General features: G+C 40.9%; 2 protein-coding genes across 6 annotated transcripts in view; both read left to right on the top strand.

Annotated features, from left to right (window-relative positions):
* The window catches only part of SPICE1 (spindle and centriole associated protein 1), a 158,411-nt gene extending 111,290 nt beyond the window's left edge, over positions 1-47,121 (top strand). For 2 of the 5 annotated variants that reach the window (XM_056109275.1, XM_056109274.1), the window contains exons 2-18: positions 2,250-2,348; positions 3,087-3,134; positions 4,207-4,350; positions 8,664-8,766; positions 9,569-9,648; positions 13,233-13,342; positions 17,779-17,918; positions 18,216-18,353; positions 19,511-19,764; positions 21,624-21,755; positions 33,229-33,376; positions 34,765-34,989; positions 35,328-35,821; positions 40,510-40,693; positions 43,306-43,408; positions 45,226-45,313; positions 46,909-47,121. In XM_056109275.1, the coding sequence (XP_055965250.1) occupies positions 2,250-2,348; positions 3,087-3,134; positions 4,207-4,350; positions 8,664-8,766; positions 9,569-9,648; positions 13,233-13,342; positions 17,779-17,918; positions 18,216-18,353; positions 19,511-19,764; positions 21,624-21,755; positions 33,229-33,376; positions 34,765-34,989; positions 35,328-35,821; positions 40,510-40,693; positions 43,306-43,408; positions 45,226-45,313; positions 46,909-46,965 (2,547 nt within the window). In that variant the 3' untranslated portion in view covers positions 46,966-47,121. The remainder of the gene's footprint in view (positions 1-2,249; positions 2,349-3,086; positions 3,135-4,206; positions 4,351-8,663; positions 8,767-9,568; positions 9,649-13,232; positions 13,343-17,778; positions 17,919-18,215; positions 18,354-19,510; positions 19,765-21,623; positions 21,756-33,228; positions 33,377-34,764; positions 34,990-35,327; positions 35,822-40,509; positions 40,694-43,305; positions 43,409-45,225; positions 45,314-46,908) is intronic. The other 3 variants (XM_056109276.1, XM_056109277.1, XM_056109278.1) reach the window with 3 other exon arrangements.
* A 21,300-nt stretch (positions 47,122-68,421) lies between these two features.
* Positions 68,422-202,537, top strand: CFAP44 (cilia and flagella associated protein 44). The gene is made up of 34 exons (XM_056109135.1): positions 68,422-68,554; positions 69,264-69,423; positions 74,298-74,460; positions 80,016-80,118; positions 80,820-81,036; positions 83,639-83,753; positions 90,250-90,414; positions 93,447-93,602; positions 93,973-94,020; positions 95,000-95,099; positions 95,661-95,755; positions 104,704-104,913; positions 107,104-107,214; positions 110,567-110,728; positions 112,870-113,097; positions 119,124-119,269; positions 121,888-122,158; positions 123,297-123,352; positions 123,540-123,702; positions 125,849-125,979; positions 148,973-149,169; positions 150,110-150,128; positions 154,401-154,556; positions 158,898-159,075; positions 162,586-163,086; positions 168,683-168,886; positions 178,191-178,386; positions 182,901-183,011; positions 185,625-185,755; positions 187,598-187,714; positions 191,096-191,297; positions 197,068-197,228; positions 198,311-198,445; positions 202,366-202,537. The coding sequence occupies exons 1-34, from the start codon at positions 68,422-68,424 to the stop codon at positions 202,534-202,536; spliced, it is 5,412 nt and encodes a 1,803-aa protein (XP_055965110.1). The 3' UTR covers position 202,537.
* Positions 202,538-204,242: the final 1,705 nt, after the last annotated feature.

Raw genomic sequence — 204,242 nt, forward strand, 5'->3', positions numbered from 1 at the left:
GAGCTGTTTCTCCATTTTGGCTATTGAGAGTCTGCTAGCAGACTAGGAGGCAGGGGTTCGGGCACATGGTAAGCTGATTGGGTTCTGTCCCCAGCACCTCAAGCTTCCTTGAGTACCAAGTATCAGAGGGTGTGCCTGTGACCTGGGCAGCCCCGGGCACTGTAGGACCCGAGTGTATGGAACCTCAGGCTCGCTTGGGTGGTGGAGGTCGCTGGTAGGGCTGACTTCCAGAGCACCGCGTGGGGCCCTTACCTCTCTGCTTAAGGAAGGCCCGGGTTTGGTATCTGGCACTGAAAAAAAAAATGGTGGTCTGAATATTCATTGCAGACTTCATGGTTTGACATATGTTTTCAATTTTCTTGCGTATATACCTAGGACTATAATTGGTGGATCATGTGGTAACCTAATTTTTTCAGAAACTGCTGGGCTTCGCTGATGTGGTTTTGACATTTTATGGTAACTCTACCAATAAAGATTCCAGTTTCTCCACAGTTCTCCTCAGTTCTCCTCAGTTCTCATTATTGCCACCTTGTGGGAGGGGCGGGGAGAGCTGGACTCTGCCCCACAATTCTCTGGAGACTCTTCCTGCCTTTGTGCTGAGGAGTGAGCCCGGCAGTGCTCAGGGGACTAAATGTGGTACCAGGAATCAAACCAGGTTTGTGACCAAAGCAGCTGCTTCCCGATGTCTTACCTCCAGTACTCTTTCGGGCCCTTTAGTTCTGTCGCGTTGGTTATAACAATGCTAGTGCAGCTTTGGTGGTATTTCATTGTCTTTGATTGAATTTTCCTAATGACTAGTGATATTGAGCATCCTTTCTTGTGCATTCCAATCATCTGGCGTAACTTCTGTGGAGAAAACGGTATCCAAGTTCTTTAGCCATTTAAATGAATCATTTGTGTTTTTACTGTTTTGTTTTTGTACTGGATGACAGTTCTAATGATTACCATCCGAACTCTCTGCTTAGGTCATAATTTCTCTACTCCTTGAGTTCTTCATTAAGTAAATGTATGCAAATATTGACTTAAACACTTAAGGTTATCAATATCAACTTTCTGTTTGTTGTAGAGCAAAATAATCAAGTAATTTGGTAACCCGCTGGTCCTTTCATTGTGCTTTCATAGGTTCTAATTCTGGTTTTAAAATTTATTATTTATTTATTTTGTAATGTAGGAGTACTGCTATTTGTTCAGCCATTGATTAAGCTGATTGAACCGGGCAAGAACGCCACATTTATTATTATTATTATTATTATTATTATTTAATTGTATCACTGTGAGATAGTTACAAAGTTTTCGTGTTTGAGATTCAGCCATACAATGGTGGAACACCCATTCTTCCACCAGTGCATTTTCCATCACCCACATCCCAGTCCTCACCCTGCCTCTGTGGCAGACAATTTCCCCAATACTCTCTCTAATTTTGGGCATTATGTTTTGCTCAAAATTTCCCATCACCATTTAAGCCAGGGGCAGATGCTAGATAATTTATTTTCCATTGCTCATTCTGAGCATAATGAGAGCTCGCACGGCTGCGATTGTAAATGTGAATTTCTAGCTTGTAAATGGATGGGTTTCAGAGATATCTCTGAATGGCGCTAATCCATTTTGGATTCAATTGGGAGTCCCTGGACCAGGGCTGTTGGTGCGCTAAAATGGTGCTCGGAGTCAGATTATGGGCATGACAGCCAGTCTGCTGGGCAGGTGGGGACCTGGGGAGGGACAACCCGGGTCCTCTGCCCCCATGCGGCCTGGAGATTCAGTCCTGGAATCCGCATACCTGGGACTTGCTTGTGGAAGCTCTTGGTCACCAGGATTTCATCTGGAGTAGGCGGGGAGATTCTATCTGGACTAGACTGCTCCATCTGGGGTGCCCCAGTGAAATTGGCCTGGTATGGGATGGAGAGATCTTTGGTGCTGTGGTGTGTTCTGGGACATGCTGCTGTGTCTCTGGGCCAGGGCTGTTGGTGTGCTAAGGTGGTTCCTGGAGGCACGTTGTAGGAGTGACAGCCAGTCTGCTGGGTGGGCGGAGACTGGGGAGGGACAGCCCGGGTCATCTGCTGCCATGCTGCCTGGAGATTCAGTCCTGGAACCTGAATACCTGGGCCTTGCTTGTGGAAGCTCTTGGTCACTGGGATTCCATCTGGAATAGGCCTAAAATTTATTTTCATAGATGCCGTTTTTCCTCTCTGGTGACGCTTCATTATTAATCGTACCGTATTTTGAAAATTGGTTATGCTTATTATTCCTAGATGTCATTGGTCAGAGTGAACCGTTACAGTGCCCGGGGAGGAGGAAGGAAAACGCTGAAAGTAAAGAAGAAGAAAACGCCAGTGAAACAAGAGTGGGATGTAAGTTGCATTGGGCTGAGCAGCAGTGGAATGTGAGTCTGGAGAAAAAGATGGCGATACGGTCCTAGTCACTGAGAATGGTGTCTGAGTAGGGTGACAGACATAACATGGTAGAATCAGGTTCTGGGTGCATGATAAACTAGGTACTGGTGGGAAGAGTGGAATCCTTTGGAGGAGGTTTTAGAATATACATATTGTAGGTCTGACCTATACTTTCTTTGAAGAACTGGAATATTATTTTGTGCATGCTCAAGCAAATCGATGAACAATGGGAGGACAGTGCTACAGTTTCTTTTTCTTTGTGTGTGTGTGTGTGTATGTGAATCACAGTGAGATATGCAGTTACAAAGTTGTTCTTTATTGGGTTTCAGTCATACAATGCTCCAACACCTGTCCTTTCACCAGTGTACATTTTCTACCACCAATATCCCCAGTTTCCCTCCTCCTCCTCCTCCTCCTTCTCCTCCTTTTCATCCTCCTCCTTCTCCTCCTCTTCCTCCTCCCGCTCCCCCCTTCTCCTCCTCTTCCTCCTCCTCCTTCTCTTCCTCTTCCTCCTCCCGCTCCCCCCTTCTCCTCCTCCTCCTCCTCCTCCTCCTATATATGGAAAGAAAAATCATTTATCCTAAAATTTGAAATCGATTTTTAATCATTGAGATGGACTATATTTTGGCTTTACAATTCAGTACGTACTAATATTTTTATTTTTAAGGAAAGTTTATTGTTTTTTTTTTTTAATAGAATACTGTGCATGATCTCACGGTGCATCGGGCCACTCCTGAGGATCTGGTAAGATTAGGATCAGAAGTTCAGTCATTTGTTTAATCTTTTATTTGATATTTGGCTTCTGACCTTCAGAACTGAAAGTTGAGGTACTTCCTTGAAGTAGTTATATTTCATTTGGCTTGTATCTAAGCATGTTACCCGGATGTTCTGCTTCTATCCAGGAAGAGCAGCATGTATCAGAATTTCTTTAGGTGAATTTGATTGACCATCCAAATCTTCCCAATAGTTTCTTGTACACTTCAGTTATCTTTTCCTGTCTGTAGACATCTCCCGCATTATTTGTTGTTTCCTTTGTATACAAACCTACTGAACTGGTCAATGTAGTAATTTATTCCTTGAATAGATTTCTATATTTTCACCCCAATTTGGCTGGAGCAATAGCACAGCGGGTAGGGCGTTTACCTTTCACGCGGCCGACCTGGCTTTGATTCCTCCATCCCTCTCGGAGAGCCAGGCAAGCTACTGAGAGTATCCCGCCCACATGGCAGAGCCTGGCAAGCTCCCGGTGGCTTATTCGATATGCCAAAAACAGTAACAAGTCTCACAATGGAGACGTAACTGGTGCCCATTTGAGCAAATTGATGAACAACGAGACAACAGTGCTACAGTGTTATAACCCCAATTCATACTGCTTTCGTTATTTAGCATAGTTTCATATCTTCAAGAATTAATTAAAAACATTAATGTGTAGGTTTTGGATTCACACTTGGCTGTGCTTGGTGGACCATGTCCTAAGGATTGGACTTCAATCTACTGCATTCAGAACATACTTACCAAAAGTATGAGGTCTGATGTCTCATTAAATAATGACTCAAAAATATGACTTAAGATTTTTCTTTTCATAATTTCAAACCTATGTGAAAGTGGAGAAAAAAGTATTTTTCATTTAATCTGGTTCTGAGTCTTTTTTAACGGCATTTAGAATATTTAAAACGTTAATATTTACAAACATAGGCATATGTAGGATCAGAAAAAATAGTTATAAAATTAGCTAGATGAAGTGGCCCTACCAACTGAACAGGCAAGTTTTTTTTGTTCCTGTAACATCCTTATATATATTTTTTCTTCTCTGTAGATACGTCGTCATGAAATACACAAATCAAAAAACAGAGCATTAGTCCACTGGGAACTCCAAGAAAAAGCTCTGAAGAAAAAGTGGAAGAAGCAGAAACCAGATATTTCCTCTCTTGAGAAAAGGAGATTGTCTATCATGAAGGAGGTATTGCTAAGCTTATTCACTGTAGAATTACAGTAAGAGAAACAGAATTGCTTTCTCTTCCATCAAGAAAAAAAAATATATCTACTTTTTCCTTTTGTTTGGGATGCACACATGGCAGTGTTCAGGGATTGTTCCTGGCCTCTGAGCCCAGGAGTCCTCCTGTGGGCTCAGGGGATCAGATGGGGTGCTGAGATCCAACACAGATTGGCTCGTGCAAAGCAAACGCCCGACATGCCATGCTATCGCTCTGGCCCCTACAGTATAGTTTTTATTGAAACTTGTTTAGAAAGGCATGGGGAGCAAGAGAGGGAGAAGTGTGTGCTCAAGAGAAAACACAGACTTCTCTAGAGTGAAACAGAAGACAGACAAGCGAGCAAGATATGTGTTCAAGGGAGAACATGGGCTTGAAGAGCAAAGCCCCTGCCAGCAAATCTGAATCACGTTGGAGAGACATGAAGAAATAGGACAAACAAGAATAAAAAGAGATAAAATAGGAATACCGTTACTTACCTGATGGTATTGTATGATTTCAGTGACATAAAACTAATGGTGTAATTAGTTTCATCTGTATTCAAGGTGCTAGATCCATTTTTCTCAGTTTGCCAGTTGTACTGTAAGAGGACTTTGCAGAAAAAGAAAAGCTTGTCCAACAAGATAGTTATAAGCCACTTGACTTACTCTTTTACTAGACTGATAGGGTGTTTGGAAAATGTATCATCCTCTGTCTTTTTTATGGGGCTGGAGTGATAGCACAGGCGATAGGGCATTTGCCTTTCATATGGCCGACTCGGCTTCAATTTCTCCATCCCTCTCCAAGAGCCCGGCAAGCTGCTGAGGTTATCCCGTCCGCACGGCAGCAAGCACCCCATGGCCTGTTCGATACGCCAAAAACAATAACAAGTCTCACAATGGAGATGTTACTGGTGCCCACTCCAGCAAATCGACGGATAACAGGAGGACAGTCCTACAGTGCTACAGGACATAAATTCATAAATTTTATGAATTTATGAATTCATAAAATGCATACAGTCTTTTTATCAATTTATTAGGCATAATGAAATGTAAGCCTTAATCTTATATCTTGGGCTGGAACAACAGCACAGCAGGTAAGGCGTTTGCCTTGCACGTGGCCGACATGACCAACCCAGGTTTGATTCCTCCACCCCTCTCGGAGAGCCTGGCAAGCTAACGAGAGTATCTCGCCCGCATGGCAGAGCCTGGCAAGCTACCTGTGTTGTATTCAGTATGCCAAAAACAGTAACGACAAGTCTCACAAGTCTCACAGTAACGTTGTGAGACGTTACTGGTGCCCGCTCGAGCAAATCAATGAACAATGGGAGGACAGTGCTATCAGTGCTAATCTTAAAGCTTATCAGGAAGAATTAGATCCTTTACATTTTTTAATTTTTTTATTTTTTGCTTTTTGGGTCATAGCCGGTGATGCACAGGGGTTACGCCTGGCTCATGCACTCAGGAATTACTCCTGGCAGTGCTCGGGGGACCATATGGGATGCTGGGAATCGAACCCAAGTCAGCTGCATGCAAGGGAAACGCCCTTCCTGCTGTGCTATCACTCTAGCCCCAGGATCTTTTACATTTTTTTATATGAATTTGTAAAAAAGAAAATAAGCTGAAGGAGAATAGTTTCTGTTTGTTGCTTTCTTCTTGTGGTGGGGTGGGAGTGGGTGCGCGTCACACCCTGCAGTGTGCAGGGCTCACTCCTGCTCTGCCCAGGGATCCCTTCTGGAGGGGCTCAGGTGGCCCTCCTGGTCAGGATCAAGCCTGGGCTGGCCGTCTGCAAGGCAAGCACGTTGATCCCTGGACTGTCTCTCCGGGCTGGTTGTTGCTTTTTATTTTTTCTTTCTGTAGTTGTTGGGCCACACTCGGTGACACTTTGGGGCTAAGGGCCACTCCTGGTGGTATGTTCTAGGAGTCATGCGGTAATGGGGATCAAACACAGGGTGTAGCACATGCAAGGCCGGAACTATATCCCAGGCCCTGTGATACACAATTTTTTTAAAAAAAATTTTTAAATTTTTTTCTCTCTGTTTGTGGGTAGTACTCAACAGTACTCAGGGCTTACTCCTGGCTCAGTGCTCAGAGATCGCTCCTGATGGTGCTCAGGGGACTGTTATGTGGTGCCATGGACAGAACTGGAGTTGGCTGTGTTGAAAGCAAGCAACCCCCTGTACAGTTTCTTCTGCCTCAGTTTTGAATATATATATATATTTTGCTTTTTTTGGGGTCACACCCGGCAATGCACAGGGGTTACTCCTGGCTCATGCACTCAGGAATTACTCCTGGCGGTGCTCGGGGGACCATATGGGATGCTGGGAATCGAACCCGGGTCAGCCATGTACAAGGCAAACGCCCGACCCGCTGTGCTATCGCTCCAGCCCCCTCAGTTTTGAATATTAAACTCTTTGTTTTTGTTTGTTTCTCGCCCCCCCCTCCATACTGCCCCCCTCCCCGTCACTCTTGGCATTGCTTCGGACTTACTTTTGACTCTGTGCTTGGGAAACCATATGCTCTGCTGGGATCTGAGTCAAACCTGGGTCAGACACGGGCAAGGCAGTCTCCTTAGCCTCTGTACTCACTCAGGTCTAAATAATAAATTCTTAAAACTTCCATTGGCGAAGCCAGAGCAGTAGTGCAGTGGGTACTATTTCCTTGTGTGCCGCCAATCTCGGCTAGATCCCATGGCACTCCGTATGAGCCCCTGAGCCTGCCAGGAGTGATCCCCGAACACCACCGGGTGGGACCCTAACAAACAACAAAACAAAAATTTCCACTAGGAAATACTTTATGTAAGTTTTCTTCTAGTGTAATTGCTATGTGATAATGCTTTATCACGTGCAAGAAGTTGGGATCGAAACCTGATTCAGGGCATCTTAGAATTTAAACTGTAATATTATTTTTAAGTGTTTCTGCAGTGGTATCAGGTTTTCACTTTGTTTGCATACTCTGGTTCACATGCCTGTGATGGTGGGTAGATTGCTGTGTATTTCCTTACACATTAGGAAACTAAGTTGGATTTCTGGGACCAGAGACATATGACAGCGGGCAGGGCTTTTTGCCTTGCAAATCACCAACTTGGGTTCAGTTCTTGACACCCTAAATGGTCTCCTGAGCCCTGCCAGGAGTGACCCCTGAGCCTTGTGCACAATTGGCTGTGGCCTAATCTCCGCCCCCACGCCCCCCAGAGAAAGAACTAAAAGATGTTGGATTTCTTCCAGTTTTCTGCCGCCAATTTGCGATCTCTGCCGGAACCTTCCATAACTTTGTCTGTGTGGTAGAAACAAATTGAGGACTTGATTCTCATCAGCTGAGCTACCAGTGTAACGTTCTAGAAGAGGAAAAAGACTGTGACTCTTGTTATTTTTCTCAGTATCCAAAAGCAGTGATCAAAGTTATACTATACTTATGTTTTCTCGGTAAAATTCTGGTAAGAACTTCTGTTACCAGACGTCATCATGATTTGAGTCCATGTTGAAACTGGGCAGTTTCCATTTTTGAGATCTCTTTCGCCTAAGGGGTGCCACCTGCTGGTGGTGGGTAGACTTGACGGGGGTTTTTCCCTTCTGGTCTGCGTGCTCTTGGCTGTAATTATGAAAGTTCCTAAGTAAGAAGTGTGTGATCAGAATCACTGCTGCATTGATATTTTTTGTAGTCTGTCTCTCCAAGACAAATGCACGACTCATTTTTAAATGTAGAAATATCATTGTTTCATTTAATGGTCCCAGACTCTTGTCTTACATAATGCTATTTGCGGGTCATAACTTTTTAGTAGATCAGCCCAACACTTTAGTAGTTGAAACACCTCTGAATTTTGGGACTCAGCAGTTCACATCTTTAATCGCTTAGGTGATTAAACTGTTCTCAAACTGGATCACATCTTGTTAATGGATTGTGAAAATAAACAACCTTTATTAGATCAGAGGGGTTTGAAAACTTTTATTATATTTATACTTATTTAATTTTATTATTTTTTTTTGTATTTTAAAAGAGTAAGAGTAAGGATAATTGAAAGTTTTATTTTATTTAAGTTATGTTTGTTTGAGTAGTGGGTCACAATTAGTAATGTATTTCTTCAAATTGCAATAAAGCATGTGAAGTTCACAGTTACTGTAATAGCCCCATCTTCTGGTATTTAAGGATATTGCTACTGAAACAGGTTTGAGGAGATAGTGACCTATATTAGATTTATGCTTAAAAAGTATAGACTTTTCTTTCATAATTCAATAAGAACATAATGTGTGTATATGTATATTTATATATTTTTTATGAATAACATTTATTATTAACACATCTAGATCCTTTCTGAGCAGTACCAGATGCAGGATGCATTGAAAAAATCTGATCATATGATAACTGTAGCAAAAGATCTGTTTGCTGACTTTCCTCGTAAGCGAACTGGTAAAGTATTCAATTAAGTAGTTTCTTTTTTTCATTTCTGGCTAATTGGAAGAATTCCTAATCTTTTTTCAGGTGTCTATATTATTTGTATTATAAGTGATCTCAGGTGGAGAGAATCTAAATTATGCATGCATATTTGTCACAATTTATTTGTTTTTCAATAAAAACATTTCCTTTTCAATAGGAAAGCATTTCTAAGAAAGCAATTATAACTACTCAGTGAGTGAAAAAAGTATTTTTATCATATAATAAAATATTCTATGATGCAATATTTAAGATTTTATAAATTATGATTCATTTTTTTATAATTTAATTCTCACATAATTAAAGTAATATGATTGAGTAAGGCTTAACTTGAAACCTAAAACAGCTTTTTTCTTTCTTAAATGAAATTTTGTCTTTTGACAGATACACAGCATTATTTGCTTTAATCTGTATATAAACCATTGTTTCTCTTAATTTCTAAAAACAAACCATTAATTTTTAATTTTGGTTGAATTCTGATGTGATCACTTATTAGTTTGACCCCCAGGCTACTTCTTTTACATCTCTGGGTTTCAATTTACTGATCTATAATAGGACAATGAAAATCACCTCTTAGAGTTTTTGAAAGCAAAGTTATTTAATATAAGTAAAATGTTGTGGAGTGGTGTCAGTCATATAGTAAGCACTGTGTATGTGTGTTACAGTTACTCTTTCTTTATTTTCAACATGATGATACAAACCTGTGACAGTGTTTTGTGCTTTATAAAATCAGTTTACTTATATGAAATAAACTGATTATGACTTAATTTGCCTACAGCAGGGTTTCCAAATATAACAATGGCTCCTGATCAGGACTCTGTCACTCAGTTTAGATGCAGTGACGCGGTGGAAACTCAGGTAACGTGTTCTGCTTACAGCTTGTAGAGAAATCAAGTTTACTTGGATTCAGGCATTGTGGAAAATATTAAATGTCAATAAATACCGAGTTGTGTTTGCTAGGATTACTCTTACTCAAACATATTGTATTTTGTGATTATATTAAGATAGAATTGGATGATAATAGGTAAAGGTAAAGGTAAAGGTCCTCCCGTTGATCGTCGATTTGCTCGAGCGGGCCCAGTAACGTCTCCATTGGAGACTTTGTTGTTACTGTGTCTGGCATATCGAATACGTCACGGGGAGCTTGCCAGGCTCTGCCGTGCGGGCGAGATACTCTCCGTAGCTTGCTGGGCTCTCCGAGAGGGGCGGAGGAATCGAACTCGGGTCGGCCATGTTGGCCGCGTGTAAGGTGAACGCCCTACCCGCTGTGCTATCGCTCCATAGTTGTATTTATTTAATTAGGAGGTAGATATATTTATTATCCCTGTTTAGCAGATGAAAAAACTTAGAGCCTGAAAGACTAGGTGACTTGTCCAAAATCCCAGAGCTGGTTAGCGTCAGGACACTGGAATGCAACCTGTTCTCTCTCTGTAGGACAGTGCCCCCCTCTGCCAGTGTGGAGCCAGCAGAGAATCTTCCTGAGGCCCGTTAGGAAACAGGGGATTCTTTATTCATAATTGAGTACTTTAATGGCTAGAGTTTGAGTTGACATTTTTCAAGTATTTGAAAGGACTCAGAATATTTTCTTTTGTTTTTCTGTTTAATGGGAATAAAATATACTTGCAACACTGAGGTGAGAATCTGCTGAGATAGGTTATGTATGATACCAAATATTGATTCTTCGTTAAATTGTAATCCCTTCTAATGTAGTAAGGTGTTTTAAAAGTAGCTATTCAAGAAACTTAACAGTTTACTGACTGTGGGGGTATGGCGCTGCCAGCAGGTCAATCTGTACCTGCGAGGTCAGTGTATCAGCAGCCTGATGGCGCCTTCCAGACACTCCAAAATTGCTTCTGTGCCTTTGGCCAGACCCCAAAAACTTGGGGCAAAGTTCACTGAGAAAGTAAAGGGCAAAAAGTTAGGTATGTGGGAGACATACCCACAAATCAACTCTGGCTCAGCTATATAATTGGAGGGAAGGCCTTTCTGGTTGCTGATTAAACTGCTTAATGGCCATGATCCCAGAGACTCAGAGACAAATCTTGGAACCCAGCGGCTTTTGGTAGAGATGTATCCGGTCTCTGCAATGGGTTACTGGCGTCAGACCACCCCAGGGGGGAAAGGGTGTTGTCCCTCTGCCTGCTCCCCCTTGGTGGCTCAGTGGCCGCCATCTTCCAGAGGCCATTGGACAGTCAGGTTTGGGCCCGCAGTGACGAGACACGCGGGGCCTCACAGGATGGGGTGGAACCGGCCCTTTCCTCCCCATCCCAATGAGACCCTGAGTCGCCACCCATGAATGGCTGCTCTCTGGCTCCTGACCAAGCTGCTTAACAGCCATGATCCAAGAGACTCAGGAATAAATCTCGGAACCCAGCAGGTTTTGACAGAAATCCCTCTAGATTTAATTGTTAAAATTTCGAATTCCAAAATCGCATGGCCGCTACTATGGCTGCATGGCATCATATGTTATTCATAACCGGCAATAGAAAACAAATTGTTTAATGTTGCCTTTTCGGCAGATCTGAGTGTTGGGGTAAATTACATCCCCAATAATAATGGTGGATCTGGTGTCAAAATATTGAATGTAATCAAAGTAGAGAGAGAGTAGTGTGTAAATCATCTGCCCCACAGGTAGGGGGAGGGTGTGGGATGGAGAGTATACTGGGGTTTTTGGTGGTGGAAAATGGGCACTGGTGAAGGTACAGGTGTTTCATTGTATGACCGAGACTTAAACCCAAAAGCTTTGTAACTGCTCTCACGGTAATTCAATAAATAAAATTATAAAAAAGGAAAAAAAAGTAAAGTTGAGTTCATACCCAATTCAATCAGCCTAATCAATGGCTAAATAAATAGCAATACTCTTACATTAAAAAAAAAAGTTTACTGACTAATTGCATCAAACAGTTTTGTAGTAGCAGTAGAACATGACTCAGCTATAACCTAGCCTAATTGGAGCTCTTGAAACTTTTAAAGGAAATTTCTTGTTATTAATTTCCGCTATTAAAAAAGAATAATTAATGAAAGGGAAATACTATTAAGAAATCATGAGATCCAGAATTATAAAAGTCATATTAAGAGGCCTGAGAGATAGTATAGTGAAGAAGGTACCTGATTTGTTTGCAGCTGATCCAGGTTCAGTTCCTGGCATCCCATATGGTCCCCTGATCACTTCTGGGATTCCTCAGTGCAGGGCCAGGAGAACCCTGAGCATTAGCGTTTGCCCTCTATCCCCCCAAGAAATTAGGGTTTGCCTTCTGTCCGCCCCAAGAAAGGCACGTTAAATACGTTTGTTTTCTAATTACAAAGGCAATTAAGCATTATGTTACATATATGTGAGGGGCTGGAGCGATAGCACAGTGGGTAGGGTGTTTGCCTTGCACGCGGCTGACCCAGGTTCAATTCCTCCGTCCCTCTCAGAGAGCCCGGCAAGCTACCGAGAGTATTCCGCCTGCACGGCAGAGCCTGACAAGCTCCCTGTGGTGTATTTGATATGCCAAAAACAGTAACAACATGTCTCATAATGGAGATGTTACTGGTGCCTGCTTGAGCAAATCGATAAACATTGGGAGGACAGTGCTATCCAGATATCAAGGCATAGACATTGACATCCAACTGCCTAAAAGATAGTACTAGTAGAACAGCTTACATTTACAGTCTCAACAGATCCAAAACTCATCATCTATACTCCTATCATTCTTCAAGAAATCTTGCTCTTGTCATATTATCTAAATCCACACAGAGTATAATCATCTCCTCAGATGCTTAATCCGGCAAACTGAGATTATTCTTTTTATCTATCAGACCCTGCCAGCCACCCAGATTGTCAATTCAATCCTATTTTAATCTGTCAAACCTGTCCCTCTCCCCTCCACCTCCTTCCCTATTGCACTGTTTGAGTCAAGCTCTCACTAAGATTCCCACTTGTCTTTTTACCAGATCCTTACACCAGTCTTGTCCCCAGTCCACTGTCCACACTATAGTCAACTTCATTGTAATTCAGCTCTTAAAATCTTCGAACGACTCTGCCCAATCTCTGACTCTGTTGGCCTTCGTGTCCTGACATCTCCCTGTCCACAGGAACTTCAGCTCTTGTTATGCTCCCACTCTTATGAAAGATATAATGACTATCTGAAAGACAACTTTTAAATAAATTCTAAAATATAAATGCTTTGGATTAGGGACAATGTTACATAGTTTGGGTTATTTCACATATGTTGTTTATATATGAAATATATAAATTTTTTTTATCACTATCGCTCCAGTTCTGATATATGGGAAAAGAAGGAAATTTAGAAATGGATAGTTTGACTTGTAACTGTAGCTTTGGAATGAAATAATCTTTCAGAAAGTAATGTATCGAAGGGGTTCTCAAATATGACAAAGGAACCACAAATACCTGTATAATCAACTTGTGTATTATTTTCATTTTTGTGTTGAGAAAGGCTCTAAATGAAGTAGAGAATGATGAAGAGGAAGGAACTGTTCCATCAGAAGAAAGTGAGAATGAATTGGACAACTCTCTTGTTTCTCAGTCTAACATGACTAGAGACAGGTATGTGCACATGGCATAAGTATCTACAGTATTTCCTATTTCACAAGGTCATTTCTTACCCCCTGCAGCTTTATTGAGATGTAATTGACATGTAAGGCATAAACAAGTTGATAGGTCTCGCAAAATGATTATCATCAGAACATTAGCTAAATGTCCTCTGCCCCCGCGCCTGGCTGTTCCTCGCCGAGGCCCCTTGGAGGGGAGCGGGTTGAGCTTTCCTCCCTGCCCCGACCAGGGCTCCGGCAGCCGAAGACCTCCAGGACCAGCCACCACCATGCTGGGACCACTCTCCGCACACATGAAGGTACTGGCAGAGGGACAAAGCCACGCGGGTTCCGGGGCCGAGACCTCCAAGCCTACTCGAATTGGAGTCGAGCATCTTCCACCCAGATCCTCCAAATTCCAGTAGGCGGGGGTCACACCCACCACCTGGCCCCCTGGCGCCGTGTAATCCCATCAGCGGCCAAGACTCAGAGACTATAAAATCCAGATCCCGGAACATCTTATCAGGACTTTTTTTTAATGACATCTTATTGTCTCATTACTACTTTGGACAAACTTGCAGGCTCTCGAATGTAGCCTGCCCACAGGGCAGAGTCTGGCAAACTCCCCGTGGCGTACCAAATATGCCAAATACCAGTAACAATGATGGGTCTCATTCTCCTAAAGAGCCTTGAATATAATCTCAGGGCTAGGATGAAAGAGACGTTACTGGGGCCTGCTCGAGGCAATCGATGAATAACAGGATGATGAAAATGAAAATGAATTAGCTAAATACTTCCAGAAAATCATGTAATCACTGTTTTTTGTGTGAAATGTGAACATTTAAAATGTACTCACTTAGCAACTATTAAGTATATAATTCAAGATTATTAGTTATCACCATGGTGTACGTTAGATCCTCAAAAATCTATGTATGTTATAATGGGAAGTCTGTTTCTTTTTACATAGTCCTATTTCTTCCTCCCCTCTAACTCAGGAATCTCCAAATGTATTTGTCCTAACACCACTCCTGTTTGAGAAAAAGATTGCTCAGTGCTCCTGAGTAATTTTTAAGAGAAAATGTTTTATTTATTTATTTATTTATTTATTTTTGCTTTTTGGGTCTCACCCAGCGATGCACAGGGGTTATTCTTGCCTCATGCACTTAGGAATTACTCCTGGCAGTGATTGGGGGACCATATGGGATCCTGGGAATTGGACCCGGGTCGGCTGTGTGCAAGGCAAACACCCTACCTGCTGTGCCTCCAGACCCAGAAAATTTTTCTTTAAGTGAACAGACAGAAAGGAGCCCCACAGTTGCACCTGAGGTTGTTAACACTGTCCCTATCATTTCAGTTCCCTGAATCACCCCCCTGGAAAACCGCTTCTAAACCCTTGTAATCACCTTTCTACCTATCTACTTGTACATTCAGCTCTATACCTACAGCTCTGACCTTGAAATCATTCTTTCCTTGTTTTAGAAACCCGTGTTTGCAGTTGAGTAATTTTATCAGCCTGTTTAACTGTGGAAATCTGGGGGTCTTTAACCTTTCATTTCTTCTCTCTCTCCTTTCAGACTTACTGTGGTAGAATTTCTGTTGGGATAATATTCTCAAGAGAGTCTGTGGGTCTCTTGTGTTTGTCACAGGAATGTGTGACTTTAGACGAGAATTCCTCCATTCTTGGAAAATTCCTTTTCTGTTGCTGATTTCCGCTTGTTCATTGAGGGGAAGCATAAGTCAAATGCCTGGTCTCTTCAGGTTTGCAATACTTTGCTCAGTTATTCACTTGCTGAAGAACGCTTTCCTGATTGCCACTACTGGCTGGAGCGATAGCACAGCGGTAGGGTGTCTGCCTTGCACGCGGCCAACATGGCCGACCCGAGTTCGATTCCTCCGCCCCTCTCGGAGAGCCCGGCAAGCTACCGAGAGTATTCGATATGCCAGACACAGTAACAACAAAGTCTCCAATGGAGACGTTACTGGGCCCGCTCGAGCAAATCGACGATCAACGGGAGGGCCTTTACCTTACCTTTACTGTGAGCATCCTTTGTGGTTTGGGTAGGATGAGAATTTTTTTTACATTGTTGTAGTTTCTTTATACTTAACGATTTTGCCCCCAAATGATCTCATGATCTCTTTCCTCCTGTGATTCACTTTCCTTAGCAAGATAAGAGGACGGGCTGCAACTTTAGCACTTTGTTTGGAAATCTCCGTAGCTAAATATTCAGTTTAAAAAAAAATAAATAAATATTCAGTTTTACTTCTTATATGTGCTGTTTCCATATAACTCGGCTAGGTTTCCTCCACTTCATTAGTAAGGATTGCTGTTCAGCTGCCAATAACATGTTCCTAATTTCTTTCAAAACTCGCATAGGAAGCTCCTTTAACATTCATGTTACCACTTTTTCCTTTAGGATGATATCTTATTCTTTAAGATGTTATAATATGTTTTCTCTATGTTACATGCTTCCTACCATATTCCTCACTTCCCCAAGAGCCCTAACTGGAAGAGTTCTTGGCATTTGCTTAGAACATAGTCTGTTTAATGCAATCCGGGCCTTTCTTCTTATCTCGTAAAAATTCTTTCAGTCTTGGTCCAATTTCAAAGCTACTTCTACATTTTAAAGTGTTTGTTATACCAGTACTCAAGATATGGCACCAAAATCTGTATCAGTTTCCACCGCTGCTTTAACAAACTAACACAAACTCGATACTTTAAATGACAGGAACTTTTCCCTCACAGCACTGGAGGCCAGAAATCTGTAGTCAATTTCACCTGGCTGACACCAAGCTATCGTGGGCCAATCTGGGTACTTCTGGGGGATAGTTTCATTCCTGTCGCATTACTGCAGTCTCTGCATCCATCCCCACCCCACCTTCCCTTTCAGTTGTCAGAGCTCCTGTGCCTCCCTCTTTAGGAGCTACATGGTTGCATTCAGGCTCAGCTTTCTGTCTGTCTCAATATCCTTAACTCCACCACATAATGTATGTGAAGTTGGATCAGGTAAGTTACCATTCTCCGGTTCCAGGAATTAGATTGCGTTTTTCTGTAAAGGATTGTTAAGTCTACTTGTGATCATATTACATATTTTTCTTGTGGCTATTGTTTCATGTAACTGAACTCTGAAAAGTATAAATGAGTCTGGGGGGAAAACTCGGAGGGTTGGAGTGCATGCCTTGCATATGCCAGATTCCAGACCCCAGTGTCACATGGCCTCTGTCCCTAAGCATTACTGGATGTGGAACTGTCAGGTTGTAACAGCTTTATTGATCTATTTTACATAATCCACTCATTGAAAGTATAGTATTTATTGGCTCAGTGTGTTTACAAAGTTGTATAGCCCACAGCCAATGTTAGAGCATTTTTACTGTTCTGAAAGAGAACCCGTACTCTCTAATAGTCAGACCCTTTTTTCTTCCAAATCGTTTAGCTCTATCAAATATATTAAATTGATTTTTTTGTTTCTCTATAATTGGCCAATATTCTGGACATTTCATTTACCTAGAATCATGCAGTATGTCCATTTTGTGTCTTTCATGTAGCATAGTATTTTTTCAAAATAGCCATGTTGTAGCAAGTGTTCTACTCTCTTTTTTAATTTATTTTATTTTATTCATTTATTTTTGCTTTTTGGGTCACACCCAGCGATGCACAAAGGTTACTCCTGACTCTGCACTCAGGAATCACCCCTGGCAGTGCTCAGGGGACCATATGGGATTCTGGGAATTGAACCCGAGTTGGCCGCGTGCAAGGCAAGCGCACTACCCGCTGTGCTATTGCTCCAGCCCCAAGTGTTCTACTCTCTTAATGACTGAATAATATTTCATTGTGTGGATGCAGCATTTTGTAAGTAACCATTTACCAGCTGGTTGGCATTTGGACCTTTTGGTTGGTTGGTTCTTGTTTTTCACTCTGTCTCTGTACCTCTCTTCAGTCAGTTCAGTGGAGAAATGAATCTGACAAATAGAAATGAGAGCCTTCACTTTATCGGCGATCAAGATAATGCTAGCACTGACTCTGCTCTCTTTTCCTCTCCTCCTCTGTCCCCTACATGGAGGACAGAGTCTGCTCCCATCGGTAATTCAGTGATGAGCAGAGATTGGTACTGAAGATCAGCACGTTTGTAGGAGAGAAAAGCTAGAAGGCCCAGCAGTGTGCTTTGTTTAGAAAAAGGGAGTGGAAAAAGGAGCCTGAGCCTCAAAGGGCAAAACCCTCTGGCTAGGAAAGTCGGTTATAGGTAGGAAACTGGGAGGAAGGTGGAATCATGGGCATTTTGACTCTTTTTTTTTTCTTTTTAATTAAAGCAAAATATAGTTTTTCTTTTTTTAAAGTCCAATCAAACATGTAAGCAGTATAAAAGTTCAAATACGTGTGTGGCCCCCCACAAAAAATAAATGTAAATGCTAGCATGTTTGATTTTTTAATATAACTTGTTGACCATTAATTTGTAGGTTTCTCCATCAACTCAAGGAAGATAATTCTGAGTTAATTAATAAGATGTTGACTGACATACAGGAGAAAATATCAGCACAATCACAGACAACTCCTCCAGCAACTCCACCAACTGCCTCTCTGTCAGGGGAACAAAAAGGTTTGTTCCCCATGATCTCATCTATCACAGAGTAGTAGCGTCTGTGTGTGTGTGTGTGTGTGTGTGTGTGTGTGTGTGTGTGTGAGAGAGAGAATGTGAGAGAGAGACAGAGACAGACAGACAGACAGACAGAGACAGAGAGCTAGAGGCAGAGAAGTCACAGTAATTTTTAAATCATTGTTATTTAGTTTTGGCTGTTGTAGCCTAATTGAGTGGAATATTGACTGATCTGTCAGTTGAATTGTTTAAAGACTTTTGTTTACTTGAGAGTCTTTGTGGGACTGTTCTTCATTCTAGCCGCTCTGAATGCCACGAGTGCTGTCAAGAGGATCCACACCAAGCTTCAGCCTAAAGAATCTGCCGACACTCTCCACTCAAACTATGTTGTGGGACAAGTGCTGAACTCCAGGAGGCATAAACAGCTGTTAAGTAAAGGTACCGTTCCCTCAGAATTAGAAGGATTTGCTCAAGCGGGCCCAGTAACGTCTCCATTGTCAGACTCGTTGTTACTGTGTTTGGCATATCGAATACGTCACGGGTACCTGGCCAGGCTTTGCTGTGTGGGCGAGATACTCTCGGTAGCTTGCAGGGCTCTCCTAGAGGGGCGAAGGAATCGCGAAGGAATCAAACCTGGCTCGGCCAGCCAGTCCTGCACAAGGCACACGCCCTACCGCTGTGCTATCGCTCCAGCTGGTAGCACAGTGGGTAGGGCGTTTGCCTTACACGCAGCCAACATAGCCGACCCGAGTTCGATTCCTCCACCCCTCTCGGAGAGCCTGGCAAACTACCGAGAGTATCTCGCCTGCACAGCAAAGCCTGGCAAGCTACCCGTGACGTATTCAATATGCCAAACACAGTAACAAGTCTCACAATGTTATTGGGTCCGCTCGAGCAAAATTACAAGGATGAATGATTAAATATGTAACTGAATAACCTGATCTCTTAGTATGTCTTACCTTAAATTCATTCTTTTGGATCCACCAAAGTGAGTTATATGACTGGTAGCTAAGAAATGACTCGGTTCTTTCTACAGTTATGAAAAGAGTCATTTCTTAGGTACCAGTTCTAGCTTCTTTGTAGGCAGTATATTCTTCATGGGTAGTATAAGCCTGGCTTAAAGTGTATAGATTGTTTATGTTTGTTTGTTTTCAGGGAAAAAAGTAAGAGCTGCTGGGGGCTGGAGAGAGAGAGAGAGAGTACTGGAGTTGGGTCTGTGCTTTGCATGTAGCTTGCCTGGATTTGATAGCTGGCACCCCATATGGACTCCTGAACATGACCAGGATGATTCTTGAGTATAGAGCCAGGAGTAAGCCCTGAGCACAACCAGGTGTGGCCCCAAACTCGAACAAACCAAGACAGTGAGAGCTGCTATTAAGACCGTTCACAAATTCAGAATGACGGATTTTTGGAGGTCCCTGACCATTTTGCTCAGGGGCCCCAGACTCTGTCTGGTGATACTTGACTGGTACTGCGACATGCGGGGCCGCTTCATGCAAGGCCTGTGTCCACTACTTTGAGCCCTTTTCCTGCTAGCATTTTCATTCTGGCCCTAACAGAATGACTTCTGTCCTTATCAGTGAAAAGAAAACCAGACTTGCCTGATCCTCCCAAGCAGAAGAAAAATCCCTTATCAGCCAGCACAGCCTCCGCAGACACCAGCAGCAGTCACGCAGGCCTGGGCATCGACGTCCTCAAACACATGATACACGACGTGGAGCGGGAGATGGAGGAGTACGAGCGCTGGACAGGGCGCGAGGTGAAGGGGCTACAGAGCAGCCAGGGCCTCACGGGTTTCACCTTGTCGCTGGTGAGCTCCCTCTGCCGCCTCATTCGCTACCTCAGGGAGGTAAGGTCAGAGTCTATTAAAAACAATAACAACAACAGCAATCTATATATATATATATATCATTCTCCAAATGAAGTCAAATTTGAGTAACTTTATAGTGCCCCCGTTTTGGATTTTTTTCTTTGGTCATGGTTTTTTCCTCTTCATTTCCCACCACATGCTGATACTTGTTGGTATCTTTCACGTAACTGGTATTGATCTGAACGTGAGTTTTATTCAAATGAAATTGGTAAGGTGAATCTTGGGTTAATCAGAACGTCTCGTGTGAGTGATGAATGTTGCAGTTTCGCAGTAGTAGGTGCAGCAGAATTACTTGCTACGTGGAATTGTTTCTCTCTGCTGTCTGCTCCTGGCTTCATTTGTATGTTCAGTGTGAAGAGAGGTGGGAGGTTACCTGTAGACACAGACTGGGAAAATTCTCTATTTCTTTTGAATTGTGGGTAACTGGGGTTTGCTTCAGTTCAGAAGGGGAACGTACTTTGTTGTTGTCAAAACAACTAAATAAACAAAGAACCAGCAAGAACTATATCTTGAAGGCCCCAGCATACTTCTCAGTAAGTGCTGTTCTTAACTGTGTGAGTGCCTGAGGAAGATCCCTGGCACTGCAGGGAAAAAAAAAAAAATTCACTGACTAGTTAGCTATGTGTTATATTAAAAATAAAAATCCGCTTAAGTACCTAAGCGATTGCTTATTTAAATTTGTTAAAGAAATACAACAAAAACCTTCTGAAATTTTTATTTTAAAAAGTTGGTTCATCTCCCTGATTCAGGTGTTTTCATTTCTGTGCAGCTCTCTCCTAGGATGACTTTTCCATGACTTACTGTAGTATGGAACTTGAAAGTCTTAGCATTCTTCTACCCTTTAGTCAGTAATATCCATGAGTATACTTTAGATCCTGAGAGGGTAGACTTACAAGTGTGTGTTTTTTAGCAAATCATATGCTTTAGAAAGCCAAACTAAGTGTTTATTTCTAGTTCTGTTTTAATATCTTCACATGGTATTAGTTAAAAGAATAGAAGTATATAAGATATATAAGGATGGGCCCAGACCTCAACACTGGCAAAATAACAAGGAAAACAAAAGCAGAAGAGTAGATGATGAAAAATGTCATTGACACCCTACCTTTCTTGTTTGTTTTCTTGAAGTAAACTATTATTAATTCATACTAGTCTTTCTTTGAAGAAATGGTCTATGTATATTCAAAACAGTATGTTTAGGGTTGGAGAGATCATAGAGCCAGTAAGGCACTTGCCATGCATGTAACTGTCCTGAGTTCGATCCCAATACCTCATATAGTTCCCTGAGCATTGCCAGGAGTGATCCCTGAGCACAGAGCCAGGATAAGCCCTGAGCACAGCTGAGTGTGGGCTCACTGTCACCACAAAAAATGTTTTTAAAATAGCCAATATGTATATATACTTCTATTTTTTTATAATTATAGTTTCATAATTTTATATGCCACTTTATTATATTTATTGTGTTCTATTTAAAGAAGGAAGAGTTAGATAATGCAGTCTATTTTACTTTTCTTTTTTCAAAAGGAATCAGCCAGTGATGCTCAGGGCCTGCTCTGGTGACCGTGGGTATCCGAGGGGCCCTGCAATAGCATGGCTGGAATTCAGGGTCTTGCTCATGCTGACTGGTTGCTCTCCCACTTCACCTCTTTCCCAGCCCAATGAAACAGACTTAAATGAAACATGAACCTCGTAATAAAATATCTAATTTTCATTACTATCATGTAACATTTACTTATTTGTAAGTTTTATTTCCTTTGAAAGCTTTGAGTAGAAGTTTAGTTTTCAACATCTAATGCTATTTATGAGAATTTGAGTTAAAAAAAATTTTTTTTTTTTGGTAGAGTGAGCTCCAACTGCAAAAAGAAGTAGAGACAAGACAGCAAATGGAACAAGTATTGGGTGAGCATCGAGAGCTCATTGATGCTCTGACAGCTGAAATTCTTCTTCTCAGAGAAGAAAGTAATGCTACTCAGGTACCTTTTTTCAAAGTATTTGGGGGAAAAGTGTTTGAAATACTCATTTTGTTTCATTTTGGTTTACTTGTGACTATTATTGCCTGTTACCTCCTTACTATCTTCAACAGTAGTTTTATCGAACATTTGTTATATTGGAGAAATTTCTACTTGAACAGAAATTTAAACTACGAGTTGTATGTGATTAAGTCTATTGCCTTTAAGAAATAGTGGGGAAGACAAAATCTACATTTAAATGTTCACTACCATGATTATAGTAGTTTATCCAAAATATAGTGAGTATTATCATTGTATTTACTGTATTCATTTATTGTATTTGCTGTTCTGTCTAACATTCATTGATTCAAAGAAGGCCTTTGATTCTGTTGTGATGGAAGCAGTCATCAGAGCCCTAGCCAATCAGGGCATCCATACTCAATACATCAGGATCCTCCATGAGCTGTATTGCGGATTCACTACCAGGATCTCACCATTCTGCAAGGAAGTGATCATCCATGTCAAGAGGGAATTCGGCAGGGTGATACCATTTCACCGAAACTCTTCAGTCCACCCTCAAGAACGTCATGCGACAACTGGAATGGGAAGGAATGGGAGTGAAGATAGATGGTCAGCAACTACACCAACTCCGCTTTGCTGATGACATCGTTCTAATAACACCAAACATTAGCCAAGTGCTGGCCGACTTCGACCGTGAGTGTGGAAAGGTCACAAATGCTGCTGACTTCGACCGTGAATGTGGAAAGGTCAGACTCCAGCTGAATCTCATGAAGACAGTGTTTATGAGAAACAGTTTCATTCCTGACGTTCCATTCACTCTCAACGGAACAACCATCTCCGAATGCAACAGCTATGTGTACCGAGGTCGAGAAATCAATATCACGAATGACCTGGCACCTGAGTTGCGCAGGAGGAAGAGAGCAGCTTGGAACGCCTTCAAGAGTGTCGAAGAAATAGCTAAGAGGATGAAGAACCTCCGGCTCCAGGCACATCTCTTCGAGACCACTGTTCTTCCTGCATTAACATATGCCTCAGAGACCTGGGCCCTACGAAAACAGGATGAGAACGCTATTCGGGTTTCCCAAAGAGGAATCAAAAGAGCTATGCTTGGAGTATCATGATTCACTCAAATGAGAGAAATAATCCGGAGTTCCGATCTCTGTCGACGGTCAAGAATCAGGGACACTGTCTCGTTTGCCAAGGCGTTGAAAATCAGATGGACACATAATGCGATTTGGAGATGACCGCTGGACTAGAGCCGTTACTGACTGGATTCCATGAGACATCAAAAGACCGCGTGGCTGCCCACTTACAAGATGGTCAAACTTCTTCGTCAAGACCCTGAACAATCGGTTTGAGGCTCTTCTTATTCCTAGAACAAACAGATGCCATTGGGCTACACTAGCACGTGATAGGGACGAATGGAGACATTACTGGTGCCCACTCGAGCAAATCGATGAGTAATGGGAAGTCAAGTGATCGAGTGGTCAAGTGATTATCATTGTTGCTTTTATTTTACTTACTTATTTTGGTTTGGGAGCTGTGCCCAAAGGGGTTCAGGGCTTTGTGCTTCAGGATCACTCCTGGCTCATGGAACCATATTAACCTGGATTAGGCACATGCCAGGCAAACTCCTTACCCATAATACTATTTCTGTCCCCAGTCATAGCTACTTATAATCTCAAAATTGCAAAGGATACACTCCACACTTAAGTTCCTCATATGAGTTACATACGTCAGTTGTAACTATTTATAGAAGTTTCATATCTCTGTTTGTTAATATTTTAAAATTTTCTTTAAGTACCAAGCTACCGAGAGTATTCTGCTCACACGGAAGAGCCTGGCAAGCTATCCGTTGTGTATTCGATATGCCAAAACCAGTAACTACAACTGGTCTCATTCACCTGACCCTGAAGGCTTCACCGACATGGCAGCACTGAGAAGGATGAGAAAGGAGAGGCCTATAAAATCTCAAGGCCGACCTAGGCTGCCACAACGAAGGAAGACAGAAATGGTCGTCTGTACTTTCAATGCACGTACGCTAGCATCAGATACATCCATCGAGGACCTGATGGTACAAGCGCGAATGATCAAGTACGACATCATTGGTCTGACCGAGACAAGAAGGCACGAATCTCACCATGCCGTTTTCGACACTGGAGAAGAATTGTTCCTCGGAACATGCGATAAAAGAGGTGTTGGAGGCGTCGGTGTCCTTGTCAACACAAACTTGGCCAAGAGCATTGATTCATTAGAATGCCTAACAACCCGAATCGGACGTTTACATTTGAATAGATGTGGCTCACTGCCTGCAGTTTCTATCTTCGTTGTCTACGCACCAACATCTCATTATGATGACAGAGAAATCGAGAAGTTCCACATGGAGCTGGAGAAGTTCTATAAAGAAGACCACACCTTCTACAAGATCATTGTGGGTGATTTTAATGCCAAGATAGGACCGAGAAGATCAGCTGAAGAACTTCACATCGGGACCCATGGCCTAGAATGGAACGAACAGGGTGAGAGACTGTCTGAGTTCATCATGCCGACCAAGACCATCCATGGTAACTCACAGTTCCAGAAGGCAGAATCTAAACGATGGACATGGGAGTCTCCCGGTGGATGATTCCACAACGAAATAGACCACATCATATTCAATCGACAGTTTTGCCTGACTGATGTCGCTGTTGTCCCAAAATTTTGAACGGGATCGGACCACCGTCTCCTTCGTGCAAAATTCTACTTCACAGAGCGGGGAGAAAGGGCTGCAAAGTTCAAAGAGAGAACTCCCAGAATGACCACCAACTGGGAACTCTTTGGCACTATTGCGGCAACATGGGAAGATGCCATTGTTGACAACATTGACGAGGAATACGATCGACTGGTTCAGCACCTCCATGAATGTGCGAGGAATGCCAAGAGAGAGATAGCCACAAAAAAACACCTGTCTTCGAAAACTCTTGAGCTAATTCGCCAGCGTGGTTTGGCGCATGCCTCAGGCAACTGCAAGCTAATGTCCGAGCTCGCAAAGCAGTGCAGAGATGCGATCAAGGAAGACCTCAAAGAGAGAAGAGCAGAAGTACTGGTAGATGCGACAGAAGCCGGGAAAAGTATTCGTAATGCCCGCCTGTCCTTCGCCAACTACAAGACCAAGATGACTGCCCTCCGACGTCCTGATGGATCCATCACATCCTGCAGAATGGCAATGGAGAAGATTATCCATGACTTCTACTCAAATCTCTTCGATAGCTATGTCCACTTGCCGACATACCAAATTCCACAGGATGGATATGTCGTTCCCAACGATCTCCCTTCCGAAATCCGACACGCCATTTCGTCGGTAAAGAAACAAACAGCACCCGGCCCAGACAAGGTCAAACCTGAACACCTGAAGAACCTGCCGTCAGTACTCATCAATACACTGGCTCAGCTCTTCACTCGCTACCTTTCTGAATGCAAGGTTCCGTCCCAATGGAAAACCAGCAGGACCGTACTACTGTTCAAGAAGGGAGACATCCATGACATTGGCAACTATCGCCCGATCTGCCTATTGTCTGTCATCTACAAGTTGTTCACTCGAGTCATCCTAAATAGGATTGGCAGAACACTAGATGAAGGACAACCATGCGAGCAAGCCAGGTTCCGCAAAGGATTCAGCACCATCGACCATAAAGGTAAAAGGTAAAGGCCCTCCCGTTAATCGTCGATTTGCTCGAGCAGGCCCAGTAACATCTCCATTGGAGACTTTGTTGTTACTGTGTCTGGCATATCGAATACTCTCGGTAGCTTGCCGGGCTCTCCGAGAGGGGCGGAGGAATCGAACTTGGGTCGGCCATCTTGGCCGCTTGTAAGGTGAACGCCCTACCGCTGTGCTATCTCTCCAACCATCGACCATATCCACACGATAACCAAGCTCATTGAGGTTTCTCGGGAGTTCAAGATGCCGCTCTGTTTAACGTTCATTGATTTAAAGAAGGCCTTTGATTCTGCTGAGATGGAAGCAGTCATTGAAGCCCTAGCCAATCAGGCCATTCAAACCCAATACATTAAGATCCTCCGTGAGCTGTATTGCGGATTCACTACCAGGATCTCACCATTCTACAAAGAAGTGATCGTTGATGTCAAGAGAGGGGTTCGGCAGGGTGATACCATTTTACCGAAACACTTCAGTGCCACCCTCGAGAACATCATGCGATGACTGGAATGGGAAGGAATGGGAGTGAAGATAGATGGTCGGCAACTACACCACCTCCGCTTTGCTGATGACATTGTTTTAATAACACCAAACATCAGCCAAGCGGCACAAATGCTGGCCGACTTTGACCGTGAGTGTGGAAAGGTAGGACTACAGCTGAATCTTACGAAGACAATGTTTATGAGAAACAGCCTCATTCCTGACGCCCCATTCGCTCTCAACAGAACGACCATCTCTGAATGCAACAGCTATGTGTACCTAGATCAAGAAGTCAACATGACAAATGACCTGGCACCCGAGCTGCGCAGGAGGAAGAGAGCGGCTTGGAACGCCTTCAAGAACGTCGAAGAAATAGCTAAGAGGACGAAGAACCTCCGGCTCCGGGCACATCTCTTTGATTCCACTGTTCTTCCTGCATTAACATATGCCTCAGAGAACTGGGCCCTACGCAAACAGGATGAGAACACTATTCAGGTCTTCCAAAGAAGAATAGAAAGAGCTATGCTTGGAATATCAGGTTTCACTCAAATGAGAGAAAGAATCCGGAGTTCCCACATCCTTCGACGATCAAGAATCAAGGATGCTGTCTCATTTGCCAAGGTGTCAAAAATCAGATGGGCTGGTCACGTAATGAGATTTAAAGACGACTGCTGGACTAGAGCTGTTACTGACTGGATTCCATGGTATGTCCAAAGACCTCGTGGCCGCCCTACTACCAGATGGTCAGACTTTTTCATCAAGATCATGAACGATCGGTTTGAGGCTCTTCATGTTCCCAGAGCGAACAGATGCCATTGGGCTACACTAGCATGCGACAGGGACAAATGGAGACGTTACTGGTGCCCGCTCAAGCAAATGGATGACTAACGGGAAGTTAAGTGATTTTGTAAACCATGGTCAATTAATCACTTAAGTGATTAAGTGACCATGGTTTACAAAATTGTTATTGATACAGTTTTGGTTTCATACATAAAACTATTTGTTCTTTTTTGTTGTTTTTGTTCTTTTTAATGTATGCTGGTCTCACTGGTATGAGAGGATATCACATTGGTTTGATTTTGATTTGCATTTTCCTGATAAGTGATGCAAAGCATTTTTTTCTTATCTTTTTTTAAATTTAATTTTATTTTTACAAAGTTGTTCACAATGATTTATTACCTTCAGTATTCTAACACCAATCGCACCATCATTACAATACCTTCCCACCACCATTATTTCCAATTTTCCCAACCATCACCCAAGCCTGCCCAAAAGCAGACCCTAAATACTTTATTTTTATATTGCGTGTTATGAATAATTTGCTAAAAATTATTAAAATGATTTCCTTAGAACAAAGTGTGTGAAGATTGTTGTATCTCACCTGGAGCCATTAAGCCTTTGTATAAGAGATTCCTAACATGTTGTTACAGGTTAAGCCTTTTGTGTTAATATTTTCTTAATCAAGATTGTTTGCCTTCTACTTTACATCCCATCCGATGTGGTGTGCTACTCCTGGTATATTCGTGGTATAGAGTTTGAGATGTCAAGCAGCTACATTTGCTGCTGCATGCTCCGGGAATTCTAAAATTTTGAATGGGGTGCGACCGCTGGAGTTAATTTTAGCTGGATGGTGACTTTGGGGTCTGGAAACATCTCTGCAGCTTGTTTATCTCTTTTGAGATTGATGAGTCTCTGGATCATGGCCGGTTAATGAGCTAATATGGCACCAGTGGCAGTTCATGGGTATAATTCCAGGCTCCCAGAAGAACAGGGACATGTGGGTAGGTAACCTATTCCCTTCTTCACGAGAGCCTGGAGATTTGGGTCATGAAACCCTCCTACTTGAATTTCTCAGCAGATTCATTCCTGCCTGAGGCTCGTCCTGAGCCTGTGAAGTCTGGCTGTGAGCATGGCGGTGATTGGATTATGGAGTCTTTCAGCTGCTGGGGCTCTGTTTGGGTGGGTGGTGGGCTCACCCGACCCCTCTGAGTTGCCCCGGATATGAGACTAAGCCTGGCGCTGTGTCTGGAGGCATCTCTTCAGAGCATTTTGTGGTGCAGAATTTGCTTCTTTGATGTAGTCCTGTTTGTTTTTCTTTGCTTCTGTTTGCTTGACCAATGGTGTTGAATCATTGAATTTACCTTAGATTCATTGGCATGAGATATTCTTACCTGTTTTTCTCAATATTATTTATGGATCCAAGTCTGTCATCAAGATCTTTGATTTTCTTTAGTGCATGGCATACGAAATGGGTCTGAGTTCATTTTATTTTATTTTTTGAAGGTTAGTTGTTGGGTAACATTGCTTTGTCCTTCAAGAAGCTTAGGTTTTATCTGGTTACACCCACCTCAGTGCTCCTGAAGCACTTCCACTTCCATTGTGTTTATCTGTAAACAGTCTTCCCTATGCTCTCCCACCCAGTTAATCAGCTTTCCCCTTAATCAGACTTTGTTAATTTGTAAGATCAGTTTCCCAGAAATCTATGATTTTATATGTATGAGTGAAATATTGCCCTTTTCCTCTCCTTATGCCTTATGAACAGTTTACCTTAAAGTAATATCCTTTTTGTATAGATACAGGAAGACCGTTAACATTATGCTTTGTAATTTAGGATTTGATTGGCCTTGAATATTATTCACTCCCGGGCATCATCTTTCTCGACTTAAGCCTCAGTTGCCCATAGTTACTAACACCCCAAAAGCAGGGTCCCGACGAGGGACTGAATGGACCCAGGGCAAGCAGTGAGCTACCCTGGCAGCGAAATGGGCCAGGCCAAAGTGCCACGATTCTTAACTATAAGTTAAGAGTTTGATCATAGACAAATGCTGTCATGATCCAAAGGTAACGACAAGACTAGGATCCTGCTAGGGGTGGGAAAGACTATCTGGCCTGAGCACCGTAGTCTGAGATCGAGATGGCCCTAGGAGAGCAATTCTATAAGTTTAAGATATTTCTTACTGTATCCATACAAAATGATTTATATAATATTTTATATGCTTGTTGGACAAGGAGAGGAGAGGCACGCCCATGGAATTCTGCTCTAGGGTGGGTCCTCCTGCTAAGGAAGGATCTGTCCTAGGAGCGGTCTTCCCTGAGGCTAAGATTTCTACCCCTGTTCATCTCCACCCCTATTGATTGTGACCACACCTATGTGTAATTGTTCCCCCAATTCCTCAGGAGAGAGGATTTAACTGTACTGTAGGAGTGAGACAGGGGCAGAAGAAGGAAGAAGAGAGTTCAGAGAGGGGCAGAAGGAAGAAGAAAGTTCAGAGAGGATCAGAAGGAAGAGGAGGATGAAGGGGGATGGGGAAGGAGAATGAAGTAGCATGGGAGCAGAGACAGGAGAGACGAGGAGAAACAGAGAGAGATGGGAGCAGAGAGAGAGATAGAGAGACAAGGGGAGAAGAGGAAAGAATCAGAATAAACTACGACTAATACCAACCAGCCTGGCCCTCGTTCCTTCCCCCGCCTGACCATCGCCATCGACCTCTCCGGGGTGGTAGAAGGGTGAGACTACCGAACGCGGGTGGCGGGAGAGATAGAGCCGCCGCCGTGTGGGTGCCGCGCGCCCCCAATTTGTGTGAGTTTACACAGTTAGTGATCAGTTTTCCCAGCACTGTTTGTTGAAGAGGCTTTCCTTGCTCCACTTCATACATTTTCCTCCTTTGCTGAAGATTAACTGTCCATGTATATGAGGATCTGTCTCTGAATTCTATTCCATTGGTCTGAGAGTGTGCCCTTATTCCAATACCACACTGTTTTGATTACTATAATTTTGTAATATGGTTTAAAAATTAAGAAAGGGAAAGGCTTCTTTTCTCTGCTTTTTTCCCAAGTATTACTTTAGGTATTTTGAGGGGAAGGGATATATTACTTTATATAAACTTTAACAGCATTTGATCTATGTCTTTAAAAATTATTATGAGTATTTTTATAGGGACTGCATTGAATCTGTATAATGCTTTGGACAAGATTGTCATTTTGACTATATTAACTCTTCCAATTTATGAGTAGGGGATGTGTTTCCTTCTCATACCCTCTTTTGTTTCTTTTAGTACTGGTTTATAGTTTACATTGTGTAAATATTTAACCCCTTTTGTTGATTCGCAAGTACTTGCTTTTCTGAGGCACAATAGTGAGTGAATTCTTCCCTCTTTCTTTCCATTATTTGCATATAGAAAAACCATGATAAATTCATAATTTTTTTCATAAAGTTTTGCACCATAAATTGGTGCATTGATTTTGTAACCTGCTACTTTTCTGTGCAAGTCTGTTATTTTCAGGAGCTTTTTTGGTAGACTCTTCAGGATTTTCTAGGTGTAGTATGACATCTGCAATCGTGAGTGTTTGACTTTTTTTTTCAATCTGGATGCCCTTAAGATTTCCTTTTTTGCCTTATTGCTCTGGCAAGGACTTCCAGCACTATATTGGATAGTATTAATGAGAATGGACAGCCTTGTCTTGTGTTTTTTTGCCATTGAGAATGATGTTTGTTGTGGGCGTCTGGTAAATAGATTTTTTTTTTTTTACAATTTTTTATACATTTTATTTTCATAAATAGTAGTGAAGGAAATTGAGTTTGTTTCTGCACTTTTCAAAACAAAGGAAATGCTTTAGGAATACTACAGTTATTTATCCAGGACATTTATAACAGTTGTTGGTGGAGCATACTCAGAGAGCAGGTCCAGACCACTGAATACTGAGAGCAGCCCAGAGCTCTGTCCTGTTACTGACCAGGCCTTCATGGCTGGGGAACATACCTGTAGGACTCGGTGACAGTGAGACTCAGGAATCCAGACTCCCACTACACTGAGGGCAGGAACTCTTCTACAAAGACCGTGTTGTCCATGGTTACTACCACTGCTGAGGCTCCCACTACATCTGGAAGCAGACGTGATTGGGTGTCTGCTCTGTGCTCAGAAATGAGTCTTCCACAAATAGTACCTCTGTTCTCACAGCCTCTCTACCTCATCCAAACCAGAGGTTCCCACGAAACCTTAAATCAGAAGGTCCTAAAGCAGAGAAGCAGTTGCCCCAAATTTAGATGTGGAAAATTTGCCATGTTACCAAATCATGTCAAGTAATACACAATACCTAAAAATAATAGCAACATCTAGTTAGAATAGGGTGGCGATGAGACATTGGAGTGGGGATGACGTTGGAAGCTGGATCACTTTGAGTCAGTCAGGCTCTGTATAAGGATTCTAGGACTTCATTATTATTATATTATTATTGTAGTGATAGCACAGTGGATAGGGCAATTGCCTTGCACACAGCCGATCCAGATCCAATTCCTCCGTTCCTCTCAGAGAGCCAGTCAAGCTACCGAGAGTATCTTGCCCACACCACAGAGCCTGGCAAGCTTCCCATGGCGTACTCGATATGCCAAAAATAGTAACATTGAGTTCACAATGGAGACGTTACTGGTGCCCACTCGAGCAAGTCAATGAACAACGGAGGACAGTGGTACAGTGCTACAGTTATATTAGTTCACAGTCGTTCATTATAGATAATATTCACCAGCAAGCATCCACCCACCAGCAAGCATCTTCCAGTCACAATAAGAGGGAAGTGTATAAAGGTTGTTGATTTCATTCTGGGGCCCTTTAAGCCCATATGTAAGAGAATACAAGCAAGTATGTTAAAACCAGATACACGTGCTGCTTTAGGTTATATCAGCGGGCTAGAGTATACGAGGTTGCTCCAGGAAATACTGCATTGCTCTCTTTCAGAAGCTCAAGTTTATAGTCTCTGGATCTTGTATAGTCAATGGAATCTGATGAGATTACATGGCACTGGGGCAGTTTGTGGGCGTGACTGCCAAGCTACTGGAAAACTGGGGATCTAGTGGAGGAGGCCCAGTCCCGATCCGAGCAGGCTTCGCGATCTCAGCCTTGGGTTTCGCATACCTGGGTTCCCCTGCCAGTTCCTTCATGGGTGAGGCTCGTCCGAGTGTGTGGAGAGTGGCCTGGAGTATGACTGCGGCTGGGTTCTGGAGGTCTTCAGCTGCCAGGTTTTTGCTTGGGGCAAGGAGGGAAACTCAACCCGCCCCCCTCGAGGTGCCTGGTGAAGACAGCCTGGTGCGGGGGCAGGAGATTCGCACAGTTTTTTCACGGTTCTCCCATGTTACAAAATGTCAGTGCTTCATTCTTAATGCCCAGTAATATTTCGTTGTTTAAGTATACTACATTTTATTTATTCATCTTTGATGGACTTTTGCGTTTACTCACATACAAATATATATGCACATGTATAAATGAGACTGTATCTATATTCCCTATAAAATAGTGATATCTCTGATACATATAATCATAGTTAATGCGGAATTTCATGATTTTTTTCCCTTTTCTTTTACTGTTTTATACTCATCGCCATCAAACTTTATAGTGTCCAAGTTTATTTACCAGTTTAAATGCACATGTAATATTCTGTTGACTTTTTTCTACCTTATGTATTTGTCTCTTAAAGCAGCTTGGTAGTTGTTATCGATATAAATAAGTCGTAATAATAAAAAGTCCTATAAAAGGTTTATTTTTATTGTTATAACAGTATATGTTTGCTCGAGCGGGCCCAGTAACGTCTCCATTGGAGATTTTGTTGTTACTGTGTTTGGCATATCAAATACACCACGAGTGGCTTGCCAGGCTCCACCGTGCGGGCGAGATACTCTCGGTAGCTTGCCAGGCTCTCCGAGAGGGGTGGAGGAATCGAACTCGGGTCGGCCATGTTGGCTGCATGCAAGGCAAACGCCCTACCGCTCTGCTATCGCTCCATGCCAACTTAATCATTCCTCTAAGTGTGAGATTCAAAATACTTATAAAATATATCATTGTCAGTGCATTTGGTATGTATATCCTTGAGTATTTAAAATAATGATATGTTTGATCTATTAAGTGGTGGCACAAGAGGTGATCCATATAGAGCCGCATAATTGAATATCAGAGTCATTTTTATTTTTGTTTATTTTTTTTGGGGGGGTCACACCCGGTGATGCACAGGGGTTTACTCCTGGCTCTGCACTCAGGAGTTACTCCTGGCAGTGCTCAGGGGGCCATATGGGATGCAGATGCCCTACCCGCTGTGCTACCTCCCCAGCCCCTCAAAGTCATTTTTAAAATAAATTTATGATTTATTGTAAGTAGATGTTCATGTGTATGCCTGCTTTGTAAACCTTTATACCAGGTTTGCATAAAAATTTCTTGGGCAAAAAGGCATCACAGGAAGAAAAAGTTGAAGCCCTGTTTTAGGTGATTCTTTTATGTCTGATATTGCCACTGATGTTGTTCTATTCTCTTTTTTTAGGCAAAACTCCAGCAGCACATGGTCAGAATGGATGAGCAACTGACATTGCTTACACGTGCCATTAATAGCTGTCCTGTGATAAGTAACAATAAAGAAAAACAGGCATCAGAAAGGTTAGCAGCGACCAGAAGACTCAGAGACAATCCAGGTGAGTGGGTCTTCTTTTCCCAGATGTGCTTGCAGAGTAAACAAAACCCTAAATTTCCGTGGAGCTGTTAGCCGTTAGACATACACCACATCATCATGATGACAATTAATACTATTTTCAGCTATGTTACTTGGCTGCTTACTCTTGCCAGATACTCTTGAAATCTCTTACACGTGTTATCCCATTTAATCCTCATAATAGTCTTATTGAGGTTGGTATTACTCTTATCACATTTTTAGATGAGAATAATAAAGCAGGTTTTTTTAAATAATAAAGAGGATTATTACTTCACAAAGTCACAAGTGTCTGGAGAGATAGTACAGTGGGCAGAGGACTTTTAATCACAGTGCCTCGTGTTCTGCAGAAGAGATAGTACAAAGAAAAAAACCATAGTTTTAGAGATTAGTCGTTTGTTCATTTGTGGTAATGTTTTGAAAGCCTTTCTCCACCTGTTGTGTCATTTTATGCTACAGGTCGAATAGGACATTTTTTCATTTTTTTCTTTTTTAGGGATGGTGGGCCATACTTGTCGATGGACGGGGGTCACTCTTAGCTCTGTACTCAGGAATCTCTCCTGGCAGTGCTCAGGTGTCCCTACAAGTGTTGGGGTTCGAGCCCAGATTGGCCATACACACGACAAGTGCATTACCCACATAATATTTCTCTGACCCCAATTTTTGCTTTTCATATGTTTTACTTTTAGGTAATACTTTGATGAATACCTCATGGAAAGTGTTTTAAGTTTAAGATTTTTGATTTTTGTTTATTTTTGGGCTTCACCAGCCTGGCATCACTCAGGGGACCATGTGTTGCCATAGATCAAACCCAGAACTCCGGCATGTAAAACATTTGCTCCATTCCTTAGAGCTGGAGCCATCTGCCATTTATTTTTTGAGCATTTTTTTTTTATTATTCTGAGGCCACACCTAACTAAGTACAAGTCTTATTCCTGGCCCTGTGCTCAGGGATCTCTTCCAGTAGGGCTTGAGGGACCTTACCGGGTGCTGGGAATTGAACCCAGGTTGGCAGTATGCACGGTGGCCTTTAGTATAGCAGATTTGGTAAGTACTGCCTTGCCTGCTGTACCATTACCTTGTCTCCCACATTAGAGTGCTCTCTTAAGAAGAGTTTTAAGAATTGGCTGACTAAAGGGGACCTGCATGAGAAACTCAGTGGCCGGGGCAGATCACCGGAGGCTTTCCTTGAAATCAGCCACTTCCCCTCCAGAGCTGGCCCCATAGGTGCCTCGCCCCTCAGTGCCAGGGGAGGAGACCCCCTAGAGGGCGTTGGCTCTGCAGGCCACGTGCTTTTGCCCTGTGCAAAACGACCCCGCTCCAAAGACCTCATGTTCCTTCCAGTACTAATCATCTCTCATCTGTCTTCTTCAGAGGGTCCAGTTGTAAATACTGATGTCTCTGCGCCACTGATGTTCAGAAGGGGGGAAGCGGGTGAATTCCCCCAGGACGACCTGCCCGTTAAACTCTCCCAGGTGCCAAACCCTCTGGAGAGCGGGAATCTGGCCAGCAGTTTTCCAGCACATGTATTTGAGCCAGCAGTGCTGTTGACACCACCCAGGCAGAAGAGTAACTCTGAATTTTCTCCTTTGCAGGATGGTAAGCAGACTCTGTCTAAAGTTAGATGTTGTTATTAATAGTTCCAACATGTAGGGTATTCAGTTAACTGATAAAGGAGAATTTTAAAAATACACTGAATATCATACATAGCCTTTAAGCTGAAGGAGAATATTTTTAGGGTGGTTTTAATCATGTGTTATACCTATGGTAAATAGGACCTTGTGTGTCGTTGTCATTATGTTTCTTTCTCCCCTTCTATCCCCCACCATCACACAGTTGTACTCTATACTACTAAGGTAGGCTAATGAAATTATTATAGTACCAATCAATACCTAAATGATACATGTTTATCGTGCTTTCTTTAATTTTGTCTGTAGTATTGAGGAGGACTGTCCAAACTCGTCCTGCTCCGCGTATTCCTCCAACAGCAGAAATAATTGAGAAGGAACACAATTGGGAAAGCAAAACATTACCTACTACCACAGACTTCCAGAATGCAAATGCAAATGAAGAGAATCATCTCTTCACCCAGAGATGGCGGTTCTCACACATGGGAGAAGATTTGGAGAACAAAACCCAGGCTCCTTTCCTGAGTCTCTCACAGCGCCTCCCTAATTCCCATTCAGACACTCAGCCGTTGAGAAACTCCGAATTCTCAGAGGAGCCCCCAATTTTGGAAGATGGGCAACAGCTCAAAACAGATGAGGTACTAACCCAAAGAAAGGACATCATGACGCGAATTGCTGAGTTGACACTGCAGAATTCAGCCATCAAGGCACATCTGAATAATATTATACCAGGGGGAGAGCAGGGGGATGGACCTCGGGAGTTGAAAAAGCAGGAAGCAGGTCAGACAAGCGACATGCCTTCGGTGAGTATCAATCAAGACTCGGCTCAGGCCGGGTGTGGCGTAACAGCACAGCACTTGCCTGTGAGAGAACTCTGGGTTCTCTCCCCAGCACCTTACCAAACAACCAGAATGAAACAGGACACGAGCACAGCAACTGTAGTTGGCAGGTGGCTAGTGATGTCCGCCACTTCATGTGCTGGAGGCGGTGGTCAGTGTTCACAGGTGTTGGGACCAGTCATGCCCTCCTGGCTCTCCTGGCGTTTCTGAGCACCTGCATCAGTGTCGCCTGGATACCTGCCAACAACTCAGGTCATCAAGCCTGCCCAGCAATCCTGATTCAGAAACTAGCATCATCATCATGATCATCATGATTATTATTATTATTTTGGTGGTATGACAGATTTATTTAGACTATTTAGTGGGTTTTTAATTTGTTAACATATTAAGCACTTTTTTTTTTCCTTTTTGGGCACAGAGGTTACTCTTGCCTCATGCACTTAGGAATTACTCCTGGTAGGGCTGGGGGACCTTATGGGGTGCTGAGAATCGGACCCTGGTTGGCCCCCTGCAAATGCCCTAATCACTGTGCTATTGCTCCAGCCCCCATTAAACAATTTTTATAATGGAAAAGTAACTTAGTGACTATCTCTTTGTTTTGCACCTATTACTGTTGAATTAGTCCTTAACCTTCAGTAAGGTCAGAGACTTTAAATTTCTGTGTTTAATTCTCATGATGAGATAGTCATCAAGCACCCATTTTAAGTCAGTAAAGTTAGGTAATTCTTCAGCTATTCAAAATTATACTGTCTAATGGCCAGCATTTTAAAATGCATTAAAATGCATTTTAATTGCTAATTTTATTTCCCCGTTACATGTAAACAAGTTAAAAGCAAGAGAAAAAAATATATTGCCCAGGGACACAAGGCATTTAAGTTGCTAGGGGCTGGAGCGATAGTTCAGTGGGTAGGGCCATAGCACTGCGGGTAGGAAGTTTGCCTTGCATGCAGCCAACCCAGCTGACCAGATTGAGTTTCAGTCATAAAATGTTTCAACACCCATCCTTTCACCAGTACACATTTTCTGCCGTCAGTATCCCAGTTTTCCTCCTGCCCCACCCCACCACCACAGACTGCAGATACTTTTCTGCAGATACTTTTCTCCTCCCTCTTACTAATTTTTCTTTTAGGCGCTGTGGTTTGCAGTACTGTTACCGAAAGAGTGTCATGCATATCACTTTACCTCCTTTGAGCACTTAGTTTTTGTCCAATGATCACCTGTAACTAACATTGTCATGTGGTCCCTTCACTGTCCTAACTGCAGTCCCTCTCCCCCTTCGTAGCAAGCTTCCTCCATGAACCAGTCTCCTGGCCCTTGTTCCGGTTGTCTTTGGGTATTATTCATATACTGTAGCACTGTAGCACTGTCCTCTCATTGTTCATCAATTTGCTCAAGCAGGCACCAGTATTGTCTCCATTGTGAGACTTGTTACTGTATTTTGGCATATCGAATACTCCATGGGTAGCTTGCCAGGTTTTGCCTTGCAGATGGGATACCCGCGGTAGCTTACCGGGCTCTCTGAGAGGGGTGGAGGAATCGAACCCCGGTCGGCGGAGTGCAAGGCAAATGCCATACCTGCTGTGCTATCACTCTAGCCCATTATTCACATACTACATTTTAAAAAATATATCCCTCAAATGAGTGCAGTCATTCTATATTTGTTCCTCTCCTGACTGATTTTACTCAATACAATACTCTCCATGTCCATACATTGTATAAGCAGATTTCATTACTTTATTTTTCCTAATAGCTAGGTATTGTTCCATTGTGTAGATGCACCATAGTTTCTTTATCCACTCATCTGTTTTCGGACACTTGAATTGTTTTCAGATCCTGGCTGTTGTGATGAGTGCCACGGTGAAACAGGAGTGCAGATAGCTTTTGGCCACTAACGTATATTCCCAGGAGCAGTATTGCTGGGTCATATGGAAGCTCAGTTTCTAGTTTTTTGAGGAATGTCTATATTGTCTTTCAGAAAGTCTGGACCAATCAACATTCCCACCAGCAGTGAATGGAAGTCCCATTCTCTCCACATCCGCACCAACACTGGTTGTTCTTTTTGATATATGCCAGTTTCCGTGGCATGTGATGGTATTTATTGTTGTTTTGATTTGTATCTCCATGATAATTAGGCATGTAGAGCACTTTTCCCTGTGCCTTTTGGTCATTTGTATTTCTTCTTTGAGGAAGTTTCTGTTCATCTCCTCACCATTTTTTGATAAGGTTGGGTTTTTTTTTCTTGTAAAGTTCTGTCAGTGCCTGATATAATTTAGTACTAACCCCTTATCAGATGAGTGTTGAGTAGGTAATTTTTCCCATTCCTTGGACTGTCTTTGTATTCTCATCATTGTTTCTTTTGAAGTGCAGAAGCTTCTTAGTTTAATGTTGTTCCATTTGTTTATCTTTGCTTCCACTTGCTTGGTCAGTGGTGTTTCTATCTTTTTTTTTTTAATTTTTTTAATGTAACACTGTGAGATAGAATTACAGACTTACATATTTTTGTGATTACATGTCAGTCATACAGTAGTCAAGTAAACATCTCTCCAACCATCCCCACTCCACCCTTCCCCCCATCTGTGGCAGGCACATTCCCCCTTACTCACTCTCTCCTTTTGGGTGTTATGGTTTTCAAGTCAGTTAATATGTGGCCATCATGTTCGGTCTATAGTCTACTTTCAACACACATCCCTCATCTCGAGAGAGGCCTCCAAACATCCTTGGCTTGGTGTTCCCTTCTCTATCTCAGCTGAGTTTTCCCCCAGCCAGTGAGGTCGGCTTCCAAGCCGTGGAGGAATCCTCCTGGCCCTTACCCCTGCTATCCTTGGGTGTTAGTCTCCCATTATTTTACTTTATATTCCAAAAATGGGTGCAGTCCTTCTGTGTCTGTCCCTTTTCACTTAACATGATTTTTCTTGTAAAGTTCTATCAGTGTCGATCCACTGATAAGCAAGTTTCATGACTTCAGGTGTTTAAAACTTGAAGATGCTTATAGCTTCAATGTCATGGAAGATTCTGCCTATGTTGTCCTCTACATACCTTATGATTCAGGTCTAATATCAAGATTGTGAATTAATTTTGAATCCATTTTGATTTGATTTTTGTGCAAGACCAGTTTCCCAGCACCACTTGTTGAAGAGGATTTCTTGGTTCCACTTCATAGTTTTTTCCCCTTTATGAAAGATTAACCTGTCATATCTCTGAGGATTTGTTTCAGGATATTCAGCTCTGAGCAGCATCTTATTTTTTTTTTTATTACTGTGAGAAAGTTACAAGCTTTCATTTTTGGGTTACAGTTACACAATGATCAAACACCTAACCCTCCACCAGTGCACATTCCCTACCACCAATCTCCCCAATATGCCCCCCTCCCCCCGCCTCCATGGCAGACAATATTCCCCATACATTTTCTCTACTTTTGGGCATTATGGTTTGCAATACAGACACTGAGAGGTCATCATGTGTGGTCCATTATTGGAGTGGAGAAGGCAGATGGAATAGAGAAGGGATCACTAAGAAAATGATGGCTGGAGGAATCAGTTGGGATGGGAGATGTGTACAGCATCTTATCTTAAAAGTTCCAGAGGTGGGGCTGGAGCCATAGCACAGCGGTAGTGCGTTTGCCTTGCACACAGTGACCCGGGTTCGATTCCCAGCATCCCATATGGTCCCCTGAGCACCGCTAGGAGTAGTTCCTGAGTGCAGAGCCAGGAGTAACCCCTGTGCATGGCCGGGTGTGACCAAAAAAGAAAAAAAAAGTTCCAGGGGTAATTACCTTATCCGTGATGGCTTATGGTCTCCAGGGAGGAACAGGAACAGGAGACGTGTTGTTACTGTTTTTGGCATACTGAACACGTCGCAGGCAGTTTGCCAGGCTTTGCATTCGACTTCCCGTATTTCTTTCCAGTCACCAGTTCTTTTGCATCAATGACCGTAAGCCAAGTGTGGCCTCAGGAGGCAGACACCAGTCATAAGGAGTGCTTTGTAGGAATCTTTGCCCATTATCTCCTGATGTGTATGTAACCATACATACATAATTATAGAATATGTTCCACGGCGAAGAAGTCCTCTGCGGTATAATCTAAAACCCCAGATGTGGGTATGTCACATAGAAGTCAGTTACTGGGACAGCTATTTTTTGTTGTTTCGGGGTTACACTTGACTGTGTGCAGGGCTTGTTCCTGGCTCTGCACTCAGGGGTCACTCTTGGCAGGATCAGGGCACTGTAAGGGGTAAATAAGGATTTAATCTGGAACAGCTGCATGCATGGCAAATGCCTTAAGCACTTTGTTATCTCTCTGCCCTGGAACTCCTGTGATTGTGTCTAATCACCTAAACAGACACTAAGATGCAGGAAAGCTTTGTCCCACAGACACTTTGTGTGGAGAAGGGGATCAGACTTAACCTCTAATGTTTTTAGTGGAATGAATTAAAAATTCTTTAATTTGCCTATTATCAGGTTTGAATACAGCAGCCGCTATGCGTACTGAGTTGTTGATGCTTAGTAGAAGAGTATATTTGCAAAATGCCAAGTCATTTGTTATGACTGGTTTGTTATGGAGTATATATACTTGATTTTATTGCCTCTTAATTCCTATTGCTAACATTCAGTTTTTTGAAATGTTGTGTTATCCCCCCGTTTTCTTTTTTTAAAGACACTTCCACCGGCACAACCTCTGACACCAAGCAGCATGGAGGAACGGATCGCAGAACTGAATAGACAGAGTATGGAGGCTCGTGGGAAACTTTTGCAATTAATCGAACAGCAGAAACTTATAAGTTTGGATGCTTCCTCTTCACCTTTATCACCTGCTCTGTCACCTCTCAGAGCATGGACTGGTTGGTTGCAAATTCATGATTTCAGAGTTAAATACATGTGCATTTTCACTTCCATGATTTTTGCAAGTATATGTTAAGCTAGAGGAAATTTCAGCAACATTTTGGTTAGAGCCTAAAATTTTGCATAGAATGAAAGAGACCTGAATTGTACAGTAAGTGACATAAATGGGACTGGGAGAGTTCTGATAAACTCTGTTTCTGTGATTAAAAGTGATCCCATTATGAACCTGCAGCTCATCTATAAAATTTCTGATTTCTTCAGTTGTCCTACATGTTAAATGGAATATATATCAGAATATGATTGGCATGTAATTATGCTGCTACTTATATAAGCATCAGAATGATGACTTGGAATTTTGTTAGCTACTAATTATTTCACACACCCAACTGTGCTTAGGATGTAGAGGACTGAACCCAGGTCGGCCACAGGCAAGGAAAGTGTCTTACTCACCGTACTGTCTCTCTGGCTCTGATCACTAAAACATTTTTATTTATAAATCAGAACTTTCTTTTTGATAACATTTAGGAATGTGAAAAGACAAGAGGAAATTCTACATAACTATGATAAGTTACAATATTCACATTCAAAAAGATACCTGTGAAACAAAGTACATCTTTGAGCCAGAGGTTGATTCGGTTCCTGAGTATGCAGAATTACATGAGAGTTTATAGAGAGAACGCTTAGGTCCCAGTATAAGATTCCATACCCTTGCTTCCAGGCAGAGAAGCTGCTCTGTCAGAACGTGGTGTGTCTCGGAACATGGTGTTGCTGCAGGAGTGCTCTAGAGGGATTTGTGTGTCCTGCGAATGCTTGAAGTACATTATATTTGCACTATCTGATAAAAAAAATTTTTTTTTCTTTTTGAAGGTTTTTTTTTTTAATTAAAAAAAATTGGACCACACTCACTTATGTATCACTTCTGGCAGGGGGCTCAGGGGACCACGTATGTTGCAGGGGGTGGAACCTGGGTCCGGCGCATTCAAGGCAAGCAATTTACCCATTGTACTATTTCTCTGGCTCCAAATTACAGACTCAGGAAGTGACCTTTCAGAAATTACTGTGCAATGACAGTAATGGATTTTCCTGTGGTCTCTTTTTTTTGTTTGTTTATTCTAGACTTCTTCAAATGATGTTTTTGTCTACTGTTCTTTACTTCAAAAAAAAGTATTTTCTTTTTGTTTGCTGTTCAAAGTCAGAGGCAGCTAATGATTAAAATTGGTAAATTAAATCACCCCAATAAATAAAGCTGTCTGCTCTGACCTGTTCTGGCTTTGGAGATGCAGTGTTGAGTAGAATAAGGCCCGTTTGCCGTGACTGCTCCAGTTTTCAAATTGTGGAGCAGACAGTAAACAAAGAAGCAAACAAGCATACAAGAACTTGTTAGTAAACTAAGTCCAATAAAGAAAAATGAGCCAGATCACTCTTCAGGGTAGTTTTGTGATTAAATGAGTCATCTTGAGTTCAATAGTTATTTAAGGTTAGCAATAGCTTGCTTTCTTATTGTCTTCTTTAGTTCTCAATGTACTGTGAGAGCAGATAGAGCCGATAAGTACACTTCATAAATAAATGTACCGAGGTACAAAATTGAAGTGTTCTGTCTGACATTCTAAGGATGAGTGGCAGATTTGAGAATGTGAGCTTTTCATTCGATTGATTATAAATCTACCATATTTCTTGTTTCTGTTTGCTTTGTGTTATGGTTGTGCTCACGACTTGGTCCTGCCCCAGCCCCAGTCCATGCCAGCGACCAAATCTAGGCATCCTGCATGCAAAGCATGTGTGAGCTTTCTGAGCTATTTCTCTGATTCCATATTCTTTTCTTAAGTAAAACTCTTGGTTTCACAAGAAGCTATCACTATAATGATAAATAAATCACATGCCATTAAAAAAAAAAAACTCCTTTGTGTTGTAGAGTAACTGAGGAGTGTATTATAAAATTAAATAGGGTTTCATTTCCCCCTTGAAGACTGGAAGTTGTTGGTTTTTGAATGATTAATGGGAGCCTCTGTGAAACTGAGGAATTCGAATGAACAGGAAGTCTTTCATTAGTAGATATTTAGCAATTATTTGTTGATTGATTATTTAGTTCTAAATGTTGAAAATATAAACGTATATAATTATACTTGTCATCAATCCCAGGGGCTCGTCAGCTGACTTTTCCATGTTAATTTACTGGTCTTCAGAAATAGTAACAGTGAACTTGATTTAGAAAATATAATGTTTCACTTTATATTTAGAATAACTTAGAAGTTTTATTTCTTTGGTGTTTTAACTTTTGAAAACTTGAGATCTAAGCTGCAGCTGTCAAAGATCTCAAGTTCTTTAGGACTAACAATTTTCATTTTTTGCTTCAGCTCTGGCCTGACACCACTTCTCTGACATTTCTCTCTACAAATTGGCAGACCACTAGTTGACCCTAGTAACTAAAGTTGTTTGTCTCACAGTTCGTTTCTAAAATAATCCTTCAGGTGTATCTGTGGATCATGATGATAGAAATATAGAAAGAACCTCCAAATTTATAATGTAAAATTGCAGTAAGACAGAAAGAAATTAGATGTCAATTTTTTATAATAAACAAAATGGGACTCAAATTTATTTTTATATGTTTCAGATGGAGGAAAGAGGACGATTGAGGTTTCTGTTCCAGGAGCAGATGCTCCAGAGAGCTCAAAATGCAGTAACATCTCTCTCTCCAGCGGGGTGGCTGCCCGAAGGTAGGGCTTCACTAGGAATAGTTGCTTTAAATAAATCAAGAGTAAGGTAGGTGTGTGTTTCATTTTGTTATTGACACAACAATAAAGTTATAACATTTCAGATGTGCATTAATGAAAGTCAACACACACTCACATACACATACTTATTAGTGAAAGACTATATAATGTGTAAGACAAAGCACCGTATATATACATACATATAAATGTATATATATGTATATGTGTGTGTATATATGTATATACATGTATATACATATATACACACACACCAAATTAGATTCGTCATTTAAAATCTAATTATCTTTCGCACTGCGTGTTCCCCTTAAACTAATTAGTCAAACTCCTGCACTTATCTCCTTCCCTTCTGGTCATATTAATTAGTCGTATAGTCCAGGAGTAGTTTAATTTAGTTCAAAAATCCATTTGATTTCCTAATATTCCACATCTGAATAAAAACATAAGTTTCTTTGACTTATTTTATTAGGTCTGTCGACACTGTTGCAAAGTGTTTCATTCCTTATGAAAAACAGAAGTTTTTAAGACCTGACAGGCAAAGACAGACTTGTTTATGCAGAGAAAATAAGTAAAGAGGTTATTGGGGAGTGAAGAAGAGGAATGAGGAACAAACCTTTATTAAGGAGAGAAGCACTGATTGGCTATTAAAAAAATATTGGATAACATGTAAAGCTTTATGGATTACAAAACTAGGAGGTAATGCATGACAAGGTGGATAAATTGACCTGTAGTAATTTAATTTAATTTAATTCCTTTGGTGAATAGATAAGACTGCAGCCCATAGCACTGATGGGGTGGTTTGCCTTGATAAATCTCATGATTGGCCAGTAGTAACACTGATGGTGTGCCTGTATTCCAGGCTCCATGCTGGAGGTGAGACTGCACAGCACTCTGCCTTTCTGGATTTTTTCTATCCTCATACTACCTTCACCTCCTTTTTATCCATTCAGCACACCCATTGCTCCTTTAGTGTTAAAAACCTATCAGCATAATCCAGAAAGGGGTACAGGGTACTATATATTTGTCAAAGCCTATATAATGTATAAGACAAAACGTGAACCCTAATATAGAGTATACTCCTAATCATTTCAGTATTGTAATGTAACAAGTTGTAACAAGTGCCTCCATACCTATGCAGTGTGCTAAAAGAGAAAAGTATGTATGACCGGGAGGTGTATTGGAATTCTGTCTACTAAAGGTTAGAGATGTATGATACAAGTTTTAACTGGGGTCTGCCTGACCCCAGTTGCCTTGCGTGTGATTTTCTTTCTTTCTCTTTTTTTTTTTTTTTTTTGTTTTTTAAAGAAGAAAGTTTATGGTTGGCGTTGATCTGTAAAATAAGAAGTTCACATAAGCTAAATTAGAAGGGCAAATACTGTTGAGGAAACAATGTGTGAATGAGAGAAATAGACTAAAAACCAATGAACACAGAAGCTTGGATTTTACAACAGCAGCATTAGAATTTATAGAATTACAGCGTTGGGTTTCATTTTTAACATTGCTTATAGACTCCTGAGCACAGAGCCAGGAGTAGCTCCTGAGCACTGCCAGGAGCTGCCAGCACTGCCTATAGTCACTCCCAGGGTGGCACAAAACAGAACTGTTGTTGTTTTTTTTGTTTTGTTTTGTTTTTTAAAGATTTATGCTGGTGAAAATGTGTTACAAATAATTTACCTCCTTTGGACCTAAGTCATCCATTTTTTTTTCAAGCCTTTAGCGCTATGGAGGGTAATTATTCTTACATAATTTTTAAAAGGTTAGAATTATAGATTACTCACTATCTTTTATTTATCTTTAAATAGATCTTCAGGGGCTTCTAATAATTCTGTTTCTCCATTAAATGCTACTTCAGGAAGTGGACGGTTCACACCTCTTAACCCAAGAGCAAAGGTATGTTATAATCACGGTCACGGTCCTCCCGTTGTTCATCGATTTGCTCGAGCGGGCCCAGTAACGTCTCCATCATGAGACTTGTTGTTACTGTGTTTGGCATATCGAATACGTCACGGGGAGCTTGCCAGGCTCTGCCGTGCGGGTGAGATACTCTCGGTAGCTTGCCGGGCTCTCCAAGAGGGGATGTTATAATGTAATTGTGAAAAAAGTTTAGGGTGAAGGTGACTGACTCTAGTAATTTGCATTCCGTTAGCCCCCTTCCCCCCCGCCCCATTCCTTGTTATTTATTGTTTACCAAAGACGCTCTGAAATTATTGGAAGACAAAAGCAACTGACTGTCTTTCACTAGAGAAAACAGATAAGTTATAAACTTCTTTTGTTCATTAAGTCAACACAATGGGGCTGGGGAGATAATCCATAGGACTTACATGTGACTGCAATGGTCATGACCTGGTTTGACCCCAAACTACCAAAATAGCCCCTGAGCACCACCAGGTGTGGCCCATAACCCAACTTTCTCTCACCCCAAGATAACGTGGCAGGAGAGAAAGTGTTCTTGAGTGGTTAGAGATACACTGTGATGTTGGTTCACTGGATCCTTGCTATGGTTATGTGGGGCTTGGAATAGCCAGAACCTGGGTCCAGCCACATATCTTGCTCCTTGAACTGAATGTGCTGTTTCTGAGTGTACCACTAGCCAGAAAGGTTTGGCGCAAAGGGTAATTGATTTATGTGTTCTGATTTTACATAAGGATGTGTCGAAAGTAAGCATTTAAAATATGCCCAAAGCTTTTAAAAGGCATTTCATGCTGTTGGTAATAGCAATTTGTAGTTTCCTTGAATGTTTAGTCATAGAAAATTGTGAGGGCAGCTTTAAAATCATAACTATATTCTTCACGAACATGAGATAATAAATGATATGGGGGAGTACTTTTTGCTCTTCTTATTACTGACTTAAATAAAAAGTGTTTTGATAAACATTGGTAATTAATAACTCAAATTAATTGAAAGTTCAGATATTATAGTTGCCCAGCAGTAAAATAGTTGTCCTTTGCTTCTTCTTGTATTGTTAAAAAGCTCGGAAGTAAATTATTTGTCTTTGTAAAGACTTTACAAAGACTTGTAACTTGTCTTTGGTTTCTGAAACTTAGTTACTGAGATCAAATGATTCTTTTTTTTTAATTTTAAAGGTGAAATTAAATACAAACTCAGAGGCTTATATGTAAAAGATATATCTTTTATTTTAAAAAGGGGGGCCAAAGAGGTTAGACAAATGGGTAGGGCAAGTGCACTTGCCTTGTATGCAGTGACCCTGGTCCAGTCCCTAGCATCCCCAAAGGTCCCCTGATTGCCTCCAAAAGTGATCTCTGAGCGCAGAGCCAGGAATCAGCCCAGAGCTGGATGTGGTCCCCCAGAAACAAAAAATCTAAATTAATATGTTGTTGACCAGGAAATCAGTTACTTGAAGAAATAAAATGTTTCCTTACCAATTTAATTTCTAGTACTGTTGACCTTTAGTTATATTTGGGCTGAATAAGTGGGAATATTGATGTCATGTTCTAATTTTTTTTTCTCTTTGCATCTTTGTTCAGCAGTTTGAAAAACAAAATGAAGAAGGCTGGTTTGCTCTTTCTACACATGTGTCGTAATTGAAATCAAGTTTTACGGCGTTTGTTCTCAGTTATATGTTCTTGAGATTTGTCTCCCCTTTTTCTGCTCCTGCTGTCAAGTTCTTTTATGTTTTACTTAGGTTTTCATAAAACGTAGAAAGGTGTTGTGACTTAGTCTATTGGAACAAGAAATAAAGCAACAGTTTAATTTTTTTATCTCTTCCAAATAACTTCAACAAATGACGAACCTACAACCTCCTGTGAATAAAATTTTACCTATAGAAAAATTAACCTTTTATATGCTATAATTTTATAAGTATTTTACAATTTTTGAGTAATATATTTTTTCTTTATTCAGATTTTTTTTTGTTGGTTTATTTTTCTAGAAGAACTGAATTGTTTTGAATATAACTTACAGGAAAAAGTTTATGTGATTCAAGTCAGACTTCCAGAAAATTTTGACGTCCCCTTTGGTTTCTGTTATTTGAAGCCAAGTCACTGTAGTCCACTTTTTTCAGAAAGTGGAATGTGCAGCCTTAAAATCTAGGTGTGTAGTATTTGTTTTTATTTACTTATATAGATAAGAGTGGTTATATATTTATAAAATTCTTATGTTCTTTTTAAATGTGATAATGTCAATAATGTACATTAAATAATGATCTTGGAACACTGGCTAAATGCAGTACCATTGATTATTGTCATATTTATGTTTGGAGTAGAAGAAATTGCAAAGAAGTTCCTATCAGTTTACCCAGTCCTAAATTCACTAAACATTGTATGGTAGGTTTTGCTTCATGGCACCTGTTTGGCTCTCAGTTATTGGTTTCTGTTTTAGTCTTGTTTTGTTTTTTGTTTTATTTTTGTTTCGTGTTGTGGCCACACCTTGCAGTGCTCAGGGCTTACTCCTGATTCTCTGCTCAGGGGTCACTCCTGGTGACGCTCAGGGGGCCATGTGTGGTGTTGGGGATCGAACCCAGGTTGACCATGTGCAAGGAAAGTGCTCTATCTACCCAATACTATCTCTCCAGCCCCCTAGTCTTAACTTTCTGAGTTACCTGTCTCTTGATAGGACATGTCGGCCCAGGGGAAGTGTTTGGGATGGGAAGAAACACAGCAGAACTGTGCCATAGAGATATCTGACTGGTCTTGTTCCTTGCTTTCCATGCATGTAGCCTGGGCTTAATCCACAGCACCCCATGGTTCCATGAACACCACAAGTGACTCCTGGGCACAGAGTCAGGAGTAGCCTCCGAGCAATGCTAGGTGTGGCCCCCAAAACTAAACAACAGAAATGAAAAGCTAAGACCAAAACAAAACAAGAAACACACTGAAACTGCTGAGAGTACAGTCGTAAGACTGTTATCCCTCTTCTTGAAGTTTCAAAAAAACGTTTAGAAATGTTCTTTACCACTTTCACTTGAGCTTCTCTGTTGTGGTGGTGACAAAAATAAGATAATTTCTTTGGTATCACTGATGTTTTTATGTAAAATCATTTATGGTAATCCTCATTATTGTGTATTACATCTGTATTGCACTTTTGGAACTTGGTATTTAATTATATTACCCCTGACTGGGATATGAATCATTTCAGCATTATTCCACATAATGTAGGAAGTCCATGTTAATTTATTTGTGTTTTGAATGTATTTTTTGACATTAAAAGTTTCCAATTTCTTTAATGTTTCTAGATGATTGGTTCTTTATTCTCCCCGGCCCCCCCCCCCCCCCCCCATATTTCTTTAAGCCTCAAGAACTGCAATGCATTCTCAATTTTTGGACCATTTGAAAAATAACAAAAATGGCAGGTGAGTGCTTGCTTTACATGCTCAGACACCAGGCTCAATCCTGGCACTGCAAGGTCCCCAAGGCATTGCTGGGAGTGACCGCCAAGCACAAAGTAGGAGGTCACACCTGGCAATACTTAGGAATTATTCCTAAGTATTGCCAGGTGTGGCCCAAAACTACACCCCCCCTTCCCCACTCCAAAAAAGCCAATAAACAAACTCCACCAAAAAACTTTTAAAATTAATTACCAGTGGGGGAAGTGAGTATGTGTGTGTGTGTGTGTGTGTGTGTGTGTGTGTGTGTGTGATGTCATGGTATTTAAAAAAGCTGCTTAAAGTGATTTGATGTATAGCCAAAATTAAAAACTAATGCAAAAAAATTTCTTAACTCACTGGGGAACCTGTGGGACTGACGTGTAAGAATCCGCCCTGGTATGTTTATTTTTGCTGATAAAATACACAAGTAGATTGAAAACAGCCCAAGATTAATAAATGTAGTGACCGACCTTGTTCAGCCTTTTCTAATGAAAACAGTGCTGTTCAGCTTTGGCCGTCCTTAGAGTCATCTGGGCACTTTCTAAAATTCCTAACGCCCCAGTCTTGCTTGCTCAGATCTATTAAGTCATTCTCAGGACAGAGATACATTATTTTTAAAAAAGCCTCAGGTGAGTATGCAGACTCGTGTTTAGCCAAGCCAGAAAACAGTATTATAAGTGTTTTCACCATCCCTAAACTGATGCATGTTTGACTAATTAGCAGCATAAACTACCTTGGGATCTATCAGCTGCAGAACTATTTGCATGAGTGGGTCTCAAAGCAGCAACAGTAACTTGTATACTTGTTAGAAATGAATATTTGGGGGCTCAACAGTTACAGAGGGAACAAGGAGGAATACTAAGTAGTAGGAATGGCTAAGAGGCAGAAAATAGCAGAAATACTAGTAGCAGTTTTACCTCTTAGCCAAGAGTTTCAATATTTGGCCGTAATATTTCCTCCAGGCATCGAGGAAATAATTAAGGGATTATAAAACAGTAGCGGAAAGAATTAAGGGATTATAAAATAACAAATAACTAAAATAGCAGAAATAACTAAGGGTCAGGCCACTGTAGGGGAAGAGTGACAGTTGTGGCAGCTGGTAATTTCATTAGTCCATTTGCGATTTGATTAGGCCATGTGGCCAGATTAGTGAGCAGTCAGTCAGATGCAGAAACAGCAGGGAGCGAGGAGACAGTGTACATAACCCCCTGTCACTGAGTTGGAGGTCAGAGGTTGGTGATGTGTGTGTGGAAGAAGAGTCCAGGACATGGGGTTCCTGTGTCTGCAGTCATTTCAACCCACTTAAACTGTTGAATACAAAAAGAGATGTAACCTGGAAATGCTTTGTTTGTCTATGTAATTATCTTAGACACTGGTCAGATGAACTCAGGAACTGTCCCAACGTGCTGTAAACTGTCTGGTTTCCAGAACCTCATACCAGACACGAAGCTAGAAGTCAGTATGTACACAGGGCCTATGGGATGCAGGGCTGCAACTTCTTCACACACTTTCTACACATCTAAGTCTACTCTGTCTGCCTGTACTTTAGACTCCTTATTAGAAGCAAGGAAAATCCTCCTGAGATGCCACTTTTCCTATTTATGTCCCCTAGGGAACAGAACCTAGACCATCTAAGCCAGTCTAGGTATTTAGCCAAGAGGTTTCAATATTTGGCTGTAATACTTCCTCCAGGCATCAAATCTAGCCTTAAGGATCACTTTCCCTGGAGATCAGCTCTTGTCTCAGCCCCTGAGTGTTTACCCATGAGACCCCGATGTAGAGCCATACCACTCACACCAGGCTCTGGATCTCTATTTAAGAGTTATAGCCATGTGGAGCTCACTTTAGAATCTGCTTCTGGGTTTGCCAGTGAGCTCTCAGTTTTCTGAGCCTCCTCCCTCATACATGGGGCTTCTCTGGCCACACTGCTTGGTCGATACCCACAACCGCAGTTTCATTCCCAGGCGGTTGATCATCAGAAGATACCCAGATTTATGGCCAGTAATGGCTATGTTCTACCTCGAGCCCTCAGCCACAATTTTACTCCTTCCTAGAGCTTTCAGGGAAGTACAACATTAAGACCTCATATGCCCTACAGGAGGTAGCCCAAGGAGAATTTGGGATAGGTAAAGTCCATGCCCACTTCCTTCAAGGATTTAACTCATCAAATTAGACTGCACTGTAGCACTGTCCTCCCACCGTTCATCAATTTGCTCTAGCGGGTCATCAAATGAGACATGGGAACATTTTTAGATGATTCAGATAAATCCGTAGCTTTCTAAAGCCTGGTGAGCTGTTTGAACTGATGATGATTTTAAAGCGAACTTTAACAATAAAAAAGTGTTGAGAAATAGAGGCAAATAGATGACCCCGGGCTGCTTCTAGAAGCTCCCTTACTGTCAGGCCTTTAGAGATCAGTTATATCACTTAATCACTTAACTTCCCGTTAGTCATCGATTTGCTCGAGCGGGTGCCAGTAACGTCTCCATTTGTCCCTGTCGCGTGCTAGTGTAGCCCAATGGCATCTGTTCGCTCTGGGACCATGAAGAGCCTCAAACCAATCGTTCATGATCTTGACGAAGAAGTCTGACCATCTGGAAGGTGGGCGGCCACGCGGTCTTTTGACATCCCGTGGAATCCAGTCGGTAACAGCTCTAGTCCAGCGGTCGTCTTTAAATCTCATTACGTGACCAGCCCATCTGATTTTCGACACCTTGGCAAATGAGACAGCGTCCCTGATTCTTGATCGTCGACGGATGTCGGAACTCCGGATTCTTTCTCTCATTTGAGTGAAACGTGATATTCCAAGCATAGCTCTTTCTATTCTTCAAGGCCTTCTTTAAATCAATGAACGTTAAACAGAGCGGCATCTTGAACTCCCGAGAAACCTCAATGAGCTTGGTTATTGTGTGGATATGGTCGATGGTGCTGAATCCCTTGCGGAACCCGGCTTGCTCGTATGGTTGTCCTTCATCTAGTGTTCTGCCAATCCTATTTAGGATGACTCGAGTGAACAACTTGTAGATGACAGACAATAGGCAGATTGGGCGATAGTTGCCAATGTCATGGATGTCTCCCTTCTTGAACAGTAGTACGGTCCTGCTGGTTTTCCATTGGGACGGAACCTTGCATTCAGACAGGTAGCGAGTGAACAGCCGAGCCAGTGTATTGATGAATACTGACGGCAGGTTCTTCAGTAATATATGACAGTATATATCCAATAGGGCTGTACAATACTCTGAGCAGATACACAATGAAATAATGGAAAACAACAAGGTACCTTCCACACACGTCCAGGCCTGTCTAGTGGATGGGTTGACGAGAAATAGAACAAACCCCTCAGTTATAGAAAATTCGCCAATATTGAACAATATTGAATAATCTGGTGAGGATCCTGCCATATTTTTGCAAAGTCTTTGGGAGGTGATCAAATAATATATAATTGAATCCTGTTTCCACAGACAGGGAGCTCAACTTTAGAGTAAATTCATAATGTAGGCTACCCCAGATATTAGAAAAAAAAACTTCAAAAATGAACCCTACACCTCAAGGCTGCCTAGGGGAGCTACTGAAAAGAGGCAGATTCAAGGATCTTACAGAGAGGATTGCCAACCTCAACAGCAATTTAGAACTGAATTGTGTTAGGCATTCCCCAGGTTCCCACACAGGGAAAATGCTTCAATAACAACCAGGAAGGCACTGGAGAAACAGGTGCTCAAGTCAGCCCCCACAAGTACTCTGTCCATAGTGTGGGGATGTCTTCTAGGTGGGAGGAGGCAGGCAAGAGAAATTATAGTTCAGGAAATGTCACCAAAAGGAGAATAGAGGGATCCAGGCTGCTTCTAAACGCTCCCAAAGCGTCAGTATTTTTGAAGGGGAGCCTAGGATAATATTAAGGGTAGCAGGCAATAAAACAGTTAACTTCCTTTTGGACACAGGAGCGACTTCCTCAGCATTAAATTGGTATTCAGGCTTTATCCTCTAAGAGCTGTCAAGTTAGCCAGACTTCTACCTATCCTCCTTTGCTGTTTGTGGAATGATAATCTTTTGTCACTCGTTTTTGATGGTAATCTGTTCATATTATGAAACACCGAAGGCTTCAGTCTCTCTTGAACAAGTAGAGCCATTCTCTTTTGTCAAACTGAGGATGAGGAATTGGAGGGAGCAGACAGATTTCTGAGCAAGGGACACTTGAGAGAACCCTAAAAGTAGCACCAGTGACCCCAACCATTTCCCAAACAGATGCCATTGTCCCTTAAAGCTGGAAGCAAAGGCAGTTTTGCAATAGACAATTGACAGACTCCTGGACAGCTGAGGCCCTGTAAATCTCCAAGTAATTCTATATTGGTGTTAAGAAAGCTTAATGGAGAATAAAGGATGATACAGATTTAAGTTCAATAAATAAAGCTGTTGTCCCAATCCATCCCATAGTCCCAAACCTATGTAACTCTGGGGACATGCATATTCTTCTCTCAGCCCATCCTTCAGTGCTGAACCTAAAGGATCTTTGTATCCACATACCTGTAGCAGAAGACTTCCAATCCCTCTTCACCTTTGGGGCATGAGGGAATGGACCATACTTACCCAGAGTTTGGGGGAACAGCCCCAATTTATTTGGACAAGCTCGCAGAAGAGATTTGAAAGAGTTGTAAAAAGGTAAATTATCGAATATGTGGGTTATGTGTCTCCAGCTCTTTGGAAAGATAGGAGTCAAAAGCAAATACTATTTACACTCTTAAAATTCCGCAGGATGGATATGTCTTTCCCAAATGTTCTCGCTTCCGAAATCTGACACGCCATTTCTCCCTTCCAAATCTGACACGGTAAAGAAGCGAACACCAAGCCCAGACAAGGTCAGACCCGAACACCTGAACAACCTGCCATCAGTACTCATCAATACACTGTCTTGGCTCTTCACACGCTTGCTACCTGTCTGAATGCAAGGTTCCATCCCAATGGAAAATCAGCAGGACTGTTCTACTGTACAAGAAGGGAGACATCCATGACATTGGCAACTATCGCCCGATCTGCCAGTTGTCTGTCATCTATAAGCTGTTCACTTGAGTCATCCTGCGTAGGATTGGCAGAACACTAGATGAAGGAAAACCATTTGAGCAAGCTGGGTTCCGAAAAGGATTCAGCATGATCAACCATATCCACACAGTAACCAAGCTCATTGAGGTTTCTTGGGAGTTCAAGATGCTGCTCTAACATTTATTTTATTTTATTTTTATTAGTGAAACACCATGAGGTACAGTTGTAGACTTACAAATTTTTGTGCTTGGGTTTCAATTATACAATGATCAAATACCCATCCCTCCACCAGTGCCCATTTCCACCACTATGGGTCCCAGTATCTCTCCCACCCCCCAACGCCCCATCCCACACTGCCTCTGTGGCAGGGCATTCCCTTTTGTTCTCTCCGTTTGGGTGTTGTGGTTTGCAAAAGAGGCATTGAGTGGCAATTATTTTTGGTCTATAGTCTACTTTCAGAAGGCCTTTAATTCTGTTGAGACTGAAGCACTCATCGAAACCCTAGCAAAACAGGGCATTCAAACTCAGTACATCAGGATTCTCGGTGAGCTGTATTACGGATTCACTACAGGATCTCACCATTCTACAAGGAAGTGATAATTGACGTAAAGAGAGGGGTTAGGCAGGTTGATACCATTTCACTGAAACTCTTCGGTGTCACCCTCAAGAATGTCTTGCGACGACTGGAATGGGAAGGAATGGGAGTGAAGATAGAAGGTCAGCAACTACACCACCTCCACTTTGCTGATGACGTCGTTCTAACAACACCAAACATTAGCCAATTGGCACAAATGCTGGCTGACTTGGACCATGAATGTGGAAAGGTCAGACTGCAGCTGAATCTCACGAAGACAATGTTTATGAGAAACGAACTCGTTCCTGACGTTCCATTCGCTCTCAATGGAACGAACAGCTCCAAATGCAGCAGTTATGTGTACCTTGGTCGAGAAGTCAACATGACAAATGACCTGGCACCTGAGTTGTGCAGGAGGAAGAGAGCAGCTTAGAATGCCTTCAAGAGCGTCGAAGAAATAGCTAAGAGGACGAAGAGCCTCTGGCTCTGGGCACATCTCTTTGATTCCACTGTTCTTCCTGTATTAACACATGCCTCAGAGACCTGGGCTCTACGAAAACAGGATGAAAACACTATTCAGGTCTCCCAAAGAGGAATCAAAAGAGCTATGCTTGGAGTATCACGCTTCACTCAAGTGAGAGAAAGAATCTGGAATTCCGACCTCCGTCAACGATGGACAATCAGGGACGCTGTCTCGTTTGCCAAGGCATAGAAAATCAGATGGGCTGGACACATAATGAGATTTGGAGATGACTGCTGGTCTAGAGCCATTACTGTCTGGATTCCATAGGACGTCAAAAGATGGCATGGCCGCCCACCTACGAGATGGTCAGACTTCTTCGTCAAGACACTGAACGAATGGTTTGAGGCTCTTCATGTTCCTGGAGCAAGCAGATGCCATTGGGTTACAGTAGCATTAGAAAGGGATGGATGGAGACATTACTGGCGCTTGCTCAAGAAAATCAATGAATAACGGGATGTCAAGTGATCAAGTGATCAATTTTCTGGCATCTAGGGGGTATAAAATATTAGAGAGAATTAGGTCCAGCTCAGTAAAGAAGTTTCTGGGAACAATTTTAACTATAGGAACCAAGACCTTTACCACGCCTACAAAGAGGACCTCGAAGTTTTGGGTGTTTAATGAAATTTCATCACTAATGGATTATGAAATATAAATAAACTGTCAAACCCACATATGAAAGCTTGAAGGACATGGGCAACATCCCACTCTTCTGGGGCATAAGAACTAGTAGTTTTCTTTCATATCTCAAAACGGGTTTTAAATAAGTCACAATTCTAGTTTTCCCACAACTTGATAAGCAACTTTCCTTTGTATTTGAAAGGTTAGGCATATTGTTGGGAGTCTAACCTCAGGTATTCGTCACAAAAAAGTGACTAGTGGATTACTTGAGTAAAAGTCTAGATTCAGGTGCAGCTCGATGGCCTAACTGCTTTAGGAGCAGATGGTGTCACAGCTTTGTAGATACAGGAAACCTCTAAATTTGGGAAGGGCCTTAATCATCTACACCCTTTCCCAAATTATGCCACTCCTAGAAAACAAGGGCAACCTTTGGATGAATAGTCATCTCCTCAGTTACCATACTTAATTTTAGAGGCTTAGAAATGACTTTGAAACCATGTTCTCTACCTTAAACCTGGCCACTTTATTGCTTATTACAGAACCCCACACACAACTAAAATATTCTTGCTTCAAATACTGGAATATCCAACATGCCAGTAGAACTTTTATATGTAATAGCCTTTTGGAAATTTCAGGTCTCATTAAAAGTATAAAGAGAGGCCAGAGAGACAGTAAAGTGGGCGGAGCACTTGCTTTGCATATGGCAGACCCAGATTTGATACCTGGCATCTAATATGGTTCCACTGAGTGGTCCCTGAATGCATAGCCAGGATCAGGCCCTGAGTACCTTCAGGTTTGACTCAAAAAATTAAAGTGGAAAGAATAATAAATCAGATTTGTTGAAGATACAAATTGGGCAGCTCAGAAAATATCTCAAAATTGGAGACTAGTTCTTCCTTTGATTTTGCTTAAGATGTGCGGTGGTCCACGCCCTGGTTTGGGTATTAGTCTCTTTGAAGCCTGATATGGGAGAGTCTGATCTATTTCACTAGAGTATTCCTTGATGTGAAGGCATATTCTTTTCCTCAATTGTTTTTAAACAAGGTCTAAGAGTTTGGTTAGCAGGTACTCTGAGAGCCTTGGGTTTCTACTGGGTAACCTCTCTTCTCTGTAGGCACCTTTGTATTAAAATCCTAACTGGCTGAAGCACTTTCACCAGAATTAAGACCATCTGCCAAGGTATGTTTCTGGTCCCTTTCAGCCCCACAGTCATCAAGAGTTCTGTGATTTTGAGCTGGATTCATCACTCACAGGTAAACAGATCAGAGCCGGAGCAGTTGCACAGAGCCAATCCGGGCTTGATCCCTGGCATCCCATATTGGTCTCTCGAGCACTACCAGGAGTGATTCCTGAGTACAGAAACAGGAGCAACCCCTGAGCATCACTGGCTGTGACTCAAAAAAAAGAAAAGAAAAGAAAAGAAAAGAAAAGAAAGAAACATCAATTTAGCACACCCAGAGGTTTAAGACTTAGCCCCTTAATATCAGGGACAATTACCTAGATTTCAACACAGACATTAAAAAAGAAAAAAATACCAATCCTAACATCTGAAGGCCTGAAGTAACCTCTTCAAAACCTCTGGTTAAGTGTGAGCAGTGACCTTATCTGTCTTGTAATACCTACAATCCCTGCTTTTGAAATTCGTAAAAAAGGGACCCTTTCGTGGTAGAGATACTCTTTGCTATTATTCTGCTATTTTCAGGATTTTTACATAACCACAGTTGTCTCCCCAGAGTCTAAGAATTCCAAAAGGGTCCTGCTTCTCAACCACATAACCAACTGCAGTGTTTTCCATAGCCCACTGGAGTGAGTAATTGTACTGAAGTCTGACTTTCCCTTCACTGTTATCTCCAATAAGGCTAATGCCTGAACATCATAATAATAAACATCAATGTCTTTTTTCAGCAGGAAGTATCTTCCAAAGATAAATTTTCATCCATATTCCTCCTAAAGTATTTAGGGCACCACTGCTAGAAATGGGGATTGTTAGAAGAATTGAGGGAGGGGTTAGATCTGGAGAAAATCATAAAGGAGCCAGGTAAGGGAACAAAGGAAGGAGGATTCAGTCAAGAGGAAGTCAGAAGGTAGGGGCTGGATCATCTAGGCCTTCAATTAGCTCTTTATACTTGATTGACTGTACCGATAAACCAATAAAAAATAGGGGCAAACTTCTTGAGTCGCTGTACAGGAGGATTAACAGTTACGGCAGTTGGGAATTTCATTTAGCCCTTAGTGATCTGATCGAGTGTACGTGGCTAGCCAATCAGATAGAAACAAGGGGAGGCAGGGAGACAGAATGCATATAAACCCAGGTCTCTGTATAATGGAGCCTCAGAAGTTGGTAAAGTGTGGGGTAGAAATAATTAATGCAGGTGTTCCTGTGTCAGCCGTCATTCCAACCAACTTGCTCTGTTAAAGAGTTGTAACACCTAAGTGCTGCAGTGGTACACATGATAATCTTACACATTGTCTAGAGGAGCTCAGCGCTGGTCCCAACCTGCTGTAACACTCCTCCCTACTTAAGGGTCAGAAACTGGTGGAAGGCTTTAGTAAGCTCTTTAAAAGCTTGCTCTGATTCTGAGGTATAACTGGGTTTGGAAACTGTTGCGCTGTGGGAGGTGAATTCTGCTGTATTTGACTGATGTATTTATTTATTTACTTATTTTCTTTTTGGGTCACACCTGGCAATGCACAGGGGTTACTCCTGGCTCATGCACTCAGGAATTACTCCTGGCAATGCTCAGGGAACCATATCGGATGCTGGGAATCGAACAGGGGTCGGCCGTGTGCTGTGCTATCACTCCAGCCCCACTGACTGATGTATTTAATAGCCCAAGTTCACATTAATTTTCTTGTATATAGACTGATCATTTTTATAACATACGGCTGTTTCATGATGCCCCAGAAAGCTGCTGCAAACTCATTTGCTGATCATTTGATGGCTCTAGTCAAAGACAGCAATTTATTTAGGTGGACGCATACATTTGGTGTTATTTTGTATCTGTTCTTTCACTAACATTGACATCTCATGTGACATCTACTCAGTTTTTTTCTTCTGCCTAAAGATGATCATCTGTTAAGCTGCCAAGAGCTATTTGGATATTTTCAGGCTTTGGCTAACGTTCGTTCATGTACAGGGATTTGTAGGAGCATAGATTTTGCATCTCCTGGGCAAATACTTTTCATGTGGTGTATGTCTAACTTTGAATTAAACTGCCAGATGCTTTTCTGAAGGGGTTGCGCCACCTGTCAAGCTAGGCCCAACTTTGCCTGGAGCTCTCTGCTCTCAAGCAGCACACAACAGGAAATCGAATTTGCTCTCAGGGACCAACAAAAAGCGTAAATTAAATAACAACACCAAACACACCACCAGGTGTCTTCGCTGATGAGCCCCCCCTCCCCCCCGAGGGATCCTCGGGTGCCTGGGGAGCGGGGTGCGGTTGTCATTTACCTTGAGCGTGTATGACTTGGAGTATTACTGGCTCAGGATTCAATTTAGTATTACTCTCTTTGGAAGTCGAAAATCATCATTAAGTCGCATCAACGCACTTTCAGGGGTCAGTAAACTGGTAGGTAGAAGGAGGCTGGATCTTCCGCTTTCGCTTGAAACCCAAGGGAGGGGTGAAGAAAGCGCCAGGTCCAAAGAGGGGCGACAGAGGTGGGCGCTGCTGGGGGCGCAGCTCTGGCCCTCCCCCAGCCGCCTCCCGCCAGCGCCTGCGCCTTGCCGCGCTCCGAGACGCGGGTTGCGTTGCCATGGGAACCGCTGTAAACGCCGGCCTCGGCGCCCGCCCAGAGAGTAGCAACACCCTGCGGGGGCCGGTGCCTTTGGTAAGTTTAGACCCCCCACCCCCTTTAGCAGCGTCTTTTCTGTCTTTTCCGCAGAGCCCCCCTAAAATCTGTTAGCCACTCTGCGGAAATTCCACCCGGACGTTATCAGGCTGGAGCAGCGTCCCTCAGCCTTTTGCTGGAACTTTCCCGTGTCCTTCCTCCTGGCCAGTTCAAGGCTGAGTGTGTCCAGCTTTCCCAGGCTTGCTGCTGGACCCCGTGGCCTTAGACAGAAGAAGTTAGATCCGACGAAGCCAAAAGGAGGGGTTCTGGAGGGGTAATGCTTGTGTTTCGGGGTTCAGCAAACCTGTCCCTTACTCAGCTGCGGGGTGCTTGGCAAAAGATCCTCTGTCCTTCAGTTTCCCAGTCTTTAAAAAAATTTTTTTAAGTCTTTTTTTTTGGGGGGGGGTGCACATCCGGGAATGCACAGGGATCACTCTTTTTTTTTTTTTAATTTTTATTAGTGGAACACCATGAGGTACAGTTGTAGATTTACAATTTTTTTGTGCTTGGGTTTCGATTATACAATGATCAAATACCCATCCCTCCACCAGTGCCCATTTTCCACCACCATGGACAATATCCCTCCCACCACCCATCACCCCCCATCCCACCCTGCTTCTGTGGCAGGGCATTCCCTTTTGTTCTCTCTCTCCTTTTGGGTGTGGTGGTCTGCAAAAGAGGCATTGAGTGGCAATCATGTTCAGTCCATAGTCTACTTTCAACATGCATCTTCCCTCCTCCCCTCCTGGGAGGATAGAGGCTCCCTTCTCTATCTGAGCTGCACAGGGATCACTCTTGGCAGTGCTCAGGGGACCATCTGGGGTGCTGGGAATCGAGCCCTGATCTGCCTTCATGCAAGGCAAGTGCCCTTTTCGACTGTACCATCACTGCAGCCCCGGGTTCCCAGTCTTATTTATGTCAGGACTGCCAGCCTTGCCAGTCATGCTTACCTCGTCCACAGAGTTCTTGGGACAATTAAGCAGGATACAGGCAATGTGGGTAGTTCCGTGCATGACACACGGTGCACAGCTGAGAGTTACTTTCAGCACACAAATAACTAGAATGGCATACAAGTCGTCTGCCTGTTCCCAGTTCTAAGTTGCCCTAGCTACTAATGAAAATGTTTGCGAAGGAAGCAGGGCTATGGATGGGGCTATTAAGTGGGATGTCACAGGAGAGGAGACACAGATCCTGAAATCAAAGACATCTGTGCACATCCAGGTGAACTCTTTATACCAGGACAAGCTCTTTATACTAATCCAAGCAAGAAGAGTGGCCCAGTAAGAGCTTTTTTTAGAAATACAAGAGACAGTGTGGGAGATGGTTTAGGTGGGAGGGGATGAGGAGAAGGGGAAGCGTGTGAGGTGAGGCTGTGGTTAATGGTAAAGAAAACCCATTATACTCTTCGTGTCTGTCCATTTATAACAGAATTTCATGACTTCATTTTTTTTTCTGACAGCTGTGTAGTATTCTATTGTGTAGATGTATCAGTTTTAAAAAAATTTTATTGAATCACCGTGAGAAATGGTTACAAGCTTTCATATTTGAGTACAATCACACAGTGATCAAACACCCATCCCTCCACCAGTGTGCATTCCCCACCACCAATAATCCCAGTATACCCTCCCCTTTTCCACCTTCCCCCTGCCTCCATGGCAGACAATATTACCCATACTATCTCTCTACTTTGGGGCACTGTGGTTTGCAATATAGATACTGAGAGGTGATCATATTTGGTCCTGTATCTACTTTCAACACACATCTCCCATCCCGACCAATTTCTCCAACCCTTGTTTTCTTAGTGACCCCTTCTCTATTCCAGCTGCTTTCTCCACCCTGCTCATGAGGCAGGCTTCCAAACATGGAGCAATCTTTTTGGCCCATGTGTCTGCTGTCCTTGGGTACCCATGACATTTTTTCAAAGAAATAGACAAAACACTCCTGAAATTCATATGGTTCCAGTTTTGTCTTGTTTTGTTTTTTTTAAAACGGTTCTCAGGCTGTTTCCAGATTCTGGCTATTGTGAACTGTGCTGCAATGAACAAACAGGTGCAGATGTCATTTCTGCTGTGTGTTTTTGTACCCTGGAGGTATATTCCCAGGAGTGATATTGCTGAGTCACATGGAAGTTCAATTTCTAGTTTTTTGAGGAATTCCCATATTGTTTTCCAAAAAGGCTGGACCAGTTGGCAAGTAAAATAGTCAGAAGGAGAGGGACAGACATAGAATTACTGTGCTCACTTGAGGGATATTAAAAATTACGTAGCATGAGACTAACATCCAAGGAGAGTAGAAACAAGGAGCAGGATGACTAGTCCACAGTTGGAAGCCTGTCATAAGGGCTGGGGGAGAGGGCATTTGGGTACAGAAAGGACTACTGTGACACTGATGGTTGGAGGGATCTCTCTGGATGGGAGATTTGTGCGGAAAGTGGGTGAAGGACCAAACATGATGGCTTCTCTGTATTGAAAACCAAGGGAGGGGTATGGGGAGGGAAGAATAAAAAGAAGAAAAATACTTGCCAAGAGGCAGGCTGGTGGGGAGTTGAGGGAGATGGCAGGAGGGATGTGGGGAATATTGGTGGTGGGAAGTATACTCTGGTGGAAGGATAGGTGTTGGAACATGGTATGACTGAAACCTGATCATAAAAGCTTTATAACTATCTCATTGTAATTCATTAAAAAACATATTAAACAAAATGAAAGAAAAGAAAAACCATTATGAGAAACAGAAGTAGTATGGTAATTTTTGGTAAGGTCACTTCGGCGATGATGTTGATGTTCCAACACAGAAAGCCCATAATAACTGTATTATGAACAATATTGTAAACCTAGGTGTTTAAATCTGACAGTCTACAGTAAGTATCACAAAAGGAAGAGTAATTTAAATAGTATTTGGCTATAGGATTTAGAAACGGATTGTATAGTTTAGATGACAGGGAAGGATTCACTGGTCTGCTTTCTCACCTGTAAAGTACTTGACACCTGGAATATACTCAAAACACACAAGCTATTCTTTCCACAGTTATATTTCATGTTACAAAGTGAAAACCTAAGTTGTCTGCTTTTATGCAACAATCTCTAAGAGTCTTAACATGACCAGCTCTGAAACACGCTTCTGTGTAGTGTTGAAGCCTGGGAAAGTGAGGACTGATTCGGAACTCTAGTAAGTGGAGTTGAGTATTTGTCACCGTGGGGACTGCTTTGTCTGGCTTCAGCCAACCTTCTAGCAATATGTTCACTTGCATCTCTGTGTACTGTGATTTTTTCCCCCTTTACATATTTCCACGGTTCACAGTCTAAAATATCAAGTAGGCAAGGCTGGACCATTGAGCTCTAATATAATAAAGGCAGATTTAAGGCAGCTCTTCAAATAGACTCCCAAATCTAACTAGTTCAGTGGTATAAGCTAGAATGTGATTAAGAGCACAGAAATAAGGTTTACTCATTCCTGTCCGTTACAAATGGAGTATGGATACAAATCAGTATCAATGAGCCTCAGGTTCCTTTTCAAATAGAGCATAATTTTAGTCTGCTTTAAAGAAATACAGTTACCTCTAGCAGGTAAAGTGATAGTTTGTCTCAAAGACCCCAAATTTGGAGGGATATTAGATATGCTGGGAATTAACTTCATGATTTCTCAAAGAGCTGAAATCATATCAGTGAGGAATAATGGGAAGAATTGAGGTCCTTTAGCTAGGAAAAGAGAAGACATAGAAAAATGCACTAGCTAATTTGTGATTTCTGCAGTATACAGAAAAACACATTTTGTTACTAGAAGAAGAAACGAGGGGTAAGTGAATCCAAGTTGCATAGAGGAAGATTTCTGTTTCAGATAAAAGGAACTTCCTGAGAATTAGGACAGAGCATTAGCAGAATGTGGTCACCTTTCCCCTCCTTGAAAAGTAATGCTTGGGATATATTAATCGCATGCACGCGCACACGTGTGTGTGTGTGTGTGTGTGTGTGTGTGTGTGTGTGTGTCTGAGTGAGAGAGAGAGAGAGGAGAGAGAAAGCAAGAGCAGGGACTGAGCCTCACACCGATCCCATACAGACATGCTGTGTATAATTAATTACATGAGACATTAAGCATTTTATTATAAAATTGGCATTGTGTTACATGATAATAAGCCCAACTACAGGCAGCTGTATGTATTCTGAGTTCTGAGTAATAGGGCTAGGCTAAGCTCTCATGGTGTCGTAAACAGGGTACCTAAGCAGGGTAGCTGTCAAAGTAAAATATTGACTTAAGGTGTTTTTTTTTTTAACTTAAAGTAGCCTTCTCAGATATAAGATTAGGAAGACCTGTACACATCTGACCAACGTAGAAATAGTGCCATATCCTGTTTGCCAGCCCTGACTGCCATTGAAGACTATTGAGGGAAAATGGGGTATTGAATGTGAAGCCAAGAGTTACTTAAAAGAAAGAGATGGAGAGTAGTTGTTTTCAAATGCATTGAGTGTCGATAGAGAAAATCTGGTGGATCACCCATCCTGAAACCCTTCACAACCTTGAAATAAGTTACATACATAGTCCAAGCCAATTCATGTTCTACTATATGCCCCTCTCCCCTGTTGCCCTCTCCTGGTCTAGACTACTTTGATCCCATCACAGACCCAGACCACTCTGTGAAGGTCTCTTTGCCTCGAGCAGGCAGGCCCCAGTAACGTCTCCTTCATCCTAGCCCTATTTCCCTTCTGTACTTGACCATTCGGACTCCTCGCCAGTGCCTCTTGTACCTCTTTGTAAGCCCCAGCTCTAGCCATTTTGCTGGACAAGCCCATAGCACTCTTTTCTCTCTGTTCAGTGGTACTCAATATTCTTCGATTGTTTGATATCTGTATCTCGAACCAGCATCTCCACAGAAGAAAAGGAACCTCTCTAATCTAGGAATTTAATTTAGTGCCTGACATAACACTTAAGACATATTTGGTAACCTCAATGAATATTTTTAAAGTAGTTAATAGCACCAGGAGAATTTAGTAATGGGAAAAGAAAGAAGGATGGAGGGATGGATGTTGAAGAATGTCATTTGGGGTAAAAATGCACTTGTGGGGTGATGTTTACTATGACCATCTGAAAAATCAGAATTGCCAGGGAGAAAGGGGAAGTGTCTGACTGTATTTGGACATTCTGTATATGTCTCTGCACTCTTCTGATGATGTCATTTTGGATACTGTGCAAACACAGGATCACCAATGCATACTGTGTCAGCTGTTCTGGACTTAGGGGGAAATCTGCTAATGACTTTTATAGTTTCAACCCTTCCTTATTCTGTATCAATTTTGTACTTACAGAGAATATGAAGGAACCATCTGATCAGGATTCTGATGGGAAGTCAGATAAACCAAAGAATAGTAAGCATCAGGCTCGGGTACCCACTGTGTCTGCTGTGTCAAAATGTAAGTCAAGAGTGAACTTAGTAAAATAAAATATAATAATAAAAATTGTGCTTAGGTTTTTTATTATTAAATTTAGATAAAATAATATTTAAAGTGTGCATATCTAAGTTTACGCATCAAAAAATCACTTGTTTAATTTCTTTACTAAAGTAAAAGAAGTCAGTATTTCTTTTTTTTTTTTTGTTTCCCCTTTATTTTATTTTATTTTTTTTTAAAGTTGTAGATTTACAATTTTTTGTGCTTTGGTTTCAATTATACAATGATCAGATACCCATCCCTCCACCAGTGCCCATTTTCCACCACCATGGATAATATCCCTCCCACCCCCATCCCCCCATCCCCCCGTCTCTGTGGCAGGGCAATCCCCTGTGTTCTCTCTCTCCTTTTGGGTGTTGTGGTCTGCAAAAGAGGCATTGAGTGGCAAACATGTTCAGTCCATAGTCTACTTTCGACATGCATCTCCCCTCCTGGGAGGATCCTCCAAACATCCTTTATTTGGTGCTCCCTTCTCTATCTGAATAGCCCTTTCCTCTAGGATACCCGGCTGGCCTCTAAGTTATGGAGTAATCCTCCTGGTGCTGATCTCAGCTATTCTTGGGTATTAATCTCATACTTTGTTACTTTATATCCCCCAGATGAATGCAATCTTTCTATGTCTATCCCTCTCTTTCGAAGTCAGTATTTCTTTTCCTTTGTTTTTGGAATACCTTTAACAATTTTATTTTTTGTAATATTTTTCTTTTTTCCCAAAATTTAACTTTATTAAAACACTATGAATTACAGAGTTATTCTTAGTTGGTTTTTGACATACAATGTCCTATCACCAATTCCACCACCAGTGTTAGCTTCCATCCACCAGGATTCAAGGTTTCTTCTCCTACTCTCTCATCCCTCCAGCCTACATTGACTGGCACCTTTGGTTATTAAAATTTGGTTATTAAAGTTTGGGTCTTGCGATTTCACTGTTGTTGACTCTGATTTAGATATTTAGCTTAATCATTCCTTAACACCACCAATGTACCCGATATGGTCCCCCAACACTGCCAGGAATTATCTCTGAATACTGTGATATAACCTCCCCCCTACCCCCAAAATAACAAAACAATTAAAAAATTAACACCCCGGAGCGATAGCACAGCGGGTAGGGCGTTCGCCTTACAAGCGGCCAACATGGCCGACCCGAGTTCGATTCCTCCGCCCCTCTCGGAGAGCCCGGCAAGCTACCGAGAGTATTCGATATGCCAGACACAGTAACAACAAAGTCTCCAATGGAGACGTTACTGGGCCCGCTCGAGCAAATCGACGATCAACGGGAAGGCCTTTTTATATTTTTTATTGAATCACTCTGAATTAAAAAGTTATTGATGATTGAGTTTCATTAAATGTGAATGTATGCAGTGTTCCAGCACAAATCCCTTTACCAGCGTCTACTTCTGTGCACAAGTGTTCATGGTTTCCCTACTCCACCCTCACCCCGCAGCCTGCTTTTATGGCAGGAACTTTTTTCTTTTTTCTTATTAGGTATAGTTGTTTACAGAACTGTTTCTGATATGGTGTCATGCATACCTCTTCACCTCCTTTCGGCAGTCTTTGTCCAGATTGACCACTTCCCTCTATTGTTGTAGTGGTCCCTTTCTAATCTATCACCCCTCAGGGAAAACTTTATACAAAAGGACTAGTCCTCCTGTATCTCCTGTCTCTATGAGTGTTAGTTATTCCCCTGCTATTTTTCTTTATGTCCCACATATGAGTGAGAACATTCTGTGTCTGTCCCTCTCCTGCAGATACATTCCACTTAGCATCTATACTCTCCAGATCCAGCCACGTATCAGAAAACTGCATGACTTCCATCTTTTCTTCTATCCAAGTAGTATTCCACTGTGTATATGTACCTAAGCTTCTTTATCCAGTCATCTGTTCACATGGGTTGTTTCCAGGTATTGGCTAATGTGAATAGTGCTGCAAGGAGCGTAGAAGTGCAGATGTCTTGTCGGGCCCTTTGGTATATTCCCAGGAGTGTAATTGCGGGGAAATATGAAGCCCACTTCCTAAGTTTTTGAGGAATGTTCATATTGACTTCCAAAAAGGCTGGACCAGTGGATTTTTCCATCAGCAGTGACTGGGAGTCCCTTTTCTGCCGTATCTACGCCAACACTGTAATTGTTCTTCTTTTTGATGAGTGCCAGTCTCTCTGAGGGGAGGTGATATCTCATTGTTTTGGTTTGCCTTTCCCTGATGATTAGTGATGTAGAGCAATTTTTCATATGCCTTTTGGCCACTTTATATTTATTTATTTGGTTTTTGGGCCACACCCAGTGGTGCTCAGGCCTTACTCTTGGCCCTGCACTCAGGCATCACTCCTGGTAGGCTTGGGGACCACATAAGATGCTGGGGATTGAATCCAGGGATCCAGGGTGGCCACGTGCAACCATTTCTCTGGTTCTTTTTTTTTTTCTTTAAGGGACGTTTCTGTTCATTTCTTCTCCTCCTTCCCCACTTTTGTTTCTCTTTTATGGGGCTAGATGTTTTTTTCTTGTATAGTTCTTCAAGTGCTATATCTATATCTATATCTATATCTATATCTATATCTATATAGATATATCACTGTATCACTGTCATCCCATTGTTCATCGATTTGCTCGAGTGGGCACCAGTAACATCTTCATTTGTCCCAGCCCTGAGATTTAGTAGCCTCTCCTTACTTGTCCTTCCCAAAGCTGCCATATTGGAGGCTCTTTCAGGGTCAGGAGAATGAGGCTTGTTATTGTTACTGTTTTTGGCATATCAAATATGTCATGGGAAGTATATATATACATATATATCTTGAATATTAAACCTTTATCAAATAAGTGGTGACAAAATAAAATCGTCCCTCTTCCTATCTGTGGGCTATCTTTGTATTCCGATCATCATTTCCTTTGAGGTGTAGAATGTTCTTAATTTTACATAGTCCTTGCTTCCACTTACTTGGTCAGTGGCTTTTTTCCTTAAAGATACTTCTGGCTTCAGTGTTATGGAGAATTTTGCCTGTGCATTCCTCTATGTACCTATGAATTCAGGTCTGACATTGAGGTGATTTAAAACAAAAACAATAATAGTAAAAAAATAGAAAAGAAGATTTTTTTAGATAATCTTTTGTTATCTAAGAAAAGGTTATTTTTATAAGTGGTGTCTGTCTTTGACATCCAAGGTCTTAAATGATCTTTGTTAGTTAAACTGGAATAAAGATAGAAACATACGTGATCATTTTTTAAAAATTCATTTATTATTATTTTCTCTTTTTTTGCTTTTTGTGTCACACCTGGTGATGCGCAAGAGTTACTCCTGGCTCATGCACTCAGGAATTACTCCTGGCAGTGCTCAGGGGACCACATGGGATGCTGGGAATCGAATCCGGGTCAGTTGCGTGCAAGGCAAATGCCCCACCCACTGTGCTATTGCTCCAGCCCCATAGGAAATCATTTTAAAAAATCTTTTAATTTTTTGAAAATATATAATGGTAGAAAATAATAAATGAATTTAAAATGGAAATTAACTCTTAGAAAACATTTTTTTTGCTTTGCAATGTTATGAGTAACCATAGAAAATGATTGTTTTGTGTATCACAAAGCAAAATAAAAGTATTAGCTACTTTAGAAATAAAATATTTAAGTTAAAGTTTAGAAGTTATTAAAACAAGTTAATTTTCTTGTTCGTATGAAAGATGGTTCACGATATTTTGAAGACCCTACTGATGAAACTCAAGGGGAACCATATTTTGATGACACTGACTCAGATTTGGAAGGAAGTTCAACTTCACTTCTATATGATAATGAAGAAAGCAGTGAAGGTAAAGTATTCCTTGTTTTCTGTGAGTAACTTCGTGTTTTAAAACAAACCACCTAGACAAAATTAAAATCTGTAATTCCGTATAAAGAAAAAATTGCAAGATGTGTGCATTTGTGGTGGGTAAAAGGTAAAGGTAAAGGCCCTCCCGTTGATCGTCGATTTGCTCGAGCGGGCCCAGTAACGTCTCCATTGGAGACTTTGTTGTTACTGTGTCTGGCATATCGAATACTCTCGGTAGCTTGCCGGGCTCTCCGAGAGGGGCGGAGGAATCGAACTCGGGTCGGCCATGTTGGCCGCTTGTAAGGCGAACGCCCTACCCGCTGTGCTATTGCTCCAGCCCAAAGCATCAAATATAATAGCGTGGTTGAATGTCTCTGGCGTTGTTTAGTCCATTTTGAGACATATAGAACTCTTCTACCCAGACTTCTGGGCATGGGGTGGTATAAAACATGCTGTACCTCAAATCACTGAAGATATTTTTCTCTGGGAACCAATTGAAAGCTGCTTGTTGAAAGCACAAGTGATCGACATATTTAAGAAAGGCCAAGTCATGGCTGGTTTTCCCCAGGATTGTTGGGAAGTGGCATCCACTGGTGAGGACTGTTGTATATTTCTTGCTGGAGGAATTGTGGGAGGATGTACTTCTTTATGAAATTCTGTTTCAGGGTTTCTTGGATGCTCTTCTTAGTTTGAATATTTTAATTTTTTAGAACTTCGGGTCATGGAAAGCTCTGCCCCGCCTGCAGAAGAGATACAGGAGGAAGTTAAGAAGAAAATGTCAATTAATTTCTACTACAATTACATGGATCTGGTTTCAAAGCCTTTCATTACTTCAGATTCAGTCGTACCATGGGATGTTCTCACACTTGTGTATCCATTTCAGTTATCCAGATATAATTTTGGGATTTTAGCATCTTAGGTCAGGGGTTGGCGAACTAGAGCCGATGAACCAAATATAATGGCTGGTCTATTTTTTCAACTTACAGTTTTATTGGAACATAGCCTAAAATATGTAGTATCTGTCCCTTTACGAAAAGTAATTTGGAGAAGTTTGGATCTTAGAGAAGCTGAGATATGAAAACGTTTGTTTGATGCCAAATAATCAAAAAGAGAAAGAATACCTTTCTGGTTTTCCTTCATGAGACACGAATGAGTATATTTCTTAATCCCACTTACTCCACCGCCCTGGACTCTCTTTTCCAATGCCTCTCAATTGAAAATGCATGTTTTCTTTTCCTGAAATGCTTCTGAGGTCATTACCAAGTGTTAGTAATTTCCAGTTATTTATCAGATAAATTATCGAAGAAGACAACTCTATTGAGGGAGCACACAAAAAGCTAGTTTAAACTGCTCTGAAGATAGTCTGTGGATAAATGTAAGATGGAAGTAATTAATAAGGAGATTTAGTGTTCACTATGAGTTTAGGTTTGTAAAATGGATAGTTAGAAGATGATTTTTACTTCTTTTCTTGGCTAGCAGTTTAGTCAGCTTTCTCCTTCAGCTGGGCAGGTGTTATGGCCACATGGCCTAAACCACCCACTGGTCTCATCCAAGGTACATGCATATGGGTAGAAAGAGTACTTCCTGACTCCATTTTGCCTTTTACATAGAAAAAAGCAAAAAGATACTACTAGAACTTCTAACTCTGTTCAAATTCCAAGTGCATGAACCTGGTAACCCAGAGCTTTTGCTCTTGGGGACTTTCTCTTTGTTTTCTCCGTCTCTACCTTCTTTCTCCTCTTCTGCTCTTCCACCGCTTTTTTTCTTCCCCCTTTCTTTTGGCTGAAGGTGGTGGTGGTGGTGGTGGTATTTGGACAGGTTATTGACAAGTGTCATGCTGTTGGCTTTCTAGGCTCACCTGGAAATTTAGCCTAAAACTGTTTATGCTCTAGTGATTGATTGCTTTGTTGATTGTAGTTTGGGCATATGCTGAAAAAAACTGCAGATATTTTCACTTTTGGGCCATACCTGGTGGTGTTCAGGGGTTATTCCTGGCTCAGGCGACCATATAGAGTGCTGGAGATTGAACCTGGGTCAGCCGCGTGCTAGGCAAATGCCCTACCTGCTGTACTATTGCTCTGGCCCCTGTGCAGATGATTTTGATTGCCCACTTCTCCCAGCCCCATCACTGGGCCTTGAGGTCCGGGTGTGAGGTTCTGTATGAGGGAGATATTCTGAAATTCCAAATCGCAGAGGCTGGAGGCTTGAGAGACTTTGGCTTTCACTTGCTTTAAGAATTTTTGGGGTGGCTGGAGCAATAGCACAGCGGGTAGGGCATTTGCCTTGCACACGGCCAACCTGGGTTTGATTCCCAGCATCCCATATGGTCCCCTGAGCACCGACAGGGGTAATTACTGAGCACAGAGTCAGGAGTAACCCCTGTGCATCTCTGGGTGTGACCCAAAAAGCAAAAAAAAAAAAAAAACAACCTGTCACTGTCACCCCATTGTTCATCGATTTGCTCGAGCGGGCCCAGTAACAAAAAAAGAATGTTTTGGAGCTGGAGTGATAGCACAGCGGGTAGGGCATTTGCCTTGCACGCGGCCAAGCTGGGTTCGATTCCCAGCATCCCATATGGTCCCCTGAGTATCACCAAGGGTAATTCCTGAGTGCAGCGTCAGGAGTAACCCCTGTTCATCGCCGGGTGTGACCCCAAAAAGCAAAAAATAAATTTTTTTGGACTTATGCTAGCTAAATGTTTAAGATAAGTGAATAAGAAAGTAACTTTTTCCATTTTTCAATAGTTTGCTTTATTGGAGAGCTCTCTCAGGTATTGAATCCAAATATGCCTCTCTGAAATATTCCGCAGTGGGCTCACTTCTATTTCTAGGGTGGAGCAAAATATTTTCTGTTTCTTGTCAGAAACTCCAAGGAGTTGTGAAGTGTGTTTGTTCATTACATATTCTTTTACTTCCTCATTATTCATACAAAATCGAGTTTAGTTTTACTAACATCTTCTAAATAATTTTGCTTATTGTCTCATTTATAAACTATCACCCTAACCAAATAATAACTTATCAAAGACAATAAGTAGAACTCAATATGATGCTTTAAATCCAACTTAGAAATGGAGTTTCTGAAAGGGCATGAATAAATAGTGAAGGCCCTGGAGCTCTTAGTAGAAAGTCCAGAAGAGACAAAGCTGAAGAGAGGATGAGATAAGAAAAGAGTCCGAGTTGCATGAAGAACATTAAACCTCTTGGCTCATCTAGCAGCACAGTGATTGATGAGACTATCAATAATAGAATTTCAGGTATACAGTGTTCCAACTCCAGTCCCATCACCACTGTCTGCATTCTGTCAGTGCCCTCAGTTTCCCTGTCCCCCATCAGCCTACCTCCTTAACAAACACATTTTTAAGTTCAGTTGTTGTGGTTTGGGTCCCAGGCTTGCAGTAATGTTGGCCCTAATGTTTAATATGTGTACACACACTCTGCTTCCATATCACTGATGTGTTCAGGGCCTCTGCTTATGGCCCCTTTGTTACCTTCAGACTGCATTTGCTGCATCCCCCGCCCCAAACAAGTCTGCTATTTCTCTTTTCCTATTTCTCTTGCCCTGGCCTTTCTGTCCATCTAATCTATGAGCAAAGATGTTCCCACCTTTGATGACTTACACTCTCTTGTTATGCATAAGATGTATTTTAACATTTTCGAAGCTTAGGGACTGTCGTGTCCTCTGGGGTTAAAAGAGGGTGATCAAACTCTAGTTATGCATTAATTAATTACTTTAGCAAACATTTAGTGAATGTCCGATAGGTTCAAAACATAGGCATTCTAGAAAAAGAGATGAGCAAGAAGCAGCAGGTAGAGCACTCGGGTTGATGCCTGGCACCACGTATGGTCGCCTTGAGATCTGCCAGGTATAAGCCCTGAGAAGCACTTTGGTTTGTAGCCCAAAAATCTAAGGGGGGGTCGAAAAAAAAAAGCAGTCTCTGTTCTCAAATAGGTTGTACTTTAACGGGGGAGGGGAGAAAATTTTGATTAAAATCTTACCCATTCTCAATTTGATCAGTATCAAATTCTATACCTAAAATTAGAGATGACAGTATCAGGTAAATGATTTTATCACTGATTCAAAATGCCATTCAAGTTAGTGAAAAGATGATAGCACTTCTGCTGTCAGTTTTGACCCTTTAGAACATTTTGTACTTTAATATATATTAATCATATAGGAACAATATATTCTGCAATGTATTAGAACTATACGTTTGTACGTATATACAAAATATATATATATATTTGTGATTTCATTTATTTGTATATTCACAAATAATATTTATAAGCATTTATCTTATATGTTTGTATTCATATTTTATTGAATTATATTTACTATACTTAATATTGGGAAAGGAATTAGAAAAGCAAGGAGGAGGAGTGGTGAGAGCAGTGTTTTGGTGAAAGGGAATAAAGGCAGTCTGAAGGCAACAAAACTTGCTATCCATCCCAGGTTCTGTAAAGACAAGGAGCAGCAGATCATACTTGATTTGTAAGGATCCCTCAGATATACTTCATGAGATCTGAATCACTTCCTCTGGATCTATGGGTCACACATCTAGTTTTATTTTTATATAAAATTCAAAATTTAGGCATTTCTTTCTTTAAAAAATATTTGGTCCACACCTGGCAATGCTCAGGTGTTACATCTCACTCAGGAATTACTACTGGTGAGCTTGGGGAACCATATAGGGTGCTGGGGGCTGAAGCCAGGTTGACCTCATGGAAGGCAAACACCGCTGGTATGCTTTTGCTCCAGCCCTTGCATTTATTTTTTAATTAAGTAAAGTTAAGTAAAATTAAGGAAAAGTCCTTCTTTCCTTAACAAAACAAATGCCTTCAAATGCTCTCTTTTTTTTCAGTTATTCAGCAATCAATGGACATAATTACTTACACTTGGTTATAATTTCAATATGCTTCACAATTCAGATTGCATGATGAAAATTTTCTTTTTACATTTCATATATTCATCTTGTTAAATGTGCTACATATTTCTTTTCTTTTAGGTTTTTGGGCCACACCCGGCGATGCTCAGGGCTTGCTCCTGAGGGCTTGGGGGGCTATATGGGGTGCCAGGGATTGAGCCTGGCCTTCTGCTATACTCTCTTCTTCCCTCCCTCTCTCCCTCCAGTCCTTCCCTTACCCCCTCCCTTCCTTCTTTCCTTCCTTCCTTCCTTTTTTTTGCTTTTTGGGTCATACCCGGTGATGCACAGGGGTTACTCCTGGCTCATGCTCTCAGGAATTACTCCTGGCGGTGCTGGGGGGACCATATGGGATGCTGGGAATCGAACCCGGCTAGGCTTCGTGCAAGGCAAACGCCCTATCAGCTGTGCTATTACTCCAGCACCTCTTTCTTTCTTTTTAATTTTTTTTATTGAATTCATCGTGAGATAGTGCATTACAAAATTGTCCATGATTGTGTTTCAGTCATGCAATGTTCTAACACCCATCCCTCCACCATTGTAATTCCCCAGCACCAGTGTCCCCAGTTCCCCTACAAACAACATTAATGTGCTATCAAAATTCCCTAGGAGAAAGAGAACATTGGTTCTATCAGAATATAAGAATTTTCACCTAATTTAGCAGTGTTGATAAAATACAATAAAAATGAGCTTCAGGGTAAACTTCAACAACTTCAACCATGTATCTTAGTGTGACATTATGGTTCTTAAAAGTAAGTTTATGATTTTTTCCATTTATAGGTTGGCTACTTTGTTTCACTACTTTTCCTTAACAACTTTCTCCCAGACATTCCTTTGGTTATGACTGCCAAAAGCGGGCCAACCTACAACTTTTAGACAACAAAACCATCTTGTTTGTAGCTGGGAACCAAGTAGTCTTTCTGGACTTGGTAACCAAGGAACAGTCATATCTGCAAAGTTGCAGTGGGAGAGGAATTGGTGTCATCGGGGTATGCCTTCGATAACTTAGAAAAAAATGTGTCTGTTTTTATTGTTTTCTCTGTGGACACAAAAGTGCCAATAATACATGCAATATTGCCAAGTGACCAGATAGGCACAGCATACTTTTAAAAAATTTTTTTTTTAAATTTTATTGAATCACTGTGAGATAGTTACAAGCTTTCATGTTTGGATTGCAATCACACAATGATCAAACAACCATCCCTTCACCAGTGCACATTCTCCACCCTGGCATACCCCCCCTTTCTCACCCTCCCCCTGCCTCCATGGCAGATGATATTCCCCGTACTCTCTCTCTACTCTTGGGCATTATGGCTTGCAATACAGACACTGAAAGGTTATCATGTTTGGTCTTTTATCTACTTTCCTGCACACATCTCCCATCCTGACCAGTTCCTCACGCCATCATTTTCCTAGTGATCCCTTCTCTATTCCAGCTGCCTTCTCCCCTTTGCTCATGAGGCAGGCTTCCAGCTATGGAGCAATCTTCCTGTCCTGTGTACCTTCTATCCTTAGGTGTCAGCTCCATGTTATGTTGTTTTATACTCCACAAATGAGTGCAGTCCTTCTATGCCTGTCCCTCTCTTTCTGACTCATTTCACTTAGCATGAAAATCTTCATGTCTATCCATTTATAAGCAAAGTTCAGGACTCCATCTCTCCTGACAGCTGCATAGTATTCCATTGTGTAGATGTACCAAAGTTTCTTTAACCAGTCACCTGTTCTAGGCACTTGGGTTGTTTCCAGATTTTGGCTATTGTGAACAGTGCTGCAATGAACATATAGGTACAGATGTCATTTCTACTGTGCTTTTTTTGCATCCTCAGGATATGTTACAAGAAGTGATATTGCGGGGTCATATGGAAGCTCAATTTTTAGTTTTTAAAGAAATGCCCATATTGTTTTCCAGAAAGGCTGGACTAGTGGGTATTCCCACCAACAGTGAAAGATTGTCCCTTTTTACCCATATCCAAGGCACCGTATTCTTTTTTTTTTTTTAGATTTACAATTTTTTGTGCTTGGGTTTCAATTATACAATGATCAGATACCCATCCCTCCACCAGTGCCCATTTTTCACCACCATGGATAATATCCCTCCCACCTCCATCCCCCCATCCCCCCCTGTCTCTGTGGCAGGGCCATCCCCTGTGTTCTCTCTCTCCGTTTGGGTGTTGTGGTCTGCAAAAGAGGCATCGAGTGGCAAACATATTCAGTCCATAGTCTACTTTCGACATGCATCTCCCCTCCTGGGAGGATCCTCCAAACATCCTTTATTTGGTGCTCCCTTCTCTATCTGAACTGCCCTTTCCTCTAGGATACCCGGCTGGCCTCTAAGTTATGGAGTAATCATCCTGGTGCTGTTCTCAGCTATTCTTGGGTATTAATCTCATACTTTGTTACTTTATATCCCCCAGATGAATGCAATCTTTCTATGTCTATCCCTCTCCCTCTGACTCATTTCACTTAGCATGACACTTTCCATATTGTACCACTTGTATGTAAATTTCATGACTTCATCTTTTCTAACAGCTACATAGTACTCCATTGTGTAGATGTACCAAAGTTTCTTTAACCAGTCATCTGTTCTTGGGCATTCAGGTTTCTTCCAGTTTCTGGCTATTGTAAAGAGTGCTGCAATGAACAAACAAGTGCAGATGTCACTTCGACTATACATTTTTGCCTCTCTGGGATATATTCCCAGGAGTGGTATTGCTGGGTCAAATGGGAGCTCAATTTCTAATTTTTTGAGAATCGTCCATACTGTTTTCCAGAAGGGCTGAACCAGTGGACATTCCCACCAACAGTGAAGGAGTGTCCCTTTCTCGCCACATCCACGCCAGCATCGGTTGCTTTTGTTCTTTTGAATGTGGGCCAGTCTCTGAGGTGTGAGATGGTATCTCATTGTGGTTTTGATCTGCATCTCCCTGATGATTAATGATGTAGAGCATTTTCTCATGTGCTTTTTTGCCATTCGGATTTCTTCTTTGAGAAAGTTTCTGTTCATTTCATTGCCCCATTTTTGGATGGGGTTGGATGTTTTCTTCTTGTGGAGTTTAACCAGTATTTTGTATATCCTGGATATCAACCCCTTGTCAGATGTGTATTCGGCGAATATCCTTTCCCATTCTGTAGACTCTCTTTGTATTTTGGTTACTGTTTCTTTGGAGGTGCAGAAGCTTCTTAGTTTAAGATAGTCCCATTTATCTATCTCTGTTTTCACTTGCTTTGCCAGTGGCGTGGCATCTTTGAAGATACCATTAGCTTCAATATCATGGAGGGTTTTGCCAACTTTATCTTCAATGTACCTTATGGTTTCTGGTCTGATGTTGAGGTCTTTTTTTTCCCTTTATTTTATTTTATTTTTTTTTTACAGTTGTAGATTTACAATTTTTTGTGCTTTGGTTTCAATTATACAATGATCAGATACCCATCCCTCCACCAGTGCCCATTTTCCACCACCATGGATAATATCCCTCCCACCCCCATCCCCCCATCCCCCCTGTCTCTGTGGCAGGGCAATCCCCTGTGTTCTCTCTCTCCTTTTGGGTGTTGTGGTCTGCAAAAGAGGCATTGAGTGGCAAACATGTTCAGTCCATAGTCTACTTTCGACATGCATCTCCCCCCCTGGGAGGATCCTCCAAACATCCTTTATTTGGTGCTCCCTTCTCTATCTGAACTGCCCTTTCCTCTAGGATACCCGGCTGGCCTCTAAGTTATGGAGTAATCCTCCTGGTGCTGATCTCAGCTATTCTTGGGTATTAATCTCATACTTTGTTACTTTATATCCCCCAGATGAATGCAATCTTTCTATGTCTATCCCTCTCTTTCTGACTCATTTTGCTTAGCATGATACTTTCCATGTAGTACCAGTTGTATGTAAATTTCATGACTTCATCTTTTCTAACAGCTACATAGTACTCCATTGTGTAGATATACCAAAGTTTCTTTAACCAGTCATCTGTTCTTGGGCATTCAGGTTTCTTCGAGTTTCTGGCTATTGTAAAGAGAGGCACAGTATTCTTAATGTGAAAGTATTTTCAGCTCAACAATTAGAAGCACTATAGTTGCTTACATTGTCTTGGTTTACTGTTATGTTTTTTTTTTGTAGATTAATAATTGAGTCAGAGATTAAGTGACTGCCCCAGAGTTACCCGGAAGCATGCAGCTTATTTCCCTTGCACATTGTGTTGAACTTTGTGTTGCTCTTCGGAAAACATTGATAGGAATAACATAATAAGTTGATAGATGCTAGATAATCTGTAATTATATAATTAAACATTAAGAGATAAGGAAAGATTTATTTCACGTTTGTCGAACGGTCGACAAAAGGATTTTTCTGTGAACCTGACTCCTCTTTCTCAGGCATGTGTCTTTATCACTCATTATATTTCTTCTGTATACTCACTTCATCTCCACTTCCTTGGGTTTTTCACCCTCAATATAAAGGCATACTAAAAGCTCATTCCTGTTTGTCAAGCCCCCTCTCCCCCAATCACATCCCCTTTACCTAATGACTTTTGATTTTCCTTTAAAGCCATTCTTTCTTCTGTTTTTAATTCCCTTCCTGCCCCCACCACCTCACTGAAATTGCCATAGATGACAAGTGGATCTCTTAGTAGATCTGAAGAATATCTTTCTGTGTTTTAGTTGACCTCTTCATAGCAGTTGGTCCTATGAATTTCGCTTTTCCCTTGGCTGCTTTTTTCCTTTTGTGTGCCTTAAAATAATTGTCTTTAGATCATGTATACTCTGAATAGAAAATAGCTTGAGGGATACCTCTTGGTATTTTTAGCTTTATGGTAGGGACATGTGTTCATATTAGGTGTGTGAGACAGTGAGACAAAAGGAAATTCATAGGATTTGGTACCCAAGAGAGCTGTAGTTCCAAATGAAATACTCAAGAGGTTTCTAGAGGTATCATTATTCAAGTAGAAACCTCCCTAAATTTAGGTCTGATTAGAAAGAAGTAGATTAGTACCAGGAATTTTGCTTCATGACTTGAAGGCCAGCCACACGTGCTAGGTGAAAAGGAAGCTCAGATAGAGAAGAGAGCACCAAATAAAGGGTGTTGTGAGGACCCTCCCAGGGTGGGAGAAGCATGCTAAAAGTAGTCTATAGACCAAACATGATTGCCACTCAATGCCTCTCTTGCAAAACACAGTACCCAAAAGAAGAGAGAGAGAACAAGGGGGAATACCCTGCCACAGAGGCAGGGTGGGACAGGGGGGGATGTGGCGTGGGGGGGGGATAAAAAAAATAAGTAGAAGGTGCAAGGGGGCACATCACAGTATTCTGTGGAGCCAGAGGGCTTCCAACAGAAGAAAGACGGATGTAGCTCCAATACAGAGACGTGGCCCAAAAAGCAGGGAATAGTGGGAAACTTGTGATTAGGTGGGATGGAACTCGACGAGACTTCAAGATTAGTATAGTGGAAGTGGAAATGTTTTGAATATTCTCAAGTTGAAATGATAGGCATTCACTTAAGTGGAAAAATGAGGGAGCTTACCCATAGGGAAATTCCACAGATACAGGCATTATCCCATATGTAGGAGGAAGAAAAAAGAGCTACTTGTCTCGAATGAAATTCAAGCACAATCTATGTCAGTACCCCACCCTTTGCCTTTCTTACCAATGGATTCAAAACAACTCAAATGAACATATAATTCTAATTATATAGCCCTCATTGAAATACTGACAAGAAATAATTTATCTGGGACATATTCAGTTTATTTTTCTCCTCATCTGGATTAGAAATATTGAATTGTTGTTCTGTACATATAAATTCATTTATAGTAATTTTTGTCTGGGCTATGTAATTTTCATTGAGATATAACTTACCCTTGAAATTTTAATTTTTTTCTGTACAAGTTTATGTATTAAAAATTAGGTTTGTCTGCAGGGCAAGATCTCATCTAATTTAACTTGTTCTCAGAGTCATTTGCAGATCTAGAACATCAGTATCAACTGAGAACTTGTGAGACATGTTTATGTAAACTATTCAGCTCAGCCCTTATCTGTTGTATTCAAAATTGGTGGTGGAGCTTGCAATCTGTGCTTTAATAAGCCATATAATTGACTCTTAGATACACAGAAAAATTTGAGATGCATTGCTCTAATTTTTTTCTGATGACAATCTTAAAATATAGGACATGGGGTCAGAGAGATAATGTTGCAGGTAGGATGTTTACCTTACCTGCAGATGACCAGGGTTTGATCCCTGGCACCACATATGGTCCCTGTAGCACCACCAGGAGTGATTCCTGAGCATTTCCAGATGTGGCTGCTAAACAAAACAGAACCCCCCAAACATTGTGGGACTAAATGTAACTTAATGAAAGTAAAATTTAAAATGAGTATTATTAAAGTTTTCAAATTTAAATCGTATCGATAGAATATTTATCAGATAAACATTTTTTTGAGTTTTCAATCAGAGTGCATCCTAAAACAAATTATATAAAGTAATATTATAAATAAACAGCACGTTAATAAGTGCATTTATATAAAATTTCCCTTTCAGCATTTTAGTGAGATTTTATTTTTATAGGTTCACCCTGAAAAAACTTACTTCACAGTAGCTGAAAAAGGAGATGATCCAAATATCATCATCTATGAATATCCTTCCCGGAGGCCCTACAGAATCCTTCGAGGTGAGTCCAGAAAAATCTTAAAAATAGTCCATGTTCAAGTTAATCCCACTCTAAAAAATGTAATATTATTGTAGCAGTCAGGGTTGTTAAGTTTCTCTGAAATCAGAGCTTTTTGCACTGAGCCTCATAATTCATCAGTTATAGTTCAGACTTTTCTCCCCAACACTGTTTCCTTCATTCTGTTCTTGAGTCTGCTCTGGGAACTTCCCTGTTTTCATCTTTATCTCTAGTCTTGAATAAAGTGCTTTACTCTGTGGGCATCCCATTCAAATAGATGCAAGAAGAGTTGTTGATTTTTTCAGTCTGTCCAGTTTATTTCCATTCATAATCAGAAACCCAAACTCATTATTGTTTTCATTTGTGAATTTTTTTGTGAGAAATTTTTAATTGTAGATGGATCTCACTGTGACCTCTACATGCTCTGATATCATCTTCCCCTTCATGAAACAGACAATGTTCTCAAAGTTACTTGTTTCATGTAACTGTGATTTTATCCCCCTGAGTCCTCCTCCTCCCCTCCCTCACATGCCATTCCTCCCAGTGCAATTCATCCCAATGCCAAAGGTGAAGAATAATTTTCTAATTGCTCTTTGGTATTCTTCCATTAACATGCCTTCACCAAGAGTGTACGTTCTCCTTTTAAAAAATATAATACTTTCAAAATGGAATGATTAAAATTCAGTTCCCTTTCCTTCTTTCAGATGGGACCAGACGGAGCTATGCTTCCGTGAACTTTGACTGCTATGGTCACATGCTGGCCTCTGTTGGGGGCAGCCCCGATTACACAATGACCATCTGGGAGTGGAGAGAAGAACAGCCCATACTGAGGACGAAAGCTTTTTCCCAGGATGTGTTTAAGATTACTTTCAATCCTGAAAACGAGGAGCAGCTTACTACAGCAGGATCAGGCCACATCAAGTGGGTACTGTGCCTAATCCAGGCACTAGTAAATTATCCTACAAGTATTGCTAAGGGGATGGACTATCTGGAGATGCCCTGGCTATTATAACACCAGGCTTATTATACAATAATACATCATATAAAAATGTAGCTTTTTTTTGGGTTTGTTTTGTTTTTTGAGTCACACCCAGTGATGCCCAGGGGTTGGTTACTCCTGGATCTGACTCAGGAATTACTGAGTGGTGCTCAGGGGACCATATGAGATGCTAGGAATTGAACCCGGGTCGGCCGCGTGCAAGGCAAATGCCCTCCCTACTGTGTTATCTCTCCAGCCCCACAAATGCAGATTTTGGGGAATCATGGGAATTGTATATTTCAACTGGACAAATGAGGATGTTCAACAGCTCTCCTTGGAGCATAGATTTTCTGTAGGAAGCTACACAAGACCAAGAGCCACAGCCATCCTCATATCCCCCTGCCCTCTCTTGTTAAAAGCAGCTGGGGACAGTGTGGACTTTGGGGACCGGTGGTCCTGGGTTTGACTCCTCCTTTTGCTCCTGAGTTCCTGTGTGCCATCTGTTTCCTTCTGTGAAAAAGGACTGTGTTGGTAGCTTGAACTGGTCAACCCACCTGTGATAGCCTGGTGTGGTGTGGTCGCTGTCCCTGGACAGGGGTACTCTTCCTAGTGGTCGCTGTGCCCACAATCCCGGCACACAAGTTTTATTTATTTTATTTATTTATTTTATTTTATTGCATCACCGTGAGATATAGTTACAAGCTTTCATGTTTGAGTTACAATCACATGATGATCAAACTCCCATCCCTCCACCAGTGCACATTCCCACCACCAGTATCCCCAGTATACCCCCCTTTTCCCACCCTCCCCCCGCCTCCATGGCAGACAATATTACCCATACTTTTTCTCTACTTTTGGGCATTATAGTTTGCAATACAGATACTGAGAGGTTATTATGTATTTTCAGCACACACCTCCCTTCCCAGCCATCCCTCCAATCATCATTTTCTTTTCTTTTTTTTTTTTTTTATTAGTGAAACACCATGAGACTTGTAGACAGTTGTAGACTTACAAACTTTTGTGCTTGGGTTTCAGCTATACAATGATCGAGTACCCATCCCTCCACCAGTGCCCATTCTCCACCACCAATGATCCCAGTAGCCCTCCCACTCCCCGCCCCATCCCCACCCCACCCCGCCCTCTGTGGCATTCTCTTTTGCTCACTCTTTCCTTTAGAGTGTTGTAATTTGCAATAGAGGTATTGAGTGGCCATCGTGTTCGGTCTATAGTCCACTTTCATTTGGAGGTCTCGCTCAGGATGCAACCATCATTTTCTTAGTGATTTCTTTTTTATTCCAGCTGCCTTCTTCCCTCTGCCCATGATGCAGACTTCCAACTGTGGCGCAATCTTCCTGGCCCTTGTGTCTACTGTCCTTGGGTGTCAGTCTCATGTTATGTTATTTTGTATTCCACAAATGGGTGCAGTCCTTCTATATCTGTCCCTCTCTTTCTGACTAATTTCACTTAGAATGATACTCTCCCTGTCTATCCACTTATAAGCAAATTTCATGACTTCATCTCTCCTAACAGTTGCGTAGTATTCCATTGTGTAGATGTACCAAAGTTTCTTTAACCAGTCGTCTGTTCTCAGGCACTTGGGTTATTTCCAGATTTTGGCTATTGTGAACAGTGCTGTAATGAACATATAGGTACAGATGTCATTTCTACTGCAGCACACATCTTTTTAGCTAATAGACTCCACCTTGGCAAGGTGGCCTGCCTCTGCTGGGAGTGCTTTAGCAATGAGCTCTGAAGGGCAGGCTGTGGCCGTGGATGCTGCTGGCCTAGATGTTGAACTTCCTGTTGACCTTGGTGGCCTTGCATGCTGGGTTTTCTTGCAGCCTGGGTTTGGCTGGTCACATGTAGAGCCAGTGGCCACAGAAGATGGTTATTTATTTTTAAATTACGAGCAATTTTAGAATGCAGAATATTAATAAAAACAAAATAAGGAAAAGTAATTATCCACTTTTTGTTATAAATCCTTGGATTTAGGATACCCTTAGGAAGGCACAATGTGATCAAGAAAATCATACACAAGTTATGCAACTAATAACAGAGAGCTTTGAGGGAAGCTTTCATAACTCCCCCGCCCCCCCCCATAGAATATTCTCCTATTCTCCAGTAAAACTTTCTGCAGTCTGGATGTGTCTGTTCTGTTTAATTAGGTAGACAGTTGCCACAGGTGATTCTTGAGTACAATTTGATAATTGTCTATCCAAAATACTGACTTAAATTCTTTATTTAATGCTATTTCACATATACCTTAAAAGCAGTCACATGCGGCTAGTGAATATTGCATTGACAGCACCGCTCTAAAATATAAGATCTACAAAAGCAAGTAAAAATGTCCTTGTCACTTTTGCTCACTGTTAAATTTGTATTGCCTAGAACTTTGTGAAATAAATATTAGATACTTAATACATGTTGGTTAGATAATTAAATGAAGAAATATGTATGCTATATGGAATATAAATGCTTGGATAAATTGTTAAAATGAAAGAAGTAAAAAATCTTTGAAGTCCATTCAGGCCTTTTTGTTTATAGGTTCTGGCAAATGGCTCAAACATTCACTGGCCTTAAGCTTCAGGGTTCATTGGGTCGTTTTGGTAAAACAGCGACTACTGACATAGAAGGTTATGTGGAGTTCCCAGATGGGAAGGTGAGTACACAACCACTAGTTTGCAGTGCTGAAGTCATGTTTTCAATATGTATATGAAAGCACATCCTGTATTCTAAAGAGCATCGTCAGTATTATTAAGATACTAAAATTATAGTGTTTAATTTTGTCTCTTTAGATTTAATTTTAATTAACATATTTAAATAAAATTGTCATAGTCCATACAATTTTCTATTTTTACTAAATATTATACACACAGAAAGCAAGCAAAAGTTTTTCATATAGCAATATAATGACTTTTTTTCAGATACTTGAATTAAAAAAAATTTTTGGCCACACCTGGTGCTGCTCAGGACTGACTCCAGGCTCTGCACTCAGGATCACTCCTTGAAGCACTTTGGAGACTATATAAAGTGCCAGAGATTGAACGTGGCTGACTCTGTAGAAAACAAGTGTCCTACCTGCTGTGCTATTGCTCCTCTGTCACTGTCACTGTCCTCCCGTTGTTCATTGATTTGCTCGAGCGGGCCCAGTAACATCTCCATTTTTTTGAGACTTGTTGTTACTGTGTTTGGCATATTGAATACGTCACGGGGAGCTTGCCAGGCTCTGCCGTGCGGGTGAGATACTCTCGGTAGCTTGCCGGGCTCTCTGAGAGGGGTGGAGGAATCGAACCCGGCTTGGCCGGGCTGGCTGCGTGCAAGGCGACCGCCCTACTGCTGTGCTATCGCTCCAGCCCTATTGCTCCAATTCCCTTAATTTTACCATTTTGCTCAAAGGCCCTCCCGTTGATCATCGATTTGCTCGAGCAGGCCCAGTAACTTCTCCATCGTGAGACTTGTTGTTACTGTGTTTGGCATATCGAATACATCACGGGTAGCTTGCCAGGCTCTGCCGTGCGGGTGAGATACTCTTGGTAGCTTGCCGGGCTCTTCGAGAGGGTCGGAGGAATAGAACTCGGGCTGGCCATGTTGGCTGCGTGCAAGGCAATCGCGCTACCGCTGTGCTATCGCTCCAAAGATTTTATTTTATATTTTCACCGTTAATACTATTGAAGTCATTGTTTTACGTTTGTAGAGTTACTGCACAATCCCTCTACCAGTGTTTTAAGATTCCACCACCCTTAACTCACGATCCCCTCCAGATATCCTTCTCCTCATCTCATTAGTTGCCAGTTCTATAGATCATCTCATGTTTTGCTTGAATTGGGGACTATATAGTTCCTTTCTTTGTTTTTGTGTATTCTGTATGTGAATGAGATAATCTCATCTTTTTTTCGTAGCTAATTAGTATTCCATTTTGTATGTATAGCATAATATCTTTATCCACTTATATGTTTTTGGGCACTCGGGTTGTTTCCAGATCTTGGCTATTACAAATTGTGTTGTGATGAACATAGGTATACTTATGTCCTTTAAGATTATTTTGTGATAATTGGTGTACATGCTCAGGAGAGGAAATGCTGGGTCATGTGGAAGTACTGTTCACAATATTTTAGGAAGTTTCCAAACCATTTTCTAAAGTGGCTGGACCATGTTAACAGTATAAGAAGCAGTGAATGAGAGCTACTTTTTCTCCATGTCCATGCCGGTACTGATTGTTTTTGGTCTTTTTCATATAGACATTCTTGTTGTTGTGAGACGATATCACATTGTCGTTAATTATTATTTAATAATAATTTTTACTTGGTAACCAGTGATGAAAATTTTTTCATGTACCTGTTGGCCATCTTTATGTCTTCTCTAAGGAACTGTCTGTTCATTTCCTCTCCCCATTTGTAGGAGAGTGAGAGTGGGAATGGGAAGTGGGGGGAGCTGAGACCATTCCTGATAGTACTCAGGGAATACTCCTTGCTCTGTACTTAGAGATTGCTGCTATCAGTGGTTTGGGATCACATGCATTATCAGGGATTGAACTGGGTTTAACCACATGCAGGGCATGTGCTTTACCACTGTACTGTCTCTTTGGCCCTGCTCTCCCCATTTTAATATTTGCTGTTATTGATCTTTGAGGGTACTTTTATATTTTCATTATTAGCCCTTTGATGGATGGTGTGCAAATATATTCTCCCATTTATGCCTCATTCCTTGTGCAGTGCAGAAACTTTTTAGATTTTATGTAGTCCCATTTGTTTATTTCTGCTTTTGTTTTCTTTGACACTGAAGTTGTATCATTGAAGACTCCTTTGAAAACAAGATCTTGCAGAGTTTTCCTTATGTTTTTCTCATTGTATTATAGAGACAAATTTGATATCAAGGTTTTCAATCCACTTCTAATTGGTCTTTGTATATGGAGTGATAGAAATCATATTCTTTTCTTCTTTTTTGCATCTTGCTAGTTAGTTTTCCAGCATCATTTGTTAAAGATACTTTCTTTGTTTCATTTCATATACCTAGCATAAAGTAAAGTAAAGTAAAGTAAAGGCCCTCCCTTTGATCATCGATTTGCTCGAGCGGGCCCAGTAACGTCTCCATTGGAGACTTTGTTGTTACTGTGTTTGGCATATCGAATACATCATGGGGAGTTTGCCAGGCTCTGTCGTGCGGGCGAGATACTCTCGGTAGCTTGCCAGGCTCTCTGAGAGGGGCGGAGGAATCAAACTCGGGTCGGCCATGTTGGCTTCATGCAAGGCAAACGCCCTACCGCTGTACTATCGCTCCAGCTCAGTACCTAGCATACTTGCCATAAATTTATTGTCCTTATATTTGAGGGTTTCTATCTGGGTTCTCAATTCTATTTCATTGATCTGACAGTGTCTTTGGTTTAGTATTTTAGTACAGTTTAGTACAGCTTTTGTAAAGTTTAGTGTGTTAGTACACTTTTGATTATTATAGTTATGTAGTACAGATTAAAAGTCTAGGAATGTAATGCCGGAATGTAATGCCGGCCATCTTATTTTTCTCAGAATTTTTTAGCTGTTCTGTGAGTTTTATGAATCCATATGAATTTCAGAAGTATGTGTGCTCTGTCCTTAAAAATGTTTTGAGATTTATAATGGGGATAGCATTGCATCTGTAAATTACTTTAAATAGGATATTCATTTTAATGATGTAGGTTAGTCATTTTAATGATGTCAATCTTTCCAGTCTAAGAGCAAGGAATATGTTTTTCGAGTGTCTTATTTTGTTCCTTTTAGAAGTAAATTATAATTTTCTCTATGTATGTCTTTCACTTTATTATATTAAAGCTCTCTTACGTTGTTTTATTCAGTTCAGTGATGAGTCTAGCCATTGTTCCTTTGAATTCTTCATTGGGGATAGTTGCTAGCTTTTTGTTGTGTTTGGCACACTTCCAGTTCTTTTGACATTATTTACAGGTGCAGGTTGAGTTCCTCCTTCTGTTCTTTGTTGTGTCTGGTTTGGGTCAGTAGGATGAGTCTTTCAAATGGCCAGTGGCTGCTTTTCTATATCAATTTATTCTGAGGCCTGAGGGATAGTTAACTTGCATGCAACATGTATGTGTGGACATATGGTTCTGGCCAGAGGGGGTGGTCTGGCCTATAGTCTCACACTTTCTTGTAGGGCCTCCACATTAGGTCTGATGACTGCTGGGAAGTATCCTGGGTCCCACTAAACTGAGGTGCATGTGATTCTGTGATTCTGCAATGTATTTTTGTTGTTGTTTTCCATTTGCTTGTTTTTGTTTTGGGGTTCCCCTGATGCTACTCAGAGCTTATTCCTAGCCCTGTAGTCAGTGATCACTCCGGAAGAGGCTCAGGGAACATTTTGAGGTGCTGGGGATCAAACCTGAGCTGGTCATGTAAAAAATAAGCACTTATCTTTTGTACTATCTCTCCAGCCTAGAGTTCCAGTGAGTTTTTTAATTTTAATTTTTTATTTTATAAAATAGTTCACAATATTTGATTACATTTAATATTTGAACACCAATACCACCACCATTATACCTTCCCACCACCATATTTTGAATGTTTCCATCCCAAACCCCAACCCCTGCCCCAAAGCAGAACTGAAATAATATGTTTTGTATTGTTTGTTATGAAAAACCCTGAAAATGCTACAACAAAGTTTCCTTAGAGGAAAGAGTGTAAAGATTGTAAAGATTGTTGTATTTCACCCAGGGGCCATTAAGCTCTTCTATGACCAAGACTTAGACCCGAAAGCTTTGTAAATGCTCTCACGGTGATTCAAAAAATAAAATTATAAAAAATAAAAAAACAGAAATCACTAATGTATTGTTAAACGTTGAGCCTTGGGGCTGGAGCAATATCACAGTGGGTAGGGTATTTGCCTTTCAAGCGGCCAACCCAGGTTCGATTCCCAGCATCCCATATGGTTGCCTGAGCAACGCTAGGGGTAATTCCTGAGTGCAGAGCCAGGAGTAAACCCAGCGTATCACCGGGTGTGACCCCAAAAGCAGAAAAAAGAAAATGTTGGTCTTGTGTGATTTTGTATATATGTAAAAAAAAAATTTTCCCTCTAAGATCGTTTGCCTCCTACTTTAAACCCCATCAAGTGTTTTGCGGTACTCTTGTAGTACTCTTGGTGTGAGGTATGAGATGTCGTGTGGCCATGAACCTGGCCATGTAGTCCAGGAACAGGTTCACTCATGGGTGAGACTCGGCCTGAGTGTGTGGAGAGTGGCTGTGAGATGGTGGCAGTTAAGTTTGGAGGTTTTTGGCTACTGGGGATGGGTCCTTTGGGGCAGGAAGGGGTCTTACCAGTCTCTCTCCAGGGTGTCCTGAGTAAAACACTCTGACATGGGGTCTGGTGGCATGGTTATGGCATGTGTCGTGTTATGCTCCCTTCTGGGATAGAAGGACATGTGACTGTGGATCGTGGCTGATGACGAGATTATCTGGCACCAGCCAGATGTGGCTTATGGGCGTGACTAGTTGCAGTGTTTTAAATTATTAATTTCCCTCATACTTTCTTTACCAAGTTCAAAGCGAATTGAAAGTGTCAATGGCTCTGTATAGTTCGATGAATTTTAAATCATCAAGTTATTATTCATAAAGATTGTGGCACTTTGTGTTGGCATCTGCAGCACTGCAATTTGGGGGTAATTAATGTTAGCTAATACTAAGGAGAGTAAAAATTATCTATTATAAAAGAGAGCTACATTTGTTAAATAAAATTAACGTAAAAATAAATTACATAATATTTATATTTGCTATTTATTGAGATTAATTAAAAATAAAACAATGCTGGTAAAGAGGGGACATTAGAGAAATATGTTTGGCTTCTAGAAAGTAAGGACATTAAAAGAGCTACTAGCATTAGAGAAGCAGAGTTAGAAATATAAGAAGTTGTAAATTTTGACACAAAACTACACATGGCTTAGAGAGAGGGAAAATTTGAGTCCAGGAAATGAGCAAGGAAGGAAAAAAATTGTTATTCTCGGAAGAAGGATGAAAGCATAGACTTTTCTTAGGACAGCTAGAAATGGAAAGCTGGACGTGAGACACATTTCAGAAAGTATTATCTTAACATTTTGGTGATATTTTCTTAGTAAATTTAGTCATTGGAGAGAAAAAAATAAGCCAAAAGAAAGAATGAACCACAATGGGTGAAATGAAGTAAAATAAAAGTGAAATTAGGTAAAATGAAACAGCAAAGAACAGATAAGTTTTAAAAGGTAGGAAAAAACCTTGAGAAAGCTCATTTGTGATTCTGGTGAGAGAGAAGTAAATGTGGATATAGAATCCTGGAGAATACAGACAAATATTAGATCGGTTTGCCAAGAGGAATTTTGTGAAACTTTCATTCTCACAAAAGGTCTATGAAAGTGAGATTTTTCTGGTCAAATTCCTTTGTTTTCTCTTGGGGATTTCCAGGGAACATGTCTGTATTAAAGCATCCAGGGAGTTCTAGAGAAAATAAAATTTTGACTTTGTACAGGCATCTGTTTTCAGGGAGAGTATTAGGTAGGAGCAGGGCTTGCACAGAGAATAGTAGTCAGGAAGTCTTACTTATGTAATACCATTTAAACATCTGAATAACTAGTGTCTGGTAGTGTGGATTCAGGGACTTGCTGGATAAAATGATTAGTATGAAGTGGACCTAAACAATTACTGCTGCTTAAACTTGGATACTGATAAATTGTGATCAGATGACTTTATTAATGGACTCAGCTTATCAAATGACCATCAAGCTTGGTAAACTATGCATAACATTAGAAGAAGGAAATATGTCAAATATGATTGATGCCTTCTTTTTTTCTGGGAGAGTAAGTTTTTATTTCTCTATTTTTGTTATAGAAACCTTTCACTTCACAATCAAAAAAAAAATGTGTGTGTGTGTGTGTGTGTGTGTGTGTGTTTGGGGGTGGTGAGCCATATCAGCAGTGCTCGGGGCTTACTCCTGGCTCTGTGCTTAGAGATTACTCCTGGATGTGCTTGGGGGACTATAAGTGATGCCAGTTATAGAAGCTTGTTGGGTGCATGTAAGACAAATACCTTATCTACTGTATTATCTCTCTGGCTCCAAGAATTTTTTTTAAAGAATTTTGACCTGCTATTCAAAGTATAAACATGCGTATCTACTTTAATGTATATTCCTTTCTCTTGATACACCTGCAGGTGCTCTCAGGTTCAGAGTGGGGCAACCTGCTGGTTTGGGATTCTGGACACATCAAGGTGGAGCTCTGTCGCTCTGCACGGAAATCCTGTCACCAGGGACACATTAACCAGATAATGCTGGATGAGGGGGAAGTTATCACTATTGGGTCTGATGGATGGATTAGGGTGAGTTTTCTTTTCTTTTCTTTTTTTTTTTTTTGATTTTTGTATCACACCCAATGATGCGCAGGGGTTACTCCTGGCTTTGCACTCAGGAATTACTCCTGGTGGTGCTTGGGGGACCATATGGGATGCTGGGAATTGAACCCAGGTTGGCTGTATGCAAGGCAAACACCCTATCCGTTGTGCTATTGCTCCAGTCCCTAGGGTGAGTTTTCTTGATCCTTAGACAGTAGTTCCCACATCTTAATCACAAATTACAGATCATCTGGTTTTTTTTTTTTATCAGTTTTGTCAATTTATTTGTATTTCTATTTAAAAAATCACTATATGATCGAGATCAGTAGTTGTTTACTCTCATGCAGGGCCAGCTCACTTAAAAATTTATTAGTTTAATTTGGATGTTCAAGCAATGCTCATGTCCCTTCTCCGCTCCCCTCTCCATGGGACTTAGCTAATAGTATTTCTGATAAGTAATCTCGATAGAAAATAGACATTTGGCACCCAGGTTTCAATGCAATGAGTGACCCACTCAGACAGAGCATCTTGAAAGGACCTCTGTGTCCATCTTGGCAGGGACTTCTGTTTTCTAAAGATACAACTTCAGCAGCAGTTTGAATAACACAAGGTCCTCTCAGAAAATTTCAGAGTTATAATGCTGCCAATTAACTTTGGCTAGAAGTTAATTTACCACCAGAGAGAAACATCCTTTAAAAGTAATTGGGGAGGAACCTCCCGACACCCTTTATTTGGTGCTCCCTTCTCAATGTCTCTTTTGCAAAACACAGCACCCTAAAGGAGAGAGAGAACAAAAGAGAATGCCCTGCCACAGAGATAGGGTGGGATGGGGGGGATGGGGGGTGGGAGGGATACTGGGATCAGTGGTGGTGGAGAATGGGCACTGGTGGAGGGATGGGTACTCGATCATTGTGCAACTGAAACCCAAGCACAAAAATTTGTAAGTCTACAACTGTACCTCATGGTGTTTCACTAATAAAAATTGAAAAAAAAAGTAATTGGGGGATGAGCTGAGAAGATTGCCCGTGGGTGCTTCCCTCTCCCCACTTCCTAGTGTTCTCTGCCCTCGCCTGCTGGCGTTACTCTGTCTATTGTCACATCTCTTCTCACCTGTGTCTGTTGTTGCTGGTACATCTGGAGTCTTGTGTAATTTGCCTTATAGTTTCCATGGTACCTGTTTCCTCTCTACCCTTCTCTAGTCTCCTTTGGATATTCTTTGAACTGTATTGTTATTGGAGGTAAGGTTATTACTTTTAATAGTCAGATCACACTGTTAATACCTGTTGAACTTCCTATGTCTAGCACGGTAACATCATATCTCCTCCTGTCTGTCTTTGTACCATTGGCTCTTGTGCACAGAAACATGTTTATAATTACCATCTTAAATGTAATATTTTCTGTTTTGTTCACTGTTGTTCTTTATGTTAGCTTTTCACTGTATCATTGTCATCCCGTTGATCATTGAATTACTTGAGCGGGCGCCACTAATGTCTCTATTCCTCCTAGCCCTAAGATTTTAGCAGACTCTTCTTACTCATCTTTTCCCAAAGATGGAAGGCTCTTTCAGGGTGGGGGAATGAGATCTGTTGTCATTACTGTATTTGGCATATCCAATACGTAATGGGGAGTTTGCCAGGCGTATTCGATATGCCAAATGTTATCCTTTATGTTCTTTATTTTGACATATAAAATATTCGTTGTCCTCCTAAGATATAATACCCTAAAATGTCAAAATATCAAGTGGAAGAAAATTATAGCAGGAAAGCAGTAAAAGAGTTCAGAGATCTCTTTATAGACAACCCGATTTAAAAAGGGGAACTAGGTTATTAAAGTCCACCCTCTTTTCTTTAGTCTTTTATGTTTTAAATCTCTACCTTTTCTTTAGAAATAATCTACCCTTGGGCTGGAGAAATAGCACAGTGGGTAGGGCGTTTGCCTTGCATGCGGCCAACCCGGGTTCGATTCCCAGCATCCATATGGTCCCCTGAGCACTGCCAGGAGTAACTCCTGAGTGCAGACCTAGGAGTAACCCCTGTGCATCTCCAGATGTGACCCAAAAAGCAAAAAATAAAAAAAAATAACCTATCCAAATTCCCAGGAGTTACTTTGACTGTAGGATCTGTGTCTTTCTTTCATCCTATGGGACACCACTATTCTTACCTGAAATTTCTTCCCCAAAATGTGAGCTAGTCTACATTAATGTGGTAGATTGTTTCAAGGGAACCATTTGGGGTTACATTTACAGAGGAAGTCCTGATGAGTTTCTCTTGTTGCTATACTAAGAACAACTCTTATCTAAATAACATAATCTAAATAACAGATATAACAATCTAAATAAGATATAACAGATATAACAGTAAGACATAACAGATATAAAAATCTAAATAATATAAATTGATAAGAGAAATGTTTCCAATAAAAGCATCATTGAAATTCATCACCTAAAGTAATTTTCTCTGACCATTGTATAATTGAAACCCAAGCACAAAAATTTGTAATTCTGCAACTGTACCTCATGATATCTCACTAATAAAAATTAAAAAAATAAAAAATAAAAAAATAAAGTAATTTTCTCTGCTTAGGATAGTGCTTATTTAGTAATGTTATTTTTAGATAGATATATTCCTTTTTCCAGGCATCTATGAGTAGCAAACAAAACTATATATTGCTAAATCATTTATATTTTTATGACACCATATATGCAGAGAAGACAGAGACTTTGAAATTAAGTATACTTTGGGAAAATTAGATTTCTTAATTAGTGATATATTTTCTCTCTAAGTAAAATATAGCAAAGTAAAATATAGCAGTTTATTAGCTCCCAGTTTGGAGCAAAATCCCAGAGACCAGGCTTTTGGCTGGTTCTTATTTTAACAAATAACAAATTATTTTAACAAATTGTTCTTACTACTCATGAAATAAGAAGAAATGCTTTTTGGGAGAATGAAGACTTTTTGGTTTATAAAATATATATTCACAAAATGCCAATTGATTAAAATTTTTTCTTTTTTTAAACTAAGATATGGGATTTTGAGGCAATAGATACTGCTGATATTATAGATGATACTGGATTATTAGAGATTGAGTCCATTAATGAGCTTCAAGTAGACAAGAATGTCAAACTCTTCTCCATGATAAAAATTGATCAAGTTGGACATAATTTTTGGTTGGCTCAGGTAAGGTATATTTTTCTTGATTCCTTAAGGGTACTTGTACATAAAGATAAAATAATAAATTATTATAAGTTTATTACAATATTAAAAGTATTATTCTTTTTAGTGTAATTTCCTGGAATTTTTCTAATTAGTTGGCTTGTATTTTATATACATAAAACTTAGAAGCATTTTATTATATTATAAGTATTGTAAGATTAGAATATGATTGTATTCTAAAGATATATAGAAATTGCTTTTGTTAAATTTTAATTGCATTTAAAATATGTGTAAAATTTTGATGGTGTACTTTATCCCTAGGAATAAAGTGATTTCAATTTAATAAAAATTTAAAAAGTTAAAAATAAATTACTATTAGATATTTAATTTCTAGGATGCCAATGGAGCCATATGGAAGCTTGACCTCAGTTTTTCAAATATTGTAAGTTGCCAGTTTTTCTTTTCTTTTTATTCTTTTCCCCTAATTTATTATTTTTTTTCAATTTTTAGGTCACACCTAGAGATAACTCAGGGCTTACTGTCTAGCTCTGCATTCAAGAGTTATTCCTGGTTTTTCTCTAGGGGACCATAGGGATTCTAGGACTCAAACTCAGGTGAAGCATGATGTAAGACAAGCACCTTACCTGCTGTACTCTGTCCAGCCCATCCTTGATTTTCTATAAAAACTTCATTGCTTTTTTAAAAAAGATATTTTATTTAGGGGGCAGAAGGGTAGTATAGTGAATAAGGTGCTTTCCTTGTTACCAACTGACCCTAGTACAATCCCCAGCACCCCATATGATCCCTGAGCCTGCCAGGAGTGTTCCCTGGGTCAGAACAAAGAGAAAGCCCTGACAGTGTCAGGCTTGACTACCAATCCCATCCCTAGCACCCCCCGCCACCCCACACACACCTTTCTTTAATTGATCATTGTCCTCATCAAAAATTTGTTCAACATGTCTTACTCTTATAATTTATTCTAGTTAGGATTTTACATTAAAAAAGTGCATTGCATAGAAAAATTTACCAGAAAAAATGCCAATGTCAGCACCATCATATACCATTACGTGAAACTGCTCTACAGTTTTCGGAAATATACAGCAATTGCATTCATATTATCTCTAGTGATCCTCACAGAGACCCTGTTTAGTAGGCAGGCAGTAACAGTCATCCCATTTTGCTGATGAAGAATATTTGAAGTGACTTGTGCAAATCACACATTCTTTAAGTGTCAAGAAAGTTCACTGTTCTTAATTCCAAAATCATCACCTTTCCAACATTACTGGCCTGTTGTGTTTGGAAACACTTCAGGTGCATCACACAGATGGCACAGGGCTCTACTTCCATTTGCTCAGATTTGACTTTAGTTCTGTGTGCCCTGCCCTGGAGATCTAACTGGCTCTCTGTCATTTTGCTGTCAGACTCAAGATCCAGAATGCCTCTTCTCCTTCCACTCTGGGCCCATTGAAGCCCTGGCTGTCTCTCCTCTCACTTACCTCATGGCCACTACTGCCTTGGACTGTAAGTAGGAACTTTTGAAAACACACCCAGTATTGGTGCTTTGTTTCCAGTACAATTACTAAAAAATGTATTTGATTGGCAGCATTTGAGAATTTTTCATGAAGAGGAGATAATGTGAATAAGGTGAGATATTACGAAGTGAGAGCCCCCCACCCAAGCAGCCACACTTAATTGTATACTAATATTGTGATTCGTAGGTTGCTTGGAAAAATATTATTTATTTGGCATTATCCACATTTATCCTTCCTCTCTCCTTCTGTCTTAACTTATGGCTAATATATATGGACTGCATAAGGTGACATCTATAGAAATAATAGACAAGCACCTATCAAGTCAGTTGAAAGTTGTGTTTGTTATTATTTGTGGTTATAAATGACCTGAATCAGTATAGGAGCACTTTTGATTGAATAAATGCTATTGGATTCTCAGCTGGACTAGTTCCCTTTAAATTTGTTGTTAGAAAGCTAAACATGTAAAGTGAGGAAAGGTTATTTAAATGTAGAGAAATATATTTACATATACATACATAGTGTTTTTATTTATTTACAATTCTTTCTTTAGGTTCTCTTCGAATCTATGATTTTGCTGGTAAAACTGTTTTGACTCAAATGAAATTCAAACAAGGAGGTACTGCCCTTGCTTGGGTCCCTGAAATTGTAAGTTTATTATTATAATGAACTTCTATAATTTGATGAATATAGTGTATCATGGCTACTTCTTAGAAACATGGATATTTCTTATTGTGTCTTAGAAAAATGTTTTAATTTCATGTATTCAGCTCAGAATGTAGTATCTGAGAAAGTAATACCAGAAAGTAGATAGCAAATCATATGACCCTAATTATTGTGGGTGTATTTGGTTTTGTTTTTGGGCCTCCCTCAGCAGTGCTCAGGGCTTACTCCTGACTCTGTATTCAGGGACCACTTGTGCTGGACTCAGGAGAATACAGTGCTGGGGATAGAACCCGGGTCAACTATGCAAAGCAATTGTCCTACCCACTCTACTATCACTCTGTCCTAGTTTCAGTTATTTTTTAACAGATCTGTTTTTGTGCCATTTATAAATTTATAATAGTTCCATGTTACAAAATGGAATTTTTCTTATTTATCCTCTTTTTGATTCTTATTTCACTCATTTATATTTCTAGCATGTTTACTGCATGCTGGGCCTTATATTTGGGAAGGTATCAAGGAACAAAAATCCAGAAATACTTGCCTTCATGCAACTCATATACTAGTATAAGACAGGAAACTGAGACAGACAGTAAACAAAACTAAAATCAGTGATTGGTAATAACAGTTATTTGAAAACTTAAGAGACATGGTGTTGTTCTAGTTACAGATATAGTCTACTCCAAATAGGAGTGACGTAAAACCACAATTATTTGACTTGTTCACATACATTGTGGATCTGGAATTAATGGATTAATGGATTAACTGCTTTATAGTATAGGGAGCCTCAGGTTAAAAGGTGAAGGTGGTTTGAACTCAGAATCATCAGAAGGCTTCTTTTATCACAAGTCTGTCACCTGGATTAAGACTGGGCTAAGTCAAGATGGTACCAAGGATGTAAAAGAAATATCTCCATGTATTTTGGGCTTTCATAATAGCAGGTCGCCTAAGAGTAGTCCCACAATTCTTGTGTGGAAGTTTAGGGCCCAGGATCTAATATTCAGCAAGCAAGGCAGAACTATCTAGCTTCCATGGCCGAAGCCAGAAGTACCACTTAATGTCATTTCTATCCCACTTGACTGAGGGAAGTAGTTACAAGTCATCTTCAGTTGGTGGAGGTTTTACAATCTCTCCATGGTAAACGTGTCAAAAATATTGAAGCCATATATTTCAAATGTCATAGAAGTATTTGAGGAGCATTTTATTCATATGGTTTTGGATTAAAGTTAAAGAGAAATGTTAGATACGGAGGTTACTGAAATACAGGTGAAATCTATGATTAGATTAAGATAGAAAAACCAGTTCAGGAATAAAATGAGAATAAAGATAAGAAGAATAAGTAGAAACCACAGAAAATTTGGATTACAGACCTAGGCCTTTCTTTTTTTTTCCCCCTTTATTTTATTTTATTTTTTTTAAAGTTGTAGATTTACAATTTTTTGTGCTTTGGTTTCAATTATACAATGATCAGATACCCATCCCTCCACCAGTGCCCATTTTCCACCACCATGGATAATATCCCTCCCACCCCCATCCCCCCATCCCCCCTGTCTCTGTGGTAGGGCAATCCCCTGTGTTCTCTCTCTCCTTTTGGGTGTTGTGGTCTGCAAAAGAGGCATTGAGTGGCAAACATGTTCAGTCCATAGTCTACTTTCGACATGCATCTCCCCTCCTGGGAGGATCCTCCAAACATCCTTTATTTGGTGCTCCCTTCTCTATCTGAACTGCCCTTTCCTCTAGGATACCCGGCTGGCCTCTAAGTTATGGAGTAATCCTCCTTGTGCTGATCTCAGCTATTCTTGGGTATTAATCTCATACTTTGTTACTTTATATCCCCCAGATGAATGCAATCTTTCTATGTCTATCCCTCTCTTTCTGACTCATTTCGCTTAGCATGATACTTTCCATATTGTACCACTTGTATGTAAATTTCATGACTTCATCTTTTCTAACAGCTACATAGTACTCCATTGTGTAGATGTACCAAAGTTTCTTTAACCAGTCATCTGTTCTTGGGCATTCAGGTTTCTTCCAGTTTCTGGCTATTGTAAAGAGTGCTGCAATGAACAAACAAGTGCAGATGTCACTTCGACTATACATTTTTGCCTCTCTGGGATATATTCCCAGGAGTGGTATTGCTGGGTCAAATGGGAGCTCAATTTCTAATTTTTTGAGAATCGTCCATACTGTTTTCCAGAAGGGCTGAACCAGTGGACATTCCCACCAACAGTGAAGGAGTGTCCCTTTCTCGCCACATCCACGCCAGCATCGGTTGCTTTTGTTCTTTTGAATGTGGGCCAGTCTCTGAGGTGTGAGATGGTATCTCATTGTGGTTTTGATCTGCATCTCCCTGATGATTAATGATGTAGAGCATTTTCTCATGTGCTTTTTTGCCATTCGGATTTCTTCTTTGAGAAAGTTTCTGTTCATTTCATTGCCCCATTTTTGGATGGGGTTGGATGTTTTCTTCTTGTGGAGTTCAACCAGTATTTTGTATATCCTGGATATCAACCCCTTGTCAGATGTGTATTCGGTGAATATCCTTTCCCATTCTGTAGACTGTCTTTGTATTTTGGTCACTGTTTCTTTTGAGGTGCAGAAGCTTCTTAGTTTAAGATAGTCCCATTTATCTATCTCTGTTTTCACTTGCTCGGCCAGTGGCGTGGCATCTTTGAAGATACCATTAGCTTCAATATCATGGAGGGTTTTGCCAACTTTATCTTCAATGTACCTTATGGTTTCTGGTCTGATGTTGAGGTCTTTAATCCATTTTGATCTTACTTTTGTACATGGTGTTAGGCAGAGTTCTGAGCCTATTTTTTTGCATGTAGCCGTCCAGTGATGCCAACACAATTTATTAAAGAGGCTTTCCTTACTCCACTTCACATTACTTGCACCTGTATCAAAGATTAGATGAGCATATGATTGAGGAGAGATGTCAGTGTATTCAACCCTGTTCCATTGGTTTGCAGTTCTGCCTTTGTTCCAGTACCATGCTGTTTTAATTATTACTGCTTTGTAGTACAGTTTGAAGTTCGGGAGGTTGATTCCTCCCATTTTCTTTTTCCCAAGAATTGCTTTAGCTATTCGTGGGGGCTTATTGTTCCATATAAATTTCAAGAGTGTTTGCTTCATTTCTTTGAAGAATGTCATGGGTATCCTTATAGGGATTGCATTGAATTTATACAATGCTTTCGGTAGTATTGCCATTTTGACAATGTTAAGTCTCCCAACCCATGAGCAGGGGATATCTTTCCATTTCCTCATGTCCTCTTTTATTTCCTGAAGTAGCGTTTTGTAGTTTTCTTTGTACAGGTCCTTTACTTCCTTAGTTAAGCTGATTCCTAGGTACTTGATTTTCTGGGGCACAATTGTGAATGGGATTGTTTTTTTCATGTTGCTTTCTTCTCTCTCACTGTTTGCGTATAGGAAAGCCATGGACTTTTGGGTATTGATTTTATAACCTGCAACTTTACTATACGAGTCTATTGTTTCTAGGAGTTTTTTGGTGGAAGTTATTGGGTTCTCTAAGTAGAGTATCATATCATCTGCGAATAGTGAGAGCTTGATTTCTTCCTTTCCTACCTGAATGCCCTTAATATCTTTTTCCTGCCTAATCGCTATTGCAAGTACTTCCAGTACTATATTGAACAGCAGTGGAGAGAGTGGGCATCCCTGTCTCGTCCCTGATCTTAGAGGGAAGGCTCTCAGTTTTTCCCCATTGAGGATGATGCTTGCTGTAGGCTTGTGGTAGATGGCTTTAATTATGTTGAGGAAGGTCCCCTCTATACCCATTTTGGCTAGGGTTTTCATCATAAAGGGGTGCTGGATCTTATCAAATGCTTTCTCTGCATCTATTGATATGATCATATGCTTTTTATCTTTTCTTTTGTTGATATGGTGGATTATGTTGATTGATTTCTGAATGTTAAACCATCCTTGCATCCCTGGGATGAATCCTACTTGGTCATGGTGTATGATCTTTTTGATGAGTAGTTGGATTCTATTTGCTAGTACTTTGTTGAGGATCTTTGCATCTGTGTTCATCAGGGATATCGGCCTGTAATTCTCTTTCTCTGTGGTATCTCTGTCTGCTTTTGGTATCAGTGTGATATTTGCTTCTTAGAAACTGTTCGGAAGTGTTTTTGATATTTCAATTTCGTGGAAAAGCTTAAAGAGCATCGGGAGTAAGTCCTCTTTAAAGATTTGGAAGAATTCACTAGTGAATCCATCCGGGCCAGGACTTTTGTGCTTGGGGAGACTTTTTATTACCATTTCAATTTCCTTGATGGTGATAGGTCTGTTCAGGTATTCCAGGTCTTCTTGGTTCAGCCTTGGGAGTCTGTAGGAGTCTAGGAATTTATCCATTTCCTCGAGGTTTTGATGTTCCGTGACATAAAGCTTCTCAAAGTACTCCCTGAGGATCCTCTGAATTTCTGTGGTTTCTGTTGTAATGACCCCCTTTTCATTTCTGATTCGGTTTATTAGGGTTTTCTCTCTCCCTTTCTTTGTGAGTTTTGCTAGAGGCTTATCGATCTTGTTAATTTTCTCGAAGAACCAGCTTTTGGTTTCATTGATCTTTCGGATTGTTTTTTGAGTTTCCATCTCGTTAATCTCTGCTCTGAGTTTTATTATTTCCTTTCTCCTGTTCGGGTTGTGCTCCTTTTTTTGGTCCTTCTCCAAGCTCTTAAGCTGTGAGGTTAGGTTACTTATGTGTGCTCGCTCCTCCTTCCTGAGGAATGCTTGTAGAGCTATAAACTTTCCTCTTAACACAGACTTTGCTGTGTCCCATAAGTTTTGGTAACTCGTGTTCTCATTTTCATTCGTTTCTAGGAATCTTTTGATTTCCTCTTTGATTTCCTGTCTAATCCACTCGTTGTTCAATAGTGCACTGTTTAATTTCCAGGTGTTTGATTTAGTTTTCTGTTTTTGTGTGTGATTTACTTCTAATTTCAGCGCATTATGGTCTGAGAAGATTGTTGATACAATCTCTACCTTCTTAATTTTATGGAGGCATGTTTTGTGGCTCAGCATGTGGTCTATCTTGGAGAATGTTCCATGTACGCTTGAGAAGAATGTGTATTCAGCTTTTTGTGGATGAAGTGTCCTGTATATATCTACTAAGTCCCTTTCTTCCATTGTTTCCCTCAAATGAAGTATGTCCTTGCTAAGCTTGAGTCTGGTTGATCTATCAAGAGGTGACAAAGCAGTGTTGAAGTCTCCCACTAGTATTGTGTTGCTATTGATGTCTTTTTCCAAATCTATGAGTAGTTGTTTTAAGTACTTTGCTGGTCTCTCATTAGGTGCATATACATTTATTATTGTAAGTTCTTCCTGTTGTACAGATCCTCTGATCAATAAGAAATGGCCTTCACTGTCTCTTATGACCTTCCTCACTCTGAAATCGATGTGGTCTGATATAAGGATGGCTACCCCAGCTTTTTTATGGGAGCTGTTTGCCTGTAGGATTGTTTTCCAGCCTTTGACTCTGAGTCTGTGTTTGCTTTGACTATTGAGATGCGTTTCTTGCAGGCAGCAGAATGTTGGGTTCAATTTTCTAATCCATCCTGCCACTCTATGTCTTTTAATTTTTTGCGTTTAGCCCATTGACATTGAGAGAGATTATTGTTATGGGATTTTGTCCCATTGTTCTGTTAAAATTTGGTGTATTTGAGGGGCCTTTCTTGCCTTAAAGTAGCCCATTTAGTTGTTCTTGTAACCATGGTTTTGAGTCTATGAAGTTCCTGAGCTGTTGTTTGTCTGTGAAACTGTGTGTTGTTCCTTCTATTATGAATGAGAGTCTTGCTGGGAAAAGTATTTTTGGGGAGGCATTTATTTCATTGAGTTTTTTTACTATGTCCCACCACTGTTTTCGGGCCATGAGGGTTTCATCAGAAAAATCAGCTGTGAATTTTAAGGATGCTCCTTTGTAAGAGATTTCTTTCTTCGATCTTGCTGCTTTCAGAATTTTGTCTCTGTCTAAGGTTTTGGTCATTTTGATCAAAATGTGTCTTGGGGTATTTTTATTCGGATTTCTTCTAGCTGGTACCCTTCGGGCCTCCTGAATGTGGTCACAAGTTTTCTTCAGCTCTGGAAATGTTGTAGCAATGATTTCTTTGACAGTTTCTTCTTCATCGAGGTTTTCTTCCTGTCCCTCTGGGACTCCAATAATTCTTATGTTACCCCTCTTGGCTTCATCACGATCTTTTCTTGCCATCTGTTCCCGAATTGTGAGTCTCTTTTCCATTTTCTGCTCTTTTCTGGAGAGTCTCTGAACTTCATCTTCGAGCTCACTGATTCTGCTCTCAGCCGCTGTTACTCTGCTGCTGAGGCCTTCCACTGAGCTTTTCAATTCGCCTACGAGATTTTTCAGGTCTGACATTTCTGATTGCATTTTCCTCATTTCTGCCTTCAGATCCTCTTGTCTTCTATTGGCATTGGTTTCCATTGTTTCTTTTAATTCCCTAAGCATCCTAAGTAGCTCCCTTCTGAATTGCTTGTCAGAGAGGTTGTCTAACACTACAGTACTGTTGGTGTCATCTGGGCTAGACTCTTCAATATGAAAGTTTGGTGGGCTTTTGCGTTGCTTTACCATTGTGAGAGGTGTGGTTTAGTCCTTCACGTTCACTGTTACTATTCTGCTTGATATGCAGTGTGAGTTAAGATAGGCTTATGAGTTATTGGCTACTGTGTTTCTAGTGGCTGAGCTAAAATAGAGAAGTTTCCATCTAAGAAGTTAGCTTATGGTTCCTATGGCATATGTAGTGGGAAAATATTTCGCTGCCGCGTCAGGCCGCGGCTCCGGAAAGAGTCCCTGGCACTGGGCGAGGAGTTGGGAACGTCTCCTGTTTGGAATTGGAGCCATTCAGCTTTGTTGCCCAGAGCTGGGCCTCTGTGGCCGTCCCGTGCAGATCAGGGGTTGAAAACCGGCTGTCTAGGGGCTGTTTCTAGCTGCGCGTGCCCAGAGAGGGACCCAGGCCCTTGGGGGCCGTCTGTACCTGTTGGAATTGGAGCCTTTCAGCTTTGTTGCCCAGAGCTGGGCCTCTGTGGCCGTCCCACGCAGATCCGCCTTTCTTCATCAATATAAATATTTACATGTTTACCTGATCTTTTTTCTGTGATTACTTTAGAAACAGTGTATATATACCTCTGCTATGGCACTGGTAACAAAGTTCTTAGAATATTTGTTTTATTGTCTATCTTTTTTATCACACTTATTTTCTTCATGTGAAAATTTTACTTATTTTTCCTTGCATCTTCAGTATCTTTATAGTTACTGGTAGTTCTTGACACCTAGCAAATGTTTGTTAAATAAACAATATTTAACTGGGATTGAATGAAGTACATATTTCTTATTTCTAAGATTCTTTTCTTAACTGCCTGGCTTCAGGGGTGATCACTCTTGACTTACAGATTACCAGAGGTTTTCATGCATCTCCAGAATGCCTTCTGAGGCAATAGACTTAGTGCATTTACATATTGCAAACCTTTATCTTGTTTTTAAATCCATATCCTAGAAACTGAGAAACTGGTCTACAGAGCTTACCAAAGGAGGGGCAAGTGAGGAAGGGGCATGTGGGGGACTTTGGACCAGTGATGGCAGGAGCTGACAGTCTTGGTAGAGGGTTTGGTGATGGAATGTTTTATGCATGAAGCCCCACCATTAATAGATTCTGTAAACCATGGAGCCTAAAATTAAAAAAACAAATCATTATCCCAGACGTCTTCTCTAAGCTGTCTTTTCCATTTTGAAATCTCTAGAGGAAACCAATTTTAACAGTCCCGCAATTTATGGGGCTGTTAATTTATAATCTTCTCCTCATGCTAGCCATCCTTCCCTCCAAAACAGTATCAGCATCAGCAGTATGCTACATATGACACCTGGCCCCCTTCCTGTGTTTGTCATCTCAGTTAATGACTCACTTGTCTTTGATGCCTCCCCTCTGTTTCATACCCCATATCCAGCTATCAAATAGGATAATAATTAGTCTTTGTAAAATAATTATTCTTTGTAAACTATGTAAGCGTTCTCATCTCTGTTACACCAGCTCAGACCCAGTGACCCCGATCACTCTTTCACCATCTCTTAAATTTTCATGTAAGATCCCCGCCTCATATCAATGTGGTCTCACATCTATTTTCCATTATGTCTATTTTCCATTATGAAGCGAGAAGGACTTTTCTGAAATAGCAAATCTGGTAATGCTATTTACAAAAAGACTTCACAGGACTTCCCACGCCTCTTAGGTTAAAGCTCAGCCTTAATGCAGTTGAGTCTTGTTGGGATCTGGGACCTGCTTATCTCCCTATCCGTCTAGTGGACACGTTAGTCCCTCATCCTTTTCCAGTCAAGTGGAACTTAACAACAGTGTTTCTTCTAGCACCATCTTGACACATGCTATAGTGTCTCTCAGCAGTGCCTCTCCCACTTTCCTGTGCTGGTTAACTCTTAGGCATCCTTCTGCATTCAGCAACCAAGTACCTTCTTTCTTTCTTAAAGAAGCCCTCAGTCCAGGTCAGCTTTCTTGATTATTTGTGGTTAGGCAGTGTCTTTTCCACAGCATTTATTTTAGTTCAGAATCCATACTCACGTGTGTGATGATTGACTGTCTGCACCATTAGACAATAAATTCTGTGATACCAGGGACCAACACTGCTTATCCTTGGGTTACTGGTGTTAGGTATCTGGTATATGGTGTATAAGCAGTCTGCCACATTTGCTCATTGAATGTTTAGAGTATCATTGTTTATGTCAATAGTGGCAAGGAACTGTCCTAGAATTCATGAAAATTATTGGAAAACAGTATAAGGAATCACCAATGGGTGGCCAATGTTAAATTAGTTAAGTTTAAATTAGAGTTTTGTGTTTGGTAGTACATGTTTATTATTTAATCAACTAATTTCTGATTCCTTGCATTTAATTTTTGTCCCAGGTAAGCTTCACTGGAGCACATATTATCATAGGATTTGAAGATGGGGTTGTTCGAATTCTTGAAGTCTATGATCCAAAAGAACTCCAACTTTTTTCAGGACGGAAGAAAATTGCAAATGCAGAACTTCGTTTGAAACGTGCTATGAAACCCCACACTGATCGTGTCACTGCTTTAGCTTTTGAACGTGAGGGAGATATTTTAGCTACAGGGGTAAATAGATTTCCTTTTGTTTTATATTTCACAGTTACCTCACCAGATAAATCTTACTTGATGCCTTATTTGCTGATACTCATTTTGAAGAACATATTATAATTTACTTTTTCTATTTAAAAATATTTTCACAAATGGAATCAAATGCTTTCTTTAAAAAAAGTAGGAATTTCAATTGGGAATTAAGTAAGAAGTTATATATAATGAGCATTTTATAGCATATGAGTGACCTCATAAAATTTCCACTAATGAAGACACTAACCATGCTAATTATTCATTAAATGTAAGCATAGGCTTGTGGACTTTTTGGTGAATCAGTCTTGTGTATACATCTGTAGACAACATGTTTATGATCATGTATTGGAACACATAGTTTGTTAAATGTTTTCAAGGGGGAAACAAAGAAATGTTTGAAAGAAGATTTTTCTCAAGATGGATGATAGGACAAATACAGTACAGTACTGGTAGGAGAGCGTCGGAGCTGCCAAGACATGTAAATCATAGGTAGGCAGCAACTCTAAATGCAGTCACATAAAAGAATCTCAGTGATGGGATTCTTGCAACAATTTGCACTAGAGAAAATGTGCTCGAATCTCCCAGCATCGAGGAGCAGAAGGAGAGTTCACTGGGTAGGGAAGAGAGGAAGAGAGGGAAGCCATTGTCAGGAAGACACCCCTCCACAGAACAACAGGCTGCGGTCAGGCGAGCTATCGAATCCTCTGCAAAACACCAGAGAGAGGATGGGAAAATTTCCTCTGTACTGGTGGATGAAGGCTACTTGGGAAGAATTACAAGGTCATCTGAACTTTCTAAAATCCCTGATAAAGTCTTAAAAACAATAATCCTAACAATACCCATTTGAATGAGGAAATTTATGTGAGAGAGGTTTTAGCAAGAACCAGTAGAATATGAAGAAAATCTAAACTGAAATCAGTGAAGTAAAATAGAGTACAGAGCAACAACACAAAGTAGAGGATCTCAACAGCAGAAAGACAGAAGTTGAAGATTGAATCAGTGAGATCAAGGATAGGCAGAGAAAACCTTCATTCAAAAAATGTTTAAAATGTGAAGAAAAAATAAGATATTTATGGGACAGCATTAAGGGGAACGATATTCTTGTCACAGCAGTTTGGGAGCACAGGAAGGAAAGAGGAGAATTGTTCATTGAAAAGAAGAGACAAATGGAATTTGACCATGATACAACAGACAGGCACCAGAGTACAGGGGAAGAGGAAAGGGTAGACCAAAGAAACAAAGACACTTATCCTAAGAACACACACGAACAATTAATTCAGAAAGATATATGCATACTTATAGTTATTGTGGTGCTATTTTTAGTAACTAAGATGTGTGAAGTAATCCACATGCAACAACTGATGAGTATATATATGCTCTCTCTCTTATACACACATACACACACAGACACATCTGCATTCCACATTCAATGAGATGATTCAAGTAGAAAAAAGTATGAAAACCTGAATTTTTCTATAGCACATGTAGAACATAAGGGTAGCTGGATAAGCTTGGTAAGCAAAATGAGTTAGAAAGAGAAAGACACCTACTGGGTGACGTCATTCATGCAACAGTGACCAACAAAAACAAATACTTATACTCTGAAAATAAAATCTGAGGATACCACAGTGGTTTGAGGGAGGGATCAATGGGTACTATGTACTGTGGTGGAGGCATGTTGACACCTTGATGGCATTCATGAATGATAGCATTATACCCAAAAACAATTATTTCTATAATATAAAAATATTTACACTCTGAGAAACCAATGTTTCAACAATAAAGTAATTTTCTCGGGATAATTTTGGGTCACCATCAATACAAGTTTGCAGTAGATTTACTATAGCTCTTGCTTTATGTTGTTTTCTTTTGGGGTCACACTTAGTAGTGCTGAGGGCTTACTCCTAGCTTTGTGCTCCGGAACACTCCTGGCAGTGCTTGGGGGAATCATATACAGTGCTGGGAATTGAGCCAGGATCAGCCTCATATGAGGGAAACACCATAGCCATATGCTATCTTTCTGTCTCTATTATAGCTCTTAAATTCATCTCTGTACTTTGATCACTTGATCATTTGACTTCCCGTACTGTATCTGTACTTTATGGACTTTCTCTGTACTTTATGGAATGAATTTTATAATAATGTATGTTTGGTGGACATTTCTATTTTTCTCAGAGTCGAGATCAAACAGTGTTCTTCTTTGATGTGGAAAGAGATTATAAACCAATTGGTTATATTACTACTCCTGGACCCGTTTCCCATTTAATATGGTCTCCAGTCACACATGTAAGTAACTATTTGCCTTCCTGCTTAAATCTCAATTAATGAAATGATTTAAAAGACTAGAGTTGTTCTAGTGGAATTATTTGCCTTACGCAATGGGTTGATCCCATTGTGAGGGGTAAGAACTATTTTCTCAGTCATTTAAAAATTATTTTAAATTGAGATTATGTAGTTTATAATACTATTAAATATTTTAATCACTTTTTAATTGTCATTCAAGTTCCATGGTTGTCAATAGTGTTACTGCTATGCTTTTGGTGACAAAATTCATGCACCTCTCCTGCCACCAAAGTGCCCCAAACTCTCTAGCACAGACGTCACAGTCACTCCATCCATTCTCCACTCAGTAACTTCAGTTCTCTTATCAGAGAAGGCAACTCCTGATTGATTTATCTGTGATCAGGAGAGATGTTTTTAAAATATATTTTTTTTGTTGTATGTTTTTCTCTTGGAGTGTTTTTCTTAGGGTCTCTTTTAGCTGGCTCCCTTCGGGCTCATTGAATCTGAATGCCTGCATTGTCCAGTTCTGGGAATTTTTCAGCAATGATTTGTTTAACCATGACTTTTTCATTGGGACTGTTTCCCTGACCTTCTGGTACGCCAATGATTCTAATGTTGTTCCTAGGACTCTGATTCGCTCTTTTGAGGGCTATTTTGAGGTCTCTTACCATTGTTTGTTGTTGCCTGTAGGCTTCCTGCAGCTCATCTTCCAGCTCACTGATTCTGTCTTCAGCTGTGGCCATTCTACTGTTGAGGGCACACATTGAGTTTTTTATTTCATCTACTGAATCTTTTATTTGTGACATTTCTGTGCGTAGCTTTCCAATTTATGCTCTCATTTCTTCCTGTATCTTCTTGGTTGTTTCTTTCATGTCCTCCTTTAATTTTACTCAATATCTATCTCACTGTTTCATTGAGTTCATTGAACATCTTTATTACTTCATATCTGAATTTTTTATCAGAGATCTCCCTTAGGTGAAGTAACACCTAATGAGGCTTCTGGTCTCTTTTCATCATCCTTTCCTTGTGGTAGGGATTTGCATTGTTTCTTCATGTTGGTGTGGTGATATGGAGACTGAGATGTTACACGAGAGTGTTGGGTTTGAGTAATTACCTGTGGTCCAAAATTAGGCCACACCCACTTCTGCAGAGGCCACACTTGCTTCTGAAGAGGCCACGCCCCATACGAATACCTGGTGTGTGGGGGGGGTATAACGGGGGGGGGGGGTGCAGGAGAGAGCCAGGTGCAGTGTTGGGGACAAACAGGAAGAGGCTCAGGGATGAAGGGCAGCCCTGGGTCCTAGAGGACGCCTGGGGCGACTGTGCAGGGAAATTGGAGTCCCAGGTTCGAATAATGACTGACCTGGGGGAGGAGAAAGGAGAAAATACCTGGCCCGGGCGCCGTGTTGGGGACGAACAGGAAGAGGCTCAGTGTATATTTTTCTCTAAAGGAAAATTATTTAAAAATTTTAAAAAATTCAAAAAATATTCAGACTGAAGGGAAAGGTGTTTGATCATTGCATGACCGAGACTTACACCTGAAAGCTTTGTAACTTTTCCCACAGTGAGTCAATAAATAAATAAAAAAAATTCAGACTGATAATTGTTTTTCAGCTAAGTTACTTAATTGATTATAATAAGTAATAATAATTATTATATTATATATTATATATTTATATCACTATCATTCTGTTGATCATCAATTTGCTCGAGCAGGCACTAGTAATGTCCCCATTTGTCCCAGCCCTGAGATTTTAGTAGCCTCTCCTTACTCGTCCTTCCTGATGTCCCAGGAGCTGCCCAGAAGATGCAGGCAGGTGCGTGCTTGTCAGTGTGCAGATTGTTACAACAAGCCAGCTGACAAAAGCTTACATTTGGTAGACTGGGAACACCGGTAAAAATGATTAGAGGTTGCCCCCAAAGCCTCCGTCCCTCTGGGAGAGCCCGGCAAGCTACTGAGAGTATCCCGTCTGCAAGGTAGAGACTGGCAAGCTCCCCGTGACGTATTCGACATGCCAAAAACAGTAACAATAACAGGTCTCATTCCCCTGACCCTGAAAGAGCCTCCAATATATTTATATATTATTATTATTATTATTATTATTATTATTATTATTATTATTATTGGGGGTGAGCCATATCCAGCAATACTCAGGGGTTATTCATGGCTATGCACACAGGAATCATTCTTGGTCATGCTTGGGGGACCATATAGGTCACTGGGATTGAACTTGGGTCATTTGTGCACAAGGCAAGCACCTTCCCTGCTGTAGTATCACTCTGGTCCACAGTAATTAATATAATCTGTATTAAATTTATTATACTATTTAATGCTTTCTTTTTGTCCCACATTTTAATTATTTCTTTCTTTGCCTACATGTGAGCTGACAAAAATTCATTCTACTGTTTGAACTACACTCTTTTTATTCTTTTTTGTGATTTTCTTTCATTTAAAAATATAATGTCCTTTTGTCCTAAAAGTCTAATCTTTATTTTTTTACCAGAGAGGTAAGCACCTTAATGTCTTTCTTTTGTCCTACTTCTGAACTGATACTCTGTTGTTTTTCTAAAATAACAATAAGGCCCTCCCGTTGATCATCGATTTGCTCGAGCGGGCCCAGTAACGTCTCCATTGGAGACTTTGTTGTTACTGTGTCTGGCATATCAAATACTCTCGGTAGCTTGCCGGGCTCTCCGAGAGGGGCGGAGGAATCGAACTCTGGTCGGCCATGCTGGCTGCGTGCAAGGCAAACGCCCTACCCGCTGTGCTATCGCTCCATGGCCGAGTGGTCTAAGGCGCCAGACTCAAGTTCCTAAAATAACAATATCCTGTTAAATTAAAAAATGCAATTCTTATAAGGTAGATATTCAATTGACATTTACAAATTTTGCCCACATATAGACCATTTTCTTTAAAGATGGTAAGGACTATCTTTACTCTTTCACATATGAGACTTTTTCCTTCTGTCTGAAAGGAGAGAGCAAAAATCTTGGAGGATCTACATTTGATTAAGCAGGAAATGATCTATTAGAGGCAGCTGAGATGTCAATGTCCTCCATATACTGTACATTTATATTCGTGGGCAGTTGTAATTTTAATATTCTGTCCTTCAGTCTAATACATATGTTACAACCATATTTGACTCAAAATGTTTTGGCATATATACAGGAAACATAAATTTTATGTCAATACTTGGTTTATTAACGATGATATAATAATTGACATTATTTGCAGTGATTAATAAAATTAACTTAATAACTGAAGCGAGGAATTAAATCTCTTTAGTTATTATTAGTTCATTGCAATGATATTTTTCTGAATTTGAGTAACGTAATAATGTTTAATCTTTGGTAGCCTGAAAGTACTTTACTTATTATCTGTGAGAATGGCTACGTTCTTGAAGCTCCACTTCCAGAAATAAACTTGGAAGAAGATGATTATAATGTCGGCTCCTTTGAAATCAAAGACATGTGCTTAAAGTATTTCCACTTCTCAAGTGTCAAGTCTAAAATTCTGGTATGATTTCAGTGTCAATATTGCAAACCAAAATGCCTGCCAAAAAGGGGGGGAAGAGGGAGCGTGAGGGGGAAGAGGGGAGAAGAGAGTTGGGAGAGGGAGAGGGGTAAGAAAGAAAGAAGAAAAACACCTTCACAGAGCCACAGAGACAAGCAGGGAGAGATGATTGGGGGATGATGGGAGGGACCTTTGGGACACTGGTACTGGGAAGTGTACACTGGTGGAGGGATGGGTGTTGGGATACCCTATGACTGAAATCCAATCATAAACAGCTTTGTAAGCGTCGATCTCACAGTGATTCAATAAAAAAAAGTTTAAAAATACCAAATGAAATTTTGGTATGAGATATCCTTGCAGTATCATCTTCTAATAGCTTTCCTTTTTGTGTTAAATGCTGGCTCTTAGAAACATATAATCTGTCAGAAGGCAGCAGCTAGCAGTGTTAAGTGATAAAGATATCAGATTGAAAAGGCAAAAATAGTTTAGGTATATGCAGAGGAAAGAATGTATAAGTTTGATCAGTAGATAAAAGGAGGTGAAAAGTGGCTGCATGAAGCAGATCTTTAGTACTTAAAGAATGGGAGGAATTTCGAGGAAACAAATGAAAACAGAAAGGAAGTGGGGAGACAGCTCAAATGGATGAGTACAAGCTATACATGAAGGAACCTTGGGGACACACTATCTTCTAAGCAGCAGATTTTGGTAGACCACGTGCACGTCTAGGTGTGTTCCTGTCCGCTGTCACTGTCCTTCGTTGTTCGTTGATTTGCTCAAGCAGGCCCAGTAACATCTCCATTGTGAGACTTGTTGTTACTGTGTTTGGCATATTGAATACTCTCGGTAGCTTGCCAGGCTCTGCGAGAGGGGTGGAGGAATCAAATCCGGCTCAGCTGGGCTGGCTGCACGCAAGGCAAACGCCCTACCGTTGGGCTATCACTCCAGCCCTAGGTGTGTTCCTAAAAGAAAGAATAAAAGAAGAGGAAAAAGGGGGAGGGCAGCAGTAAAGTACAGAGAATTTCCTGAGGAAAGGCAGAATTATGTGATTTTTGGTGTTTTCAGGAAATAAAGTTGGGTGGGGACCGGAGAGCTAGAACAGTGGGTAGGGCATTTGCCTTGCACACAACCATCCAGGTTTGATTCCCAGCATCCCTTATAATCCCCTGAGCACTGCCAGGAGTAATTTCTCAGTTCAAAGCCAGGGTAACCCCTGAGCATCGCCAGGTGTGGCACAAAACCCCAAAAAGTTGATTAAAGAAAGAAAGAAAAAGAAAATAAAGATGCTTAGAGCAGAGGGTGCAGTTTGTGAAGGGGTGTGACAGGAGTCCGTTTACCAGCTTCCGGGCCTCCAAGATATTTCTGTTTAATTCTTATGCCATTAAGTTTCTTTATGATTTTTTTGAGGAATAGGTTGATGTGAGATCCTGAAAACAGGAAAATCATTCTAGGGGATAAAAAATAGAGGTAAAACATGATGAGACATGTTGAAGAGATTTTGAAATAGCCATTGACAGATGCTGAGGGTCCTGAATTACAGTATTACTAACGTTAGAAATCACTTCCCTCCTGGGCTGTTTCAGGCTACCTAATGCATTGGTGAAGAGTGTTAGAACCTGGAAGAAATCGCCTCTCACTAGGAAAGAACAGACAGAATAATATCACAAAACCAGAATTGACGGGAAAAAACAGAAATAAAATCATCTCAATGATTTGAAAATTTTAATGATAAAAATGTGTTCTTCATTTGGCAATTATCTTAAAGTTGTTACATCAAAGCTATGGCTTTCCCCCCCCCCCCCCAGAACTCTTAACTTACTTTGTAATTCCCAACAATGTAGTCATATGAACTATAGCACTGTCGTCCGGTTGTTCATAGATTTGTTCGAGTCGGCACCAGTAACATCTCCATTGTGAGACTTGTTACTGCTTTTGGCATATCGAATATGCTATGGGGAGCTTGCCTTGGGGGCAGGATATTCTGAGTAGCTTGCCAGGCTCTCTGAGAGGGGTGGAGGAATCGAACCCAGGTCAGCCACTTGGAAGGCAAACGCCCTACCCGCTATGCTATCACTCGAGCTCATATATGGGCTCCAGTCATATGAACTACAATTGATTTTGTAACTTCTTAACATCTTTTGCAAAAGAGATCCATAGAAGTGGAAAAGAGAAAGAAACTGAAAGAACAAAAAGAGAAGGAAAGAGAAGAACGACAGCAAGCCGGAGAGATGGCAGAAAATGCAGACAAGGAGATGAGCGATGACATGGAAATGGAGGAGGAAGAGCAGCCATTACCCCCACTCTACATCCCGCCAACCCCCTGCCATATTCTGTCTGGATTTTACTCTGAGCCAGGAAAGTTTTGGGTTTCTTTGGTGAGTAAGGATATAATCAATTGTCTTTGCTTCAGCTCAGCCCAATGTAGTTTACAGTAATTATTTTCCATCACGTTATTACTTCCTTGTTCTGAGGTCAGATTTCATTTGTTAGCCATTGTTGAAGGTGTGAATTGTGACGAATGGATGTGAGTCACAATTGGCTTTGTATCATCTAAACAGCTTTTATTTATCTGATACCATCTATAAATTTCATACTTGGTTCCAGGAAGTCAAAAGATTGAAAGCGGGGCTGGAGGATAGCACAGTGGGTAGGACGTTTGCCTTGCATGCTGCCAACCCGGGTTCGATTCCCGGCATCCTGGTCCCCCGAACACTGCCAGGAGTAATTCCTGAGTGCAGAGCCAGGAGTAACCCCTGTGCATCTCTGGATGTGACCCAAAAAGCAAAAAAAAAAAAAAAAAAAAAAAAAAAGATTGAAAGCAATTGGCAAGAAGTTTTATGGATGACGCTTATTTTTTCCCCAAATACTGAGAAGATTATATTTAAGAGAATAGAAAAAAGGAGGAAAGGGTGGGAAGCCTTGTGTAGTATGGAGAGGCAGCCTTCTAAGCAGGATTCCAGAGAAAGACAGAAACTTTTCTCTCTTTAAGTTTCTTAACCAGGAGGGGTGGGGATGGGGAACTTTTTATTGTCTTAAAAGACAGGAGGCTTGGAAGAGCAGGATGTAAGAGTCTGTTGGAAAGAATTGGTTGTTTTTAAAATTTGAAAACAATGGCAGCATTGTCTAATAGATTCTTGCTTACTTATTGTTATCCATGTGAAACTAGAAGGAAGTCTTTGCAGGTAACGGTTTTCAGATGGACACATTACCACCCTGAACAAATTAGAATATTGCACATAAGGAAGAAAAGAAAAAATAGACATTAGGGAGACAAATACCACAAACTGTCACAATGATGTGATCATGTATTTTCTAATTATATATTTTCTTCTTTTATCATAAACTATTTCATCTATTACAAAGTAAAATATCCCTCATTATGAGTTTTTTGAAAATTTCAACTACATTTATAAAAAATAAACAACACACACACACATATATCACTGACTTATCACTGACTCAGCTGAACCCATGTCTGGCCTGATCATGACTGACTGGCCATGCCACATGTAGCGCTGTAGTTCTGTCCTCCTGTTGTTTATCAATTAGCTCGAGCAGGCCCAGTAACGTCTCCATTGTGAGACTTGTTGTTACTGTATTGGGCATTTCGAATATATCATGGGTAGCTTGCCAGGCTTTGCCCTGCGAGTGAGATACTCTGGGTAGTTTGCCGGGCTCTCCGAGAGGGGCGGAGGAATCAAACTCAGGTCAGCCATGTTGGCTGCGTGCAAGGCAAACGCCCTACCCACTGTCCTATCGCTCCAGCCATGCCACAAGCAGTGGAGGGAAAAGGCAGTTAGGATAGAGAAGGGACTACTATGACAATGACAGTTGGAAAAATGATGACTCTGGATAAGAACTGAGTGCTGAAAGTAGCTAAAGGACAAACATGATAACCTCTCAGTATTACAAGTCAAAATGCTCAAAAAAGGTGAAAGAGAAGGGGAGGGAAGAGGGAGGGTTACGGAGAGGAAGGTGGGGAAAAAAAGAGATGGGGAACTGCAAGTGCTGATAGAGGCAGGCTGAGGGAGAAGGGAAACTGGAGACATTGGTGGTGGGAAATGTACACTGGTGAAGGAACATTATATGACTGAAACCCAATCATGAACAACTTTGTAACTGTGTATCTCACTGTGATTCTATTTAAAAAAGACTTGATTAGCCAAAGGTGTGGGAGCAATGGTTCAGCAACCTGGGTTCGATCCCCAGCACCGCATATGGTCCCCTGAACTCACTAGAATTGAGCCTTGAGTACAGTGTCAAGAGTAAGATTCCCCAGGTCTCACTGCCCCAAACAAAATAAGTAAGCAAATAAAATACCCAAAAGCTAAAGACGGACTAGCCAAGGACTGCAGAAAAATGTCCCTTCCTCAACTTTCCCTTCCTCAACTCTTTCTCAAAATGAATCTTTGATAGTTACGTATTAGAGGAAAGCAATGAGGAGCGTGAATGGAACCCCCTTAGAAATCTATTGATTAATGCCTTTCATTTTGGTTTGTTTTATGAAATAATAATCACTGGCTACTGATGTGTAGGATTTAAAGGGATAAAGGAAAAAAACAAGAGATGATTCTCACCATTAGGAAATTTCCTCATATTATGATAGAGAGAGGCTTAGAAACAACTAGTATATTATGAATTCTAGCATCTTTGAGATGTTTTTGAAAAAAGTTAATATAAGTATAATATAATTTGTGCTTAATTTAGGGATTGTTTGATTACTGAGACATACTTATATACTAAACATGTGCTTGTTATTTGAAATTTAAGTTTAAATAAGCATTCATGGGGGTATGGTGCCACCAGCAGGTCAGTCTGTACCTGTGAGGTGAGTGCATCAGCAGCCTTTAGACTTCCAGATACCCCAAAATTGCTGCTGTGCCTTTGGCCAGACTCCAAAAACTTGGGGCAAAGTTTACCAAGAAAGTAAACGGCCAAAAAAATTAGGTATGTGGGAGACACACCCAAACCACTTCCGCCTCAGTTGTATAATTGGAGGGAAGGCCTCTCTGGTTCCTGATTGAACTGCCTAATGGCCATGATCCCAGAGACTCAGAGATAAATCTCAGAACCCAGTGAATTTCGGCAGAGATATGTCCAGTCCCCACAATGGGTTACCAGTGCCCGACCACCCCTGAGGGAGAAGGGTGTTGTCCCTCTGCCTGCTCCCTCTTGATGGCTCAGTGGCCGCCATCTTCCAGAGGCTATTGGACACTCAGATTTGGGCCTGTAGTGACGAGACATGTGGGGCATCATGCAATGGGGGTGGAGCCGGTCCTTTCCTCCTCGCCCCAACGAGACCCCTGAGTCGCCACAGCTTCTCTGGCTCCTGATCAAGCTGCTTAACGGTCATGATCCCAGAGACTCAGAAACAAATCTCGGAACCCCGCAGCTTTTGGCAGAAATACATCCAGTCCCTGCATTAGGTTACCGGCGCCAGACCACCCTATGTGGGAATAGGTTTTGTGTCTTGGCCTATTCCCCCTGGAGGCTTGGTGGCCACCATCCTCTGGAGGCCATTGAACAATCAGGTTTGGGCCCGCAGTGATGAGACATGCGGGGCCTCATGGGATGGGGGTGGAGCTGGCCCTTTCCCTCCCACCTCAACGAGATTCCGAGTTGCTGCCCAGAATGGCCTCTCTCCCTTCTGATCGAACTGCTTAACGGCCATGATCCAAGAGACTCAGGAACAAATCTCGGAACCCAGAAGGTTTTGGCAGAAATCCCTCCAGATTTAATTGTTAAAATTCCAGAATTCCAAAATTGCATGGCCACTATGCGACTGCATGACATCATATGTTATTCATAACCAGCAATAAAAAAACAAATTGTCTACTGTTGCCTTTTTGGGAAATCTGAGTGTTGAAGTAAAATACCAAATTATAATGGTGGGTCTGGTGTTGAAATATTGAATGTAATCAAAGTAGAGAGAGAGTAACGTGGAAATCATCTGCCCCGCAGGTAGGGGGAGGGTGTGGGATGGGGGTGTATTGGGGTTTTTGGTGGTAGAAAATGGGCACTGGTGAAGGGACGGGTGTTTTATTGTATGACTGAGACTTAAACCTGAAAGCTTTGTAACTGCTCTCACAGTGATTCAATAAATAAAATTATAAAAAAGGAAAAATAAATAAATAAATAAGCATTCATGCTTTCATTTGGTAAGTATAAAAACTGACTTTGTATAAGGCACCATTTCGACTGATTTATTAACCAACCTATAAAATAAGTGCTTTTATAATTCGCACTTTATGCAAAAAAAGAAACTAATGTACAAGGAGGTTAAGTAACTTTCCTAAAGTCATATAACTAATGAGAGGTGGAACCAGTATCTAGGACTCCAGTAAACACAGGTTAAGGTGCTGTAGTCCACAGAAGTAGCAGCACTAACCCTGCTTGCTACAACTCTAGCTTGCACCTAGACAGATGCTTTAGAAAACCATCTCAGTTCTCAAATAAATGCTCTGATCTACTGTTCTTCAGGTTCTCTGTCTTTCCAAACTGTCACTTTACTTCTTTATTTCTCCAGTGTTTTGTACCTTTTCTCACTTTCCAATGATAACCTCATTCTATTTTTCGATGAGGAAGTGAAATCAACCATTTGAAATTCTTTTTCTTGTCTCAGTCAAATTTAATGGCCTACGGGAATCTAGACAATTTTTGTATGTTTGGGTTATTATAATTGGTGAATGGTTACTCTGCAACTTTCCAAGAAGGCTAATGACCTCTTATCCCAGACCTTCTCATTTCATCAAACATTTTGTTTCTGGATTATACTACATTGTCTGCTCTTCAAAACAAAACAAAACCAAAAAACCAAATTTACTTGGTCATTTAAACATTAAACATGTTTCTTAAAATTTCACTTTCCTTCTTTTACATTGGTCCTTTATAGGAACAGTTCTCTTTTTTGATTAATTTTTGTTTATTGACATAACACTGTGTTATAAGAACATAAGGTTTTATTTTGGTAATATTTATAATATTCCCATAGTACACCCCCTATTAAAGTGTCAAGATTATTCCATCACTGTGCATAGGATTCTCTCTCCACATTTGGTAATCTCAGTTCTGTTGTCTGAGTCTAAGGGTTTGTTTTACTGGATATTGCTACAGGAACATGAAAGATTTGACTACAGTCACTGACTTCACTTATTCACCTCTTATTTGGTCTTCAACTCATTTCTGTTTGGGTTCTATCCCCACACTGCACTTCATCAAAGACTCCCACAGAGCCAAACTCAGAAATAATGTCTCTGCTCATTTGGCATTTCAGAAACATGATAGTCTATCCTCCATCATCTTAAGATGTGCTCTTTTCCTGTCCTTCAAGACATCACATCTTATTGGCCACTTTGTTTTCAACTTCTTTTGCTGACTTCTTCACTGAACAGGCTTTAAAAATGTGGTTCTGGGCCTATTCTTGCTCAGTGAATTTATCGTGTGCCCTGTGCTTTAAGTATCAGTTATCTAATGAATCTCAAATTTTATTTTATCCTATTTTAACTTATTTATTGAATCATCATGAGAACAGTTACAAAGCTTTCAGGTTTAAGTCTCGGTCATACAATAATCAAACACCCATCCCTTCACCAGTGCATATTTTCCACCACCAAGAACCCCAATATACCCCCTTCCCACCCCTTCCGATGCTTGTGAGGCAGATGATTTCCACTTAACTCTCTCTCTGCTTTGATTACATCCATCATTTCAATAAAAGATGCACCATTATTATTTGGAAATTTCCCCCAACAATCAGACCTGCTGAAAAGGAATTGTGAAATGATTTGTTTTCTATTGCTGGTTATTAAGACCATATGATGTCGCTATCATGACCTCACGTTTTGGATTTTTGATATTTTACTAATTAAGTCTGGAGGGATTTCTGCCAAAAGCCGCATAGTTATGAGATTGGTTTGTGTGCCTCTGAGTCCATGGCCATACTGGAGAGCTGCTTGTGGGGGACAAGTCTCGGCCTCCGCAGGGCGGGAAGGATGTTCCTGTTCTGCCGCCCCATCCCACGAGGCCACAGTTGCCCCGTCATCGCCGGCTCATACCTGGCTGTCCACTAAGCCTGAGGCAGTGGCCACCCTGCTGCCAGGGGCGGGCGGGGTCGGGGGAAGAAAGGCTGCATCTCAAATTTTAATCTCTAGGACTCTAACAGTCAGTTTTGGGTATCCAACACTAATCTCCCTAATTTGTTTTTATTAATATTATAACATATAAATTAGCAATTAAAATGTTTTATAAAATCAGTACACCACCTCGGAAATCATAAAACCAGATTTTTACACCATTTTGTGGTTTTCAAAATTTTAAATTGTAAAAACTTGTAAAAATTTCTCATATTTTCGTATAACTTATACTCAGATATAATCGTATATGTTGTCAATCTCTGTTTCAGGGTGGTTATGATTGTGGTTTCCTCTATCACTGTGAATTCCCCCCATACGACAAAGATAGTGACATTACAGAAAAGAAAGATGAACCTTTTGATTACCGTTTCCTTGAGGATGCAGAGGATAATCCAATTCAAACTATAATTTTCAGGTAAACAGAATTTTAAAAGAACTTTAAAATGTGATATCTCATTAAGTATTTTTTTCTATCATGGATAGTCAATTTTAAAAGACCCAAGTTCAGGGCTACTCAAACAATATTAAGTTAAATAAATCAAATGAATATATCAAGAATGTTCAGTCTGAAATGTTCAATTTTCACTACCAACTCTTCTGGTTTGAATGGAATTTTTTTAAATTGTATATATTTGCTTTACAATTAATGACGAGATTATTGCATAGTCAGACAATGAAGATGGTTTATTTTCTATTCACTTGTTTTTGGGTCTCACCTGGTGATGCACAGAGGTTACTCCTGACTCAGTACTTGGGGGTAGCTACTGGTGGTGCTTTGGGGACCCAGTGTGCCAGGGATTGAACCCAAGGTTCTTGCATGCAACACATGACCTCCAGCTCTTTGAGCTACCTTTCTGACAAATGAAGGTCTGGGGTAGAGATTCTGGAGATAGTATAAATTGAATCAGTAGTTCTTTGTAGTTGCCAATTGAGTGTAAGTGCTAGTTATTTTTTGAGGACCACCTATATTATTAGCTTCAAATTTTTTGTTTGGTTTTGGATCACACCCAGCTAAGCTCAGTTCTTACTCCTCACTCTTTGCTCAGGGATCACTCCTGGCAGGGCTTGAGGGACTTTATGGGGTGCCAGAGATTGAACCCAGGTCAGCTGCATAAAAGGCAAGTGCCCTACACTCACTCTCTCTCTCTCTCTCTCTCCAGCCTCTCCACATTTCATTTTTAAAAATTTATTTACTATATTGATATTGTCAGAGTTTCATGCATAAAACATTTCAATACCACAGCCTCCACTGGGTTCTCCACTCCAGTCCTGTCCCCCTCCCCATACTCTCTGAGTGATATGTTTTCTGTTAAAATCAAATTCTCAGTTTCTATTGCCTTTGGGTATTTGTTGTTTCCTTGTTACGTTTCTTTATCCCCCACATATGAGGGGGGTCATTCCGTCTGTCCCTCTCCTGACTTACCCCACTCAGCATGAGACTCTCCAGACCGACCCATGTAGCAGCAAATTGTATGATTTCATATTTTCTTATAGCTGAGTATTATTCTGTTGTGGAATGTATCATAGTTTCTTTATCCAAGTTCTTGGGCACTTGGATTGTTTCCAGATTTTGACTATTGTGAATAGTAATAGCATGTACACAGGAGTACAAGTGTCTTTTCTGAATGGAGTATTTGTGAAGACTTTTCTTGCTTTTTTTTTTTCTTATTTTTGTTTTCGGGTAACACCAAGCAAAACTGTGGTGCTCAGGAGTCACTCCTGGCATAAAATCTCCAAATTTTATAGAGTCCTCCCCCTTCATGTTTTTGTATCCATTTTTTTAAATACTGCATAGTTTGTCTGAATTTCATCATATGACTTTTAGAGGACATTTTTCCTAATATATATATGTATATATATATGTGTGTGTGTGTGTGTATAGGCTGTATTAATACATTTAATATATATTTTAATATAAATATAAAACATTTTATATATTTTAATAAATATTTATATATTTTTTTTCAGGGAAAGGGGAGTCACACCAAGGGCCTCCCATATGCAAAGCATTCCTTGACATGTTGAGTTGTCTCTCTGGCCCTAAGACCTTTGTTTAATAAAATTCAAGAGCAATATATCTGCATTATAGCAATAAGTAGCATATCATAGGGATGAATTCTGATCCAAAAACGTACCATTTTGGCCCAGAGAGATAGCTTAACAGTTTGAGTCCATGCCTTACATGCAGGGAACTAGGTTTAATCCCTGAAACCACATGATCCCCTAAACACAGCCAAGAGTTAACCTGGAGCACTGAGCCAGGGACAGCCCCATACCCCCCATCACCGTTGGGTATGACTCTCCAAACCTGAGCCAGATTATGAACAATCACTCATCTTGTTATATTTTTATGATGAGATAAATATACAGTTATTTCAGGTGGGAATATTGACTCCCACCAAACTGTGGATTCTCCGGGCTGCTTTCGAATATGTTACATGTCACCTGACTTCTGGCTTTTTTTGTTTTAATCAAGTGTTGCAGATGACTTGTGTGCAGTGGGGAACAAGGTAGGTAGCCTTGAAAGAAGAATTCTTTCACTTATTTTCACTTAGCCACATCTGTCACCTGCATTGGGTTAGGGTTGGTCAAGTCTGCTCTGAGCATCCACACAACTTGGACGCTAATGTTCCATCAGTTCTACAAGGCAGCTGTCGAACTCCACCTAGGGTTCACTTGCTTGACACCTGCCTGAAACTGGTCCCTGTTATCCATTGATCATTGGGCTGCTGTGAAATGAGGCTCGAACTAGAATTTGCTCTTTGCAGGACACAAAAAAGTCAGCTTTGGGTTTTCCAGGATCATCATCTTTTCTCACAGAAAAGAATTTCAGAAAAAAAGGCAAATGGTGCAGTACATAGTTTTATTTAGAAGAACACAAGGAGCATCGAAGAGAGAGAACGTACACATCACAGTACTTTAACACAGGCAGGAGAGGATGATCCTGTGAAATTGCTAAAATTGTTGTCAGCTTTTTGAATGAGAAATTTTGAATCAACATGAAGAAAAGTTAATTTTGCTTCTGTTTTATAGCTCTAGCCAAATGATGATGTTTTGTGGAATGCAGAATGGAGCAATCCGTGTCTATATCCTAGAAGAGCAGAGTCTTTTACTGAACACCCTGACAGAATACTGGCACTTAGGCATGCATGATAACGACTACGGATGCATCAAAGCCTTAGCAACCAGCTTTGATGACCGATTCTTGGTGACTGTCGGAGCAGATAGTAATATCTTTGTTTTTGATATTATTTCTCAATTTGAGTTAGAGAAAGGCATCAAAGCTAAAGTGCCGCCTCCCAGGGTATGTATCAGAACAAGATAACAAACAAAGCATCTTATTTTAAAAGATAAGATAAAGATAAAGGCCCTCCCGTTGATCGTCGATTTGCTCGAGCGGGCCCAGTAACGTCTCCATTGGAGACTTTGTTGTTACTGTGTCTGGCATATCGAATACTCTCGGTAGCTTGCCGGGCTCTCCGAGAGGGGCGGAGGAATCGAACTCGGGTTGGCAATGTTGGCCGCTTGTAAGGCGAGCGCCCTACCACTGTGCTATCGCTCCAGCCCGTGCTGGTAAAATTGTTCATGTTCCTTAAGATTTGAAAACTCCTGAGCTCAGGAAATAGCTTAAAGGGCTGGGGCACTCGCTTTGCATGTGAGAGTCCCAGGTTTGAACCTTAGGATATCAGACTCCTGAGCACAGAAGGACAGCCAAGCAGAAGCCTGGCTCTTTATTAGGAGAAAGAACAGAGAATGCACAAGTTAAATTTTGCTTGATAACTGATTATCTATAAAGAACCGAGACTCTGCTTGGCTATTTCTGTTCCTGAACAGTGTAAAACATTTTACTGTACAGTATCTGAATAAACAAATACTTTAAGGTGTTTGCATCATACTATGTGCTAATTTAAGTTGGCATTACTTCTGAGGAAACCTTCATACTTTTATTAGCTTTTTTCCATGAGGAGTATTCTATGCACTTCTCACTGTTTATCTTCTTTTAAGGAACTTCAAATTAAATGCATATGCATACATATACTTAGAAACATGGATACAAATGAGGTATTTTTGGGTGTAATGAATGTACGGAATATGCTAAAATATTTTCAAATTAAAGACTTAAAGTGTATGTGTGTATTCTTTTTAAATAGCACATCAATATTGACAATTTATAATTTGGTGGGGAGCTAAGGGAATATTAACATTTTGCATTTAGGTGATTAGGTTTTAAGACTTTTTCTTTGTGCCACTTTAAATAAAAAAAGCACAAACAAATAAATTTACAACTGCCTTTGTTCTCAAGTTAATTTTTTTGTGAAAATTTTTCTAGACCTACAATTGTTAATAATTGTAGGGTAAAAACCCTCACCTAACCTCATATGAAATGTGCTAAGAGAATTATGGCATTTTAAAAGACCGACGTTTTATTTCCCTTCCTATAGGTTGGAATTGAACCAGAGCCAATTGTAGAAGATATTGATGATCCTAAAGCCTACAGGTATGGGGATTTGATAAATACCTACTAGGCCTTGGATTTTATAGAACAAACCAACATTTTACTATTGATTGATAATAGGACGTTTCATTAACTAAGCCAAATGAATTTACAAATTATCCAGTACTATTTCCCTCTTAAGCTATTTTCTATATCCTAACTTGTTATCCACTTAAATATCTGCTTTTAGTATTGAAAATGCCAGAAGAAAAAGGGAACATGACAAGATAATGAAAGAAGTGGAAGAAGTAAAGGCTAAGAAGAGAGAAAAACTCAAAAACTTGAGGGCTGAATTTCAGAAACTATTACAAATAAATGAGGAATTACCAAAGCATATGAAATTTAAACGAACAGTAAGCCTAAATTAAAATTAAAGTTTTAACATGTTTCTGGGTTCAATTCCTGGCATCCTCTATGGTTTCCTGAGTCTGACCCAGAGTGATCCCTAAGCACAGAGCCAGGAGTAAGCCCTGAGCACCTCGGGTATGGCTTAGAACCACCCTTCTGCCACCATCACCCTCTCCCCCATATAAAAAAAAACTAAAGCATTCAAAACCATCTTCTCTTAATCTGATTAGTGTGCTGGCAGCAACTGAAAAACAAGTACTTGATACATGGCTTAAAATACAAATAATAAAAAGTTTACTTATGACTCTAGCTATTGCATTTTTGTAAGAAGATAAGATAAAATTAATTTTGAACCTAGCTATCAACTTTTGCTGTACCTATTCAAGATATCTGACAAATAGGTCATTATATAATTTGACTTTGGGGTTCCATTGTCTATAGCACTGTAGCACTGTCCTCCCATTGTTCATCGATTCACTTGAGCAGGCAACAGTAACGTCTCACAACAAATTGTGAGACTTGTTGTTACTGTTTTTGGCATATCAAATACGTCACGGGTAGCTTGCCAGGCTTTGCCCTGGGGGCGAGATACACTCGGTAGCTTGCCAGGCTCTCCGAGAGGGGTGAAGGAGTTGAACCTGAGTCGGCCGTGTGCAAGGCAAACCCACTGTGCTATCGCTCCAGCCCTCCATGTCTATAACTCAATTTATTGGAGAGATAGTATGTTGCTTCAAAAAGTTCAGAAAGTTGTTTTAATATAATTCTAGCTAAAGAGACAATCCTTAAATTATTTAAGCTAATTTTGTTTTTTTTTTAACCTTTGCAATTTATAGCAATGCTCCACTTCTTTTTAAAACTTCTTTCTAATCAAAATTCTTGTCAAGTGCCTAATCAAGAAAAAAAAACAGAATTTATCACATTGACCGTACCTCTTGAATTTCCAGCCTTACAATTCTAGAAGTCTTTAGTGAAAGGGCTTTGAAAAAACATGCTCTGGTGAAATCATAACAGTGAACTCACTATTTTGGTTAAAAGACCAACTTGTAGTGATTAACAAACATTAATGCTATTTTATGAGGAAGAAAGTTTATAGTTGCAGCACATGAATGACTTAGTTCAAAATAAAGAACTGGGGCTGTTTGGTGGGTAGATATCATTGCTTAAAATAGCCTCCCTCTGAAAAGAATAATGACTACTTGCAATTTTGTGTGTGAGTAAAGGTCCTGATATTTTTCCAGAGTGAAGATAAGAGTTATAAAAGTTATGGAAAAGTGTTTCCTTGGTGAAAGATGTTTTTAAAAAAATTAGCCAATGATTAAGTGCCATGAACTCCTCTGGCTCTGCCTGATTTTATAATAGGAATTACTTTAAGGTGGTAGGAATAAAAATTTTAAAATTTTGTATGTTGCCCAAATATTATTAGCTTTTATTATTTTAAATTGTGGGGAACATTTAATATGTATTTTAATTACATTATTTCTTTTTAATAATCTTTTAAATTTAGGTACTTGGATTTACAATATTGTTACTCATACTTCTTAATGGTCTCTTAGAACTTTTCCTCCATATTTCATGGGCTGGAGCAATAGCACAGTGGTAGGGTGTTCGCCTTACAAGCGACCAACATGGCCAACCTGAGTTCGATTCCTCCGCCCCTCTCGGAGAGCCTGGCAAGCTACCGAGAGTATTGGATATGCCAGACACAGTAACAACAAAGTCTCCAATGGAGACGTTACTGGGCCCGCTCGAGCAAATCGACGATCAACGGGAGGGCCTTTACCTTTACCTTTTACCTTTCATGGAGGATGAAAAGAAATAATTTCTGGATCCAAGGAGATGGCCATAAAAGGCTAGAGCAAATGCTTTGCCTCCTGGGTTTGATTTCTGACTTCACATGGTCCCAAGCACTACTTGGGAGTGAGACCTGAGCACAGGCGTCACTTGAGGGCATCCATTGAACACCACTGGATATGGCAGAAAATCTAAACCCACCTCCCCCCCAAAAAATTGTTTCTGAAATGTAGTTTATGATACTTGGGGTAGTGTTCTGATGCACCATGAAATTAAGACAAATGAAAATAATGCCCAAGATAGGATTGATAATGCATTGGAAAATTGCCTGTTTTGATTAACGTATCTGTTTACCTACAGGATTTTGACATAGATTCCAGAATTCGTGCAGAGATCAATAGCAAAACAGTTCACAAGATTCAACAGTTGGAAAAAGAATTAGCATGGGAAAAAGAGAAACATCACCTTGGCCTAATGAAACTACAGAATAGGTGGGATCCTTGGATTCTGGGAGCCAACATGTTTTGAGAGCATGTGTATGAGTACTTCTTAATGGTCTCTTAGAACTTTTCCTCCATATTTCATGGAGGATGAAAAGATATAATTTCTGGATCCAAGGAGATGGCTATAAAAGGCTAGAGCAAGTGCTTTGCCTCCTGGGTTTGATTTCTGACTTCACATGGTCCCAAGCACTACTTGGGAGTGAAGTAGTGCTGTACTGTAACTAAAATAGACAGATTAATAAGTCTACCGAAATGTCCATTCCCAGAGTTTTATAGTCTCAGGGAATCCTCAAGGCACTCCTTGTGTTTTCCTGAGCTTTCATTTTTGCCTTTCTAGTTCAAATCTGAGAAATTTAATAGATTTTATTTTTTTTTACAAACTAACTTATGTAATACATTCTGGTTTTGACAAATTATTTTCACTGTAATTAACACATAAACATATACAGAGGAAAAACTGAAGAAGAACCAAAGGATTTGTAATGAAAGATAACTTCATATCTGAACCCACTCATGCACCAGTTTATTTCACAAAGAAATAAGTTGCATAGGTGCAAAAGTCTTAATGTAAACTGTTTGCTGCATTTTATTGATGTGTAACCACACATATACAATACCTACATTAAGAACATTTTAGCACTCCAGAAAGTTTCCTTGTGGTCCCTCTCAGCAAATATTTGCTCTCCAAAGATGAGTATTTATTACCATCAATTAGTTTTGTCTGTGAACTTCAAGTAAATGAAATATTATAATATGATTATTCTTTTGTACTTTACTTCTTTTATCTGGTATCATGCCTAAGGTTATATTATTTGTTGTAGGTGATAGTAGTTCATTCTTTCCCACTAATTTCTAATGTTTTACTAAGTGGTATTACCACAATTTATCTACTTAACTATTGATGAATATTTGAATATCTGTTATATAGCTACTGTGAACAACAATGCTATGATTCTTCTTCTGCATGTTTTGAACATATATAAGCATTTATTTCTGTTTTTTTGCATTTTTTCCAAAAATGAATAATATATATAGGAAGAAAAGAAAGATTGAGAAGAAAGATATTAGATTAATATTCTATTGAAGACTACTGACATGATATGATTATGTGGAGAGATATAGATATAAAACTTCACAAAGTAATAGAGGAATGAAACATCAGGACATTGTTCTTTCCTGGACCTTGTGGACCTGTTGGGTCCATCTTTTATTAGTTATGGATAGGGGAAAATGGGTCCCTCCTTCTTACTGCATCAGTAAGTTTTCTTTTAAGGTTTTATTTAGGTTCATTTAGGGCTCTTGCTCTTGTATCTTTATTGGTATTCTGTCTGGTTGATCTATCTAATGGCTAAAGTGGAGTGTTGAAGTCTAACTGCTATTGAGTTTCTGTCAATGTATTTCTTGAAGGTTTGCAAACAAAAGCCATATAAACTTTGCTGACTCTACATTTGGTTTGTATATGTTGCTAAGAGTTCATTAATATTCCTTGATCTGCTGTTCCCTTAACAAGGAAGTACTATCCATTCCTATCTTTAATTACATTCTTTAGATTGAATGCTCTTCGGTCTGATAAAAGTATGGCTGTCCCGGCTTTTTTTTGTCCACCACCGGCTCATTTGTTCTTTTACATCCTTTCACTCTGGAACCTGTATTTGTCTTGTGGATTTTGTGGATTTTTACTGTAAGCAGTAAATAGATGGATTTTGTTTCCTGATTCATCCAGTCACTTTGTGCCTTTTGATGGGAGAGTCTTGTCCATTGATATTCAGAGTGATAATTGGTATAAAGGTTATAAAGGTCTGTGTTTCCATTATTCTCTGTGGGGTTGTTTCTGTAATTGATATTTGGTTTTTATAGCTGCCCTTTCAGTATTTCTTGCAGGGTTGGTTTAGTTATAGCAGATGTTCCTAGCTCTTGTTTGACTGAGAATTGTTTTATCTTTTCCTCAAATCTAGATGACAGCTTTTCAGGGTACTGAACTCTAGGATGACTTTCTTTCATCCAATACTTTGAATCTGTTATTCCACTCTCTTCTCGCTTGTATGGTTTCATATGGGAGATCTGCTGTGATATTTTTAAAGTTATTTCTCTTATTTTTGAGGTTTTTCTTCTCTCGATGCTTTAAGCAGTCTGTCTCTTTGGTATTTGCCATTTTTTATTACAGTGTATTTTGTTCTGTTTCTGTATATTGTTTGAGTGTATATTGTTTGGTACTCTTTGGGTCAGACTGGGAAAGTTCTGAGCTATTATCTCTTCCTTTTAGTGATTCTATAATTTAGAAATTAATCTTCTTACCTATCCATCAGGTGCCTTATGTTCTCTTCCACTCTTTTTATTTATTCTTTCTTTGCTGCTTTATTATTGATGCTGGTTTGTATTTTGCCTTTACATTTACAGATACAGTTATCTGTATTCATAATTCTGTTACTATGCCTTGTTGTTTTATTCTTTTGCTTTTTCAGTTGCATTTGTCTGAATTCTTTCATACTCTGAATCAATTATTCCTTGAGTTGCTTGCTTTTGTTTTTCTCTTATGGATGCTTAAATTCCCTTGCAAGTAACTAGCTTCATTGCCATTGCAGATAGTGTTGATATGAAGTCCTTCTCAACCAGGCTCAAGAATTTTTATGAGTGCTGGAATGATAGCACAGCGGGTAGGGTGTTTGCCTTGCATGCGGCCAACCTGGGTTTGATTCCCAGCATCCCATATGGTCCCCTGAGCACCACCAGGAGTAATTCCTGAGTGCATGAACCAGGAGTAACCCCGGTGCATAGCCGGGTGGGACCCAAAAAGAAAAAAAAAAGAATTTGTTATGAACTTGAGGCCTTGCCTGGATTCCTCTCTGTATCTGCCATTGCTGCCGAATCCCCTTGTTTCCCCATTATCACTTATCACTTATCACTTAACTTCCCGTTAGTCGTCGATTTGCTTGAGTGGGCGCCAGTAACGTCTCCATTTGTCCCTGTCGCGTGCAAGTGTAGCCCAATGGCATCTGTTCGCTCTGGGAACATGAAGGGCCTCAAACCAATCATTCATGATCTTGACGAAGAAGTCTGACCATCTGGTAGGTGGGCGGCCACGCGGTCTTTTGACATCCCGTGGAATCCAGTGGGTAACAGCTCTAGTCCAGCGGTCATCTTTAAATCTCATTACATGACCAGCTCATCTGATTTTGGACACCTTGGCAAATGAGACAGCGTCCCTGATTCTTGATCGTCGACGGATGTCAGAACTCCGGATTCTTTCTCTCATTTTAGTGAAATGTGATATTCCAAGCATAGCTCTTTCTATTCTTCTTTGGGAGACCTGAATAGTGTTCTCATCTTGTTTGCGTAGGGCCCAGGTCTCTGAGGCATATGTTAATGCAGGAAGAACAGTGGAATCAAAGAGATGTGCCCGGAGCTGGAGGTTCTTCGTCCTCTTAACTATTTCTTCGATGTTCTTGAAGGCGTTCCAAGCCGCTCTCTTCCTCCTGCGCAGCTCGGGTGTCAGGTCATTTGTCATGTTGACCTCTTGACCTAGGTACACATAGCTGTTGCATTCAGAGATGGTCATTCCGTTGAGAGCGAATGGGGCGTCAGGAACGAGGCTGTTTCTCATAAACATTGTCTTCGTAAGATTCAGCTGTAGTCCTACCTTTCCACACTCACGGTCAAAGTCGGCCAGCATTTGTGCCACTTGGCTGATGTTTGGTGTTATTAAAACAATGTCATCAGCAAAGCGGAGGTGGTGTAGTTGCCGACCATCTATCTTCACTCCCATTCCTTCCCATTCCAGTCGTCGCATGATGTTCTCGAGGGTGGCACTGAAGAGTTTCGGTGAAATGGTATCACCCTGCAGAACCCCTCTTTTGACATCAACGATCACTTCTTTGTAGAATGGTGAGATCCTGGTAGTGAATCCGCAATACAGCTCACGGAGGATCCTGATGTATTGGGCTTGAATGCCCTGATTGGCTAGGGCTTCAATGACCACTTCCATCTCAACAGAATCGAAGGCCTTCTTTAAATCAATGAACGTTAAACAGAGCGGCATCTTGAACTCCCGAGAAACCTCAATGAGCTTGGTTATCGTGTGGATATGGTCGATGGTGCTGAGTTCTTTGCGGAACCCGGCTTGCTCACATGGTTGTCCTTCATCTAGTGTTCTGCCAATCCTATTTAGGATGACTCGAGTGAACAACTTGTAGATGACAGACAATAGGCAGATCAGGCGATAGTTGCCAATGTCATGGATGTCTCCCTTCTTGAACAGTAGTACGGTCCTGCTGGTTTTCCATTGGGACGGAACCTTGCATTCAGACAGGTAGCGAGTGAAGAGCCGAGCCAGTGTATTGATGAGTACTGACGGCAGGTTCTTCAGGTGTTCACGTTTGACCTTGTCTGGGCCGGGTGCTGTTTGCTTCTTTACCGACAAAATGGCATGTCGGATTTCGGAAGGGAGAACGTTGGGAACGACATATCCATCCTGTGGATTTTGGTATGTCAGCAAGTGGACATGGCTATCGAAGAGATTTGAGTAGAAGTCATGGATAATCTTCTCCATTGCCGTTCTGGAGGATGTGATGGATCCATCAGGACGTCGGAGGGCAGTCATCTTGGTCTTGTAGTTGGCGAAGGACAGGCGGGCGTTATGAATACTTTTCCCGGCTTCTGCCGCATCTACCAGTACTTCTGCTCTTTTCTCTTTGAGGTCTTCCTTGATCGCATCTCTGCACTGCTTTGCGAGGTCAGATGTTAGCTTGCGGTTGCCTGAGGCATGCGCCAAACCACGCTGGCGAATTAGCTCAAGAGTTTTCGAAGATAGGCGATTTTTTGTGGCTATCTCTCTCTTGGCGTTCCTCGCACATTCATGGAGGTGCTGAACCAGTCGATTGTATTCCTCGTCAATGTTGTCAACAATGGCATTTTCCCATGTTGCCGCAATAGTACCAAAGAGTTCCCAGTTGGTGGTCGTTCTGGGAGTTCTCTTTTTGAACTTTGCAGCCCTTTCTCCCCGCTCTGTGAAGTAGAATTTTGCACGAAGGAGACGGTGGTCCGATCCTGTTCGAAATTTTGGGACAACAGCGACATCAGTCAGGCAAAACCGTCGATTGAATATGATGTGGTCTATTTCGTTGTGGAATCGTCCACCGGGAGACTCCCGTGTCCATCGTTTAGATTCTGCCTTCTGGAACTGTGAGTTACCATGAATGGTCTTGGTCGACATGATGAACTCAGACAGTCTCTCACCCTGTTCGTTCCATTCTAGGCCATGGGTCCCGATGTGAAGTTCTTCAGCTGATCTTCTCGGTCCTATCTGGGCATTAAAATCACCCACAATGATCTTATAGAAGGTGTGGTCTTCTTTATAGAACTTCTCTAGCTCCATGTAGAACTTCTCGATTTCTCTTTCATCATAATGAGATGTTGGTGCGTAGACAACGAAGATAGAAACTGCAGGCAGTGAGCCACATCTATTCAAATGTAAACGTCCGTTTCGGGTTGTTAGGCATTCGAATGAATCAATGCTCTTGGCCAAGTTTGTGTTGACAAGGGCACCGACGCCTCCAACACCTCTTTTATCGCATGTTCCGAGGAACAATTCTTCTCCAGTGTCGCAAACGGCATGGTGAGATTCGTGCCTTCTTGTCTCGGTCAGACCAATGATGTCGTACTTGATCATTTGCGCTTGTACCATCAGGTCCTCGATGGATGCATCTGATGCTAGCGTACGTGCATTGAAAGTACAGACGATCATTTTTGTGTTCCTTCGTTGTGGCAGCCTAGGTCGGCCTTGAGATTTTGTCAGCCTCTCCTTTCTCATCCTTCTCAGTGCTGCCATGTCAGTGAAGCCTTCAGGGTCAGGTGAATGAGACCAGTTGTAGTTACTGGTTTTGGCATATCGAATACACAACGGATAGCTTGCCAGGCTCTTCCGTGCGGGCGGAATACTCTCGGTAGCTTGCCAGTCTTTCCGAGAGGGATAGAGGCTTTTGGGGCGACCTCTAATCACCCTTGTAGGTGTTACCATATTTGAACCCTATCAAATACGGTACGACAATTCCGGAAGTTGGGTATTTAGTGTCTTATGATGTGTCGCGCGGCCACTTTGCGGCCGCGCGTGTCCAGAAAGTGTCCTGAAGTGTGGCAACGGCTGGGTAGTGGAAGTAGTGTCGATGTTTCCCCATTGTTCTTTGAATTTTGTGGATGCTGACAGTGGAGCTTTAGATTCCATGTTACCTGAGTTATAAAAGTAAAAGTAAAGTAAAGGCCCTCCCGTTGATCGTCGATTAGCACGAGCGGGCCCAGTAACGTCTCCATTGGAGACTTTGTTGTTACTGTGTCTGGCATATCGAATACTCTCGGTAGCTTGCCGGGCTCTCCGAGAGGGGCGGAGGAATCGAACTCGGGTCAGCCATGTTGGCCGCTTGTAAGGCGAACGCCCTACCCGCTGTGCTATCGCTCCACCTGAGTTATGATCTGATTAATTATTTATACTAACAGTCTGCTGCTTGAGCTTCTGCTGTTCAGACTGTTTTTATTATCAAGTAATGGTATTTTAGTGAGAAAGAGAGATATAGATGTTCCTCTTGTTTATTCTCCAGGACTGCACTGTTAGCACTGTCCTCTCCTTGTTCATCAATTTGCTCAAGTGGGCACTGGTAACCTCTCACAACAAATTGTGAGACTTGTTGTTACTGTGTTTGGCATATCAAATAGGTCATGGGTAGCTTGCCAGGCTTTGCCATGTGGGCAAGATGCTCTTGGTAGCTTGCTGGGCTGTCCGAGAAGGGCAGAGGAATCAAACCTGGGTTGGCTGCATGCAAGACAAATGCCCTACCCACTGTACTACTACATTACTACATGAATGTTAATGAATGTTAATTTATATTTATTATAATTGTTAAAGGTCTGGAGCAATAGCACAGCAGGTAGGGCGTCTGCCTTGCACGCAGCCAACATGGCCGACCCGAGTTCGATTCCTCCGCCCCTCTTGGAGAGCCCGGCAAGCTACCGAGAGTATTCGATATGCCAGACACAGTAACAACAAAGTCTCCAATGGAGACGTTACTGGGCCCGCTCGAGCAAATCGATGATAATTGTTAAATTTATATGATCAGATTTTAATCCTACTTCAAAGGACATCATAAATTTTGTGTATAATAAAGGAAAGGGAGAAAATGACTCAATGAACCAGAAATGAATAAAGACAGCTAAAGTCAGCATGTTAAAGGCTAAAAACAATACATTAAATATACATTTAATGTGTGTTTTATCTCATGTTGGTAATTGGCTGTCAGGAAACAACAACAATCTCCTTCTAGATGTATGGACCCTTGCACGAACACTGGAAAAGGTTGAAACCTGATGGAAGTTAAAAGACCCATGAAGTCAAAAAAGGGGAAAAGATGCCTTGAGAGCACGTCCTGCCAAGCACTTGGGAGCACAACCCCATAAACTTATCACTGTCATGCCGTTGTTCATTGATTTACTCGAGCAGGCTCCAGTATTGTCTCCATTTGTCTCAGCCCTGAGATTTTACAGCCTCTCCTTACTCGCCTTTCCCAACACTGCCATACTGGAGGCTCTTTCAGGGTCAGGGGAATGAGAACTGTTATTGTTACTGTTCTTGGCATATCTCCAGAAATATTCTGCAGAGATAGCTACGGAAATATTCTATGACTGGATTAGGACTCTGTAGTGTAAGTTTCAAAGGAAAAAGGTGCAGGGGTTCATGGACATGCTTGAACTTGAGACTCCAGATTTCAGTGGCTGAGGGCTGCCTCCCCAGGCTGGAAGATGACGATGGCAGTGGTAGCGGCAGTGGCCGACAGGCAAAGGCAGAAGAGCCTGAGAAACAGGTCCCAGGTCCCCGGATGGTCGGTAGTCGGTTTATTTCTCTTTCTTCCTGGGTGTAGTCCGATCTCTCTCTTTACAGCGCAGTCATAGTTGTCATTTTGGTCATAGTCCCTGTCACCAGAATTCATCATCCTAGTCTCCTCATAGATCTCCACTGTCATATCTTCTTCCTCATCTTGACAGTCTCATAGTTATCTACTTCCTGTCATCATCATCGTCATCTGGTTCTCCTTCTAGTCCTCAGAGTCTCCCAAAATCTCAGTTCTTCTCCTTGTCTCCAACGTCTCATTGTTGATTTTCTCATCTTCAACGTTTAGTCCTCAGCATCTACTCAAAAAATTAGAAATTGAGCTCCCATTTGACCCAGCAATACCACTCCTGGGAATATATCCCAGAGAGGCAAAAATGTATAGTCGAAGTGACATCTGCACTTGTTTGTTCATTGCAGCCCTCTTTACAATAGCCAGAAACTGGAAGAAACCTGAATGCCCAAGAACAGATGACTGGTTAAAGAAACTTTGGTACATCTACACAATGGAGTACTATGTAGCTCTTAGAAAAGATGAAGTCATGAAATTTACATACAAGTGGTACAATATGGAAAGTGTCATGCTAAGCGAAATGAGTCAGAAAGAGAGGGATAGACATAGAAAGATTGCATTCATCTGGGGGATATAAAGTAACAAAGTATGAGATTAATACCCAAGAATAGCTGAGATCAGCACCAGGAGGATTACTCCATAACTTAGAGGCCAGCCGGGTATCCTAGAGGAAAGGGCTATTCAGATAGAGAAGGGAGCACCAAATAAAGGATGTTTGGAGGATCCTCCCAGGAGGGGAGATGCATGTCGAAAGTAGACTATGGACTGAACATGTTTGCCACTCAATGCCTCTTTTGCAGACCACAACACCCAAAAGGAGAGAGAGAACACAGGGGATTGCCCTGCCACAGAGGCGGGGGGGGGGTGGGGGGATGGGGATGGGGGGGATATTATCCATGGTGGTGGAAAATGGGCACTGGTGGAGGGATGGGTATCTGATCATTGTATAATCGAAACCCAAGCACAAAAAATTGTAAATCTACAACTTTAAAAAAAAATAAAATACAATAAAGGGAAAAAAAAAGAAAAAAAAAGCATCTACAACATCTTGTCCTCAGCATCTCGCCTTTCTCATCTCCAATGCCTATTTCTCAGCATCTTGTCTTCAGCATCTACAACATCTCGTCCTCAGCATCTCATCTTCAGCATCTCGTCCCCGACATCTTCAACATCTCAGTTTCAGTGTCTAGTCCTCTCTTACCCCTTATAACATAGCTATTTAGAGATCATGAAGGGTGGGGTCGAACATTATCATAACAACAAACAGAGGTAAAGCCACTCCTACAGGGGATTAACTCAAGGATAAAATGTCATCTGAGGATTCAGCATTCCAGATTACTAGGAGATCCGCTCAAGAGCGGGATTCCATCCAGGGTGTATTGCTTTCTCCTTTCCTCATCTAGTAATCCAATTAAACAGTCATAGTAATTTGACTTCTTATAATATTTCTAGCAATGTCATTTTGTATGAACACAGTAAGAGACATATTAAGTTAAAGGTTGGCTCTTCCTGGGGACATCTCACTATTTATTTCAGACCACAGTCCTCAGGCCAGCTTAGTCTTCCTAACCCCAGAAGGGTCCTTATTCATTTATTTCTTTTTAGGTCATGAGAGAGTTGGTCCATGACTGTGCTCTTAACTTATAGTTAAGTATTATGGTACTTTCCCTGGCCCATTTTGATGCCAGGGTAGCTCAAAACTTGCCCCGAGATCATCCAGTCCCTTGTCGGGACCCTGCTCCTAAAATGCTAGGAACTAAAGGGAACTGAGGCTTAAGTCAAGTAATTATGGATACGCAGGGATAAATATTATTTTGGAGTCAAGTAACTCCATGTTACATAGTATAGCATCAGTTGTCTTCCTGTATCTACCCGAATAGTACATTGCTAAATAAACCATGCAAATGACATAAAGCAAAGAGGAAAGCAATATAGGATTACTAGTGCCTGATGGAATTGGGTGTGCCTCAGTTGCACTCCTGATGGAGTGGGAGTGACTCAATAAGCCTTAAGCTCCCTGGGGGAGGAGCAAGGATAACCCAATGTTACCCAACACTGTAGTACCCCACAGTGATACTACAGTGGTGAGTGACGTAATGCAGTTGTGTCCACGTGATTCTGGATTTTGGTGTGGCCACTAGAGTTAGGGAGGTCTAGGGATATGGGCCAAGAGGAAGGCGGAAGCTTTACAATTCCCTGTAGTACACCTGGTTGGGAGGTTTTAAGATTTACATCAGCAAGTGCAAATCCTTAGGTTGGGTGGGGAGTGGGCGTACAAAGACACAGGTGCACGTTTTCTATATAGCCAGGAGGGGAACTGCTGGGTCTGACCTTCTGTGTTTGTTTAGCTTTAGCAGATACTGTCAATCAGTTTTATAGGATTGTTCAATACATTTTTTCTGTGATCATCATTGTATGAGATGTCTGATTTATTAGTGAAGTATTTGGTCCTGGCCTTTGTTTGGGGGGAGGAGTTTTCTAAAATAATTTTTAAAGTTTTTGGTTCATAATAGTATTAATAATGGCTTCTAGTAGACATAATTCTAACACCAAACCCATAACCGGTGTCCCCCAAATAAACCCAGCCCCCCACCCCTCTTATCACCCTCGCCGAACTGAACTCAATTGTGTGGGTCAGTTCCTCTGTTAACATTGCTTTCGTACCTTTATTGTTCCCTCACTGTGTGTGTTTAGGTCCCACATATGAGAGAGATCATTATGTGTCTGTCCCTCTCCTCACTGACGTCACTCAGCATGATATTCTCTAGTTTAATCCATGTTGCTGCAAGTTTCATAATTTTGTTCTTTCTTACAGCTGCATAGTATTCTATTGTGTATCTGTACCACAACTTCCTGATCCACTCATTTGTAATTGGACATTTGGGTTGTTTCCATATCTTGGCTATTGTACTAAGTGCAATAGTCAAGTGATGAACATAAGTGTGCATATATCCTTTCAAATTAACGTTTTTTGTGTTTGGGGAATAGATGTCAAAAAGTGGTATTGCTGGATCATGTGGGAGCTCTAGTCTTTCTCTTTCTTTTTTTTTTTTTAAATCTCATATTGCTTTCCATAAAATTTGAACCAGATAATATTCTCACCAACATTGAAGAAGGATTCCTTATCACCATAATCCCACCTGCACTGACTAATTCCAGGTTTTTTGATATGTGGAGGCCTTTGATTGCCAATTCAAATTCTTCACTTGTGATCAGTCTATTCAGATTTTCTTGCTTTCATTGTTTCTTTCTTACTCTTTCTTTCCCCTCTCCCTCCCTGCTTCCCTCCCCCTTTCTTCTTTCTCTTCTTTCTTTTTCTTCTTTCATTCTTCCTCCCTCCCTCCCTCCCTCCCTCCCTCCCTTCCTTCCTTCCTTCCTTCCTTCCTTCCTTCCTTCCTTCCTTCCTTCCTTCCTGTTGTAGAATGCTGTATATTTCTAAGAATTTGTTTATTTCTTCCACACTATCTAGTATGCTGTCAGATAGATTGTCAGGGGAAAGGATGGGTCACTCCTGCCATATTGATTCCTGGATCTGTGAAGTAACCCCCTATCTATGCTCAAATGATCATATGTAGTTCTGGAAACCAAGCCTGGGTGGCTGCATGTAAAGTGAACACCTCACCTCCTCTGTTACTCTTCTAGTCCCCAATGTTGCCAGATAGATTGTTATAATACTTGTAATCCCTTTTGTTTCTGTAGTATCTTTTATGACTTCTTTAATTTTTTATTATATTTGAGCTTTTCTCTCTTTGTATGTCTAAAGCTTTGTATATTTTGTGGTTACAAAAAAAACCCAGCTCTTAGTTTCAATGACCTTTTTAATGGTCTTTTTGATCTCTCTTTCTCTTTTTAAAAATTTTGTTAATTTCTTCTCCAATTCTTATTTTATTTTTATCTCATTCTCCTGACCTTGGGTTTTGTATAGGCTTACATTTTAAAATTTTTATTTAAAATTATTAAATAAAATTATTTTGATTCCTGAATTAGGTCTTACTATAAATTTTTATTTTTATACTGCTTTTGTGGCATTCATGTTTTTCTATAGGATGTTTCTTCATTTTAATTTGTCTACATATGGGTTACACCCAGTGGTACTCAGGGCTTACTCCTGGCTCTTGCCTAGGAATCACACCTGATGGTGCCTGGAGGACCATATGGGATACCAACGATTGAACTCAAGACTGGCTGCTTGCAAGGCAAATGCCCTGCCCACTATACTACCTCTCTGGTCATCCATATATTTTTACTTTCTTCTAGACTTCCTTCTTGATTCAGAAATGTATCAACAGAAAGTGTTTTTTCTTCAGATTCCAGTGATTTACATTCTTTTTTTGTAGTTGATTTCTAGTTTCATGCCACTGTGATATGAAAAGATGCTTTAATCTTCATAAATTGCCTAAGACTTTTTTCTGTCCCAACATATATGGTACATTATTAAGAGTGCAAAAATAATTACTGTCCTTTTCCCTACTAAGTCTGTGGTGGTTCATAAAATTTCAAAGCTATATCCCACAAAGATGGGTTTGCATTTCAGAGGTTAAAATTTTGCAAATTACATTTTCACCTATAAAACTAACAGTGAGTCAGGCCATAAACTGAAAGGCTGATTTTGGGCACACACAACAGCAATGAGTCCCGGAGGGCACCACAGCACTGGAGATTTCTCTGGGCCCCAGATCAAGCCGATTTCACTGGAGCACCCCTGATAGAGCAAGTGCAGCCTTCCTGCCTTCTCCAGATGGAATCCTGGTGACCATGAGCTTACACAAGCAAGGCTCTGGTATGGGGGTTTCAGGACTAAATCTCCAAACTGCATGGTGGCAGTGGAACATGGAGCCTCAGCCAGGCTTCCAGTCTGCTCCTGACGCAGGAAGTCACGCCCACAACCCGCCCCTACACGCCATCTTGGGCCCAGAAACTCCCAATTGAATCCCAAAATGGAATAGCTCCCTACAGAGATGTCTCTGGAACCCAAGTATTTATAATATTAGAATTTCAGAAGCCCAGCCTCAGGAACAGCCATGCAACCTCTCATAATATGCAAATTGAGCAATAGAAAATAAATGATCTAGCATCGGCCCCTGGAAGGCAGATATGAATAGTGGTGGGAAAATTCGAGCAAAATATAATGCCCCAAAATAGAGAGAGAGTAACTGAGCAATTGCCTGCTATAGAGGCAGGGTGAGGACTTGAGGACTGGGGTGGAGGGGGAGGGGAATAATGGGGACATTGGTGGTGGAAGGTTTGCACTGCTGGAGGGATGGGTGTTCCATCATTGTATGGTTGAATCTCTAACTGTATCTCACAGTGGTTCAATTTAAAAGAAAGGATAGTTTTGCTCTATTAACTAAATAAACAACAACAAATGCTGATCTCTTCATTTTTATATACCAGCCATCTTTGACTTGCCTTTTATTTTGGCTAAATGCCTATATTATATAATAGTAAAAATAGTTGCTTGTGGTTTATAAATTTTTTGAGTATCATTTTTCTCCTGCTCCCTTCCTCCCTGTTCTTTGTTTCTCTCTCTCTGTCTCTCTCTTCCTCGCTCTCTCTTTCATCTTTTTTTTTAAATGTAAGAGTACTGCTATTTATTCAGCCATTGATTAAGTTGATTGAATTGGGCATGAACTCCACATTACTTTTTTTTAATTCTATTCTGAATGGTAATTTAATGAATGGTAATTTAATTTTTTTGGTAATTTAATTTTATTATTTTATTATTTATTTATTAAATATTATTTATTTTGCTCGTAAAAGTAAAGGCCCTCCCGTTGATCATCGATTTGCTCGAGCGGGCCCAGTAACGTCTCCATTGGAGACTTTGTTGTTACTGTGTCTGGCATATCGAATACGTCACGGGGAGCTTGCCAGGCTCTGCCTTGCGGGCGAGATACTCTCGGTAGCTTGCCGGGCTCTCCGAGAGGGGCGGAAGAATCGAACTCGGGTCGGCCATGTTGGCTGCGCGCAAGGCAAACGCCCTACCGCTGTGCTATCGCTCCAGCCCAAATATTATTTATTAAATAATATAAATATTAAATTTATGTTATTTATATTATATTATATAATATAAATATAATTTATATTATATTATTAAATAAATATAAAATATTATTTATTAAAGAAGATCACACCTTCTACAAGATCATTGTTGGTGATTTTAATGCCAAGATAGGACCAAGAAGATCAGTCGATGAACTCCACATCGGGACCCATGGCCTAGAATGGAATGAACAGGGTGACAGACTGTCTGAGTTCATCATGTCAACCAAAACCTTCCATGGTAACTCACAGTTCCAAAAGGCTGAATCTAAACGTTGGACATGGGAATCTCCCGATGGACGGTTCCACAATGAAATAGACCACATCATATTCAATCGGCGCTTTTGCCTAACCAATGTTGCTGTTGTCCCAAAATTCCAAACGGGATCAGACCACCGTCGTCTTCGTGCAAAATTCTACCTCACAGAACGAGGAGAAAAGAATGCAAGGTTTAAGAAGAGGACTCCCAGAACAACCACCAACTGGGAGCTCTTTGGCTCTGTTGCGGCAACATGGGAAGATGCCGTCATTGACAACATTGATGAGGAATACGATTGAATGATTCAGCACCTCCATGATTGTGCGAGGAATGCCAAGAGAGAGATAACCACAAAAAACCACCGTTCTTCGAACACTCTTGAACTTATTCGCCAACGTGGCTTGGCACATGCCTCACACAACCACAAGCGAACATCTGAACTGGCAAAACAGTGCAGAGAAGCCATCAAGGATAACCTCAAAAACAGGAGAGCAGCAGTACTGGTAGATGCGGCAGAAGCTGGGAAAAGCATTCATAATGCCCGCTTGTCCTTCACCAACTACAAAACCAAGATGACTGCCCTCCGACATCATGATGGATCTATCACATCTTCCAGAAGGGCAATGGAGAAGATTATTCATGACTTCTACTCAGATCTCTTTAATAGCCACATCCACTTGCCCACATACCACATACCACATGATGGATATGTCGTTCCCAATGTTCTCCCTTCCGAAATCCAACATGCCATCTCGTCGGTAAAGAAACAAAGAGCACCTGGCCCAGACAAGATCAGATCTGAACACCTGAAGAACTTACCATCAGTACTCATCAATACATTGGCTCAGCTCTTCACACGCTACCTGTCTGAATGCAAGGTTCCATCCCAATGGAAAACCAGCAGGACTGTACTACTATACAAAAAGGGAGACATCCACGACATCGGCAACTATCGCCCAATCTGCCTATTGTCTGTCGTCTACAAACTGTTCACTCGAGTCATCCTGAATAGGATTAGCAGAACACTAGATGAAGGACAACCATGTGAACAAGCCGGATTCCGAAAAGGATTCAGTACCATCGACCATATCCACATGATTACTAAGCTCATTGAGGTTTCTCGGGAGTTCAAGATGCCGCTCTGTCTAACGTTCATTGATTTAAAGAAGGCCTTTGATTCTGTTGAGACAGAAGCGGTCATAGAAGCCCTAGCCAATCAGGGCATACAAACTCAATACATCGGGATCCTTCGTGAGCTCTATTGCGGATTCACTACCAAGATCTCACCATTCTACAAAGAAATAATCATCCATATCAAGAGAGGAGTTCGGCAGGGTGATACCATTTCACCAAAACTCTTCAGTGCCACCCTCGAGAACATCATGCGACGACTGGAATGGGAAAGCATGGGAGTGAAGATAGATGGTCGGCAACTACACCACCTCCGCTTTGCTGATGACATCGTTCTAATAACACCAAACATCAGCCAAGCGGCATAAATGCCGAACGACTTTGACCGTGAATGTGGAAAGGTCGGACTACAGCTGAATCTTACGAAGACAATGTTTATGAGAAACAGCCTTGTTCCTGACGCTCCATTCGCTCTCAACGGAACCACCATCTCCGAATGCAACAGTTATATATACCTAGGTCGAGAAATCAACATGATGAATGACCTGGCACCTGAGTTGCGCAGGAGGAAGAGAGCGGCTTGGAATGCCTTCAAGAGCGTTGAAGAAATAACTAAGAGGACAATGAACCTCCAGCTACAAGCACATCTCTTTGATTTCACTGTTCTTCCTGCATTAACATATGCCTCAGAGACCTGGACCCTACGAAAACAGGATGAGAACGCTATTCGGGTCTCTCAAAGAGGAATCGAAAGAGCTATGCTTGGAATATCACAATTCACTCAAATGAGGGATAGAATCCGGAGTTCTGATCTTCGTCAACGCTCAAGAATCAGGGACGCTGTCTCATTTGCCAAGACATCAAAAATCAGATGGGCTGGACACGTAATGAGGTTTACAGACAACCGCTGGACTAGAGCCATTACCGATTGGATTCCACGGGACATCAAAAGATCACGTGGACGCCCACCTACAAGATGGTCAGAGTTCTTCGTCAAGACCCTGAATGATCGGTTTGAGGCTCTGCATGTTCCTAGAATGAACAGATACCATTGGGCTATGCTAGCACGCAACCGGGATGAATGGAGACGTTACTGGCACCTGCTCGAGTAAATCGATGAATAACGGGGATTAAGTGATTAAGTGATTGATTTTATTCCCCCCCCCTTTTTTTGATTCACCATGAGATACAATTACAAAGCTTTCATGTTTGAGCTTTGGTCATACAATCATCAAACACCTATCCCTCCACCAGTGCACATTTTCCACCACCAAAATCCCCAGTATTCCCCCCTCCCCCACACCCCCATTCCAACCCTCCCCTGCCTGTGTGACAATTTCCCCCATACTCTCTCTCTATTTTGGTCACATTTAATATTTTTACACCAGTCTCACCACCACTCAAACCTGCCGCAAAGGCAATGCTAGACGATTTGTTTGGTGTTGCTTGTTATGGATAGAATATAATGTCAAGGAAATTCTGTGTTGTTCTCTTCAGGGAGCTTTAGTTTATAATCTCTGAGTCTTGGCTGTTGATGAGATTACATGGCACTGGGAGCAGCTTGTGGGTGTGAGTGTCAAGCTTCTGGAAAGCTGAGGACCTGAGGGGAGGTCCGAACAGGCTTGGAAATCTCAGTTGGGCTTTGAGATGTCAGTCATGGGTTCCCACATATCTGGGTTTTCCTACGGGTCTGCTCTCTGGTGAGGTTCATCTTGTCTTGGGTCAGGCTCGTCCGAGCATATAAAGAGTAGCCTTGGGAATGGCAGTGGTTTGGTTCTGGATGTTTTTTGGCTGCCAGGGTTCTGTTTGGGGCAGGGAGGGAAACTCAACCTGCAACGCTCCAAGGTGCCCTGGTAAAGACAGCCTGGACCGGGGTCAGGATATTCGACAGCACTGTCTTCTGGGAGTTTCAGTTTATAGTCCATGGGTCCTGGCCATCGATGAGATTACATGGTGCCAAGGGGCAGTTTGTGGGTGTGACTGCCTAGCTACTGGAAATCTGGGGTTGTGGGGAGCGGAGGCCCAGTCCCAATCCAAGCGGGCCTTCTCAGTCATGGTTCCTGCCTACCTGCGCGCTACCAACCCTTACTGCATCTTTTGATCTCTTTCGAATTTTGTGGGTCTCTGAAATAAGGCCAATAAATGAGCTAATATAGTTGAGCCGGAGGTGGTTTGTGGGTGTGTCTCCCACATACCTTTTGGCCATTTAATTTTTTGGTAAACTTGGCTCTAGGTTGTTGGGGTATGGCCAAAGGTGCAGCGGCAATTTTGGGGTATCTGGAAGTTTGAAGGCACCATCGGGCTGCTGATGCACTACCCCACAGGTACAGGTTGATATGCAAGTGGCACCATACCCCCTCTCTTTCTTCTTTTTAGTGAGTCACCTGGAGAGACACAATTACAAAGCTGTTCACAGTCGGGTTTCAGTCATGCAATGTTCCAACACCCTTCCTTCCACTAGTGTACATTCCCCACCACCAATGTCCCCAGTTTCCCTCCCCTCACCCCCACCCAAACCTATCTCTATGGCAAGCACTTTCTCTCTCTCTCTCTCGATCTCTCTCTCTCTATCTCTCCCTCTCTCCCTCTCTCCCTGTCCCTACCCCCTTCTTTCTCAGCATTGTGGTTTGCAATACAGATACTGAGAGGTTATCATGTTTGTTCCTTTACCTACTTTCAGCATGCAGTTCTTACCCAGAGTGATCATTTCCAATCATTTCCATCATTCATGTCCCTTCTTGAAACAGGCTTCCAGTCATGGACAATCCTTCTGGCCTCTGTTTCACATTAAGTCTGTCTCTCTATAACTCAAGTGAGTCTATTAATTTTTAATTGATTTATTATTCATTTGAAACATAGAATGTAAGAGACTTAGCTTTATATGTCTCTATGAGTATGAGACTAATTATACCTTTACATGAGTCTTTTATAACAATTTTTAATTAGTGAATCACTGTGGAGTACAGTTACAGACTTACAAACTTTCGTGCTTGCGTTTTAGTCATACAATGGGCGAGTATCCATCCCTCTACCAGTGCCCATTCTCCACCACCACAGAGGCGGGGTGTGGTGGGGGAGGGATGGTGTTGGGGTGGTGGGAGGGATACTGGGACTTTTACATGAGTCTTTTATAGGCAGCATATAATAGTGTTTTTTCTTTTAATTCAGCCAACCACATACCTTTTGATTTGTAACCCTTTTATTATTGGTATATGAAGGCTAGTTACAGCTCTTTAAGCTTTTAAAAAAATTCTATTTATTACCTTGTTTTTATCAACTTTTAAAATTTCTATATAGAAAACTTTCTTTTAATATTTCATGTAGCTTTTGATGGCTAACTACTTCAGGTTGTTTTTCATCTTCAGCCTTATGTCTAAAAGAGCATTTGTAGAGCGTTCTTAAGATTGCAGTTTTTACTATTGTTTTGGCTATAGTAATAATGCTGCTAAGAACATCGGAGTGCAAATTTCTGTGTTTTCTTTCCTTTTCATTGAATCACAGTTACAAATTTGTGCGTGATTAGGTTTTAGTCGTACAGTGCCCCAGCACACTGGTGTTCCAACACCTTTCACTAGTGTACATCTCCCACCACTAATGTCCCATTTCCCTCCTCAGACCTCCACACCAACCCCAGCCTGCCCCTATACAAAATCAAGATGCAAAAGTCCATGGCTTTCCTATATTCAAATAATGAAAGAGAAGATATTAAAATAATCTTGTTCACAATTGTGCAGATCTCTTTTCTAATGAGTATTTTTATATCCCTCAACTAAGTGCCTAGGCATGTATCAATGGATCATATGGCATTTATATTTTATTTTTCTAGGGGAGTCATACACAGCTGTGTTCAGGGCTTACTCCTAGTTCTGCACTCAGAGATTGGTCCTGACTGGCATGGAGGACCATACATGTCAGGGGTTGAACCAGGTTGGTCTTGTGTATGGTAAGCACCGTACCTGCTGTAGTATTGTTCCAGTGCCTCCTTTCGATTTTTAAGAGAAATTTCTACATCATTTTCACCTTCTCATCAAAAGGCTTCTAATTTCTTCATATTACCACCTATATTTATTGTTGACAATATTGAAACTATGATATGATCATCCACCTCTCAATGTGGTCATTTGCCACATTAAATGATATAGAACCCATTTTCATGTGTTCGTCTCTATGTTTTCTTTGGAGAAATGTCTACTCCGGTCCTTCACTCATTTTTTTTTTATTGGATTGCTGGCCTCTATGTTACTGTATAATGCTTTGCATATCTTGGATATTAAATCCTATTGGTATATATAACTTGTGAATATCTTCTCCTCGTTACTGGTTCCTTCTTTTTTTTCGGTAGTTTCTCTACTGGTAATTTCTTTTGTAGTTTTGAATACACGGCTTTATACATTTGGGCGTTACCCAGGAATTGAGAGCTAAAGGAAACGGAACTGCCTAAGTTTCTCACAGGAGGAAAAGCAATGGGCGGTGAGTTCATGGAATTCCAGGCACAAGAATCACACAGACAAAGCAACTCATTCTCCCTGTGCTTCCGCCTGGGATGTGCCGCCTGTGCCTGCCTGTTCCATGGCACCTTCTCCTGCCCATCTCATTCTTTCCACAAAAAAACCCAGCACTTCTTCCTTGTCATGTTCTGCACAGTTCTGCACTGAACTGTCCTCCCGTTGTTCATCGATTTGCTCGAGCAGGCCCCGCAACGTCTCCATTGTGAGACTTGTTGTTACTGTGTTTGGCGTATCAAATATGTCATGGGTAGCTTGCCAGGCTTTGCCGTGTGGGCAAAATACTCTCAGTAGCTTGCCAGGTTCACTGAGAGGGATGGAGGAATCGAACCCGCGTCGGCCACATGCAAGGCAAAGTACCTGCTGTGCTATCGCTCCAGCCCTGCACAGCTCATGATTGGATAATAAAGGCATTATTTGTATTGAGTATTCAAGCAGAGCAAAATCCTAACTATAATTTTAAGTTCTTGTTTCTTACATAAAGGCCTACAGCATCCGGTGTTGCCAGGTAGTCTCCCATCCAAGTACTAACCAGGCCCGACCCTACTTAGCTTCTGATTGGGCGTGTTCAGGGCAGTACGGCACTAGACATTGAGGCCATTAATCATTAAGCGATAGCACAGCAGGTAGGGCATTTGCCTTTAATTCCTTCATCCTCCTCAGAGAGCCCAGCAAGCTACTGAGTGTATCCCACCCCCATGGCAGAGCCTGGCAAGTTCTCCATGGCATATCCAATATGCCAAAAACAGCAACAACGTCTCACAATGGAGATGTTACTGTTGCCCACTTGAGCAAATCAATGAACAATAGGATGACAGTGCTACAGTGTTACAGCTTTAAATTTGATTTAATTTTAATTTAATGTAGTCCATTTTGCTTATTCTTGTTTTTGTTTCCCTTCATGTCTTTATTGGATTTCAAGATAATTTTGTATGTTTACTTAGGTAGTGTTGTGGTTTGGTATTTTTGGCATGCAGCTATACGTCAAAGTTTCTCAGTACTGTTTGTTGAAGATGCTTTCATTTCACCATTCAATGGATTTGACTTTTTGGGGAGTTATAGTTGGATCTTTAAATATGTGTGGATTTATTTCTGTACTTTTTATTGTATCCATTGGTTTTTGTGTCTTTTCTTGTTCTAATACCATACTGTTTTAATTGCAGTTCTTTGCACTGTAGCTTGAAATCAGGAAGTGTGCTGCCTCCATTGTTCTTTTCTTTCAGAATTTCTTTGGCTATCCCCAAACATAAATTTCAGAATTATTTGTTCTATTTGCTTAAAAAATACCACTGATATTTTGATAGGGGTACCATTGAATCTGTAGATTATTTTAGGTAAGATTTTAATGAAGGCATTATTTCTTATAAATCTTATTGGAGTTTTTAGAATATTCTATGCATATTATGTCATTTGTAAAAAGCAGCAACCTTCTTTTTCCAATCTGGATTACTTTTGCTTATTTTTTTATCTAATTGCTCTGGATATTAATTATAATATTACATTGAAAAGTAATGGTTAGTGTGAGCCTCCTTCTCTTCTTCCAGCTCTTTTGTGAAAAATTTTCCGTTTCAATTTTGGAAGTGTAATATATGGCTTTAGTATGCTGAACTATGTTGCTTCTATTTTCAGTTTACTGAGCATTGTCGTTGTGTTATGTGGGACTTAGCAGACTATAATATCAAGAGTTAAACTCCCTTGGGAAAAAATAAAGGGTATAAATTTCACAGAAGTGAGAAAGATAATATGCTATGAAAGAAAATGAAAAGTTAAATAGAAATATTAGAAATATTGGGCCATACTAAAGGGAGAAGAAATACAGGTAAATATTCGAGTTGGAAAAACAGAAACACAAGCTAGCAATAATTACTATATCCATAAATAAGTTAGATTTTAAAATTAACAGATGGGAGAAATACATATGAACCAGTACCCCCAAATTTAAAAACAACTAACAAGCATTAATTTAATAATTTTAAAGAGAGAAAAAGGTGAATTTAAGAATAGTATAAATCCTGGGGCTGGAGTGATAGCAGAGTAGGTGGGGTGTTTGCCTTGCACGTGGCCGACCCAAATTTTATTCCCAGCATCCCATATGGTTCCCTGAGCACTGCAAGGAATAATTCCGGAATGCATGAGCCAGGAGTAACCCTTGTGCATCACCAGGTGTGACCCAAAAAGCAAAAAAAAAAAAAAATAGAATAGTATAAATTCCTGAGCTTAATGTTTTTTTTAAAATAGAGATCAATGTGGCAATGTCACACATTTTTCCTGCCATCTATATAATATTAATATACTAGGCAAGTAGATTACATTTCCTTCATTTGGTTTGAGGTAACTACCATAAAATTGCAATATGCCTACAAATCTTAATTTTGTTTTTCAAGCTGTGCTATTATACTGATTAATGATTTGTTAAGTTCTCTGATTAGAAAGTCCTGCCCGCCCTTTAACTCTTAATCTGTTTTCTCATTTTTCTTCTTTTTTGTTTTGGGGCCACACCCAGTAATCCTCAGGGCTTACTCCTGACTCTGTACTCAGAAATGATCCTGGTGAGCTCCGGGGACCAAATGCGGTGCCAGGGATGGAAGCTGGGCTGGCCGCATGGGAGGCAAGTGCCCTACCTGCTGTACACTCTCTCTCTGGCCCACGCTCCTAACCTGTTTTCAATCATATGCTTGTGGTATAAATATGGTTAAATTTTAGAACTCCTGGGGCTGGAGTGATAGCACAGCGGGTAGGGTGTTTGCCTTGCATGTGGTCGACCTGGGTTCGATTCTTCCATCCCTCTCGGAGAGCCTGGCAAGCTACCGAGAGTATCCCACCTGCACGGCAGAGACTGGCAAGCTCCTCATGGCGTATTCAATATGCCAAAAACAGTAACAACAAGTCTCACAATGGAGACATTACTGGTGCCCGCTTGAGCAAATTGATGAACAATGGGAGGACAGTACTACAGTGCTACAGTGCTATTGTAATATAATGGTATCATTTACAAACATGCATTGTATTCTTCTGAGTAAATTCTCATGAAAGTTGTTTTCAGTGGTGCAATGAAGTGATTAAAATAGTCACTATCATAAATTCTTGTTTTGCTTTTTTAGATTTCGTGATTCGCTGGAAAGTGATGTCATTGTGGTTTGTGCCATACAAAGTAATCACAAGATAATGTCCTATAGACTTGTAAAGCCTTCCAAGTATTCCAAAGCCAAGCGGGCAAGTCTATCAGAGAGAAGAGCCAGTAAATTTGAAAGGTTTGATAAAGATGGAATTGGAAGAAAGGACAGTAGAAGAGAATCAGGTAGCCTGAAGTGACAAAAAAGATGTTTTCATATTAAGATTTCAAAACGGAATTTTCTTTGGTGGGTTGGTGGGGTAGCAACTTTGAGCCATTTGTGTGTGTGTGTGTGTGTGTGTGTGTGAGAGAGAGAGAGAGAGAGAGAGAGAGAGACAGAGACAGAGAAAGAGAGAGAAAGAGAGAGACAGAGAGAGACAGAGACAGAGACAGAGAGACAGAGACAGAATTTCTTCTCTACCTTTATTTACACAAGCAGGAGAGATGGGGCATATATTATGGCTGAGAATGAAAGCTCTTGTTTTATCTGCAAATGCTTCTCGCCAACTTTCCTTTCTAATGTACTCATCCTGTTCCTGTGACTGAGAGTAGGTATCTGTTGCTACTATTTTCTTTTCCTTTGTTCCACTCTCTCTTTTCTTTCTTTGTCATTTCCCTTCCCTCCTCCTTCCTTCCCTCCCCTCCCACTCAGGGATCACTCCTGAGGTACAAAGATTTACATTACTGTTAATCATATTTTTAATGCATGCATTATTACAACACCACACACATCACCAGGGAGTCCGCTTCCTTCCACCAGTGTCCCAAGGACCCCTCCCCTGCCCCTCCCCCCTCCATGTAGCTCAGTTCTGTAGATAAAATCTTCAATTCTGATAGCTTTAACCATTTGTTTTTCCCTTACTATTTTTCTCTCTCTCTTTTATTTTTTAATTTTGCTTTTTGGGTCACATCACACCCAGCAATACACAGGGGTCACTCCTGGCTCTGCACTCAGGAATGGTGGTGCTCAGGGAACGATATGGGATGCTGGGAATTGAACCCAGGTTGGCTGTATACAAAGCAAATGCCCTACCTGCTGTGCTATAGCTCCAGCCCCCTCCCTTACTATGTTTCCTTCTTTTTTTTTTTGAAACTCATATATACGGGGCTATGGTGCTGCCAGCAGGTCAATCTGTACCTGTGAGGTGAGTGCATCAGCAGCCTGATGGTGTCTTGAGACTTCCAGATACCCCCAAATTGCTCCTGTGCCTTTGGTCAGACCAGAAAAACTTAGGCAAAGTTTACCACGAAAGCAAACACCCAAAAGGTAGGTATGTGGGAGACACATCCACAAACCACCTCGGGCTCAGCTATATAATTGGAGGCATGGCCTCTCTGGTTCCTGATCCAACTGCTTAATGGCCATGATCCCAGAGACTCAGAAATAAATCTCGAAACCCAATGACTTTTGGCAGAAATGCGTTCGGTCCCTGCAGTAGGTTACCAGCACAGGGCCAGCCCAGGTGGAAATAGGTTTCGTGCCTTGGCCTGTTCCCTCTGGTGGCCTGGTGGCCGCCATCCGCCAGAGGCCATTGGACAGTCAGGTTTTGGGCTGCAGTGACGAGACACGCGGGGCCTCACAGGATAGGGGTGGAGCCGGTCCTTTCCTCCCCACCCCAATGAGACCCCAAGTCATCGCCCACGAATGGCCTCTCTGGCTCCTGATCAAGCTGCTTAATGGCCATGATCCCAGAGACTCAGAAACAAATCTCAAAATCCAGCAGCTTTTGGCAGAGATGCGTCTGGACCCTGTAGTAGGTAACAGTTGTCGAGCCACCCCAGGGGGGAAAGGGTGTTTTCCCTCCACCTGCCCCCCCCTTAGCAGCTTGGTGGCCACCATCCACCAGAGGCCACTGGACAGTGAAGTTTGGGCCCACAGTGATGAGAAACACAGGGCCTCACAGGATGGGGGTGGAGCCGGCCCTTTCGTCCCCACCCCAACAAGACCCTGAGTTGTCGCCCATGAACAGCCTCTCTGGTTCCTGATCAAACTGCTTAATGGCCATGATCCCAGAGACTCAGAAACAAATCTTGAAACCCAGCGGCTTTTGGCATCCAGTCCCTGCAGTAGGTTACCGGCGCTGGGCCAGCTCAGGTGGGAATAGGTTCCGTGCCTTGGCCTGTTCTCCCTGGCGGCCCAGTGGCCGCCATCCTCCAGAGGCCACTGGAAAATCAGGTTTGGGCCCTCAGTGACAAGACAAGTTGGGCCTCACGGGATGGGGGTGGAGCTGGCCCTTTCCTCCCCACCCCAATGAGACCCCAAGTCGTCACCCACAAATGGCCTCTCCGGCTCCTGATCAAGCTGATTAATGGCCGTGATCCCAGAGACTCAGAAGCAAATCTCGGAACCCAGTGGCTTTTGGCAGAAATGTGTCTGGACCCTGCAGTAGGTTACTGTTGCTGGGCCACCCCAGGGGGAAAGGGTGCTGTCCCTCCGCCTGCTCCCCCTCGGTGGCTTGATGGCCGCCATCCTCCAGAGGCCACTGGATAGTCAGGTTTGGGCCCTCAGTGACGAGACATGTGGGGCCTCACAGGACGGGGGTGGAACCGGCCCTTTCCTCCCCATCCCAACGAGACCCCGAGTCGCCACCCATGAACGACCTTTCTGGCTTCTGATCAAGCTGCTTAACGGCCATGATCCCAGAGACTCAGGAACAAATTTTAGAACCCAGCATGTTTTGGCAGAAATCCCTCCAGATTTAAGTGTTAAAATTTTGGAATTTCAAAATTGTGTGGCCACTACTACAGCCACACGACATCATATGTTATTCTTAACCAGTAATAGAAAATACACTGTGTGCTGTTGCCTTTTCTGCAGATCTGAGTGTTGGGGTAAAATCCCAAATAATAATGGTGGGTCTGGTGTCAAAATATTGAATGTGATCAAAGTAGAGAGAAAGTAATGTGGAAATCATCTGCCCCACAGGTAGGGGAAGGGTGTGGGATAGGGGTATACTGGGCCTTTTGGGGGTGGAGAATGGGCACTGGTGAAGGTACGGGTGTTTCATTGTATGACTGAGACTTAAACCCAAAAGCTTTGTAACTGCTCTCACGGTGATTCAATAAATAAAATTATAAAAAATGAGAAAAAAAAGTAAGGGGGAGTTCATGCCCAATTCAATCAGCTAATCAGTGACTGAATAAATAGCAATACTCCTACATAAAAAAAAAAAGAAACTCATATATGGGAGAGATCTCTTTTTCCTTCTCTTGTTTTTTTTTTATTACATAGCGATACATGCATAAAGATGAAAAGAAATTTCACAAAATTGTAAATCAGTGATAAGTTGGTGAAGCCAATATTTTCAAAAAATAACATCATAGAGGCAAATTTTTAAAATATTATCAATTATCCTATACTAATACATTTTAAAATTTACATTAAGTAGGTCAGTCCCACAAATGTAAAATTTATCAAGGGGGAAGAGAAATAAGTAAAGTCTAAATGGAAAATATGAGTAGATCTATGAGTGTAAAAGTGTGTTTTAAGTATAGAAGTGATTTTATATGATGAAATATATTATAGATAATGCTTAAGCATCTGCATCAATAAATACAAGATTGTAACAAAAATCTCCATGGATATAAAAGCAATTTTATCAGACATAGAAAATTCAGTATAAATGTAATATTAGTTTATTATTAAAAGTGTATAAAATTCCTTAAATAGCTAGGAGTAGACATACTTTGTTAATCTAAGAGAGGGAAGCCACGAGTGAGTGTGTGGCTTTAGAAGTTTGTCCTGTCCTTTAGAAGAAGCTCCTTCAACATTTCTTGCAAAACTGGTTTCAAGGAAATGAATTCCCTAAGCTGCTGCTTGTCCGTGAAACTCTATTATTCCTTTAATAGATCTGCTGTGAATCGTTCAGGCTTTTCTTTATGTGAGCCCTTCTCTTATGATCTTGTTGCCTTCAATATTCTATTTCTCTTTGGTTTTTGTCATTCTGAGCACAATGTGATTCCATTTTTCTATTTCTATTTTGCTGGGATGCTTTGGGCCTCTTCGATCTGGATACTTGCACTCCTCAACTCTGGGAAATTCTTATCTATGATTTCTTTAACTATTCTTCATCTAATTCACCTGCCTGTTTTTCAGGGACTCCAACAAATGTTATATTGTTCCTCTTGAACTCATCACACTGTTCTCTAGTGTGATGTCCATTTCCAGACTTTCTTTTTCTGTCTTCCTTTGCTTTCTAGAGGTTTCCTCAATCTCATCTTGGAGCTTCTTGATTTTTTTTTCTCAGCTACTGCTATTCAGCTACTCAGCCCTTCAATTGAGTTTGAGATTTTTTTTTAATATAACCTACCATAATCGTTCCAGCCCAACGGGTAGGGCATTTGCCTTGCATGCAGCTGACCCAGTTTTGATTCCTCCATCCCTCTCAGAGAACTTGGCAAGCTACAGAGAGTATCCTGCCCGCACAGCAGAGCCTGGCAAGCTCTTCGTGGTGTATTTGATATGCCAAAAACAGTAACAACAAATCTCACAATGGGAGACAATACTGGTGCCCGCTTGAGCAAATCAACGAACAACGGGAGGACAGTGCTACAGTGCCACCTACCATAATCTTTATTTCTGCCATTTCTGCTTGTATGGTTGGTGGGCGGAGACCACCACTCTGAGAAGACCCAGAGGTTTCAGGCCTCAAAACCATGTATCTGGGAGTTTCTTTGGCTGAAACTCTTAAGAAATGAGCCATGATGCAGTGATTCTGGGTCATTTGTATGGTGGTGGTTGTAGGGCGTAGGTGCAGCTTGCAGGGAGTCATCGGGGCAAGGACTAAGCTGCACCCCTCCTTGAGGGCACCCAAGAGTTCTCAACCTGGAGACTAGTGTACCTGTGAAGTTCAGAGCCTTGCTTTGGTATCTCTTCTGAGATGAGATGTGAAGCAGGGAGGTTTACATGGCAGCGACTGCGGAAAGTCTGTTCAGTTATTTATTGATAAAACAATTTTTAACTATAGGTTTGATAGTATGTCTCCAATTGGTGTTTGTACTGGACACAGACCACTGTAATTGAGGTATGTTACCTCAAATTACATGTATCAAACAAGATTCACTTAACTTTCCCTGACTATAAATACTTGCCTTCCTCCCCTACACATATTCTTCCCTGCCTTCCCATCATTATTTATTATATTCTCTAATAACTTAATACATGTCTTATCCTGACACTTTCTAACAAGGTTCTTAAAGAAAAAAATCCGTGACTTTACTTTGTCTACTAAAATACTTATTGAGTTTAATTTTATGATTTTTTAAAAATAAATGCTTTCGTTAATAGATTCATTTTGGAGGGATTTTTTTAAAATATGGCATTGTTAAAAATAATATTTGAGAATTTTATTTTGATGTTTCAAAAACATTGGGAGAAAATGTCAACTCTTTCCTACAGATATGCCTGAGACTCCTAGAGCTGACTCAGTTATACCAGAGGGGAAAAAATTACGGCCTAGAACTTTAAGTGAAATCATGGTGAACAATCAAATTGAGAGAACAAGAAGACTTATGCTAAAAGCTGAAAAGGCCCAACAGAAGATTCAACAGAGAGAAAAGGAATGGGAAGAACTGTAAGTTTGTTACCTTAATCCTTTCATTTTAATATATCAAAGTATTTTTTAAATCTTTATTGGCATTTCTGTTGAAAGAGGTAAATGGAAGAGAGAAAGATGGAGATACAGCTTCACTCTGTGTTGAAGAAGGATCAGCTGGATCTTTCAGGGTAGTGGAACTTCATTGATCTTTAGAGTTTGGGGTTCAGGAATTCTATTTTGCAAATATACTCATACTGATAACTAAAGATTCTGACCTTATTTTCTATCCTAATACAAAGAAGATGTTCTTCCCTTTGTTCCTTTTAACATCTTATTTTTCTTTCCCTTTTAGATCTCAAACCATCTAATGTTACCTTGAAAAATTTGATCTTAGGGGCCCAGGAGATAGTATAGTGCTGAGGGCACAAGCCCAGCATGCAGCAACCTGGATTCAATTTCTGAAATTGCATGGTACCTGCATTGCTGGGGGGCGGCCCGAGAGGCCCCTGAGCACTGCAGCATGTGGGCTCCCAGTACTTGTGGGGTCAGTTCTTAGCACCTTGCACTGAAATGCTGGCCTCACAAAAGTGACTGGCATTAGGAAATTAATAGAACAAGGACCTTTTTTGGTCAATTTTCCACTGTTCCACTTTTCATAAAGGCTAAATCAATTTATATTCCCACCAACAGTGTACCAAGGTTTCATCATTTTCACACCAGATATTTTTGTTCAGTTTTCTAGTTATTTACCACTTGAGTATAATTATGGGTCTATTTCTTTCACATAGCAAGAGGTGTTTTTTTTCTTCCTTTCTCTTTCTACCTCTCCTCCCTTCCTCTGTTCCTCTTTCCTTCTTCCATCCTTCCCCTTTCCTCCTTTCCTATATTCCCTTTTATTCTTCTTCATATTTTCTTCCAGTAAGTATGGTTACAGACAAATATAGAATTTCCAATAAATGCATTGCCTTGGTATTTGTATGTGTTATTACAAGGGCTTAAATATTAACTAATATTTATTAAATATTAAGTTTAATATGGTACATTTAATATTTCTTAATAGAACCAGTAATTCAAAGGAAGGACCCAAGAACATGATGTTGCTCAGGCCCTGTGGTACTGAAAATTAGTCAAGTATCCTAGCATGCTGGGGTCCTCCAGAGCTACTCTGGAAAGCTTGCAGGGTGGCAGGAGAGGAGGGTGATGCAGGAGGACCTTGTGGTGTGGGTACCAAACCCAGGTTAATCATATGCAAAGCATGTGCCCTAACCCCTATACTATCTCCCCAGTCCTCAATTAACTTTTTATTGATTTTTTTTAAAATTCTGCCCTCCAGTTAAATTATCATTTACAAAATACTCTACCTCCAAAGAATTATTTCTATCAAGCGAGTAAATAATAGCGTTGCTATAAATTAATGTTGATATAAATTAATGCACTGAAAGCCTAAGACTGATTTTTATTATTTGAGCACCATATGATTAATGGCTTGTTATTAAGTATTTTTTAATTTTGCTTGGGGTGTCAGGTGAATGAGACCAGTTGTAGTTACAGAGCGGGGAGAAAGGGCTGCAAAGTTCAAAAAGAGAACTCCCAGAACGACCACCAACTGGGAACTCTTTGGTACTATTGCGGCAACATGGGAAGATGCCATTGTTGACAACATTGACGAGGAATACGATCGACTGGTTCAGCACCTCCATGAATGTGCGAGGAACGCCAAGAGAGAGATAGCCACAAAAAGTCGCCTATCTTCGAAAACTCTTGAGCTAATTCGCCAGCGTGGTTTGGCGCATGCCTCAGGCAACCGCAAGCTAACGTCCGAGCTCGCAAAGCAGTGCAGAGATGCGATCAAGGAAGACCTCAAAGAGAGAAGAGCAGAAGTACTGGTAGATGCGGCAGAAGCCGGGAAAAGTATTCGTAAGGCCCGCCTGTCCTTCGCCAACTATAAGAGCAAGATGACTGCCCTCCGACGTCCTGATGGATCCATCACATCCTCCAGAACGGCAATGGAGAAGATTATCCATGACTTCTACTCAAATCTCTTCGATAGCCATGTCCACTTGCTGACATACCAAATTCCACAGGATGGGTATGTCGTTCCCAACGTTCTCCCTTCCGAAATCCGACACGCCATTTCGTCGGTAAAGAAGCAAACAGCACCCGGCCCAGACAAGGTCAGACCTGAACACCTGAAGAACCTGCCGTCAGTACTCATCAATACACTGGCTCGGCTCTTCACTCGCTACCTGTCTGAATGCAAGGTTCCATCTCAATGGAAAACCAGCAGGACCGTACTACTGTTCAAGAAGGGAGACATCCATGACATTGGCAACTATTGCCCGATCTGCCTATTGTCTGTCATCTACAAGTTGTTCACTGGAGTCATCCTGAATAGGATTGGCAGAACACTAGATGAAGGACAACCATGTGAGCAAGCAGGGTTCCGCAAAGGATTCAGCACCATCGACCATATCCACACGATAACCAAGCTCATTGAGGTTTCTCGGGAGTTCAAGATGCCGCTCTGCTTAACGTTCATTGATTTAAAGAAGGCCTTTGATTCTGTTGAGACAGAAGCGGTCATTGAAGCCCTAGCCAATCAGGGCATTCAAGCCCAATACATCAGGATCCTCCGTGAGCTGTATTGCGGATTCACTACCAGGATCTCACCATTCTACAAAGAAGTGATCGTTGATGTCAAGAGAGGGGTGCGGCAGGGTGATACCATTTCACCAAAACTCTTCAGTGCCACCCTCGAGAACATCATGCGACGACTGGGATGGGAAGGAATGGGAGTGAAGATAGATGGTCGGCAACTACACCACCTCCGCTTTGCTGATGACATTGTTTTAATAACACCAAACATCAGCCAAGCGGCACAAATGCTGGCCGACTTTGACCGTGAGTGTGGAAAGGTAGGACTACAGCTGAATCTTACGAAGACAATGTTTATGAGAAACAGCCTTGTTCCTGACGCCCCATTCGCTCTCAATGGAACGACCATCTCCGAATGCAACAGCTATGTGTACCTAGGTCGAGAGGTCAACATGACAAATGACCTGGCACCCGAGCTGCGCAGGAGGAAGAGAGCGGCTTGGAACGCCTTCAAGAACGTTGAAGAAATAGCTAAGAGGACGAAGAACCTCCGGCTCCGGGCACATCTCTTTGATTCCACTGTTCTTCCTGCATTAACATATGCCTCAGAGACCTGGGCCCTACGCAAACAAGATGAGAACGCCATTCAGGTCTCCCAAAGAAGAATAGAAAGAGCTATGCTTGGAATATCACGTTTCACTCAAATGAGAGAAGGAATCCGGAGTTCTGACATCCGTCGACGATCAAGGATCAGGGACGCTGTCTCATTTGCCAAGGTGTCGAAAATCAGATGGGCTGGTCACGTAATGAGATTTAAAGACGACCGTTGGACTAGAGCTGTTACTGATTGAATTCCACGGGATGTCAAGAGACCGCGTGGCCGCCCACCTACCAGATGGTCAGACTTCTTTGTCAAGATCATGAACGATCGGTTTGAGGCCCTCCATGTTCCCGGAGCGAAGAGATGCCATTGGGCTACACTAGCACGCGACAGGGACAAATGAAGACGTTACTGGCGCCCGCTCGAGCAAATCGACGACTAACGGGAAGTTAAGTGATTAAGTGTGATTAAGCTTGGGGTGTCATTAATTTCTTAAAAAATTTTATTTATTTTTTACAAAGCTGCTCATGATTGAATTTCAGTCATAGAGTATTTCAACACTCATCCCTCCACCAGTGTACATTTCCCAGCACCAGTGTCCCCAGGTTCCCTCCCATCACCCTCCACCCCCCACCCCCTACCTGCCTCTATGGAAGGTGCTTTTCTTCTCTCTCTCTCTCTTTCCTTTTGGGCACTGTGGTTCGCAATATTGATACTGAAAGGTTATCTAGAATGTTCCTTACCTAATCCTCAGCTCTTGTCCAGCATGATCATCCCCAGCTATTATTGTCATTCAGGTCTTCTCTATCTTACCTACCATCAGCCACACACACACACACTTGTGGTTAGTTCTAGCCATTGACCAGTATTCCCAACCCCTGTTTTCCCTGGCCATGGATATATTGTTCTTTTCGTATGTATATTTATTATATACCACAAATGAGTGCAGCCATTCTATATCTGTCCCTTTCCTTCTGACTCATTTCACTCAGCATGATACTCTCCATGTCCATCCATTTATTGGCAAATTTCATTGTCAGTAACTTTTAAAAAATTCTTGGGTTTCATAAGCGAAATTGCATCAAGTTTATACTTCATAACTGAATCTGAATATATATCTGGAGTAAAATAGAGAAGAGTTTATTGTTTTGTTATTGATTTATTCATTTTTTTTCTAATAGGTACAGGAGTAAGCCTGATGATGACTATGAAGATCCAAAGGATGTTCAAGCCATCAAAGAGGCCCAGATGTATATGGGAGATTTTAATCTGAAGACAGCTGCAGACTATAAGATACCTGAGCACATGCGAATAAATGCTGCCAAAAAGGAAGAGGAGCTGGGACACCTAGACTCTGTGGTACTTAACCACAGTTTTCATGATGTCTTGATCTTTTAATAGAGATATATTGAAAAGCACCCATTTGGGGATCCTGGTCCCTGATGACAGTCATAGAATTTTTTTTTTTTTTGCTTTTTGGGTCACATCTGGTGATGCACAGGGGTTACTCCTGGCTCATGCACTCAGGAATTACTCCTGGCGGTGCTCAGGGGACCATAATGGGATGCTGGGAATCGAACCCGGGTCGACCACATGCAAAGCAAACGCCCTACCCACTGTGCTATTGTTCCAGCCCCAATAGTCATAGAATTTGAAAGTTTATGTTTGTTTATAATTTGAGGTTGTTTAGAATATATCCTGCTTTTTACAAATGGGAGAACCAAAAGCAGGAGGAGACAGAGATTTGTTGTTGTTGTTTGTTTAGTTAAAAGGAAATGTATTTTGTAAAATTTTAGCCTCTGAAGTGCAAACCCATCCTTGTGGGATATAGCTTTAAATTTTATGAACCACCACAGACTTAGCAGGGGAAAGGACAGTAATTACTTTTGCTTTTCATAGGTGAATCAATTAATATATTCATTTTTTTTATTCTGTCGACTTTTTTTCTAAACTATTTATAATCTCCCACATATTTTCATCCCCATTTTCTTAACTTGGTCTAGTAATTTCTTAATTTGAATTTAAGGGATTCTCCATCACCCCCACCCCCCACACACATTTAGAGGTTCTTTTCTGTTTGTTTTGGTTTTTTGGTTTTGGGGCCATACCTGGCAGTGTTCAGGACTTGCTCCTGACTTTGTGCTCAGCAATCACACCTGGTGATGGTTGGGGAAACATATATATGGTGCCAGGGATTGAACCAGGGTTGGACAAGTGCAAGGCAAGTGTCTTAACCTCTGTATGATCTCCATGGGCCCTCATTCAATTCTAAAGTACTTTGAACTACCACCTTTTTGAGAATTTGGTATATGACAACCTTTTATGGCTCTCCAGATTGCACATTTTAATGCTTACATTGCAGTGTCCCTACCATAGATCATTACTTGAATCTTTTAAAATTTTTTGCATAAAATAGAAGTAAAATATATTGAAAAAGGAGAAAGGAGCATCTCTATTTCATCAAAATACCTGTACATTGCAATGCTATAAAAATTCTGACCTGGCAATTAATATCTGCAGATACATTTTCATAGCTTATATCTCTTTGGTCAAATGAGTATTTTTAACCTTTTATTAGTGACTAGATTGTTTTTTCTAGTTATTTGTCTAAGGATAGTCTTGGACAGACAGTTTCACCTATCATATTGCATTTATTATCATAAAGAAATTTTATTTGTGACCACAATTTGTGAGTCATCTAGCATGAAATTTTATAATCTATCTAGATGTAATGGACAAGTGTGATGTTCTAAACTCAATCACAATACATTGAAACCTATTTTATTGGAAGGGCAGCCTAAAACAACCTAAAACACATTGTTGTACTTGATGATTAGAGTCTGTTCCTATTTCTACCACTTAATAGTTATATGAACTTTGAGAAAAATTCCCTAAGCTTCATTATTATTAAATCTCTAAAAAGGGCATTAATACTAGTTACTAATAATAGGATATTTAGTCTACTTTATAGATTCAGTGTAATAGTAAAAATGAAGAAATACTCATTATTGTATTTATAATATAATGAATATCGAATGTAGCCTGCCCACAGGGCAGAGTCTGGCAAACTCCCCGTGGCGTACCAAATATGCCAAATACCAGTAACAATGATGGGTCTCATTCTCCTAAAGAGCCTTGAATATAATCTCAGGGATAGGATGAAAGAGATGTTACTGGGGCCTGCTCGAGGCAATCGATGAATAACAGGATGATGAAATGAAATGAAATATAATGAATTATAATTATTATTTTAAATATACTATTATATATAATAAATTACTTAGCTTATTATTATCATATAGACTTAAAACCCTGAATAGTATTAAGTGTTTAAAAAATAGTGTTTTGTCCATTTCATCATGCTTGTGACCAATGTTTAGGTCTGTGTAGTGTTTATGAAAACACAAAGAAAGAATTGGCTTATAAAAAGGGCTCTCCTCAAAAGAAGTAGCTCTTGAAGCTATTATCAGATTACTCTAGATTAAATTTTTTCTATTTTGGAATTTATTTTTGGGTACCCCTCCTAGAAATTCTTAGCTGCCTGGGCCAGTATTTCAAAGCAAAGGCCCCACAGTGTGGTGCCTCTCCAGCCCCAAGTGCCAGGGCATGCTTGGACCACGGACCACTCTGGCTGATGGTGCTCAGAGGCCTCCAGGACCACACTTGGTGGTGCTTGGGGGCCTTCAGGCTGTACCCAGTGATGCTGGGGGTCAAACCAGTTTCAGCCTTGTGCAGGACATGCACCGTAACTCTTGGACTTTCTCTCTGATTTGTGGGTTCATTCTTTTCAACTTAATTCTCAGTCCTTTAGATGCTTCAGAAATTATTCCTCCATGTGTTAGATCTTAAGTTTAAATCTTAATGCTTTTTTTTTTTTTGGGTGACACCTGGTAGTGCTCAGGGGACCATATGGGATACTGGGAATTGAACCCAGGTCGGTCACGTGCAAGGCAAACACCCTACCCGCTGTACTATAGCTCCAGACCCCTAAATCTTAATGCTTTAGCATTTTGTTCTTTGCTCTTACTACATAAAATTTTCCCATTTTGTTGTTGTATTTTTTGCTTTATAAACAGTATTTGGGTAGATTCTATAAAATTATGAGAATTGCCTTTTGAGCTCTTATTTCTTTAACCTGTGTGTTTAGAAAAAGCGATCTTTAATAGCCTTTGTACTATTTAGTTGCCCAACCACACACAAGAATAGGGCTGCCAGAGGCACACGGGCCTTTAGAAAACGCAGCCTATGGAGGACGTGGAAAGAGGGAAAACTGCGCATGCCTGACAACTGTGTCTGAGGAGAGCCCAGCTTGGCTGAGACACATGGAAAAGGAACCTAGGAGGAATCCTGGAATTTCTTGATGTGACATGGTACTGCCATTCAGGACCATGACTTTATGCACACAAGGAATAGCCATAAAAATAGGGTCAAAATCAAGAATGAAAGTAGAGTTGATTCTAGTTTATTCCTATTTGGGGCATCCTAAATGAGTGCAACAGACAGAATTTGAATTTGAGTTTCCATTGGGACAAGATTATATTGCCGAAACAAAGATCCTTTCCTGAAATCTGACTCATTGCCATGCCTTAAGAATGACTTCCATGGAAGGAGGTTGAGAGAACTCAGGTGATGAGCCTGCTGAAGGATTCCAGAGATCCCATTTGAACTTTCTCCCTTTTCAAAAGGTTAAATGGGAAAAACCTAAAATTTAGAGAAGAGTAACTTAGTAGTGAACAGGAAATGGTCTGATAAATATTTATCTTGAGTTTTTGCTTGCCATATACTTACTAGTCTAGAGGTAAAAATAGTATTTCAGTCTGTCTTTTGTGCTGGGGTTATAATTTTGTTTTTTTCTCACTCTTTTATCAGGTCCACTCAAAGAAAGTGCAGATGAATAAGAGTATTGTCTCACTTAGAGACCTTAAAGTAGCTGTCATTGAAGAAATACAGTGCCTCGTACAAGAACTGAAGAATATTCAATTGACTCTTCACGTATCCAAACATCTCCCCATTCCTGAAATCCCCAAGATATACCCAGAAGAAATCCCAGAAAAGAGATTTCAATATAATGATGACATTCTCCTGGCTTTCAAGAATGAGCAGATGAAAAATCAGGATGAAAAAGACACCAGCTCAGACCAGGCATCGTCCTTGGATCTAGAGGAAAAATTCCCGAAACCAACCCTTGTAAGGGATGGTCAGATGACAAGACGTGATTCAGTGTTGAAAGCATCAAAGGGATCAGCAGTCAATACAGATACTCCAAAGTCCTTGGAATTTGAAACAGTAGAGCCAACTGACGTGGAGCTGGAGATCATGAAAAGGGATGAGATTAAACAGATTTACATGCAACAGTTTTTGATGGATAGGGTAAGGGGTGAGAATGTGTCTGCTTAAAGCTGAGAGGATAGCTGGGAAGGAAAATTATAATTCATTGTTGAAGAACTTCAGAGAGCTTGGGGTAAAAGGAAAGGAAAATCTTAAACCTTAAGTGAGTGTGTTATAGAACTGTCTGGATTCCCCAGTCATGCTTGTCCAACAAATTTAAAGTTTCCTTGAAGATGTATCATTTCTTTAGTGAATAACACTGTGAGACCACACTACACAGCTCTCTAAGTTTGTAAATATTATTCTTGTTTTATTCTCTCTTACCTAGAGAGTCTGCACATTTTTATGATGATACAGATGATATCTCCTTAAATATTGTTGTATTCTTACTATGTACTCAGTGCTGCTCCCTATCTAGAATATCAAAAAACGTTTGCTCAACAAGTTGTGATGACATTCTCTTGGCTTTCACAAATGAGCAGATGAAAAAACAGGATGAAAAGTCTTTCAGCTCAGAGCAGATGTTGTTCATATTGTTTTCCAAGAGGCTGGACCTCTCAACATTCCCACCAACAATGGAGGGTTTTCCACCCCCGACCCCCCAAGCAGTGCCAGCTCTGTCCATGTTTGCTCTTTTTTGATGAGTTCTAGTATGACGGGTATGGGGTGATAGCTCTTTTTGATTGCATTTCCCTGATGAGTTTTTTTTTTTAAAAAGAATTGCTCCTCCTTTGCTTTTCGGCCATACCCAGCAGTGTTCTGGGCTTCCTCTTGTTTCTGTGCTCAGGACCACTACTGGGGTGTGGAGGGAACATACGGGGTATCAGAAATCAAACTCAGGTCAACTGCATGCAAGCTGTGCTCTCTGACTCCTGTGAAGTGCATTTTTGCATATTGTTTGTTTGTTTCTTCTCATGTTTGTTGCCATCTGTATTTCTTCTTCAAGGAAGTGTCTTTGTTTCTTCTCATTTTGATGGATTGTGAGTTGTTGGAAAATTTTACAGGGACTTAAGTTCTTAGATAGTAAGCCTTTGTCAGATGAGCAGTGGGTATTTCTTCCCAGTCTATGGGGTGTCTTTTTTTATTCTAGTCATCACATCTTTTAGAGTGCAAATGCTTTTAAAATTAATATAGTCCCATTTATTTATTTTCACCTTCGTTTGCTTGACCAACGGCATTGAGTCATTGAAGATGCCTCTAGATTCAGTTTCTTGAAGGGTGCCTCCTTTCCTTACCTTAATGCAGTTTATGGATTTGGGCCTGGTATCAGACTTTCTTATCCATTTTGAATTGACTTTTGTGTAAGATGAACAGGGATCTGTTCAACTTTAAATTATACTATAAAGATATAGTAATCAAGACAGTATGGTACTGGAATAAAAACTGACTCTCAGACCAATGGAACAGAATTAAGACCTTAGAGACAGAGCCTCAAATATTTGATTATCTAATCTTTGATGAAGAAGTGAGAGTGTGAAAGGACCAAAGAAAGCCTCTTCAGCAAATAGTGTTGGGAAAACTGGTCAGCTACGTGTTTAAAAAAAAGAATTCAGATTCCTTAATTATATTTTATATGCAAGTCAATTCAAAATTGGGCTAGAGTAACAGTCCAGTAGCTAGGGCACTTGCCTTGGGTGTGTGTGGTTCAATACCCAGCACCCCATACCAAAGTTACTAGTATTGATACAAAAGTGCAGGGTGAGGAGTGTGCCTTCCAAACAAACAAAAATCCAAAATTAATGACTTCAATGTCAGATCTCAACTCACTAATTATTTTGAGGAAAACATAAGTAACAGTATTGTATTTTCTTGCTGTTTTATGTTGTTTTATTTTGAAAATTTTACAGTTCTTGATGAAAGGGTCACATATACTTCATTTATTCACATATAATCTCTAAAATATGTCATCACAAATACTCCTTAAGATAAATACTATATGCTCTCTAAATTTTTTTCCCTTTATTTTATTTTATTTTATTTTTTTTTCAGTTGTAGATTTACAATTTTTTGTGCTTTGGTTTCAATTATACAATGATCAGATACCCATCCATCCACCAGTGCCCATTTTCCACCACCATGGATAATATCCCCCCCACCCCCATCCCCCCATACCCCCCTGCCTCTGTGGCAGGGCAAACCCCTGTGATCTCTCTCTCCTTTTGGGTGTTGTGGTCTGCAAAAGAGGAATTGAGTGGCAAACATGTTCAGTCCATAGTCTACTTTCGACATGCATCTCCCCTCCTGGGAGGATCCTCCAAACATCCTTTATTTGGTGCTCCCTTCTCTATCTGAACTGCCCTTTCCTCTAGGATACCCGGCTGACCTCTAAGTTATGGAGTAATCCTCCTGGTGTTGATCTCAGCTATTCTTGGGTATTAATCTCATACTTTGTTACTTTATATCCCCCAGATGAATGCAATCTTTCTATGTCTATCCCTCTCTTTCTGACTCATTTCGCTTAGCATGATACTTTCCATATTGTACCACTTGTATGTAAATTTCATGACTTCATCTTTTCTAACAGCTACATAGTACTCCATTGTGTAGATGTACCAAAGTTTCTTTAACCAGTCATCTGTTCGTGGGCATTCAGGTTTCTTCCAGTTTCTGGCTATTGTAAAGAGTGCTGCAATGAACAAACAAGTGCAGATGTCACTTCGACTATACATTTTTGCCTCTCTGGGATATATTCCCAGGAGTGGTATTGCTGGGTCAAATGGGGTGCTCTCTAAATTTTTATTGATTTGATTATAACTTCCTCAAACCCTGATCAGTTTACAGCCTACAAATGATTTTACTTTTCCCCCATCCCTGATCTGAAATCATTGAACTCAGCTGCATGGCTTTGGACTTTTTTGTCTTTGTTTTAAAAACACATTTTCCTGGAGTTGAAGATGTAGTTCATTGGTTAGGGCATTTTTCTTGCATGTGGCCTAAATGGGTTTGATCTCTGGATCCGCTTATAGTTCCCCAAACACTGCCAGGTGTGATCCCTGAGTGTAGAGCCAGGAATAGGCCCTAAGCACTGTGGGGTGTGGCCCCAACACACTTTTTTTTTTTAAATAAATTTTTCTTTTTGGAAAGCTGACTGGAAATTAAGGGAAAATCCATGGTAAGTGACTTCTCACTGAAGTGGTGGTAAAGAGAAAGTGATAGAGCAGTTTTCAGATGATGGATGGAACAGAATTAATGTCAGAGAAATGTGAGCATCCTCTTTAACACTCTCCTCTTTTCCTAATTGTGATTTGCCCCATTAGTAGGAGAGTTTATTGTGTCTACTGGGTTCAGCATTCTTCAGTAGCTGGAATGGCAACGATTTTTATTTCTATGATAATCAGAGCTAGATTGTGGGCACTTTTGGCTGAGTACTTTTAAGTATGGAAGGAGGACAACATCACCTGGGTGGGAGACCCTATATGCCTTGCTGTCAACTAGTAACATCACCTTTCTATGTCTGTTCTCAGATTCTGTGAAATCACGCCCTTCACTCTTCCGATTCTTTATCCATAATCTCTCCCTCATCCATCCCCATTTTCTTATACTCTGTTTTTCCTCTTCCTAGCATTTTGGGCCTTTTGTGCTTTTTTTAAAAAAAATATTTTTATGCTACTGCCTTCCAGTTTGTTATTTCCTTTTAAACTTGAGTCATTATTCAAAGTTTATCCAAGTTTCAAACCTCTAAATTTTTCTGTTCACATTGCATTTCCTCTTTTCTTCTAAACTCCAGTTGCACCTATAACAAGTTAAGTGCCCCCCCCATTTTTATTGCTCAAGGAATTATATGATTTATAATACTGTTAATGATAGTTTCATGCATTATTCGATCACTACACTCACCACTAGAGTGCCCAATTTCCTCTACCAGTATCCCAGCAACCGCTCCTTTTACCCCCAGGGAAGATCATTTCTGTGAACCAATTCTTCAGTTCTGATACTTTTGGCCATGTTTTGTTCCATTACTATGTTTCTTTTTTTTTTTTTTGCTTTTTGGGTCACACTCAGCGATGCACAGGGGTTCTTCCTGGCTCTGCACTCAAGAATTACTCCTGGAAGTGCTTAGGGTACCATATGGGATGCTGGGAATTGAACCTGGGTTGGCCGTGTGCAAGGCAAACGCCCTACCTGTTGTGCTATTGCTCCAGCCCCTATTACTATGTTTCTTTATTTCCCACATCTGCAGGAGATCATTCTGTATCTGTTCATCTTCTTCTGACTGGCTCAGCACAATACCATCCACACACAGTTTATTGCATGAATTAATCTTTTGTCATACCCTAGTAGTTTTAAATTGTATACATAAGTCACAATTTCTTTATCTAATTCTTCATTCTTAGCCAGTGGGTTGTTTCCTTGTATGTGACCAATTAATCTCCAATAGAGGAGCAAAAAGTATTATCGGAGTCAATAGGGTTAGACGGTCTAGTTTGTAACATGCAAAAAAAAAATGAATGTAGGCCTCATCCTAACACCATGTTTAAAAATCAAATCAATGTATATTAATGACTTCAATATCAGATCTGAACTCATGAATCATCAAGAAAAACATGGACATTGAAGCTAGAGGTATCTTTAATGATTCAATGTTACTGAACACTCAGTTCTTAATTGATCTCAGGAAAATCCCTTTTGTTCTTAACCTCTTTGTCTGTCGATTAAGATTGAGCAGGCTTCTGTGGTTCCATGAATAGCAATGAAAATAATTATAAATAGATATATAGTAACTATTAAAATAGTTACTGGTATATGGTTTTGAACATGTTTAAAATAATTGAAGTGATTTATTTAGTGATGACTAGGTGAAAAGCAATGTAGGGGATTTTTGGTGACTAACTGGGAGGCTAGCGTGGAGGCTCAAGGAAACATTATCCACAGAGAGTTCGTGATCATTGTTCTCAACCATGTGGTACCGCCAGGAGGACATTTTTTTTTCTTTTTTGTTTTGTTTTATTAGTGAAACACCATGAGGTACAGTTGTAGACTTACAAGTTGTTGTGCTTGGGTTTCAGTTATACAATGATGGAGTACCCATCTCACCACCAGTGCCCAATCTCCACTCCCACCAATCCCGGTATCCCTCCCACCCCCCATCCCCCATCCCACCCTGCCTCTTTGGTAGGGCACTCCCTTTTGTTCTATCTCTCCTTTTGGGTGCTGTGGTCTGCAGAAGAGACATTGGGTGGCAATCCTGTTTGGTCCATAGACTACTTTCAGCAGGCATCTCCCATCCTGGGCAGATCTTCCCAGCACCCTTTATTGGGTGCTCCCTTCTCTATCTGTGCTGCCTTTACCCCTAGAGAGTGCAGCTGGCCTCTAAGCCATGGAGTGAACAACCTGGTATTTATCACAGCTGTTCTTGGCTGTTAGTAGGAGGGCATTCTTACTGGGAGATTAGTCAGTGGTAAAAAAAAAAAGTAGTAAAAGTATTGCAGTTAGAGAATTTCTGCATTTAATAACTTATTTCATGTAAAGTTTTACAATCAATGAACCTATTTATGTGAGTAGGCACAAACATATGCACCCATAAACTCTCATCCTTAAAAACCGTGTAATGAAAAAGTGCTTCACTCAAATTAGTAGTTTTAGCTTAAAATGTGTATTTATCTGCTTTAACAGAGCCTCAAATCTTTTTCTACCTCAGATCCAAGAACTGATTGTCACATTTGATGCAGAACTTCGTCTCCTAAGACACCACAAACTGAAACTAGATATGCAGATAAAATTATCTGACCTGCACCATCTCACATTATTTCAAGAAATGCTTCTCCTCAAGAATTTTGAAAAAGAGGAGAATATACTTCAAGAACGTGTTAATTCATTAGACAAAGAGGAGCAGGATATGCAAGTATGAATGGGCAGGAGAATGTTGACTTCCAGCTGTTACTTATAGAGGGAACTTGATTTTTTTCCAGCCTTATTTCCCAACCTTGTTCTAGTCCTTCCCTCCTCCCTTTCTTCTTTGCAAGGAAAGTGCCTTACTTGCTCTACCTTCTCTAGCCTCTAAATTTCATTCCTGTCTTTTTTTCTCCTTCGCTTCTCTCTTATTTCTGCATGCTCTATTTCAGTTTCCAAAGTCAGTTGTAGAATCTATATTTTCTCTATTGAACTACTTCTCATCTGATACCCTAATCTCATTGTTGTGCATGTGAATAAACTTGTTTTACTTTATAATTATATGTAAAGAGATTGCTAGTGATTCAGGAGATGGGTGGTAAATTCCATTAATTTGAGTTTAGTGAAAACTTCCTGAGAGACAATAACAATCCTAAAGAGGGTGAGAGAAGAGAAGCTTTTCCTTAAGATCCCAGAAGGGGCCAGAAGGAGAACAGCCAGAAGGAGAGGAGAATTTGGCAAATTCAGCCAGTCAAGTGGATCTAGTGGGAATGAGTAGGGAAGCCTAAAGTCTCACTAATGCTGCTCTCCCTACCCCTACAATTGATACACAAATTCTTGCTCAGAGAGAAAAGAATCAAATCTTTTTTTTTTAATTTTTATTAGTGAGACACCATGAGGTACAGTTGTAGACTTACAAATTTTTGTGCTTGGGTTTCAATTATACAATGATCAAATACCCATCCTTCCACCAGTGCCCATTTCCCACCACCACGGATCCCAGGATCCCCCCATCCCCCAAACCCCCCATCCCACCCTGCCTCTGTTGGCAGGGCATTCCCTTTTGTTCTCTCTCTCCTATTGGGTGTTGTGGTTTGCAAAAGAGGCAATGGGTGACAATCATGTTTGGTCTATAGTCTACTTTCAGCATGCTTCTCCCATCCTGGGAGGATCCTCCCAACACCCTTTATTTGGTGCTCCCTTCTCTATATGAGCTCCCTTTTCCCCTAGCATGTGTGGCTGGCCTCCAAGCCATGGAGTAAAATTCCTGGTACTAATCTCAGCCATTCTTGGGTGTTAGTCTCCTATTTTGTTACTTTATGTTCCCCAGATGAATGCAATCTTTCTATGTTTATCCCTTTCTTTCTGAATTATTTCACTTGGCTGGGCAACAGGCGCGGGGCTGCGGCGGCGGGGCAGGGGGGCGTCCGCGTCGTCGTCTCCCTCCTCAGCCCACGACCAGCTGCCTCCCGGCCCGAGCGGCTATTTCACTTAACATGATACTTTCCATGTAGTACCACTTGTATGTAAATTTCATGACTTCCTCTTTTCTAACAGCTACATAGTACTCCATTGTGTAGATGTACCAAAGTTTCTTTAACCAGTCATCTGTTCTCGGGCACTCAGGTTTTTTCCAGATTCTAGCTATTGTAAAGAGTGCTGCAATGAACAAACAAGTGCAGATGTCACTTCGACTATACTTTTTTCCCTCTCTGGGATACATTCCCAGGAGTGGTATTGCTGGGTCAAATGGGAGCTCAATTTCTAATTTTTTGAGACTCGTCCGTACTGTTTTCCAAAGGGGCTGAACCAGTCGGCATTCCCACCAGCAGTGAAGTAGGGTCCCTTTTTCACCACATCCATGCCAGCATCGTTTGCTTTTGTTCTTGTGGATGTGGGCCAGTCTCTGTGGTGTGAAATGATATCTCATTGTGGTTTTGATCTGCATCTCCCTGATGATTAATGATATAGAGCATTTTCTCATGTGCCTTTTAGCTATTCGGATTTCTTCTTTGAGAAAGTTTCTATTCATTTCATCGCCCCATCTTTTGATGAGGTTGGATGTTTTCTTCTTGTGGATTTCAACCAGTACTTTGTATATCCTTGATACCAACCCCTTCTCGGATGTGTATTTGGCGAATATCTTTTCCCATTCTGTAGACTGTCTTTGTATTTTGGTCACTGTTTCTTTGGAGGTGCAGAAGCTTCTTAGTTTAAAATAGTCCCATTTGTCTATCTCTGTTTTCACTTGCTTGGCCAGTGGTGTGTCATCTTTGAAGATATCATTAGCTTCAATGTCATGGAGGGTTTTGCCAACTTTTTCCTTAATGTACCTTATGGATTCTCATCTGATGTTGAGGTCTTTAATCCACCTTGATCTTACTTTTGTACATGGTGTTAGGTAGAGATCTGAGCCCCACTTTTTTGCATGTAGCCATCCAGTTTTGCCAGCACAATTTGTTAAAGAGGCTTTCCTTGCTCCACTTCATTTTTCTTGCCCCTTTATCGAAGATTAGATGGTCGCATGCTTGGGGGGAGATGTCAGTATATTCAACCCTGTTCCATTGGTCTACAGCTCTGCCTTTGCTTTAGTACCATGCTATTTTAATTATTACTGCTTTGTAGTAGAGTTTGAAGTTGGGGAGGTTGATTTCTCCCATTTTCTTTTTCCAAAGAATTGCTTTAGCTATTCGTGGGGGTTTATTGTTCCATATAAATTTCAGGAGTATTTGCTTCAACATCGCCTTATCACCTCTAGATAGATCAACAAGAACAAAACTCAGCAAGGAGTCATTGGCTTTGAAAGAAGAAATAGAAGAGAAAGGGCTTATAGACCTATACAGGGCTTTACACCCCAAAAAGAAAGAATACACATTCTTCTCCAGTGTGCATGGAATATTTTTCAAAATAGACCATATGCTAGGCCACAAAACATACCTAAACAGAATCAGGAAGGTATAAATAGTATCAACCATCTTTTCAGACCATGATGCACTGAGGATAGAAGTGAATTACACACAGAGAAAGAACCAAATCAAACACCTGGAAACTAAACAACTCAATGCTGAACGACAAGTGGGTCAGGAAGGAAGTCAAGGACGAAATCAAAAGATACCTGGAAACAAATGAGAATGAAGACATGAGCTACCAGAACCTATGGGATGCAGCCAAAGCTGTATTAAGGGAAAAATTTATAGCTCTGCAAGCATATCTTGGGACTGTAGAAAGGATGCACAGAAACAACTTGACATCACAGCTCAAGACCTTAGAAAAGGATCAACAGAAAGAGCCTAAATCAGGCAGAAGGAAAGAGATCATAAAACTTAGAGCAGAAATCAATGACATGAAAACCAGAGATATAATTCGAAAGATCAATGAAACCAAGAGCTGGTTCTTCGAGAAAATAAACAAGATAGATAAACCACTAGCAACACCACAAAGAAACAGAGAGAGAACCCTAATAAACAGAATCAGAAATGAGAAGGGGGATATCACAACAGAAACCAAAGAAATTCAAAAGATCATCAGAGACTACTTTGATAGTATGCCACGAAACAAGAGAACATAGAAGAAATGGATAAATTCCTGGACTCCTGTAATCTCCCAAAGCTGAATCAAGAAGATCTAGAGTATCTGAATAGACCTATTATAACATCAAGGAAATTGAAACTGTAATCAAAAGTCTTCCAAAAAACAAAAGCCCAGGTCCAGATGGATTCACTAGCGAATTTTTCCAAACACTTAAAGAGGACCTACTGCCAGTCCTTCTCAAGCTTTTTTAGGAAAGTGAAAAAACGGAAACTCTCCTAAACAATTTCTATGAAGCCCATATCTCTCTGATACCAAAAGGAAACAAAGACACCACAAGAAAAGAAAACTACAGGCTGATATTCCTGATGAACACGGATGTGAAGATTCTCAACAGAATTCTTGATTACTTGATCACTTGACTACCCGTTAATCATCAATTTGCTCGAGCGGGTGCCAGTAACGTCTCCACTTGTCCCTGTCGCGTGCTAGTGTAGCCCAATGGCGTCTGTTCGCTCTAGGAACATGAAGAGCCTCAAAACAATCGTTCATGATCTTGATGAGTAAGCCTGACCATCTGGTAGGTGCGCTGCCATGCGGTCTTTTGACATCCCGTGGAATCCAGTCGGTAACAGCTCTAGTCCAGCGGTAGTCTTTAAATCTCATTACATGACCAGCCCATCTGGTTTCTGACACCTTGGCAAATGAGACAGCGTCCCTGATTCTTGATCGTCGACGGATGTCGGAACTCTGGACTCTCTATCTCATTTGAGTGAAACGTGATATTCTAAGCATAGTTCTTTCAATTCCTCTTTGGGAGACCCAAATAGCGTTCTCATCCTGTTTGCGTAGGGACCAGGTCTCTGAGGTATATGTTAATGCAGGAAGAACAGTGAAATCAAAGAGATGTGCCTGGAGCAGGAGGTTCTTCGTCCTCTTAGCTATTTCTTTGACGTTCTTGAAGGCGTTCCAAGTCGCTCTCTTCCTCCTGCACAGCTCAGGTGCCAGGTCATTTGTCAACAGAATACTAGCAAATAGAATTCAACTACTCTTCAAAAAGATCATACACCATGATTCATCTCAGGGATGCAAGGCTGGTTTAACACTCGGAAATCAATCAACATAATCCATCATATCAACAAAAAAAAAGATAAAAATCACATGATCATATCAATAGATTCAGAGAAAGCATTTGACAAGATCCAGCACCCTTTTATGATGAAAACCCTCGCCAAAATGGGGATAGAGAGGACTTTCCTCAATATAGTTAAATCCACCTACCACAAGCCTACAGCAAGTATCATCCTCAATGGGGAAAACTGAAAGCCTTTCCTCTAAGATCAGGGATGAGACAAGGATGTCCACTCTCTCCACTGCTGTTCAATATATTACTGGAAGTACTTGCAATAGCGATTAAGCAAGAAAAAGATATTAAGGGCATCCAGGTAGGAAAGGAAGAAATCAAGCTCTCACTTTTCGCAGATGATATGATACTATACTTAGAGAACCCTAAAACCTCTACCAAGAAACTCCTAGAAACCATAGACTTGTATAATAAAGTTGCAGGCTATAAAATCAGTACCCAAAAGTCCATGGCTTTCCTAAATGCAAATAGTGAAAGGGAAGAAAGTGTCATGAAGAAAACAATCCCGTTCACAATTGTGCCACAGAAAATCAAGTGCCTAGGAATCAGCTTAACTAAGGAAGTAAAGGATCTGTACAAAGAAAACTACAAAACGCTACTTCAGGAAATAAAAGATGATGTGAGGAAATGGAAAAATCGCCCCTGTTCAAGGATTGGGAGAATTAACATTGTCAAAATGGCAATACTTCCCAAAGCACTGTACAAATTCAATGTGATCCTTATTAGGATACCCATGACATTCTTCAATGAATCAAATCTTAAAACAGATTTTATCTGATATTTTCAAAGGCAGAAGAATACTTTTTTCAGAAGTGAGTTTTATAGTTTCCCTATTCATTATAAAGGTCTGCATTTTTGTCATTGTTTAACATACTTAATAGAATTTTAATTAAGTTATATTTTTTAATTGAATCACTGTGAGAAACACAGTTACAATGTTGTTTATGATTGTGTTTCAGTCATACAATGTTCTATCACCTGTCCCTTAATCCGTGTACATTTCCCACCACCAGTTACTCAGTTTCCCTCCTGGCCCTACCCCACAGTCTACCTCTATGGAGCCACTTCTTATTCTCTTTCCTTTGGAACATTATGGTTTGCAATACAGGTACTGAAAAGTTATCATATGTTAAGCTTTACCTACTTTCAACGGTCAGTTCTTGTCCAGAGTGATCATTTCAAACTATCTTTGGCATAGTGGTACCTTCTCTATCCTAGCTACCCTCACCCCACCACCACTGGTGGCAGACTTCCAACTGTGTACCATTCCTCCTGGTCCTTGTTTCCACTTGTCCTTGGGTATTAGTCTCATTCTATGATTTTTTTATATCCCAAAAATGAGTCCAATTATTGAATTTCTTTCCTTCTCCTCTGACTCATTTCACTCAGCATGATGCTCTCCATGTCCACCCATTTATATGTGAATTTCATGACTTCATTTTCTTAACAGCTACATAGTATTCCATTGTGTAAATGTAGTATAGTTTCTTTATTCAGTCATCTGTTCTCGGGCACTCGGATTTTTTTTTCCCAAATTCTGGCTATTGTGAACCGTGCTGCAATGATTATAGAAGTGCAGATGGCATTGCTGCTCTGTGTTTTTGGGCCCCCAGAGTATATTTCTAGAAGTGGTATTGTTGGCTTGTATGGTAGCTCAATTTCTAGCTTTTGAGGAATGTCCATATTGTTTTCCAGAAAGGCTAGACTGGCTAGCATTCCCACCAGCAATGAAAAGAGTCCATTTTCCCGCACATCTGCACCAACACTGGTTGTTCTTGTTATTTTTGATGTGTGTGGTTGAGATACCTGATTGTTGTTTTGATTTGCAGCTTTATGATGACTAGCGTTGTAAAGAATTTTTTTCATGTGTCTTTTGGACATTTGTGCTTCTTCTTTATGGAAGTCTCTGTACATTTCTTCTCCCCATTGAGGTTGGAAGTTTTTTTTCTTGAAAGTTCTACCAGTGCCTTATATATCTTGGATTTTAACCCTTTATCTGATGGATATTGGGTAAATAACTTTTCCCATTCTGTGGGCTGTCTCTCTATCCTATTCACTGTTTCTTTTGAGGTGCAGAAGCTTCTTAGCATAATGCAGTCCCATTGTTTATCCTTGCTACCACTAACTTGGTTAGTGGTGTTTCATCCTTGAAGATGCCTTTAGCTTCAATATCATGGAAGGTTCTACCCACATTTTCCTATGTGTACTTTATGGATTCATGTCTGATATTGAGGCCGTCAATCCATTTTTGATTTGACTTTTGTGCCTGGCATTAGAAATAGGTCTGAGTTCTTTTTTTGTATGTAAAAAACCCAGTTTTCCCAGCATCACTTTTTGAAGAGGTTTCCTTTTATATTTTTTGCTCCTTTATCAAAGATTAAATGTTCAGATATTTGAGGGTCTATCAGGATATTCAACTCCAATACATAAGTCTGTAGGTCTGTCTGTTTTCCAATATGCTGTTTTAGTTTTTACTGCCATTTTCATGTTAATCCTCTCAATCCATGAGCAGAGAATATGTTTCCATTTTCTCATGTTTTCTTTTATTTCTTGAAGTATTATTTTGTAGGTTTCTTTGTATAGGTCCTTCACCTCTTTAGTTAAGCTGATTTCAAGGTAATTAATTACTTTAAAGTAGCGTATTTAGTTTTTCTTGTAACAATGGTTTTGAGTCTATAAAGTCACTGAGTTGTTGTTTATCTGTGGAATTGTGTATTATTCCTTCAAATCTGAATGAGAGTCTGGCTGGGTAAAATATTCTTGGTAAGGCATTCATTTCATTGAGGTTTTTTTTTTTTTAAGTCTGCTGTGAATCTTAAGGATGCTCTTTTATAAGCAGTTTTCTTTTTTGATCTTAATGCTTTCAGTATTCTAACTCTTCTGTGGTTTTCATCATTCTGATATGGTTGTGTCATGGGGTATTTTTATTTGGATTTCTTTTAGCTGGTACCCTTCGGGCATCCTGGATCCAGATGCATGTGCTCTTCAGCTCTGAGAACTCCTCAGCAATAATGGCTTTGACAGTTTCATCTTTATCAGGGTTTTCTTTCTGCCCCTCTGGTACCAATGATTCTTATGTTCTTGAATTCATTCAAATATTCTCATGTCATCTGTTGTTTTATTTTGAGGCTTTCCCCCATCTTCTGCTGTTGCCTAGAGATTTTCTGTACCTCATCTTGGAACTCACTGATTCTGTCCTTAGCTGCTGTTATTCTGCTGCTGATGCCTTTCAGTGAGTTTTTCATTTCATCTACCATGATTTTCAGATCTGTTATATCTGCTTGTATTTTTATTTTTATTTTCCTAATTTTTGCTCTTGTATCCTCTTATATTATATTTGTGGTGCATTCCATTGTTTCTTTGAGCTCCTTATGCATCCTTAACAGTTCCATTTAAATTTCTTATCAGGGAGGGTATATTGCTCATTATTACTGGTTGGGTCAACAGGGGAGCTTGCCAGGCTCTGCTGTGCGGGCGAGATACTCTCGGTAGCTTGCCGGGCTCTCCGAGAGGGGCGGAGGAATCGAACTCCGGTTGGCCATGTTGGCTGCGTGCAAGGCAAACGCCCTACCACAGGGCAACCTCCTTCTCTCATGAAGTCTGGTGAGTTTCTGCATTGCTTTACCATTGTGACCTTTGCAGTTTGGAGCTGTTTCTTGCATGTTTTGTGGGGTTAGGAGCCTACATTGGAATGCCTTTGTCTGTTTACAATGAATTATGGAGAGGTGAAGAAATGTGAAGAGAAGTGAAGAGCACACTTTGCTCTGTGGTGGCACTCTTCGCAGGCAGGTGTCACTGGAACCTGTGTGGGAGAATTACTCTCCTGAATCCAAAGCTGGTTCTCAACACCACACTGCCTGTCTTTTTAGCTTTTGGGTGCTGCCTACTTGTAATTGTTATGAACTTTTTGAAAAGAAACTGGTGAGTTTCTCAAGTGTAGTAGCTGGTTTCAGAGTAACATCTAATTGAATTTAAAAAGTAAATTATGTATATATTAAATTTAGAGAAATTATACATTTATCTTTGTATTAAAGATAGAGAATTCTATTAAGTAGCTATCACACATGTATTACTGGTAAAGATTTTTAAATATGTCACTTTAAGTGATAACTGTTTTAGTGATTTTTTTTATTGATAAGAAAAAAAAAACTTTTGTGGGACCAGGAGCACAAGGTTCTGGAGCACATGCCTGGAATGCGTGATGTGTTGGTTTATTCCATGTACTGCATGGTCTCTGAGCTCTGCTGGCTCTTGAACACTATCCCAGTGGACCTGGCTGCCAGCAATAACACGTTTCCAGGCCCATGAATTGAATAGTGAGGCCCACAGAGCTCTGGTAAGTGTTTTCAGGAGTGACTGTAGGCCCATTGAGAAATACTCAGGAGCCCCCCTCCAAAAAAACAAAAGGACAGAATGATAACCTCAGTTGAGACCATACTTGTGAAATATTAACTGATATTTATGTATCAATAACAATTTATGTTTAGAGGTTTTAAAGAGGTAAATACTAAACAATGTCATACTTGAGTTTGAACTTTTACACAAGAGTTACTAAATTTTAAACAAAGGTATGACTCTGTAAACATCATTAAGGCTGGAGAGATAGTTCAGTAGGCTGGGTGCTTTCTTTGCACATGACCATCTTGGATTTGATCCCTAAAGACCCATATGGTTCCTGCCAGAAGTGGTCACTGAGCACAGAGCCAAGAGTAAGCCCCAAGCACTGCTGGGTGTGGCCCCCAAACAAAAAAATATTAAGACGACTTCAAAAAATGTTTGTTGACTATTAATTTGCAGTGACATTGCTCCCTGAACTGGGTTTATCAGAAGTACCTTACTGTTTGCTCTTGTTTTGTTCATTTAGTGGAAAATAAATGATACTTTTAAAGAGATGGAAGAAAAAAAGAATGAAATCGCCAGGCTCCAGGAGCAAGAAAAGACACTGTATGCTAGTTTCCAAGCAGCCCTTGGGGAAAACAATAAATTTGCTAACTTCCTCATGAAAGTTCTAAAGAAGAGGATTAAGAGAGTGAAGAAAAGGGAAGTTGAAGGAGATGCTGGTTTGTATTTTTTCTTACATGTGGTCCTATTTTTTTTTCTGATTAGCACAAAACAGATAACTAAGTGATGTATCTTACTCCACTTCCCCTACCACACTATAGGCAATGTAGAGGCACTTTGAGGGTTGAAGAAGAGAGAATACTATAAACTGTTAGTCCTCTGAGTATCTTGTTATCTTAAGTTATGGGATGTGTGTGTGTGTGTGTGTGTGTGTGTGTGTGTGTGTGTTTCCTTTTTAATCAGTTCTGATGGGATTGTTTGTTTTTGTACTATTGTCTTTTGAGAGTTCTTTATACAATTTGCATACAAATTCCATATAAGGTAATGTAGTTTGTCAATATTTTTATTTTTTTTCCATTTGCTAAACAAGGTCATTCATAGAGAAAAAGTTTTTCAATTTGTTGAAGCCACATTTGTCTATTTTCCCTTTATGATTTTTTTTTGAAGAATTGTAGTTCTAAGTATCATGGCCTTACTTTCACACCTTACACAAAAATTCACTCCAAATGGACTATGGACTTAAGTATATATTGTAAAACTATAAAGGCTTTTAGAAAACTAGAATTAAAGGGAAATCTTTAGGAACACTGATTCCATTTTGGTGAGAGAACATACTATATGATTTCAATTAGTTTTAAGTTTACTTGTTTTATGGTCTAAAATATGCTTTATCTTGTTTCATGTTCTAAGGGTACTTACGAATAATATATTCTGTTGTTCTTGGTTTCATGATCTGTTATAGTCCATTAGATCCTGTTGGTTGACTGATGCTCATGTCTGCCACATTCTTGTCCATATTTATATAGCTGGTTCCAACAATTGCTGAAGTTGTGTTAAAGTCTCCAAATATAATCATCACTGTATCACTCTCATCCCATTGTTCGTCAATTGACTCGAGTGAGCACCAGTAACGTCTCTGTTCTTCCCAGCCCTGAGATTTTAGCAGTCTCTCCTTACTTGTCTTTCCCAACGATTGGAGGGAATAAGATTCAGGGTCAGGGGAATAAGACCTGTTATTGTTACTGGTTTTGGCATATCAAATATGCCATGGGGAACTTGCTAGGCTCTGCCTGTGTGGGCAGGACACTCTTGGTAGCTTGCCAGCCTCTCTGATATATATATATAATGTCTGAAACCCATCAAATATGGTGTGGTAATTATGGAAAATTGGTAGGAGGTGTCTTACAATGTGTCAGAAAGTGGCCTGGAGCATGGTGGGGGTTGGGTAGTGGAGGTCAGCTGTTGGGGCTGGGTCCCTTGGGGTGGGTGAAATATAATCATAGATGTGTCTATTCTTTGATTTCTAGCAGTTTTTGCTTTTCATATTTTTAAAATCTTATTTTATGTGTACATATTTCATATTGCTATGTCCTCCTAATACACTGGCATTTTTGTCACTTTATAAGGTCTTTCCTTTGCTCTGATATGATACTAATATAGCCACAACTTCTATGTTATGAGTAGTGTATGTAGACTGGTGTCTTTTCCTTCCACTCACTTTCAACTGGGCTATTATGTTAGAAGTGAGCCTTTGTTAGACAACATATAGTGTTCTTTATTCACATTTTGTGTTTTGATTGTTATACTCAAACCAAATCATTTGTTAATTAGAGTTTTAGTCTTTTTTAAAAAATGTCTTTATTCCCCCCACCTACATTACTATGGTTACTTAGAACATTTTAAAACGCATTTCATTTAATACTCTTTAAGTATATATTTTTGTAAAAGTTTCCCTGGGGTTCTCTATGAATTACTATGTACACTAATAAATATCCACTACAGTCATCATTGTGCCAGTTTAATTCCAGCAAAAAGTCATTATCTAGTTTTCTATCTCATTTTATAATATAATTGTCTTATATTTCCTTTTCGAGCGGGCCCAGTAACATCTCCATCGTGAGACTTGTTACTGTGTTTGGCATATCGAGTACGTCACGGGCCCGCTTGAAAAAATCGATGAAGAACGGGAGGACCGTGACCATATTTCCTTTAGCTATATCTGAACCAACAGACAACATTGTATTTTACTTTGATTTATTAATATCTAACATAATTTAAATACTGAAAAGTAAAAGAAAAGCCTTTACTGCTGCTCATATTTTGGCTTACCATATTGTTTTTTTCCTTACTGATGTTCCAAGATATAAAAAATTAATTTACATTATATTTACATAACTCTCTGTAAATCATTTTAGAGTAGGCTATGTAGAGAAGGATATTTAAGCCGAAAATGTTCTCATCTTCCCTTTAATCTGAGAATATCTTGACTGGTTAAAGAAACTATAATACATCTACACAATGGTTATGTATAGCTGTTAGAAAATATGAAGTCATGAAATTCTCTTATAAATGGATGGACATGGAGAGTATCATGATTTATGTTCCTAGGTTACTGACTTATTAACCTCTCCATCTGAGATATGAGAAAAAATGAAGACCCTCGGAACTCAGAATTATGTTGGGTTCTGAGATGCGTGGTTTTTCTACCTTCTCTCTGTTTTTAAGTCTTAACTTATATTTCTCTTCCATACAGTGTCAGGCATTTTAGCAGGAAGAATAAAGATAAGTGAACCCACTTTACTCTCCTGAAGGCAAAATTTGGGTTTTGTGGGGCTTTTATGTTTGTTTTATAGGGTTTTTTTTGGGGGGGGGTGTCATACTTGGGGATGCTCACAAGTTATTTATTCCTGGCTCTGCACTCAAGAATTGCTTCTGGCAGTGCTCAGAGGACCATTTGGGAGCCAGGGGTCAACCTTGGGTCCAGCACATGTGAGGCAAGAGCCCTACCTGCTGTACTGTTGTGCAAGACCCAAAAGAATTTGAAAGAATCTAAAACAAATTAAATTTTGTTGACGTCATTTATGGGGTAGTACAGATCACTTAAAGTGATTTTAAAATCTCGAATTAGGAAATCTTTTAGATAGTCTGAATTCTGGGCTGGAGCGATAGCACAGCGGTAGGGTGTTTGCCTTGCACGCAGCCAACATGGCCTACCCGAGTTCGATTCCTCCGCCCCTCTCGGAGAGCCCGGCAAGCTACGGAGAGTATCTCGCCCGCATGGCAGAGCCTGGCAAGCTACCCGTGATGTACTCGATATGCCAAACACAGTAACAACAAGTCTCGTGATGGAGACGTTACTGGGCCCGCTCGAGCAAATCGATGAACAACAGGAGGACTGTGACTGTGACTGTGAGTCTGAATTCTACATCTTGAATTTAATCTTACACTAAGTTGGTTCATATTGGTGATCTGTGATTCATAAGTGTCTCAAGGTAATTTATAAAAAAATTTATATGGACAGACTTGCATGAGGCCATTATATAATCCATTATCTATAATTCTTGGAGGAAGATGCATTTTTGTATTTGAAAATTTATATATGACATGTAATAGAAATTTTCTGTTGGTGGTCTAGGTTCATAAATATTGGCCTCTAGATATTTTATAAGAAAATAGGTAGAGTTGGCGGGAGAGATCTATGAGGCTTTATATAAAAATGTTGAAATTAGATGTGTTTTATCAATTATGGCATTGTTGAAGAAAAATATACACAATACTTGTTGAAGACCATAAGGTAGACTTTCTTTATTTCTTGATTTTTGGACCACAACCAACGATGCTCAGGGATTACTCAGGGTCCAAAAAAAACCTGGGTCAGCCATGTGCAAGGCAAGCACCTTACCTGCTCTACTATCTCCCTAGCCCCGTGGTAGATGATACATATGGGACTGTTAAAGTGGAGTTTCTCAGTAAGGCAGAGGTCAGCAGAAGTCTTAATGCAATTGAGAAAAAGTGGAGTTTTAAAGGAACAGAGTAGTGATGGCGGAATACTAATGAATAGAAATTCTTTGCTAAACTGAGCAGTATATGAGGCAGGACTGTGGCCATATACTGAGTGGATGATAGAAGAAGGTCGATGAGCTATCAAGAGCAGGGGGATTTTTACTAAAGTGAGTTAGCAGGATTATCGCTGAAAGCAGATTGGATAGATCAAGGGCTGATTCCAACATCAAGGAGTAATCATAAAAAGGACACGAGGGTCAGTCTTACATTTGGTCAAGGAAGAGTCAATGTCAATGCCCTTAACGGGCCAGGATTTGCTTTGGCATCTCTGATACACATAGATACTTCTGTAGTTAGACATGGAGGTTATAAATTGTATTATTCAATTCAAAAAAGTCTTGAAAATGTCTATTTTCAAAACACTCTGGTTTGGGAATTGTAGAACCTCCATGAGCAAGTGTCCATTGTGGTGATAGGGGATGACACATGTTCTTAATCTACTCTGGCTCATTAATTGACATCAGTATTGCACAACTCCCTGCTGGAATCTGAGTTTGTGGTCTCTTTGTTACCAGCCTTTTAAAATACTTCTGAAATATTGAAAAAAGAAATTCCTGTATTATCTTTGTTATTTCCCTGGTGACTAACTCATTAAAAATATCTTGTTTTTAAAGTTTAGGATTTAGTTTAGTACAGGAACTTCTCTGATTCTGAACATCTTTCTTTTTAGATGAAGATGAGGAAAGTGATGAATCAAGTGAAGAAGAATCCAGCATGGAAAGTGACGAGGATGAGTCTGGATCTGAAGATGAAGTTTTTGATGATTCCATCTGCCCAACAAGTATGTTGGCTAAAATGTCATGTGTCTTTTATGAATTGTAAACATTATTTGACAGTATCCAAAAGATCCCTCTTTGTTTTCCAACTATCTAAAAATTTAAGGAAATGGTGTTAAGCTACCTGAAGGCTTGCAAATGCTTTTTGACACCTTTGGACAATTTATTTTCTATCCCTTAGAGAAATGCCCATAAACGGCAAACTATCTGCATAGAGTTTCATTGATTCAATCATAAAGTATGCAATTGTGCAGCAAGTTCATTTTATAAAGTAATAATAGGGTTTTTTTTTTAATTGAATCACCATGAGATAGTTACAGAGCTCTCATGTTTGAATTTTGGTCATACAATGATCAAACACCCATTCCTTCACCAGTGCACATTTTCCACCACCAAATTCCCCAGTATCCCCCTCCTCCATCCCAAATCTTCCCCTGCCTGTTTGGCAGACAATTTCCACAATACTCTCCTCTCTACTTTGATTACATTCACTATGTCAACACCAACCCCACCATTATTATTTGGAATTTCCCCGCCACCACTCAAACCTTCCGAAAAGGCAATGCTAGACAATTTATTTTGTGTTGGTTGTTATGAATAGCATATGATGTCGTGTGGCCTCAAGAGTGGCCTGCACTCCTGGAATTCTAAAATTTTAATAATTAGGGTCTGGAGAGGTCTCTGAAGCATGCTGCTCAGTTCTGAGATTCTTTTGTGTGTCTCTGGATCATGACCGTTAAGGAGCTTAAATAGCTGGATACAGTTTCAGGATCCCTATGGGGCAACGGGATGAGAGGGACCGGCTCCTCTCCCATCCCGTGAAACCTGGCATTTGCTGTTACTGCTCCTATGTACCTGGGATTCTCATTGGGTTTTGGAATATGGTGGCCACTGGGATTCCTAGGGGGGGCAGATGGAGGGACAGCACCTGCTCCAGTGTGGAGTAGCCCACTGGAACTGGCCTATTGCAAAGTCCAGAGGCATCTCTGCGGTGAGCTGTTAAGTTTCGAGATTTTTTTATCTGTTGTAATTTGTTTTACAAGCACTGTTCCTTCCCCCACTGCTCAGAGGCCTTTCACAGGTCAGTATATGTGAACCACTCAGGGAGCTTGCAGTGTCAGGGATGGAACCAGGGGTTTGTACATGCAAAGCCAGCACTCCAGCCCTTAAGCCCTGTCCCTGGCCTCAACTCTCCGTTTTTTGGACAGAGTTTTATATTTTACATCTATTTCATAAGGGCAATTATTACCAGTGTCCTGGAGATACTTGGCAATTTATATTCATTGCTTTTGCCAGTAAAAAACAATGAGAAGCAGTTAGCCCAATATTCTCATTCCCTTTAGACAAGTGGTCCAATAGAGAAAAAGGATTTTTTTATCTAATCTTTTAATCCCTACAAATTTTAATCGAATTTAAAGTGTTTAATTTCAGATAAAAGTTATATCTTGTTTGCAGGTTGAAAGTAGACTATAGACCGAACATGATGGCCACTTAATAACTCTATTGCAAACCACAACACCCAAAAGAAGAGAGAGAGAGCAAAAAGGAATGCCCTGCCACAGAGGCGGGGTAGGGTGAAAGGAACAGGGAGGGGTAGAGGGGACAGGATGGGGGTGGTGGGAGGTACGCTGGGACCATTGGTGGTGGAAAATGGGCACTTGTGGAGGGATGGCTACTTGATCATTGTATGACTGAAACGCAAGCATGAAAGTTTGCAAGTCTGTAACTGCACCTCACGGTGATTCCCTAATAAAAAAAAAGTTATATCTTGCTTTGCTTTTGCAAAGCATATTTATAAAGCCTTTCATTGGGGGTTGGGAGATAGTGCAGCAATTTAAGTGTAGCATGCGCCCAACTGAGGATTGATTAACTCAACAGGATCCTCCTGAGCACCACTGGCCTAGGCCTGGAAGTCCCTGACCCCTGACACTGCATGACCATCATAATTGCTATCATAATTGCATCCTTGGTTCTTTGCATTGAACTTCCAGCCAGATTGACCAGTAATCTCCTGTGGGCTCCTTGAATCTCCTTAGCACTGCTTAGGAGCCGCTTCTCCCCCCAAAAGTAGAAGATAGTTTAGAAAACAATCATGCAGCTTGTTTCTGGCACAGGAGAAGTCTCAGCCAATTTAGTGGTAGAATAAGAACTAGGACTAAGATTCTTAAATCCCCTTGTAGAATTCTCTCATCTTTTTAATTTATTGAGTGGTGCATAAATGTGACTGGTAGTGTTATATGATGGAAATTATAGAGAAACTGTACTTGAATCCCATTCTGCCATGTTTCAGTAATGTAACCTCTCTGAGGTTCAGACCTCTCATCTATGAAATGGGAACCTAGTTTCAACCTTGAAGGTCTACCATGAAATGAAATAATTCCTGGAATGAAATAATGTATTAAAAGACCTAGCACAAAGCCTGGCCCAGAGCAGCCACTATTAATAATACTGATAATAACTTCCCTTGAACACGAGAACTCTTAAGTGTAACAGAACTTTGCTGAAGAGGATCAACAAATGAACATTGTTAATTATGAACCTCTAAAACCCACTTTTTTTGAGCATTACTGCATCCCATAACACATATTTTTTGTTTTATTTTTTGACTGCCTTCTAAGATTGTAATCCAGCTCTTTTTGAACTGGCTCTTCAACTTCGAGAGAAAAGATTGGATATTGAGGAGGCTTTAGTTGAAGAAAAGAAAACCTTGGATAACCTCAAAAAGGAATATGACACATTGTCCAAAAAAGTACGTGGTCTTCCTACCGATTTGTCATCTTGCTACCAGTGCTCATCCTCTGTGCTTTGCTACTGCTCTCATTGCAGTGACAGCAGTCAGAACGTTTCCTCAGAGGGGAAACATTTCAAGTGTTACACCGGATATTTCCTTTTGCACATACCCCTGGTGGGATCCATTGCTCTTTATGATGGTTGATTCAAGTTTCTGTAAGTATTGGGCTTCAAGGTGTTTTGATTACATTCTTCTTAAGTAAAACAAAAATGTAGATCACATTTTCCCACAATAAGTGTATATTTAGTATCGTGAACTAAATGTATATTATACTTGTGAACAACTTTAATGATCTATTTTGTATACTATTTGTATGCATTTAAACCTTGATATAAAGCATAGGGACTGATTCTGCACCCTAGTATATCACAGGGTTGATCACTTGAGGTTTGTTCACTTGTTGGAGGTAACTAACTAAACTGTTGGTATAATTAGTAATTGGTGTTTGCCACATTTGCTGGTTTTCCCTCTTAAGTGCTTTTTCCTAGGGCATCATCATTTGATTTGTTTCTAGAACAATTTTAAATAGCTTATTTATCCTCTTACAAATAGGAGGAGATTATAAGAAATACAAATAAAATATACAAATAACATAAATACAAATGAGGCACCAGGTAGATTGTACAAGGGGTAAGGTGCATACCTTGCACACTGTCATCCCTGGTTCAATCCCTAGCACCATATATAGCCCCATGAGCCCTGCAAGGGTTCACTCCTGAGTGTAGAGACAGGAATAGCCCTGGAGCACTGCCACGAGTAGCACTGTAGCACTGTCCTCCCATCGTTCATCAATTTGCTCGAGCGGGCACCAGTAATGCCTCACAACAAATTGTGAGAATTGTTGTTACTGTGTTTGGCATATTGAATACCTCACGGGGAGCTTGCCAGGCTTTGCCGTGGGGGTGAGACACTCTCGGTAGCTTGCTGGGCTCTCCGAGAGGGGCAGAGGAATCAAACCCGGGTCAACCATGTTGGCCGCGTGCAAGGCAAACGCCTTACCCACTGAGGCCTCCAAAACACAAACAAAGAGAAAAATAGGAAATGATTTGGAAAACTTTTAGGTATTTCAGGGAATGAAAAATATGCTTTAGAAATTCTGTTCTTTGTAGTTCCTTTCATTGCTTGAAGGGGGGCATTTTCCCTTTCATTTATTGAGATCCTGATGAGATTATGATAAAAAAATATATGACATATCCTGACAGTGATATTCATGCTGAGAATTGCTTTTCATGCAAAGAGAAGAGAGATGAGGCTCTGCCTCCTGAATTTTTATTCACAAAATCTTGTAACACAGGGGATATAGAACTGATGGGGAAAGTGGCATTATAGCTCATGACTTGTCTGTCACTGTCATTGTCCTCCCATTGTTCATCGATTTGCTCGAGCGGGTCCAGTAACGTCTCCATTTTGAGACTTATTGTTACTGTGTTTTGGCATATTGAATATGTCACGGGTAGCTTGCCAGGCTTTGCCGTGCGGGCGAGATACTCTCGGTAGCTTGCAGGGCTCTCTGAGAAGGGCGGAGGAATTGAACCCAGTTCGGACGGGCTGGCTGCACGCAAGGCAAATGCCCTACCGCTGTGCTATCGCCCCAACCTCCAAACAAGCTCATGACTTAGCAGGAAAAAAAAATTAGAGACATTCCTGGGTGATAACCTGGGATCAGCCATTTAATCACAGTCCAGGAAGTTGTTCCAAGCTTTCACGATTCCCATGATGCCCCAGGGATCTCCTAGCCTCGTTGAATATCTTGGGTCAATACGCTCCTAAAACCCTGCCAACATGTGGGTTTTTCCACAGGTAAAAATTGTGGGAACTAATCTGAATGCTGCAGAGGAGGCTCTGGAGGCCTATCAGAGAGAGAAGCAAAAGCAGCTGAATGAACTGCTGGTTGTGATTCCACTCAAACTCCACCAGGTGATGGATCTCTCGTGGTCACCCTACCCCGTGTGAGCAGAAGAGCCAACATATGGTGGTTTCTTGCAGAGCATTCTGCCTGGAGATTGACACCCAAACAAACATACACCCAAACATTTGCCCTGTGGCCCGTTGTCACTTTGACAACTGAATTATTTCCAACCTGTAGAGTGAGGAGCTTCTGGCTTAAGAACTTAAGACTGACTTTTCTGATTTGTTTTCATATGGGGGCTGTGCCTGGCTGTGCTCAGGAGTTACTCCCATCTCAAACACCAGAACTACTCCTGGTGGTGCTTGGTAGGGACCATATGGAATACTAAGGGATCAAACCCAGGTAAGCCATGTGCAAGGCAAGCCACCTACCCACTATACTGCCTCTCCGGCCCCAAGAACAGACTAACTTGCAGATTAAAATCTTGGCCCTTGCACACATGTCACTTTTTTTTTTATTAGTGAAACACCATGAGGTACAGTTGTAGACTTACAAGTTGCTGTGCTTGGGTTTCAGTTATACAATGATCGAGGACCCATCCCACCACCAGTGCCCATTCTCCACCCCCACCAATCCCAGTATCCCTCCCACCCCTCCCATCCCCCCATCCCACCCTGCCTCTGTGGCAGGGCACTCCCTTTTGTTCTATCTCTCCTTTTGGGTCCTGTGGTCTGCAGAAGAGACATTGGGTGGCAATCATGTTCTGTCTATAGACTGCTTTCAGCATGCATCTCCCATCCTGGGCCGATCTTCCCAGCACCCTTTATTTGGTGCTCCCTTCTCTATCTGAGCTGTCTTTGCCCCTACAGGCACACATGTCACTTTCAATACCAACTTTAAAGGTAAGGTAAAGGCCCTCCCGTTGATCGTCGATTGCTCGAGCGGGCCCAGTAACGTCTCCATTGGAGACTTTGTTGTTACTGTATCTGGCATATCGAATACTCTCGGTAGCTTGCCGGGCTCTCCGAGAGGGGCGGAGGAATCGAACTCGGGTCGGCCATGTTGGCCGCTTGTAAGGCGAATGCCCTACCCGCTGTGCTATCGCTTCAGCTTTAAATGGATATAAACTAATAATGCAAGAATCATCTTTATCCCTACTCAATGATGGATGTTAATGAAAAAAGAAAATAGTTCTTGGTTTCTTCACTCCACTTGATTTTTTTTTTAATTTTAGAGCCCGGCAAGCTACAGAGACTATCTCACCTGCGCGGCAAAGCCTGGCAAGCTACCCGTGACGTATTCAGTATGCCAAACACAGTAACAACAAGTCTCAAAATGGAGATGTTACTGGGCCCGCTCGAGAAAATTGATGAACAATGGGAGGACAGTGTTTGTTTGTTTGTTTAATTTAAAACTATTTAAGATATTTTATTTTATTCTTACTCTTTGTTTTACTTTTATTTTTTAATTTTTATAAAGTAATTCACAGTATTTGATTATATTTAATATTCAAACACCAATCCCACCACCATAACACCTTCCCACCACCAAATTTGGGTTGTTCCCATCCCAATCCCCAACCCCTGTCCTAAAGCAGAACCGAAATATTTCATTTTGTATTGTTTGTTATGAATTAACCGCTAAAAGTGATCCAAGAAAGTTTCCTTAGAGGAAAATGTGAAGATTGTTATATTTCACCCAGGGGCCACTAACCTTTCTATAAGAAGTTACTAACATGTTGTTGGAGGTTAAGCCTTGTGTGCTTATATATATTACATTTATATACATACATGTATATCTATATCTGTAAAAATATTTTTTCCTCTAAGATTGGTTGCCTTCTCTCTTAAACCCCACCAAATGTGGTGTGCTATTCTGGAATCTTAGTGGTGTGCCATGGTCACGCAGTCCAGGAGAAAGTTCACTCGTGGGTGAGGCCCATCTGAGCATGTGGAGAGCAGCCATGAGTGAGCATGGCAGCGATTGAGTTCTGGAGTTTTTCGGCTGCTTGCGCTGAGTCCCTTGAGGCAGGGAGGGGCCTCAGCCGCACCCCTCCAGGGTGTCCCAAATGAAGCAGCCTGGCGAGGGATCTGGCGGCATGGCTATGGCATGTCATTTTCCATTTGATTTTAAAATATTAAAATGAGAAATGCATACCAGTGGGGGAAAAGGCCCTTCATATACTCTCCTTTGTTAGAAAAAGGGAGAACTCTTTTTTTTTCCATTTTTTTCTTTTTATTAGTGAAACACCATGAAGTACAGTTGTAGATTTACAATTTTTTGTGCTTGGGTTTTGATTATACAATGATCAAATACCCATCCCTCCACCAGTGCCCACTTTCCACCACCATGGATAATATCCCTCCCACCCCACTGCCCCATCCCACTCTGCCTCTGTGGCAGGGCATTCCCTTTTGTTCTCTCTCTCCTTTTGGGTGTTGTGGTCTGCAAAAGAGACATTGAGTGGCAAACATGTTCAGTTCATAGTCTACTTTCGACATGCATCTCCCCTCCTGGGAGGATCCTCCAAACACCCTTTATTTGGTGCTCCTTTCTCTATCTGAGCTGCCCTTTCCTCTAGAATGCCTGGCTGGCCACTAAGCTATGGAGTAATCCTCCTGGTGCTGATCTCAGCTATTCTTGGGTATTAATCTCCTATTTTGTTACTTTATGTCCCCCAGATGAATGCAATCTTTCTATGTCTATCCCTCTCTTTCTGACTCATTTCGCTTAGCATGATACTTTCCATGTAGTACCAGTTGTATGTAAATTTCATGACTTCATATTTTCTAACAGCTACATAGAACTCCATTGTGTAGATGTACCAAAGTTTCTTCAACCAGTCATCTGTTCTTGGGCGTTCAGGTTTCTTCCAGTTTCTGGCTATTGTAAAGAGTGCTGCAATGAACAAACAAGTGCAGATGTCACTTCGACTATACATTTTTGCCTCTCTGGGATATATTCCCAGGAGTGGTATTGCTGGGTCAAATGGGAGCTCAATTTCTAATTTTTTGAGAATCGTCCATACTGTTTTCCAGAAGGGCTGAACCAGTCGACATTCCCACCAACAGTGAAGGAGTGTCCCTTTGGGAGAACTCTTTTTAAAAGTCAAACCTGAGATTATCTGAACCTAACCGCATTATATATGCTCTACTTTGCCACATATGCCTTCCCTGTACTGCTCACTGTCTCCTTATGTAGCAGATATGAGGCGTGGTTTGTGGGGAAGACCTGCTGTTTCTATGGGACTTAGTATAGCTGACTATCTGAGCACAGTCTCCCTCAGTGATGAGAAAGAAATTCCAAGGCCATGAGCTAAAAGGGCAGAAAAAGTACTTCCTGCATTCTCTCTCTCTCTCTCTCTCTCTCTCTCTCTCTCTCTCTCTCTCTCTCTCTCTCTCTCTCTCTGAATCTACGTTTACTTTGAAAATTGTCTCTTATTTTTGTAGATAGAGTATTTGACATTTGGAGAAATACCTAATGATCTTTCTGGAGCTTTGGTCTTTTCTAATTCCTCCTTGAGTCGGCTACAAGAACGAATCGTACAGCTTCATGAGGAAAATATCAAGCAGAACAAACTTAACAAGGAATTCCGGGAGAGGCGCAAATTGCTTATCCGAGAAAAGAGAGAGATGGCAAAAAATATACGACGTGAGTAGCTAATAAAACTATGGGCCATCTGCTATAGTTATTGATAAGAGGGGAAAACTCTCAGTTTATTGTTTCTAAATTTGAAAACAGTAAATAATTATAGAATCAGAATCACGAGAGAGGAAATAAGAAAATCTTCACATTTGCCTACAAACTGCCTCTCCTGCTGTCATTAAATTATAGGACTGTAAATGTGTTTATAGCTTCCTGTGCCGTATTCGATATGCCAAAAACAGTAACAATAATGGGACTTATTCCCCTGACCCTGAAAGAGCCCCCAGTATGCCAGTGGGCTATGCTAGCACGTGACAGGGACTAATGGAGTTATTACTGATGCCTGCTTGAGCAAATCAATGATCATCAGGATGACAAGTGACACGTGTGTTTACTTCTTCAATATTTCATTAACAGGCATAGATACTCCTAATTTTTAATGATTATAAATAGTATTGCTGAACCTTCTTGCGCAATTCTCCCTGTGCATGTTGGTGAGTAAATTGCTCCCCATAAATGGGACCCTGGGGTCATGGCATGGGGAGTGTATGCATTTTCAGCTTCTTTGGGCATTGCCAAGTTGCCTACCAAAGTGTTGGTCCCATTTTTCTCTCTCCCTGGAAGTGTGTTTATGTGTGTGGTTTGCATACGTGTGTGTGAGCTGTCAGGTTCCATGTTATCAACACTTAACACTATCAGACTTTAGCATTTTAGCCAGTCTGGAAGAAGTTAAATTGTCTGTCAGCTTTAGTTTTTATCCACCTTTCCTCAATTCCTGTGAGACTACATATATACATGTACACATATCCACTATTTGCCACTTATGTTTTTATCTTTTGTACCATGCCCAATGCTTTGCCCAACTTTTACTTCTAACTTCTATGTGCTATTGAATTTTGGGCATTTGGCATGGTGATAAGGCTCTTGCCTTGCACATGGCTGACTCCAGTTCAATCCCTGGAACTGAATATGGTCCCCTGAACATCTCTAGGAATGATCTCTCAGTACAAAGTCAGGAATAATCTATGAGGAAAGCATGGTGTGAAGGGCGCACACACACACACACACACGCACACACACCCAAAGTACTTCATATCACTTCTGTTTGGTGCTTGATTTTCTACTTTAGTCTATCTTTTTTGAGATACAATGTAAATTTTAATGTGGTGAATTTTTATCAATTTATGTATGCATTGTGCATATATGTGTGTGTGTGTCTTGAAAGAAAACCTTTATTGGGGCTTCAGTAGTGCAATGGGCAGAGTGCTTGCCTTGCACATGGCCAACCCAGGTTCTATTCTCAGCATTATTTATGGTCCTCTGAGCCTTGCCAGGAGTGAGCCCTGAGCACAGATCTGGTGCTGTTGGGTCACCCCTAGCAGTGCTCAGGACTTACTTCTGGTCCTGTGCATAAGGACCACTCTTGGTGGGGGACCAAACGGGGTGTCGAGGAGCAACTCCTGTTGGGCCTCATGCTAGGCAAGCACTCTACCCACAGTACCATTTGGCCCCAGGACTCCGTATTTGACAAACACTCGAGACAGAGTTTCCTCAGGGTTCAGTCTAAAATAATTCTCACTTATTTCCTATTCCTTTTGTTTCTGTGAATATGGTTTATATTTGAACATAACTACTTATCAAACCAATGAGTAAACTAGAATGAAAACAGGGGAAGAACCCTTTTTCAATTTGGGAAAACTCTCAGTGTGAGAAAATATGTGATGGAGATAGAATGTTTAAATTTTTTGAATGTTAACTGAAATAAAAATTTCAGACCACCGGGGCCCAGCCAAGGCCATGCTGGGACCACTCTCCACACACTTGGATGAGCCTCACGCATAAAAGAACTGACAGAGGAACCCAGGTGTGTAGAACCCGGGGCTGAGATCTCCAAGCCTGCACAGTTTGGGACTGGACCTGCTAGTAACTAGACAGTTACACCCACCAACTGCCGTGTAACTCCAACAACGGCCAGGATTCAGAGATCATCACATTCAGCATTCGCGGCCGCGCGACATCTTATCATCTCATTCCTAATTTGGTCAAACTGGCAGGCTACCAAATGTAACATACCCACACGGCAGAGTCTGGCAAACTCCCCGTGGTATACCCAATATGCCAAATACCAGTAACAATGATGGGTCTCATTCTCCTAACCCTGAAAAAGCCTTGAATATGGCACTTTAAAAAAAAAATCTCAGGGCTAGGATGAAGAAGACGTTACTGGCACCTGCTCGAGGCAATCGACGAACAACAGGGTGGTCGTGATCGTGATCGTGAACTGAAATAAAAAAGAAAAATGTTAACATTGCACTAACATTGTCAACAGGTTCTAGGAAACTGGGGCCAAGCAAAACAGTCTATAACAAACTAGATTGTTCGCTAAAGTTGTTCCCGTCTCTTGCCAGTGTTTCCTTTCTCAGTGTTGTAACAAAATGGCAAGGATCTGCTCTAGTTTTATGTGGTGAAAATTTATTCAGTAATTTTTTTAGCTCTTTTGCTAGGTGCAGCCTGTTTGCTGAAAGTCAGTTGTTAGTCATAATTATAAAAAAAAACCTCGTAATTCTGAAGTACAGTTAGTGAGTTTTCTTGTAACCCAGAGAGCAAAGACTCAGCAGTGAGAAGAGAGTATAGTAGTTTACTGTTGTTTCCTCTGTCCCTCATGCCAATGGAGAAAAGGAGATGGGTGGGAGGGTAAATTTTCTCCATTGTAATCAAAAGCACAGGGGCCAGGAGGAATACAGCAGTGAGGGTGCCCCTGACCTGGGTTCAATTCCTAGCACCACATGGTCCCCTAAGCATCGCTGGATGCTTTTCTGGAGACCCTGACACTGCACGATAGCCCAGGCATCCCTGGCACTGCAAGGCACAGCAGCAAAGCATTCTCATGCCCTTGCATTGAACAGCTGGTGCAGTTTGTCAGAAATAGCTGGTAGGGTCCCCAGGCCTCCTGAGCACTGTTTAGGAGGAGACATCCCTGCTAAAACAAAACCAATAAAAACACACTTCACAGGTACTGAATGTGTGGCATGTGGGCAGCAAAAGTTAGAGTGCCTTTATGTTTTCAGAAATATGACCTGCTGGTCCCAAGAGAACATATCATAACAGTGAGGAGCAACCTCTTAAATGGAGACAGTGTGGGGCCATGGGAGAGGGGTCAGGGTTCCTACTGACAATGGCCAGGCGTAGCTTTGCAAATAATCCAACCAGCCTTGATTCTCATGGCAAGTATACAGCACACTTTCAAAAAGGCACCATGCACCAAGAAGAGAATTGTATGGCGACTCATTAAATTGCACAAAATAGCAACCATGCCAATTATGCTCTTATTAATCAACCATAAAGCTTACATCTGAATGCAAAGTTTTGAACTACAATAGAGTTATATAAACTTGTTATGCTTTTGGGTCCATCCAGACTTAATTTAGGGGGACCATTTTGTTTAGAAGAAAGTTTTGTCACTTGATTACTTTTGGTGGGGATTCGGTCTACACCTTGTGGTACCCAGGGCTTACTTTTGGTTCTGAGCTCAGGGATCACTCTGGTAGGGCTTGGGCAACCCTGTGGAGAGACAGGGATAGAACCTGGGGTGGCCACATGCCAGGCAAATGCCCTGCCCACTATCTCTCTAGCCCTCAAGATTCTTGAGTTGCTCAGACCCCCACTGTTCTCCTCGGTGTTTTTTTGGCTTTTGGATTGTGTTTTCTTGGGAGGGGGGTGGAGCGGGGAAGCATTCCCGACACTCTGCACTCAGAAATCATACCTCGCAGTGCTTAAGGGATAATATTGTGCACCCAGGTTGTCCACATGCAAGCCAAGTACCCTACCTGCCATACTATTGCTCATGCCCATGTTCCAGGGTTCTTATGTTAAGGTAAGATAATAAATAGAAGTAAAAGTAAAATAGGGCCACAGAGATAATACAGCAGGTAACATACTTGCCTTGCAGGGGGCCCATCCATGTTCAATCTCTGGCATTATATGTGACCCCCCTCAGGAGTGGACTCTGAGCTCAGAGTCATAAATAAGCACATCTGGGTGTGGCTCTAATCCTTCCACTTCCCCCAAAGAGTCGAAATGTAAAATACATTGTATGTTAGATGGAGATAGTTACTAAGAGGAAATAAAGCGTTTAAGGGAGTTGAGAAGAGATTGTCCTACTGACACCTTTTGGAGGCTTGCTGAGACCTGTTTTATAAGGGTTAGAAGATAAGGACTGACTTTGGTTATTTCTTCAGAATTGACTATATTGGAGGGAGTTTTCCCATCAGCTTCCCAACTTGTCAGAAAATTGGCTATTTGGGAAAAGAATTTCAGACAAAGGGGACTGAGAAGAGAGTGAGCCAAGAATGTATAAAGAGCAAAAAGTGAAATCTGCCCAAGGAAACCAGAGCTTTATCCAATATACCAGAATACCTTTTTGGGCAAGCATAGTTGATTTTTTTTCTTTTTGGGTCATACCTGGCAATGCTCCGGGGTTACTCCTGACTCTGCACTCAGGAATTACTCCTGGTGGTGCTCAGGGGACCATATGGGATGCCAGGGATTGAACCCTGGTCAGCCACATGCAAGGAAAATGCCCTACCTGCTGTACTTTCGCTCTGGCCCGAAGCATGGTTGAAAATGTCAAGTTGAAATGATCTTTACTCAAGGGATCAGAGGGGGAGAGCTTTATCCAGAGACCTTTCTTTGCAGATATCCCAAAAGTGTATTTGGCAATGCCTCAAAGAATTGGTACATGAGGTATTTTCTTGCTTGTCCTGGAGTCCACCATTCTCAACCCACACTACCTAAAAATGTGCTCCCTGTTATCTTTTCTCTCTTGATATTCTATATACATGATGGTTACTTTGAGGACATGAGTCCTTCATCTTCGAAACTGCCTTCTTGTTGTCCGATAAAAATCTTTCTTGACCATCAGTATATCTCTCAATGGATTACTCCCTGAGTGGCACTGGAATAGGAAACCTTCAGGGCATGCCTCGTGTTCAGTGAGGAGAGAGATGGGGTGAATGTAAGAGAAATAAATAGGGAAGAGCCAGGCAGGGAAGACCATACAGGCCCTGTAAACCATTGCAACTTTATTTGGGCGTAATGTGGGACCTGTGTAACATGTCTGCTCTGTGTTTTTTGTTTAGTTTTGCTCTTGGACCACACTTGGCAAGTTCTCTGCATTCAGGGATCACTCCTGGTGAACTCAGGGGACCATACAGGGTGTCCGGGATTCTGTTAGTACCATCAGATATCGTAGAGATCAGTGATAGCGCTGTCCTCCCATTGTTCATCATTTTGCTCGAGCGGGCGCCAGTAACGTCTCACAACAAATTGTGAGACTTGTTACTGTTTTTGGCATATCGAATACGTCACGGGTAACTTGCCAGGCTTTGCCGTGCGGGTGAGATACTCTTGGTAGCTTGCTGGGCTCTCCAAGAGGGGCGGAGGAATCGAACTCGGGTAGGCCAGTGATAATTAAGAATAAAAACTGAGTGTCAAGAATCCAGCTGGGGTCTGCAAATACTCTACAGAAGAGCAGAACAGAGTATAAACCACCTGGAAGTGATGAGTGTTTTATGCAAAAGTTAGATATAGATGTTTAGGTCTATATAGGAAGAATCATTTTCAGTGAGAAGAGTAATTGGCTAACAGTCACAGCAGAAATCTTGTAAGTAAAATCTTGTACCACCCCCTTGAAAAAAATGTTAGGAGTTTTATTGTCACTGGTATTACTTCAAGGAAATGGGCGTCTTTTCACAACCTGACACTGACTGTCTTTTAGAAATGGAAGAAACAGTGCGTAATCTAATGATCAGCAAGTTTGGTCGTGTGATAAACCTAGAAGCCCTTCAGACACTCTCTGTGAATACAACACTTGAAGAACTAAAGATCAAAAAACTTCGAAAGGAGCTCTCAAATGCAAAGGAATTGAGGCAGTGGGAGGTAGGGATGAGAAAGCATGTAATCAACTTGGTTGAATTTGCATGAAGGTATGAAATTCAGTAGAGCTGGGGGAAAGTGCTGGCAAGGTATTAGGTCCCTCAGGATTTTAAACCTGTCTGAGCTTTCTTAGCATTTACTTAGTTGGAAAGACTTGTCTGTCTTGAGGTGAAAACATCAGCCGTGGGTGTGAAGATGGTGGTAGAGTATAAGTGCTTTGTATTAGTAGTAGAATGTTTGTCTACATCTTGAATGAACTAGCTCATCATTCATTTGTTCAATGAATGATTATATATATATATATATATATAAAAGCTTTACAAAGGTTCTATATGCCTATAGTATTTCTCGTTTTATCAGTTAGCACTACAAATCTCTTCTACTTTCCAATCTTGTCTTACCATTGCACTTTTAAAAATATCAATTATTTGAGTGTCCATAATAAGGGGGCCTTGTCCAAATCAGTGAATGCTGGAAATATATGTAACCCTAATTTGTTGGAGGAATGAGATGACAAAAGAAGAGCAATGGCCTATTAGATGAATGACTGAATACTTTGAGGATTCTGGGCAAAGATTAGGGGAAAAGCTGAAATATATGGAATGTTTCAGCATATGTTACCATTTCCCATTTCAGGTAATAAATACTAGCATTCAGGATGCATACAAGTTACATTCCTCCACAATAGGGTGGTAACATATGCTTATCTTATTTTTACTAGCTTTTATCCTTGAGCACACTGAGTTTTCTTAACCTTTAGTCATACGTTACTCAGTTTAGTTCTGAGTTTATTTCTATGTGTGTTTTTCCATGTGCATGGCATTTTATTGATGGCTTAAGTCAAATCTGAACATTCCATTCTCTTTGCTTTCCTATTGACTTAATTCATTTTCAGTGAGAAGAGTAGTTGGCTAACAGTCACAGCAGAAATCTTGTAAGTATAATCTTGTACCACCTCCTTGAAAAAAATATTAGGAGTTTTATTCTCACTGGTATTACTTTAAGGAAATGGGCATTTTTTCACAACCTGACACTGACTATCTTTTAGAAATAGAACTTAATTCAATTTTGCATCTTTCTGGTAGGAAAAGATTGCTCAAGTGCGAACTGAAGTGATGCTGAAGACACAGGAACACACCAAAAAGCTTCATCAGATGATTGATTTATGTGTTGAGAAGAAGGAGCTTGATTCTCGACTGAATACACTACAGAACCAGCAGGTATGTTCCTTCTCTTTGGTCCATTTTTAAGAATTGCAGAAACACTATAAATTCAGGTACTTCAGATAGCTATTCACAAGGCTGTTAAGAGCTGGAATTGAAACAGACCTTGATTTGGAGTCCTTCATGGCCCATCTGGGTTGCCAAAGACACTGGGTTGGTATGAGCCACATTACAGCTAGCCTAAGGGACTAGTTTCTGTATGTGTCTTGGGTCTAATTTAGTGATGGAGAGGTAAAAGGTAATATTTCTTGGGCATATATAGTGATTCTAATATAACTCCTGCATTTGGTGCCAAATATCCACTGTTTATTTCATTTGGCCTGAAGTGGACATCTTAAATTGTGAGATCTCATATTACTTTAATAAAACACTTGTTTCTTTTGATGGTTTTCAACGTTTCTATAATATTCACTTGGTATAACATTGTAAAATAGTACACAAATTATGGTAGAAAATATGTTTAATAGAGGTTCACCATTCCAAGCTACGCTTTTGTGAACACATATCTGGCAGTGGGAAGTGGATGTATCAGAGTAATTTTCATATTTTGAACCACAACTTCTTAAACTGTGAGGCAAAATCTACAATTATTGAATTATTAAATGTGGGGGTTGCAAAAATTTTGGCAATAGCAAAAGTTTCTGAACACAGGATGACCAAAAATTAATTCAAAATCAAGCACCTAATGAATCTGAGGTGTTTGTTGCAATGTTCACTCATGTTATATTTCTTAAGCAAAAAAGGGTCTTGAGTGGAAAAATTTTAAGAAGTCCTGCTTTAAATGATGTCATAATCAGACAATAGTGTCTGTAAGCTCCTTAGAAATGTCTGAACCAATGACTCTCAAACTGAGGCACCGCACTAGTTTTCTCAAAGAAAGGCATCAGCATCACCTGGAGAATAGATTAGATTAGAAATGCAGAATTTCATGGGCTATACTCAAGGTCTACTGAATCAGTTCTGAGAAAAGGGAACCCAGCAGGCCTCACTAGCCTCTGAAGGAGGTTTATTCTGTTGAATGGTAGGAAACCACTGGTTTAAACAAAAGTTCAAAAGAAACAGCAAGAGAATTTGGGAGATTGATAATTAAAGTTATGAGGAGGACTATATAGAGGAAGACTTTTATCCACTAAAAAATATTTGAAGGATGAAGGCACAGTGTTTGATATTTTAGAGAATAAATCAGTAAACCTTTGTTGATTTGATTCGTTTTGTTACTTCATCTGAAGTCAAGATACATTTGAGAGTTGGACGTAGGATATTGGCTGAATAGGAGAGTAAATGAATGTGTCTCATCACACAAAATTATCTTTGATATAAACACTTCTTTCCAAAAACCAGAGGAGTCACTTGCTCAGGTTCCCAACGCTCATGCACAGGGAACTGTTCTTTAAACCCGGGACTGCCTGTCTCCAAAGCCAGCTCCACTGCAATGATTCTTACACCAGTCTACATGTGAGTTGGAATATCACTGTCCTTCCGTTGTTCATCGATTTGCTTAAGTGGGCCCAGTAACGTCTCCATTGGAGACTTTGTTGTTACTGTGTTTGGCATATCGAATACATCACGGGTAGCTTGCCAGGCTCTGCCGTGCGGGCGAGATACTCTCGGTAGCTTGCCGGGCTCTCCGAGAGGGGCGGAGGAATCGAACTCAGGTCGGCCATGTGGGCTGCGTGCAAAGCAAACGCCCTACCACTATGCTATCGCTCCAGCCCAGGACTGGAGGGTGCAAGGCAAACGCCCTACCGCTGTGATATCGCTCCAGGACTGCCTGTCTCCAAAGCCAGCTCCACTGCAATGATTCTTACACCAGTCTACATGTGAGTTGGGATATAGATAAGAAAAAAACACATGTGAAGAATTTGCAAAGTAAGAATGATCCAAATTTGATTAGTTATTGTGCGAAGTAGGGAAAAATTAAAGTGACTTCAAAGTGACAAGCTGGCGTGAGTAGGCACGAATTGGTACATTTAGCTATTGATAATCAAAACCCCAGGAAGAGCAGTTTGTTCAAAAAAGTGTCTTTGTACTCACTTTGAAGCCTGGAGGGCATGACTGAGTTTGATGACTCTTTGATTCTCAGCGAGTTTTGAGGTGCCCTACAGGTCACTCAGTGCCTGCTGTTGCTCTACGTCAGTGATCTTCCACTGCTGACCCATGGGTATACAAAACCTGAAAACCATTGCTTTGTCACAGGAAGTATAGCTGCCAGTCCAGGGTCTGTATGTAGATAGGGGCCAGTCTGTAGGTATAAAATGATTGAGGGACGTGGCTCTTGATGTTCCATCCACGACAGCCTCTATGGTCCCTCGTTAAGCAAAAGCTTCTGGCTTATGTCTCTCGTTAAAGCAAAAGCTTCCTGCATACATCTACTTGGCCACCCCTAGTTGGAAGCAAAACTGGGTAAGGCTAGTGCTTAGTCTTCACAGTCTCTCAGATCAAGATGGGCAAGAGAGCAGAGGCAGAAGGCTTAGATGGTGACTATTACTACTGTATCTACCATCTAAAGCAAGGGGAATAATTGGGCAAATGGACATAGGTCCCAGTAATGTAATCCTAACCCTGCTCCAGACACTGTGACTTGGTCCAGTTGAAGAATCTCTAAGTCAGTCTGTGTTGGTAAAACTGGAAAAGCATCTAGTTCAGAGTTGCTGTGTAAGTTAAAATATAGGTCATTCAAAGCACCTGGATGAATGGCGACCAGAACACTGTTCTATTCCTTCCTTAAACATTAATCCCAGGTGCTGAGAACACAGTCGGACAGCTCTCGGGCAGGTCTTGGGTCAAGAGACATAAGTATCTAACAAGATGTAACTATTAAATAAGCATTTAAGTCAAACAGTATGAAACTGCCTCTTATTTAGGGTAAGGTGGTCAAAGCGACATTGCAAAAGGTTCAGTCTGATAATTAGTGATGTAACAATACTTTCTGACAGCACATTAAGCATAAAAGCAGGTTGATGAGGTAAAGAAAGTGATGTGAGAAGTTGACTCCTATGTGTGATATGATAAGTGATATGAGGAGTTGACAGGGAAAGATGTTAAGGAAGGTTGTAAAAGATAAAAAAAAAATTAGGAAATTTCTCTTTTGGGGAAACAAAATATGGACTCAGTGAAAAAAAGAATATACCTTATATTTTGTGATTCCAATAGTCAGTCCTTCACGATATGATTAGCTGATGGTTGGTGTTTTTCCTCATCTCTAGGGGATTTTATCCTTTTTTCCCCCCATATGATTTTTTTATTAACTCAAAGTGACATATTTCTAATAATGGGTTTTTAGTTTAGTAATTAAAAACCACTTAAAATAAGAAGCAGGGGCTGTAGAGATTGAGGACACACAGGCCCTCCTGATATAGCTGTAAGAAGTATTTATGTTCCATAAAAAGTAACAAAATAGGAGACTAACACCCAAGAATAACCGAGATAAGTACCAGGAGGTTTACTCCATGGCTTGGAGGCCAGCCGCACATGCTAGGGGAAAAGGCAGCTTAGATAGAGAAGGGAGCACCAAATAAAGGGTGTTGGGAGGATCCTCCCAGAATGGGAGATGCATGCTGAGAGTAGACTATAGGCTGAACACGATTGCCACTCAATGCCTCTTTTGCAAACCACAGCACCCAAAAGGAAAGAGAGAACAAAAGGGAATGCCCTGCCACAGAGGCAGGGTGGGATTGGGGGGAGGGTGGGGCTGGGAGGGATACTGGGATCAGTGGTGGTGGAGAATGGGCACTGGTGGAGGGATGGGTATTCGATCATTGTATAACTGAAACCCAAGCACAAAAATTTGTAGTTTACAACTGTACCTCATGGTGTTTCACTAATAGAAATTAAAAAAATAATAATGTTGCTTTAAAAAAAAAGTGTTTATGTTCCAACTGATGCCTAAAGCATAGCGAGATGTTTTCTCTCAACAGGGCAACGCCTTCCAGGGGCTTCGGAAAGCAGACGTTGTAGCAAGAGAAAAGACCAAACTGTTGATCAAGTTCCAGGCACAAAGGATTTCGGCCTTAAAGAAAGAGATCGCTCAGTTACGTAGGAAAGGCGGCCTCATCCTTCCACCAATTCACGCTCCACCACAGAAGTAGAGGTAGCCATTGGCACTTCGACATTCTTTTCCTTTTCAAATCCAGCCATTTTCAAATCTAACATCCAAGTCAGCAAAGTTTTGCCTCTCACTAAATACCTAAAACCAGTAGGGTCAGGTAGTTTTAATTTTTCTGTTTGGCTATCTGAGCACTGACCAAAAAACCTAATACCTGTCAGTCATTGACTTGAACTATTTTAGATCTGGAACCAAATGGACTCAATACTAAATATTAGAAGGTTGCATCTCAAAAGTGCAAGAAAGAACATATAATGCATCCCATTTTTGGTAAACTTGCTTCGGGTTATCTGCAGTTCTCGGTCCCTTGGCCAGGGGAAAACCACCATTCAGCAATCCACGAGAAAACTTCCCTTTTTCCTGGGAAAGCCAACTTTGATGTTATTATGTATTCGGAGAACACAAGAAAAAAGACAATGTTTCCAATAAAATGTTAGAATAAGAAGTGCACTTTAGAATTTTGACATTAGACTTCAGGAAACACGGGCAAATAAAACTCCAAAGGAGCAGAAAGCAAGAAAGAACCTTCTTTCTGAATCAACCAGCTTTAGCAAATGCCTCTGCTCTGAGCGGAACCAGCAAAATGAGTTATGGAAAATGATCTATTCAAGAGGCTTTCCTCTGAAAGTTTGACACTATATTTCACATTCCCACAGTTCCCTGAGTCCTATTCAATTTTCTTTCGTGTTTCATTTGGTGCATTTGCTATTTTGGGTCCAGGCCAATAATGTAGTAGACTTCCATTACACAGAGACAGTGCTAGCACCACTAGACACACACACCACTTCTGCTCGTGCCTAACCCTGAAATCTCCTTGGAGCACGCATCTGATCCGGGAGTGAGCAGTCTCTGGAAATCAGAGCTCTACCCAACCGCGCAGGATCTCAACGAACAGAGCACTTTCAATCCAGCCCGCTGCAGATCCGGAGGAAGGAGACAGTTTCCTCTGAGGGCCGAAACCTCTCATCGTTAAGGCTCTTACTGGATGGGAGTGGGGGATGGGACCAATTTTCATATTACTTATGTGGTATTTATCAAAATCACTTCCAGAAATATTTTTGAATAGCGAAGATAAAGAGAAAAAAGAAACTGTGTTTAAATCAAATGGGTTCGAAGGCCCCTGGATTAGTGAAGTGAGTCCTGCTCAGCCCTTGGGTGTGACCAACAGGTTCTGAACGCCAGACATACCTGAAGTCACATTTTTCCCTTTTCACATGCTTCTCCTTTTTTCTTTTCCACTTACATGTTACTTGGAATATTTAATTTTATTTCACAAACTATGTGAAACAGTTTTAAATCATGCTTTGTCTTAGGAGTTCTTTTTACAGTTTAGTTGTTTAGCTGTTTTTTTTGTTTTGTTTTGTTTTGTTTTAGTTTAGTTGTTTTGATGGAAGAGCAGGCGCTGTGCTTCCTGCCAGCAGAGGGCGCACTCATCCTGATTGATTGTTACTTCCCAGGTCTCCAAAGAGTTGATTCAAACAGCTAATCGGGGTTATCCAGCAGCGGACCACAGTGTGGCATTTGATCTGTAACTCAACTTTGAATTTTAGGGATGGATTTTCGAGATTTCAGAAGTGTGTGTTGGTGCATTCATTGCAAGCTTCAGTTGCCATCTAGTTTCCCATAGGAAGGTCGATCTTGTGGTTGGATGATAGTAATAAATGTTGATTTAAACCAATTTGTGACTCA

Source organism: Sorex fumeus, unplaced genomic scaffold (assembly GCF_029834395.1).
Source record: "Sorex fumeus unplaced genomic scaffold, SorFum_2.1 ptg000265l, whole genome shotgun sequence".
In the NCBI taxonomy this organism is placed as follows: domain Eukaryota; kingdom Metazoa; phylum Chordata; class Mammalia; order Eulipotyphla; family Soricidae; genus Sorex; species Sorex fumeus.

What these genes read in the sequence shown, in the direction of transcription:
- CFAP44 (XM_056109135.1), top strand. Translation starts at nt 68,422, where the DNA reads ATGAAAGATGGTTCACGATATTTTGAAGACCCTACTGATGAAACTCAA. An exon ending in GAGGAATTGGTGTCATCGGG is followed by an intron (nt 74,461 to 80,015) that starts GTATGCCTTCGA and finishes TTATTTTTATAG; the next exon opens with GTTCACCCTGAAAAAACTTA. An exon ending in GAAAGTTTTGGGTTTCTTTG is followed by an intron (nt 113,098 to 119,123) that starts GTGAGTAAGGAT and finishes TCTCTGTTTCAG; the next exon opens with GGTGGTTATGATTGTGGTTT.